General features: G+C 35.9%; 5 protein-coding genes across 10 annotated transcripts; 3 read left to right on the top strand and 2 right to left on the bottom strand.

Moving 5' to 3' along the window:
* Positions 1-50,891: 50,891 nt before the first annotated feature.
* On the bottom strand, positions 50,892-136,168 carry MS3_00006702 (uncharacterized protein). The gene is made up of 12 exons (XM_035730497.2): positions 135,788-136,168; positions 120,520-121,099; positions 119,113-119,257; positions 108,618-108,671; positions 105,587-105,637; positions 95,147-95,725; positions 78,515-79,892; positions 59,301-59,431; positions 57,347-57,423; positions 55,939-55,997; positions 54,398-54,514; positions 50,892-52,805 (listed from the first exon to the last, which is right to left on the bottom strand). Exons 2-12 carry the CDS (start codon positions 121,038-121,040, stop codon positions 51,934-51,936), a joined length of 3,984 nt encoding a protein of 1,327 aa, XP_035588001.2. The 5' UTR covers positions 121,041-121,099; positions 135,788-136,168; the 3' UTR covers positions 50,892-51,933.
* On the top strand, positions 76,902-94,189 carry MS3_00006713 (uncharacterized protein; the record flags this gene model as incomplete). Its single annotated transcript, XM_035730498.1, has 7 exons — positions 76,902-76,908; positions 77,574-77,717; positions 78,518-78,655; positions 79,080-79,195; positions 86,619-86,755; positions 89,638-89,683; positions 94,169-94,189. The coding sequence occupies 7 exons, from the start codon at positions 76,902-76,904 to the stop codon at positions 94,187-94,189; spliced, it is 609 nt and encodes a 202-aa protein (XP_035588002.1).
* Positions 136,169-154,577: 18,409 nt separating the features above from the next.
* MS3_00006691 (uncharacterized protein) lies at positions 154,578-181,589 on the top strand. 2 transcript variants are annotated; one of them, XM_051214903.1, is made up of 11 exons: positions 154,578-154,709; positions 154,769-154,886; positions 154,921-155,050; positions 157,046-157,336; positions 158,281-158,383; positions 159,841-160,040; positions 164,123-164,222; positions 171,635-172,222; positions 174,757-175,061; positions 179,262-179,424; positions 181,237-181,589. In XM_051214903.1, the coding sequence occupies exons 2-8, from the start codon at positions 154,855-154,857 to the stop codon at positions 171,646-171,648; spliced, it is 870 nt and encodes a 289-aa protein (XP_051073623.1). In that variant the 5' UTR covers positions 154,578-154,709; positions 154,769-154,854; the 3' UTR covers positions 171,649-172,222; positions 174,757-175,061; positions 179,262-179,424; positions 181,237-181,589. The 2 variants fall into 2 exon arrangements, with proteins under 2 accessions (XP_051073623.1, XP_051073624.1); XM_051214904.1 differs by lacking the exons at positions 171,635-172,222; positions 181,237-181,589 and having other exon boundaries at positions 179,262-179,761.
* A 7,082-nt stretch (positions 181,590-188,671) lies between these two features.
* Positions 188,672-211,099, top strand: GBE1_1 (1,4-alpha-glucan branching enzyme). 2 transcript variants are annotated; one of them, XM_051214887.1, is made up of 13 exons: positions 188,672-188,991; positions 189,027-189,193; positions 189,225-189,337; positions 189,372-189,488; positions 189,521-189,665; positions 190,215-190,305; positions 193,716-193,925; positions 198,807-199,050; positions 199,326-199,424; positions 200,069-200,351; positions 207,431-207,615; positions 208,918-209,048; positions 209,200-211,099. In XM_051214887.1, the coding sequence occupies exons 1-13, from the start codon at positions 188,885-188,887 to the stop codon at positions 209,360-209,362; spliced, it is 2,055 nt and encodes a 684-aa protein (XP_051073622.1). In that variant the 5' UTR covers positions 188,672-188,884; the 3' UTR covers positions 209,363-211,099. The 2 variants fall into 2 exon arrangements, with proteins under 2 accessions (XP_051073622.1, XP_035588003.2); XM_035730499.2 differs by having other exon boundaries at positions 189,372-189,665; positions 209,200-209,532.
* A 36,833-nt stretch (positions 211,100-247,932) lies between these two features.
* MS3_00006659 (uncharacterized protein) lies at positions 247,933-266,834 on the bottom strand. 4 transcript variants are annotated; one of them, XM_051214863.1, is made up of 4 exons: positions 265,719-265,783; positions 262,809-263,069; positions 262,142-262,764; positions 247,933-248,429 (listed from the first exon to the last, which is right to left on the bottom strand). In XM_051214863.1, the coding sequence occupies exons 2-4, from the start codon at positions 263,056-263,058 to the stop codon at positions 248,385-248,387; spliced, it is 918 nt and encodes a 305-aa protein (XP_051073619.1). In that variant the 5' UTR covers positions 263,059-263,069; positions 265,719-265,783; the 3' UTR covers positions 247,933-248,384. The 4 variants fall into 4 exon arrangements, with proteins under 4 accessions (XP_051073619.1, XP_051073620.1, XP_051073621.1 ...); XM_051214864.1 differs by lacking the exon at positions 265,719-265,783 and adding an exon at positions 263,961-264,154; XM_051214865.1 differs by lacking the exon at positions 265,719-265,783 and adding an exon at positions 263,961-264,154 and having other exon boundaries at positions 262,809-263,066.
* Positions 266,835-286,331: the final 19,497 nt, after the last annotated feature.

The following is a 286,331-nucleotide window of genomic DNA, read 5'->3' as shown; positions in this document are numbered from 1 at the left end:
CCATCACACAGTCACCTCGACACCAACGCACCCACACACAAAAATCAATACTCTGTCGAATCAAATCGACAGAACTGAACACTTCACACACGTCTCACTCACCTTCATCACACCAACGACAATCTCAGTCATTCCCAACAATAACACCGAAACCAACAAATTAACAACACCAACATCCACGAATCCTGAATCACAACATATTCAACAAACACTACTACAACAGCAACAACAACAACAACAACAACAACAACCAACTTACACACCTACTCAATACACATCCACATCAACCACAGCTACGTTGACACTCACATGTGGAGGTGCATCACGTCAAACCAATCTTCCACCGACTGTCTCATTCGTTGTTCTCATCGTGTTCTGTCTCTATTAAATTGGACTATGATTGGAGTTCGTAGTTAGCACGTCATCTCGACTAATTCTAATGATCATATTGGCGTCACGATCGAGTGAAATCGTGGACAGTCGGATATTTTGCAAGTGGGGATTTCTTCGAACACTATATGGAGCTGTTTGAAATCTGGTGCACAACTAGAAGAGATATTACAAGGATTCAGATGAGTCCGTTCCAATTTCCGTAGTTAATTATAATACTAATGAGTACATTCTAGATCACACACAGTCTATACTCAATACACAACCGGACAGACACATGACCGACCTACTGAGAAAATGAATAATAAACTACAGAAATCTGGATTCCCATTTAAGCTGTAGCGGTTGTGTTATTTGAACCAATTTGTGATTACATTGTGCTTCATTCTGTGGCTAATTCAAATTCCGAATATAACACGTTGAGTTGTGCTCATCGTGTTCTGTCTGCATTAGATTGGACTGATCTGGGAATTCTTGACACATCAATACGAATAATTTCAATGATCATCATATAATATTAATTGAGATGAAGTCAAATGACGACTGACGTGCTGTGTACGCTATCGGAAGTGTGCGACGGAATGCGGTCTATGACTTGTGTCGGTGCGTCGTCACGGGACACCGGTGTCAGTGAGGACTCAGTTGAATTGGAAGTGTCAATTGTGGATTGGTTGGTGTGAAGTGCAGTGGTGATTGTGTTGGATGGTGCGAATGCAGTCGATGGTAGTGAATGTGTGTAGTGGAGGCAATAAGGCGGATGTCGCTGCCAGGATTCGAACGTGGGTTAGTGCGGCCACAACGCAATGTCATAACCACTAGACCACAGCGACGATGTGTTCGCGACCCAACGTCACGCTATCACAACACACCAACCATCTCCATCACACAGTCACCTCGACACCAACGCACCCACACACAAAAATCAATACTCTGTCGAATCAAATCGACAGAACTGAACACTTCACACACGTCTCACTCACCTTCATCACACCAACGACAATCTCAGTCATTCCCAACAATAACACCGAAACCAACAAATTAACAACACCAACATCCACGAATCCTGAATCACAACATATTCAACAAACACTACTACAACAGCAACAACAACAACAACAACAACAACCAACTTACATACCTACTCAATACACATCCACATCAACCACAGCTACGTTGACACTCACATGTGGAGGTGCATCACGTCAAACCAATCTTCCACCGACTGTCTCATTCGTTGTTCTCATCGTGTTCTGTCTCTATTAAATTGGACTATGATTGGAGTTCGTAGTTAGCACGTCATCTCGACTAATTCTAATGATCATATTGGCGTCACGATCGAGTGAAATCGTGGACAGTCGGATATTTTGCAAGTGGGGATTTCTTCGAACACTATATGGAGCTGTTTGAAATCTGGTGCACAACTAGAAGAGATATTACAAGGATTCAGATGAGTCCGTTCCAATTTCCGTAGTTAATTATAATACTAATGAGTACATTCTAGATCACACACAGTCTATACTCAATACACAACCGGACAGACACATGACCGACCTACTGAGAAAATGAATAATAAACTACAGAAATCTGGATTCCCATTTAAGCTGTAGCGGTTGTGTTATTTGAACCAATTTGTGATTACATTGTGCTTCATTCTGTGGCTAATTCAAATTCCGAATATAACACGTTGAGTTGTGCTCATCGTGTTCTGTCTGCATTAGATTGGACTGATCTGGGAATTCTTGACACATCAATACGAATAATTTCAATGATCATCATATAATATTAATTGAGATGAAGTCAAATGACGACTGACGTGCTGTGTACGCTATCGGAAGTGTGCGACGGAATGCGGTCTATGACTTGTGTCGGTGCGTCGTCACGGGACACCGGTGTCAGTGAGGACTCAGTTGAATTGGAAGTGTCAATTGTGGATTGGTTGGTGTGAAGTGCAGTGGTGATTGTGTTGGATGGTGCGAATGCAGTCGATGGTAGTGAATGTGTGTAGTGGAGGCAATAAGGCGGATGTCGCTGCCATGATTCGAACGTGGGTTAGTGCGGCCACAACGCAATGTCATAACCACTAGACCACAGCGACGATGTGTTCGCGACCCAACGTCACGCTATCACAACACACCAACCATCTCCATCACACAGTCACCTCGACACCAACGCACCCACACACAAAAATCAATACTCTGTCGAATCAAATCGACAGAACTGAACACTTCACACACGTCTCACTCACCTTCATCACACCAACGACAATCTCAGTCATTCCCAACAATAACACCGAAACCAACAAATTAACAACACCAACATCCACGAATCCTGAATCACAACATATTCAACAAACACTACTACAACAGCAACAACAACAACAACAACAACAACCAACTTACACACCTACTCAATACACATCCACATCAACCACAGCTACGTTGACACTCACATGTGGAGGTGCATCACGTCAAACCAATCTTCCACCGACTGTCTCATTCGTTGTTCTCATCGTGTTCTGTCTCTATTAAATTGGACTATGATTGGAGTTCGTAGTTAGCACGTCATCTCGACTAATTCTAATGATCATATTGGCGTCACGATCGAGTGAAATCGTGGACAGTCGGATATTTTGCAAGTGGGGATTTCTTCGAACACTATATGGAGCTGTTTGAAATCTGGTGCACAACTAGAAGAGATATTACAAGGATTCAGATGAGTCCGTTCCAATTTCCGTAGTTAATTATAATACTAATGAGTACATTCTAGATCACACACAGTCTATACTCAATACACAACCGGACAGACACATGACCGACCTACTGAGAAAATGAATAATAAACTACAGAAATCTGGATTCCCATTTAAGCTGTAGCGGTTGTGTTATTTGAACCAATTTGTGATTACATTGTGCTTCATTCTGTGGCTAATTCAAATTCCGAATATAACACGTTGAGTTGTGCTCATCGTGTTCTGTCTGCATTAGATTGGACTGATCTGGGAATTCTTGACACATCAATACGAATAATTTCAATGATCATCATATAATATTAATTGAGATGAAGTCAAATGACGACTGACGTGCTGTGTACGCTATCGGAAGTGTGCGACGGAATGCGGTCTATGACTTGTGTCGGTGCGTCGTCACGGGACACCGGTGTCAGTGAGGACTCAGTTGAATTGGAAGTGTCAATTGTGGATTGGTTGGTGTGAAGTGCAGTGGTGATTGTGTTGGATGGTGCGAATGCAGTCGATGGTAGTGAATGTGTGTAGTGGAGGCAATAAGGCGGATGTCGCTGCCAGGATTCGAACGTGGGTTAGTGCGGCCACAACGCAATGTCATAACCACTAGACCACAGCGACGATGTGTTCGCGACCCAACGTCACGCTATCACAACACACCAACCATCTCCATCACACAGTCACCTCGACACCAACGCACCCACACACAAAAATCAATACTCTGTCGAATCAAATCGACAGAACTGAACACTTCACACACGTCTCACTCACCTTCATCACACCAACGACAATCTCAGTCATTCCCAACAATAACACCGAAACCAACAAATTAACAACACCAACATCCACGAATCCTGAATCACAACATATTCAACAAACACTACTACAACAGCAACAACAACAACAACAACAACAACAACCAACTTACACACCTACTCAATACACATCCACATCAACCACAGCTACGTTGACACTCACATGTGGAGGTGCATCACGTCAAACCAATCTTCCACCGACTGTCTCATTCGTTGTTCTCATCGTGTTCTGTCTCTATTAAATTGGACTATGATTGGAGTTCGTAGTTAGCACGTCATCTCGACTAATTCTAATGATCATATTGGCGTCACGATCGAGTGAAATCGTGGACAGTCGGATATTTTGCAAGTGGGGATTTCTTCGAACACTATATGGAGCTGTTTGAAATCTGGTGCACAACTAGAAGAGATATTACAAGGATTCAGATGAGTCCGTTCCAATTTCCGTAGTTAATTATAATACTAATGAGTACATTCTAGATCACACACAGTCTATACTCAATACACAACCGGACAGACACATGACCGACCTACTGAGAAAATGAATAATAAACTACAGAAATCTGGATTCCCATTTAAGCTGTAGCGGTTGTGTTATTTGAACCAATTTGTGATTACATTGTGCTTCATTCTGTGGCTAATTCAAATTCCGAATATAACACGTTGAGTTGTGCTCATCGTGTTCTGTCTGCATTAGATTGGACTGATCTGGGAATTCTTGACACATCAATACGAATAATTTCAATGATCATCATATAATATTAATTGAGATGAAGTCAAATGACGACTGACGTGCTGTGTACGCTATCGGAAGTGTGCGACGGAATGCGGTCTATGACTTGTGTCGGTGCGTCGTCACGGGACACCGGTGTCAGTGAGGACTCAGTTGAATTGGAAGTGTCAATTGTGGATTGGTTGGTGTGAAGTGCAGTGGTGATTGTGTTGGATGGTGCGAATGCAGTCGATGGTAGTGAATGTGTGTAGTGGAGGCAATAAGGCGGATGTCGCTGCCATGATTCGAACGTGGGTTAGTGCGGCCACAACGCAATGTCATAACCACTAGACCACAGCGACGATGTGTTCGCGACCCAACGTCACGCTATCACAACACACCAACCATCTCCATCACACAGTCACCTCGACACCAACGCACCCACACACAAAAATCAATACTCTGTCGAATCAAATCGACAGAACTGAACACTTCACACACGTCTCACTCACCTTCATCACACCAACGACAATCTCAGTCATTCCCAACAATAACACCGAAACCAACAAATTAACAACACCAACATCCACGAATCCTGAATCACAACATATTCAACAAACACTACTACAACAGCAACAAACAACAACAACAACATCAACAACCAACTTACACACCTACTCAATACACATCCACATCAACCACAGCTACGTTGACACTCACATGTGGAGGTGCATCACGTCAAACCAATCTTCCACCGACTGTCTCATTCGTTGTTCTCATCGTGTTCTGTCTCTATTAAATTGGACTATGATTGGAGTTCGTAGTTAGCACGTCATCTCGACTAATTCTAATGATCATATTGGCGTCACGATCGAGTGAAATCGTGGACAGTCGGATATTTTGCAAGTGGGGATTTCTTCGAACACTATATGGAGCTGTTTGAAATCTGGTGCACAACTAGAAGAGATATTACAAGGATTCAGATGAGTCCGTTCCAATTTCCGTAGTTAATTATAATACTAATGAGTACATTCTAGATCACACACAGTCTATACTCAATACACAACCGGACAGACACATGACCGACCTACTGAGAAAATGAATAATAAACTACAGAAATCTGGATTCCCATTTAAGCTGTAGCGGTTGTGTTATTTGAACCAATTTGTGATTACATTGTGCTTCATTCTGTGGCTAATTCAAATTCCGAATATAACACGTTGAGTTGTGCTCATCGTGTTCTGTCTGCATTAGATTGGACTGATCTGGGAATTCTTGACACATCAATACGAATAATTTCAATGATCATCATATAATATTAATTGAGATGAAGTCAAATGACGACTGACGTGCTGTGTACGCTATCGGAAGTGTGCGACGGAATGCGGTCTATGACTTGTGTCGGTGCGTCGTCACGGGACACCGGTGTCAGTGAGGACTCAGTTGAATTGGAAGTGTCAATTGTGGATTGGTTGGTGTGAAGTGCAGTGGTGATTGTGTGGATGGTGCGAATGCAGTCGATGGTAGTGAATGTGTGTAGTGGAGGCAATAAGGCGGATGTCGCTGCCATGATTCGAACGTGGGTTAGTGCGGCCACAACGCAATGTCATAACCACTAGACCACAGCGACGATGTGTTCGCGACCCAACGTCACGCTATCACAACACACCAACCATCTCCATCACACAGTCACCTCGACACCAACGCACCCACACACAAAAATCAATACTCTGTCGAATCAAATCGACAGAACTGAACACTTCACACACGTCTCACTCACCTTCATCACACCAACGACAATCTCAGTCATTCCCAACAATAACACCGAAACCAACAAATTAACAACACCAACATCCACGAATCCTGAATCACAACATATTCAACAAACACTACTACAACAGCAACAACAACAACAACAACAACAACAACCAACTTACACACCTACTCAATACACATCCACATCAACCACAGCTACGTTGACACTCACATGTGGAGGTGCATCACGTCAAACCAATCTTCCACCGACTGTCTCATTCGTTGTTCTCATCGTGTTCTGTCTCTATTAAATTGGACTATGATTGGAGTTCGTAGTTAGCACGTCATCTCGACTAATTCTAATGATCATATTGGCGTCACGATCGAGTGAAATCGTGGACAGTCGGATATTTTGCAAGTGGGGATTTCTTCGAACACTATATGGAGCTGTTTGAAATCTGGTGCACAACTAGAAGAGATATTACAAGGATTCAGATGAGTCCGTTCCAATTTCCGTAGTTAATTATAATACTAATGAGTACATTCTAGATCACACACAGTCTATACTCAATACACAACCGGACAGACACATGACCGACCTACTGAGAAAATGAATAATAAACTACAGAAATCTGGATTCCCATTTAAGCTGTAGCGGTTGTGTTATTTGAACCAATTTGTGATTACATTGTGCTTCATTCTGTGGCTAATTCAAATTCCGAATATAACACGTTGAGTTGTGCTCATCGTGTTCTGTCTGCATTAGATTGGACTGATCTGGGAATTCTTGACACATCAATACGAATAATTTCAATGATCATCATATAATATTAATTGAGATGAAGTCAAATGACGACTGACGTGCTGTGTACGCTATCGGAAGTGTGCGACGGAATGCGGTCTATGACTTGTGTCGGTGCGTCGTCACGGGACACCGGTGTCAGTGAGGACTCAGTTGAATTGGAAGTGTCAATTGTGGATTGGTTGGTGTGAAGTGCAGTGGTGATTGTGTTGGATGGTGCGAATGCAGTCGATGGTAGTGAATGTGTGTAGTGGAGGCAATAAGGCGGATGTCGCTGCCATGATTCGAACGTGGGTTAGTGCGGCCACAACGCAATGTCATAACCACTAGACCACAGCGACGATGTGTTCGCGACCCAACGTCACGCTATCACAACACACCAACCATCTCCATCACACAGTCACCTCGACACCAACGCACCCACACACAAAAATCAATACTCTGTCGAATCAAATCGACAGAACTGAACACTTCACACACGTCTCACTCACCTTCATCACACCAACGACAATCTCAGTCATTCCCAACAATAACACCGAAACCAACAAATTAACAACACCAACATCCACGAATCCTGAATCACAACATATTCAACAAACACTACTACAACAGCAACAACAACAACAACAACAACCAACTTACACACCTACTCAATACACATCCACATCAACCACAGCTACGTTGACACTCACATGTGGAGGTGCATCACGTCAAACCAATCTTCCACCGACTGTCTCATTCGTTGTTCTCATCGTGTTCTGTCTCTATTAAATTGGACTATGATTGGAGTTCGTAGTTAGCACGTCATCTCGACTAATTCTAATGATCATATTGGCGTCACGATCGAGTGAAATCGTGGACAGTCGGATATTTTGCAAGTGGGGATTTCTTCGAACACTATATGGAGCTGTTTGAAATCTGGTGCACAACTAGAAGAGATATTACAAGGATTCAGATGAGTCCGTTCCAATTTCCGTAGTTAATTATAATACTAATGAGTACATTCTAGATCACACACAGTCTATACTCAATACACAACCGGACAGACACATGACCGACCTACTGAGAAAATGAATAATAAACTACAGAAATCTGGATTCCCATTTAAGCTGTAGCGGTTGTGTTATTTGAACCAATTTGTGATTACATTGTGCTTCATTCTGTGGCTAATTCAAATTCCGAATATAACACGTTGAGTTGTGCTCATCGTGTTCTGTCTGCATTAGATTGGACTGATCTGGGAATTCTTGACACATCAATACGAATAATTTCAATGATCATCATATAATATTAATTGAGATGAAGTCAAATGACGACTGACGTGCTGTGTACGCTATCGGAAGTGTGCGACGGAATGCGGTCTATGACTTGTGTCGGTGCGTCGTCACGGGACACCGGTGTCAGTGAGGACTCAGTTGAATTGGAAGTGTCAATTGTGGATTGGTTGGTGTGAAGTGCAGTGATGATTGTGTTGGATGGTGCGAATGCAGTCGATGGTAGTGAATGTGTGTAGTGGAGGCAATAAGGCGGATGTCGCTGCCAGGATTCGAACGTGGGTTAGTGCGGCCACAACGCAATGTCATAACCACTAGACCACAGCGACGATGTGTTCGCGACCCAACGTCACGCTATCACAACACACCAACCATCTCCATCACACAGTCACCTCGACACCAACGCACCCACACACAAAAATCAATACTCTGTCGAATCAAATCGACAGAACTGAACACTTCACACACGTCTCACTCACCTTCATCACACCAACGACAATCTCAGTCATTCCCAACAATAACACCGAAACCAACAAATTAACAACACCAACATCCACGAATCCTGAATCACAACATATTCAACAAACACTACTACAACAGCAACAACAACAACAACAACAACAACAACCAACTTACACACCTACTCAATACACATCCACATCAACCACAGCTACGTTGACACTCACATGTGGAGGTGCATCACGTCAAACCAATCTTCCACCGACTGTCTCATTCGTTGTTCTCATCGTGTTCTGTCTCTATTAAATTGGACTATGATTGGAGTTCGTAGTTAGCACGTCATCTCGACTAATTCTAATGATCATATTGGCGTCACGATCGAGTGAAATCGTGGACAGTCGGATATTTTGCAAGTGGGGATTTCTTCGAACACTATATGGAGCTGTTTGAAATCTGGTGCACAACTAGAAGAGATATTACAAGGATTCAGATGAGTCCGTTCCAATTTCCGTAGTTAATTATAATACTAATGAGTACATTCTAGATCACACACAGTCTATACTCAATACACAACCGGACAGACACATGACCGACCTACTGAGAAAATGAATAATAAACTACAGAAATCTGGATTCCCATTTAAGCTGTAGCGGTTGTGTTATTTGAACCAATTTGTGATTACATTGTGCTTCATTCTGTGGCTAATTCAAATTCCGAATATAACACGTTGAGTTGTGCTCATCGTGTTCTGTCTGCATTAGATTGGACTGATCTGGGAATTCTTGACACATCAATACGAATAATTTCAATGATCATCATATAATATTAATTGAGATGAAGTCAAATGACGACTGACGTGCTGTGTACGCTATCGGAAGTGTGCGACGGAATGCGGTCTATGACTTGTGTCGGTGCGTCGTCACGGGACACCGGTGTCAGTGAGGACTCAGTTGAATTGGAAGTGTCAATTGTGGATTGGTTGGTGTGAAGTGCAGTGGTGATTGTGTTGGATGGTGCGAATGCAGTCGATGGTAGTGAATGTGTGTAGTGGAGGCAATAAGGCGGATGTCGCTGCCATGATTCGAACGTGGGTTAGTGCGGCCACAACGCAATGTCATAACCACTAGACCACAGCGACGATGTGTTCGCGACCCAACGTCACGCTATCACAACACACCAACCATCTCCATCACACAGTCACCTCGACACCAACGCACCCACACACAAAAATCAATACTCTGTCGAATCAAATCGACAGAACTGAACACTTCACACACGTCTCACTCACCTTCATCACACCAACGACAATCTCAGTCATTCCCAACAATAACACCGAAACCAACAAATTAACAACACCAACATCCACGAATCCTGAATCACAACATATTCAACAAACACTACTACAACAGCAACAACAACAACAACAACAACAACAACCAACTTACACACCTACTCAATACACATCCACATCAACCACAGCTACGTTGACACTCACATGTGGAGGTGCATCACGTCAAACCAATCTTCCACCGACTGTCTCATTCGTTGTTCTCATCGTGTTCTGTCTCTATTAAATTGGACTATGATTGGAGTTCGTAGTTAGCACGTCATCTCGACTAATTCTAATGATCATATTGGCGTCACGATCGAGTGAAATCGTGGACAGTCGGATATTTTGCAAGTGGGGATTTCTTCGAACACTATATGGAGCTGTTTGAAATCTGGTGCACAACTAGAAGAGATATTACAAGGATTCAGATGAGTCCGTTCCAATTTCCGTAGTTAATTATAATACTAATGAGTACATTCTAGATCACACACAGTCTATACTCAATACACAACCGGACAGACACATGACCGACCTACTGAGAAAATGAATAATAAACTACAGAAATCTGGATTCCCATTTAAGCTGTAGCGGTTGTGTTATTTGAACCAATTTGTGATTACATTGTGCTTCATTCTGTGGCTAATTCAAATTCCGAATATAACACGTTGAGTTGTGCTCATCGTGTTCTGTCTGCATTAGATTGGACTGATCTGGGAATTCTTGACACATCAATACGAATAATTTCAATGATCATCATATAATATTAATTGAGATGAAGTCAAATGACGACTGACGTGCTGTGTACGCTATCGGAAGTGTGCGACGGAATGCGGTCTATGACTTGTGTCGGTGCGTCGTCACGGGACACCGGTGTCAGTGAGGACTCAGTTGAATTGGAAGTGTCAATTGTGGATTGGTTGGTGTGAAGTGCAGTGGTGATTGTGTTGGATGGTGCGAATGCAGTCGATGGTAGTGAATGTGTGTAGTGGAGGCAATAAGGCGGATGTCGCTGCCAGGATTCGAACGTGGGTTAGTGCGGCCACAACGCAATGTCATAACCACTAGACCACAGCGACGATGTGTTCGCGACCCAACGTCACGCTATCACAACACACCAACCATCTCCATCACACAGTCACCTCGACACCAACGCACCCACACACAAAAATCAATACTCTGTCGAATCAAATCGACAGAACTGAACACTTCACACACGTCTCACTCACCTTCATCACACCAACGACAATCTCAGTCATTCCCAACAATAACACCGAAACCAACAAATTAACAACACCAACATCCACGAATCCTGAATCACAACATATTCAACAAACACTACTACAACAGCAACAACAACAACAACAACAACAACAACCAACTTACACACCTACTCAATACACATCCACATCAACCACAGCTACGTTGACACTCACATGTGGAGGTGCATCACGTCAAACCAATCTTCCACCGACTGTCTCATTCGTTGTTCTCATCGTGTTCTGTCTCTATTAAATTGGACTATGATTGGAGTTCGTAGTTAGCACGTCATCTCGACTAATTCTAATGATCATATTGGCGTCACGATCGAGTGAAATCGTGGACAGTCGGATATTTTGCAAGTGGGGATTTCTTCGAACACTATATGGAGCTGTTTGAAATCTGGTGCACAACTAGAAGAGATATTACAAGGATTCAGATGAGTCCGTTCCAATTTCCGTAGTTAATTATAATACTAATGAGTACATTCTAGATCACACACAGTCTATACTCAATACACAACCGGACAGACACATGACCGACCTACTGAGAAAATGAATAATAAACTACAGAAATCTGGATTCCCATTTAAGCTGTAGCGGTTGTGTTATTTGAACCAATTTGTGATTACATTGTGCTTCATTCTGTGGCTAATTCAAATTCCGAATATAACACGTTGAGTTGTGCTCATCGTGTTCTGTCTGCATTAGATTGGACTGATCTGGGAATTCTTGACACATCAATACGAATAATTTCAATGATCATCATATAATATTAATTGAGATGAAGTCAAATGACGACTGACGTGCTGTGTACGCTATCGGAAGTGTGCGACGGAATGCGGTCTATGACTTGTGTCGGTGCGTCGTCACGGGACACCGGTGTCAGTGAGGACTCAGTTGAATTGGAAGTGTCAATTGTGGATTGGTTGGTGTGAAGTGCAGTGATGATTGTGTTGGATGGTGCGAATGCAGTCGATGTTAGTGAATGTGTGTAGTGGAGGCAATAAGGCGGATGTCGCTGCCAGGATTCGAACGTGGGTTAGTGCGGCCACAACGCAATGTCATAACCACTAGACCACAGCGACGATGTGTTCGCGACCCAACGTCACGCTATCACAACACACCAACCATCTCCATCACACAGTCACCTCGACACCAACGCACCCACACACAAAAATCAATACTCTGTCGAATCAAATCGACAGAACTGAACACTTCACACACGTCTCACTCACCTTCATCACACCAACGACAATCTCAGTCATTCCCAACAATAACACCGAAACCAACAAATTAACAACACCAACATCCACGAATCCTGAATCACAACATATTCAACAAACACTACTACAACAGCAACAACAACAACAACAACAACAACCAACTTACACACCTACTCAATACACATCCACATCAACCACAGCTACGTTGACACTCACATGTGGAGGTGCATCACGTCAAACCAATCTTCCACCGACTGTCTCATTCGTTGTTCTCATCGTGTTCTGTCTCTATTAAATTGGACTATGATTGGAGTTCGTAGTTAGCACGTCATCTCGACTAATTCTAATGATCATATTGGCGTCACGATCGAGTGAAATCGTGGACAGTCGGATATTTTGCAAGTGGGGATTTCTTCGAACACTATATGGAGCTGTTTGAAATCTGGTGCACAACTAGAAGAGATATTACAAGGATTCAGATGAGTCCGTTCCAATTTCCGTAGTTAATTATAATACTAATGAGTACATTCTAGATCACACACAGTCTATACTCAATACACAACCGGACAGACACATGACCGACCTACTGAGAAAATGAATAATAAACTACAGAAATCTGGATTCCCATTTAAGCTGTAGCGGTTGTGTTATTTGAACCAATTTGTGATTACATTGTGCTTCATTCTGTGGCTAATTCAAATTCCGAATATAACACGTTGAGTTGTGCTCATCGTGTTCTGTCTGCATTAGATTGGACTGATCTGGGAATTCTTGACACATCAATACGAATAATTTCAATGATCATCATATAATATTAATTGAGATGAAGTCAAATGACGACTGACGTGCTGTGTACGCTATCGGAAGTGTGCGACGGAATGCGGTCTATGACTTGTGTCGGTGCGTCGTCACGGGACACCGGTGTCAGTGAGGACTCAGTTGAATTGGAAGTGTCAATTGTGGATTGGTTGGTGTGAAGTGCAGTGGTGATTGTGTTGGATGGTGCGAATGCAGTCGATGGTAGTGAATGTGTGTAGTGGAGGCAATAAGGCGGATGTCGCTGCCATGATTCGAACGTGGGTTAGTGCGGCCACAACGCAATGTCATAACCACTAGACCACAGCGACGATGTGTTCGCGACCCAACGTCACGCTATCACAACACACCAACCATCTCCATCACACAGTCACCTCGACACCAACGCACCCACACACAAAAATCAATACTCTGTCGAATCAAATCGACAGAACTGAACACTTCACACACGTCTCACTCACCTTCATCACACCAACGACAATCTCAGTCATTCCCAACAATAACACCGAAACCAACAAATTAACAACACCAACATCCACGAATCCTGAATCACAACATATTCAACAAACACTACTACAACAGCAACAACAACAACAACAACAACAACCAACTTACACACCTACTCAATACACATCCACATCAACCACAGCTACGTTGACACTCACATGTGGAGGTGCATCACGTCAAACCAATCTTCCACCGACTGTCTCATTCGTTGTTCTCATCGTGTTCTGTCTCTATTAAATTGGACTATGATTGGAGTTCGTAGTTAGCACGTCATCTCGACTAATTCTAATGATCATATTGGCGTCACGATCGAGTGAAATCGTGGACAGTCGGATATTTTGCAAGTGGGGATTTCTTCGAACACTATATGGAGCTGTTTGAAATCTGGTGCACAACTAGAAGAGATATTACAAGGATTCAGATGAGTCCGTTCCAATTTCCGTAGTTAATTATAATACTAATGAGTACATTCTAGATCACACACAGTCTATACTCAATACACAACCGGACAGACACATGACCGACCTACTGAGAAAATGAATAATAAACTACAGAAATCTGGATTCCCATTTAAGCTGTAGCGGTTGTGTTATTTGAACCAATTTGTGATTACATTGTGCTTCATTCTGTGGCTAATTCAAATTCCGAATATAACACGTTGAGTTGTGCTCATCGTGTTCTGTCTGCATTAGATTGGACTGATCTGGGAATTCTTGACACATCAATACGAATAATTTCAATGATCATCATATAATATTAATTGAGATGAAGTCAAATGACGACTGACGTGCTGTGTACGCTATCGGAAGTGTGCGACGGAATGCGGTCTATGACTTGTGTCGGTGCGTCGTCACGGGACACCGGTGTCAGTGAGGACTCAGTTGAATTGGAAGTGTCAATTGTGGATTGGTTGGTGTGAAGTGCAGTGGTGATTGTGTGGATGGTGCGAATGCAGTCGATGGTAGTGAATGTGTGTAGTGGAGGCAATAAGGCGGATGTCGCTGCCATGATTCGAACGTGGGTTAGTGCGGCCACAACGCAATGTCATAACCACTAGACCACAGCGACGATGTGTTCGCGACCCAACGTCACGCTATCACAACACACCAACCATCTCCATCACACAGTCACCTCGACACCAACGCACCCACACACAAAAATCAATACTCTGTCGAATCAAATCGACACAACTGAACACTTCACACACGTCTCACTCACCTTCATCACACCAACGACAATCTCAGTCATTCCCAACAATAACACCGAAACCAACAAATTAACAACACCAACATCCACGAATCCTGAATCACAACATATTCAACAAACACTACTACAACAGCAACAACAACAACAACAACAACAACAACCAACTTACACACCTACTCAATACACATCCACATCAACCACAGCTACGTTGACACTCACATGTGGAGGTGCATCACGTCAAACCAATCTTCCACCGACTGTCTCATTCGTTGTTCTCATCGTGTTCTGTCTCTATTAAATTGGACTATGATTGGAGTTCGTAGTTAGCACGTCATCTCGACTAATTCTAATGATCATATTGGCGTCACGATCGAGTGAAATCGTGGACAGTCGGATATTTTGCAAGTGGGGATTTCTTCGAACACTATATGGAGCTGTTTGAAATCTGGTGCACAACTAGAAGAGATATTACAAGGATTCAGATGAGTCCGTTCCAATTTCCGTAGTTAATTATAATACTAATGAGTACATTCTAGATCACACACAGTCTATACTCAATACACAACCGGACAGACACATGACCGACCTACTGAGAAAATGAATAATAAACTACAGAAATCTGGATTCCCATTTAAGCTGTAGCGGTTGTGTTATTTGAACCAATTTGTGATTACATTGTGCTTCATTCTGTGGCTAATTCAAATTCCGAATATAACACGTTGAGTTGTGCTCATCGTGTTCTGTCTGCATTAGATTGGACTGATCTGGGAATTCTTGACACATCAATACGAATAATTTCAATGATCATCATATAATATTAATTGAGATGAAGTCAAATGACGACTGACGTGCTGTGTACGCTATCGGAAGTGTGCGACGGAATGCGGTCTATGACTTGTGTCGGTGCGTCGTCACGGGACACCGGTGTCAGTGAGGACTCAGTTGAATTGGAAGTGTCAATTGTGGATTGGTTGGTGTGAAGTGCAGTGGTGATTGTGTTGGATGGTGCGAATGCAGTCGATGGTAGTGAATGTGTGTAGTGGAGGCAATAAGGCGGATGTCGCTGCCAGGATTCGAACGTGGGTTAGTGCGGCCACAACGCAATGTCATAACCACTAGACCACAGCGACGATGTGTTCGCGACCCAACGTCACGCTATCACAACACACCAACCATCTCCATCACACAGTCACCTCGACACCAACGCACCCACACACAAAAATCAATACTCTGTCGAATCAAATCGACAGAACTGAACACTTCACACACGTCTCACTCACCTTCATCACACCAACGACAATCTCAGTCATTCCCAACAATAACACCGAAACCAACAAATTAACAACACCAACATCCACGAATCCTGAATCACAACATATTCAACAAACACTACTACAACAGCAACAACAACAACAACAACAACAACAACCAACTTACACACCTACTCAATACACATCCACATCAACCACAGCTACGTTGACACTCACATGTGGAGGTGCATCACGTCAAACCAATCTTCCACCGACTGTCTCATTCGTTGTTCTCATCGTGTTCTGTCTCTATTAAATTGGACTATGATTGGAGTTCGTAGTTAGCACGTCATCTCGACTAATTCTAATGATCATATTGGCGTCACGATCGAGTGAAATCGTGGACAGTCGGATATTTTGCAAGTGGGGATTTCTTCGAACACTATATGGAGCTGTTTGAAATCTGGTGCACAACTAGAAGAGATATTACAAGGATTCAGATGAGTCCGTTCCAATTTCCGTAGTTAATTATAATACTAATGAGTACATTCTAGATCACACACAGTCTATACTCAATACACAACCGGACAGACACATGACCGACCTACTGAGAAAATGAATAATAAACTACAGAAATCTGGATTCCCATTTAAGCTGTAGCGGTTGTGTTATTTGAACCAATTTGTGATTACATTGTGCTTCATTCTGTGGCTAATTCAAATTCCGAATATAACACGTTGAGTTGTGCTCATCGTGTTCTGTCTGCATTAGATTGGACTGATCTGGGAATTCTTGACACATCAATACGAATAATTTCAATGATCATCATATAATATTAATTGAGATGAAGTCAAATGACGACTGACGTGCTGTGTACGCTATCGGAAGTGTGCGACGGAATGCGGTCTATGACTTGTGTCGGTGCGTCGTCACGGGACACCGGTGTCAGTGAGGACTCAGTTGAATTGGAAGTGTCAATTGTGGATTGGTTGGTGTGAAGTGCAGTGGTGATTGTGTGGATGGTGCGAATGCAGTCGATGGTAGTGAATGTGTGTAGTGGAGGCAATAAGGCGGATGTCGCTGCCATGATTCGAACGTGGGTTAGTGCGGCCACAACGCAATGTCATAACCACTAGACCACAGCGACGATGTGTTCGCGACCCAACGTCACGCTATCACAACACACCAACCATCTCCATCACACAGTCACCTCGACACCAACGCACCCACACACAAAAATCAATACTCTGTCGAATCAAATCGACAGAACTGAACACTTCACACACGTCTCACTCACCTTCATCACACCAACGACAATCTCAGTCATTCCCAACAATAACACCGAAACCAACAAATTAACAACACCAACATCCACGAATCCTGAATCACAACATATTCAACAAACACTACTACAACAGCAACAACAACAACAACAACAACAACCAACTTACACACCTACTCAATACACATCCACATCAACCACAGCTACGTTGACACTCACATGTGGAGGTGCATCACGTCAAACCAATCTTCCACCGACTGTCTCATTCGTTGTTCTCATCGTGTTCTGTCTCTATTAAATTGGACTATGATTGGAGTTCGTAGTTAGCACGTCATCTCGACTAATTCTAATGATCATATTGGCGTCACGATCGAGTGAAATCGTGGACAGTCGGATATTTTGCAAGTGGGGATTTCTTCGAACACTATATGGAGCTGTTTGAAATCTGGTGCACAACTAGAAGAGATATTACAAGGATTCAGATGAGTCCGTTCCAATTTCCGTAGTTAATTATAATACTAATGAGTACATTCTAGATCACACACAGTCTATACTCAATACACAACCGGACAGACACATGACCGACCTACTGAGAAAATGAATAATAAACTACAGAAATCTGGATTCCCATTTAAGCTGTAGCGGTTGTGTTATTTGAACCAATTTGTGATTACATTGTGCTTCATTCTGTGGCTAATTCAAATTCCGAATATAACACGTTGAGTTGTGCTCATCGTGTTCTGTCTGCATTAGATTGGACTGATCTGGGAATTCTTGACACATCAATACGAATAATTTCAATGATCATCATATAATATTAATTGAGATGAAGTCAAATGACGACTGACGTGCTGTGTACGCTATCGGAAGTGTGCGACGGAATGCGGTCTATGACTTGTGTCGGTGCGTCGTCACGGGACACCGGTGTCAGTGAGGACTCAGTTGAATTGGAAGTGTCAATTGTGGATTGGTTGGTGTGAAGTGCAGTGATGATTGTGTTGGATGGTGCGAATGCAGTCGATGTTAGTGAATGTGTGTAGTGGAGGCAATAAGGCGGATGTCGCTGCCAGGATTCGAACGTGGGTTAGTGCGGCCACAACGCAATGTCATAACCACTAGACCACAGCGACGATGTGTTCGCGACCCAACGTCACGCTATCACAACACACCAACCATCTCCATCACACAGTCACCTCGACACCAACGCACCCACACACAAAAATCAATACTCTGTCGAATCAAATCGACAGAACTGAACACTTCACACACGTCTCACTCACCTTCATCACACCAACGACAATCTCAGTCATTCCCAACAATAACACCGAAACCAACAAATTAACAACACCAACATCCACGAATCCTGAATCACAACATATTCAACAAACACTACTACAACAGCAACAACAACAACAACAACAACCAACTTACACACCTACTCAATACACATCCACATCAACCACAGCTACGTTGACACTCACATGTGGAGGTGCATCACGTCAAACCAATCTTCCACCGACTGTCTCATTCGTTGTTCTCATCGTGTTCTGTCTCTATTAAATTGGACTATGATTGGAGTTCGTAGTTAGCACGTCATCTCGACTAATTCTAATGATCATATTGGCGTCACGATCGAGTGAAATCGTGGACAGTCGGATATTTTGCAAGTGGGGATTTCTTCGAACACTATATGGAGCTGTTTGAAATCTGGTGCACAACTAGAAGAGATATTACAAGGATTCAGATGAGTCCGTTCCAATTTCCGTAGTTAATTATAATACTAATGAGTACATTCTAGATCACACACAGTCTATACTCAATACACAACCGGACAGACACATGACCGACCTACTGAGAAAATGAATAATAAACTACAGAAATCTGGATTCCCATTTAAGCTGTAGCGGTTGTGTTATTTGAACCAATTTGTGATTACATTGTGCTTCATTCTGTGGCTAATTCAAATTCCGAATATAACACGTTGAGTTGTGCTCATCGTGTTCTGTCTGCATTAGATTGGACTGATCTGGGAATTCTTGACACATCAATACGAATAATTTCAATGATCATCATATAATATTAATTGAGATGAAGTCAAATGACGACTGACGTGCTGTGTACGCTATCGGAAGTGTGCGACGGAATGCGGTCTATGACTTGTGTCGGTGCGTCGTCACGGGACACCGGTGTCAGTGAGGACTCAGTTGAATTGGAAGTGTCAATTGTGGATTGGTTGGTGTGAAGTGCAGTGGTGATTGTGTTGGATGGTGCGAATGCAGTCGATGGTAGTGAATGTGTGTAGTGGAGGCAATAAGGCGGATGTCGCTGCCAGGATTCGAACGTGGGTTAGTGCGGCCACAACGCAATGTCATAACCACTAGACCACAGCGACGATGTGTTCGCGACCCAACGTCACGCTATCACAACACACCAACCATCTCCATCACACAGTCACCTCGACACCAACGCACCCACACACAAAAATCAATACTCTGTCGAATCAAATCGACAGAACTGAACACTTCACACACGTCTCACTCACCTTCATCACACCAACGACAATCTCAGTCATTCCCAACAATAACACCGAAACCAACAAATTAACAACACCAACATCCACGAATCCTGAATCACAACATATTCAACAAACACTACTACAACAGCAACAACAACAACAACAACAACAACCAACTTACACACCTACTCAATACACATCCACATCAACCACAGCTACGTTGACACTCACATGTGGAGGTGCATCACGTCAAACCAATCTTCCACCGACTGTCTCATTCGTTGTTCTCATCGTGTTCTGTCTCTATTAAATTGGACTATGATTGGAGTTCGTAGTTAGCACGTCATCTCGACTAATTCTAATGATCATATTGGCGTCACGATCGAGTGAAATCGTGGACAGTCGGATATTTTGCAAGTGGGGATTTCTTCGAACACTATATGGAGCTGTTTGAAATCTGGTGCACAACTAGAAGAGATATTACAAGGATTCAGATGAGTCCGTTCCAATTTCCGTAGTTAATTATAATACTAATGAGTACATTCTAGATCACACACAGTCTATACTCAATACACAACCGGACAGACACATGACCGACCTACTGAGAAAATGAATAATAAACTACAGAAATCTGGATTCCCATTTAAGCTGTAGCGGTTGTGTTATTTGAACCAATTTGTGATTACATTGTGCTTCATTCTGTGGCTAATTCAAATTCCGAATATAACACGTTGAGTTGTGCTCATCGTGTTCTGTCTGCATTAGATTGGACTGATCTGGGAATTCTTGACACATCAATACGAATAATTTCAATGATCATCATATAATATTAATTGAGATGAAGTCAAATGACGACTGACGTGCTGTGTACGCTATCGGAAGTGTGCGACGGAATGCGGTCTATGACTTGTGTCGGTGCGTCGTCACGGGACACCGGTGTCAGTGAGGACTCAGTTGAATTGGAAGTGTCAATTGTGGATTGGTTGGTGTGAAGTGCAGTGGTGATTGTGTTGGATGGTGCGAATGCAGTCGATGGTAGTGAATGTGTGTAGTGGAGGCAATAAGGCGGATGTCGCTGCCAGGATTCGAACGTGGGTTAGTGCGGCCACAACGCAATGTCATAACCACTAGACCACAGCGACGATGTGTTCGCGACCCAACGTCACGCTATCACAACACACCAACCATCTCCATCACACAGTCACCTCGACACCAACGCACCCACACACAAAAATCAATACTCTGTCGAATCAAATCGACAGAACTGAACACTTCACACACGTCTCACTCACCTTCATCACACCAACGACAATCTCAGTCATTCCCAACAATAACACCGAAACCAACAAATTAACAACACCAACATCCACGAATCCTGAATCACAACATATTCAACAAACACTACTACAACAGCAACAACAACAACAACAACAACCAACTTACACACCTACTCAATACACATCCACATCAACCACAGCTACGTTGACACTCACATGTGGAGGTGCATCACGTCAAACCAATCTTCCACCGACTGTCTCATTCGTTGTTCTCATCGTGTTCTGTCTCTATTAAATTGGACTATGATTGGAGTTCGTAGTTAGCACGTCATCTCGACTAATTCTAATGATCATATTGGCGTCACGATCGAGTGAAATCGTGGACAGTCGGATATTTTGCAAGTGGGGATTTCTTCGAACACTATATGGAGCTGTTTGAAATCTGGTGCACAACTAGAAGAGATATTACAAGGATTCAGATGAGTCCGTTCCAATTTCCGTAGTTAATTATAATACTAATGAGTACATTCTAGATCACACACAGTCTATACTCAATACACAACCGGACAGACACATGACCGACCTACTGAGAAAATGAATAATAAACTACAGAAATCTGGATTCCCATTTAAGCTGTAGCGGTTGTGTTATTTGAACCAATTTGTGATTACATTGTGCTTCATTCTGTGGCTAATTCAAATTCCGAATATAACACGTTGAGTTGTGCTCATCGTGTTCTGTCTGCATTAGATTGGACTGATCTGGGAATTCTTGACACATCAATACGAATAATTTCAATGATCATCATATAATATTAATTGAGATGAAGTCAAATGACGACTGACGTGCTGTGTACGCTATCGGAAGTGTGCGACGGAATGCGGTCTATGACTTGTGTCGGTGCGTCGTCACGGGACACCGGTGTCAGTGAGGACTCAGTTGAATTGGAAGTGTCAATTGTGGATTGGTTGGTGTGAAGTGCAGTGGTGATTGTGTTGGATGGTGCGAATGCAGTCGATGGTAGTGAATGTGTGTAGTGGAGGCAATAAGGCGGATGTCGCTGCCATGATTCGAACGTGGGTTAGTGCGGCCACAACGCAATGTCATAACCACTAGACCACAGCGACGATGTGTTCGCGACCCAACGTCACGCTATCACAACACACCAACCATCTCCATCACACAGTCACCTCGACACCAACGCACCCACACACAAAAATCAATACTCTGTCGAATCAAATCGACAGAACTGAACACTTCACACACGTCTCACTCACCTTCATCACACCAACGACAATCTCAGTCATTCCCAACAATAACACCGAAACCAACAAATTAACAACACCAACATCCACGAATCCTGAATCACAACATATTCAACAAACACTACTACAACAGCAACAACAACAACAACAACAACAACCAACTTACACACCTACTCAATACACATCCACATCAACCACAGCTACGTTGACACTCACATGTGGAGGTGCATCACGTCAAACCAATCTTCCACCGACTGTCTCATTCGTTGTTCTCATCGTGTTCTGTCTCTATTAAATTGGACTATGATTGGAGTTCGTAGTTAGCACGTCATCTCGACTAATTCTAATGATCATATTGGCGTCACGATCGAGTGAAATCGTGGACAGTCGGATATTTTGCAAGTGGGGATTTCTTCGAACACTATATGGAGCTGTTTGAAATCTGGTGCACAACTAGAAGAGATATTACAAGGATTCAGATGAGTCCGTTCCAATTTCCGTAGTTAATTATAATACTAATGAGTACATTCTAGATCACACACAGTCTATACTCAATACACAACCGGACAGACACATGACCGACCTACTGAGAAAATGAATAATAAACTACAGAAATCTGGATTCCCATTTAAGCTGTAGCGGTTGTGTTATTTGAACCAATTTGTGATTACATTGTGCTTCATTCTGTGGCTAATTCAAATTCCGAATATAACACGTTGAGTTGTGCTCATCGTGTTCTGTCTGCATTAGATTGGACTGATCTGGGAATTCTTGACACATCAATACGAATAATTTCAATGATCATCATATAATATTAATTGAGATGAAGTCAAATGACGACTGACGTGCTGTGTACGCTATCGGAAGTGTGCGACGGAATGCGGTCTATGACTTGTGTCGGTGCGTCGTCACGGGACACCGGTGTCAGTGAGGACTCAGTTGAATTGGAAGTGTCAATTGTGGATTGGTTGGTGTGAAGTGCAGTGGTGATTGTGTGGATGGTGCGAATGCAGTCGATGGTAGTGAATGTGTGTAGTGGAGGCAATAAGGCGGATGTCGCTGCCATGATTCGAACGTGGGTTAGTGCGGCCACAACGCAATGTCATAACCACTAGACCACAGCGACGATGTGTTCGCGACCCAACGTCACGCTATCACAACACACCAACCATCTCCATCACACAGTCACCTCGACACCAACGCACCCACACACAAAAATCAATACTCTGTCGAATCAAATCGACAGAACTGAACACTTCACACACGTCTCACTCACCTTCATCACACCAACGACAATCTCAGTCATTCCCAACAATAACACCGAAACCAACAAATTAACAACACCAACATCCACGAATCCTGAATCACAACATATTCAACAAACACTACTACAACAGCAACAACAACAACAACAACAACAACAACCAACTTACACACCTACTCAATACACATCCACATCAACCACAGCTACGTTGACACTCACATGTGGAGGTGCATCACGTCAAACCAATCTTCCACCGACTGTCTCATTCGTTGTTCTCATCGTGTTCTGTCTCTATTAAATTGGACTATGATTGGAGTTCGTAGTTAGCACGTCATCTCGACTAATTCTAATGATCATATTGGCGTCACGATCGAGTGAAATCGTGGACAGTCGGATATTTTGCAAGTGGGGATTTCTTCGAACACTATATGGAGCTGTTTGAAATCTGGTGCACAACTAGAAGAGATATTACAAGGATTCAGATGAGTCCGTTCCAATTTCCGTAGTTAATTATAATACTAATGAGTACATTCTAGATCACACACAGTCTATACTCAATACACAACCGGACAGACACATGACCGACCTACTGAGAAAATGAATAATAAACTACAGAAATCTGGATTCCCATTTAAGCTGTAGCGGTTGTGTTATTTGAACCAATTTGTGATTACATTGTGCTTCATTCTGTGGCTAATTCAAATTCCGAATATAACACGTTGAGTTGTGCTCATCGTGTTCTGTCTGCATTAGATTGGACTGATCTGGGAATTCTTGACACATCAATACGAATAATTTCAATGATCATCATATAATATTAATTGAGATGAAGTCAAATGACGACTGACGTGCTGTGTACGCTATCGGAAGTGTGCGACGGAATGCGGTCTATGACTTGTGTCGGTGCGTCGTCACGGGACACCGGTGTCAGTGAGGACTCAGTTGAATTGGAAGTGTCAATTGTGGATTGGTTGGTGTGAAGTGCAGTGGTGATTGTGTTGGATGGTGCGAATGCAGTCGATGGTAGTGAATGTGTGTAGTGGAGGCAATAAGGCGGATGTCGCTGCCAGGATTCGAACGTGGGTTAGTGCGGCCACAACGCAATGTCATAACCACTAGACCACAGCGACGATGTGTTCGCGACCCAACGTCACGCTATCACAACACACCAACCATCTCCATCACACAGTCACCTCGACACCAACGCACCCACACACAAAAATCAATACTCTGTCGAATCAAATCGACAGAACTGAACACTTCACACACGTCTCACTCACCTTCATCACACCAACGACAATCTCAGTCATTCCCAACAATAACACCGAAACCAACAAATTAACAACACCAACATCCACGAATCCTGAATCACAACATATTCAACAAACACTACTACAACAGCAACAACAACAACAACAACAACAACAACCAACTTACACACCTACTCAATACACATCCACATCAACCACAGCTACGTTGACACTCACATGTGGAGGTGCATCACGTCAAACCAATCTTCCACCGACTGTCTCATTCGTTGTTCTCATCGTGTTCTGTCTCTATTAAATTGGACTATGATTGGAGTTCGTAGTTAGCACGTCATCTCGACTAATTCTAATGATCATATTGGCGTCACGATCGAGTGAAATCGTGGACAGTCGGATATTTTGCAAGTGGGGATTTCTTCGAACACTATATGGAGCTGTTTGAAATCTGGTGCACAACTAGAAGAGATATTACAAGGATTCAGATGAGTCCGTTCCAATTTCCGTAGTTAATTATAATACTAATGAGTACATTCTAGATCACACACAGTCTATACTCAATACACAACCGGACAGACACATGACCGACCTACTGAGAAAATGAATAATAAACTACAGAAATCTGGATTCCCATTTAAGCTGTAGCGGTTGTGTTATTTGAACCAATTTGTGATTACATTGTGCTTCATTCTGTGGCTAATTCAAATTCCGAATATAACACGTTGAGTTGTGCTCATCGTGTTCTGTCTGCATTAGATTGGACTGATCTGGGAATTCTTGACACATCAATACGAATAATTTCAATGATCATCATATAATATTAATTGAGATGAAGTCAAATGACGACTGACGTGCTGTGTACGCTATCGGAAGTGTGCGACGGAATGCGGTCTATGACTTGTGTCGGTGCGTCGTCACGGGACACCGGTGTCAGTGAGGACTCAGTTGAATTGGAAGTGTCAATTGTGGATTGGTTGGTGTGAAGTGCAGTGGTGATTGTGTGGATGGTGCGAATGCAGTCGATGGTAGTGAATGTGTGTAGTGGAGGCAATAAGGCGGATGTCGCTGCCATGATTCGAACGTGGGTTAGTGCGGCCACAACGCAATGTCATAACCACTAGACCACAGCGACGATGTGTTCGCGACCCAACGTCACGCTATCACAACACACCAACCATCTCCATCACACAGTCACCTCGACACCAACGCACCCACACACAAAAATCAATACTCTGTCGAATCAAATCGACAGAACTGAACACTTCACACACGTCTCACTCACCTTCATCACACCAACGACAATCTCAGTCATTCCCAACAATAACACCGAAACCAACAAATTAACAACACCAACATCCACGAATCCTGAATCACAACATATTCAACAAACACTACTACAACAGCAACAACAACAACAACAACAACAACAAAACCAACTTACACACCTACTCAATACACATCCACATCAACCACAGCTACGTTGACACTCACATGTGGAGGTGCATCACGTCAAACCAATCTTCCACCGACTGTCTCATTCGTTGTTCTCATCGTGTTCTGTCTCTATTAAATTGGACTATGATTGGAGTTCGTAGTTAGCACGTCATCTCGACTAATTCTAATGATCATATTGGCGTCACGATCGAGTGAAATCGTGGACAGTCGGATATTTTGCAAGTGGGGATTTCTTCGAACACTATATGGAGCTGTTTGAAATCTGGTGCACAACTAGAAGAGATATTACAAGGATTCAGATGAGTCCGTTCCAATTTCCGTAGTTAATTATAATACTAATGAGTACATTCTAGATCACACACAGTCTATACTCAATACACAACCGGACAGACACATGACCGACCTACTGAGAAAATGAATAATAAACTACAGAAATCTGGATTCCCATTTAAGCTGTAGCGGTTGTGTTATTTGAACCAATTTGTGATTACATTGTGCTTCATTCTGTGGCTAATTCAAATTCCGAATATAACACGTTGAGTTGTGCTCATCGTGTTCTGTCTGCATTAGATTGGACTGATCTGGGAATTCTTGACACATCAATACGAATAATTTCAATGATCATCATATAATATTAATTGAGATGAAGTCAAATGACGACTGACGTGCTGTGTACGCTATCGGAAGTGTGCGACGGAATGCGGTCTATGACTTGTGTCGGTGCGTCGTCACGGGACACCGGTGTCAGTGAGGACTCAGTTGAATTGGAAGTGTCAATTGTGGATTGGTTGGTGTGAAGTGCAGTGGTGATTGTGTTGGATGGTGCGAATGCAGTCGATGGTAGTGAATGTGTGTAGTGGAGGCAATAAGGCGGATGTCGCTGCCATGATTCGAACGTGGGTTAGTGCGGCCACAACGCAATGTCATAACCACTAGACCACAGCGACGATGTGTTCGCGACCCAACGTCACGCTATCACAACACACCAACCATCTCCATCACACAGTCACCTCGACACCAACGCACCCACACACAAAAATCAATACTCTGTCGAATCAAATCGACAGAACTGAACACTTCACACACGTCTCACTCACCTTCATCACACCAACGACAATCTCAGTCATTCCCAACAATAACACCGAAACCAACAAATTAACAACACCAACATCCACGAATCCTGAATCACAACATATTCAACAAACACTACTACAACAGCAACAACAACAACAACAACAACAACAACCAACTTACACACCTACTCAATACACATCCACATCAACCACAGCTACGTTGACACTCACATGTGGAGGTGCATCACGTCAAACCAATCTTCCACCGACTGTCTCATTCGTTGTTCTCATCGTGTTCTGTCTCTATTAAATTGGACTATGATTGGAGTTCGTAGTTAGCACGTCATCTCGACTAATTCTAATGATCATATTGGCGTCACGATCGAGTGAAATCGTGGACAGTCGGATATTTTGCAAGTGGGGATTTCTTCGAACACTATATGGAGCTGTTTGAAATCTGGTGCACAACTAGAAGAGATATTACAAGGATTCAGATGAGTCCGTTCCAATTTCCGTAGTTAATTATAATACTAATGAGTACATTCTAGATCACACACAGTCTATACTCAATACACAACCGGACAGACACATGACCGACCTACTGAGAAAATGAATAATAAACTACAGAAATCTGGATTCCCATTTAAGCTGTAGCGGTTGTGTTATTTGAACCAATTTGTGATTACATTGTGCTTCATTCTGTGGCTAATTCAAATTCCGAATATAACACGTTGAGTTGTGCTCATCGTGTTCTGTCTGCATTAGATTGGACTGATCTGGGAATTCTTGACACATCAATACGAATAATTTCAATGATCATCATATAATATTAATTGAGATGAAGTCAAATGACGACTGACGTGCTGTGTACGCTATCGGAAGTGTGCGACGGAATGCGGTCTATGACTTGTGTCGGTGCGTCGTCACGGGACACCGGTGTCAGTGAGGACTCAGTTGAATTGGAAGTGTCAATTGTGGATTGGTTGGTGTGAAGTGCAGTGGTGATTGTGTTGGATGGTGCGAATGCAGTCGATGGTAGTGAATGTGTGTAGTGGAGGCAATAAGGCGGATGTCGCTGCCAGGATTCGAACGTGGGTTAGTGCGGCCACAACGCAATGTCATAACCACTAGACCACAGCGACGATGTGTTCGCGACCCAACGTCACGCTATCACAACACACCAACCATCTCCATCACACAGTCACCTCGACACCAACGCACCCACACACAAAAATCAATACTCTGTCGAATCAAATCGACAGAACTGAACACTTCACACACGTCTCACTCACCTTCATCACACCAACGACAATCTCAGTCATTCCCAACAATAACACCGAAACCAACAAATTAACAACACCAACATCCACGAATCCTGAATCACAACATATTCAACAAACACTACTACAACAGCAACAACAACAACAACAACAACAACAACCAACTTACACACCTACTCAATACACATCCACATCAACCACAGCTACGTTGACACTCACATGTGGAGGTGCATCACGTCAAACCAATCTTCCACCGACTGTCTCATTCGTTGTTCTCATCGTGTTCTGTCTCTATTAAATTGGACTATGATTGGAGTTCGTAGTTAGCACGTCATCTCGACTAATTCTAATGATCATATTGGCGTCACGATCGAGTGAAATCGTGGACAGTCGGATATTTTGCAAGTGGGGATTTCTTCGAACACTATATGGAGCTGTTTGAAATCTGGTGCACAACTAGAAGAGATATTACAAGGATTCAGATGAGTCCGTTCCAATTTCCGTAGTTAATTATAATACTAATGAGTACATTCTAGATCACACACAGTCTATACTCAATACACAACCGGACAGACACATGACCGACCTACTGAGGAAATGAATAATAAACTACAGAAATCTGGATTCCCATTTAAGCTGTAGCGGTTGTGTTATTTGAACCAATTTGTGATTACATTGTGCTTCATTCTGTGGCTAATTCAAATTCCGAATATAACACGTTGAGTTGTGCTCATCGTGTTCTGTCTGCATTAGATTGGACTGATCTGGGAATTCTTGACACATCAATACGAATAATTTCAATGATCATCATATAATATTAATTGAGATGAAGTCAAATGACGACTGACGTGCTGTGTACGCTATCGGAAGTGTGCGACGGAATGCGGTCTATGACTTGTGTCGGTGCGTCGTCACGGGACACCGGTGTCAGTGAGGACTCAGTTGAATTGGAAGTGTCAATTGTGGATTGGTTGGTGTGAAGTGCAGTGGTGATTGTGTGGATGGTGCGAATGCAGTCGATGGTAGTGAATGTGTGTAGTGGAGGCAATAAGGCGGATGTCGCTGCCAGGATTCGAACGTGGGTTAGTGCGGCCACAACGCAATGTCATAACCACTAGACCACAGCGACGATGTGTTCGCGACCCAACGTCACGCTATCACAACACACCAACCATCTCCATCACACAGTCACCTCGACACCAACGCACCCACACACAAAAATCAATACTCTGTCGAATCAAATCGACAGAACTGAACACTTCACACACGTCTCACTCACCTTCATCACACCAACGACAATCTCAGTCATTCCCAACAATAACACCGAAACCAACAAATTAACAACACCAACATCCACGAATCCTGAATCACAACATATTCAACAAACACTACTACAACAGCAACAACAACAACAACAACAACAACCAACTTACACACCTACTCAATACACATCCACATCAACCACAGCTACGTTGACACTCACATGTGGAGGTGCATCACGTCAAACCAATCTTCCACCGACTGTCTCATTCGTTGTTCTCATCGTGTTCTGTCTCTATTAAATTGGACTATGATTGGAGTTCGTAGTTAGCACGTCATCTCGACTAATTCTAATGATCATATTGGCGTCACGATCGAGTGAAATCGTGGACAGTCGGATATTTTGCAAGTGGGGATTTCTTCGAACACTATATGGAGCTGTTTGAAATCTGGTGCACAACTAGAAGAGATATTACAAGGATTCAGATGAGTCCGTTCCAATTTCCGTAGTTAATTATAATACTAATGAGTACATTCTAGATCACACACAGTCTATACTCAATACACAACCGGACAGACACATGACCGACCTACTGAGAAAATGAATAATAAACTACAGAAATCTGGATTCCCATTTAAGCTGTAGCGGTTGTGTTATTTGAACCAATTTGTGATTACATTGTGCTTCATTCTGTGGCTAATTCAAATTCCGAATATAACACGTTGAGTTGTGCTCATCGTGTTCTGTCTGCATTAGATTGGACTGATCTGGGAATTCTTGACACATCAATACGAATAATTTCAATGATCATCATATAATATTAATTGAGATGAAGTCAAATGACGACTGACGTGCTGTGTACGCTATCGGAAGTGTGCGACGGAATGCGGTCTATGACTTGTGTCGGTGCGTCGTCACGGGACACCGGTGTCAGTGAGGACTCAGTTGAATTGGAAGTGTCAATTGTGGATTGGTTGGTGTGAAGTGCAGTGGTGATTGTGTTGGATGGTGCGAATGCAGTCGATGGTAGTGAATGTGTGTAGTGGAGGCAATAAGGCGGATGTCGCTGCCAGGATTCGAACGTGGGTTAGTGCGGCCACAACGCAATGTCATAACCACTAGACCACAGCGACGATGTGTTCGCGACCCAACGTCACGCTATCACAACACACCAACCATCTCCATCACACAGTCACCTCGACACCAACGCACCCACACACAAAAATCAATACTCTGTCGAATCAAATCGACAGAACTGAACACTTCACACACGTCTCACTCACCTTCATCACACCAACGACAATCTCAGTCATTCCCAACAATAACACCGAAACCAACAAATTAACAACACCAACATCCACGAATCCTGAATCACAACATATTCAACAAACACTACTACAACAGCAACAACAACAACAACAACAACAACCAACTTACACACCTACTCAATACACATCCACATCAACCACAGCTACGTTGACACTCACATGTGGAGGTGCATCACGTCAAACCAATCTTCCACCGACTGTCTCATTCGTTGTTCTCATCGTGTTCTGTCTCTATTAAATTGGACTATGATTGGAGTTCGTAGTTAGCACGTCATCTCGACTAATTCTAATGATCATATTGGCGTCACGATCGAGTGAAATCGTGGACAGTCGGATATTTTGCAAGTGGGGATTTCTTCGAACACTATATGGAGCTGTTTGAAATCTGGTGCACAACTAGAAGAGATATTACAAGGATTCAGATGAGTCCGTTCCAATTTCCGTAGTTAATTATAATACTAATGAGTACATTCTAGATCACACACAGTCTATACTCAATACACAACCGGACAGACACATGACCGACCTACTGAGAAAATGAATAATAAACTACAGAAATCTGGATTCCCATTTAAGCTGTAGCGGTTGTGTTATTTGAACCAATTTGTGATTACATTGTGCTTCATTCTGTGGCTAATTCAAATTCCGAATATAACACGTTGAGTTGTGCTCATCGTGTTCTGTCTGCATTAGATTGGACTGATCTGGGAATTCTTGACACATCAATACGAATAATTTCAATGATCATCATATAATATTAATTGAGATGAAGTCAAATGACGACTGACGTGCTGTGTACGCTATCGGAAGTGTGCGACGGAATGCGGTCTATGACTTGTGTCGGTGCGTCGTCACGGGACACCGGTGTCAGTGAGGACTCAGTTGAATTGGAAGTGTCAATTGTGGATTGGTTGGTGTGAAGTGCAGTGGTGATTGTGTGGATGGTGCGAATGCAGTCGATGGTAGTGAATGTGTGTAGTGGAGGCAATAAGGCGGATGTCGCTGCCATGATTCGAACGTGGGTTAGTGCGGCCACAACGCAATGTCATAACCACTAGACCACAGCGACGATGTGTTCGCGACCCAACGTCACGCTATCACAACACACCAACCATCTCCATCACACAGTCACCTCGACACCAACGCACCCACACACAAAAATCAATACTCTGTCGAATCAAATCGACAGAACTGAACACTTCACACACGTCTCACTCACCTTCATCACACCAACGACAATCTCAGTCATTCCCAACAATAACACCGAAACCAACAAATTAACAACACCAACATCCACGAATCCTGAATCACAACATATTCAACAAACACTACTACAACAGCAACAACAACAACAACAACAACAACAACAACCAACTTACACACCTACCAATACACATCCACATCAACCACAGCTACGTTGACACTCACATGTGGAGGTGCATCACGTCAAACCAATCTTCCACCGACTGTCTCATTCGTTGTTCTCATCGTGTTCTGTCTCTATTAAATTGGACTATGATTGGAGTTCGTAGTTAGCACGTCATCTCGACTAATTCTAATGATCATATTGGCGTCACGATCGAGTGAAATCGTGGACAGTCGGATATTTTGCAAGTGGGGATTTCTTCGAACACTATATGGAGCTGTTTGAAATCTGGTGCACAACTAGAAGAGATATTACAAGGATTCAGATGAGTCCGTTCCAATTTCCGTAGTTAATTATAATACTAATGAGTACATTCTAGATCACACACAGTCTATACTCAATACACAACCGGACAGACACATGACCGACCTACTGAGAAAATGAATAATAAACTACAGAAATCTGGATTCCCATTTAAGCTGTAGCGGTTGTGTTATTTGAACCAATTTGTGATTACATTGTGCTTCATTCTGTGGCTAATTCAAATTCCGAATATAACACGTTGAGTTGTGCTCATCGTGTTCTGTCTGCATTAGATTGGACTGATCTGGGAATTCTTGACACATCAATACGAATAATTTCAATGATCATCATATAATATTAATTGAGATGAAGTCAAATGACGACTGACGTGCTGTGTACGCTATCGGAAGTGTGCGACGGAATGCGGTCTATGACTTGTGTCGGTGCGTCGTCACGGGACACCGGTGTCAGTGAGGACTCAGTTGAATTGGAAGTGTCAATTGTGGATTGGTTGGTGTGAAGTGCAGTGGTGATTGTGTGGGATGGTGCGAATGCAGTCGATGGTAGTGAATGTGTGTAGTGGAGGCAATAAGGCGGATGTCGCTGCCATGATTCGAACGTGGGTTAGTGCGGCCACAACGCAATGTCATAACCACTAGACCACAGCGACGATGTGTTCGCGACCCAACGTCACGCTATCACAACACACCAACCATCTCCATCACACAGTCACCTCGACACCAACGCACCCACACACAAAAATCAATACTCTGTCGAATCAAATCGACAGAACTGAACACTTCACACACGTCTCACTCACCTTCATCACACCAACGACAATCTCAGTCATTCCCAACAATAACACCGAAACCAACAAATTAACAACACCAACATCCACGAATCCTGAATCACAACATATTCAACAAACACTACTACAACAGCAACAACAACAACAACAACAACAACAACAACCAACTTACACACCTACTCAATACACATCCACATCAACCACAGCTACGTTGACACTCACATGTGGAGGTGCATCACGTCAAACCAATCTTCCACCGACTGTCTCATTCGTTGTTCTCATCGTGTTCTGTCTCTATTAAATTGGACTATGATTGGAGTTCGTAGTTAGCACGTCATCTCGACTAATTCTAATGATCATATTGGCGTCACGATCGAGTGAAATCGTGGACAGTCGGATATTTTGCAAGTGGGGATTTCTTCGAACACTATATGGAGCTGTTTGAAATCTGGTGCACAACTAGAAGAGATATTACAAGGATTCAGATGAGTCCGTTCCAATTTCCGTAGTTAATTATAATACTAATGAGTACATTCTAGATCACACACAGTCTATACTCAATACACAACCGGACAGACACATGACCGACCTACTGAGAAAATGAATAATAAACTACAGAAATCTGGATTCCCATTTAAGCTGTAGCGGTTGTGTTATTTGAACCAATTTGTGATTACATTGTGCTTCATTCTGTGGCTAATTCAAATTCCGAATATAACACGTTGAGTTGTGCTCATCGTGTTCTGTCTGCATTAGATTGGACTGATCTGGGAATTCTTGACACATCAATACGAATAATTTCAATGATCATCATATAATATTAATTGAGATGAAGTCAAATGACGACTGACGTGCTGTGTACGCTATCGGAAGTGTGCGACGGAATGCGGTCTATGACTTGTGTCGGTGCGTCGTCACGGGACACCGGTGTCAGTGAGGACTCAGTTGAATTGGAAGTGTCAATTGTGGATTGGTTGGTGTGAAGTGCAGTGATGATTGTGTTGGATGGTGCGAATGCAGTCGATGTTAGTGAATGTGTGTAGTGGAGGCAATAAGGCGGATGTCGCTGCCAGGATTCGAACGTGGGTTAGTGCGGCCACAACGCAATGTCATAACCACTAGACCACAGCGACGATGTGTTCGCGACCCAACGTCACGCTATCACAACACACCAACCATCTCCATCACACAGTCACCTCGACACCAACGCACCCACACACAAAAATCAATACTCTGTCGAATCAAATCGACAGAACTGAACACTTCACACACGTCTCACTCACCTTCATCACACCAACGACAATCTCAGTCATTCCCAACAATAACACCGAAACCAACAAATTAACAACACCAACATCCACGAATCCTGAATCACAACATATTCAACAAACACTACTACAACAGCAACAACAACAACAACAACAACAACCAACTTACACACCTACTCAATACACATCCACATCAACCACAGCTACGTTGACACTCACATGTGGAGGTGCATCACGTCAAACCAATCTTCCACCGACTGTCTCATTCGTTGTTCTCATCGTGTTCTGTCTCTATTAAATTGGACTATGATTGGAGTTCGTAGTTAGCACGTCATCTCGACTAATTCTAATGATCATATTGGCGTCACGATCGAGTGAAATCGTGGACAGTCGGATATTTTGCAAGTGGGGATTTCTTCGAACACTATATGGAGCTGTTTGAAATCTGGTGCACAACTAGAAGAGATATTACAAGGATTCAGATGAGTCCGTTCCAATTTCCGTAGTTAATTATAATACTAATGAGTACATTCTAGATCACACACAGTCTATACTCAATACACAACCGGACAGACACATGACCGACCTACTGAGAAAATGAATAATAAACTACAGAAATCTGGATTCCCATTTAAGCTGTAGCGGTTGTGTTATTTGAACCAATTTGTGATTACATTGTGCTTCATTCTGTGGCTAATTCAAATTCCGAATATAACACGTTGAGTTGTGCTCATCGTGTTCTGTCTGCATTAGATTGGACTGATCTGGGAATTCTTGACACATCAATACGAATAATTTCAATGATCATCATATAATATTAATTGAGATGAAGTCAAATGACGACTGACGTGCTGTGTACGCTATCGGAAGTGTGCGACGGAATGCGGTCTATGACTTGTGTCGGTGCGTCGTCACGGGACACCGGTGTCAGTGAGGACTCAGTTGAATTGGAAGTGTCAATTGTGGATTGGTTGGTGTGAAGTGCAGTGGTGATTGTGTTGGATGGTGCGAATGCAGTCGATGGTAGTGAATGTGTGTAGTGGAGGCAATAAGGCGGATGTCGCTGCCAGGATTCGAACGTGGGTTAGTGCGGCCACAACGCAATGTCATAACCACTAGACCACAGCGACGATGTGTTCGCGACCCAACGTCACGCTATCACAACACACCAACCATCTCCATCACACAGTCACCTCGACACCAACGCACCCACACACAAAAATCAATACTCTGTCGAATCAAATCGACAGAACTGAACACTTCACACACGTCTCACTCACCTTCATCACACCAACGACAATCTCAGTCATTCCCAACAATAACACCGAAACCAACAAATTAACAACACCAACATCCACGAATCCTGAATCACAACATATTCAACAAACACTACTACAACAGCAACAACAACAACAACAACAACAACCAACTTACACACCTACTCAATACACATCCACATCAACCACAGCTACGTTGACACTCACATGTGGAGGTGCATCACGTCAAACCAATCTTCCACCGACTGTCTCATTCGTTGTTCTCATCGTGTTCTGTCTCTATTAAATTGGACTATGATTGGAGTTCGTAGTTAGCACGTCATCTCGACTAATTCTAATGATCATATTGGCGTCACGATCGAGTGAAATCGTGGACAGTCGGATATTTTGCAAGTGGGGATTTCTTCGAACACTATATGGAGCTGTTTGAAATCTGGTGCACAACTAGAAGAGATATTACAAGGATTCAGATGAGTCCGTTCCAATTTCCGTAGTTAATTATAATACTAATGAGTACATTCTAGATCACACACAGTCTATACTCAATACACAACCGGACAGACACATGACCGACCTACTGAGAAAATGAATAATAAACTACAGAAATCTGGATTCCCATTTAAGCTGTAGCGGTTGTGTTATTTGAACCAATTTGTGATTACATTGTGCTTCATTCTGTGGCTAATTCAAATTCCGAATATAACACGTTGAGTTGTGCTCATCGTGTTCTGTCTGCATTAGATTGGACTGATCTGGGAATTCTTGACACATCAATACGAATAATTTCAATGATCATCATATAATATTAATTGAGATGAAGTCAAATGACGACTGACGTGCTGTGTACGCTATCGGAAGTGTGCGACGGAATGCGGTCTATGACTTGTGTCGGTGCGTCGTCACGGGACACCGGTGTCAGTGAGGACTCAGTTGAATTGGAAGTGTCAATTGTGGATTGGTTGGTGTGAAGTGCAGTGGTGATTGTGTTGGATGGTGCGAATGCAGTCGATGGTAGTGAATGTGTGTAGTGGAGGCAATAAGGCGGATGTCGCTGCCAGGATTCGAACGTGGGTTAGTGCGGCCACAACGCAATGTCATAACCACTAGACCACAGCGACGATGTGTTCGCGACCCAACGTCACGCTATCACAACACACCAACCATCTCCATCACACAGTCACCTCGACACCAACGCACCCACACACAAAAATCAATACTCTGTCGAATCAAATCGACAGAACTGAACACTTCACACACGTCTCACTCACCTTCATCACACCAACGACAATCTCAGTCATTCCCAACAATAACACCGAAACCAACAAATTAACAACACCAACATCCACGAATCCTGAATCACAACATATTCAACAAACACTACTACAACAGCAACAACAACAACAACAACAACCAACTTACACACCTACTCAATACACATCCACATCAACCACAGCTACGTTGACACTCACATGTGGAGGTGCATCACGTCAAACCAATCTTCCACCGACTGTCTCATTCGTTGTTCTCATCGTGTTCTGTCTCTATTAAATTGGACTATGATTGGAGTTCGTAGTTAGCACGTCATCTCGACTAATTCTAATGATCATATTGGCGTCACGATCGAGTGAAATCGTGGACAGTCGGATATTTTGCAAGTGGGGATTTCTTCGAACACTATATGGAGCTGTTTGAAATCTGGTGCACAACTAGAAGAGATATTACAAGGATTCAGATGAGTCCGTTCCAATTTCCGTAGTTAATTATAATACTAATGAGTACATTCTAGATCACACACAGTCTATACTCAATACACAACCGGACAGACACATGACCGACCTACTGAGAAAATGAATAATAAACTACAGAAATCTGGATTCCCATTTAAGCTGTAGCGGTTGTGTTATTTGAACCAATTTGTGATTACATTGTGCTTCATTCTGTGGCTAATTCAAATTCCGAATATAACACGTTGAGTTGTGCTCATCGTGTTCTGTCTGCATTAGATTGGACTGATCTGGGAATTCTTGACACATCAATACGAATAATTTCAATGATCATCATATAATATTAATTGAGATGAAGTCAAATGACGACTGACGTGCTGTGTACGCTATCGGAAGTGTGCGACGGAATGCGGTCTATGACTTGTGTCGGTGCGTCGTCACGGGACACCGGTGTCAGTGAGGACTCAGTTGAATTGGAAGTGTCAATTGTGGATTGGTTGGTGTGAAGTGCAGTGGTGATTGTGTTGGATGGTGCGAATGCAGTCGATGTTAGTGAATGTGTGTAGTGGAGGCAATAAGGCGGATGTCGCTGCCAGGATTCGAACGTGGGTTAGTGCGGCCACAACGCAATGTCATAACCACTAGACCACAGCGACGATGTGTTCGCGACCCAACGTCACGCTATCACAACACACCAACCATCTCCATCACACAGTCACCTCGACACCAACGCACCCACACACAAAAATCAATACTCTGTCGAATCAAATCGACAGAACTGAACACTTCACACACGTCTCACTCACCTTCATCACACCAACGACAATCTCAGTCATTCCCAACAATAACACCGAAACCAACAAATTAACAACACCAACATCCACGAATCCTGAATCACAACATATTCAACAAACACTACTACAACAGCAACAACAACAACAACAACAACAACCAACTTACACACCTACTCAATACACATCCACATCAACCACAGCTACGTTGACACTCACATGTGGAGGTGCATCACGTCAAACCAATCTTCCACCGACTGTCTCATTCGTTGTTCTCATCGTGTTCTGTCTCTATTAAATTGGACTATGATTGGAGTTCGTAGTTAGCACGTCATCTCGACTAATTCTAATGATCATATTGGCGTCACGATCGAGTGAAATCGTGGACAGTCGGATATTTTGCAAGTGGGGATTTCTTCGAACACTATATGGAGCTGTTTGAAATCTGGTGCACAACTAGAAGAGATATTACAAGGATTCAGATGAGTCCGTTCCAATTTCCGTAGTTAATTATAATACTAATGAGTACATTCTAGATCACACACAGTCTATACTCAATACACAACCGGACAGACACATGACCGACCTACTGAGAAAATGAATAATAAACTACAGAAATCTGGATTCCCATTTAAGCTGTAGCGGTTGTGTTATTTGAACCAATTTGTGATTACATTGTGCTTCATTCTGTGGCTAATTCAAATTCCGAATATAACACGTTGAGTTGTGCTCATCGTGTTCTGTCTGCATTAGATTGGACTGATCTGGGAATTCTTGACACATCAATACGAATAATTTCAATGATCATCATATAATATTAATTGAGATGAAGTCAAATGACGACTGACGTGCTGTGTACGCTATCGGAAGTGTGCGACGGAATGCGGTCTATGACTTGTGTCGGTGCGTCGTCACGGGACACCGGTGTCAGTGAGGACTCAGTTGAATTGGAAGTGTCAATTGTGGATTGGTTGGTGTGAAGTGCAGTGGTGATTGTGTTGGATGGTGCGAATGCAGTCGATGGTAGTGAATGTGTGTAGTGGAGGCAATAAGGCGGATGTCGCTGCCAGGATTCGAACGTGGGTTAGTGCGGCCACAACGCAATGTCATAACCACTAGACCACAGCGACGATGTGTTCGCGACCCAACGTCACGCTATCACAACACACCAACCATCTCCATCACACAGTCACCTCGACACCAACGCACCCACACACAAAAATCAATACTCTGTCGAATCAAATCGACAGAACTGAACACTTCACACACGTCTCACTCACCTTCATCACACCAACGACAATCTCAGTCATTCCCAACAATAACACCGAAACCAACAAATTAACAACACCAACATCCACGAATCCTGAATCACAACATATTCAACAAACACTACTACAACAGCAACAACAACAACAACAACAACAACAACCAACTTACACACCTACTCAATACACATCCACATCAACCACAGCTACGTTGACACTCACATGTGGAGGTGCATCACGTCAAACCAATCTTCCACCGACTGTCTCATTCGTTGTTCTCATCGTGTTCTGTCTCTATTAAATTGGACTATGATTGGAGTTCGTAGTTAGCACGTCATCTCGACTAATTCTAATGATCATATTGGCGTCACGATCGAGTGAAATCGTGGACAGTCGGATATTTTGCAAGTGGGGATTTCTTCGAACACTATATGGAGCTGTTTGAAATCTGGTGCACAACTAGAAGAGATATTACAAGGATTCAGATGAGTCCGTTCCAATTTCCGTAGTTAATTATAATACTAATGAGTACATTCTAGATCACACACAGTCTATACTCAATACACAACCGGACAGACACATGACCGACCTACTGAGAAAATGAATAATAAACTACAGAAATCTGGATTCCCATTTAAGCTGTAGCGGTTGTGTTATTTGAACCAATTTGTGATTACATTGTGCTTCATTCTGTGGCTAATTCAAATTCCGAATATAACACGTTGAGTTGTGCTCATCGTGTTCTGTCTGCATTAGATTGGACTGATCTGGGAATTCTTGACACATCAATACGAATAATTTCAATGATCATCATATAATATTAATTGAGATGAAGTCAAATGACGACTGACGTGCTGTGTACGCTATCGGAAGTGTGCGACGGAATGCGGTCTATGACTTGTGTCGGTGCGTCGTCACGGGACACCGGTGTCAGTGAGGACTCAGTTGAATTGGAAGTGTCAATTGTGGATTGGTTGGTGTGAAGTGCAGTGGTGATTGTGTTGGATGGTGCGAATGCAGTCGATGGTAGTGAATGTGTGTAGTGGAGGCAATAAGGCGGATGTCGCTGCCAGGATTCGAACGTGGGTTAGTGCGGCCACAACGCAATGTCATAACCACTAGACCACAGCGACGATGTGTTCGCGACCCAACGTCACGCTATCACAACACACCAACCATCTCCATCACACAGTCACCTCGACACCAACGCACCCACACACAAAAATCAATACTCTGTCGAATCAAATCGACAGAACTGAACACTTCACACACGTCTCACTCACCTTCATCACACCAACGACAATCTCAGTCATTCCCAACAATAACACCGAAACCAACAAATTAACAACACCAACATCCACGAATCCTGAATCACAACATATTCAACAAACACTACTACAACAGCAACAACAACAACAACAACAACAACAACAACCAACACACCTACTCAATACACATCCACATCAACCACAGCTACGTTGACACTCACATGTGGAGGTGCATCACGTCAAACCAATCTTCCACCGACTGTCTCATTCGTTGTTCTCATCGTGTTCTGTCTCTATTAAATTGGACTATGATTGGAGTTCGTAGTTAGCACGTCATCTCGACTAATTCTAATGATCATATTGGCGTCACGATCGAGTGAAATCGTGGACAGTCGGATATTTTGCAAGTGGGGATTTCTTCGAACACTATATGGAGCTGTTTGAAATCTGGTGCACAACTAGAAGAGATATTACAAGGATTCAGATGAGTCCGTTCCAATTTCCGTAGTTAATTATAATACTAATGAGTACATTCTAGATCACACACAGTCTATACTCAATACACAACCGGACAGACACATGACCGACCTACTGAGAAAATGAATAATAAACTACAGAAATCTGGATTCCCATTTAAGCTGTAGCGGTTGTGTTATTTGAACCAATTTGTGATTACATTGTGCTTCATTCTGTGGCTAATTCAAATTCCGAATATAACACGTTGAGTTGTGCTCATCGTGTTCTGTCTGCATTAGATTGGACTGATCTGGGAATTCTTGACACATCAATACGAATAATTTCAATGATCATCATATAATATTAATTGAGATGAAGTCAAATGACGACTGACGTGCTGTGTACGCTATCGGAAGTGTGCGACGGAATGCGGTCTATGACTTGTGTCGGTGCGTCGTCACGGGACACCGGTGTCAGTGAGGACTCAGTTGAATTGGAAGTGTCAATTGTGGATTGGTTGGTGAAGTGCAGTGATGATTGTGTTGGATGGTGCGAATGCAGTCGATGTTAGTGAATGTGTGTAGTGGAGGCAATAAGGCGGATGTCGCTGCCAGGATTCGAACGTGGGTTAGTGCGGCCACAACGCAATGTCATAACCACTAGACCACAGCGACGATGTGTTCGCGACCCAACGTCACGCTATCACAACACACCAACCATCTCCATCACACAGTCACCTCGACACCAACGCACCCACACACAAAAATCAATACTCTGTCGAATCAAATCGACAGAACTGAACACTTCACACACGTCTCACTCACCTTCATCACACCAACGACAATCTCAGTCATTCCCAACAATAACACCGAAACCAACAAATTAACAACACCAACATCCACGAATCCTGAATCACAACATATTCAACAAACACTACTACAACAGCAACAACAACAACAACAACAACAACAACCAACTTACACACCTACTCAATACACATCCACATCAACCACAGCTACGTTGACACTCACATGTGGAGGTGCATCACGTCAAACCAATCTTCCACCGACTGTCTCATTCGTTGTTCTCATCGTGTTCTGTCTCTATTAAATTGGACTATGATTGGAGTTCGTAGTTAGCACGTCATCTCGACTAATTCTAATGATCATATTGGCGTCACGATCGAGTGAAATCGTGGACAGTCGGATATTTTGCAAGTGGGGATTTCTTCGAACACTATATGGAGCTGTTTGAAATCTGGTGCACAACTAGAAGAGATATTACAAGGATTCAGATGAGTCCGTTCCAATTTCCGTAGTTAATTATAATACTAATGAGTACATTCTAGATCACACACAGTCTATACTCAATACACAACCGGACAGACACATGACCGACCTACTGAGAAAATGAATAATAAACTACAGAAATCTGGATTCCCATTTAAGCTGTAGCGGTTGTGTTATTTGAACCAATTTGTGATTACATTGTGCTTCATTCTGTGGCTAATTCAAATTCCGAATATAACACGTTGAGTTGTGCTCATCGTGTTCTGTCTGCATTAGATTGGACTGATCTGGGAATTCTTGACACATCAATACGAATAATTTCAATGATCATCATATAATATTAATTGAGATGAAGTCAAATGACGACTGACGTGCTGTGTACGCTATCGGAAGTGTGCGACGGAATGCGGTCTATGACTTGTGTCGGTGCGTCGTCACGGGACACCGGTGTCAGTGAGGACTCAGTTGAATTGGAAGTGTCAATTGTGGATTGGTTGGTGTGAAGTGCAGTGGTGATTGTGTTGGATGGTGCGAATGCAGTCGATGGTAGTGAATGTGTGTAGTGGAGGCAATAAGGCGGATGTCGCTGCCATGATTCGAACGTGGGTTAGTGCGGCCACAACGCAATGTCATAACCACTAGACCACAGCGACGATGTGTTCGCGACCCAACGTCACGCTATCACAACACACCAACCATCTCCATCACACAGTCACCTCGACACCAACGCACCCACACACAAAAATCAATACTCTGTCGAATCAAATCGACAGAACTGAACACTTCACACACGTCTCACTCACCTTCATCACACCAACGACAATCTCAGTCATTCCCAACAATAACACCGAAACCAACAAATTAACAACACCAACATCCACGAATCCTGAATCACAACATATTCAACAAACACTACTACAACAACAACAACAACAACAACAACAACAACCAACTTACACCCCTAATCAATACACATCCACATCAACCACAGCTACGTTGACACTCACATGTGGAGGTGCATCACGTCAAACCAATCTTCCACCGACTGTCTCATTCGTTGTTCTCATCGTGTTCTGTCTCTATTAAATTGGACTATGATTGGAGTTCGTAGTTAGCACGTCATCTCGACTAATTCTAATGATCATATTGGCGTCACGATCGAGTGAAATCGTGGACAGTCGGATATTTTGCAAGTGGGGATTTCTTCGAACACTATATGGAGCTGTTTGAAATCTGGTGCACAACTAGAAGAGATATTACAAGGATTCAGATGAGTCCGTTCCAATTTCCGTAGTTAATTATAATGACAAAAGGAACTATGTGTATGAAACTTAGAAAATGATTTGGCACTGAATTCAACAATCAGTAGAAAGACATTCACTGTTCGAGTTTAAAATTTAATTGCTCAATCTCCAGTATATAAATATATACCATAATTTCTAAGCATTTTCATATAATTTGGATATTTAAACTTTTAGTGAATTGTTAATTATATCACATGTTTCCCTTTTAATTCAGCCTGTATACTGATCATTGGGTACGAACTCACACCAATTGATATTGATTTTTAATGTGTATGGATGTTTACGCACATCAGCGAAGCTAATCGTTCCTCAGGAAATATTGTTCCATCATTTAATAAATCTCTCTTAAAAAGAGCAAACACAGATCCTTTTACCTGAGTAATTTGGTTTCCATTATCTAATTCTATCAGATATCAGCTAAAACGGTAACAACTTTAAAAGTGCATTCAATATGTAACAAAATAAATTTCTAAACACATCTTTTAACAGTAAACTCAAAGCGAATTTCAATAACTAGAATATTAACACACAGCTTACTCCACTGTAAAGGGAATTAATTTTGTTTGCTTATCAACCTTATAATAAATTATGTGTTTTTCATTACTTGTGAATTGATAAGGGAGATTAATAAGTCTGTGTCAGTATTTCAGTGTTTATGTGAATTTCGCGACTAATTTAAGATTTATTTCATCATTTGACGATTCTTGAATGTTTGAAGTCAATATATGGGAATTGAGCCTCGGTGTGAATGTCGGCATGAATGCATATCCTTCTGACAAATCCCAGATAGATTGCATGTTACCCTATGAAATCTACTGCCAGATAATTATAGAAAACAAGATAAATTAGTAAGTTAACATTTATTATCAAGTTAGCTATGGAAATTAAATGAATTTTTGCGTAATTCAATTTTTTATCACATGATATATTTGCTGCACGGCTTGCACTAAAAATTGCCTCTGGTTTCTTCGAGAATCATACAAGTACAAATGTATACTAACCACTGAGATGGTTCCAATTGAATTCGATAATAATTATCTTCCCTGGTAGGTCGCAAACTGTTTATAAAAACAGTTAAATATAATTAGTCAGTTTCAGCAGCTCGAAAATAGGAAACCAAATATCCATAAAGTTGGATAATAATGGTTGCTCTAGTTACAACTCCACCTTGAGCCCATCTGGGACTACTGTCGGTCCCAAATCCGGATAAAAAAAGGTTGGGTATAGGGTTAGCAACCCAGTGCTACCCAGAAAAAATAAGAACGGATCCAGAAGTCTGAGCAAGACGCCTAATAACTTTTTTAACAGGTTCCTAATCAAAATAGCTTCTTATTTCTGATTCGATCACTTCTCTCTGATTAAAGGAACAGGTAGTTCTTAAAGAACTGGTGAGTGTCTACATCAAGTTACTATATCTATTTTATTATTTATTTTTCATTTATCTATTCAATAGTTGAAACTATTTGATACTATCTAATGAATTACACTTTTCAAGAAGTAACATTTCAGTTAAACAATAATATTATATATTATATTAGTTTTAATAGTTCAGATCATGATTCAATTAAAGCTAGACCACCGTAGAAGACCTGAAAGCACGGGATGGCCGTTTCGTCCTGTTGTGGGACTCCTCAACGGCGCGCGTCCACAATAATAGACAAATTATAAAAGTGAATATCATCAATCAATTATAAATGGCGTTAAGAATAAATAACTTCATTGTCATCAATATTAATCTAACTACTTCAACTTAATTGAAGTTTAAAATTAATTTATGCAAAATTTAATGACAAATCGTTATTTAAACAAAAATACCATTATGATTATTTTGAATTAAAACACTATTTTTTTCTATATAGAAGGTATCAGTTTGTTTCTAGTTTAGTTGAATGGATTAAATGAATTGAAGTCAAATAGTATTGCTATTCATATCATTTTAATTATGGAGAAAAGTGTAAAAATAAACAAACATTTTAATCGAAATCAAGTAAAACTTATAATTATTCCTAAATAAATTTCATTAAAAATTAATAATAATAATGATAAACTGACGCCAAAACTATCAAAGTGTTACTTTCTTTGTCTATATATTTATACCTATTACTAAGGTCTTAAGTGTTTGCATTAAGATGGATAAAATAGCCACTCAGTTAGTGTTCAACCAAGTCATATATTCAGTTACCTATATATATAACTTTCAAAACAAAATGTTTTACGACTGTCAAGTTCAAGACACCACTGAATAAACAATTCATGAATTTATAGTTGCATCTTCGTCTACCATTTTTGTCATACGAATTAGTATGTGTATGTATGTTTTATCTAACCTGATAAACTCTCTTATCCAGTTTTTCTATCACTGTGGTTTTCCCTATTCTCTCTCTCTCTTTCCCTGTCACTTGCTTAGTGATTTTATTTTTCACGAGGATAGAGACTAAAACTTTTTTTCTGAAGAAAGAAAATAATACTTATCTTTAGTATATTCGTGATATCCGCTAGTGCATCTCAACATCAGCATAATTTATAAACATATATATATATATATATATATATATATATATATATATATATATATATATATATATATATATATATATATATAGATTAAAAATAGAATTCATTTTAATAAATGTCAAATATTACTTATGCACAGTTTAACAGGATGAAAAATGTCAGCTTGTCTAATTTACAAATAAAAATACTGACATTACATTGCTTAATACAAACTATCGAAATCTAAATTTCGTCTAAATATAAACAGTCATATATCATACAAGTATAAAGTCTTGAGATAAATTTAAATAAAGCACATTTAATTTAATATTTATTATGTTTCAAAGTTGATTCTACAGTAAGAATAGTTCAAAGAGAATCATCTTTGACCCAATGTAAGATTTATCAGTACTATATAACTTTTAATGTATATCGTAATTCATCTAATTCTATTGTAATCATACTCATATAGAATAATAATAGGCCGATAAATAAAATGAAACATAATTAAGATATTCGTTGATTCCTAAAAGTTCTATCATTCTTTTCTATTGATTTCAGTAAAGAATTATTTTAATGTCGATATTAATTGATTAAATCTAGAAGTCCATAGTGTATTATGATAGAGCAGAAAAAATTTAGGTGTTTTAATGTGGAAGTGAAATAAATATTTTGGTGCTAATTGCTTTTAAAAGTTAGATTTCATTAACCAAACAAACTGAATTTACGTCTTATGTTTACAGTTTATACTGTAAGATTTGTCTTCGAAATTATATAACTTGTGGTATCTCAGTTATCGATAATTAGGTTTTTCACTGTATTTTTCAGATACTAATTTTTACTAATTTAACTGAAAGATATTCTATGAAAAATAAAATCAGTCAAAATATTCCATTGTTAAGTTATATAAGGTTGATGAACTGCCCCCAAATTCCCTGGTACGGACGAGGATGGGAAGAGTCAGCATTCCTTCTCGAAATGCTCTCAGATAGCCACGTGTATACCACCACTCTCATGGAAGTCCTACTCCCTGCCTTCTCGTGGCGGCGGTGTCGGTTACGAAATTTAGAGGACGGAAACGAAATGTCCGGTGCTTTAAACGGGTTGGTGGATACTGAGGATCCTCCTACGAGGATTTAGAAACCCTTATTTTGAACCAGTGGCGCACATGAGCTCCAGAATCCTAAGGAAAGAGATAGCGTATTAACCAATTGTTGGTCATCGGCTACCATGAGACTGCATCTCCTAAGGTTGTTCCACTGCTTGTTGACCAGACCTTTAGGTCAAAGGGTCCGGCTGTGTCCCCTAAGAGAACCACCCGCTTTGGTATAACAGCCTTCACACTAACCGAATGGTTTATGTGGCGCATATCTGTTTGGTGCCTCCTTGTACCAATATTTATGTGTTCAGATGAGTAAATAATAAATAAATGGTAAATTTCCTATTCAGCAGAATTCAGTTAATTATGGGGACCATAACATTCACTGTTATTCTCATTTACGTGATACATTTACTTTAATTTCCAACTCTATTAAATCTATAAAAATACGAAAAAGATTATATAAATGATTTCGCTCGGTCTATATTCACAAAAGTTTTACCGGCTGATAGAAAACCACTGATAGAATAAATACAAAAAATAACCTTTAAAAATGGAAAAAGCACTATCATATGTTCATGTATTTCTGATTACTCATATAATTAATTGTAATATATATATATATATATATATATATATATATATATATGTTCAATTGTATTGGTTGTTTGAATCCTCCCATTGAGGTTCAAGACACTCTTATTAGCATATGTACATCCTACACGAATGTTTCGATGTTTCCATTAAGTCATATGCGTTATAAAGAGAGACGGAGGCTAGCAGAGGAACTCAGGACGCACTGTTCGTCCTATTTGGGACTTGTCAGCTGGATTCACCTGTATCCCAGAGTTGACGTTCACTTCAAGACTAGTGTCCAGTACCATTCACTTAAAGCGTCATCGAGTTATCCACTTAACTTGTGCTATGAGTTGAAGTTTAATTCAATTATATTGGTTGTTTGAATCTTTCCAGTGATGCCTTGGAGTGAATATTAACTTTGAAATACAGTTATATCCAACTGACAATTTTCAGATAAGATGAAAGGCGCGTCTTGGATTCCACTGATACCCACTTTTCATATATATTTAATATGTTGACTTTGTAGTCAGTAGATCCGCATTCACTTATACCAATAATACATAACATAACTTCCTGTTTTATATTATCTTCAAATATAAATGAATAAACATAATACATCATGTAGACACAAAAATGGTACATAATCAACTGGGTATTAGAAAACTAATAATTCAACTGCTTTGATTTGATGTTTAAAGTAATTTAAACGTTAGTTTATCCAAATGTTATTGATTGATAATTAGCTTTACATCTTTCGATATTAACAGATTTATTTACTCAGTAAACAGAAACTTTTGCAGTCATCCCGATTTATTTTAAATGATTAAATAATATATGTTTTTTTTCTACATAGAATTATAAAATTAGAAAGGGGTTTTTGTGAGATTTTAGTAATTTTAATAGTTGAGTTCATGAATCAAATGACACTAGACAACCATGGAAAACCTAGAAGTACTGGATGGTCGTTTCGTCCTATTGTGGGACTCCTCAGCAGTGCACACACACGATCCCGCTCCGCGGAGTTCCAACCCAGGACCTATCAGTCTCGCGCGCGAACGCTTAACCTCTAGACCACTGAACCTAACTCATTTAGATAAAAGCTTTAAATTTTCAACTATTTATAGTTGACTCATTAAAATTTCTTGTATAGTATAGAAATAAATGTTCAGCTATTAAAAAAATTTGACTTAACTAGAAGAAAATAAATGCAATTAGCGTTTTGCACTATTTATGTGAATTAATCTTCATCAAGTGTTATGAAATAAATAAATAATAAAAGTAAGTGACGCAAATTTTCTTCAAGGGTTCACTTATTTTCTGTGTTCAAGTTAACAGTCATGTATCGTAACCTAATATATTTCTCAACACATTAACATAACTGTTAAAGAATACATATTATTACTCGAGAAGGCTTATAAGAATTGTCAACTTTTACAGTTAGCACCATAGATTGATTCTAGTTAGACAACCCTAGAGTCATAGCACTGGATACCTACCTTGACCTAGTATAACACTCGACATCAGGAGATTGACGTCCAGTGGTTTACATAATAGGACGGGACAACTGTCCAACGATTTCTAACTTACACTGGTTGATCAACTAAGATAAGTGATTGATATCAACTTAAAAAGATATACAATAATGTTTTGTTTGAATGGTTAACTAGTACATTCATATATGTTCTAATTCCGTAACTAGACATCCCACTATTCTATATCATTAATTCGTAGCATAATAGAACAATAAAATTTAATGAAAGATTTTAAAACTGAAAACTGTATTATAATTCAATTAATTTTTATTGGTTAATGTGTTTTACCCTTGTCAAAATTTATCATAATATTATTGTTATGAACATCATTACTGCTTTCATTAGAATTTTTACTGTTTAACATATCAGATAGGTTTTAGAAAGAAACCTGTTTCAGAAAAATGAAATTTGAGAAATAGAAAAAGAAAAAAGACAATGAAGAAGGCATGAATTGAAGAAGTCTCCCTCTCCATCTCAAAAACATCATATATGTATATATAAGCTGGTTTTGAAGGTAAAATAATTCAGAACAAATGATACCCTGTATTGAACGTAATTTTGTATATGTTTGAATGTCTAAATGTCTTTGTCTATCTTTTAACTTATCCAAAAATAAGTATATAGTAGTAGTTCTTTTACAGTTCAGTCAGTTTATGTTCGAATCCTTTATTTATTTATTTTATTGAAAGTTAAAATAAATTGTGTAAATAAGAATAGAAAGAATGAATTGTCCTGGTATTTTGTTTTGTTTTGGTTTTTTAGAATTTTGATTATGAATAATGTAAATACAATTAAGTAAGGTAAGCATGCCTATCAGATTAGTATTAATGAAGAACAATAAACTATATGATGAATTAATATGAATATTAAAAAAACAATACAGAAGAGAAGAGAAACACTTTTTTTCAGATCTCTTATAAATAAAAATCAACAGTAAACAAATAAATCATAAGTTTCCATATAATTTGTTTCAAGTACATTCAGGTGCTTGTGTGTAATAGTTATACGTGTAAGGGAATTATTCCCCTTTTTTCACTTTTCCCTAATACATATCATTTCCATATGTTTATTTATGTTTTACTCAAATCTACTCTGTTTATTCAAACACCGGAAATAAACCTCGGATTTTTGCCCATTTATTTTGTTTTGTCTTTTTTTGCTGTTGCTGTTGTTGTTGAAGTCAAGGAAAAGAAGAAAAAAATAACTTTACATTCATTCATCAAGAAGAAATGAAAGAGGTTTTTCAACAACAAAAAAATATTTGAAATATTCTTCAAATGATCCAGATTTATTTATTTTTGAAGAATCATTATTTTGTTGAACCAATAGTACCTAAACAAGTTGAATAAATGTTAATCCCATCATTTCCAACTATATCGTTATTTTTACATGTTGTCATTGATGGTGATGGTGTAGTAACAGTATTTATGCCTAAAATTGTATCATCTGACATACTACTATTATGAGTAATTAAACTATTAGTAGTCGTTAAAATATCTTCAGAGTTTATAAAACTGTTACTGTCTGTATCATTGATACGATAATTTTTAGGTGAATATGTGGTTGTTGGTGTGGTATTATAATGCGATGATATAAGATTAGTATTATAATTTGTCGATAATGTGGACATTGTATCAAAACTATTGGAACCATAATTATGATATGAAAGATGATTTAATGAATATCCATTTGATGTGTCAAAAGAGTTAGAACATGGCATAACAGTGGAATAACGAGGATTGTTTTGCTGCTGATGATGATGATGGGTAGTATTACTATTATTGTATGCACTATTTACTGTTTTATAATCTACACCAGAGTTATTAAATGGATTATTTGTTAGTATATTACACATGGATGATGAAGAAGATAAATTCGAAGGAATTTCATTTATGTCATCTGAATATACTGAATTATGGGGCAAACGATTATTTACAATACTAACACGATCTGGTAGCGTATAATCTGTTGGCATGACAAGTGAATCTATTCCATTAGTCTTTGGTGAAATATCACCAACGCATTGGTCACTACGACTATTATTAGTAGGGAATCGAATCGAATTATCTTGACTTGATGAATTGTTTAACATGGAACTATTGCCAAAACCAACAGAAGCTGCAGCGGCTGCGGCAGCAGCGGCTAAATAAACATCATTTGATGTAGGATGATTTGAGAATCCTATAAATAATAATCATAGTAATAATAACAAGAATGACAATAATATTCGTTTAATCTTTATTTTTAATTTAAGAACTGTAAATTACTTGATGTAATACAAAGAAAATGTATAATCCTTCGAAATATACATTCTTGTATTTTCTAAATCTCATAAATCAACTTATCTAAAGCATGTAATCATATGTTTTATGTAACATAATTACAGAGAATTGTTCATCCAACAAAGCAAGTTACTGACTTCTATTTTGGGGTATCTATTAGTTAGAAATAATCACATGGAAATATGATAAGTGTTCATTTCTCTTCAGAGTACACATAGATTTAATAAATTGTATACACTTTTCATTGCCATTATGCATCTCTTCATTCCTTTGGTCATATACATGGGGTTCATTAAAATTTGAGATATAAAAGAATTAGTTGATTTGTCGCTTGGGGAAGTCGAAACATCTCATCATGTAAATGATTAAGAAGATAAGATCAATCTATTAATGACATAAGTCAATACATATTTAACAGTATGATTCCTAGTACTAATGTAATGATCAAGAACCATACAGTAAATACTTCATTTGCAAAATGTCCTTCAACTGTCTTAAGCTTTATTGTTCCTTCATTTCCATACCAATCGCTCTCTGTTCTCGTTCTCTTCTCTTTGATCTCAACCTTCTGCTGCCAGGCATCCCACTTTCGATTAATCACACATACTACTTATATCTATCGTCATCAGTAGCACACACTACACTAACAGTTATGAGTATACTGTTTTTATTTAAGGTACACCTGTTTACATGTTATTTTCACCACAAGTTGTTATCGTTTGGGGCTAAAACTTAATTGCTGGATAAGTGATCAGTTTTAAACATTCATGTTTATGAGTAGACTGTGAGGGCGGTCCACGGGTGAACTCAAGGAAGCTCTGAAAAGCTCAGAAAGAGCACAAATCCACAAGTTATAACATAGACCTTTATAAATAACTGAATTCTTTTTTGACTTTACATTTTATTTTCACTTGGGTAATGCTAAAGCACAACGAAGATCCAGTATCGTTTAAAGTCTCAAATTGTGGGTTAATTTCTAAAAATAGTCATTAATTTCATCAGTCTCATTATAAACTATTAGAAATAACTCTACTAGGTTAGTAGATCTTAAACTTTATGTCCAATAGCAGTTTAATGTTTTAACTATATTGGTTAGAATGGGAGATCACGTTCAACATAACTTCTGTATTTAATTCAATGTGATAACTTCTCAGTATAACATTCACTTCATTTTCAGTGAGATATTTATTCAGAATTATATTCTATGTATTAATTTAGTGTGAACTTCATGCAGTAATCTGTTTTGTTATAACTCTGTATATTTCCCTTCCAAATACTATTTGTTAACTTATCATTAACTGTGACTAAAAGCAATATTTTAATCGGTTTATTGGTTAAAGAATGGTCGATATGCTTTGGAAAGTGAAATAAATGTAAATCTACATCAATTTTTGTCCTCTCATTTACGTTATGAGAATCGCATCAATTTCCTTTTTTAAGCAATCTGTGATTTTAATTATTTAATCGCGAATAAGTTGGATATATCCTTACCAGCTACTGCAGCGGCTGCAGCTTGAGCTGCTCTGGTATAAGCTGAATACGGTGGACCACCTTCCATATAGTCTATACATGGGGGCATATTGTCACTGATTGAATAACCATGTGGTCCTGTACATTAAAGAATTTTTAAAAAATCACAAGAAAACAAAGAGTTTAAAACAAAAATATTTCATAAAAGTACAATCATTTAATGAATAAACAAAATTGTATCAAATTCAATTTGTTTCTAATTTAAATTAAACTATTCTCTCTGATATGATCTAGTTTACTAAGTAAATAAAATTATTATTCAACACTTCATTTACTATAATCTGGCTGTCAAAACCATTTTATCATATTTTTTTTAAAAAAGGGCATAAAATTCTCAGTAAAATATTATCCTATTCATTAGGTTATGATAGACTTGCAGATTTTCATATCAGAATAAATGAATGAAAATTATGTCAATTCATTAAGTTGATATAAATTGGAACCGTCATCTTGAAATATGTTGATATTTATTTCATGAGATTGATTGAATGAATTATTAACGAATTAGTATTAGAAGGGGTTTTTGTGGATATTATAGTAATTTCAATAGTTGAGATCATGAGCCAATTGAATCTAGACTACCATGGAAAACCTGGAAACACTGAAGGGTTGTTTCGTTCTAGTATGGGACTCCCCAGCAGTGCGCATCCACGATCCCATCTCGCGAGTGCTTAACCTCAAGACCTTTGAGCTGGCATCTAATGGATACTAATGTATAACTTCAACTAATCCACGAAGTTGAGCGACACATCCACTATTGTATCTTATGGATTACTATCTCACAACAGACCCGGTTGAACTCCACTAAAAATTCTTGATGAGAATAAGAACAAAGAATTGGATTTAACATAAACTAAACGACGGTTTTGATCTTAAAAGGTTATAGATTGTAAGCAGGTGTTAAGAACCTAACGAGATAAAATGAATTCATGATATTCTATTCAATTCTTTTTTCTTGCTTTCGTCAATATAATACACGGAACCAAGTGTATGATATTAACCAATCACTCACATAATCCATTATTTCTTGATCAATTGGACTGTGAACAAGAGAAATGATCATTCTGTGATTCGATCATCACACCAGTGAATGAGTTTTGCGCCTGACTGATATCTAGCATTTGTTTTCTGAAGATATTTTCTTGAAAAATGATGTTACTTCTTCGATTAGGTAACAAAATAATTACCACAATATCACTCAATGTAACTTGATTAATCTACAACAAGGCAAACTGCACAAGATTGATAAATAGTATCTATATAATTCAAGTAGATTTAATATTCCAAACTTCAGGTAGCTATATACAAGACTAGCAATGAGATAACAAGATAAACTAAATGGTTGAACGGAATTTATTTCATCTTATATTGCAACTGAGATCATTCATGGGGTTAAAATCATTCATCAGCATTTTCAGTTTCAGTTCTTCAAATAAACATGTTTATTAATGGTTATATGTAAGATAATCAAAAATTATTCTCCACGTTGATTTATTTCTCACCTGCTCTGTTAGACTGGTCAATCATAGGTTGTACAATTCTTCGACGTGCATTAATAAACCTAAATGAAGAACATAATAAAAAGATCAAATAAGAATGAATAATTATTTAAACAATGTTGTTGATTAAGTTCATATTTGTTATCTTTGTATTCATATTCTTATATGTATACTAAAATGAAAGTGGTCTTTAAACTTTATGGAAATAATCAATGTTTCGTTGATGGATAGTCTTTAAACTCATTCTGAAATACATTTAAATATTTCTTTTGAAATACCGTATACAAAAGTTTACGCTGCATTGAATTATAAAAGGTACAATTCGAATCATTTTAGGAGATAATACATATATCATAAAAAACAAAAGACAACAGATCGTTTCTAATTCTACTCATCAAAAGGTTATATACAGAATTAAAATGTCTTACATCATCAGCAGCAAAGTTATTTCGTCATTGTTTATGATACTTCATCAGCATTTACACAGATTTCATATATGATCATATATTAAACTTTCAAATCGCTTGGGTAAAAAAACGATTATTGGTCAATATGTTGATATTTTACTATTATAAATTAGGTTTGTGCATGAAGTGTTGAATATGTACTGATAAGTAGGTTTAAACTATTATACAGTAATTAGTTTTGATTAAGATTGTTTGCCATTATTTCTGGGCTAAAATCGTCGAATGTCGAAAATTCCCTTAAAATAACAAAATATTACTGAACAAACTGCCGGAGACGTTAAGAAGGAAAATAGACGATACATTTACTTTTTTAATGCCTAATAAATAATCTTGGTGCATACCAATTCTTTAAGAGGATCAAATTGTTAGTTTGTTAACTTACAGATTAAGATTAGTAAGCTGCTGAGTTAAAGGGAATTTCAAGACTTTATCCATAATGTGTCGTAATAAAAACTCGTTTGCTGAGTCTATCTCTTCTGTTTTATTGGATTTTTTAATAATTCGAATATTTAGCCTTAAGTATTGTGTTGTATGCTACATATCCTGACAGATATAAGTAGTATATGGCTCGAGTCGGAAGTGGAATGCCTGCCAACAGAAGATTGACTTGAAGAAGACGTCAAAGAAAACAGAAAGCAGTTATAAAAACAACAGAATTGGAGGGATCATAAAGCATGTAAAGGACAATTGATACAAGATGTGCAAATAATGTATTTAATGAATGGTTTTCATATTTTACAAAGGCACCATGTAATTTTGTATTAAATAATAAGTTGGTTTCTTCCCACCGGAGTTCTTGTTCACTACAGTATAATATGAAATGTTAACAACATATGCAATTAGTCTAATCCATGTTATTGTGTAGTTAAATAACATATTCATTTAAGTTTTTAACCAAGCAAATTTAAAATAAACATGAGTGAAACAATTCTAATTTAACTTACCAATTATTTACTTGTAAAATAGTTAATCCTGTATCTTGAGCTAATTGTTTCTTCTGTTCTTCCGATGGATATGGATGCTTTATAAAAATAGATATTACATGTATAGTATATTACTTAAATATCCACCTTCATTATATATACAACAACAAAAGTAATTAATGACCTAATGGTATATACTATCATCATGTACAGGATTCATACTGTATGTTATTTTCAATTCGTCGAATGATTATATTAAGATATTAGTTTATGATGTCATTTTAAATAATATAGATCAAGCTAATGAACTGAATTAAACAATACTAATTTCAATGGTTGAGATCATGAGTCAATTAAAGCTAGACCACCATAGAAAACCTGGAAGCACTGGACGGCCGTTTTGTCCTTTTGTGGAACTCCTTCTAACCCTTCTGATGTGAATACTAAGACAGGCAAACACTAGTTTTCCATTCTCTAACATACTTTCCAGATGATCAACATTTAGATGAAATGATTTTTAAGTGTATACTTTTTAACTATGCACATCTTCTTTTAATCATATACATCGATTTCTACTGATAAGAAACTTTATTTATTAAGTTGACAGAATATGACTTCAAGTCGACATATTTCTTTTTCGTTTTTGAAATAACCAGTGATTAACACCTGAACTTAAAGTTATTCAACCACAAATAATCAAATGTTTAGAAAGAAATTCTTATTATTTTCCTAAGCATAAAATATAATTATTCCCTATAATTTTGTAAATAAGAAAAAGAAAACTCATCATCTGAATCAAGTTAATTCGATGATGCATAAACACTGACAAAATATATATTGAATGTTTTTTTGTCTTTTTAATCTATTGTAATCAAGCAAAACAGTGCCATAAATAAACATTGTAGTTGTAGATTAATGAGTAATTAGATATCATCAAGAATGATCGAAATACTAAAGACACATTTCATATGTCTGAATCAATTCATTGACTATATTATTGGTATACAATCTATTCAGAGAACTGACTATGACAATAACCAATTGAAGGATTTCTTAATTAATATCAGAAGGGGTTTTTGTAGATATTGTAGTAATTTCAATAGTTGAAATCATGAGTCAGTTGAAGCTAGACTACCATGGAAAACTTGGAAAAACTGGACAGTCGTTCCCTCCTATTGTGGGACTGATATGTTCTGGGTTGGAATATCGCGAGGCGGGATCGTGGATGCGCATTGCTGAGGAGACACAATAGAAAAAAACTGCCGTCCAATGCTTCCAGTTTTTCCATGGTGGTCTAGCTTCAAATGACTCATGATCTCAACTATTGAAATTTCTTAATTATTTATTTAGTACATTAGCTATGTTTATCTTTCTTAGGACTCAAGGACCCTTCGTTACCTAAAATGTTAACAACAGCTTCTTGTGTCAGAATTACCTGTTTAAAAAGTTTTAAACGTAGTGGTGTAATTATTTCCTAATCTCAAGTTGTTTATAGTGCTCAGTGATTTTCTTTGGAATTATGTCACCGACAAACTGAATTTGATGTGTAATTAGCTTCATAATGTCTCATGGATAGCTAATAAGTTAAACTGGTAAAAGAAAAACGATCATCAATTTTACGTAGAGCCCCCTAGTTAGTCTACGATAGTTAAAGTCGCGTCAAATATGATAAACAGCACAGAATTCACTTTTTAAAAGTTCTTGCTTAGGGCTCATCAAATTTTATAAGTGATAAGTTGTGTATTCAATCATTCATTTTGTTTGCAATCTTTGTGAAACCGGATATTAAGTCATACATAAACCTTATTACATTGTTATAATTCATTATGAAATTATATCGACTTAGCTGACAAAGAACCCTCAAACTATTTTCAAATAGAAAGCGTTAGATTGCATTTATCCAAAAATGCTAGAAAAAAACTTTAAAACAATGTACTTTACAAATATCATTTATTCATAGGTATTTACAACTTACTGTTAAATGTTGAAAAAGCCATGCTCTCATGATATTTGTAGCAACTTTTGGAAATATTCCACGCTTTTTCTGCCTTTTTAAATCATTTCTAGTTTCTGAGTCTAATTCTTCCATGACATCTTTTTGTGAACCTATGAAGTCAATAAAATAAAACAAAAAGTATTTTAAAGAAACCCATAAAATGTCTTTTCATATGTTAGAACAAGATTTATTACAGTTTAGAGAATCAAAGCTAGAAACATGGAACATAAATTATTTTCAATTAGTTTTTTCATCATGGCTCTACACTAATATATATGATTTACAATGATGACCCATCGATAACTTTTACACTAGAGGAAGAACAAAATAATAGCATATCGTTTCTAAATGTCCAATTAACTAGAAGAGCACAATTGATTGATCACTGGGTGGTGATCAATGTCATGCTTGTCTAGTCCTTATTAGTGCAGATCGAATGCTGTCGATCATGTTGCAATGTGGCCACGGCTCGAATAGCTCAGTGGTAACGTCTCTGACTGTGAAGCTGGGTGACACGAGATCGAATCCCCCAGGGAGCACCAGTTCCTTCAAAGATTACAGGTACACCTTGCTGACGAGTGCCAAGTAGCACGAAACCCGGGTCCAGGGTTTCCTGTTGACTACCTCCAACCACCATCTAACTAGAAGAGCAGATGGAACATTAAAAAGAGGGATACATAGAAAGTGTACAGTTGGACAATACACTAATTTCTATAATGTTGTACCAATCAGATACAAAAGAAACTTGATAAAGATCCTGACTCATCGTGTTAGAATGATTTACTTGGATGACATTATTGTAGATGAATTGGTTGATATTCGTAACTTGCTTAGTAGGGATGAATACCCAACGAAATTCATCAAAAAACATATGAAAAGAACGATAAGGGTAAGTACCGTTCCGAAGCAAGTTCTGTTCTTAAAATTACAATCCTTAAATGATACTACCGTAGAAATTGTGACTTAAAAGTTAATAAAGGCGGCACAGAAAACATTTAATGCAGCCAGACTGAGTGTCGTCTTCTACAACCGCCCTATAATAAGAAGGGTTAACAAAAACAGATTGCTTGGATTCGCCACATCCATATGCATTTACCAATTCAACTGCTCCTGTGGAGCCAGTTATATAGGGCATACAATTCGGCAAGTCCGTCATCGCATAACAGAACACCAACCATCCTGGTTAAGCAAAGGACAAGAAAGAGTGACTAAGAGTTCTGTTCTCGCTCACTTAGTGGTCACAGGTCACCAAGTTGAACTGAATAAAGCTTTTAAGATTATCCACCATATTCCATCAAATTTGTCACATGGTTTAAGAACTCGTATTTCGCATATTGTTGAGGCCATTGGAATCCATGTTCACAAACCAAACCTTTGCATCGAAAAGAACTTTGTACAACCACTCTTGCTACCTTGGCCAACGGTATGGGAGTTTGTAGCAGAACTTTTATAATTTATTTCCGTATTTCTTTCAGCTTTTGTATTTTACTTATTCTCAACATTCGTTTTTTGATTCCAACATAACTACTATACTACAAACCATTCATCAAAATATTGTGTCAGTTCCTTCTTCTTTTTTTTAATATATTATGCAACGTAGCATTATTATTTCATTATTATAAATCATGTATATTAGTGTAGAGCCATGATGAAAAACTGAATGAAGAGAAATTTGATAATGATGATGATGAAACTATGTTCATTTTTTAGAAACCATTTTCTCTGAAATCAGTCCTTTTAGAATAATCAATATTAATGTTTAATTAATGGAGTTACCAGAATTTGTTAAGATCTAGTTATCGGTATGGAAAAAAACAATAAGGCAGTTTTTGATGTTAGTTTATAACTTAGAAACACTAAACGCTCTCAAAAAAGTTTTGGATACAATGTAAAAAGTGTTTATTGGAGTTAAACCAGTAAATTAAAAAAATTTCTACCAACAATATGTTAACGTTTATGAAGAAAATGTGTTCATATTTTCAAAATACAGTATTCACATAATTAAGATAATTTGCTACACTTTACTGGAGAGACAAAGCCGAAAATGAATTTTTTATATATTCCTATCTAAAAGTACTTAGACACTAGGAATACTAACAAAGATCAAACCTCGGTATAAAACTTCTCATCATTCTGTTTATAATTGTCAACAATTAATGTGGTTTTACAATAATGTTCAGACATCTAGCTAATTTATCACAACTTAAATGAAGTCAGTACATTCCTATCATTTGATAGTTTAGAATACATCATTACTCAATCATTCACGAGTAGAGTGAATTCTTTTTTAAACTACAATGTTTAAATTATGTTATAGTTGAGCTCTAAAAATATGTAAATGATCACTCAATCGAGATGGTGGAGAAGATTCGTAGCTCAGATGGATGATTTTAAACACTGATATAAGGCAATCAATAGGTTGTTATCAGTGAAACTGATGATTTGATTACTAAATACTTTGATTGACAGGATAGATGTGATAAGGACTGGATCATTTCTAAAATATAACTGAATGACTATTTAAATACTAGTTATTAAATTATTGGACTCCTCAAGGGAAAACGGAGAGAACAGACCAGCTTCAAACTGAAGAGGAAGTTAGAAAAAGATGATGGAAGTGGATAGGACATACATTTCGGAAATCATCAAACTGTATCATGAGGCAAATACTAACTTGCAATCCTGAAGGGAAACAAAAAATAGAAAGACCAAAGAACACACTGAGCTGAGAATTGGAAGCAGACATAAAAATGTTGAATAGCAACTGGAAACAACTGGAAAGGATTGTCCAGGACAGAGTTGTATGTAGAATGCTACTGGTCGGCCTATGCTCCTTCATGAGGGGTAACAGGCGTAAGTAAAGTAATAAGTAAGCATAAAATTATTATTGCTCTAAGAACCACTAAATGAAATATATTTTTTACCACAGACATCAATTGTTATTCGTGGATCCTCGTACTTAGTCCAATTAAAAGAACAATTTTAAATTAAATTTTTAACTAAAGTTATAAAAACACTATACATTTATTTCAGTATTGATTAAACTTCATAATTAAACTAGGCCAATCACGTAAATGATTATTTGATTACTGTGTTATGCAAAATGAATTGAGTTGCATCATTAACTAATTGTAGTAATTCTGTAATGATCTTGAACTAGAATACAATAACTTTTCAGTACTTTCAGCCAATTCATATATATATATAATTAATTTAAGCAGACGATGAAAGTCGTCTTAAAGTGTATGCCTTATTGTAATTAGATATAGTTTCAATGAAAAATTCGGAAAAAAACGGAATGATCATAAAAAGGTTTATATTCTGTATTTTTCTCTACATTCACTTAAACTTCCAGGTAATATGACCATATTTATGATGATTTATGTTATATGAATACAGTGTAAATTACATATTAATCATTGTTACAAACACCAACAACAGTAATAATCGGTAAGTAGTATTCTTGAACACTTGTTATTTCATAATCACAATCTCGATTATTAATGTTACCATAAATCGTAAAACTGAAAATTACCAGATTCCATCTTGATTTTATCAGATTACGCATACCGTTTTTTTTAATGAAAAGGTGTGTAATACACTCAACTATAAGCTTGTGTACATAGATGTGTATGCTTCCTCTATTATGTTTAGTTAACATTACTCTACATTATCATCTACGTTAAATTGTCCCCTTTCTAAAATTATATACTGAGTACTAGGTTGAAAAAAGTCTGAGGAATATCGATATAAATCTTGATTTAAAAAGATCAAGAATAAATAAATGAGAAAAACAACATAACGAAACTTTTGTTTATTTCTTCTTGTCAAGTCGGACATCAATCATTGTCATTTTACTGGTAGGTATAACCAGTAGTGTATGTGTGAGTGTGTGTGTAGAAAACCTGAAAGACAAGATTTCTATAAATAGAAAGGTCGCGTGTTCATTTTGAATGAATTGTAGAAATACAATATATTTATACAAAAATACGAACAAAACAAAAGCGGTAACAATCATAACTAGAAATGTTTAATAAAACACAGTTAAGAAATGGAACAAAGTGATAAACGTCCGATTGTGGTTTACTAATAGTAGAGAGAGTGAAAATGTTTAAAAGTTTCATGCATATTTATTAAATACTCAAACACGAACTCAAAAAAGAAATGTTGATGCAGTAATATTTCCATTATGATTAGTTTGACAAGCAAACCATTCATAAACCAGTTAGTATAATTTCACTATGATAAAAATGTGATTTAACTCATGAAAATTGAACAGATAAACGATAAATATGAATGTAAGTCTGTAAACACAAGTATTTATAATGTTTACTCATTTGCCCATTTGTAATGAGGTGACAAAAAAATCACAAGAAAGAAACTTAAGTCAAATTATAAACCAGATGGTAATCGGACTATTTAATTCTTTATCACACAACAAAAATAGCACTTCTGGACATTTATTTATCAGTAAATTATATTTAAATAAATATGGAATCATGAGCTAACATAATTTGATGAGTATGATGTTTCTATTTGTATGTATGTTATTTATCTTAGATGAAAGAAAATCTCACTCCATATGGTTATTACTGTATTACTGTAATGATCATGGTTTGGAGGGAAAAATTTTCAATACATGTATATAGAGCGAAAATTCGAGAATGATGCTAATATGTTTATTGTTTGTATATGTTTGGTTAAATTTTCGACCGAATATTAAACAAATAATGGAAATAGGTAATTCAATTTATCTTTTAATATTGAGAAAATGAAGTTGATCTTAATGATTGTTGACAAAATTGTTTTAAGAGATTAGTTTGAGTGTTTAATTGTAGTAATAACATTTAAATAAACTTCAAAAATTGACAATAAGTCCCAGATTTTATATTTTAAGTGACAGAAGATTAATATTGTTGAGTACTCCGTTAAACAATGACAGAATAGTGCATTAACGATAATATTAGTAGTTGGTAAATATTGTCTTCAAACTGGTTTATTAACTTTAAATTACACAGTTTCAAAACGGATCATTTTCGACTTGAATCACCTGAACAAAAAGGATGTCATAACATATTTTGTAAAGTTAATTGGAATAATAATGTTCTGAAATGTTGAATCTTTTGACTTAATAACCTGTAGCATTATTTTCTTCAAGGATTATTGTGTTACATTAAAAAGGAAGAATACTTTTGTAAAATCTCAGAGAATGAATTTAAAGTAAATCCAACTTTTCGCTTAACAATCTGGTTCAAGCTTTTTCACAGAAATATATTCAAACATCAAAATTATCGAATATAAATAGGTGCATGGTTCTCCGGTTCACTATATACTGAATAGATCATCCAGCCAACGTTAACGATGTTTTTACATAGGATTTTACAAATACATTCTTCCCCTTTGATGTCTCACATCAACTCGGTGTCCAAATACTGTGAAACTGTTTGATTAAATTTAGACAAAAGTTCTCATAAATCATTGTGTTAGACTACATTGTTTAAAAACGTTTAAGACTGAACCTATTTATACATCATTTAAAAATATAGAAAAAAGCATTTCAAAATCTCATCAGAATATTACTTATCGTCACTGTGAAACACTCGACAATAATATAATCAAATGAAAACAGAATAATAGGTGAGTATGTGAACCACTTGCTTAAATCATCAACAAAAACAGATATTAAGTTCAAAGTGAACCCATTGCAAGATTGAATTTATGAAAGGTCAAAAATAATATACGACGAAGTTTCAGCACAACTGTTTGTTCAAATAGTTGATAGGTAGTTAAAAAATAAGCTAGAAGTTCAAGGGTATAATTTCAAAAGTAACTAACCTATTCATCATCATTCACCTGTTTATTTATTTTAGATACATAAAAATCATTTTCTATCCAAGAAAAATACGGTTAAATTAAACGTTACTCAAAATTAGAAAATGAATGTTTTTATCTATCTTCTTTTAAAAAAAACACATGAAAATAAAACACGAAGAATATAGATTAGAAGAATTCAAAAAAGGTAGTAGGGTTTCAGAGAAAGATTAGGGGGGGGAGAGTAAAGGTTAATAATAGAAGTAGGAATATCTTAAGTGTCCCAAATGTTTTTTTTAATTCATCATGAAATTACACATACAATAAGGGGTCTCGATGTTCATTCCATTTGAAATAGAATAAATGGTATAATGAAGTATAGTATGAGTGAATAAGTGGGTATGTGCATGGTGTATGTTACTGATTTAGATGATTAATTCATTTTCCAATTCATTTAACTGTTTATTGACTGGAACCGTTTAACCTTCTATTCATTTAAAGGATAAACCAATTTAATCAGTAAATAAATAACTAACACAATACACACAAACACTCGTAATTTTCACAGGTGTATAACTATTGAAACTTCTTATTAATTCTCAACCACCACCACTACTACCACCCTACTTTGTTGGAAAAAAAGAAGAAAACATTCAGAATAATAGAATAAGGTAGACAGTGACGTAGAATATTTACATGAAAATAAATGAAATCTATCTAACTCATCAATCACTGACATTTTTTGTTAGAAATAAAAAAGAACGACCGAAACACAAAAAAATATCTACTAGAAATTAAATGAACACGAGTTATCTTTTTCCTGCTTTTTCCAATGTGCTTTTTTGTTGTTTTCCAATCTTTCTTTTTTCTCTCATTACTTTTTCTATATTTATTTACTAGTTGTTGTTTTCTTCTCTTTTTTTGTTTCGCTTTCGTTTATATTATTAAAATTAAAATGACACGTACGTGTATACGTGCATAGGTGTGTATTACAAATGAATACACATGCACACACATATATACCCCACTCCTATAGACAGAAGTCATTTACTCTAAATAATCAACCCATTCATTCAATAGAACAATAGTAACAACGACCAAAAACAACAACACATTGAGGACATTTAGTGGATTACAAATAAAATTCATCGATTAATTCCGTTTTAGTTGACTAAAGTCAATGAAGTCAAACTATGCTAAATGATGCATGTTTATGTTGATAAAATTAACAAGAAGCATTATACATACAAAAAACAAACGATTCAGTAGTCAAATAAATTATAAATGATTAGTTTTGAATGTCAGATTATTGATTAACTACCAATAGGACATTCATTCATTAGAAGGGTTAGGAATAATCGACTATTGATTGAATGATCTTCAGTTTGACAAGTATATGTTATCTAGTTCAGTGGATGGATCATTACGTCAATTTTTTAAACATTAATAGATAGTTTTAGAACGGATTTCATAATAGAAGTGAGATATGTGGTTGAATAGATTGTTTTCGAAGAAAAAATTCGATAATTATAACAGACTAATATTTCTTTCATTAAAACTTAATAACAACTTGAACATGTTGTTTCAATAGGTTAACGTCATATAACAGTAATTAAGTAAGTGACACTTTGTTATTAGAAGTAAAATATTTTGCGTTTGAAATTCTACAGTAACACACATTTACAGCTTGTCGATTATCACTATGTATAGTGTTTCATTTTACCACTCACGATCGAATTAGATAGTCATTTCAAGGTAAATAAACTGCTTCTATGAAATGTATAATAGTTCAATGTTTTTAATCATAAATTAAAGAATCGCTAAAATTTGTGGAGTATTAGTCATATATTTCATTTCACTTCGAGGATCGTAGTCTGTGTATACCCATGACTTTACAAGCAATCAAGTATATATATATATATATATATATAGAGAGAGAGAGAGAGAGAGAAAGAGAGAGAGGGAGGGAGGGAGATAGAGTGTGAGTGAGTGAGTGAGTGAGAAAGGGACAATATAGATTATAAGAAGTTTTGCAAGCTTCATTGAAACCATGTTCTCGATAGTAGCAACATTATCAATAAGATGTTTTTGAATAACATCATCATTCAGATAATTCGACGAGAATATAAAGTATGTATGTTAGATCAATACATTTTCACCAATCTGATTACACATTTACTTATTAAGATATCTAAGTATCAAAAAGAAAGGTTAATCAGACAAACTGCTGTGTAAGCGAGAAAAAAACAGATAATAAGAAAACACTATAAATCATTCCATTCTGAACAATAAATAAATATCAGGGTAGGTTTATTGAAAGTACTCGTTTTTTTGAATACACGAGAGGGATTTGAAATATTCATTGGGTTGTTTTGATTTATCAAAAGGACTAACTGTTTAAAATCAATATTACTGGTAGTAATAGGGAAGGTGATATTAGCTATAAGAATAAACAAACGAGAATGTTTTTATTGATATACATTACTCTTAGAAAAACCAACTGTGCTCGTTGCTGAGTATTTCTTCCAAGATGATGAAATTGAACTAAGTGGTTCATATGTGTTGTTGCATCCTCTTAGAGTCATTTGAATATTCCAGCTAATGCATGTCTGTTACTAAAATACAAAACACACTTTTTGCATAAAAGGCACTTTTATTTTAGAGTTTCTCTTTCTTGGTCATGGACCTACTTAATCGAAGTGACAATCAGTTGTCACTGCATAACTTCATCAGTGTTTTAAAGTTACTTTAGCCTCTAAACACAATTAGTAAATACCTCTTACCACAAAATGTAATGTTTACATAAATGCTTCTCTGTATATTAGTTAGTCATTTGTTGATAATTTGATAACCTACTGTTTAGTATATATAAGATTTACAAGTGACTGCTGTGAATAAAGTCATATACCATTAATTCATTGTTTGTATATGTATATGTTTGAGTGAACATGCCCAGTCGTTTATTAAGATTTATTATAAGAATTCTTCTTTGGACACTATAGCATTCGACATATATAATAAAGCAGATGGTTTGTTAATTCATATCACAAGAAACATACAAACAGCAGGACAATGAGAGAAAATGAGATACTCCATTGGGAGAAGGTATAAAGAAGGCATGGAAATAATCTTTTCCTGAACACACACAAAACATGATGTTTATGTTTTATCTAATGTTTAGTTTATAAAGTCAACTTTTTCGAAAAAAATATATAAATAAATAGGTTTTCAAATTTACCTTCTATTTCATTGTCATACATACAACTAGTAATTTTTGACTAAAATTGTCAATTTTCTCCCACCCATTACAAAGGTTCCTCAAATAATAGGCAATATTTTAGGATAAATGATGTTTTTAAGTATTCCTTAACATATGCACAAGGGTTCTTCAGAGTGTCTTTGCACTTTCTACTATTTCATATTTGCGCATATACCGCCTGGATAAGCACTAAAATGGACTATAAGACACAGAAATCCATATATATATATATATATATATATATATATATATCAGTCAGCTACAACGTAGGACCAGGTACATTTGTGCATCAGTCCAAGTTGCCATACAGCATTAGCATAACAAGATGAACACCGGATTCCCAGAAGTAATGGTGGTAATGTAAAATAGAAAGATTGCATATAAAGACATAATACAGCAAGAAAGAATTGTTTCGTAGAAAGAAAGATATGGAATAATTTTAATCTCATATTTTAAGGGAAGACAGAGGGTGTATACACCAACGTCATTGTGATAGATTCTGAGTCATGTCACCAAGAGTCTCCAACCATTGGTTACGATAGTCACGCGGACCCTAACCGAGTAGTTTGCATCTGCAAACATGGGTCAAACTAGAGGTTAACGACTTCAAGCAGTGATACCACGTTTTGTTTTGGCCACCCCTAACTTTCTTCCAAACACGTGGCCCAACCATCTCAATCGATGAAGATTTTTACAACCTCATCAACTGATTTACCATCATTCCCTAATACCCTCCATCTAACCTGACTATTACTTACCCAGTGATCAAAACAGATGCGAGCAGTATTTCTAAGACATCTGTGGTCAAATATTAGTAGCTTGAGAATATCTTTTGCTCTTAATGGTCACGTTTCGTAGCCCTAAAGTGAAACAGAACCAACTGCCGCATAGTATACTCGTCATTTAATTGATAGACGAATATATATACTAAAGACATTTATGATGATATATTTTATTCACTGACAGTTTGTCCTTTTCGTTCGTTTAGAATTACGAATAAGAATTCCTTATTTTTTGATCAACATTAGACCACCCTTGGAAACATGGAAGTATTAGGTAACCATTTCTTCCTAATACATCAACCCTCAGTGGTGTGTAAACATAGTCCAGCTGGTAGAAATCAAGCACAGGACCTACTGCCTTAAGCAAGGATACTCAACTTCTATATGATTGGGTCAGTATCCAACTATGTGAATGTCTGACTTCAACCAATTCACGATACTGGGGTAAGTAACTGTCTTCTACTCATCATGGTTCAACTCCTATTTTTCATTGTAATGTAATGAAGTTTACAAACAGATTAAATGAAGATCTTGCTGTCTAAACTATAGAGATTTCAATAATTTTTAAACATTTTACTTTTACCCAAACGTATATATATGTATATATCCAGTGCTGTTGAAATTAATTATTGTTGAGTGTTTATATAAATAAGGACTATGATGTAGTGCTTTTAAATGTGTATGCATATGTGTTTGGGTACATCTCTGTATGTGTGTATGTCAGTGTGATCATTCGTAAACATACTCAGTGATAAATGATCATTTATTCTTCTACATTTACATTTTCGTGAATTCATTCGTTATTCACATTGATTGATCAGTAAATTAGGTATCCTTTCCCCGTTAAAATTATTTTCTCAGTAAGAATAACAAAAAAAAGAGGAAAACATTTCAAAAGTATAGATTAAGTGATTATCTTATCATTAGTAAGAAAGGAACAAAAAATCAGGCTTTAAAAATGAGGATTTCTTTTTTAAGGAAAAAGAAATAGCAACTTGATACTTCAACATCTTACTCAAAACACAATCCATCTGATCAATATTTTGCATTATTCCATTTTAAAATTCATTTGTTAATGTTTTATTTGTAATAACAAAACAAAAAAGAATGAACATTAGATAAAAATATGTTTCTTATTGCCTCAGGCTAATTATTCTCTTATGTACAGTATGGTATTTATTTATGTATAAAATAAAAATTTGATTTACTATTTCAAACAGATGGGTATGACATCATAGACAGTATAAAATGTTACTAATATCATTTTACATTAATTAGAAAATTGTACATAATTATTAAACTGTAAATGACAGATTAAAAGTAAATTAAAGTCTTTTTTTAAGTAAAGAAATAAGTATATAATTGAATTAGATAAAAGTAAGATACTACTGTAAAGAAACTCTAACCAAAACTAATAAAATCATTTTATATATAAATGTATATATACATGAAATAACGCAACATTCATAGAATCAATAAATTTTCATCCATTGAAAGCAAATTAATTAGTCTGATTTTCAATTTATTTTAATAAAAATTAAGAAATCTTCAGGATAAAAAAAAATTAACCAACTATTATTTCACTGATTGAAACCATAAGTCACTTGAAGCTAGACCAGCATGAAAAACCTTGAAGCACTGGACGGCCGTTTCATTCTAGTATGGGACTCCTCAGCAGTACGTATCCACGATCCCGCACCCTGCGAGATTCGAGCCCAGGACCTATCAGTCTAGCGCCAGGCGCTTCAACTGACTCATGATTTCAATCAGTGAAATTTCTAAAAATCAGCACAAAACCCTTTCTGATAATATTCATCTGCTCACTAGTGAATGACTTCAAGAGATACTCCTAGAGTTCTAGTGAGAAGCCGTTACCAGTGGAGTTCAACCAGGTCCGTTGCGAGATATCAACTCACCGAAGATAATGGTGTACGGTGGTACAACTTCGTGGATTGGTTGAAGTTAGACATTAACACCGTTGGATGCCGGCCAGTTCAGTGGTCTAGTTGGTTAAGCGCCTGGCGCGAGACTGATAGATCCTGGGTTCGAATCTCGCGGGGTGAAGGATCATGGATGCGCACCGCTGAGGAGTCCCATACTAGGACGAAACGGCCGTCCAGTGCTTCCAAGTTTCCTATGGTGTTCTAGCTTCAACTGACTCATGATTTCAATCAGTGAAATTTCTAAAATCTCCACAAAACCTTTTCTGACAACTATTATTTATTTATTTATTGGCTTAGATAAACTTTAAGTCAGATAAATAAACTTATATTCTTAGATAGCTAGTGTTCAAATATCTTATTGATAACAAAATTATTAAAAACGTACTTCTTTATGCCAGTTACCCCTCTTGGAGTAGTATACACCGATCACCAACATTCTACATACAACTCTGTCCTGGACAATCCTTTCCAGTTGTTTCCAGTTATTATTCAACTTCTTGATGTCTTCCACTTTTCCGTTCCTCCTTCAGGAGTCCAAAATAACCCTTGTCTCGTAATGCAGTTTGATGATTTGCGTAATGTATGTCTTATCCACTTCCATCGTCTCTTCTCAATTTCCTCTTGAGCTGGAAGCTGGTTTGTTTTCTCCCACAGTAGCCTGTTGCTGATGGTATACGGTCAATGGACATTCAGTATCTCACGTAGACAACTGTTCATAAATAATTGTGACTTCTTGATGATGGTAATAGTAGTTCTCAAAGTTTCAGCTCCGTACGGTAGAACTGTCTTGACGTTCGTATTGAAGATTCTGACTTTGATATTGGTTGACAGTTGTTTTGAGTTCCATATGTTCTTCAGCTGTAGCAATGCTGTCTTCGTTTTGCCAATCCTTGACTTTACGTCTGCATCAGATCCTCCTTGTACATCGATGAGGCTTCCGAGGTACGTGAAAGATCCCACCTCTCCCAAAGTTTCGCCATCAAGTGTGGTTGGGTTGGTCTTCTTCGTATTGTATTTGAGGATCTTGCTTTATCCCTTGTGTATGTTGAGTCCAACTGATGCGGAGGCTGCTGCTACACCACACTAGATCTCCTGGGTTTGAATCCTTGTGTACCCTTGTATCAGCATCATTGAAGAGTCCCAGACAGGAGCAAAACAGCTGTCTAGCTCTTTTTGATTTTCAGTCGTTTAATCAGCGTCAATTTGTCACGTAGACTATAAAATCAGACAGATTTCCAAAGCACTCACACTAAAAATCATGTCAAGAAGCCAACTACATCGAAAGAACTATGTAAAAATCAGTGAGTGATTGACTAGTATTCAGTCCTGATTTTTTAGATTGTTTCTGTCTAATCAAGTCGAAAACGAAATAAACACTATTTACGGTACCAGATCATTATCATGCTATCTTGTAGATAGTAAAAATAGAAAACGTGAAGAATTTGACTTCATCTGAGCACCTTATTACCTCTTTTTACCATAAGACGTGAAAGATACAGACCACTTTAATTGAATATTCTATTTTAATTAATTCAAAATGAATTGGTAGAATGGTTGCAACCTCTATGATTGAGTTATTAAACTTAGCCTATTTATAGTAACATAAATATAAAACTGTCTTCATGACTCTATGGATTGTTACTAGTGGTGGAATCCAAAATATGAGTTTCGTCCTATTTTTGACTAGTCAGCTTAACGTGCCGAAATCAAACAGCTGGTATACTCATTGAGGCTCAAACCTACTACATTAGGCTTTGAATAGCAATACGTTATCTTTTGAGCTGTTGAGTCCAGATGTCTACTAGGTTTGTTAACGACTATGAAGTCATATATGAAAAGGTATGGCTCTTACTGATGTTGATATTTGGAAATTCAATTGATAAATTTCTGTTGCCATATATGCACTCTGTGCAGATAGCCTTGTAATATTATGAGCATTTCAAGATAATATACACAGGTCAAAAAATACCGAACAAAATTCAGTCGTAAATATTAGCAGTATAACCAGTAAAATCCTTACTAATAATGAAATATCTTTATATGTTATTAAAAGAGGTAATGCATAATTTAAATACAAAGTGGTTACATATAATAGTTGCTTAATTTTAATAATGCATTCTTCTATCTATTAAAAATATTATAATAGATAGATAGATTTAACCATCACGGTGAGTTATTTGTTATACGAAAATTCCTACTGACCTAAAGATAAGACTTTCTTTGTACAGATGATAAAATAAATTTTCAGTCCCTGATATATGAGACAATTAGAATATATATATATCCATATATCCATATTTAATGTATGGTCGCTTTCATTTTCTGGCCAAATCTTTTAACATAATTAATGTTCTATTATATTTAAGGTTTAATTTTTGTGTAAACTAAAGAAAAAAGAGAACAATAAAGAAATTGTTTCACTAAGCCAATTTGAAAAATCTCCTTCCCCCCCCTCACCCAAAAAAATAAAGAACTACGGACCCAATTAGGATAATGAAGATTTATTTGAATTTAATAAAACAAAATGGAATTATCTACTTATTTAAATGATAACAGAGACTAAGTATTCAGGTGCATGTGTAATGAAAGGTCTTTCAATTACACATAGACATGCACAAATAGATTTCTCTCATCTATTCTATGTATATGTATGTATGTATGTGTTTAGACAGGATTTATTCTTTTCCAGTTGTTTTTTACTTTTTCTTTTCAAATTTAATTCTTATACTTCTATTTTCAAGTTCCTCTCTATGTTTTGTTTTTACTTTTACAGGAAGTTTTGCATGACTAACGAAAATGATCTATTGAAATATTTTATAATCTAATTAGTATAATGAAATATTCAGTTTGTTTTTCGATAACGATTACAAACACAAACACACGTACACATATTGACTGAGGAATGTGTTTTTTTTCCCTTCATGTCGAATATGAACAAAATGATATGCTACATATATTTGTAAAGAAAACCTTTAAAAAACAAACAACGACAACGGTAAATCAAAGTTTTCTGTGGAGTAGATATACAGAATTCAACTATTTATATCATTATATAAGATAATTAAGATATTTTGTTGAAAATAATTTTCATCACAAATTAAATCTTGTTATAATAAACTTTGAAACTTAAATAGATAAAAATGATCTTTTTTTAATTTATTTAGTTATTACTAGTGAAACGAATCAAGATGATAGTAATATAATAACTCATTAATAACGTCGGTACTCTGTTACAAGTCAAATAAATCTGTAAAATAAGAAGATAATAGTTGAGTGATATAATACTCGTGGCTGATATCTGAGTCTACTGATTTGATTCCTTACAAAGTCATGAATATGTAATGCTGGGAAAATTTATAATCTATTTAGGGCCCCCTTGATTTTCAGTGGTTCTTCTAACATATTCAAAACCATGTTAGAAATTAAACATGTTAACATTTTATCCCTAACTTAAAACTATCATGTTGTAAAGAGAATATTGAGCAAGAATAAGGACAGTTAATTAATAATGTCATTGAATTATTACTTATGTGTTGAATAGCTATTGAGTAAAAATTAATGAGAGTAAAGTGTCCACTCACAGTAGATTATTCGGCCAACAAAATTGTTAAATTGTGACCAGTTATCATATATTCTGCATGCCAACTCATCAATTACTCCAGGGTTTGATGTTGACTGTATATATATCACACTGTAGGTAAATTTATTTAGTTTAAATAAGAAAAACTGTTTGAAATAGATAACAAATGCAAGCAAAATAATATTTTCCCCCTCCTGTATCACAGACTAAATAATTTCTGACGTAGTTTTTTTCTTTTTTTTGTCGAAAAGAATATTAAGCTTTAAAACGAAACATTAGTACAAATACTACGCAACTTTCAGTTTTAAAAAAACACTTTCCAGTTGTTTTTCTAATATCTGTACTACTATAAATTCATACACGAAAGTAAAATTATGATTTCAATTTTGGAAAAAAAATTCAAATAACCAATGTACAATGAAAAAGACTTTCATGCTGTTGTCGTCAGTATTTTTTCTAAGCTTTACCCTTAAGTTATCTATTCAGTGTCTCATTATATATATATATATATATATATATATATATATATATATATAGTCTTCTCTTTAGAAGCAAAAGTAGAGACTAGTCAGAGGATGAGCGGTTTGATAAACGGAATGTCAGTATGTGTAGTGTTTGTTTTTCTCTTAGTCAACAATGTCAGCTAAAACATATTTTAATATATATATATATATTCTGTTAGTCACAAAATATATTGAAACAAAGAATAATAAACTGCCTAGTCTCCATTCTATAATTCATCCACTTTCATGTTCAATCAAAATACAAACTTTCTTTTTATTCTATCTCTTTTATAAACATATGCAAAATAAAATGAAATAAACAAGAGAGATTTTGCAAAATTTATTATGATTATTATTTTATTTATTTTTTTAAAAACAAAACATCACTTGTCATTTCATTTTATCACTTTGTATTGTGTTGCTTCTTCTTTTTTTTATTGTGCACTTTTTCTATGATGAAAAATATTTTTTTGTTGTCGAAGGAAACATACGAATAGTTGCTAAATATATAGATAAATAGTACTGTTGCTCACTTCTCTATTTCTCTTCCTTAATACATTTGAAATAAAAGTTAACTGACTCACATTTTGGGGGGGGGAGAAAAAAACGTTTGTTGAATATACAAAAATATTTTGACATTTATTCGAAATTTTTTTTCCAAAAGAAAAAATAGCGAACTTTCAACCAAAAAAAAGAAAAAAAAATTTTTTCGGAAAAAAACTGTGATTTGTTTTTTTGATGAAATAATATAAAAAAAACTAATTTTTAGAATAAATTTGTAGAAGAAAAACACGCGAATTCTTTACAATTTGTTCTTTGCTGATGTATATTTTCATTTAATCAATATAAAGTTTATAACCAAGTAGCTAAGTTAATATTAATTTAAGTTAGATGGATTATTATCATCTTTGCAAACCTGAAAGCTCGTTTTATCATATTTGCAACTCATCAATTCGATGTAATTGGATCTCATTGTTGATATTCATATTGTGAATCAGACCTAGTATATTTCATTATAATCGTCAAGTATGTTTTACAGTGACTGAATACTAGTTTTCAAAAGATTATTATTCGATTTCAGTTGGTTATTCGATAAAACAATAAAACATTATTAAATATACTATCATTTCAGAAAATATTAGAGATTTTTGCTATAATCAAAGTCTTGGTTAATATAACTTGATAAATAACTACTCTATGATCGGTTTTAATTTTAAGTGCCTTATAAAAGAAAAGTAATACTTCAGAAAAAGTTCAATATTAAATCCTTTTCATTGTAGTGTTCAAATGTCAAATATTTTACTTGATAAAATGAAGACTATTATTTTATAGTCTCATTTATGCATAATTACAAAGTTCGAAAGTGTTTTGACACCAATTAGCATAGTGTGATCGATAAGTGTTGATGAGATCAAATACCTTGATTATTATCAGTTTTTAATGAAATATTACTTTAAAGTAATTGCTAATCCACCGTTTAGAATATTGTTTTAAAATTAATTATAAAACTAATACTAACTGTATGTTACTATAGGGTAATCGAAACTATTTGAACAAGAACGTATTTCGCTTCATGTAAGTGTTTGAAAAGCATATAAATTTGATATTTGGTTAATATACAAGTCAATCTTTCAACGATTAGTGAGATGATAATCTATACCTAAGTTAAAAACACTTAACTCTTCTTATTTTACAAAACAAAATGAAAAGTTAATATCCCCCGTAAAGTTTTAAACGAATATTTTTTACATAAATCTATTTATGTACAAACTAAATTATTTACTTATTCCGAGAACTTATGAAGGAGTTGATAGCATAAAACCTAAAGGTTATCTTGAATTGAATTATGACAACTGTATTAGTGCATCTCTGCGTTCCATATTATTCCAAGTAACCAGTTAAAGGGTCCTCAATCAAAGTTAACCCGTCATATATATGTCTATTTAGTTTCAAACGACTTTTCAATTGAAATTAATTCATAATGAAAGTTGAATAGAAAGTATACAAAACTTTCCAGAAAATCATCAGATTTACTTATAAATATTTATTTAGAATTTACTCATTCATAAAAAGAAAGTTTCCCAACCATTTTGAAAAAAAACCCACTGAGATTTTATAATTGTCACCCTTTCATTACACACAGAATAAAATTAAACTGATATTCAGACATCATTTATGCAGAAGAATTCATCTTTAATCTGAAAATGAAGTTTAAGAATTGATAGAAACTTATTGAATGGATATTTCATCAAAGTACAAATTTCTATTTACAGATATAGGAAAAATTTAAAAGAAAGGATTGAAAGGAATTGAAAAAATGTTAAATCATTGAAAGCTGATTGGAAAGAGATCCTAGTAATAAATTTCATATTAGTAAACACTCAGCAGAACGAAGCTATCATTACTACAAGTAGCAATAGTACTACTTACATTATTAATCACACTATAAATGCCTACACTACTACTACTACTACTTCTGATACTGGTACAGAATCAAAGGTTATAAATTACTCTACAGGTCTTTAGAAATCGATAGAGTCTGTAACCAATCAATTAATACAACCATTTTGTATTATATAACCATTTATTGAATGCTTATCGTTTAGAACAGAAATATTTTATTTTTATTAATATGTCAATTCACACCGATATTCAAAACAGCACTGATAACTGATAAATGATTAGGGAGGACAGGAAATTTTTTTATATTTGAATTAATCACTATGAGGAAAAAATTATTTTTTTCATTTAAATAAAATTGTCATTTTAATTTTATCAATAATATGAAAACTATTAATTTCAATGGTTGAGATCATGAGTCAATTGAAGATAGACCACCAAAGAAAACCTGGAAGCACTGGATGGCCGTTTCATTCTATTGCTTGACTCCTCAGCAGTTCACGTCCACGGTCCCGCCTCGAGATATTCGAACCCATGACCTATAAGTCTTGAGCGCAAGCGCTTAACCTCTAGGCCACTGAGCCGGCATCCAACGGTGTTAATGCCTAACTTCAACCAATCCACAAAAGTGAGCGACACACCCACCATTGTCGTCAGCGCAAGGGCGATTGGTCCTGGGTTTAATTATCACGAGGTGGGATCGTGGATACGCACTCATAATGAGTCCAACAATTGACCGAAACAGCTATCCAGTGCTTCCAGGTTTTCCATGGTGGTCTAGCTTCAAATGACTCATGATCTCAACTATTGAAATTATTGTAATATTCACAAAATCCCTTTTGATATGAATCAACAATTAATTTCATTTATAAACTTATAGAATTACTTAAACTGATCTTATAAATAAACACTTACCAGTTTCATCTACTCCTAATTCATTTGATTTAATCCCAATTCTATCTGCTTGTATATCATCATTTAATGAACTATCACTACGGGTTGAACCGTTCAATGAAGATGCTTTTGTATGTCGAATTCTTGATGCTGGTCTTGGTGGTATACAATTATTACGATATCCTCTATATTGTGAATTATGTAATAAAGATGAATGTGTATGATTTGATGGAAAATGTTGTAACTGATAAAGATTGTGATATTGTAATGATGATGTAGATAATGATGATGATGGCGATGTGGATGCTATTGAAATTGACGAACTATTAGAAAGTACTGGATAATGAGAATGTAATCCATGTTGTAAATATGGTAGTGAGTTTGGACTATGCTCTAATTGATTAGTTTCATGTTGTAGATGAGTTGTTTCATGTGAACGTGACTGTACATCATCAGAAACATCGATATAAGGATCAATAAAATTAGGCGGTTGAATTGTAGAATTCATTGTTGATGATGAACAATTTGGCATAGAATGTACGGAATTGGAATCATTACAGTTATCCTTACTTATTGCATCATTAAGTAATGAATGATAATGATTACGCAATTGGTTATACTGTCGATGCTGATGCTGCTGATGATGAGTATTCTGATGGTGAGAAGGGAGATGATGATGTTGATTTTGGTGATGATGATAAGGTAACGAATTTGCTGAATTCATTTTTGTCGAAGATGTAGAACAATTACTAATTATATCATCAGAATGTATACTATTATTTGGATTTAAGAAAAAATTTGAATAAAATCCACAAGGATTAGAATATTCGTAATTCCTATTTGTATGATTACTATTAATATTGTGATTGTTTAATGATTCTGTATAGTTTAGAGTGTCATTCATATTTGGTAACATACTATTCAAAGGAATGTTATCTCGTATATATTGTGAAAAATATTGATTATAATAAGAATTCGTATATAATGATTGAGGAGAATAATCGAACCGATTTGTATGGAAATTTACTGATTTATCAGAATCTTCATTAATTACAGCACTATCATTGTCAATATCATTTGTATGGATTTTACTACTCATAGAAGTGGTTGTAGTGGAAGTAGTATTAGTATTGTTAATAACAGTTGAGCATGTATTATTTCCATCATGAGAATTTATGTTGTAAAAGTTAGACTGGTTCATATAAACTTGAGCTAAATTTGAATGAGAATTAACTTGTGAATCAGAATATGATTCTATTGAACTGCTTTCGCTTGAATCGGTTACAGTAGGAATGCCAGTTATAGTAACTGCTTCAGCAGTTATGGAAGTTGGGATAACTGCAGTAGACGTGGCATTAGATAATCCACTTAATCCCGTTTGGTTACGACTCATAGATGACTGTATACATAAAACAGAATTAATTGAATATTAATGTAGTCAAAAATTGTAGAAAATAAAAATAAAAATCTCATTCACAGAATAGATTATAGGAACGAAAAATGTTGCTGTCATCTTAAAATAATGTAAGTAACTGTTTATTATGATCTTAGTTTAAAATCAAATTGGACCATAAGATATTAACTTCTGTGGCAACTATTGCACTATTAAGATAGTGGATGGAAATCTTATAGTTTAGAACTCATATCTTTTGGTTAATTTTGCCAAATGAAATGGACAAACAGCTATCTTTACATTCAACCCAGAATATTTCCCAAGTCACGTCATCAGTGTAAAGTTTTAAAGTTTTCATTTATGGGTTTCTTGTTCTGAATATGAGTTTGTATAGATTTGACTAATAGCAAGGTGATTTTATCACAAACCGAGATCTAAGAGCATTGATGTAAAATTTAATTTCCTCTTGGCTAAAAAAGAAATCATTAGTATAGTAAATATTGCAATGCGTTTATTAACACTACTTCCAAATAACCTTACAAATGAGCTTATCAGATGAAACAAAATACATAAGACTATCAAGTATGATATGTCTTGAAAACTTTGTATAACATCACAAATTAAATTCAGTTCGTAAAATTCGCCACCACAATCTTTCCTGATTGTTCAAAAGCTAATATGCTCAAGCGAAAGAGATTGAGTTACATAGGAGCTTGGTTACGATGAAAATCATTATCAGATAACTTTACAATTAAACTAGAAATAAAAATGATTTTCAAAACTACAGGTAAACAAAACTGTCTAAACACTTTTAGAAGATTCCTTAATTCATTGTTGTAAAATATGATTTGAATTCCATATGGAAACACTTATCGAAGAGATACTTCTAAGGGTTGAATAAAACTTCACACGTTATAAATTTCAATAACTATTCTAACACTTCAAAAATGAACATATTAATATGAGTTAGATAAAGTGAATAAAATGAATGATATAGATAAGATTTACTAATCATTTCAACTGGATTCTAACAAGTGACTGATTTCTACATCAAGAAATTTTTATGGAACAATTAACCTTAAATTCTAATATTCTATGGATTAAGCACCGGTGGCCTGCTTAAATATCTGGGCTACCTGTTCCTGCCATCTAGATATTTCAACAAGTTATCTGTTCCCTTGTTTGTTTTAACAGATCATTATACCAGTTAATTGCATAACTTATTCAAGTGCGTTTGTAAAAGGTTTACGACGTTTCGCCATACAATTTACAAAACTGTACAATCGGAGACATCGTGATTACTGGTTATATACATTGAAAAGAATGAATATTATTCAGAGGTCGACTTTTGAAATGCTAATATGTAACTGGTAATCACTCAATCTTTATCGTCAATATCGATCAACAAATAAGAAACTGAAACTCGCTGAAATACTTTGTACTGAGAATTCTATATTGTACCAAATATATAATATTGAATAAAGCTAATAATAAATAATAATAAAATAATCAGTTCATATTTACTGTTGAGTAACAAAAAAGAAATCATTCAATAAAAATTTCTATTATTATTCCAACATACATCTCTTCAGAGAAAGAATGTATTTGTAAAATCTCAGCGAATGAATTTGAATTAAATCCAACGTTTCGCCTGGCAATCTGGACCAATCTCTTTCAAGGAAATATAATCAAACACCAAAATTATCGGACCAGATTGCCAGGCGAAATGTCGGTTTTACTTCAAATTCGTTCACTGAGATTTTACAAATACTTTCTTCCTCTTTAATGTCTCCCATTATCTCGAAGCTCAAATACTGTGAAACTATTCGATCAAATTTAGACGAAAGTTCTTATTTGTTTCTCATATATATAAAAACAAGAAATAATAGAAAAAGTAAATTATTGAGATTTCATTCATTTTGACAACATATATTGTTAATACAAAATAATATATAAGAACTTTCTTGTAAATTTGATCGAATAGTTTCACAGTAACTCCGCCTGGAGTCCCTCCGGGGGCTACTGCCGGTCCGAAGCCCGGATAAAGGAGGGGGGTTGGGCATGGGGTTAGCGTCCCCATCCCGTAGAAAACTAACTCGCTAAAAAAACGATAACCAGAAAAAGTTATCCAAACCTTTTAAACTCTGCGCTGGGAGTCAGGAGGTCTTCATTTAGAAGAACTATGACGCCTCATGATGAAAGCCGAGTTCCTTCGGAAGTCACGAGGCCGATGCCCCCTCTGACAACCAGAGCAACAATTTTTATAGGTACATGGAATGTTCTTACAATGTGGGACACCGGGAGAGCCTTCCAAATTGCTGCAGAAATGAGAAGATACAACCTAGAGGTGCTTGTGATCAGTGAAACACATTGAACGCAAGTTGGACAACAACAACTAACTTCAGGAGAGCTCCTGTTATAATCTGGCCATGAAGAAGAAAATGCACCACATACACAAGGAGTTGCATTGGTGCTGTCCAAACAAGCACAAAACGCACTTATAGGATGGGAATCTCATGGACCAAGAATCATCAAAGCCTACTTCAAAACAAAGAAAGAGGGCATTTCAATGAACATCATCCAATGCTATGCGACTACCAACGACTACAATGAAGACGATAAACACCAATTCTACAATAGGCTGCAGTCAATCGTCGAGAACTGCCCAACAAAGGACCTGACCATTCTGATGAGAGATTTCAATCCCAAGGTTGGCACGGACAACACTGGATATGAAGACATTATGGGACGACATGGACTGGTAGAAAGGAACGAAAATGGTGAGAGATTTGCAAACCTATGTGCCTTAAATAGACTGGTAATAGGCGGCACCATATTCCCACATAAACGAATACACAAAACCACATGGACATCACCGGATCACTCTACACAAAACCAAATCGACCATATTTGCATCAACAAAACGTTCAGGAGGACTATAGAGGACGTGAGAACCAAGAGAGGAGCTGATATAGCATCTGACCATCACTTGCTGGTCGCCAAGATGAAATTGAAACTCAAGAAGCACTGAACAATGGGGCGGACAACATCACAAAAGTTCAATACGGCCTTTCTTCAGGATACTGACAGACTCAACAAATTCAAGATAGACCTCAGCAATAAGTTCCAGGCTTTTCATGATCTACCCAATAGAGAAGGAACTACTATGGAGAGCAACTGGAAGGGGATCAAAGAAGCAATCACTTCAACATGCCATGAGGTTCTGGGCCACAAGGAATGGATCACTGTTGACACATTGAGTAAGATTCAAGAAAGGAGGAACAAGAAAGCAGCAATCAATACCAGTCGAACAAGAGCAGAAAAAGCCAAGGCACAAGCTGAATACACAGAAGTAAACAAACAAGTGAAGAGGAGCATCAGAACCGACAAACGTAAATATGTGGAAGATTTAGCAACGGCGGCGGAAAAGGCTGCAAGAGAAGGAAACATGAGACAATTGTATGACACGACAAAGAAACTCTCTGGAAATCGCCGCAAACCAGAACGACCAGTGAAAAGCAAGGAAGGCGAGGTAATCACCAACATTGAAGAGCAACGAAACAGGTGGGTAGAACACTCCACTGAACCCACCCAACATCGAAGCAGCACCCACGGACCTCCCAATCAATGTTGGCCCACCAACAATTGAAGAAATCAGCATGGCCATCAGACAAATCAAGAGTGGCAAAGCAGCAGGACCAGACAACATTCCAGCAGAGGCACTAAAAGCAGACGTAGCGGCAACTGCAAGGATACTCCACATTCTCTTCAATAAGATTTGGGATGAGGAACAAGTACCAACAGACTGGAAAGAAGGACTTCTGATCAAAATACCGAAGAAAGGCGATCTCAGCAAGTGTGATAACTACAGGGGCATCACTCTTCTCTCAACACCAAGACAAGTCTTCAACAGGGTATTGTTAAACAGGATGAAGGACTGCGTAGACGCCCAACTTCGTGACCAACAGGCAGGATTCCGTAAAGATAGATCGTGTACAGACCAAATCGCAACTCTACGGATCATTGTGGAACAATCAATTGAATGGAATTCATCACTCTACATCAACTTCATTGACTACGAAAAGGCATTTGATAGCGTGGACAGAACAACACTATGGAAACTTTTTCGACACTATGGCGTGCCCCAGAAGATAGTTAATATCATACAGAACTCATATGACGGATTACACTGCAAAATCGTGCATGGAGGACAGTTGACAAAGTCGTTCGAAGTGAAGACCGGTGTTAGGCAAGGTTGCTTACTCTCACCCTTTCTCTTTCTCCTGGTGATCAACTGGATCATGAAGACCTCAACATCTGAAGGGAAGCATGGGATACAGTGTACATCTAAGATGCAGTTGGACGATCTAGACTTCGCAGACGATCTGGCCCTTCTATCGCACACGCAACAACAAATGCAAGAGAAGACGAACAGTGTGGCAGCAGCCTCAGCAGCAGTAAGTCTCAATATACACAAAGGGAAAAGCAAGATTCTCCGATACAACACAGCATGCACCAATCCAATCACAATTGACGGAGAAGATTTGGAAGATGTAAAAACCTTTACATATTTGGGCAGCATCATTGATGAACAGGGTGGATCTGATGCAGATGTGAAGGCGCGGATCGGCAAAGCACGAGCAGCATATTTACAACTGAGGAACATCTGGAACTCAAAGCAACTGTCAACCTACACCAAGGTCAGGATTTTCAATACAAATGTCAAGACAGTTCTACTGGATGGAGCAGAAACCTGGAGAACTACGAAAGCCATCATCCAGAAAATACAGGTGTTTATTAACAATTGTCTACGCAAAATACTTCGGATCCGTTGATCAGACACTATTAGCAACAACGTACTGTGGGAGAGAACAAACCAGATCCCAGCGGAGGAAGAAATCAGGAAGAAGCGCTGGAGGTAGATAGGACACACATTGAAGGAAGCATCCAACTACGTCACAAGGCAAGCCCTCACTCGGAATCCCCAAGGTCAAAGGAAAAGAGGAAGACCAAAGAGCACATTACGCCGGGAAATGGGAATAGACATGAGAAAAATTAACACCAATTGGCTGGAACTAGAAAAGAAGGCCCAGGACAGAGTGGGTTGGAGAATGCTGGTCTGCGGCCTATGCTCCACTGGGAGTAACAGGCGTAAGTCAGTAAGTAAGTAAGTTTCGCAGTATTTAAGCGCCGAATTTATATGAGACACTAAAAAGGGAGAATGTATTTGTAACTGTATTTGAATTTGAAGTAAATCCACATTGCCAAGCGAAACGTTGAATTTACTTCAAATTCATTTACTGAGATTTTACAAATACATTCTTCCTCTTTAATATAATGTTATTTTATAATTGAATTCATGAGTCAATTGAACTTAGACCACCATGGAAAACCTGGAAGCACTGGACAACCGTTTCGTCGTAATATGGGACTCCTCAGAAGTGCGCACTCACGATCTCGTCCAACGAGTTTCAAACCCTGGACCTATTAGTCTTGCTCGTAAACGCTTAACCTCTAAGCCACTGAGCTGTTCAGTGCTTCTAGGTTTTCCATGATGGTCTAGCTTCAATTGACTCATGAATTTAATTATAAAATGACTAAAATCTCTACAAGACTCCCTTCTGATATTGTTATTTATTTGAAGTTTATCAATGACAAGAGAATAATTTAAAAATTTTTACTTTTCAAAACATATATATATATTAAAGAATAAACACAAGTTTAACACCAGAAAACATTCGATCCATTCATTTTACATCACAAAACTTGACATTATTTATAATTTGTATTGTTTGATAGAAATTCGTTTTTGATTCTATAATGTGAAGGTAAGAGAACGAGTAGGACTAATTTATTCACCTTATTCAATCATACTATCTACTTCTACCATGTGTAGTTCACTTCATTGTGTTTTTCATTAATTTTATTATTTGCTATAATAATAATTATTATTATCATTAATGATAAAATATTTTTCTAGTTAAATTTTCTTTTTACCTTCATTTTTGTTAATAACCAAGTAAGAAAAGAGAAAGAGACTTTTTTTCGACCTCATTATGTTTTAAGAGAAGAATTGATCAAAATATTTTCTTTTCTTTACTTATTTTTATTTTACAATCTATTTCTAGTCTATCCTTATTACCTTTTTTTTCTTTCTTGTTTTAATAATGTCCGCCCTCTAACAGAAAATGAGCAGAATAGATAAACAGCCAAACAATGAGTGTGTATAATTCCCGCGATACGTCAATTGCACCTGATAAACTAAGTCATAATTTATTATTAAGTGTTGTTTATTTTATATATATTCAATGATGGTATAATAAATTGTATCATGATAACAAGGGAAACAAAGATGATGAGAAAAATAATGAACATTTCGAAAATTGGAATAAATAGAACATATATATAGTTGTACACTTTGAATTGTGTGTGAGTTTACACTTTTTTTAAATGTGTGAGCTAGTTTGTTAGTCTTTATATTTACTCACACATGCGTATCTATTTATCATAGAATAGAAAGAAAGATAGAATCTTATTTCAAACCTTATCTTATGACAGATAATCATTTATTCATCTACTTAATATTACTTTAGTAGTATAATTTTCATTAAATCATCCTTATATTTTTTTCACTTTAAAAAATAAATATTTAATCGACTAATTCATTCGATAATTATGTTTTTACACTATGTAAAATGTCATTCTTTGACTCATATTGGTTTCGTACATTAGAAATATACAGACAAAAATGATACACTTAATAATGGGAATGATAATACTATGAATTGCATAGATGTGTGTATAAATGGAAGTATAATATTTCAAAGATGGTTAAGTTTATGTGAACAAAAAAAGAAGAAGGCTAAAAGGTAATAAATTCTTGGACAAAAGAAGAACAAATGAATGAACTGTAGGGAATTCGATGAAAATAGAATATTCTTTAAAACTTAGAGGGAATAGTAAAAGGTGAAAAAATAGTAGACTTGGTAAGTAGAATATCTTTCATGTGCTACAAAGTTATTCAGTTAAATATCTAATTATTCTGAATTAAATTGACTTTTCTTCCTAAGTGAGTAAACTGATCAGAAGTGACTGAAACATTCAATGATCCATTTACTAATTTGAGGGCATGCTCATTCTGATTATACTTGGACAAAGTGAATCGTTCATACTATAATTTATCAATGAAAACAACTTTCCAATTTCTTCTTTACAGATTTTTAATATGGACAAGTTTCATTTTTATTTTGTCTATCAACTATGGGTGAAATCATTAGAATTAAATACTGTGAGAGATTATTTTTGAATGAACAAACGTATATTCACGGAAAATTTATTATACAAGTTCTAATGGTCACTCTAATAAATAAAGGTTATATATTAACATATTCGTACTCAAAGATTTTATGTCTGAGTTACTAAACAATTATTTTCTCTATTAAATCCTAAAAAATGAATCAATCTGAACTCATGTTTATCTGACTTTAGTTTAGAAACTGGAAAGCTTCAAAATAATAGGAAGTATTTGTTAAATAAAGGTAATGCACAATCAGAATGTCATCCTTATTCAAGGAAATTATAATCTAATAGATTGTTTTTTTTTCTTTGTGAAATAGTATCGCATAGCCAAGCACAAACTAAAACAATAATCCATATTCTAGAATACTATTCATAAATTATCATCTGTATTTCTGATCTCATATATATAGTTACAAAGGACATGAGAGACCGGTGTTAGTCAAGTTAAGATGATAATTTAAACTGATATTGAACAGTAATTCATATCATGTTATCAACTCTTAAATACTAGTCGTTTTCTCCCACGCATCTTAGAAAATTGAACAATAAGCCAGCTAAATTTACTTTCGTGCTAAGCTGTTATTGATTTTCTCCTGCTGTAGATCATTCTGCAACGGAAATGTTAAGAGATCTGATTACAATAGATTATCCCAGTTAATGAAGAAGCATGTGTAACATCGATGTAACAATCATACTTCATTGATGATTGCAGAAGCAAAGTAACATACTCTTAGGTTACGATCGTACATCGGTAAAGGAAAAATTTAAGCATTTTTTCGGAAAACAGAGCGCGTTGCGTAAAGTAACTACATGAAGTGGTTAAAATATATGTTACCAAACAGTGTGAATACAATCTTTAAAAACATTTTGCTAAGATATAAGTATTTGGCTTAAAAGTATAAGATAGTTACAAAGTTCAGCCTAAGATCTGCTCCTTAATTTGAACACTACAATGTATACAATGGTAAAACGTGAGTGGTAGTGTTTTCAAACACTAAAATCTGTTAAACCTTCATCGAAAACCTAGAAGCACTGGATGGCCATTCCACCCCCGTATGGGTCGCCTTAGCAGCACGCACCCACTATTCGCATATAGGATTCGAATCCAGGACCTTCAATCTCGTGTGCGAATGTCCAACCCTTAGACCACCAAGTCAACATCTGAAATTGTGAGATCATCTCCCACTGTCTTCGGTGGGCAACTGACTAAAACTCATCACGATTTAACTCCACTGGCCACGGCTTCTCATCAGAACACAACGACCCTTTGCTGATGATTATCATGTGCTAACTAATGACTAGCTTCGAGAGGTGATTCTCGGAAATCTAGTGAGAATCTGTGACCAGTAGAGTCCAACTATGTCAGGTGTGGGGCAGTTATCCACCAAAGACAATAGAAAATGGTAGCTCAGTATCGTGGATTGATTGAAATTAGACAATAACACCGTTGGATGACGGCTCAGTGGTTTAAAGGTCAGACGTTCGCGTGAGACTGAAGGTATTGTATTTTATTTCTGATAGCTAAACCATAGCTGCTCACCACTGAAGGTTGATGTACTTGGAAGAAACGGTCGTCAAGTGCTTCCAGGTTTCCAATGATGGTCCAACATTGGTCGATTCATAATCTCAAGAAAAAATAGGGAATTCTCACTCAGAATTCTAAACAAACGCAAAGGAAAACTATCCGTGAATAAAATATATATTCGTAAATGTCTTATATATATATATATATATATATATATATATATATATATATATATATATATATATATATATATATATATATATATATATATATATATATATATATATATATAAGTGAGTGTACAGATCCCTCTATCTTATAGTCCATATATGAAGCAGCAGAAAGTCTAGTTACGACCGTTTTGAGTAGAGTCTCAAGAACGATTCTGATTACCCGCTGTTATTGTCATTATTATAAAAACAAGTTATTCAATATACTCTGATTTTTAATAATTTCATGAAAGCTATGACCTGATTTGTAGTAAATGAATAATGGTTATTAATCATACTTATCTGTCATTTATCTGATTAGCTATATTGAAACAAATTACGTCAATTTACTTTACTTATTAATCGGTTAACATATTGATAATTTATCATGTTTATTAATTAGAATTTTCTTACAATTACATATTTTTGATCTGTCCAAAAATGTAGACTTGTCAATTACTTTTGTAACCACTCATTAAAAACTTATTTTGATTTTTCGTTTGTTTTTGCAACGCTAACATTATTGTGTCACTTTAAACGTAAGTTGTCTTTACATTAGTTATTCGGAATAGTTATTATTGAAAATGACCAGATTTTGACATTTAACTGGGGAAAAAACTACGTGGTGATTCCAATTGACTTCAACCTAACAATATATTCATTTGCATTTCCTCTCCTATCTCAACCATATGATATATTCAATTGTTTTAGTCATCAGACGTTTATTTACTCCTATTCTCAGTAGTGAAGGTCTTATTGAGAATGTAATTGAGGAAATTAAGGCCATAAAGAAAGCATCATTGATTCTAAATATAATTATTTAAACATTTTACTTTCGTCAATTCATGACATAATCCAAGTCTTAATAAATGTCAGTAGTGAGTTTATGTTTTACACTCTAAACTTATTTTTTGAGTCTGAAAGTTAATACCATTCATTAGTAGTTTGACAAATCCATCTTGAAAGTAACCGCTTGTAACTTTTATTTAACAGATTTTTTCGATGGGGAAGATATTCCTCTTGCAGGTTAAAGGTGATTTATGTCATAGAATAATAACATCAATTGAAGAAGTACTAAGTGATCACTCTTAATGAATATGAAATTGAAAATCATCTATCCAATTTTTAATGACAATAATGTTACCATTTAAATTATTGTAAAGAAACGAACGAGTTTTCCATTATAAGTACTAAATAATTCATCTATCTAAGACCAGCTGTTGATCGAAACTAAAAATTCTGCAGTCTTCATAAAATTGTATACTGGTGATAACCATGTATTCACTAGTGACCAGCTCCAAGATGCGATCTCTGGAGTTCTAGTAAGAAGTGGGGCTCAACTATATCGGGTGTAAGACAGTTATCCACAGCAGGCAATGAAAGATTGTCACTCAGTATTAATTGAAATTGAACATATTAACCATTGGATACTGTCTCACCAGTCTATAGGTTGAGCGCTTACGCGTAAAACCGATGGTACTTAGTTCGATTTTCTGTGGTTGAGCCGTAGATGCGCATTCCTGAAGAGTCGGATACTATGATCAAACAGCTATCCAGTACTTCATAGTTGTCATGGTTGATCTAACTAAGGTCAGTTTGTGATTAAAACTATGATAATCCGTAATTTCATGAGCAGTACGTCATTTTATATCCTGCTTCTTTTCATGAATAATAAAGGCTACGAAAAACCATCCAGTGACAAATAACAAGACATTCAATACATCTTTAAATTTCATTACTCTTACATGACTTTTTGATATACATGTATATACTAACGAATCGATTTGGTATTTTCAATGTATCATTTCTTCTTCTCCAATTCATTTATTACTAAACATACCATGTACAAATTATAAATAGACTTTAAATGAAGAGAAATAAACCAGCTGAAATTTTGTAGATAATTTCATGTATTAAAAAAATAAACACAGTGAAACGTTAGCAAACGAAAAAAAATTTTTCCTACACTCTCAATTATTTTCAAATTTCAAAATAGCAACCTCTACCTTCTGTTAATTCTCAATTTCTCTTTTTTCTTTCTCTTCTGTCCTCACTATTTCTAGGATTTATTTGCTGTTTCTTTTCTTTTGAATTTCCTTAATTTCAAACTATCTCAATAACTTATGTGTTTCATCAAACCACACAGAATGACATTGCTTGAAAAGCTTCCCGGTTGTCGTCTGATGTTGTGATGATGGTGGTGGTGATTTTTTCACTCATTTTTTCTCCCCAATTCTTCTTTACCTTGTGTGTAGTTGTGTTTGTAGGTGTATGTATTTGCAAAAGTGTTTCCATATATGTATATATTATGAAGAGTAAAAGCAATTGAAAACAGTCATCCGAATCTGTCAAATTTCTAGAGAGAATTCGGTTAAACCCCGTGACACTATACATACATATTTTTATGTTCAAATTTTACAGGCTGTTACTAGGCTAATTAAATAAGTCAGTTGCTGCGCAATATCATCGTCGTTCTAATCATTTTCATCATCATAGGTTTCAATATCAGGATAATTTAAAAATAGGTTTATCTTTTGAAGCTCACATGCCAAATGACCAATTCATCATTCATTACCTTGTAGACATGTCATTCTATCCATTTATAAGTTGTTTTATGCGTACAATCATGTATGTAGATAGAAACACACAAGTGAATAAACATAGAAGACACATTATACTTTTCATCTTTTATTCTTCTGCAAAGATTTTAGCTGTTCTTCACTTTCTTTGATTATTCCCTCTTCCCACTGCTACTCCTCCTCCTCCTCCTCCTACTACTACTACTACCACATCACAAGAACTATTAACTGAATCACTAAAAGAGTAATTCATGCTTGATTTTAGATTTTTAAACACAAAGTAATATGATATATCACAATAACTAGTTGATTGGTTTCCTTTCAAATTGACTAAGATGAATTGACTTGAAAATTAAGAAAAAAAATCGGAGCTAACTAATTAACAAATTAACGAGTTGTATTGATTAGCAGATTATAAAATCTAAAATTTATAACTTTTTCTACATATATTTTGAAAATTTTCTCATAGTACTAAGCGTAGACTAGTTATTTAGATAATTTCAGTATAATATTAATTGAAAAGTATGTAGTAGCAACTACTTTGGAATTTTCAATGAGAGTCAACTAGTTGATCTCCATCGAGATACAAAGACTATGATCAGCGCCCTAATCCTATATGTAATCAGCTTATTTGCTGAACTGTCTTGTGAGTACGAGAAATTCGTACGTACATATTTCTTAATAGTAGCTTAAATAGACTTTTCATCACTGACGTACTATGGATATAAGAAATTATTGATCGATTAGAAATCAAACTTCCTGAAATAGTCCCGAACTGATAGAGACGACATTTAGAACTAAGAAATGGAATAATATCGGTGTATGTGACTTACATTTAGTGAAAAGTCACTTCGTTGGTTACTTTATAAAGCCTGTCTGAATATACTTCACTCTCATCATTTATGTCACTGATATACCATATACCGTTTGTGATGCAATCATAGGCTGAACTGTTTCTTGTATTGTAGTGTTAATTACCAATAGATCCGTTTAATATAATTCGTTTAGGAACTTCCACACACTATGATTCTCCCTATTTAATGTCGATTAACTAATCAAAGAATAATCAAATAATTAATTCAAGCATAATATAGTTTACATAATGAACTGATATCAGTTAGATATCTGTTGAAAGCCAAGAAGCATCAGACAGTCACTTCTCTCTAGCATAAAATCGTTCAGTGGTACGTATCAGAAACCCAACTGGGAATCGAACCCGAGACCTTAAGTCTCATGACGAGCACCTTAAATTTAAACCGCTCAAGCGATATTCAATGATCTGTGCACCTAGCTTTAATTTGCGCTATCGCACAACTAATGCCACTATTCACCGGCTAACTAACATTCAACATGGTCAATAAAACTCTGGAAACCCCCCTCTCGAAATTAGTTACATTCCAACAAATATTATTACAGTAATAGTAATCCATGTAGAGGAAAATATCCACTGAAGAAAATATTCTTTTAGACGATGTCATTTTCTTGAGCTGTACAATAGTATTGATAAGTAATCTTATAAGTGTTAGTTCAAAAGAAAATAGACTATTAATAGGATTATATGGTCTAACAAAATGATAGCATCGAAAAGAAAATTTTCTTCTCTGAAACGTATTGATTTTTCTTAATAACTCTATAATCCAAATATTTGAGAAAAAGATTTCCAAAGAATGGACCAGTTCAAAAATGAAACACAATACAAGAGCATAAAGAAGAAGAAGAAGAGAGATACGGAACCTATAATATAGACTTAATTCGGCTTTAATTTTAAAATTCTATATTGTGTCTAATTTTAATGTTTGATCATACAAATAGTTTACAAACTAAATCTAGGTGGTTACCGTCGAGATCAATTTTGATGTATTAAGTCACAATGATAGATTATTAAATTAAGCAACTTTAAAGTGGCTTCACTTAGAAGTTGATTATACAATAACAACTATTTATTACACTTCGAGAAATAAAAAAAAATCAGAATGTCTATGCTTTTAAACGAACTTATCTGATTATAAAATATTGGAAGTAAAATAAGTTGTTACATAATTTGTTACTATAAGTCACAAGTATTAAGTACGGATTTAAGGATACTTGTGAATTTCATCATACCATAAGAAGATCAATGGAATGAACATAACAAGAACGATGTATCGTTAGAGAAATCGTGGAATAAAAATAATGAAAACTTATTCATTGTTTGTTAAATTTTTCGATGACTATTTAAATGACATTGAAGCTGTGACTAAAACTGTTCTTTTACTTCATAAATAAAACATAAAATACATACCCAACTCTATACATTTTCAAATTCAGTTTATGCACAGTCCATACATACAATGTTTTATAATTAGTGACAAAGTTATATTTGATTAGATTATTACCTTCTTTTACTAAAATAAATAAACAAAGTACAGATTTATATGAAAAACATTGTGTTGACACAATATTTATATTTGACTTATTCTGAATTTTCGATTCTCTTATTTTGTTTATTTACATTTAAATAACTTTGTTGGAAGTCGATCATTGATCATTGGTCATATCTGTCAAATGTCATATCACAATCGCATACATGTACATTCACTTAAATTTGTATACATGCAATTGTCACTTGGACTGTAATTGTTTATATATATATGTATAGTATCTTCTTATATATATTCTTGTCATTTCTAGAAGAATTTGGGAAATTATTAATTAAACTTTCATTCCCTATAAAGTATTCATGATATTTAGTTGATTTGACTATTATTGATATATATATATATATATATATATATATATATATATATTACCCTGGATATGAATTGCTCTTGTCATAGACACTTTAAATAAACAAGGAAAGGGTTATACATATATTCTATGTTCAATATTTATTTAAAATATTTTCATACTTATATTGTTTTATTATATGAATCATAAATAAAAGGGAATCATTAAAAATTAAAATGAATGATTAGTAATAAATGAATAATATAAAAGCTTATTTGTTATTTTAAATTAATCAGTTATTTTTTGTCTTTCAAATCAATGTTATCAAATCATAGGTTTACTTAACACTATTTAATAAAGACATTGATAATAATATTAACTTGGTAATGGTGGTCTAGTTTCAATTGACTCATGATCTTATCTACACAAAACTCCTTCTGATGCTAATGTATTTTCCATAGTTGGATTCATGAGTTGATGTAAGCTAGACCACCATTGAAAACCTGAGAGCACTGGATGGCCATTTTATTCTAGTGTTGGACTACTCAACCGTGCATATCCACAATCTCACACACGAAACTCGAACCCATCGATCTCGTGCTCGAACGCTTAACCCCTAGACTATTGAACCGGCATCCGACGGTGTTAATGTCTAACTTAAAACGATCCACGATATTGGGCCACCAGCCTTCGTTGTCTTCAGTGAGTAACTGCCTCACACCCGACACGGATTGAACTCCACTGATTACGGCTTCTCATTAGAACTCCAGGAAATCTGTCTTGAGCACATGATGAATATCATTAAAATGTTTTTTTAGATTACTGCATTCCCCACAAACCGCCATTCTAATAATGTTTAATGATTTTTAAACAAATCCAGCTTGTGAATAAATTTTCATCAATTCTATGAATCAGTTAATATCTTCACACAAAAAAACTTACCACTTGTGCATTAGGTGAAGTTGAACCCATTGATGATGTGGATGATGATGACATGGATCCATTTAAACCAAAGTTTAATTTGGACGAATCTGCAGTAATACCAATATTTTTAGAATTAATAATTTGATTATGTTCAAATTCATTAGACAGAATAGTTTTAAAATTTTCCACAGTTGATACACTATTATTATTGTTATTAGTACGATTGAATGTTTGCATAATGTTTAATGAATCCGAATTAAATAAACAAGATTCTTGTAGATGAGGAATTGAATTTGGCGTAAGCGACGCAGATGATGATGACTGAAGAGGATGATTTGAAAGTGATAATGATCCATTTTGCACAGAGCCATTATTATTATTACTATACAAATTAGAATTGTTCTGTTGACTATTTATTAACGATTCATTTTGATCAGTAAATAAATTTGGTGAAGATGAACGATTTAAAAATGGACTTGTCGCTGAACCTGTAGAATCAGCGGCAGATTCTCTATCTTCACAGACTAAATCCAATGGCATTTTACCTTTTAAACATGTAATGTAACGTGAACAAAAACTATCGCATAATTCATGAACCTAGTTTTAAAAAATAAAAAAATGAGAAAAATAAGATCAAAGAAATTATTGAGAAACAGTTGTATTCAGTAATAGAAATATGAATCCATCAAGTTTTGTTTATTACCAGATAAATCAAGAGTTTTGATTGTTAATTGAATTCTGTGTACAAATCATGTAGGGAACTGGATTTCCTTAACTAATGGCTATTTTCGACATTATACTCTGTGATCAACCTGTTGTTCATTTGTCTTATTCTTCTTTATCTTCACTTGGACTCACATAAAAACTATCCGGATGAATAATAAGTGTTTCTTACTTCATATGGCTTTCCAAAACAAGGTATGATGAATAAAATAACCTTAAAAGTTGGATAGTAATCGAGTTTCTTAACTTGATCAACCAGTAAAATGCAAATAACTACATTCAACAATTTTCGTATTAATCTCTAAGATTCGTTCTTGTACAAATTCTGTACCTGGTTTCTTATTGATATATTACATAAAGGATAAATACTTTTCTTTTTTTTGTCTGGGTATTATAATTCATTTATTTTTACAATCAATTATCCTTGTGATCAAATAACCTTTGTAATAAAACAATCATTGTCCTTTGTGAAATAATTGGGCTTGTAAATGTGTAAATTAAAGAAATTGATAGTGTGATACAGTTTACATTATGTTTTATGTTGAAGTATGAATGTTAGTTTTTCGACTTCAATAGACTTGTATGACTAATACATTCTAGTGGTTATTAATATGTTTTCCTTATGGATTGTATGGTTATGTATAAGCATTTTATAGCGAACAAATGCTCCAATGTTACACAACTCTTACATCGACATAATATGTTTCTGTATCTGTTCCCTACTAGAGTTTCATTCAATATTTTTACCTACCCTTTTATTTCATTATTTATACAAATGCTCAAGACACAATTAAACAAAGGCCTAATGAAAAATTATTTATGTAAGAGTGGAAAAAAATAAAAGAAATAGACTTCTTTTAGATAAGACATTTGATCATTTTTTCTTTTCTTCATATAAAAAACATATGTAGTAAAAAACGGTCACTTATCCTTTTTACCTTCGCACGATAAACTTATTTGGAAGTGTATCGTATTTTGTTATTAAACAGACAAGTCATATAAGTATGCTTATTCTAAGATGTTGTTTACCTATAAAGAAGAATCTTCCTGAATATACTTTTAGCTGAATTCTTGATGCATGACGTGAAATAGTCATCTAACAATGGATCCAAACGATGACACAATATTAGCATCAACTTATTAAAAAAGATTGCTTTTTAATACAAATTAATCTCTACCATAGCATAAATGACGAGAATCATTTAGGGAATAAATATTGCGAAAATCATTTTTATTCAGCTTCACAGGCGTCCCAGTGTACTTTTAAATGCTCGATTACATAATTGTAAAACAACAGAAGGAAAAGTGTAAAAGTTAAGAATATCAACATTTACTGTACGGTCAATGCACACTGAAGCAGTTAAAAAAATGATACAAAGATCCACTATGTAAATTTGTCGATGTTATATCAAAAAACAAAGAGGACAATTCAAAATTTCTTGTGTATATTACCTACTTAACTGGTAATCGTTAAACAATATGAACTGAGAATGATGCTTCATGATCTGTATAAACAGGTTAATTAGATTAATTCAACTAACAGTCTTAGTAATGTAATCCTTGACATAACTATACCATCACGTGGAGGAAGTTGAGTTTTCTTGTCTCTGTAGACAAATACGAATCACTTTAATTTTTAATATCATTTAAACAGACTACATATATGAATAAAAGATCTCTTGTTCAGAAAAAAATATCCTGGGAATGTTTAATTTTATTTCTGACGAAGTTTCACCAAAAACTGATAAATCTTTTTGATAAGAGTAAGTCATTTATTCAATTACCTCGTCTTGTGAAGCGTATCAGTTAGAAAGTCCATATGTGTTATTAAACTTTTGAATAATCTTTTTTGATCAGTACACCTCTATTATATGAATGTTGGTAAGTCAACAGACCTTTATTCAGTTTGTCAAGTAAAAAGTATATTTATAAGTCCTGGGTTCGAATCCCGCGCGCGGAACCGTGGATCTGTACTACTGAGGAGTCTTATGCCAGGACGAAACGATCATCTAGTGCTTACAGGTTTTTAATGGTGGTCCAATATTGATCGTTTTATGATCTAAATTAAACCTCAAAAATCTCTAAACTGGTAATTATAGGCACTGCAATCAATACAAATCCACAATAGTCGATAAGCTTACTTTTATATATTTTTGTGCGGCTCCAAGTGTAAATGATTAAAAATGATATGTTTTTGAGAACATATTTTTTCTAGTGAGGTACTTTGGATATTACTCTAGACATTATCATAAATGTGATTGAAAAAAAAAGCTTTTGTTGATATTGGTTATCTAAGGTTACCTGGAAAGTAGTATATAGTGTATATTTTTATTCAGAATAATATGACTATTTTTGGACATATAAAATTATGATTAAAGCTAAACGTTTAATGTTTCTTTCCTCTCTGTAAGATGAAACATCAAACTTATTTTTAAAAATGTAAAATTGTCTCGTAAAACTACAGTTACAAACGATATCAGGTTTTCACTTCATAGCCGATTCCAGGCTAAAATTATTCACAATGTTTTCACGTTTACTAAACACTCTAGGTCAATTTCCCTTTCGCTTAGTGAGTAATGTTGTTCATAATAAACAGTTTAGGATAACTTAAACCCTACCTACAAGATCAGATACAAAAAGGATATACACAGTAATGTTAACATTTCATAATCGAATTCAGAAAAGAAACGATGAATCTGTTTAGAAAACAATTTATGGTTGATATTTGTCGATATTTTAAGCAGACTTCGTGAGTCAGTTATACCAGTACTTTTACGATTATCGGTATTTACATTCAAATACACATAACTATGTACTGTCAAATCATATTACATGTTATTCTGGAAAATTACTGTAACAACAACAAGATACTTAGACACTGAAACAACTATAGATAAAGTTGGATAGTGGCCTGCATTTAAATCTAGAACACACGTTTCGTTCTGTTTGGGACTCGTCAATTGGATGTACCTCCTTCCCAGAGTAAACGTTCACCCCGGAATTCGAACCTATTACCACGTACTTCAACAGCGATCACGTTATCTGCTTAGCCACTGATTCCAGATGGTGACTGACTCATGCTATGGATTGAATGTTAATTCGTTTGTATCGGTTGTTCGAATCTTCCCAATGATGTCCCGGAGTGAACATCATTTCTAGGACGCAAGTATATGCAGCTGATGTTTTGTAAACAGGATGAAAGACTGTTTGGGGACTCCATTGTTACCTACTATCTATCTCCGCTTATAATGTTTGCGATTTAATGGTTATGTCGGAGCAATCCACATAGGGTGCACATACGCCTGAAGAGACTGATCAATTGAAAAACTAAACAATAATTGGAAGACTCGAACGATCAAAACAAATCAATAAAATAACCACTGAAAATTTAAAAATTCAGATCGCTTTATTTCGACAACCTCAAACTTGTCTACATAATATGAACTTATTCAGAATCAACATATCGTGATTGGTCATGAGTACAATCAAAAACTCCAATTAACATTAGTAATACTATCCCTTCTAATTCTATTAAAATTGTATGTTGACTAATTTATCTCTTGTCAATTCATTTCTCATTACTAATTTCCATTCCTTTTTCTCCATCTCTTTGTTTTGCGCATGATTTCATTTTCATTTTGTTGATTTCTTTTGTCAGATAGTTAATTACTATACATAACATATACACGTGTATTGTCATGCTGTGCTTTTATTTTATCATATTTAGTTCTACACAAAAAATTGGAAAAAAAAACATCAGCATTTTTTTTCCTTTAAATTAACATTTATCACTATTCATTCCTTCACTAATTCATCCAGTTGTCTATCTCTCTTACACACTCTCTCTCTCTTCACCTATCTATCCATCTCATATTATACAAAATGTTGTAGATCATCATAATGTTAATTTTTTTTCTAAATGTTTTGTTCCTATTTCTGGTTCTTTTTTTATTCTTATTTTAATATTGTCTTATATGCTAAATTTCAGTAAAAGAACATGGTTACTATCTCATCTATGTGTTGATTGTAATTATTCCATTTCATCATTTATTCGAGTAGTATAAGTTACATGAATATCATTATACTGCATGTATGAATGTACATATATGTGTGCGTCATATGTAGTTAACTAAAATTAAAAACTGTTTATGCATACAACATAGAAAATGTTGAAAAAAAAGAGGTAAGTTTGACAGCTTCTCACTTTACCTTAGATAAACCAAACCTAACCAAAACTTTTTTAGCTCCATCACACCCCCTCATACTTTTAAAAAATTACTTGTAAATATGTACAATATTCCAAAGGTTAACTAAGTAACATATTAGTGGAATTTTTGTATGGAAATGTTTTAGATATCTTTTACTTTGTTTAGATAAATACGATATGTATATCATTTCGCTGATTACTAACGGGATATTGTAATGATTATTCTGGTTACTATTAGTAGTATTTGTAGTTGTAGTGGTACTAATGATAAAACTATGTAGTCATAATATCGATAGTATCAATGGTCTATTTACAGATTTTGTTTTTCTTTCCTTCCTCTTTCAACTAGTAACAGAATGAAAAGATACAGTAATCCTCTGCGTTTTTTGTTATTATTAAAAATGCCAGGCCTTGTGGACATTTTGTTAGTTAGTTGGTTAGATGATGTTAGATTTCTTTTGGTTCACTAATACCATATCATCACACAACCATCACCATTCCCCTGAAACATTTAAAATAACCAATATCAGTTTTTATTTTTTTCTTTATTCATATTTGTTATTCTCTTATTTTTATGAAAAGCTGTCAACCTGTCATATTGTGTATATTTTATGCGAACTGAAATAAGCAAAGTCGTTTAGGAATAAACACACAACGGGGTGCTATGTCGCCGTGTATCTTTGGCGTGTTAAAATGTATATTAGAAGAGTTGTATATGCACATATTAATACATACTGGTATTAGAGTCCAGTGACACAATACAAAGAATGAAAACAGCTGTTATAGGAAAGGAAGAAAAAGTAAAACCCACAGACAAATATTCGTAGAAAAGATAGATTCCATCAACCAACTAAATACCACCAAATATGATAGATAAATATTCACAATCTACCTGGTTTACGACATAACGTATAGACACGAGCGAAATAACCAAAATCAAATCTTTATGTATGATATGATACAAAATCACCATTGATATGGGAGAAAGTATTAAAGTTATGTGAAATCATGGTAAATATTCGCATAACTGAGACGGGACTAACAGAGTCATTCCAAAATGCGAAGTTGTTAAAAACCGAATGTGAAACTCATTTTAATTTTAAGGATAAAGGAGTTAATATTCTGGAAAGATTATGCTACAAAATGTGTTATGTTTTCATTTATTTTGTCAGTCGATAAGATTCAGAGAATCGCGAGTGACTATTCTGTTTTATCATTGCACTCCTCACCAATACACTTGAAAAATTTCTTTTGAGTAATCTGATTTAGTTTTAAGAAAAATGCAATGATTTTCGGTAACTATTTTATTACTAGTTTCCAAGTATCACGGAAAACAAGGGTTTGATAGCCTTATTTAAATCATGCGTTGATTTAACTTGAAAATGAAAATGATCAACGAAACGTAACATAAAAGACTTAATCTACAGTGTCATTGAAACAGTTTCATTTAGTCGTGGTAACGATCACCGTATACGCAGTGAACATAATAGTAGAGATCTCTATTATCACTTAAAATTATGTATTAAAAGAATACCAACCACAAGAAGCAGGAGAGGCTGTGATCGACTGGTTATTAAAAGACTGCAAACGTAAAATTTGCTGAAGGAAAACATAAGTAACGAAATGTCAAAAACCAAACATTCTGTGTAGTGCCATATTTACTTATTCAATAAAATGTGATTCGTACTAAAATGCTGGTATAATTTAAATAATCACCAAGTATTTAAAGCAATTAGTCCCTTTCATAAATTTCGTCTTCTCATTGTTCTATCGAAATCACCAAGTAGTCTATAGATCATTTCAGTAAGTTTAATCTCTGCTGGATAGAAGGATTGTTTTGACACATAAAACATGGCTAAGTTCGACTGGATCTACTTAAATGAATATGTTTCAAAGGATTACATATCTCTTTGTAGCTCTGAAACTGAGATCACACGTGCTTTAGCTGAATGATTATATGATAATATAAACCAGTATAGTACAATAATCCATAGCTTGCTTTGATAGTTTTGTACATATAAATACTTTTAAATACTTAAGTAACCTAGTAGACATATTCTTCTCTGTGTATCACACTTGAAGCGTCACATATTGTAAGAAAAGAGACAAGAATACTACTTTCTTACTAAAATACATGAAGTGAAGATGCAATGGATAATGAAACAGTGATTGAAAACAGGATAAATCAATCATTGAAACATGGTTTCATTGAAAATGTGTAATGACAATGATAAACTACTGACAATATATCGTTTGAGAAAATAATACTAAGCAAAACTTTACTGAATACACAAAACTAATCTAGAAATTTAAAATTAAACCGATTTGTTCTAAGCTTTAACTGGAAGAGTAGTTAAAATAGTTCATTGCTGAGTGGAAAATTATTTATCCCACTAATATACAAGTACGATTACTTATCTGTTACTTGAAGAGGGACCTGATATTGTAGGCTAATCCAAAAACTTACAAATTTTGATGATATAGTTGTTATATTATTGAAAATACTACTGTTAACAGATAATTGTGGTACTTTTGTCGTAGTTCGTTTCAAGTTATTCACACTGCGTTCTCGTTTAGTAAATATCACGACATTTTTAATCATTATAGCCATTCTTAACCTAGTGTCACCTAACTCATTTAAAGAATAATCAAAACTAATGTTATTTCAGTTGCATATGAATAAACGTTATATTAAATATATCCTATATATCGGTTCCCGATTTCAGTTAAACTCCTCAATCTCCACACCCACACACTGAGAATTATTATGTGTTCACTAATAACTAGCTTCAAAAGAAAATTCCCAGAGTTCTAGTGCGAAGCTGTGAACTGTGGAGCTAATTTGAGTCGAGCGTGAGGCAGTTACTCACTAAAGACAATGAAAGATGGTCATTGAATGCTGTGAATTATCTGGGGTTAAACATTAACACCGTTTGATCACGGCTCAGCAGTCTAGAGGTTGACCGTTCTCAAACAAGGTCCTGGGTTCGGCTTCTATTAGCGCAACAGTGGGTGCACGCTACTGAACATAACCATACTAGGATGAAACGGTCTTCCAATGCTTCCAGGTTTACAGTGGTTGTCCAGCTTTAATTGATTTGCGACTTCAATGAAACATTTAAGGACTGTATAGTTTACTAAATACTTTACTTTTTATTTCTACGATATATGATTTATTTGTATTTATAATATGACGTATTTTTGTGCATTTTTTCATATAATTATTGCACATCACAAACGTGGCAATAATTGTTTCTCCTTTAATTCAAAGTATTCCAATGATAACTTCCTCTCTCATTTCCAACATAATTCCATAAGCTTTATAGTTTCTAATGAATATTTTACCTTCAAACCGGTAGTACTGTAACTATGAAGTTAAAATACCGTTAATTTTTTTAAAAAGTTTTTTTGAATAGTTAGTGAGATATTGCTAAGCCTAAATAAAGAAGATTGTGAGTAAATTTCGTACTCTATATGTTACTTTTTTTTCAATCAAATCGATTTCCAATTTAATTATTTACAATCAGCTATCAAGGTAATATGTATTACTGTCATTTTCAGTTGTAGAAAACTGTCAGTGTTATGAATTACAAATGATTAGTAAAGATTAAGAGAAGTAGTTAGGTTAGACACACGTACAGAGACAAACTTTGATGTACAGTTTATATATATATATATACTCGTTTGATTTCTACTTGATATAAATTTTTTTTATTTTTATAATATCAAAAAGGAGAATATCGAAAGGAATTAATCATTTATTATTCATTAATTCATCTATTCGTTCAATCATTCAATAGTATAAGAGTTTATTTCTCTATATTTATAAACTTTCTAACTCGTATTCATAGTTTATTGGTGAGAAGCGGTAGAGATAGGCAGAAATATATAGAAAGATAGAAGAGCAGAAAAAGATTAAAATGAAGGGGGAAGAAAAGTAAATGTGATAGAATAGAAAGAAGAAAACAACATTACAAGTCGAAAAGAGAAAAAAAGAAGACAATAAACGAGAGAAAAGGACAGACAAAAAAATACAAGAAGGTGAAAGCGTTCAACAGGAAAGTGAGAATGAAGCATATGAAAGAGAAAACTACACTGTAACTACTAATGTTTCAAACTAGTGATAATATTAGAAAAATAAAAGTCGACAAATCGTTGTGTTTAATAGAAAGGAAAAATACCAATACTAATGAACCAATTATTATTATTATTATTATTATTATTATTGCGATATTATATATTATATTGTTATTATACTACAAACTTGATGTTTTGTTATACTACGAAAATGAACGTATGTATAAACCAGTAAGTGTAAACTCCTTAGTATTTAGATGAAATACTTCCCTTATCTACTAGTTTGTATGTTTGCATATAAATGTTATCACTGCATATGCCTGCAAATAATAGATTTACTTATGTAGAAAATAGATGTTATTCCTTGTATTATTATCTGTCTTATTATTTTTATTATTATGAATAATGTATTAGCCTATTCATAGTTTAATTTGCCATTATTTTTGATAGCTTATTAACAAAAACCTAATCTTGATATCGCCTAATAAATCATTCACCGATTATACATTATTATCAAAATATAAGAATGAAATTAGTATTAATTGAATTAAGTTTTATGTATTATCAATGGATATACAAAATTTCTAATAGCATCAGATGCTCATCAATTATAGTACCCTTATCTTCTGAAATTACAATTAGTATGAGCCCTATTATCTTAGAACTCAATGTGGAATAATAGAAATGTAGCTTGAAAAGTTTTATGTTACAATATAACATACCTTGTGGTAAGCTATATGATAGCCAAATCTTTACTATTGGTTTAATAGCATTTAAATAAAATAAGAAAATTACTTTATGTCGTTATGAATGAAGGAAAACTCATTATATTGATTTCTAGACTATGTGTATAAATCAAGTATTCAGAAAAACTCAAAACGTTTGACTTTTAATTTAAGTGTAAGTTAGTTTTGATGCAGTTCTTCAGAGTTAAATCCATCCTAAACACTATTTATTAGCCCTAAGACGAATTACACTCATTAATTGTTCAATGAATATTTATTAAAATTAAAAGAAACGACTTTTTTATAAAGTGAAAACTACACTAGGCATAGTATACTTTGTTCTTATGATCTCGTTTATGAAACTTATGTGATCAAAAGAATGTATTTCGATCTTTTCAACAATAGAGCGTATATTCTGTTAAATAGCTGAAATCTAGACATATACATCTGTTGTATTCCAGTTATTATCGTTATCCATTTATTGTAAATATTGATTTTAAGATTCATCACCTAGATACTAAAATTAGTCAGCTGTTATATTCAATAAAGCTTCCAACTTCATTTATTATTAACCATAAACAATCATTTAATTCTTATTTCGAACCTGAGGATTTAAGCCTGTTAATTACTTTCTGAAAAGTATAATCAAAGATTGTCATACGCAAATAGTACAAAATAATTAATGTATATGAATATCAATATTTTTTAAAAATCAATCACACTTACCTTCTCAATTTCCAGTAAATGAAACCGAAGCACATGAATCGCTTGAATAATCTAAAATAGACAATGATAAGAGCGTGTTCTTTTGTTTTCTATAGAAGTTAACTTATTAAATAATTAACAAAGTACTTCTCCCCATTTCTTAAAGAAATAATATTCGACATAGAGTGAATGGTGTCTCCTATCGTTAAATATGCATTACAGATGATAAACTTAATGAGCAATATTTTTTAAACTTAGCGGACTATGCTTAAAATTATGAAATTTATAAAAAATAATTTAATCAGTTTCAAATGACTAGTATTTTATGACATCGTATCAAAACTTAGAATATAATTGTTTATTGGCATAAATTGTTCGCTCGTGAGACCGATAGGTCCTGAGTTCAAACCTCACAAGGCAGGATCGTGAATGCGCACTGCTGAGGAGTCCCACAATAAGGTGAATCGACCGTCCAATGCTTCCATGTTTTCCACGGTGGTCTTGCTTCAATTGACTCATGATCTCAACTATTGAAATTACAATTGGTATAAATGTTGGCTTACGATCTTACTAAAAATGAAAATTCGAATTCTGATAGAAAACAATTTAAATCTTTGATTATAAACTACTCAGTAAATTAAAATTACTCCATTTTATCCGGTTTCAGACCAATCAACTGAAAGAACATACAAAATAAATTTTATTATCTCTAATATAAATACCACACCTTTAATAGTATTATCAACAAATATCAAAAAAATATGACAAATACAATAAATGCAAATCAAATCGATGCATTTTTTGGAAGAAATTCATATGCAAATAAATATTGAACCATATGATAATGAAAATCACGAATGATAAAGTGATCCAATATTAACATTGACATCATCAGTTTATAAATACTTTTCAAAAAATAAACTTTTTTTACTGGCCTTTAACTAATCTAGCATGAATATGACAAGTGATTTTGATGTCAGGAAGTCCAGGAATTGAAACTACACATGAAGTCGTCAGTTGCGAATTGAGCGTTGAACTTAACTTCTGAAAGCTAACTGACATTTTTTTATCATCCTATTCATTAGTGTTCAGTTATTTTCCAGTCTTCGGATACTACGTTACATTTTTAAGAGTATGAAATAATAAGTCATAGGAATCCCTTAATCTAAAATCATTGATAACAACGATTTAGAAGTCATTGTAGCCAATGACCTCAGAGCCATAGGAAACTCTAAGGTGGTTGTGATAGACTTCTGGATCTCGAAGGAAATTTATAAATGATCCAATATATGTTCAGAATTGCAGATTGCTTTATTATAGAATACGATTTTACCGTTATTAGGTTTAAACAATTTCTTGCGTCTAGGACTGATCTATTGACAGAACATTTTCAGAATGTTCAATGACTGAGATTAAATACTTTGCTCCTGTAAATTTGCTTCTCGTATTGAGTCGTGAATTACTGGAATTCTTTGACATAACATACAGTATCAGCGTCTTTTGTTGATACGTTCAAAGAGATATTAGATGCTCAGAGTATCATAAATCCTAAAGATTAATTTATATCCTTACTACTGAAGAGTGAAGACTATTTAATGATAATTAACTTTATGAATTAAATTGCTTTATCCCTGGAAAAGAGTTCAGTTTGAAAAACAATGTAATGGCTTATCTGAATGCTTTAACTTAAATTAATCAGTTTTATGTAGAACTCATTTGTTACTGTTTACGACGATGTGTCGATAAACAACATCCAATTGCTCAAACAAAATTTTAATGTAAAGTATTGATGGTTTATTCAATAATTCGTCTATAAATCCATAATGTTTTCGGATTTTTACTTCTGATCAATTATAAACTAGCATAATGCTCTTTAAATTTTAATGAATTACCAAACAATATCGAATTGTGTTCAGTTATTTGTTGTTACTGAGTATTTTCTTAATTGATTTCATTCTATAATAATGAATATTTTAAAACGGATTAATTAAGTATAAACTGCTGATTTTATGGAGACTTTTCACAGTTTACTGAAGTCACCTTAAATGTCAACTGTCCTAATCAGCTAATTGTTACATTTAGATAAATGAAGCTGATAGCAAAAATTGGAAAAATGTTTTATAACTGTGCAACAATGAGGATAATTACCGATTACCCATATATATTGTCAACGGATCGTGATACTTTTCACAGTTGTTCATTTCTGACCTACTACTTACTTCATGTGGCTCTGTATAACATTTAAACACTCTTGAAATGATCTAAAATAATGGTGAATGGACACTTCCAAGATACTCTCTCTTTGAGCTTGTACATTTGTAGTATATTTACATCTGGTATCAGATATTTCAAAGGAGTTGTTTTCAACCATTAACCTCATGACTAATTACTTCTCAAAGTTTCAGTTTGTGACGCACATTGTTAAGTATTTTACTTCCGTTTTATTATTATTATTGTCACTTTCTTTAACAGACGAGTTACATATGATCACAAACCACCAAATAGATAAAATATTATAACTTCATTAACTATTATGAACTAACTGGATCATAATTATTAAAAAGTTGTCTTGTAGTCAAACAAACTTGTTTCTATGTTCAAATTTTAAATTTGTTAAAAAATCAGTGTATTTAATTAGCTAAAACTTGGAAATACTTTATTACTATGGAATTTCGAATAAGGACAGTGGTTATTTACTATCATAATTATATACTGAATGTTACATTTTCATTTCATTACACATATTGTCCACACAAAAACCCAAAACATACACTTACGTATCAGTAGATAATCAATAAAAAACAATCTTATCTAACTCATTACCAACTAAAAAAGTAAATAGTAGTTATATTGTACATTAAAATTGAGAAAATAACATAACTTTTTTTTGTTTAGAAAAACAAGTATACAAATAAACTCGTACAGAAAACAAGAAACAACTAAAGATGTAAAGAATAATCATTAGAGAAAAAATAACCTAAAAAAAGATGAAAAAAAACGATAACAAATAAACAAACAACTAAAATATTTTTTTTCGGAAATAAACACTTACTAATAAATTTAATTCTTGTTCAGAAGTAAACATTGATCGATTTGAAGAAGCCATCTGTTCAGAATAACGAATATGATTAGGCAAAAGAAGGTTAAATCCAGGAGAGTTTGATGATTGGTGCAGTGGATGAAATGTGTAAAATGTAAAAAAAAAAGAAAAGAACATAAATATTAATTTTTTTAAGGATGCAATTCAAAAATCATTAGAATCAAACTGAATAAAATTGCTAGAAATAATTTTCATAGTAAAATTCGAATTAATTTGAGTTTTCAACCTTATCCGTTCTCATTTTCTCTTTCTTCCTCCTAAAGTGAAGTAGAGTCTTCATGTACTTACCAATGCGCTTTCAAACAGTATGCATCGTTTTTTAACATGTGCTTTGTAAATTCCATTATGAGCATGCACCCAAATCATGACTGAAATTAGAATACTTAAACCTGTACTTGGTAAATGAGTTATATTTCTTCTTCAAATATGTTCAGAATTTCGATATGACAGAAAGGTTTCAAGTGTCAACAAAACACAAGTTAAAAAGGTTCATTTTTAGTTTGTTTGAACATCCCAAGGTTGACAGGATTCGATATAAAATAGATTTCTTATCACAAATTGACACTATGTAAATCATCATTAAATCTCTGTTAACAGGTCAGTAAATATAAGAGAATTCAAATAGAATTATTGCCTGAATTGTTAAATATGATTGTAACTACCCCATTTTTGTGCTCTGTCAATTTTTGTTCACAAAAATGTTGAGAAGATTGAGTTGAAGAGAATACAAGGGAAAATAGGAAGGAATCGAGAATCGGAAGAGTCATGAAGGATGTAAAGGAAAGTTGATGGACGATTCGCAAATGAAGCACTCAATGTATGGTTCTTATATTTTACCAAAGAACTGTAATTTTGCATCCGATAATAAATTGTTTACTCTCACTACGTCTTCGTTCACTTCAATATTAGCTACTTTTAGATCTTATTATGCAGAATTTAACTTAAATCAAACAAAATTCAATATTAATCTGATGTTTTAATTGAACGTTATAATTCTTGTTTAGTAATTATTGAATTCGTTATTTATTTGAACTGAAATTCGGCTTTATAACAAATCACTTTATTAGTAAAGGGTTATGGTAATTGTTGAATTTTGGTTGAGATCACGAATGGATAAATGTTAGACTACAAACCCGCAATCTGACAATAGTCATCATCTGCTCACTAGCAATTGGCCTGGAGTTCTAGTGAGAAGCCGTGATTAGTGGAATCCAATCTGTGTCGGGTGTGAGGCAGTCACTCACTGAAGACACTGAAGATTGGTTGTACAATATAGTGAATTAATTTAAGTTAGACATTGACACCATCGGACACAGGCTTAGTAGTTCAGAGGTTAAGTGTTCGCGCACGAGATCAAAGGTCTCGGGCTCGAGTTTCGCGCGTGAGATTGTGGTTGCACACTGCTGAGTAGTCCCATACTAGAACGAAATAACCATCCAATGCTTCTAGGTTTTCGGTTTTCAATGATGGTCTAATGTTAATCTTTCTTGACTATAATCGTGAAAAATAAATTCTTTTATTTCTTTTAAATTTACCTACAGTTTAATTATTTTTCCTTACTACATAAGAGAATTTAGATATAAGAACAAGAAAGTTATTGACTTTATTTTTTTCAACTTTCAATTAATAATTAAAGTTAAATTTTGGTTTAATATTTTCTAGAAAAAAAAAGAGAAAATTTGTTAAGAATAAAAATAAATGAAAGAAATGAATAAACCAATAACAACAATATCTATGATAAATCTTTTCAAATGAATAAGAAAAATAAAGCGGATTTCATATTTGTTTGTGTCATAATGATCTGATACGAGTAAATCAGATGTGGGAAGATTAAAATCGAGAATCTGAAAGTGGTTATACACGTGAATATGCATTTTACGCATGTATGTTTGTATGTATGTGTATGGGTATGCATGAGTGTGTATGATGTATGCATAGGGGAACTCAAAATATATGTGTAAAATCATAACAGCAAATATAACCCAAGAAAATAAACACAAAAACTGAACAAACAAGAATATGAATTATACTTTAAGGCTATTTGAAAAGAGAGATTAGAATTGTCATTAAATAAAACTATAACGAAACTGGGGTAAAAAAAAACACAACTCCAGATCTATCTCTCTAATATATATACATTGTTTGTAAACCTACTCCTTTGCTAAATTCAATAGCCAATGAAAGTATTCACATATATGAAATTGTAAATTTGATGTCATTCTGAATGATAATGAAATAACAAAATCTTAGTTAAGAAAAACAAAAATAGATTAATTCTTTATTTTCAAAAAAGTAAATAAATTCAGAAACAATGAAATCTAGTTTATGTTTGAAACTACAAAATGAAAAGTAGGATTTGCTTATCATTTCAATATTCTTTTCAAAAACTTTCATTGATAAAATAGACGATCTCATCGACATAATCAATGGTAGTTGGTGTTGTTTTTTGCTCAAGTTATCCTCTAATTTATCTTTGTTTATAATGCTTGTGAATTAAAGCAATATTGAGGCAATACGTACAGTATGCACATATACCAACAAGAGACTGATCAGTTAAAGTCCTAAACATCCATGAGAAGATTCAAGTTAACATTACTATCAAATATAAGAAAATATATCATAGATAATAATTAGAATCGTATCCAGGGTTATTTTCATTAATTTATTCTTTACCGACTAATCAATGTGTCTTTTACGCTAAACTTATTGAATAGATTCTATTTTATATCCATAGATTGATAGTTTTTATTTGTAAACTCATTCCTCAATAAAAGGGGAAGAATAAAGTAACTATAACCTATGATCTGTTTTTTTCCAAGATAACTGTAAAAAAAAAGAAACTAGCGTATCAACAGCATCAATCGTGGTAAGAATGAGAGAAAATGAGGCTTAGTTGATTATGAAATAACAAGTTAAAGATAAATTTTAAAATTTTGCCCATAAAAAGTGTAAACAGTTTAGTCCAACTAAGGTATGTAAAAGATAACATTTTTAAATTAAAGTACGTTTTCTTCCTCTCCCTCCTCCATCTTTCATTTTTTTGTTTACAATAAATTTATTTTCGCAAAAACAGACGCGATTGATTTATCTCGTTTATTTCACTTTTTCTATCTTTTATCACTAGGACTGAAGTTTGTCCCTATTGATAAGTGATTTTATCAATTGTCTAGAAAGAACCTTATTCATTACACTTTTACATCAAGTAAAAAAAACATTATTGACTACAAAAGGTTGAAAATTCCATTGCTAACCACAATTCATTTATACTACATTTAAAACAGAACAATCTGCACAGGATAAATGTACGCTAACAGAGACTAACCGGAATTCAGTCCTGAATATCAATATTGGAACAATTTAAACCCTTAGTAGTAAACAAGTTAATGCCTATCTGGTTTCAGCAACTCAATGGATAACGCAATGGTTATCTGAAAAATAAAGTACTTGGTTCAAGTCCCAGTGCAAGTATACAGATATCCGGCTGACGATACCCAAATAAGGCAAAACTCGAACTCAAGATTTCAATAATAACCACGACTCGTCTATTCTAATATTAAATCCTATTTTCTTTTAGAAAACATTTTTGTGAAAGTAGTTAGTTGAAACTTATTGATTATTTTGATGTAAAATGAAAACCATGAAATGTGCATCTGTTACATTTATTAAGTTTAAAATATCTATTGTTGGGATTCACTTCAATGGTAAAAGTCTAAATATGTTTTTTTTTACAACACTCATAATTGCTTCTGTGTATATATTGAGGTCATATAGGAGAACAAATCAATATGTGAAGAATAAGGTTTCTTTATTTTTTGAAATTATTTTAAATTTTACCATAAGAATATTAATATATTTTATAAAATGAAATATCTTTACATTCGGAAGCGACTTATACTAACACAATAAACACCAAAGATAGGAAATTCTACATATTTTTGGATATAAGAAATGGGTCATTATTTTTTAATCATTTCCTTATATACAGTTTATAAGAGTAGCTGATTTTTATGATCTGATTCTAAGATGTAATGTGACTTATCAAAGATTATCTGTTTCAAAAAAACTCTAGAACAAATAAAAACATTGTACTACTCTCCTAGATAAATTTTAACATTAAAATATCAGATCGAGGATTTTAGTTTTAATAAGATTAGTGTTATTAACTTTTGTTAAACACATATTAGAATGAATATGAGAATGGTAGCTAAAGATCAAGGTCATATGAGGTTATAAAAAGTAGCATAGACATATTATTTAAGCAACAGATTGTGAATAAGTAAGTTTTCTTCCTAAGTTCAACAGAAAAGGAAATTTATATTGAAAAATTATCACAGAAGTTGCAAATAAATAATCAAAAAATTGTATATAGTGCTTAACAGATTATGTTGACCATGATACAGCATTGAATATTGAATATTGAAATATCTTTTGAAGTACAAGAGTGTCAATATAAGTACTATTCTATGACTTATTTTATCCAACTAGTTAACATTTGAACTAATAAAACACAATTCTAATGTGTACTTTAATAGAATAGTAATATTAGTCGACTAGTGAATTATATTTAATCTATCAGAGTTAAAGAGATTGTCTAATAAAATTCTTTATTTTTACTGGATCTGTAAATATGTGTTATTGATCTATACCATTATGAATTATCACTTCACCGACTAGAGACCCCTAATCTATCGATGTTAGTTTGAATAAACCGTTAGAATAATATACAATGGTAAATTAGGTTCAACTAATAATAATTATTAAATTAATAGTTAATTTTTTTCTCCCTTACAACCAGTCCATATAACTAGGTAACTAATCAACTCAGTTAATATAGACCAACTATTGTAGTTTATATCAGAAGTTATTTTATTTGCCGGTTAAATGTATGTACTCACAGGTTTATACATTTTCTTTATCAACTGATTATAAGTTGATTCTTTAATCTAAACATAAACTTAATAAAAATCTTTATTTGATTATAAGAAATTTTTGAGAGAAAAAAAGGTGGTAACAACCAATGGAAAGTAATTTTATCAGAATAAAGTAAAATATATTTATTTTTCAATATTTCACATACAAAACAAAACACTCATATACATGCATTTATTTATTCATTATTTCAGTCTTTATCATATGATCTATAGAAAGGAATTAAGATCGAATTACGAAATTAATCAATACTGTATTAAAGAGTTTAGACAACAAGAAGAAAATAAAGAAGGATAAATAAGGAGATAGAGACAGTCAGTTGCATTGAAATAAAGATAAGAAGGTAGTAGTAGTAGTAGTGAACACGATAAATAAGATAGATTGTTAAAAAAAATAGGTGAGTAGTCATTAGGGTTAAAAACGAACTTACTTCCATTGTTATTGTTTACTCTACTCAATATCATTTTAGAAGGTTGAGTAGGGTGAGTAGTATTAGATATATTGATAATAATAGTATTGTTTAATGAAGATGAATGAATTTTAAAAAAACTTTTGATAGTCGTATAATTTAATTCAAATGGATGGATGACCTCATTGTTTTGTGTATGTTTCGTTTTTTCCTTTCTAATACTCTTGAGGATTTTAAGACTTTTTAGCTAAAATTATAGTAGGATACCTTTAAAGGCAATCATTATTATAGTGAAAGTGACCACGCTTTAATGATTTATGTGTTATCGATGTTATATTTTGTTGATCAGCCTAAAATAATCCAGTATGATTACTTATTTATAGTTCTTGACTCTAGAACATCTTGTATGAATGATTCATGATGAAAATGATTAAATGTAGTAAATTTATTTACCAATACAATAGATTAAGATGGTGTCTTTGCTAATTGACTGTTGAAACGTGGAAGAATCGGATAACTGTTTTATGGTGATTCGGAATTATTGAACTGGGATAAAACAATTTTCACAAACTTTATAGTTTTCTTCTGATTTCAAGTCGTGATTAAGGGTGTCACCAAATAATCTAAGTTCTTCCTAAAACTACTTTGATTAATTATCTATTTTTTTTGTTAAGTTCAGTTGAGTTAAAGTTGGGAGATAAGCTTTATTGTTATAGATTTTATGATAAAATTTGCTAAATTCCCTTTGGAGTTTTTCATATGCAAACTTGTTGAGGATAGAATCGGAAACAAATTTATATTAGTTACTCACTAAAGCCAACTGAATTCCATGAATCAAATCTGCAATTTGATCACTAAATTTATTTGATTAATGCTGCTGTACACTGTTCTTAATATTAGAATTCCTTGAACGTAATTAATAGGAACCATCAGAATTATTAATTACAGCTGAGGCTTGTCTATAATCCAATAGAAACCAATGATCTTAGTTAATATTTAAAATTACATCAGTAATCTCAATAGTTCAGCAACTTATTACTTCAGCACGCAAATTCCCAATAACATCTAGTGATTTAGTCAAATACATTAAATAGTCGTTTGCGGGTAATTTATGTCGTATTTTCAGGTTCATAACTAGTCCAAAGAGTTCAGTAACATTATATCTATTTATGACACTTAATGAGATAGATATTAGTCAGCATTTGTCTCCCCAAGGTTGCAGGGAACACTTATTGATGAACCCCCACGAATAAATCCTAAATTATTTATCAAACAAAATCACTTTGTGCACTGTTAAATGTGACGATCTTGTTTTCGATCGTGATCGGCAACAAGAATGCATAAAACTGATCATTTTCAAATTAGAATGAAAAATGTATCTATTGCTTCATGACTTCCAATCATTCTCCAAAAAAAAATGTTATCTATTCTAAAGAGTTTTTATAGTCAATTTGATTCATTTTATCCACTTACAAGTAATAAAGTATCATACTTTGAGGAAAAGAAAGCCTAGATAAATTACAACACATTTATCCTCTGTACATAATCTCGATTATCTGTCAGCAAATGACGTTTGTCTTGAAATGAAATAATATTATTTTTCTTTGAAAAATAATATTATAGTTACTAGGGGGATATTGTATGATCATCAAAGAATTTCACCATTTATACAGAACAACTTATTGATGACCTACTGTGCTAACACGTAGTAATTAAAACTTATTGTCAACTTCTTTTAAGAATGATATTGTTCTTTGAAAAATAGAATGAATGAATTGCTTAATTAATATTTTGAATAAAGATTAATATTATCCATAAATTTTATTATTTAAACTTTATATATAATAAAAGATATCAGAAAATGTATTACATATCGTCGTCAATGATGTTATGTATCTTTTTATTTTATGATAAAAAAAATGAGACTTAAATTAACATAGAACTGTCAAAATGAGTTAATTTCTTAATTCATGATGTTCAACGTCCAATATTGTATAACTTTGTTTTTATCTTCTTAATTTGACTAATCAAATGAGCGCATAATATTTTCATTTTTAAATTAACATGAATAATTGAACGAAATTTAAGAAAAGTTAAACAATGACAGAAAATTCATCTTCTTATTGTTGTTGTTGTTTTTCCCTTATGACAGAAAATTCACTGAACATAAAACAGATTGTTTTCTACTTATTCCAACATCATGTTTTATGTTTACTGTTTTCCAGAAGAAAAGTGGAAATATATTAGTAACAACTGATAGAACATAATGGTAACATGAATTTATAAATTACTATATATCTTTCTAATATGTAATATTTTATGAATGATGAATTTGCTCTGAAATGAAGGTCTAGAATATCGCTAGTGATTTTGTTTTAAATGTTGTATCTCGCGAGATAGGATCGTGGATGTGCATCGCTGAGAAGTTCTACAATAGGTTGAAACGGCCGTACAGTGCTTCCAGGTTTTGCATGATGGTCTCGCTTCAATTGACTCATGATCCCAACCATTGAAATTATTCTGAAATCCACAAAAACGCCTTCTGATATTAATCAACATATGCTCACTAGTGACGGGCTTCAAGAGGTATTTCCTGGAGCTCTAGTGAGAAGCAGTGACCAATGGAGTTCAACCGGATCTGCTATGAGATAGTAACTCACTGAAGAGAATGGTGGATATGTCGCTCAATTTCGTGGGTTGGTTGAAGTTAGACGTTAATTCCACTGGATGCTGGCTCAGGGGTCTAGTGGTTGTGTTTGCACGCGAGACCGACAGGTTCTGTGTTCGAACCTTGCGATGCGGGATCGTAGGGACGCATTGCTGAGGAGTTCAACAATAAGACGAAACAATCGTCCATTGCTTTCAGGTTTTCCATGGTAGTCTCGCTTTAATTGACTCATGATCTCAACTGTTGAAATTACCATAATATCCGCAAAAATCCCTTCTGATATTAAATATTATAAACTTCAAAAGTTCGTCTATTTTATTAGCTAAAGTGTTAATTTTGAATCTTTGATTTAAAATATATGATAACAGACAGAAATGAGTTATTTTATATGACTGAATACCAGTAATATTTTAGAAAAGTATTTATTAATTAAGATAAATATAATGTGAATGAATGACAGCTATGTCTTCCTTAAAAAAATAATATTTCGACTGTTCCTTAGTTGATGGCTTTAACATTTATTTCAATTCAAATATTTCAGTTAAATTAGATAATTCTTAGTGAGATTAGAAGTTAAATGACAGTAGGTGAATTTACGATTTGTACGGATGTGTTGATCTGGTGTCAGAGTTTTTCTCAAACAACAGAAGTGATCATCTGAAATTTACTTTACCTTAAGCAATTTGGGTATTCTCTAGTCATTAGTAAGAAAAATTACATAAATGGATACAATCAATATGCTGAATTGATGAAAAAAATATTTATAGCTCAAGTGGATTCATTTGCTGGTTCCATGTTCTTTAAGTTGAGTAATTACCACTACTTCAAATGATGTCCAAAATAAAAATGAGTGCTCTGTTATCAAAATATTTAGCCCCTAAAAATGTAAAACTGCCAAATAGTCACTTGTATTGATTTTTACTAATTCTTTCTTTTCTTTATTTGATTGCATTTTAGTCTTGTATTAAACAATTCTGTTCGAGTTTTTATGCTTATTTTTTTGGCTGAATAGATCCTTGAGATAATATTTGGAAACGAACTTCAATCCAAATTAATCTCTACCAACCTGCTAATCGAACACTAATCGTGTGCTCACTTGTGACTGACTTCAAGATAATTTCTCATGGTTTTAACAGAATGTGATGAATGGAAACGTTCAGTTAAAACAAGAATGAGGTAAGTAGTCGTAAATGTCATTAAATAACATTTTACTGTATCATGAATTTAGTGAACTTAAAATTTCAAAACAATGGATACTCGTTTAATGGTTTGTAGGTAACATGGTCACTTAGGGACTTGAGTGTCTTAGGTTAGTTACTTGGTGGATTCGTGTATGCATATTTATGAGGAGTTTCATAAGAGAAAACACAAATGTTCAACATTCTTTAGTTCTTAACAGTTTCCCAATTTATATTAATCTGTAGGAAAACCACCTTTGATCAGAAAACATTTTCACATATCTTTGAATCTAACAGCAAAATACTTACATTATTATTTCATTTTATATTTATTGAGATATGAACTCATGATTTATAAAAGTATATACTGTCTATATGATCTGATGTGTATTCATGTATTGTGCTTATCAGCAATCTTTTATTGACTTCTTCCATCTTCATATATAAATAACTTACATCAACCTAATTGTTAATTTTAATTAGTTTAAGAACAACCATAAATACAAAACAAATTGATTATCACAACCAGAACAGTAGGAAGACATCAATGAAGTTGATAAGTAAAGTTCATCAAAAAATTACTAGTCATTGATAACCTGAATATTTCTAATTAATGAAATGTAACCTCATTGCATCGAGTGGTTAGAAGTAGTTAGCAGAAAACCCTGTTCGACCTAGGTTTCTTGGTACTTGCCATTCGTGAACATGGAGTACTTGTGACTTTAAAGTGACTCATACCCTATGTGGGATCCAAACCCGCATTACTTAGCTCCAGAGTTCGAGGCGTTACTAATTAACAATTTGGGCTGCTACTGACTTTTTGTTAAACTGAGATATTGGTCGATAGAATTTAATCAGTACTAAAGGACTGGGTAAACATGATATTAGCCACTACCCAGTGATTAATCGATTGTAATGCTCATGTTTTCTACGTCAATTAAGATTCTATAAATTGTATTTCTAGTTCTGAAACATAAGAAGTGAAAGACTACCAATATTTAACTCTATGTTAAGTGTGTACTGTTATAACTCGGTTTTTAAAACGTTATTATGGTACTGATATGATGACTGAAGTGTAAATAAGAACCGAAGTGTAAAAAACTTCTTATGAAGATTCTTTGATTTGATAGCTGCCTTATCAAAGTTATGTTTAAATAATATGAGGATGATAAGAAAATGATTAATTCATGATATTTTGTCCCGTTTTCATTAGCTATAAGAATCATTAAAAAACATATATATAAGGTAATAATTTCAACTTACTTCTTTCGTGAACATACTTATATCTTCTTGAAATGAATCAGATGAACAAACATCAACTGAACTATTGGAATTCTCATCTCTTGGTATACATGTGGCTAATTCACATTTTTCAAATATTAAAGCAAGTAAAGGGAATAATGGATGACTGTAAAACAAATAAAATGAATGGATTATTAATTTAGAATTCAATTGAAATACATTATAAAATTTAGTATTAGAAAGAAAGACATCTGTACTAATTTAATGAGATAACAATAATCTAGCTGTACAATCGTATATATGTATATGAAACTATTTTTGTTAAAGTACTATTTCCTTAAGGAAATGTGCGATTATACAGCTTGATAATAAATTCGTTGTAAAGAGATCTCCTAGCTGAACTTTGTGTTTTTAATGTTGAAATGGGAATTATCTGTCAATAACAATAATCCTCAAATTTTATCGTAAACACATTTATATTGCTTTTTTTAAATAATCCATTGGATTCATAACATAGTTTTCAAGTTGTGTGTTATGTTCATTCATTCGTTTAAATTTGTCTTTTAGTCTGTAAATCAAGAGTTTGTACTTGAAAATTCAGAAAATTTACCTACATGAATCTATTCATTAGTGTATGGTATGATTCTTTTATGTTAACGTTTAAAATAAATATTTCCTTATGATTTATAACATAAGAATCCATGAGACAATACAATAATTACTGTGACATGAAATTTTGACAGAAATGAATATAAATATTATTAGAGATTTATGAAGATTGTTTGAAATGAAGTTTGTACAGTATTACATATGAACTGAGGTTGATAATACGAAATTTTGGATCGTCACTTAGTAGTCTGAAAGCATAATGCTTTTAGTGAAATAATAAAAGCCATAAGTTCACATTTAACCAAGCTTGGTTACACAAAAATGTAGAATCTTAAAGTAGGATAAACCACTTATTTAATATTTTCTGTGTAGTTTTTGTTTTGTTTTAATAACTTGTCAACTAAGTTTTAGATGAGAAATCAACTTAAATGTTTATAAATAGCTCCTCACCCCCTAAGAAAAAAACTACGAACATGTCTAACGTCTATTTACAATCATATTGTTACAATAGTAAACTGATTTACCGTTAATATTAAATTTTAGGTTTGTTTTCAAATGTGTATTTTTCATCAGTTGAACTTCACTATTGATTAACTAAATTAAATAACTGGTAAAATTAACTAAAGTGATCGTGATACCTATTATTTTGAGAGTATCAGACAAGTGAATTATATGGAACGCAATGTACATCCTGTAGCCATTAAGTACAAATGATTAACCTTAATTCCTTTTACAATTTTCGTTTAATTATCACATTATGATTAGGGAATTGTTTTTAGGCAATATGTAGGGATATATATAGGTAACAGTAAAACTAACCTTTTAATCTTTTCAATATTCTGTTTCATATCTAATCCATTTTCATCTGTATCATTATTATAAGGACAATTACTGCCACCATCACTGATATTAACATTAGTAGAATTGACACGAGAATTAAGAAATCGTGAATAATGTTCCAGTGAATTCGATACTTGAGGCATACCATTTATTATCACTGTTGTTGGTGGTGTCACTGTTCCAGGTGCTGCAGTTGTACTTAATGTAACTGATGAACCTATTAACGAATTTCTTAGTGAAAAATATTCTTGATATTCATAAGGATTTTGTCTTTGTGTTTGTTGTTGTTGTAAAGGTTGCAAGATGTTATTATTAATTTTGTTCATATTAGAAATTCCCTGTGTAGAATTGGAATTTAATGACATAGCCAATTTATGAACATCAATTGATGAGTTGGATGATTCGTTTGGTGATAATAATAAATTTGGTAATAACTGACCAGCTGTTGGTGGACTAAACAATCCTAACAGTGTTTCGCCACCATAAATTTCACTGTTCATAATTTTCTAGTCGAAACTAATGAAAATGTTTTCGTTATAATTTCAGAAATTGTATTGTCCTAATGAATTAATTTTGTTGGAAAAGAAAGTAAAGGTAGATAAGAGTTTTGTTTTACATAATGTTAAGGTAAAAAAAAAAAGCAAATTACATATTTATCTCTTTGATACATCATATAGGATATATATTCATAAATACAACCAAAATAACTAGGATTCTAGACCGAGAACCAGTCACATTATTGATCAGATAATTAGATTTTGGAAAATGGCAATGTCATGAATGATGTTTTCTCTTTATAGCACTCAAAAAAAGTTGTAAAAAATAACTTAAAACTACTTTTACAGAGAACTTAACAAATTATGTCGTCTTTATACAAGGAGAGTGGTGTATGATATTAAAACGAAGCAGATAAGTTAATCAAAATTTTCAAATTACACATAACATTCAAGTTGGGAGAAGACAAATTCAGAACTTCTTAAGTCATCATATATAGATCAGACAGTCCCCAAATACTCTGGTTGAACTTTACATTTACTCACTTACTTACACCTGTTACCTCTCATAGAGAAGCATAGGTCATCCACCAGCATTCCTAGACAATCTTTTCAAGATCCTTTCAGTTCCTATTCAACTTTTGGATGTTTGCTCCCAGTTCTCGACTCACTGTGTTCTTCGGCCTTCCACTTTTCCGTTTTCCTTCAGGATTCCAAGTTAGTGCTTGCTTCGTGATTCAGTTTGATTATTTCGGTAATGGATGTCCTAACCACTTTCATCATCTTTTCCTGATTCCTTCTCCAGATGGAAGCTGATTTGCATATATAACTTAGACTAGTATCTGTGCTGTGGTGAGATTGACAGAGGATGACCAACACTAAGAAACAGTACTTAAAACAATTTAATCTAAATATCTGAGTTCTTCACAAGGTCTTCGGTAAAATCCTTAATTTTAACGTTTGATAGCAGGGAACTCGACTGAAACTATCAGTCTCTTCAGGATTCCAGCGACGTCTTACTTGGGGAGTCCCAATTGACATGATATCCATCAAATGATTACTGCCTAACAGAAAACTGCCGATTTGAGGTTCGAAATCATCAACTTAAGTTCGTTGGTGAGAAATAATACTAGATCAAATTAATCCTTCCAGTGCAATGCTGTTTTTATAAGATTTTTGACCGTTTTAAAGCGCCTCACTAACGTATTTTTCACTTTGAAATAAAAGGTACATAAGTTTAAAACTTTACTACAAAATATTTTAGGTTAGACTGTTTACTAATTAACTCTTAGTATTCCTATATCCTATGTGTAAGACAGTATAAACATTCTGTTACTGTTTTTCGTTGATTAAAATTCTTCAGTGCTTTAAAAAATTAATAGATTCGCGCATATTTACGAATCAAAGTTGCATGTGAATTACCCAAATGGGAACAAATAAACAAAGTTTTTGATACACCAAATCGTGTATTGATCATTTAAGCCATAGAAAGAAGGAAAATAAATTATAAAAGGCTTTCTTGAATTGAACATCAATTCTTTCAAAGAAAATAAATGTATATCCAAACACACATACATACACTTAGACAAAAGATGATTAGGCAAGTGTAAATTTGCATACATATGGATTTACATAAATAGAAGTTATTACTCATGTAACCAATCCTTATCTGATTAGGGGAATCAAGCATTATCACACATACATTCATCATTATTTCTACTTTGTGACATCAATCTTGATAGTCATAATTCTAATCAAGAGGAAGTGAGGTCAAAAGATCATTAGAAGCCTGTAAGTTCTGTGTTTTGTAATATATATCTGTATGTGCACAAATAACATAAGTTGCATGAAATACGAATTTAAGAAAAGCCAAGTAACCATGTTATTTATTTATAAATGTCATGATGTGTGCTTAAAGAAGTGTATGTGTGTGTATATGTGCGGATTATATATATTCTAGCAAAATATTTGATTAAAAAAATCAAATTCATTTTTTAAGCTGAGATAGCAGCAAAATATATTCATCGAAACTTGACATTATTAAGCCTCAAGTGACAAAGATTTCATTTATTATGTTCGAAATTAAATGAATATGTATACATTCATAAGTAGATAAGAACTAAGTTGATAACACAATCAATAAACTGACATAAAGATGTTTTTAAATGCTCACTCTGACAAACTAACATTTGAAGTTTACAGTATTTAACTGCATTACACTGCGAGGCCCTGAAATCCAGGGTTTGAAGTTGTTCCTTCATATTACTAGGGAGTTCCGATCAAGCGTGGAACAGCTGTCTGATGTTCTAAAGTTTTTCAATGGTATTGATAAGAGGTAAAAATAATGATCAGTTATCTAGCTTACCTAAATAACTTGTTGAAGAATTACTACCAAAGGAAGATATTTAAAGTATATTTTTCTGCTTTAGTTAAACCATATTTATTTAGAAAGATGCATTAATGAATGAGTTATTCTCATATTTTTCCACATATAAGTGGTCTTTCATTTACTAATCATGGTTTCTATTTGGTATTACTTATTTAGAAACATTGGATTTATTCCTTTTAGAAAAACATCAGAAGGAAATAACACAATAAAATACTAAATGGTACACTTATAGAATCAATCATTTTTAAGATAAGTCAGTATACACTGTAATTTTGAATAACTTAGTCAAATAGCACCATTATAACTTAGTTGATAGAGATCTACTAACAATTAAATTTAGTAAATGATCAATTAATGTTTAAATAATTCAGTTCTACAGGGGACAACCCAAATATCTCAACAACTATGTCTTTGATTGAGGTCATGAACCGATTGATGTTAGACCATCACAATTGAAAACCTGGGAGCACTGGAAGGCCGTTTCTTCCCCTTGTGGGGCTCCTCAGCAGTGCGCATCCACGATCCCGCGAGCGGGACTCGAACCCAGGGCCTTCGGTCTCGCGCGCGAACGCTTAACCAACTGGACCACTGAGCCGGCATCCAATGGTGATAGTTTCTAGTTGCTGAGGAGTCCCACAATAGGACGAAACGGCCGTCCAGTGCTTCCACGTTTTCAATTGTGATGGTCTAACATCAATCGGTTCATGGTCTCAACCAAAAACTTAATAATCTCCACAACCCCTATACTAGTAACTATGTCTTTGACTGTGATAGTGGGTGAAACAAGGATCATATGTTTTCCCTCCAAGTTGAAAGTTATTCATTGATGATTAGTGTAAACTAAAGCAAAACATTAGTTTGAGGCTTCTTGGCATCCACCAATATAACATTACTGACTAACAATCATAGTAGTACATCCAGTGTATAAGTGAAAGAATTTTATTTAAAAATATATTTTACTGTGAAGCTATTATTAGTTACTAGTTGGTGAAAGATCTACAAATATAAAATTTATTCTACTCAAGATTTATTAAACAAGAATGTATCAGAAATTGTCATTCTTATTAACAATGAATTTTGGTATGTCTTATTTTATAAACTTGAAGTCTTGAAAAATAGATTACTAATACATGATATGATATTAACTATTTGATCTTAGTTAAGAAATTTCAATATATGAATTAGATATTCTTTTATGGATAGCTAACATCCAATATACCGGGGCACTATGGATATACTATTAAACTGTCTATCTGTATGAATATATATATTGCTTAAAAGCGAAATAAACAAATACAAATGAAACTATATCTAGTCTCATTACGTGTTAATTGGATAATAGCTTATTTTAAAAATACAAATACAAAGCGGAAACTTAGTGGAAACAATAAACATTTATTGTATGTTAGGTTCCTATGATCTTAATTGGAAAACTACTAAAAACCAGGATATACAGGATAGTTAAATAAGTTAAACCATGTTTTGATATAGGTTATTTATGAAGATGCATTTTAATATTCCCGACGACACCGTTTTTTTTAATTATTTCTTAACTTAATATTTTCAAAGAAAGGAAATGAATAAAGTATTTAAGTTGCTCAGCATAGACATTGAATAGTTGGTGGATTAATGTATATATCATTTAGATAAATACAGTTTGACCAATTAAATCAATTTCTTATATCGAATACCTAGAATCATGCTTTTCCCAGTTGCGATTGAAGTAATGTTATGACTTTAATGATTGAAAATCATATTATGATGCAAAACTCTGATATACTACCACTACTACTACTAATACCAATAGCACTACTACCACTCATAATAATAATATAAAGAATGATAGATTTTATTAACTGTTTAATCAGGAACTAATAATATCTGATGAAATAGTTGTTTAGTGCTTCCAATTCCAAAAAGCATTTCAAATGTGATCAATATGTGACATAAATCACCTACATATCAAACTAATTTCCACAAAAGCAGTTTGTCTAAACTAAAATCTTCAGCTCTCTAACGACTTACTTTGAAATAGATTCTTAAAGATTTAATTGAAGATCATGACCGATGAAATTTAAACAAGTCGTGAGTAGAAAAGCCATCATTAATGGAAATGGATGAAGATACCTTGATAACTCGAACTGACTAAAGTCAGAAATATAAATTATTAGGTGTAAATTTAGTGTTTGTAAATGTTAAGCACTCTCTGATAAACCTGAAGGTCCTGGGAAGTCCAGTACAAGGATGGGGCAGCTGTCCTTTAATCTCCGAGATTGATCAGTAACGAACTTTGCCTCTAAAAACCACTTCATCTATATCTATCTATATATTAAACAACATTTAATAGTGAATAGTTATCCTGTTCCAATGTAAGATTAATCCGTAGTACACATCTAGGAAATATTATCAGATAAATGCCAACTTGAAAAATTCTATTCATAAAATTCCGATTGTTTATCTCTCGATTAACTGAATTTCTAAGTAAAATAAAAGTTTTCAACTGAATAGTATTTCTTATTCAAAAGTTTCAAAATATTTGTTTCTTCTAACTGTTTCAATGTTACTGTTCTGATAACATCCGTTTTCTGATAAAAAAAGGGTTCCGGACTATTAAATTTCTAATATATTACTGAGAAAAAGCACTTAGTACACAAAATTTAATTTACGGTGAACAATACGTTTACCATAGTACACAAGCTTATACCATCATAAACAGTAATTACAAATACATATACTTTATATTGGTTAAAGGATTCGTCTAACATACATTTGAAATCTCAACTCGACAAGTGTCTTAACTGCGTAACAGGTATACATATGGTAATTTGACTCTTGTCAACCATTTTCACCACTAAATCCAAACGATTTTGAAAAAAGCTATTGAGTCATGAAATCTTGAACAACCGTTCCTATCGTAAGTTATACTGAATCTCTAAAGAACCATTCCAACCTAATAGAAATTATAGTCAGCATATATGCATTATTGATTAGTTTCAAGTTAGTTTCAAATGGATAAATGTGACTTCCATAATTAACTGGATCAGAAGTTAATCAACTAATAACACTAGATAAAAATTAAGTTAAATTATTAATTTTAGTATAGGGATTTGTGATTATAGCATATTCACAGTTGAAATCACAAGTCGATCTAAGCTAGACCACCATCGAAATCCCGGAATCATTAAACAGCTGTTTTGTTCTGGTAAAAATCCACGATCTCGCATGCGGGAATCGATGACCTAACTGAGATCGGTTCATGAATACAATGCAATCCAACAATCTCTAGTGGAGTCAACCCGTGATGTCTGTTAGTCATTTATCCACTGAAGACAATGAACAATGGTCGCGCAATCTCGTGTATCGATTAACGTTAGACATCAACACCATCATAAACAGTAATTACAAATACATATACTTTATATTGGTTAAAGGATTCGTCTAACATACATTTGAAATCTCAACTCGACAAGTGTCTTAACTGCGTAACAGGTATACATATGGTAATTTGACTCTTGTCAACCATTTTCACCACTAAATCCAAACGATTTTGAAAAAGCTATTGAGTCATGAAATCTTGAACAACCGTTCCTATCGTAAGTTATACTGAATCTCTAAAGAACCATTCCAACCTAATAGAAATTATAGTCAGCATATATGCATTATTGATTAGTTTCAAGTTAGTTTCAAATGGATAAATGTGACTTCCATAATTAACTGGATCAGAAGTTAATCAACTAATAACACTAGATAAAAATTAAGTTAAATTATTAATTTTAGTATAGGGATTTGTGATTATAGCATATTCACAGTTGAAATCACAAGTCGATCTAAGCTAGACCACCATCGAAATCCCGGAATCATTAAACAGCTGTTTTGTTCTGGTAAAAATCCACGATCTCGCATGCGGGAATCGATGACCTAACTGAGATCGGTTCATGAATACAATGCAATCCAACAATCTCTAGTGGAGTCAACCCGTGATGTCTGTTAGTCATTTATCCACTGAAGACAATGAACAATGGTCGCGCAATCTCGTGTATCGATTAACGTTAGACATCAACACCATCATAAACAGTAATTACAAATACATATACTTTATATTGGTTAAAGGATTCGTCTAACATACATTTGAAATCTCAACTCGACAAGTGTCTTAACTGCGTAACAGGTATACATATGGTAATTTGACTCTTGTCAACCATTTTCACCACTAAATCCAAACGATTTTGAAAAAAGCTATTGAGTCATGAAATCTTGAACAACCGTTCCTATCGTAAGTTATACTGAATCTCTAAAGAACCATTCCAACCTAATAGAAATTATAGTCAGCATATATGCATTATTGATTAGTTTCAAGTTAGTTTCAAATGGATAAATGTGACTTCCATAATTAACTGGATCAGAAGTTAATCAACTAATAACACTAGATAAAAATTAAGTTAAATTATTAATTTTAGTATAGGGATTTGTGATTATAGCATATTCACAGTTGAAATCACAAGTCGATCTAAGCTAGACCACCATCGAAATCCCGGAATCATTAAACAGCTGTTTTGTTCTGGTAAAAATCCACGATCTCGCATGCGGGAATCGATGACCTAACTGAGATCGGTTCATGAATACAATGCAATCCAACAATCTCTAGTGGAGTCAACCCGTGATGTCTGTTAGTCATTTATCCACTGAAGACAATGAACAATGGTCGCGCAATCTCGTGTATCGATTAACGTTAGACATCAACACCATTAGATACCGGTTGAATGGTTCAGAGGTTAAGTGTTCGTGAGCGAAACCGAGGGTATTTAGTCCAAATCTCTCTAGAACGGTCTTGGATGCTCATTACCGAAAAATCCCATAACAGGAAGAAACAGTCGATCAGTGTTTCTAGGTTTCCAATAATGGTTTAACTTAGACCGGTTCATAATTTAACTGAAATGAATAATTAGTTTATATGGTAAGGGGTTAGAAATAGCTGAAAAGAAACCCTGTTAGTGAAGCTTATTCGTAATTTTACGGAAACTAACTCTCATTGTAGGACTCAAACCCGCGTCACTCAACTATAGAGTTTAAGACATTACCACTGAATGATTTTGGCCGCGACTGATACAGCAAGAAATATCTGCAATCTTTTGAGAATGAATGTGCCCTGTGGTATATATATTTCATAGACCAATTGTCTCCAGTGACAGGAACTCTGATCATGTAGCAACTTTTCAACATATTCGCTTCAGGCAAAAAAATCATTGTTTAGACATTTATTCTTTCTCAGTTCATGTATTTTTGATCCTTCTCTGATCAATAATAGACAATCTAAATAACAACAATGAATCATAATCTTTTCTTTTCTTTTTTCAATATTGATCATTAACTGACTATATCAATAATTTTAGTCATGTTTGTGAAGCAACTATATAAGAATTCTTTTCATAATTAGTTATACGTATAATTATGCAACGTATTTATTTATTTATTAAGTCCTAAGTGTATTTGGGTGTATTAAATTTACTCATTTTTATAGTCTATAACATTTCAGTGAATAGAAATTCTAAGTGAAAATTTGTAACGAACTATAATGTCTATTGTAAATATTTTATTTTTATATAGAACAAAAAAAAGGTAATTGATCATCTGTACAGGTGTACAAGTTGAGTAGAGAATTAAATGAAATACAAAATTTTTTCAATTTTTTTCAATTGGAACTCAAAACAACTGTCAACCAACACCAAGGTCAATATTTTCTGCACAAATGTCAAGGCAGTTCTATTGTATGGGGCGGAAACTTGGAGAATTACGAAAGCCATCATCCAGAAGATACAAGTGTTTATGAACAGTTGTCTATGCAAAATACTTCGGATCTGTTGGCCAAACACTATCAGTAACAACCTATTGTGGGAGAGAACAAGCCAGATCTCAGCCGAGGAAGAAATCAGGAAGAAGCGCCGGAAGTGGATAAGACACACATTGAGGAAAGCACCCAACTGCGTCGCAAGATAAGCCCTCACTCGGAATCCTCAAGTCCAAAGGAGGTGAGAAAGACCAAAGAACACATTACGCTGAGAAATGGAGACAGATATGAGAAGAATGAACAATTGGATAGAACTAGAAAGGAAGGCCCAGGATAGAGTGGATTGAAGAATGCTGGTCGGCGGCCTATGCTCCATTAGGAGTGACAGGCGTAAGTAATATTCTAATTTAACTGAACAACATTAACAGATACTTTGCAAAATAATCCTATAGGAATTAACTACTAAGAAATATGTATAAATGAGTCCTGCTAAATTAGTCTATCAAAGATTTTGTTCATACTTTGTTAATGAACGCTTGCCATAGTTTTAAGTTAAATGAAACAATCATACAAGTGAAGAGATTTATTCAAATTAACTTGAAAATAGCCTACTATATAGATATAAAACTTTTTTTCTTTATTCTAGAAAGTTCTCAAAATTTTAAATCATTTTTTCTAAGTAATTATTTACACATGTTCTGGCTAAAGTTGGCTACTGGTTAACAGTGGATTACAAGATTAGCAGTTGACCCTATTTGAAATTCATCATCTTTGTGTACCTATATCCCTGTGTCGATCTTCACACTAAAATTCGAGCTCATTACTTTTCGCTTCAAATGTCAAGGTATCATTCACTAAGCTAGCTAGACCAAATTTTCTAAAAAAAAAAGTACTTGCGATTAATTGAAAATATCTAGTCAATTCACTCAGGGTACACATAGTTGAATAAAGACTGATCAATTATAGTTAATAACATTGACAATGGAAACATATAAATCTTTTCATACAATTACTTGGGCAGTTTGTCAAGTTATTTTTTTCGCTGCAGTTTGATACATTTTATAGATGGTTAAATATTTCACTGACTGGAATCATGAGTCAATTGAAACTAGATCACCATGGAAGACCTGGTAACAGTGGACGGCCGTTTCGTCTTAGCATGGGACTCCTCAGCAGTGGGCATCCACGATCCCGCCTCGTGGGATTCGGACCCGGGACCCATCGGTCTCGCGCCAGGCGCTTAACCAAGTAAACCACTGAGCCAGCATCCGACGGTTAAATATTTATCACTAAGTTGTAAAGTGAACGAATTGTTTTTAAAAAAAAGATTATTTGGCTATATTTTGCATGACAATTAATTAATTAGGCAATTCAGAATATACATTTCGGTTTATTTAAGATTTATCAGCTGGTTAACTTGTAAATACAGACAATATTAAGCTATACATTTACAATAATCATTCTCGTACAGAACCATAATCTAATTTAAATGTTAACTAATAACACTTGCTGTAACGCTTAAGTTGTGATAAATATTTTGACTAGAGCTCTTTATTACTCTTAGATTATAGTTAGCATGTATTATTAGGCTTTAAACATTATTCTATCTGTTATGCTACCTTAATGTTGTAACCTTATTAAAATAGAAACAAGACAAGGGGAGAAACTGACAGATAGATGTACAGTGGTTTCAGAAGTTATGTCATCTTACTGTTTAATGATATAATTTATCAAGATAAGTACAGACAATAATAGTAAACAAACTATACATTGACTCTGTATAAACCAATGTGAATTTCTTCAATGGTTCATATCTAAATCATAAATCTAAAAACATCTAGTTTGTGATAAAAATCTTTATGTTTCACTTAGAGAAAAAAAACGAAAGTCAATCTGACCAATCTTCGTACTGAAACAACGATACTGCAAACAAACGATTAACTATGATGAGCATAAATAGTTAATAATGTCTTTAAGAGAATACCGAAATAGAAAGGAAAATTACGTTTATCAGTCATTAGGTAGAAGCGGACCTCATGATGACTAGGCCTTGATGCCAATAGAATTCCATAGACCATGTTTGAAATTCAGTGATTAAGCTAACTGATTGGAAATCACTATACAATTTGTTTGATATTAAGTAGTCGGAAGCAGGCAATACGTGTCTGGATCTCTGAGAGAACAGTAATTTCATAAAGACCATGGAGACACTTTCTTAATGAGTGCCAACCAGAATAAAACTTACATCTTAAGATTTCTACTTATCTCTCCTTACAACAGTTCATCATTATACTAGATCTGTGTGGATGAGAGAATTGGATTTGAAAAACCTTTGTCATTGTATAGAAAATCGGTGTTACAATGTAATTGTAGAAAAATACTTACACCGTTTTTGACGTAATTAGGTTTTTTTAAAATAAACTATTAAAAATATCTTTATTTTCTATCATTTGTAGGATCACTGAGTAAACAACAATTTATTATTCCTGGGATGAAATACTTCAGACAGTAGTTACTTTTCCCGTCCTTCATGTGTGGACAATGACGCACAAGTCACATGATTAAAACGTCTGTACATGAGCTATTCAATGATCATCAATGTCTGTTGATAATCAAATCGCTCTATGAGTGAATAACTCAGCTTATTACAAACTAGACTTAGTAATATAATCACACTTACCGTTGGAATTCCAACGATATTTTTTTTCTTATTCTCTGCCATTAAATTAGTTAACAGTGGTATTTACCGTTGCTGATATTCATGACTTAATTTCTATTAAGTCTATGATTATATGAACTCAGTAGATCAATGGATAATGCCCTGATGTTTAGGAAGATAGGTATCCAATCTGAACGTCAACACTAGGATTCAGGTAGATACAAATGACGCGTCCCAAATAGGATGAAATATACTTCTTACACTTCACTACTAGCCAAAACCCTACTATACTCGAAAATTTATCGTTCTTGTTTCCAAGTAAGTTTTTTCTCTTCTTTTAATTTATCACTTAAATTCCAATTTATGTATATAGTTTCAGCTTTTATTCATTATAATATTGACTGAAAATACTAGCAGAGTATCAATCAGAGTTTGTTAATTAAAATCAAAATTGGCCGAACTTTAAATCTTATGAAAAATCCACAAGTTAATCCTAAATGAAAACTTCTACTTTCCAACAAAAGTTATAACTACATGTGAATTGTTAAATGTTTCTATTTTGTTATTAATCAGAATAGTTTATACTAGTATTATTTAGAAATAATTAATTAACCAGTTTGATAACTTTCAAGTTTTATGATTAAATTTTAATACTGCCTAATAATGGAATACAAGTAGTTAATTCTGTAAAGTTTAGTGCTCGCCAGCCTGATATACCTACATCTCAATACTGATTTATACAGTGAGACTCAAACTCAGTATTTAACGCTTCAAACTCCACCGTGTTATTCACCGAGGTACTGATTCTCAGTAAAGCGGCCCGGATCCTAATGCTAGCTACAATTTAACTTTAATAAAACCTTGTGATCAAATGTTAACATCAACTTAATCTGCTTATGATCCACCAATGATAATGGAGATCTACCAATTGCAATCCTTAACATCAACAACTGGAAAATACAAACTACTACAAATTCAGTTTTATTATATTTTAGGAAAATATTGACGATATCATGGAAAGTCCAAGCTATCTAATTTCGACTTAACTGCCTGAAACTAGGGCACAATAATGTTAAGGGTGCCTACTCAAAGTTATATCACCAGTCTGGGTAATCACTGACTGCAATTTTGAGCTATTTTGATTAATGTAGACTAATTGGTTTTTGTCAACGAGACAACTGGAAAAAAATAGTTGAAGATTTTAAGTGATATAGCTGAAAATTCATCATAATGGCACTGATACATCCAACGGTATTTTATATTTCAATGGTTGAGATCATGAGTCAATTGAAGCTAGACCACCATGGAAAACCTGGAAGCACTTCGAAAATCAATTCGTTCTAGAATAATAATATTCTGTTGAAATTGCGTCCTTTGAACTGAATGACTTAATCGCAGGTCTCCTATTGTCTTTCTGGACAATACTATTAGCCCAAAATTCAGGTAGAAGTGAATTACGAGAATTTCTTCACAAAAGATTACTAGTTCGTTCTAATCAAATTCAAGTTCAACCAAATAGGCTGTTAGTCACTTGTGGAGAAATTCTCATAATTCATTTCTACCTGAATTTTGAGTCAATAGTGTTGTCTAGAAAGACAATGAAAACCTCACGATCAAAATGTTCAGCTCAAAAAATGGAATTCACAACAAAATCACCCTTTCAAGCTATAAAATCTTATCCAACATCTCAAACAACAATATTTTCTGTGTTGAATCTTTAGTTTCCTAATCATTATTATTATTACAGTTTCTTTAATTATTTTCATCACACTGTTCTGATACAATATATCAATTTTAATGGTTGCAGATATTTTACAAGTTGTAGATTGGCTACAGCTAATGAACTATTGACAATCAGACATTAAATTGAAAAAGTATAATTAAATATCCAAAGTTTAACAATCGTATACCATCAACTGCATAATGTGTCAACATAATAGTAATCTAGAAACAAATATGACTCAATTGTGGTGATCTTTCTTTATATTTTAATAGAAAACAAACTAATTCACATAATATCCATATGAAATGCAACAGGATTCAAAAATAATGCTTATAAATGCGAATTAATGCCTAGTTACTAATTGAAATCTAGTAGAATGACTGTTAGTAAAACTGTGTCTTTCTGAATCTGTAACCGTTTTTTTTCAGAAAGTTCACAATTTATTCAACTCGATAATAAAGTTATGTATTCCGATGGTCGTCAAACAGTACATCTCGATTTTTCATAGAAATGTAAAAGAAGTTATGGATAATTTGTTGAAGATTCACCTAGTACGTTATTTTCATTTATACTCCTTTTTTTGGAAGAATATACCAAACAAAATTTCAATAAACCTGTTTGATTCTATCCTATGGAATACTATTTCGAATAATTTAAGTACTTAAATCTAAAATCAGTAGGATATAACATTTATTACCTCTCAACTAATTCACGTAAATATATTGTTGCTCAATATATATGAAATTTGTATTCGGTTGGTGAGTTTTATTTCCGTTTATTTCTACGTTGTATATCTTTCAGTTCGAAATAATTAGAAAATCGTTAACATTCTACCCATATATAGGACAATGTCAACATCAGTTAAACCAAATGTGTTTGTTAAACATTGCAAAGATGTTTTTTGCTAATTAACGTTAAGAAAAACTTGAATATTAGTTATTCTATAGATCAGCTCAAAAAAAACACACGAGATTTTACAATAATACATTATTTCTCAAAACAATAATAAATAGTTCTTAAAATGAGGTTGTTTTACACTACAGTTTTTTGTTGCAATTTTTCATTCGATTAAACTCATCAACATTGTGAAAGCTTTTGGAGACTGTTGAATATTATTAGGATCATGAGCTAATATATGTTAAATAACCACTGAAAGGTAGAAAACAATGGGTAACTGTTCCATCTTAGTATGGTACTCATCAACAGAACACATCGCAGCCCAACCGGACATCAAACTCAGGAGTTCAAGGCTTCAGAACAAGAGCTTGGCTTTTAGATCAATAACTTGACGACCAGTGTTTTTCATATATAACCTCAAATAATTTGTAATGCTGAGCAACTATATTTCATTGTGTTTAATAGATAACTGCCTCAAACTCTACACATTTCTATCCTTAGTTGAGTCCCTCAATAGTCACATACTAGAACAGAACAGCTTTTCAATACTTCTTGATTTTTAGCAATTATTTAACTTAAGCTGGTTAGGGATAACAATCAAATTAGATTATTAACCGAAGTTAATCATTGTGTGAATGAACATTTAAAACCTCTACAATTATCGGACAAATGTCATGCTATTCCACATATAAACCACTTATTCATATTGTTCACCTTATGATTATTTTCATAGAATGAGACATAAACAAGTTAGAATTCATGTAATCAAATAGAAATGTTTCTAAGATTATGTCTTTACAATACTTACATAACACTATAAAATCTAATATAGTTACTAACTTATTTTAATCAATGATAGTCTATTTATTTCAATAGCAAATGAAATGTCATGAAAAATATTATTTTGTGAATTTTAGTTTAAACTAATGCACCAATTACATATTGATGAGACTATCATATTAACCATCATGTTTAATAAGATGTATTTGTATACATGTATATAATATAGATACATATAGGTTTTTGAAGCATCATAATCCTTATCAGGTGTCGTACTGTAAAATGCATAACAATTTCTGTCATTACTTACAAAAAAGTGGAAATACATTAATCAAAATTATGGACATCCATAGTCTTGAAAAAATTCATTTATACTACAAATAAGTTTTTCAATCTATCTCTTTTTGTAACAATAGTTTTGAGAAATAAGGATTACCTTCTTTTTTAAAAAAATTAGTTATTCACTCTGTGCATATACGAAATGCTAGTAATAATAATAATAATAATTAATATATCTTACCTGATAGTACTCAGTTCTATGCAGTGTTCTTTAAGTTACTAATTAATATCCGTAATGATATAGAAAAATAATAGAATCATGATAATCCTTTGAATCATTATGTAAATATAAACTTTCGATGTTTAGTCTCGCTTTTTTTGTTTTCAAATTAATGATAAAATATTCATATGTACAAAACTACCATAAATACAATACACACACACTTTGGATTGGTTTAATTGAATAACTTTTGAATAATAACAAAAATTCCAAATACCAAAATTGTAAATCATATTGTGTCGTTTAAATTTGTGTTCGAATTTCAATATTCCAATTATTGTTCATTGTTAAATATTTTTTGCATTTGTTTGATAAAACTATTGATAGATATTTAATGTCACTTGACAACAATTGAGAGTAGTATAGTAATGGTGATATTATTATTATTATTATTATTACTAAGTTTCTAACAAGCTACCTCGAACTCATGGGATGAGAATATTGGTAATTTTAGAAATTATTGTAACGTAAACAAAAATCAATAATGATGATGATGATGGACATTGTTTATATAAATATATACATACATATAAAGTATATAATTTAACTGAAAATGATCCATATGAATTCTTCCAATATTATAACAATATGTCAGTGTAACAATGAACTCATGTCAAAATGTTGTAGAATAATCTATCTAGACAAGAAAGTATAAGTCTTTTTTTTTCTTCATTAAAACAAAAAGATATAATAAGACCGAATATCGTTACTACCTTCATATGTTTGTCTGTCTACAATCAGTAGGTGTATATATGTATTTATGTGTGTGTGTATTTGTATGTATTTATGTATACAGAATGATAAATTATCTTTCTATTTAAAGGAAGGAAATAGGAAATACGTAAATATCATTTTGACAAGTTTGAATTATCGTCTGTGAAAAATGATTGATGATAGTTATATTTTTCTTTTCATAAAAAAGTATCCCAAATGAGTTACTGCACGTTGTTACAAGACGAATGGCTATGATGATGGTTGGTAATGATCAAAGATGAAATAACATGAAACGTGTTAATAACAATGATGTATTTCCACCCACTCAATAAATAAATAACTGACTAACTTTCTATATTTTTCGGTTAAGTTTTTTGATGGGGAAATATTTGTATGCTTCCACTGGATATTATAACCTATCTCTGTCAAATTCACTAGTTAGAATATTTGAGTGGTGGGATTTTGATTTGCAAGGGGTGTACGTATTATGTACAGTGTATGTACATGCACGTATATGGGTCCGTTCGCTTGTGTGCGAGAAAACAGGTAATTTTAGCTGTTCACGTGTCCGTGATTATGATTGGACCACTAGTAGGAACTGATGAGTAGATTCAGTCCTCCATGTTTGTTTTCATGTTGGACAAAAATAATCCAATGACACAACCGTAAACTACCTACCAAAATGATTGTCCTCAGGTTGCTATTATAAGTGTAGATAAAAAAAGTATCCATTCATTTTGTCTACTAAAATATGCAGCGTTTATAAAACCAAAAAAATATATATAGAATAACAAACATCCATGTAACACTCATACAAATAATCCTTCTAGTGGGAAATCAAGAAATAGGGAATGTTAAGCAAGGGAATGAGGAAAATAATACCAAACAAACTTTCATTGGTGTCACTGCTAATAAACAATTACTGCCATAACGGATTTTAGTCAAACTAGTAAACAAATTAACCAATCAGAAAGAAGTAAATACATCGGTACCTATTCCATGATTCGTTACTTCTAGCGCTACCATGTATTGTGTCGCATTTACATAAATAATAAAGTCGAAGGGGGTAACATTGTGAGAGAAAAATATCTAATAACACACACATACAATTCTTAAACACATATGAAGAACAACATATTTCTGTTAAGACCAATAGGAATACATAATCGAGAGAAAGAATTGGTATATTTCGTTGAGAAATATATTCCCAGAAGTGAATAAACAATAAATGTGTATAAGTGCGACTGCTCTGTTTCTCTCACTTCACATATAAACACATACAAATCTATACGAAATGCTCTAGAACATTTTCTCGCTGTTTGCCCAATATGTCTGTTCAAGTGTGGTTGACTCCTAATTCTGACAACAGCATTAAAAAATTTATGGTAGACGAATAAACATTTTTTCGCCTATAAGTAATATATTACTTATTGATTTACACAAGTTTTTCTATTAAACAACTTAATTTAGGAATGGAAAGTCTGTCCTAAATGCACTTTATAGAAGAAAAAATAAGTTGGTCGATAAACGAGGAGTTATTTTTAATTCAGAGATAACTAGTTCCCATAATTGCTTTTTCTCTTAGAATAAATGATAAAATACTGCTACTGTCAGATTTATCCGAAAAGAATGGCTGGTTGTTAATCGTAATGACCAATATTATTTGGATAACAAACGTTCTTGATATCTAAGACTTAAAATGAATGTAGAGGAAAAGAACCACAGCTGATATCAAAGAAAAGGTAATAGAAAAATAGATAGTTTACTCTCCCCAGTTATGTATAATTATTTTTCCTCACTTGTTTATATGTACATATTATCCACAGTTCTCAAGCTATCGAATTCATAAACAGACAAACTGTTTATTTACAAGGAACAGAACCTTATTAACGACCATATTGATTGTAAAAATTGGCCTGAAAAGACAGAATTTAACTACAGTGATACTGAGCTCTCTCTCTCTCTCATAGATGTTGTACTCAGACCAATATATATGATGTTAATACAAAAGAGTAACGCATATAATACCTTCAAGAAGTGGGTGAGAGTGAAATTGGTTACTTCACCATTGAGCAAATGAAAGAAGCATCTCCTGTAAATGATAACGTATTAAGAAATAGAATAAATGTTTTAATCAGTGAAATTCATTAAAGGTAATCTTACTTACTCACTTACACCTGTTACTCCTTATGGAGGAGCATAGGCCGCTCACAAGCATTCTCCATCCAACTCTGTCTTGGGAAAACTAATCAGGTAAAGATAATTCTGAATACTTACTGAACTGTTTCTTTTGGAAGATTATTTACTGTTAAAACAGATTAATTACTTCCATTTCATATTTTTTTACAATTTAGACTACTGATTAGTATACTTTTTTTATCTCCCAAACTGTTAGCCTTCCTTATTTATTACTGATAAATATTTTCTCTAAAAAAAGAAACACCTGCTAGCATATTGACTACACTTCTTACAACATTCTAGAATGAAACATTGTGTGAAAATATTAATGATCTCATTAAATGTTCCTTAAGTTCAGGTAGGGTTTAAAATCCTTCTAATTATTCACAAAGTCTTTCAAAACCTTTTAACACAACGAAATAAAAAGCACCTTCATTTAGCTCATGTTATTGACATTATCAAGCTATATCGGGTATAATTCAGTTGTCCTACAATTACATTGGGAGATGGTTGAGCTACATCACGAAACTATAGGAATTATAAATCTAAACTATAGAATATTGATGCAATTGTCTAAAGGTTCAGGACTTACTGTGAGATCTTAAGGTCCTCAGTTTATTCTTCTCTATGTATCCTGAATATTCACTGCTCAATAATCCCATACGAGGACGAAAGGGTTTTCCAGTGTTTTCTGGTTTTTAACCAACTAGACCACTGAGCCGACATCCAACGGTGTTGATTCCTAACTTCAACCAATCCACGAAATCGCGTCACCGTACACCATTGTCTTCAGTGAGTTACTATCTCATAACAGACCTGATTGAACTTCACTGGTAATGGCTTCTCACTAGAACTGTAGGAGTATCTTTAGAAGTCAGTCACTAGTGAGCAGATGATTATTATCAGAAGGGGTTTTGTGGAGATTTTAGAAATTTCACTGATTGAAATCATGAGTCAGTTGAAGTTAAAACACCATAGAAAAATTGGAAGCAGTGGATGGCCGTTCCGTCCTAGTGTGGGACTCCTCAGCAGTGCGCATCCACGATCCCACACCCCGCGAGATTCGAACCCAGGACCTATCAGCCTCGCGCCAGGCGCTTAACCAACTAGACCACTGAGCCGGTACCAGTGGAGTTCAACCAAGTCTGTTGTGAGATATCAACTCACTGAAGACAATGGTGCATGGTGGTGCAACTTCGTGGATTGGTTGAAGTTATACATTAACACTGTTGGATGATGGTTCAGTGGTTTAGTTTTCTGGTTTTCACTGATTGTTGTAACTAAGGTCAGTCAGTGATATAAACTATAAAATTCAACAGTCTTACATAAATCCTTATGTTATTATAATAAATAAAGTTTGTCTTCACGGAAAATTAGATCATAGATCGTGTATTATGTATTCAGTTAACTTGTCTAATGAAACATGTGAACACGTGTTTTTGTCAGTGATTTTTTTCAAAACAAATTTCAACTATGCGCACGTGATTAAATAAGAAAAAGAAAATTATTTTGATAAATTAATGGATACCAGGTCATTGTGACTATATACCTTCTTACTATGAACATTTCCAAATATTATCTGGTTATAATTAGTTTTCCTTATCAAATCAATGAAAGAGAGAGAATGATGAATAGTTCTTATTACATTTATTAATTTATATATTGTCTTTTATAAACGGAATCAAAAACGATTCAGTTAGAATAATATAAAGTTGTTTCTTTCTGCCATGTGTTTAATCAATTCACAAATTAATTAAACAGGAATCCATAGGTTAAGATGAAATTATTTTAGTTCACTGGTTCAAAGAAAAACTAGTTATTTATTGAGGATTTAAGATTTTGATCAGAATGAGGGTTTGTGGAGATTGTAGCAGTTTTAATAGTTTATGTGAACTATACCACCATTGAAAACCTGGAAGCACTGGGCAGCCGTTTCGTCCAAGTATGAGACGCTTCGGTACTGCGCATCCACGATCACGCATGTGAGACTCGAACCCAGGACCTTTGATCTCACGCGCGAACGCTTTACCTCTAGACCATTGAGTAAGCACCCAACAGTGTTAATGTCTAACCTCAATCGATCCATGATCTTGCGCAACCATTCACCCATTATCTGAATTAGATACCTGTCTCTACCCGACACGGATTAGACTTAACTGGCGTGTGGGCATCTGGGGTTAGTGACTTATTGGACCAATAGATAGTAGGTTTAGGTTTCATTGTGAAAGGTAACACTAAAAAGTAGGCACATCTAGTTGGCGATTCTTTAATATGAGGAAAAGAGCTTCCTGTATTCCATTGCTAATCACTACCCAAATTGAATTAAAACTTGTCACTAAATGATGATATGAAAACAATACAGTTAAGATGCATATATACAAATAAAAACTGATTGACTGAAGTCCTGAACATAAAATTGAAAATCTTCACTTAAATTTTATATACCAAAAGGCATTGCGTTTGGTCGGAATTAAGTTTAAAATATTGTTAACTCTACAGATTAAAGATTTTAAAAAAGGGTGAAAATCCCTGTTGAATTCAAAGCAATTCTTTTGTGGATTCAAATAGTTTGAGAAGAAAATCCGCTCACGTGACATAAATCACAAGCAAATAATATCGTCCTTATAGTTTAAGATATCTAGGATAGCCTGAAGTTTTAGTTAATTATGAGATTCTTCGAAATGAAGAAGTAATCATTTTACAAGTGATCACTATGTATTTGTAATCACCAATATGCTGAATGATATTAAATCATATTTATTTTTGTCTGGAAAGATTGCGACAGCTGTCTAAGTTATGGTTTACATTGTGGACCACTTGTAGCTAGATGAAAATTTAAGATCAAGAAGAGTTGTGTAACTATTTTGTTTCAATGAGAGACTCCTCAACAGTACCTTTTCACAGGTTTCGTGACAAGTACTTCACTTCTGCAGCACTGAGTTTGTATCTAATAAACCGGAGTCCTAAAGTCAGCTCATGATATTGTCAGACCATTGTTTATTACCGTTGATGATATCTATCACACTCCTGACATGGCTGAACTTTACTAGTCATAACTTCTCCCCAAAACTCCTAGCATTTTCCCTCATAATTATTCATTCGTGACCATGTGATTGTTCAGTCTTTTTACCCTCATTTAATCAAAATCTTAAGGTGCTGCGCTAAAGTCTTTAGATTACTTGAAAACAAAATCATATATATATATATATATATATATATATATATATATATATATATATATATATATATATATATATATATATATATATATATATATATATATATATATATATATATATTGCTATAATGATCATTTGTTTCTCTTTTCCCTAAGGCAAATTAAGACTACGATAAACCGAACAATCTTATCTGACGAAAGTGATGTGTAAATTCCTGTTACACATGATTTAAACCAAGGTCTAGTTAGGACTTATCGTCTAAATGAAACAATTTAAAACAGAATACCCTCATTTTAATTAAATAATCTAATAATTATATATACATCTTTTCATCTACCCCAGGTTTTATCTGTATCAACTAGCTTAATTTTTAACTCTCATACATTCAAAGACTGGAAAAAGACCAAGTACTTTTATTCGTAAAACAAATGATGTTGAGCAATAACTACCACTTTTCATTCTCCTAAAACCTAATATCACATTTAAAAAATCATGAAACAAGATTAAGCTTTTCAGCGATACATTTGAAGCTCGGAATAATTATTGACATGTACAAAGAATACTAACTATACAACCTAATTTTACTGTTTATCCTTATGTAATGAAATAAAATTCATGTGTGAAATTGTAAACCTGTGGAAATATTAAGGGTTATAACAACATGATTTAAATAACCGACCGCAAATGAGCTGCCAAGTTATAAATGTGAATATTCTATTCGATGTACCTTACCTTCATTTCAAATGACTACAATATAATAAATATGTTTATACCCTCCTCTGTAGGTTCGAGAAAGAGATAAGAAGAATTTAATATTGATAGAATTTTTAATTGTTATATAATCAAGTAACTTTTTAAATTTCTTTAATCATTTGATCTATACTCTTTTTATGTAAATTAGATGCATTAAATGTACTGAAAAAATATTTTTCCGCAGTTTTGTTTAGTTTGCAAAGCTTTCCAATTAAATTTACAAATTGGAAATAGTTGCATGGTGTTACCTTAGTGGTTGATAACACGATAGATTAATGATACGAAGTTTAATAAATTCCACTTAGAATTTTAATTGTTTTTTAGTAAAAAAGGATATAATTAATGAGTCACTGCCTTGTTTCTGATAGATTTAATTCTGTATTTCATGAATCCTCACTGAATCTTGGAAAAAAATTCATTGTCAAACTAATCATGAGTAAGTCGATACCTAGCTGTTCATCATTTCTAGAAGATGAAATTTTCGTGAATCCTTATAGTGAAAAAAAATCACAAGATATAACTGGTTTTTAGTTAACTTATAAACATAATGTGTTCTAATTTGGTTAAGATCATGAGTCATTTGAAACTAGACCACTATTGAGAACCTGCAAGCACTGGACGGCCGTCTCGTCTTATTGTAGGACTTCTCAGCAGTGCGCTTTCACGATCCGGCCTCGCGAGATTCCAACCCAGGACCTATCAGTCTCGCGCACGAACGCTTAAACATGATCTCAACCATTGAAATTATTCTGAAATCCACAAAAACGCCTTCTGATATTAATCAACATATGCTCACTAGTGATGGGCTTCAATAGGTATTTCCTGGAGTTCCAGTGAGAAGCAGTGACCAATGGAGTTCAGTCAGGTCTGTTATGAGATAGTAACTTACTGAAGACAATGGTGAGTATGTCGCTCAATTTCGTCGATTAGTTGAAGTTATACATTAACACTATTGGATAGCATTTCAGTGATCTAGAGGTTAAGCGTTTGCACGCGAAACCGATAGGTCCTGTGTCCAAATCTCACGAGGCGGGGTCGTGTATACGCATTGCTGAGGAGTCCCACAATAGGACCAGACGGCCGTCCAGTGCTTTCAGGCTTTCCATGGTGGTCTAGCTTCAATTGATTCATGATCTCAACTATTGAAATTACCATAATATTCACAAAAAACCCTTCTGATATAATTTGGCTGTATAAAATCATAAATACAAAGTAAGTTGTTACAAAGTGAACAATTATACTACTTAAAATAACAAATATCGTAAAACTATATCATTTTCAATTAGAGATCTTTATCATGCTACTAATAGAAAATCAATCAATATATACATACAACTGATTAATTTATATTCATTTGTATCTCTTAAATGTGACCATTTTCTTATGAAATCATTCAAACAACAGGAGAATAAATTCCCACTTAATATCCATCATACAATATATTTTGACAATCCATTAAAAAAAAATTCAATCTAATTCAATTATATAATCGTTTTTAATACTTTCATTTTCATGACTAATTTCATCCACTAACTACCTATCTATCCATCTATCTATCTACCTACCTACCTACCTGCCCAACTAACGAACTCATTCAATAATTAACTTAAACAGATGTGTAAAAATAAAGCTTGTCAAAAAATTATTGATTCATTTAATACTAAGCAAAAAAATATATGAGTAACTTTTTATTTGATGATAAAATCCTCTTTTTGTTGTTGTTGTTTCTTTTCTTAGTTTTCAGTTGTTTATTTCTATCAATTAAGTAAATAAATAGGCTTTATAATGAAAATTAACTAAATTACTGAAAGAATGAATGATGGGTAGATTAATTTATTTAGTCAGTTATAATGCAAAAAAAAAATTAAAAAAATAAAAAAAAACGTAAAAAAAAACAAATAAGGGAGGAAATCAATCAAGCGTAAATAAATCAAAAAGTTATTTTTAATTTTTTTTCTTTTTTTGAAAAAAAAAATTAACTAATTTGTGAATGTGAATTTATTGAAGTTAAAGTGTATTATTTTGTAAAGTGTAATATTAATTTAAATAATGGGTACATTTTAGTAATCGTTTTTAATTTCCAATTGTTGATAATCAAAACTATAAGTGATGAATATTTCTGTTGTTATTTGTGTACCATAAGTGGACTGTCTTGATATTGTCTTTAGTTAAAAGTCTTAGTGCGTTCAATATATGGACATTAGTATGAGTATGGTGTCGAGTCCCAGTTGACTATGAACACCACTACAAAGAAACACGTGCCAAATAAATCAGAAGGCGAATGTGGATTGGAACCAAGTTTATTTCGTTGGTGATCTCGTGGTATCGAATGAATACCGAGATCGTGCCAAGAAAAGGTACAAGCGGAATCGGCAGGAGAAAGTACGTGCGAACGGGGTCATGAACCGCGAAACAGTAATGGAGAATAATGGAAGAGCAATATGGCTGTCTTTAGCAGAGTTAGACAAACGAGCACAGTAAAATAATCATTGGTGCAATTGGTTATAATAATAATTGTTTTCATTAAACTAATCGCTTTTTCTTGATAAACGTAGGTCACTACAAGTAGAATATAAGATAGGTGTGTTGTTCTATTTAAGAATCGTCTACCTCATGTGCTTGGATCCCTAAATGTTGATGTTTACTATGTGGCTTGAATTTAGTACCAATCCTTCTGAACAATGATATATTATTCATTGAGCTTCTGACTTCCGATAGCCACAAACTTGTTCAATTGATATAATGTCAGCTACAAGCTAGCAGCAAGAAATTACAAACTCTTACTGAGGCTTTTATAATCATTGGATAAGTAAGTGATTATCTTTAAATATATATAAATCAACCCTTTTATTTTGGCTTGAAACATAAATCACTGATATGAAGAAAAAGAAGAAAATCTTAGAGATTAGTGGACTATATTTTTCGAAGAAAATGACATTGATATCCAGATTTATATTCAACTAGTTGGTTCTGCTTTATGAAAAAACCTTAGTGAAAGGTTCGAATGGTTGTCATTCATTAATCTCAATTTGTAATGTGAAATGTTACAAACAACTTCACATTTTTGTAATTATTTCCCTTTTTAAATACTTATGTTGAGACCTACCTACAAATAAACTAATTGCTTGAAAATAATAAACTTGAATTTAAAAATATTCATTCTATAGCTTTGACTGTAATGAAAATAATAAAGCAAAATAAATCTAAAAGTAAAGTACATAGATATATGACACTTCATGTTTATATGGTGGGAAAATACACTAGATGTTGTCATCTATTTTCCTTCTCTTAAGCTCAGGATATTTTAAAGGACAAGTCGTGTTCAGAACATTTCTTAAAATAAACCATCAAGGAACATAATGAACACAAGGCTATTGTATACAGATAGCTTAAGAATATTCTTGAAGGTAAACAAAGAAATTGGTATATTGGACGGTTAATCAACCAATAGGGATAAAAGGGGGTCTTTGTCTTAGGTAAGAATGAAGCATCATTCTTCTAAGAAATTTTCGCATAAATAAACAAGCATTTGAATTTTATAAAAAAAATAACATATTTTGTAATCAGAAATAGCAAAAACAATAATTATACAAATAAAAATTATAAGAATTATTTGCTAATACGTAAGAATAATGTTCAAGTATAATACGCATAACGCTATTGAAAGTTCTTACTGATAATGATCATCTGCTCACTAGTGACGGACTTCAAGAGGCATTTCCTGGAGTTCTAGTGAGAAGCCGTTATCAGTGGAGTTCAACCACTTCTGTTGTGAGATATCAGCTCACTGAAGACGATGGTGTACGGTGGCGCAATTTCGTGGATTGGTTGGAGTTAGAAATCAACAATGCTGGATGCCGGCTGAGTGGTCTGGAGGTCAAGCGCTCGCGCGCGAGACTGACAGGTTCTGTGTTCGAATCTCGCGAGGCGGGATCGTGTATACGCACTGCCGAGGAGTCCCATATTAGGACGAAACGGCCATCCAGTGCTCCCAGGTTTTCCATGGTGGTCTAGCTTCAGTTGACTCATGATTTCAACTACTGAGATACATTATCGTTAGAATTATAACCGACTGACTAGTTAAATAACTCTTTCTGATTGATAACTTAAAATTGAAAATTTATATCACATATTTCCATTTGTTAATAATCTCGATAAAAAGAAATTTAACAGTTATGTAAACAATCTTGTTAATCTGAGATTCATGAATCTTTTATTTCTATGAGTAATGATTCATTTTTATCAGTCGGTTTGTGGTAAACAGGAGTCGGAAAAAGGAAAATATGAAGTTTTTATTGTTCTAAATCCAAGTTCTCTTCCAATTCATTAATTAATTGGGTTAGTTAGTTTAATAGCAGACGTACTCTAGATATGAATCTATTAAGATTTATGATAGGATATTTTAATTGTATGACTACGTAAATTATTCACCAAAACAATAAAAGGTATATGAGATTACTCACTTATCTATCACCTTCCTATTCTAATTAGAAGTTTAGGAATTTTTTGTTGATTGATCGTATGAAACATACAGTGTCTCAGTTGATAAAGTTATTGTTAGTGATATAGAACATGTAACAGTACAAGTAATTTGTAGTGTAGATGAATTCATTCAATGCAATGGAAAGTTTAAACCTGAATTAACCTTTAAAAAATTACACAACAATTAGGAAAATAAAATCCTGTGATCTTCAATGAAATATTCAAAATCAAAAGAAAGTATTCATACCCAATTTACAACTATTTAATTATTGTAAGTTCGAATAACACTAAGAACTAGATAAACAAGATTGGTTTATAAAGTATTAAATGCTGAATAATTGTTTAGTCATAAAGATCTTTACGAGCAGAAAAATTGATGGATAAACTCACAAAGTGAAGTAATCTTGTTTAATAAATCAATGATAACTAATTTAAGGGTGAAATTCATATTTAAAATGTTTTACATCCAATAGTTGTTATTTATTGAATCTGTATTCACATATAACTCCGAATTACATAACATTAAGCGTACGGTGTTTGGCAAGACAGAAAACTCCTGATATTAATTACTATGGATAAAATTTAATTTGAAAACTAATATCGATAAACCTATTACTTCAGTTAAACCAAAGATAGAAGTAATCAAGTTGATGGATTTCGGTCCCCATTTTAAAACAGAAAGTGAAACATATGTGATAGATTATTTATACTACTAAATAGTAACAAGTAGTATCAAATATATAACAGAATTACTGTTGTGGGTTAATGAACTTAGTTACTCATTTTTCACCAGTGAACTTTACTTTGACTGCTATAACCCGAAAAGTCACTCACAGAAGTATGTAAATCAAAGTATTTGTCGATACGTTAAATCGCATTATTAGGTAGATAGAAAATCTCGATATAATATTATGTCCTTTGACATTTATCCATATTTATCAGATATATAATTTTCACAGATTAGAACAAGAACTGATCTCAAATAGAACATCAATGGAGACCTGAATGCACGACCGTTTGATCCTAGTAAAGGATTCCTCAATAACTCGTATCTATCACTTCGCAGTGGATAATCAAACCTAAGATCAATCTCGCCTACGAATGTTTAGCTTCAAGACCTCTGAGCCATTACCCGACCCTGGTAATATCTAGCGTTAATCGATCTACATAAGTATTAATGACATGCTTTGTTCATCATTACTGTTCATCATAACTATTATTATATAGTATAAATGCACAGATCCTTAAAAGCTTCATGAAAGTAAATGTTATTTAGTACAATTAATCCCTTTGAAAATTTGAATAAAGCTGTGAGAGGAAGACGGTTATCAGAATTATATGATGTATTTGCGCGATTATGGTATTTAATGAAAACATGTAAAATAGACTTCATCACATATTTCTTTTGAAATAGGATATTTTATTGAGTATATGACCATCAGAAGCAACAGTTCAAATCTATCGGTTAACTGATGCTAATTTGCGGGAATAGATTGAATGACTTACATATGAATCGTTTTCGTATTTCTTCGTATGGATATATATTTATCTATCTATCTATCTATCTATCTATCTATCTATCTATCTATCTATCTATCTATCTATCTATCTATCTATCTATCTATCTATCTATCTATCTATCTATCTATCTATCTATCTATCTATCTATCTATCTATCTATCTATCTATCTATCTATCTATCTATCTATCTATCTATCTATCTATCTATCTATCTATCTATCTATCTATCTATCTATCTATCTATCTATCTATCTATCTATCTATCTATCTATCTATCTATCTATCTATCTATCTATCTTAAATTCCTTCAGTTATAGCAACTAATTGTTAGTCTGTTTTATTTTCATTCATTTCCATGCATTTCATATTAACAACGTCTATTAACTCTGTTTTCCAGTATAAATTTTAATCCAATTCACCTCATTGGTATCTAATTTTGCTGTTAATCCAGTGTTACCATCATTCCACTCCAGTTGTGACAATGAAATCCAAATATTCCTTGATCTTTTATTTATGCTGTATATGCTAGTTACTCCGCCTGTAGCTCTTCTAGTTTAGGGCAAGGGTTGTCTACCCCATCCCGTAGAAAACTAACTCGCTAAGAAAAACACTAAAGATAAAAAATTATTATAACCATTTAAACTCTGTCTTGGGAGATAGAAGGCCTTCATTTACAAGAACTATGACGCCTCATGATGAAAGCCGAGTTCCTTCGGAAGTCACGAGGCCGATGCCACTTCTAACAACCACAGCAACAATTTTTATAGGTACATGTAACTTCCGGACAATGTGGAAGACCGGGAACACTAGTCAAAAAGCAACGGAAATGAGGAGATACAACTTGGCAGTACTCTGAATCAACGAAACCCATTGGATCCAAGCTGGACAACAAAGGCCTAATACGGGAGAGGTGCTGCTATACTCCGGTCATGAAGAGGAAAACTCTCCACACATTCCGGGAGTTGCTCTAATGCTGTCCAAAGTAGCATGAAGTGCACTTGTAGGATGGAAGCCTCACGAATCCAGAATCATGAAAGCAAGGGAGGTAATTACAGTGAATGTTATCCAGTGTTATGCACCCACCAATGATAGCAATGACGACACTAAAGATCGATTCTATGAGCGGCTACAATCAATCATAGAGAAGTGCTCAAGAAAAGACCTCACCATTCTGATGAGAGATCTAAATGACAAAGTCGGAATAGACAACACCGAATATTAAGATATCATGGGACGACATGGACGAACTGGGAGACAGAAATGAAAATGGAGAAAGATTTGCAGATCTGTGTGCTTTTAATAAATTGGTCATAGGACGCACAATATTTCCACGCAAATGTATACACAAAGCTACATAGATCTCACCGGACCACACTACAGAGAACCAAATGGATCATATTTGCATCAATAAAAAATTCCGAAGGACAATGGAAGATGTGAGAACCAGCAGAGGAAGTGAAATAGCTTCAGATCACCACCTAGTTGTGGCCAATTTAAAACCGAAGCTAAAGAAAACTGGACAACTGGATAAACAGCACCACAAAGGTTGAATACAGCCTTCCTTCGAGATACTGACAAACTCAATGAATTCAAGATAGCTCTCGACAGCAGGTTCCAAGCCTTACAGGATCTACTGAAGGAAGAAGAAACTACTATGGAGGACAACTGGAAAGATACCAAAGAAGCACTAACTTCAGTGTGTCAAGAGGTTCTGGGCCTGAAGAAGCATCATCATAAGGAATGGATCTCTATAGAAACACTGGACAGGATCAAAGAAAGGAAGAACAAGAAGACAGAAATTAACAACAGCCGAACACGAGCAGAGAAAGTCCAAGCACAAGCTGAGTACATAGAAGCAAACAAGCAAGTGAAGGAGAGCATTAAAGCAGACAAGCAGAAATACGTGGAAGAACTAGCAACGAAGGCGGAAAAAGCTGCAAGAGAAGGAACTATGAAACAGCTTTATGATACAACCAATAAACTAGCAGAGAGATACAGTAAACCAGAGAGATCGCTCAAGGACAAAGAAGGAAGGCCAATCACTGAAATTCAAGAACAGCGGGACAGATGGGTATGATACTTCGAGGAACTCCTGAATGGACCGGCTCCAATGAATCCACCGAACACCGAAGCAGCACACACAGATCTTCCTATAGATGTCAATTCACCAACGACGGAAGAAATCAGAATGGCCACCAGACAAATCAAGAGCGGGAAAGCAGCAGGACCCGACAACATACCAGCTGAAGCCAGGCATAGAAGGAACAACAAACATGATTCACCTTCTATTCAAAAAGATTTAGGAGGAGGAACAAGTGCCGACGGACTGGAAAGAAGGACACCTCATCAGGATTCCAAAGAAAGGAGATCTGAGCAAATGTGAAAACCACAGAGGCATTACACTACTGTCAGTACTAGGGAAAGTCTCTAACAGAGTGTTTCTGAACCGGATGAAAGACGCAGTAGACGCCCAACTTCGAGATCAACAAGCTGGATTCCGTAAGGATCGGTCGTGCACAGACCGAATTGCGACACTACGGATCATCGTCGAACAACCAGTTGAGTGAAACTCGTCACTGTACATCAACTTCATTGATTATGAAAAGGCGTTTGACAGTGTAGATAGGAAACTTCTATGACCCCATGGAGGTCCTGAGAAGAATGTCAATATACACAAGGGGAGGACCAAGATCCTCAGATACAACACGGAGACCAGCAATCCAGTCACACTTGATGGCGAAACTCTGGAAGATGTAGAATACTCCACATACCTGGGAAGCATCATCGATGAACAAGGAGGTCCAGATGCAGACGTAAAGGGGAGGATTGGTAAAGTAAGGGTCACATTCCTACAGTGGAAGAACATATGGAACTCGAAACAACTGTCAACCAATATCAAAGTGAGAATCTTCAATACGAACGTCAAGGCAGTTCTAGTGTACGAAGCTGAAACTTGGAGAACTACAACAACCACAATCAAGAAGGTACAAGTAGTTATAAATAGCTGTCTACGCAAGATACTCAACATCCATTGGCCGGATACCATCAGTAACACAATTCTGTGGGAGAGAACAAACCAGCTCCCAGATGAAGAGGAAATCAGGAAAAGACAATGGAAATGGATAGGACATACATTACGCAAATCATCAAACTGCATCACAAGGCAAGCCCTAACTTGGAATCCTGAAGGGAAGCGGAAAAGAGGAAGGCCGAAGAACACATTACGTCGGATAATAGAAGCAGATACGAAAAGGATGAATGACAACTGGGAAGAGCTGGAAAGGATTGCCCAGGACAGGATTGAATGGAGAATGCTGGTGAGCGACCTATGCCCCTTCATGAGGAGTAACAGGCGTAGGTAAGTAAGTCAGCATATACTAGTGAGTTCAATCACTGAAATATATATATATATATTCTGGAATGTTCGTATAATAATCCCTACTTAATTGGTTTATTATCGGTCCTCGATTGTAAAGATGACGAATATACTAGCAATATATTTCTAACAAATGACAATAGCTTTCATTATAGAAATCCATACAGATTTTTTACGAACAAATTGTTAGCCCACAGTTGTGCTGCGAAAATCGATCAGACTTTATCAATTGTCTGTCAAGTCGTTTGTTCTAGACTGATTCAATTCCAACATTTTTGATGGAAAATGTTTGGTTTTATCCTGCCATTTAAAAACCATACCTCTATTGACCAAATATGAGCACTTGATGAAAAACATGTCTACTGGAGTTATAGAACATTTATTGAATGCATTTTGTTTTAAATTCTTTAGAAGCTATAAGCTATAACAATTCAAGTTACAAACTAGCTGAAGATCAATTAGCGGACAAACGCCATGATATCTCCTTACTTATATCAATACACGTGGACAACTGCGAACACTCATTCGATTGGAAAATTGTGGAAATCTTGGACAGAGGAAATTCCAAAAACACCAGATAATTTTTAGAAGCTTGGCACTCAGGTCAATCAGCAATCAACAAGCACATTGAAAACGAACCAATTTATCAACTAATCAGGAAAATTATGGACAAATATAGGACCGAAAATCAAACCAATGGGAAGTACAACCAAAATAAAGAAGTAAACAATGACAAGTATAAGGTTAACAGTAACGAATCAACATCGAGGTCTACAGGACAAGCTGTGAGCCATATGTAGAGAAATTCGAACACTTCACTTCCATCTGAAGTTGGTGCTGATGATGTCGTTCAGAAGAACGATGAAAGCTCAACGACCAAATCATCCAACTCGGAGAGCAAAACTCCATCGAAACCACCCACCTGAGCTACAAATCTCCACCATCTCAAGAGCTGAACTTTGAAAGCTAGACATGTCATCCATTACCAAATGGTAGACTGAAGATAGGTGACACTTTAATATTCGTCACAAATAAACTGATGAGAGGGATATTGAAATGAATTATTGGCCAAACCCAGCATGGGGTCAGTGAAATGTCACTGAGCCATGACCAAATCATCCTGCAGTTGGGTCACTGAAAATCGAAAGGATCATCGATCCCTGTTAAGGTCGAGCACGACCAACGCGCATCAACTAATTGTAGACCATAGACTGGCCTATGCAATGGTGGTCACACTTTCGCCTTAACCTTCTCTAACTAATATATTTCTGTAGTAACGTTCTTTGCGTTATACGGTTTTCATAGCAGTGACAGTATCTTGAAACGACGAAGGGGTAAACCTCGCTTGGTGTTTACCGTGAGGTGTGACTTTGAAATTGGCAGTTGGTCACACTATTCCCGTCTAACTGGAGTAGGTCCCCAATCATTCGACAAAGATCATGTACGTTAGTGATCAATACCAGAATAGTGTGAACTTTAATAAATTGTTCGACGAATTCAATTGATTTCTATAATACTTATGGTTAATTTTGCACAGTATACTGTGCATATATGGGAAAGTCTCTTTGTTTGTATAGAACAGAGATAAGAACCGTGTATATCGCGAGACACCATAGACAGAATAACTCAGTTTTTAAGATTATTTCCCTTATATAGACTGTTACCCAGCATCATCAAATGAAAATAATGATAACTACGCTGCTGGTATGAAGGTATCTCAATATGTAGATGACGATTTGCGTAGCCTTCAAAACGTTCCTAACCGGTTACTTAACTAGTGTTTGATATGGATTGTACGTGCCAACACAGTTACATATTTTTAGACATCCTTTGCAGGTAGAGTTGGAATGAATTTCGACGTGATTAGGCACATTCTCTCTTAATTCTTGGAAACTATTACTTAAATGTCATTACAAAAACGAATTTGAGATCTCACTAGATTATGGCAGTTTGTTATGATTTCATTTCATCCACTCTGTCAAGGTGCTTCTGTTTATCAAACGGGTCGTTTTGACCTTACCACGTATTTTATAATGTACTATGGACTTCTGTATTCACATGAATTTTTAAGTAATTATTGACTTATGTGTGTCTGTCATCTATAATCTATGATCTCTACTCTATCCACCTTATGTAAATGCTGAGTCACTGTACCCGATATGTAAGCACTTTTACTTACTCCGCTTTTTGCCGTTTGTTGTCTTCTCGCATCAACGAAAGTTAGACATATACACATTCGAAGAACTTTCTTGTTTAGTCTTTTGTTTTCACGGTGCGCTGATATGGTCAGGCCGCAGAATATATAAGAATTAGAGTCTATGCTTCATAACTAAATGATGTATATGTATCAATTAAAAACATTAATACTGTAACCGGTAAACTTAACTGGTTGTTAGAGATTTATCGCTCTTAATTGAAACGGGAATATTTATCAAATGGAAGAAAAGAACAAAATACTTAGGAATTCAATGGCCTACTGGGTTTAAATTTAAGTGTGGAAATGGGGATCTGGAGCTACTTTGAGTGGTTAGCAGACAAGGTCACTTCGTGACCTCTTGTCTGTGTTTAATTCAATAGTAGTAGTTTTGAGCATTTTGAGGTATCGTACAGTCAATATCTTGTTTCGATGATCAGGCTGTTTTGATATCACACATTTATTACCGCCATTAAACTTTCAAATGTGAGCGATTTTTATGTGTTCCGTGGATTGACTCAATTTTTCTACTTTTCAAATCCTAGACATTCGGGAACGCTGTACCTACTTCGTCAAAAGAAGACGCGTTTCAAGACTATACACTAACCTACTAAAAACTAAATGTTATGTGATGTGTGATTCGATTTTCCCCCATAGTTGCAAGTAAGTGTTCAGACCATCTTAACATAGTTTCTAGGTTTTATTTCAATGCAGAGCAGTCTCGCGTTAAGTGGAAGGAGTCCATAAAAAGTATCTTAGTTGTTCATAAATTTTGTGATCTCAATGTTATTGAAAGTTTGAAATCGTTTGTCCACTACATGCTAAAGGTTCGTCCTCAGACTTTTGTTCCTTTTCGATAGGTCATTTGTTTTCCTAACTAAACAGTACTGTTTTTTGGTGAGACCAAAGTTTATGAATGAATTTTGAGCGATATAACCTCGAGAATCTCCATACGCTATGATTAAATGAGGGTTGTAAGTTAGTGGGAGGAGTCAGAATTGGGGTTTAGAGTTAGGATATAACGTTAAGAATTCGAATTAGGGTTTTCGTCTCAAGCTGAAATAAACGGCGAGACTCTAATTTAGGGACGAGCCAATCAGAAGCGTTTAAGCAATTTCAAGGTCACGGAGCCAAGTTCAACACGCGCTGCTAACATACGATCGGTTCACAGCGGATTTTAGAGAGTAGGTGATTAATGAGAGGTTACAACAGATAGGACGGCGAGACTCTAATTTAGGGACGAGCCAATCAGAAGCGTTTGAGCAATTTCAATTATTAGTCAACCAGAAGACAGCATAAAGTAAAAATATATTAAAAGAAAGTAATAAATTACAGTGGATATTCTTCTTTGACATGATTTAAAAACTCGTATGTTAGCATCCTAACCCTAAACCTTAACCCTCAACTAACCCTAAACCTTAACCCTAAACCCTCACCTAAACCTTAACCCTCAACTAACCCTAAACTTTAACCCTCAACTAACCCTAACGAGTTTCTATTCCATATGCATTGTGAATTCAGAAACTCTGAACCTTAACCAAACCTTAACAAGTTTTTAAATCATGTAAAAAAAGAATATCCACTGTAATTCATTACTTTCATATAATATATTTTCACTTTATACTAACTTTCTTCTGATTGGCTAATAATTGTCAAGGTCACCTAAGATTCGTTCAAAGGTCGTCCTTAAATTAGAGTCTCGCCAAATAAACTATAGTTCCAGAATGCTATTTAGCCATATGTATGGTTGAGTTTTGCGCTAAACTCCAAGAACTGCCATCTTAAATTTGATACGTCTGTTCATAAATTATCGTTTCTCGTTCTCGAAATAAACATACTTATAGCTCACTCTAAACTATTTGTAAAATTTTATGCAGAAGCTCGTAGCACCAACAGTCATGTACCCAATTAATTGGCAGGCTATTATAGTACCTGGAAACCCTTCGAGCTAACTTGGTACATATTTTATCCGATTCGTACCGAGGAAATCTGAATTGAATTCAATGGGATTTTCTAATGCCAGAAAACCTTGTAATGATAAGGGCTTCGTAGTTTTGACTTCAGTCGAAATGCTGTGGTTTTAAATTTAATGTCGGTGGCATAGACTGGTTGTATTTGAATACAGCCCTGATTGTAACGTAGTGTGGTGCTCAAACTGGTTGTTTTTCACTACGTACAAACATTGGGAAGTAAATGTCTGACAAACTGGCTTTCCAACGATGACTAAACCGATAAACCAGAATAGTTTAGTTTCCAGTCAACGGACATCGATTACCATAATTACCGTCTAATTTTAAAAGAGTAATTATATAGACCCTATTTTTCTTATATTGGTGCTCCAATTTTCTGTTAGGATGAAGTATAATTTTGATTTAAAGCGTACTCGACTGTTGGACTTGCTGGACATGTAGTTTGTTTTAACGTTAATTAAACACTCGTTTTATGCTTTGCAAGTAGAAATATCACGTACAGTCAACAGTTTCAAGTATAAGCTATTCAGGACTGATGGAAAAACGGAAAATTGCCAATTACAGTTATTTCTGTGTAGTTATCTACAGGTAGTTTTAACTTCTGATAATGAAATAATGTTATAATCTCATTGAACTGCACATTTTATCTTCAAAATAAAAGTAATATTACAAAGAACACAACATAGTTTTAAGACACGTATCATCAATGATTTTTTCAAACGGTAGTGATCATGATCTTGGGGTTCTGTATAGTTTTATGCTTGGGCTATTTATTACTAACTCAATTTAAAAAACGGTCGTTTCGTGACAAGATATCCAGATAAATTTCTATCTTTATATCGTTAATCATAGAAATGGGATCTGACTATCTATTTGGAGTCGATTACGTTAGATGAACTGAAGAGTGATGATTTATTCTACCCAGTTATCCAACAGTACGTAAATTTGGGTAACGATGAATTCAAGCAAGTCACTACTGAACATAATGTTTCCAGACTTTGTGAAAATGCAGCAGAAAGTTCCTCTAAAATTAATGAAAAAAGCTCGATCAGGATCTTTGATCATACTGTGCGAAATAAAATTGATTTAATTGTTTGTCTTGGTGGTGATGGGACTCTTTTACAAATTGGATCGATGTTCCAGGTATATATATGTATATAGTCATGTGTTTGATTATTTTAACTCCTTTTTTAAGAAGCAGATTTTGAATTTCTTGTGGTATGTGTTCAGAAAAGACTTATTGACGAATACTGTCTCTAAATAAAGCGGTTTACTGGGTGACAAGGCAGTCTTAGTATTTCAAGACATCATTTATTTATTTAAGTACAAACATTGGTACGAAAAGGCACCAGGAAATATACACGTCACACAATAGAGAAGGGAAGGTAACTATAATAAGAAAAGGACGAAAATAGATAGAAATTAGTGTATAAGAGTGTAATAATAGTGAGAGAAGTTCAGTTATGGAAAATACAATCAGTAGGAATTCTTTCAGGTAAAGAGGTTCCTTTCACTTATATGAAAGAAAGTAAGAGAGTTACAGCAGGATCGCTATTAGCTTCTACTATAAGCCATGTCTGATAACGTCTCAGGCCACTATTCCTCCATCTCTAGAACCCTTACCATGGAGTCGTGAAAAACCAACGGAAGCCAGTCCTATACTGCTTTCTTTCATACCACGACATCATGTCGTGCACTAACCACTTGTCCGCATTTCCCAAACAGTCCCAGCGTCGAAAAATAATGTACGATGTGGAATTCGCTGGGATGAAAAAGTCAAAAACACTAGAATAATAAAAACATTCCTATATAATCACCCAATTTCACCGTTTACATTTACTTACATTTAATAGTAAGGTAAGCAGAAAGGTTTTGTCGAATTTTGATTGAGTACAGAATCACTATCTATGTACCTTATACATCTATATCTCGACGTTTAATACTCAACGACGAAACCTAAGGTGTTAACAAGTCTGCGACTAAATACAAAACCATAGTATTTCGTGCTAAATATTTTTATTAAGCAGTTTAGTTATACATATATATATATATATATATATCATTTTTTGTTCCTCTTAATCATGTAGGGGATCACTCCTCCCGTAATTGCTTTTCGTCTGGGCACACTTGGATTTTTGACTCCGTTTCCTTTCAAAATGTTTAGAACCCAAATGAAGAGTGTTCTTGAAGGTTAGCTAATATTTATGATAATTTGGTCAATAAATCCTAAGTAACTCGTCGTAATGTATTTTATTGTATGTAGTTGTTCGTTGTGACAGTACTTAGTAGGTGAATATCACCAAAGCCGTACTTTGCTGTTCGCTGCTCTTCATGAATTTAAGCGTGTTGTGAACTTATTTTTATCCAACCAGTTCTTAGAAGCTTCTGTCTTTCATCAGTTAATAGCAGGTGCATACACTCTTTGTGTTCTCCCAAATTCTAATCTTTTGATTCCTCCTTGTCCCTTTTTTTTCTTCCCAAATTTATTTCACTGGATCATACTCTTCAAATAACATCTTCAAACCTTAATCTTCTCGATTACTGCTTATACTCTTACTCTTACCTCTACCACTACGGGATTTGAATCGACAACTGCATCTCGGTGCTAATGTGGTGTGGCAACTCGAACTAATGTACGTACGTACGAAGTTCTACGTTGTTACTGACTAGTATTTGTTAAGATTACACGATAGGGTGTGTCATGCTAGTTGATTGAGATAGTTTAACGTATGAATTACTTAAACTAAAACGGATATTGTACATTTTGAGAGTGATTGTATATTTTGTGCTTTAAAAAAAATATCATGTAATGCATAGGATGTCTATGGGAAAAGATTTGAAATCACTTCACGTATATTTATCCAAAATCTAGAAACCTGATTTCCTAGAATCCTAATTTTATAAGTATGTATGAGCTGTTAGGATATAATCTTTCAGATAATTGTTTATTTAATTTAGGAAGGTTTAAAGTTATATCTATTGAATGCCCGTTTGTCTAGCATTCCTTTTACACGGAACTACACTCTACTCACCCTAAATCAAAACAAATATAAGAAAACAAGACAAATTCTAAATAATGGGAAAAACAGAAGGCAAAATAGTAAAAGTACAAGGGTGTCGACAGATCTGATTGAACGCTTGAATTGGTTTCCTAAGCTATTTTAATAACCCCAGGCTAATTCTGCACGACACTAGAGAAAAGGCGCAAAATGTGGAAAGTATGTTTTACCCCAAGGTTAGTTTATATGCAGAAAATCGAGGATATTTATTGCGCTTCAGATAGCCTTGGGCTACTGGAACCCTAATAAACATAGTAGCACGGTAGATAATCATCCAGTCAGAAATGTGACGCGTGGCTCATCACTTTCTAGATCTTTTTGAGAATCTTCTATTCAGTGTTGATTGGATGAAATGTTTCCCCACGTTTTCAGGGCCCCTCTAGGCTTTTTCCGAGGAATACTTTGGATCTCTCTAACAGGTGCATGTAAAATTCACAGGAGAATCTATTTTATTCCCAATTTATCCACTAGCACTGATCAGCTGGCGTCCTGTGATTTGAGTTTGCACTCGGTATACACTTGTCAGAATTATATCCTGCTAACAAACTCTCATATGGACTTGGACTTGTATTTTTCTATCCCATTCAGGTTCATCTTATTGTGTATTACGAACTCGGCTTTGTTGTCAAGTTATTCGCAGTAATGTTATGAATCATATTAGCAATAATAATCCTGACATACAGAATACCTCAACTGCCAGCAATTGTAGTAGTGAGAATCAATCTCAGGCATCTAACTGTTGTAACGATATTAGTTCACGCTCCAGTTCACCAGACACTGAATATCATGTGAGTATTTTCTTTCATTTTTTCTGATAATTATGTTTAAATTTAACAAAATTTACCCTTCCACCGTTACTGTTTATCATGACGATTTATTAAATGTATTTATTTATCTGTAAGAGTATTTTATAGATCATTTTACAATTTCTGAGACAAAATTATGCTACATAAGAACTATAAGGAGTAATTTCCTACAGATTCAATTCTAAACTATTCTCTAGACTGTCGAACACAGTCTTAACTTAGCCAAAGTCAGAACAAGTAAGTTATTTGGCTCGACAAACTTCATCTGTTTCGAACGGTAACCAGAGTACAGGAAAAATTAGTCAACAAACCGAATATTGTTTTATGATAAACATTAAATTGTGATTGCTGAATAACCAGGTCATAGTTATACAAGGTCTAAGGGAGTCAATGTGGTGGTGGGCGTCTCATGTTATCATTGGTGGGTTTGTTTATCGATCATACTTTACAAGAACCTTCACCTAAATTTGAACGAATTGTTTTACAGTAGCTAATGTTAAGACATTAGGGTAGAAAAATATATTTATGAAATTTCAGCTTCGTCCAACGTCGAATAGAAGTATTGTCAAAATATTGTTTTTGAAGGTAACAGCCAAACTATGTTCCAGAAATTCACTTGACAGTAAAGCGAGAATTACTTAATTAATTATTATTTCCTAAAGTTTATGACCATCAACAAATAAGATGCTAAAACAAGCTACTATCCCTAAAAGGAATGTGTTTGTTAAGTTGTCATTAAAGAAGGATGATATCAGGGTTCAAAATAGGTGTCATCTAGGTTGGTGTCAGCATTTCACTAACCTCTCCTGTCTCCAAATTCAGTGACCACATATTACACAAAAAGCGTACTCAGGAAAATTAACTTTTACAAAATATTTTCTGTTACCTCTAGTTATATTTATCTACCTACATGTATCTAGAAATGCATGTACTTTGAAAGAACAGAGAGAGTATCATCTAAAAGAATCTCAAAACACATACCGAAGGATATGATCCTAAATGGCCTCAAATTGCGAAGTAGTGTCACAGGAAAAGAAGTGTAACGTATACAAGTCATTTAGTAAATCTTGACACTACCTTCCTACTGACAAATAAACAATATAATCTCGAATTTCTACGTTATTTTATTTTATTTATACAAATCCAGTGCATATATGGGAGTTTTAGAGGACACAAAATTGCATTGTATTTGTTATGACCTTGGATGTCTGACTTTTCGATCACACGACTTATCTACCAATCCGAATACGACTTATACGAATCTTCACACTAGGCCAACCAATGACGTTCAACCGGTGTGGGCAGTTTAGCGTCCTTATTGGTCCTATGTCCTACGAGCCCTTCCACTTGAGTCCAGAACAAGATACCAGCTTCCGAATCAGAGCAGATCAGACCAGAATCAGAGCAGATCAGACCAGATCATTTATTTCAGACATACTTGGTTTATATATCAATCAGACAAACCGCAACGTACCATAAAATAGGAAATAATATTGTACACAAATAAGCCCAAAAAGTGGCTGTGAATGAGGGAGGCAGTAGTTAATAAACTGAACATAACTTAAGGACCGTAAATCGTACAATAATAAATTATAGATCAAAATAAAGCTTATTATAAAAGGAATATAAATATCCATAGTGTAATTGTTGAGTAGTTATACAATAAGAATATTTATAGAATATTAGTCCATGAATAGTCCTTGGAATTTACCTGTAGTTTAATCTTCACCGGATATAACAGTATTCACTTTATCTCATTGTGTTTATTATTCTTATTTTATAAAACATATTTCCTCCATTATGAAACTATTTCTTGATTTTAGTGTCACTTCGTATTAACCCTGTAAAAGTCATTTGGTGTGGTTAATTGTTATAACTCGTGGCCTTATGCCCTATGAATATATAACGTAATGATACCGCCAATTAGAGAACAGCGATTTATCGACCGCATCAATGGCGCGTAAACCCGTATCGGTCCTGCTTCCTGCCTAGCCCTGCCCGTTAAGCTAGAACACCAATCTCAGCCTCTGAGATATGAATCATGTCCTTCAAACATACTGGGTTTATATACAAACCGGACATACCACATCGTACCATAAAGTAGAAAATAACATTTGTACAAGATCTAGCCAAAAGTGGCTGTGAATGTGGGAGACTGTAATTAATAGACTGGGTATAACTCAAGAACGGTAAATCGTATAATAATAGTCTATGGATCAAAATAAAGCTTATAATAAGAGGAACATGAATATGCATAATTTAGCTACTTAATAATTGTACAATAAAACTATATGTATCGTATTGGTCCATAAACAATTCCTAAAAGTTACCATTCATAATTTCCGTTGGGATATAACATTAATAAAATTATTTGTTGTAATTAATCAATCATGACTTAAATTCCTCATATAAACAATTATAAATTTAAGTAGAAGGTTGTTTGTTAGCGCGATATAGATTGGATTAAAGCATGTTCCGTGGAGGATGGTGTTAGGACACGCTAATTGACCATTTCTTCTTGAAGAAGACTCTAGAATATTCTTGTTGGAAAAACATAATTATACTAACGTTTTTTCTCATTGTGATTTCTACTTTCATTCAACTTTTGTTTATGTAAGATGTAATTACATTTCTGTTCAACCATGTTCTGATTTAGGGAATAGTGTCCAAAGAATACTAAGCAATAAGAGTATCTGGGTCGCAGTAAGAGAAATCATAACATTGTTTGAATCACAAGTTTCATAATTTTAATTATTATACTTCGTATATGTCAATTTACATTACTATTAAATTCATACGTCATGTTAGATCATTTTAAATTATTTGTCAGAAGTACTTTGTTTTTGCTATTCATATTCTCTTTAACTTAAGACAGCGTATTGAATCACATATGTACATTCGAATTAAAATAACTGATAATCTTTAGTTGTGAGGCTCCTTAATCGTGACGTTTTTACTGTCTGATTCTTTCTTCCTTCTCAATACTTTGCCTCAGTTTTTATGTTGATACGTACGAACAGTTCTAACTTTTATCATACTAGGTATATGTAGCTATAATTTTAATCAAGTTAATTATTATATCTTCTACGTATTTGTCTGTGCATTATTTTCTCCTCTCGTTCCATATCTCAACTCATCTCAATTAACCATCTTCATCACCCACTCTTAGTTGGAATTCAGTGCTCTAAGGTTTTGTCCATTGCATATAGTCTTCCTCCGTCATCACTTATTTGCTATTTATCAACAACATACTGTATACGATTCGTCTTGTCGTATTTTGCTCTTCTCTTTCTGTGACGTCTAATAGCTTGTTAACTCGAACTGATGAATTCTTTTAAGATACCTCGTTGTGTCCATGTATCTGTAGAAGATACAATAAAAATTTTCCCCCTTCCATACGTTTTTTATTTGCAAAGATTCTTTTTAGATTCCCCCCAACGTTCCCAATGTCCAATACTTCTATCATTATGAACACTTCTGGTCACTTTTTCATCCGTTTAGTAGTCTAGTGTTAGTTATTAGAGTAATTTTCTATTGAAAACTTCATTTCGAACCTTAGTTTTTACTATATTTGTATTGTCTATTCGGCTCGTCTCCTTCACTATATTGATACGTTCGTGGTAAACATTTGCGGATAACTCCAACTTGTCTAAATGAAATCTTCACTGAAAATTACCTCCTAATGTTCTATACTCACCCGCTAAATGCACTGAAAAATAATTGGAAATGATACACTTAAGAAGCATTTAAAACGTTGTAAAGAAAATCAGCCGAGAATTTTAGCAAAAATCGAATTCGTCCTTAAATTAGACAAGTAAAAACAGGTAAAATAGACTTCATGGTCTTAAATAAAAACATACTATTCACTCTAAGTAGGGCTGTACTAACCATACATATATTTATATAACTAGATATAAATTTCTCCATTGTATATAAAATTTCTGTCTTTTAAATTGAATGTAGATTGTCTTAGTAGTATCTGTCCTCACATTTTAAACAACCATTCAGTTGACTGTTTTCAGTACTAAACTTTCGTATTACTATCTGTTTTCTTTGTATCATAGTTCCTAAATGACCTAGTTATTGATCGTGGCCTTTCTCCATTTATCTGTGATCTCCTCATTAAGGTGAATGGTAGAGAAGTAACTACTGTAGAAGGCGATGGTAAGCAAGCGTCTAATTTTTTTTATTAACGTTTGTGCATATGCAATTGTAGTTATTATTCTTATTATCTTTGCTAAAACAGACTTTTATGTACCAATATGACATTATAACCGACCAAATATCTGATTACCGAAGTTACAGATCCTTTGTAATGCAAAATGACTTTAGCTACAATATAATGATGTTAAGTAATTAGACCACGATACTGGATCATGGTGTATTCACAGACACATTGTCCAACTGAAAGTAGCGAACCAGGTAAACGATCATCACTAGTATTTTTTACACAAGTCCTAGCAGTCCTCGTCACACAGTGAATCCAAAGTCAAAATTAATCTTTTGGGTAAAATAATAGTCTATATGCTTGTCCATCTTTGCTCACTAATTAACCACGTATTTTGCTGAACTCATTGTGAATATTTTCGAAAGGTGGTAATTCCTTAAGTCCTAAAGCTAAATTATGACCAGCGGTGTGAGACACTTATCTACCAATGGTATCAGTAGGTGATAGTGCAATGTTCCGAGTTTATTCGACTTAGGAATGTTAATCATTGTTCTCCAAAACCGTGGTCTAAGGGTAAAGTGCTCTTTGTGAGTCTTCAAGGTCCTAGGTTCGACTCCTAGGGAGGTTGTTGGTACACAGCGTTGAGGAGTCCCGTACTGGGATGAAATGACTGCCTAGTGCACCCTGGCTTTCAATATTTGATTAAATAAAATCAGTTTCCTTTGTATACCCTAAAATCCAACAATTTCCATAAACCTCAACCTAATCACTAATTATTCATGAACGAGTTTTAGAAAACCACATTAAGAACTGTTTTGGATACTTTGAGTCAGTCGAAGCTGTTTTATTATATTTCATCTGACCTTGTTCCATAGATACGAAATTCAGTAGTGACTCTGGATTTTTTAAAAATTTTAGCTACCTCTGGACACCAATTATACTTCTTCATTTGGTTGGTTGCGAAGATTATTTTATTTTCGTATCACACGATGAATTCTGCTGGTAAACCGTTATAAACTCTCAGAGTTCCGAACAACTACTGCGCACCCACAACCTCGTTACGGATTGAAATAAAGGTCTTCCGTTTTCATAAATGTAACCCATTTACGAAGTACATGTTCGTGTAATCGGAGCTTTAAACTATACTTTGTGTTAAAACTGTAGTGAACGAAGACCTGGTATGGAAAATGAATTCATTATGAAAACCTTACATTACATAATTCATTTGCGCATCTTCCATCAGTTGTCGCTTACATCCTTTATGATCCTTCCGATTCTCAATTCCTTTTTTCCCCTTTCTGTCTTCAGTTCAATATTCTCACCCTTCCTTTGACAGGTGTTGTGACCTTATGTCCGGCTTTTTATCACGTGATTTATCCACCAATCAAAATACGACTTATACGATCTTAGCACTGTGCCAAACCAATGACGTTCGACCGGTATGAGCAGCCTAGCGTCCTTATTGGTTCTGTGTTCGCCTAGCCCGTCCGCTTGAGTCCAGAACACCAATACCAGCTTCCATTATGCGAATCGAATCGATTAATTTATTTCAAACATACTGGGTTTATATATCAACCAAACAGAGCGCAACGCACCATAAAATAGGAAATAACATGCATACACAATAAAGCCAAAAAGTGGCTGTGAACGTGGAAGGCAGTATTCAATAAACTGAACATAGCTTAAGAACCGTAAATCGTACAATAATAAATTATAGGTCAAAACAAAGCTTATAACAACGGGAATATAGATATACATAATCTAGTTACTGAATATTTATACCGTGAGAATATATAAATATTAGTCCATTAATAAGTCTCAGACGTTACTCGTAACGTAATCTTCACTAGGATATAAAAACAGGCATTCCACTTCTGATCGGTGTTACATACTACTTATGTTTATCGACATAAGTACGATGCACCACAAAATTAGTGATACTACCCGGTTGCCCAGGATCAAGTAGACGGAAAGGGCAACGCTAATCTGCAACCTATTCGTCGAAAGTCAAAACGTCGTAATTAGTGAACCATTGCTCCAATTTTTATAACATGATATCTTTGGACTAATGAGTTATAATCCTGTAGTCTACATTTCCAAATTCAGGATATTACGTATCGAAGAACTAGTATCAATAGAAATGATAATTTAATTTGTCTGAGAGATAATATTTTTAAAGCAATAAGAAACTCTGGTTTCTAGAGGATTCACATCGATTTGTTTAATAAGGTATTGTTTGTCATGTAAATATTCTCAAATTTCTGTGCTCATTACTTCTTGTTAAATGAAGGTTTGCAATCAAGTGGATATAAAAATATTCGTAACTATTTCTTTAATAATTAACCAATCAAAATTAAATTAACTTACATATCAGTTTCCTAGGCATGAGTCATACTCTAAGTTGAAAGGCGAGTGACACTAGCCGGTTGTCCAAAATAAACTAATCAAAGCGGGGTTCAGACCTGAAGATTAATTACTCCGCCTGTAGTTCTTCTAGGTCTACTGCCATTCCCTGACCTGAGTAAAAGAGGTTTAAGTGTGGGCTCGGTAACCCCATCCTGCAGAAAACAACCTTGCTAAGAAAACGCCAACCGAAATAAACAAACTAAACCTGAGTATTAGTGTGTGAATATCATAACTTCTGATTATTTTCTGATGATTGAGCCTTTCTAGAAATTTGTCTGTTAATTGCAGTATCATTTTTAACAAAATAATCACACAAGCTACCTTTGTCTTATCATTTTTAGATAATAATAGGTGTGGTCAGTAGTTTGTTACCTGTGTATAAACTTAGATGTATACATAGTTACAGAACTATATTTGCTTTCTTTCTTCTCTGATTTCAAGATATATTTCTCGTAATTGTTCATTAGAATTTTCAAGTAGTATAGTACTTTCTACCGTACCATAGCTATTGTAATCCTAATAAAGAGAAATAAATGAAACAGGTCTACCCATTATTATTATTATTATTATTATTATTATTATTATTATTATTATTATTATTATTATTATTACTTTCTTGTTAAGATGTACTTTATGATTAAATGTGGAATCCGTTATTAGGTCATCTAAAAACCTACCAAAATAATTTTTTTCTTCGTAAAATAAACCCAGTGATTTCCTTAGTTTGATAGAAAAATTTATGAATTAATTATAACATACCATTTGTTCTATTTCCTTCTATCCGTTCAACTCACTTCCACTTAATTATACTCAGTTATTCATAAATCGGTTTTAAGGAGTATTTCATATAAGATTCAACCTTTATTTTGTTAAATTGAAATAAAGTCTTGTCTAGATTATTAATTAGGATTTTAAATGTGTATTATTAGGTCATTCAATCAGTTTGATTATGGATTATAATGGTATTTAAAGATTTAAACAGTTCAGTACAAATATCTCAATTCAATGTTGAATATGTTTTCTTTAAGTTTCAATGAGAGTGTATGCTTTACAAGTTTTCACATACACATAGTCTCTCAGTATTTGCGAGCATAAATTTAGCAAATTTAGTATTGAAATTCACCTGAACAATACCATTTATAGCATCAACAAAATATCTTTATGTCAAACAAAAGTTGAGTTTGTAATACACTCGTAAAATAACCACTAAACTTTTAATAATATGTAAATGTTGCGTATATTTAATCATCAACGCTTTTTAAGAGTTAAAGTCGTTTCATAAACCACTAAATCGAACAGTATTATAGTTGGATATAGCGTGATTAGCGATAATAAACAAATCAATTAATACAGTTTATAATCTATGATAACTGGAAAATTTACATCACTCTACCTATTTCGATGTAGTTTATTAACCAGTGTATATTAATATAGAAGAGTTTTCTTAACTTTCAAATTGACTCATTGAACTAACAGATTATGCATTAAACTGTTATTTGGAATACTATCAAGAATTATATTGAATCCAGTTTAGTGTTCCAATAACGTTAGTAAGCAAACATAAAACAACTATCCATAATAAACTAACCCATATTCATTGTTTGTTTACTGTTTATTCCTCATTATTTTTTAGCTTTCTTTTTCCATAGACTCCTACGAGCACGAATAAGTTTATAGGACTTATTATGTTTATATAAATATAGTTAATAATTAACTAGTTACTTTGTTCTCTAACCTTTATTTATTTAAACTTAGATTATTTTTTACATAGATTATGGTTTTCAAAATAATTTTATGTTGAATTAAATCAAGGTAATACATTTTAGAAATTTCACAGATTGAAATCATGAGTCAATTGAAGCTAGACCACCATGGAAAACTTGGAAGCACTGGACGTCCGTTTCGTCCTAGTAGGGGACTGCTCAGCAGTGCGCATCCACGATCCCGAGACATTCAAACCCAGGACCTGTCAGTCTCGCGCGCGAGCGCTTAACCATTAGACCACTGGGCCGGCATCCAATGGTGTTAGTGTCTAACTTCAACCAATCCACGAAATCGCGCCACCGTACACCATTGTCTTCAGTGAGTTGATATCTCACAACAGACCTGGTTGAACTCCACTGGTAATGGCTTCTCACTAGAACTCCAGGAAATGCCTCTTGAAGTCAGTCACTAGTGAGCAGATGATTATTATCAGAAGGTGTTTTGTGGAGATTTTTACAAATTTCAATAGTTGAAATCACGAGTCAATTGAAGCTAGACCACCATGGAAAACCTGGAAGCACTGGATGGCCGTTTCGTCCTAATATGGGACTCCTGAGCAGTGCGCATCCATGATCCCGCACCCTGCGAGATTCGAACCCAGGACCTATCAGTCTCGCGCCAGGTGCTTAACCAACTAGACCACTGAGCCAGCATCCAATGGGATCGTGTATGCACACTGCTGAGGAGTCCCATACTTACTTACTTATTTACTTACGCCTGTTACTCCCAATGGAGCATAGGCCGCTGACCAGCATTCTCCAACCCACTCTGTCCTGGGCCTTTTCTAGTTCCATCCAATTCTTGTTCATTTTTCTCATGTCTACTTCCATTTCTCGGCGTAATGTGTTCTTTGGCCTTCCTCTTTTCCTTTGACCTTCAGGATTCCATGTGAGGGCTTGTCTTGTGACGCAGTTGGGTGCTTTCCTCAATGTGTGTCCTATCCACTTCCAGCGCTTCTTCCTGATTTCTTCCTCCACTGGGATCTGGTTTGTTCTCTCCCACAGTACGTTGTTGCTAATAGTGTCCGGCCAATGGATCTGAAGTATTTTGCGTAGACAGTTGTTAATAAACACCTGTATTTTCTGGATGATGGCTTTTGTAGTTCTCCAGGTTTCTGCCCCATACAGTAGAACTGTCTTGACATTTGTATTGAAAATCCTGACCTTGGTGTTGGTTGACAGTTGCTTTGAGTTCCAGATGTTCCTCAGTTGTTGAGGAGTCCCATACTATTGACGATACGGCCGTCCAGTGCTTCCAGGTTTTTCATGGTGGTCTAGCTTCAATTGACTCGTGATTTCAATCTGTGAAATTTCTAAAATCTCCACAAACTCCTTCTGATAATACATTTTAGTTTGGCTTGTTTATTTATTTATTTATTTTTTTGTATAAATTTCTCATGTTTATTTTCACTTTCACATACATATTCATGGCAAATATTTTAGGGACTATTTATTTTAAATATTGAAAATAATAGACCAATCATCATTGATTCTCATTATTTATTATTTAGAGTTTCGAAAATGAAAATTTAATTTTTCTAGTTTTTGTGGTCCGTTGGTCTGACTCCGATTTGATCAAGCGATGATGATGTTAACGAAATAATGATGCCGCCTATCCTCGTATATATTTATCGATTTAATATTGGTGAACAACGGGGTAAAATAAGTCAAGGACAAGGATTATCTTTGAATATGTATATTTCATACACCCGTTGCCTCAGACCGATAATAAAAGAAACGAAGTGTAGAATCAGACCTGAGAGGTCGAACATATCAACTCCATCCGACAAAATCGTGACTCAATCATAAACTACCTTGATTGGTTTAATCGTTTCGAATATGCATATAAATATTACTGTGTGTTAGAGTAAAGCCCGATGAGGATCTAATCGAAAACAATGTTGTTGTCTTATGTATGTTGTCCAATATTTATAGTCAAACAAAAATAAGCTGAATACGTGATGAATAAGGTAAACGTTGGACATGCATACGTTCTTATAAAAGCAGTCAAGGTTAGTAAGCGAATAATTGATAAGGTCAAAATATGATTTAAGAAGCACAAATAAATCGATCCGTCCGGAAGCTAGAATAACCCATTTGGGCTTGACACAGTACTGGCATACGTATTTTTTGTCTATGTTAAAACAATCTCAGTTTCAAATAAAATGAACAATTATTAGGATCCACAATTTCTGTTCTAATTTACAATTCGATTACCTAAAAATTCCTTGTGCACATCTTACATATTGTTGGAAAAGTGATTTATTTAACTGTTAAAGTTAATATTAGCAATATGCCCACTTATCTTTTAAGCAGATTATGTGTATCAGATACTCTATGAACACAGCAACACAACTCGATAAACTAAAGCTCATAACCAATCTCATCAACACGAAATGCTTGTATTCTGTACGTTTACCTCTAAATATATATTAAACATTTAATTATTCTAGTCTTGGCCATTCTCTGATTTTCCTTGTTTCTGAATGAAGAAAATAAGTAAATGAAATTATTGAAACCCAATGATCACTTAAAGCTTTTCATACACTAATCTCTTTGCTAATATGTATTGTTTGAGGATTTGTGGTGTTACGTAACTGTCTAGATGAAAATGAAATAATTAAAAATTTTTGTGTTGAATTGACAGTTCAAAATTTTGTTCACATTTCTCGTTTTTTTTATAATTTTCTTTTGTTCTGTCTCTCCTCTCAAAAAGCTTGACCAGCCACACTCTATTACCATGGTATTCTTGTTCAGAAAAGGCTTCTCTTATGATAATCTTTTGAAACAGTTTTCGTTTTATAAACGACAATACAGTTTTATAGCATTGTAGTCTGTTATTTATTGAGTTAATCTTGAATAGACAAATTTCATAGTAATTTAATAGTTGAGTTCGTGAGTCAATTGAAGCTAGACCACCATGAAAAACCTGGAAGCACTGGACGGCCGTTTCGTCCTAATATGGAGCTCCTCAGCAGTGCGCATCCACGATCCCGCCTTGTGAGATTCGAATCCATGACTTATCGCGTAAACGCTCAACCTCTAGACCACTGAATTGGTATCCAATAGCGTCAATGTCTAACTTCATAGTGTTTTTCAAGCGTTTTCGTCTGATTATTTTAAAGTTTTATTGAATACTTATTAATACTTCTCAACATTTTTGAAAGCTTTAGATAAATATGATGGTTTCCCATTTGTACATGAGTTTATATTTGAAGTTTTGTTTTTTTTTGTTACAGCAACTTCTGTCTAACTTCATTTTTGTTTCACTGACCATGTAAATAACAGGGGAAAAAAATACTTATTCACGGCAAATATTGGAGTATAATGTAATTTAGTTATGAATCAACATTGTTGTTTGAATAAATGAATAAGTATTTAAAGAAAACACCAATATTTTATCTGGTACGGACATCCAAATTTTTCACTAATTCAGACATAAGCCCACTAGGTTCTGTGTGCGCAGTTTTACATAGAAAAATATTTAAAGTACTCAAATGCCAGGGATACTCTATGGAGTGTTTGTGAATTGAAAAATCCACACCAAAACATCGAGAAAACGATGGGGAGAACAAAGTCAGACAGACCACACAACATGATAATCTGGATGTAAATGTAGGCAATGTACTGCAAGTTAATTATTCCCTCAGTTCAAGTATCTGTAAATATTCCTAAAGTGTAAATGTTGCGGTCCAACATTTTGCAATAAAGCTGTATAAATTGTCTTTCCCTTCTTCCTATACCTATCCGGATTAGTCCAGCGTTATTAACATTCATGGTGATCGAATCGGATCATAATGCCTCATTTACATTGGATGGTCCTAATGGTAGGTTTATAAACAGTTGTCTCTGTCGGCTTATCTATCTAGAAAAATACATTCTCGAGGTAACTAACCTTAATAATGAATTAAGACAATTATTTAACTTCTATGCGAGTGGGCTAATTGTTTAATAATGAAAATGTGGATTACCAATGAGACGAAAGGCTTAAAATAGATTAATGCTAAATACTTGTCCAAACGTGTTCAACAGTTAATTCTGTGTGTAGCGAGATTTTAAGTTATTTGATGTGGAATGCCAACAAAATTCGAAATGTAAAATGTGTATTTTAGTATATAACTGAAATTAAGAATTTATTTAATACATTGGATGCTCACAATAATTTTTTTCTTATTGTCAAAATAATAGTACATTTGATGAAATTAATCATACAGACTCACTCAGCGATAGTGAATAGCAATAAAATCTGACTTTAAATGAATCGGAGTTATGTACACTACTTACCTATACAAAGAGTTCATTTAATCTATCATATTTCATAGTCCTACTATACTCATAAGTAACATTTGAATATATTTGGACAAACGATTATTTCAAATACAATTTTTACAACTATTATCACACAATATCTAAGGATGCATTGTCATATGATTAAAATACTTAATTCTTGAAATCTCTAACTTAGTGTTATTTGATTAATTAATAAAAAACTTTTTAGGGATTCATAGACTTATTGATCTCTAAATGAAATACTAATAACCATTACTAAACTTAGATAAATAATATTGAAATAAATTATTCTGCGAAATAAATACCTAAATGAAAAAAATGGTAATCCCTATTATCATCACTCATGTAGACACCGAACTGTTTCTTCACTTGTGTATAGTTATTTTTAGATTATCCCTCTAAAAATATACTAAAACATAACTTAAATATCAACTGAATAAACAGATGTATAAATGAGATAAAAAATAAAGACATTTAATACTGCTCACTTGTCAAATGTTGCACAGATGAAATACGTATAACGCCAAAAATTGTGTAGTATAGAATCTCAGTGGTAAATACACTGTACATGAGGGCGAATCGGAAAGTTCACTCATAATAAACACAAGTTTATCGTGATCGTAGTCGCTAGTTTACCTGAAAACAAATTAACCTAATCAACAATTCAGAATTACCACCTTTTTTAAAGAGTTGCAATAAACATGTCATTTACCTACGGCATTGAAGCACGGAAATAGTTAAATAAAAAGAATGTCGACGTTTCATTGAAGAAAATGTTTTTTTTTCGGACATTGGCATTTTCTTAAACTGTGCAATCGTAATTACATAGAATCTCATCATGTTTACTCTATAATGAAGTGTAGTATTTACCCGTAAAGTGTTATTAATTTCATTACAAATTTAATATACAATTCTCATTTTTTTTACAACACCGAATGAATCATGCTATCTTGTAATGTAATGTAATCGTGTAATGAATCATATAATACGTGTACAATTGTACACACTCAACTACTGGTGTTTATGACTCACTGACTATCTCGATACCGCATAAAAGCCTTCTATCAGCTGAACAAATACATAGAATTCACAACCAACACCGACAGACTGTCTAAACTTATAGATAAAGAATTTACTTCGGAACAAACCGTCGTGTCGCTTGAGAAGCTGTTAGTCTCTGAGCGTGACCCTTTTGTATACATATTTTATGCAAAATTCATTTGGATTTTGATGATCAACTGGTATTATGAAATGGTAGAAAGTCACATCCTCAAGTAAATAGTGGGGGTTAGGGTTTTAAAATCAATTTCATACGGACATGACAATAAAACTAAGATATACAACTTGTTACTGTTGGAATAACACTGTCTGTTAATCAAGTCAATTGGACGACTTGAAAAAATTGAACGAATACAGACTCAAGTGTAGGTGGGGTGCTATGATGTAAATAAGTGAATCCTTAAACTTTATTGACCTTCTGTGAAGACTAGAAATTTATGGATTTTATCGCCTACGACCCCATTTCATACGAAACTTGTCAACCTACATACTTAATCATATATGAAAGACTACTCACATATTTTTCTGACTAGCTTAAATCTCTCGATGGCTTATTCACTTCCTACATATATGTACTCCTTGAATCTTATCCGTTCATTCATCTTTATTTGCTCGCTGGTATTTGTTTATATTCACTCGTATTCGCTTCGTGTTTGTGGCCTTATGATCTGGGCCGGGCGATAATAAACTGTAATTAATACTTCGCATTATCTCCTGAGATCTATACAGCATTGGGTGTTATTTAACAGCAATATGAAACCTTAGGGATTTTCTCGAGGATATACTACCACAACATAAAATCATATGTTGTGCAAAATATCTATTACGAAACTATCAAAATTGTTCCGAAATGCCATTTGGTTTGATTACTGCTAAAGACTACTTTGATATATGGTATTCTCATTTAAATGTTTACTTATTTGTCCGCTTCATTTTTCAAACAAAACTATTCTTTTCGACTAATAAAGTAATTAATTTTTCAAGACCTTTTGATGCTTACGTTTTCTTTCAGGTCTTATTATCAGTACACCTACCGGAAGTACAGCTTATTCAATGACAGCTGGTGCTAGTATGGTACATCCATGTGTACCCGCTCTAGTGTTAACACCAATCAATTCATTAGCTTTAAGTTCACGTGCTATTGTTCTTCCAACATCTATAAAATTAGAAATCTCTATTGCCAGTAAAGCTCGTTGTTCAACTGTACACTTTTCTTTTGATGGACGTTCGCGACACTCAAATTTATTGCATAAGGGTGACGTTATCCTAGTGAGTGCTTCACCGTTCCCTGTTCCATGCCTTTGCAGTGAAAATGAGGTATGAATTGGTAGTTTAAAGTTGTTTTTTCTCGAGTGTGTTTTTGTTAAACATTATGTTGGGTGTTATGTTATATACTTTAAAAAAATATATGAGACTACATAAACTTCAGTTGTAATCCTCTTTACTGTCATGACATTTGATACAGTTAATCTCTTTGGTAAATTTTGACAATATAAGTAGGAAGACGAAGTTCATCAAAACTATGTGATATATTAGTGAAATAGATTTTAAACAATGTAATCACACATTAATTTGTTAAAACATTTGTTAATGTTAAAAAAAATCAAGGTCAAGCTGAACTAATCAGATAAAAAAAACCCAACATAAATCACACCACTCTAGGTATCAAATCGATGTTACCACTAAAGGAACTCAGAACTAGAGAAGATATTGTCATAGTTCCAATGGACAAAGGATGCACAATAGTGATCATGGACAAGGAAAAATGTATCAAGAAAGTCGAGGAACTACTTCAGGATAAAAGCGTATACAAACCGATGAACACAAATCCAGTCAAAAGGTTAGACAACCAAATATCAAAGCAAGATCAATGGAGAATGAAATCTAATGAATCAGTACTCCCTCGATTCTACGGTAGGCCGAAAATACACAAACCAAACATCCCAACACGTCCAATTTATCACTCCCCGGAACCCCAACATACGATTTGTCAAGAGAAATTTCACGAAAAGTTTAGTGGATTCATCCAAACACCTCATCAAATCCCCCATACAATTCCTGGATCAGATTAAGGACATTCAAGTCAACAACAATGAGCTGATGATACCCTTCAATGTAACAGCCTTATTCACCCCAATTGAACCAAGCTTAGCAAGGGAAACTATCCCTACGTCTTACCGACACAAATATGTCAAAGTACACGAAGCCTCAAAGTCGAAGTTTAATAGAACTCATAGATTTATACTTAAGAACATATTTTCAATTCAGCAACAAAATCTACGAACAAACGAAAGGAACACAATGTTAGGACTTGCTGTCGAAGCAGTGATGCAGAGACTGGAAGCCTCGATCCTACCAGTGATCAAGCCAAAAATTTGGATTCTTTATGTGAACGACATATTCGTCATCGTCAAAAAGGATGAGCTGGAGGACACCTACAAGCCGATCAACAACGTCTTCGATGACATAAAGTTCACAATGGAACAGGTTTCAAAGGAAAAACTACCATTCTTGAATGTACTAATCACCAGAACCGACACAGGTAAGCTGAAGACTCAAGTGTATAGGAAGCCGACCCACACAAATCAAATTCTCAACTACAATAACAACCCAAGAGCTCACAAAGTCAACTGCGTACAAACTTTGTTCAAGAGGGCGAGGACACACTTGCAGTCCGAAAAAATGAAGAAAAATACCTGGAGATCATCTTTCAAAAGAACGGTTACCCAATCAGCGTCATCAAAAAATGCCAGCCACATGCATCTTCAGAAATAAAGTCAAGTACAGAAACCAACAAAGAAATTACGAGATTGTTGAAGCCTTTTGGAATAGGTGTAGCACACAAACCAACAAAATAACTTCAATCGATCCTATGCAAACCAAAGGACGAAATGAAAAAAGGAGGAAAACCGAACACCATCTACAAAATAAATTGTTCCAACTATGAAAACACTACATCGGACAAAGTGTATGCTTCTTTCATCTTCACCTGCATGATCATCAATTGGTGGTCAAACGCCATGACATATCCTCGCTTACATCAATGCATGTGGACATACATTCGACTGGAAGAATGTAGAGATCTTGGATAGAGGCAATTCTAAAAACAGATAATTTTTAGAAGCTTGACACTCAGGTCAATCAGCAATCAACAAACACGACGAAATCGATGCAATTTATCAACCAGTCAGAAAAATTATGAACAAATATAGGACCAAAAATCAAACCAATGGGAGATACAACCAAAACCAAAGAAGTAAACAATGACAGATTTAAGGTCAATAAAAACCAATCAACATCGAGGTCTACAGGACAAGCTGTGAGCCATATGTAGAGAAATTCAATCACTTCACTTCTGCCTGAAGTTTGTGCTGATGGTATCATCCAGAATAACGATGAGAGCTCCACGACCAAACCATCCATCCCAGAGAACTAAATTCCGTCAAAATTGTAGATTTGTCTTCAGTCACATTGGAGTACTGTGCATGGTGAAGTTTCACATGATTAAGGCTCTGAAGAAACCGTGACAACTGTCGTACAAAAACACAAAGACTGAGTTAAAACCTATTTTCTAACTTGATTCAATCATGCGTTTGTTAATAAAAACAGATAAGTATTCGTTATATGTGTTTACTGGGTCGCTATTTGTTTCTACAGCTATTTTGGTGCATGTTCAGATATCCTAACTTGCAAATCACAAATGCTCCGTACTTGTGTATGTTATATAGTTCTGATAAAGCTGATTATCTCATAACATTATCAAAATTTATCATAACTTCCTTTACCAAACCGTTTTGAATGGTGATGGTATACAGTTGAATCGTCCACTACAAGAAACAAATAACTTCATTCCATATTTATAGAAATTTATCATTTTTATTACTACAATTGCAATCATTCCATGTGTATCCGTCTATCTGACTTGTTCTGATTATATACTAAGGCCAACTGAAATCAAATTTTATACAAATTAATTTGGTTTTTTTTTCTAAATCTACACATCTAATATTTGTGAACTATATACACCCATATACATACTAAATGTATTCGTAGTAAGTTAATAGGGTTAAATTGATTGTTCGATTACTAAATCGTTTACTCAGTTTGACTATTTTAATGTATAAGACTTCATACTATAATTACTCTTTAGCTATATTGTAATTATTATTGTATATTATAGACCAGTGTATTATTTTAACCTTATACACAGAATTAATATGCTTATCTGAGCTATTTATTTATTTACTTAAATAATAATCTTCATTATTATAATTACTCTAATTGTTTATAACCAAAATATAATGCTTTAAATATTAATTCTTCACCGGTCATTAAGTTCATGTTTGTATAGATTTATTAACAAATTGATTAAATTAGATATATTTCTATTACTTTATTTCTGACCAATAATTTATAATTCTTGGATAGTTTCACCATAATAATAATAACAATAATAATAACAATAATAATGAAATTAACCTTTAAAAAAATGTATATTCATTCGTCGTATTATGTTATACTTATTATTAGTTCATATATGTAAATATATACTTTATCATCATCACATCTAACCTATCGTTACATAAAATCACGTTCACAATAATCTTAACTTTCAACATCAATTTGTACCAAGAAAAAATATTATTTATGTTATTTTTCTCATAAAAATTACTACATAACTTGTAATTTCCCTTATTCACTATGAACAATATTGGTTACGGTTAGAATTAATAACTTTAAAATCTATTATGTAACAATCTTTTCCATTTCTGTTTAAAAAAAAGGTCGATCTGTTGTAGAATCATACTGACTTATTCCACATGAATATTTAGCTTATATATATATATATATATATATATATATATATATATATATATATATATATATATCGAATAGTTAAGCTGTAGGTAAAAATTCCGAGATCAAAAGAAGAGATTTGACTAGAAATAATGTTCTTTTATAAAAATAAGAATAAACATTAGAAACCGATTCATCAGGAGTCATGAGTTGTCCGGTTTTTTGGTTAAATAACTAAAGAAACGAGCAAGAGGGAATGGTATCTCCAAGGTAAGTGGACAATAATGAATTTAAATTTTGTACTATGAACATGAAACAAATAGATTGGTATGAAGCTCGACAATCGACAGTTAATAAGAAGAATGATTTACGCTCTTTGTTTATTTGGTTAGGAGAGCTGACCAACATAAATAAAATTTCTAGAAATGTTGTGTTATATGAAAATATGTGACCATAAAAATGTGGAAATATAATTACACTCAAAAAAGTAAATGAGTGTATTACGTAACTTTTTTTTAAAAATCCACTGATACAATCTAGATGTGAATGTGGATTAAGAAACTACTTATATCACTTAGTAACATTACTTAATATAATGTAGTGCATCAAAAATTAAATAGAAGATAAATGAAATAATAAACTAATTTGATTCTACATGAATGAAAAGTTGTGTTGTAATTCCAAAGATCTTTATTTCACCTTGAACTTCAACTTTTTCAGGTTACAGATTGGTTTTGTGGATTAGCACATTGTCTTAATTGGAATCTACGTCGACGTCAAAATGCAGTGATCAATTGTTGTCCCACAGACAAATAATTTTAAAGATTCCATGTTCCGTTCTTACGTATTAATTCCTCCTGTATTTTATCCTGCATTTCCTCAGGTCTATTTTATTGTTATTTAATTTTCTTTGAGATTTTGTTTATCCGAAAAATTACTTTTTGAACATTATTTTTCTTACTTAATCGTAAAAGGTTTCCATGATTACTTAGTCATACCTCTGGTATATATTTTCAAAATTTTCAACAATAAATCAGACAACTTGAGGCCTGCTCTGCTTTTTGTTTCTTAAAATTGCTTTAAAACCTACTAAAATAATCGGGTGCAAGCAATGTTTCAAGACGTGTTGTGGTTAAATTTGTTAGGTTTCGTCAGTGTGTCTTCTGAAGTCGATTTTTTGTTATCAAGTAATCGGTGAAATACCTCAAGGCTGTGTTTTTCTTTGGATGTACTAACACCAAATGGATACATTGATAACCTGATACTACTCAGGCACACAACCACGCCAGCGGTGGCTGATCGCGATGTGATCGATCTGAGTCCAGGCTTGAGATGCAGAGGGAGGACGCCAGGTGACACATCGGCGATGACTGTGCCGAACGTTAGTGCTAGCCAGAAACAGGTTGTGGTCTGTGCACAGTTGTAGTAGACGGTCTCCGTTATCTGTTCTGCCGATGTGCCACCTGGCGTCCCACTTCTGCATCTCAAGCCTGGACTCAGGTTGATCACATCGCGATCAGCCACCGCTGGCGTGGTTGTGTACAAGACTGACGCTCCTTTTGGAGTACCTATCTGGACTCTGATCATGTCTTGGTCTGCGCCAATCTTACCTTACTTTTCAGTGGACAACGAAGTGACCGCCACCAACGGATTGATGTCAGCAAGTTGGTTGCAACTTCTGTTGCCAGTAAGTATCGAACCGAGCTAGCTTCTAGGCTAGCTACCATTCCACCGAAAAGTATAGATGGGCATTGGTTGCAATTGCATGACGCCATGAAAATGGCGGGTACAGTCAGCTGTGGGTTCGCGAAACGTCCCACTTATAAGCACTGGGTTTTTGCAGGTTCCTTACAACTCATTGAAGCCCGTCGGTCTACTCTGGGTGACCGTGAGTTTGGCCACAAACGAGGGATGTTACGTCATGAAGTTGGGCAAAGCTTGCGTAAAGACCGAGAAGCCTGGTGGTTGGAGCGTGCTAATGAGCTGGAAGCAACGGCTGCATCTGATAATAACCGGAAGCTCTAACAGCTCATCCGAGCCATTGGCAGCAGGAAGTCTGGTGTGAGCGAAACAATCTACGAGGATGCCAGTCACTAACATCCATCGACGTCTTGAACGATGGGCAGAATTTTTCGAAGGGCAGTTCAACTGGTCTGCTGCTCTGGTAACATCGGTCAGACTGTCCTGCCCTCCATGGCCGGTGACGACTGATCCACCAAATGAGGCGGAAGTCCTCAAGGAACTTCGACTCTTGAAGCGTTACAAATCACCGGGCCCAGATGACTTACCTACAGCTCTTTTTAAAGATGGTGGTGACTTCCTATTAAGGAACTGACGACGTTGTTTACAAAGGTGTGGGAGCTAGAGAGTGTATCAACGTCATGGAATGAGTCGATAGTTGTCCCTATCTTTAAAAGGGGTTCACGTCGTTCCTGTAACAACTATCGTGGGATAAGTCTACCTCCAATTGCGTCCAAGCTATTGGCTTCCGTCATACTTTGTAGGTTGTTCAAAACCCGAGAAAGATTGACTCGTGAGGAGCAGGCTGGTTTTCGTTCTGGACCAGTGTTACGGGAGAACTGAAAACATTCGTCTGATTAAAACCTTTATATTGTATATGGATAATTTTACTGTTTTTTTAATGTATTTGTTTCACTCAACTTCTGAAGTTGTTTGCTTATATCACTATTTCCAGACATTTTGGTTTCTCCTGTCTTCGGTTTGGTATTTGGGAGTTTTTGCTCCGGGAAGCTACAAAATTGAAGGTTTGTTTTGTAATTATTATAATTATTGCTGTTAGAACGACATTTGGGTCGACTATCTGTAAATTGCGAATAAAATTTGGTACCTAAATTGGAGTTTGGTTCAATTGCTCATTTGGGTTCGTAAATTGCAAATAGATCGGCATACCGTACCTCAGTAGCGGGAACGGGCAAAAACTTGGACGTAACAACGAGGATGCATCAGTCATATCTTCACCCTCTGTCAAATGTTAGAATACCGTCATACTTATCAAAGGCCAACAACCGTAGTGTCTCTTGACATCAGGGCTACCTTCGATTCGTTGGACAGGACTGTTCTCTGGGATTGTCTGTTGAAGATGGATGTGCCTGAGAAGTTTATTAACATCCTAAATGCCCTATATAAAAACACCTCAGGCAGAGTGAGGGCATACAACCACCTCTCTCCATTGTTCCATTCGAGCAGTGGGGTTACACAGGGTTGCCCAATCTCACCATTCCTCTTCAACTTTGCCATCGACGACATTCTGGAAACAGCTCTGATGGATGTAAGTAATGGCGGTGTGGATCTGTTACCTGGAGAAAGACTTCTCGACCTTGACTATGCGGATGATATTGTCTTACTGTGCGATAATACCCAAGCCATTCAATCCATAATTAATTAGTTGGCAATCAGTGTCCGTAGGTATAGTATGTGCTTCGTACCTTCTAAGTGCAAAGTACTTCTATAAGACTGACAGGATCCTAATCCTGTACTCACCCTGGATGGTGAGCAGATAGAAGTAGTTGAGAAGTTTGTGTATCTAGGTGGCTGCATAAGTGCTGGTGGTGGCGTAAGTGATGAGATCGATTCACGTACAGTGAAAGCCAGAGTGGCTTATACCATTCTGGGTCATCTTCGGCGCCTTCGTGATGTTAGTCTGGCTGAAAAGGGGCGGATCTACAACGCGTCGGTAAGAGCAGTTTTGCTCTATGCCTTTGAAACCTGGCCTCTCCGAGTTGAGGACGTTAGACGACTCTCTGTGTTCGATCATCGTTGTCTCCGAAGGATTGCTGACATCCAGTGGCAACAACATGTTAGTAATGCAGAGGTTCGGCATCGTGTGTTTGAGCACAAAGATGATAACTCGATTGATGTCACCATCTTGAAACAAATTTCGTCTCAGATAATTACACGTCGTGCATTATTTGCCGACACTGGGACTAGTTGGAAAAGGCGGAAAAGTGGTCAGTGTATGACACGGTGTCGTGGTATGAAGGAAAGCTACAAAGAGCTGGTTTCTGTTGGTTGTTCTCGATTCCCCGGCTGGGGTCCTAAAGATGGTGTAATACAGTGGCTAGAGACGTTATTAGATATGGCTCAGAATAGAAGCCAGTGGCGATCCTGCTGTAACCTTTTACTTTCTTCATAAAAAGTGGTTGCAACTTACTTAACTGAAAGATTTCTTTTGGTTGCACCTTTCCGTTTCTACCATTATTATTATTACACTAACGTACACTAATTTGTGGTCGTTATTGTTCTTTTTTTCCTCTCTTCTCTCCTATGCTCACCCTACATTCTTTTTCTCTTCTCATTCTGATTGCTGTTGTGTGACGCATATATATATTTGTGGTCCCCCTTGTTCCAATATTTATGCGCTCAAATAAATAAGTGAAATAGGGATATTTAGTTTTAGACAAGGTGCCTAGGTACGGCACCCATTGGAGATTATCATGTACACAAAAAGTAAAATCATGATCAGTAATGTTTGACGCGAGACGTACACACGACATATTAGTTTAGATTGAAAGTTTGATCAGAAATATCTGTAATAATTTCGAAAGATACTACTTACCAAAACCATGATTTTTTATTGCTTTATCTTGAAGCTCATTAGAAAAATTTCGTATTTCACTGTAGGTGAGAACACTATAAACCTGTGTTCCGATTCACGATAAAAGAATGGACATTGGTACAGAGCTTCGTCTTGGATATCATAAGACACTTCCCTTAAAAACCCTAAATAGAGTTTTCATAATATATTTCTTGCGTTCCATTAACCCATAACCTTCTAAATGACAACGATATTTGTCTTCAGAAAGCAGGATATTTGGGAAGTTCCTGCCATGAGGTGATGTTCAAACAATTCACTTGATCAGAACGGAGAAGTACAACTGTCAACAAGCCTATGCTCAACAATATCAGTGTTATATTATAGAATAATTTTAGCTTCATACCAGTCAATAAACTGGTCAACTATACCCATGGTAAATAATCAGCGTATTTTGATGTAAGGAATGGCCTAAATGATATCGCTTCCGACACTGATAAGGTCCGTCAATCTTTGTCTATGCCACTGAAGTTTGAGGAGAGGAACTGTTGAAAGAATTTAATTCCATTTCTACTGGTTGTTGCTCACGAAACTTTAGGACAGACAACTTGTACGTTCTTTTATGCTGAAACATGGTAGATTTGACTCCGGAATTGAATATTACACCCTGAGATCTCATACAAGATAATGGAAAGCAGATCTAGACCAAACTCCCAACTAGAATTGGTACATCAATAAACATTCGTATTTTAAATTAGACTACGGCAAAGGTTAGTATCATCGCTAATCCTGACATTTCCCCATTAAAAAAAGAACGAAGCATTTGCAATGCAAGTACATGTACCGACATGGAATAGCCGCCCAAGTATAGGTGACAGGAATGAAGAAATACTAATTCTATAAGGGTTGTAGAATGCCATATTTCCCACCTACCTGGCACCCAAGTAGATTGTCTGACGACATTTGGTCTATCAGAACTGAGCATCTGGTCTTTACTAAATCGACCGTTCCCAAACTCCGGCATATAACCAGTAAGTTAGCTCTGACTCCGTAAATTAGTCCACTGATATTTCCAAACCATTTCATCCAATAATTATTAAGTGACACAACTCTCAACATTGTAGACACATTGTAAATACATTGTACTTTGACGAAGTGTTCATTGTAATATGATTGACAGAGTCCGATTTAGATTTATAGCCTCATATTTTAGATCGATACAAACAAAAGGTGTGAAAGGGTTGCTTATAAAAATAATGAAGTACAGAACATTGTTAGTGCTTTAGGTGTGGAGGGAAAATGAACACAAGCATAACGGTAACTGACGACTGCAATATTTTGGTAGCCATCCATGGATATTGTTTGAATTTTTAAATATTGTGAAAACTGGAGCGAACAAAAGCTAAATGTTTGGTTTAGGTCCAAAAGTTAATCCAATAAACCAGGGTTTATTCTATCAAGTCAAAACACTACCTTATGCTTTATAAAATACAAATCTTCATAAAGCAATTCATGGTGAGTAAGCATACAGAAACACAAGTTTCGTGCCCGATTTGCACTATGTCACGTTGCGAAAACAAATTTTTTTGAAAAATACGAAAGACCTCAACGATGACTCCCACGGAGCACACGTACAAAAGCTTCTCTATTACAAAGTAAGACATGATACAATAGATAAGTATTTATAAATACATTTGTTGACAGCTTCAGAATGCATGAAACAGAGGTGATGATCAGGAAATTCATCCAAAGTGCTTTATGTGACAATATTGTTATTCCTTTGCTGTTCTGTTTTGTCTTGTACTTTATTACTTTCTTAGTATTATAGTAGCCATTATTTATATTTCTTAGTCTGTGTTCAAACCTTTCGTGCAGGTAGGTGCCCCCGTTCTGCTGATGGTAGAAACCGGACAAGTATGAATAGGTCTTTATTTGGATCATGGGATGGCACACAATGCAGCGCGAGGTTATCTTTTCAGTCACACAAAGCTTTCCAACACTCAGTACAAAGTAATGAGAAGTATAGTGCTTATGCGAAATAAGGAAGTATGCGAATACTTGAGTTATATTGTGCTGATATTTATTTAGCTGTTTGCAGTCAACCCAAATTGTTGCAAGCCTTTATTGTTTAATTTTATTTAAGACCTACCCTAGTATTTAAATACTTTTTGTGATGGAAACTAAAGTGTTCGATGAATCTCATAATTACGGCGTGAAATGGTTGATTATTGGAGATTTTGACTTCTTGCTAGGAATGGTCATTCGTATCTTCGGAAATAGATATTTAATCCCATTTTGTTGGGAATACTCTTACTGGTCCTCAATGAATGACATATAAACCATACATTTTACCGTTTAGTATACTATTTCTGGCAAAGTAACCTTTGTCTGTAGGGCACAAGCTACAACGTTCTCAAGATTTTATAATTCGCTATCTTAAATGTGAATTGATTAAATAAGGCATAGTTTGAGTTTCGATGATTTCTGATATGAATGACTCAAAAAGGTTTTGTACGCTATATGGAAGAATCGAGACCATGCGGAAGAAAAATGAAATAATAAATGCAAACGTTGACCGGGATCAAGTACTAAAGACTTGGTCAACACAAACTGAGAAATAGAAACATGTCTACACGATTCCAGGACAGAATTAAAAATATATAAACCAGTGAGAAAAATTCAAGCAAAACAAACAATGCTTCTAAATAAAACACTTTGGGTGGATTTATAGAATATTTATTGTATTACAGGGACTATTAACTAATGAAGATTTGGTTTGAAGTCCTGGTCATAAGTCAGAAAAATCCGAAGACAGACCGTATTCTTTATCTACACAGTCAGACATTTTATCTTGTAGCAACCAAAAGTAAGCGGCTGGTAGGACAAAAATATCGAGATAATTCAGATTTGCCTATTCCTTTATTTTAAGATATGCCCTATTTCGCTCTATTGAATGATGAAAGTTCACATTTATTTGACTGTTATCGACTGGCCATACATATCTCACGCTGATTTAATAAATCATAGTTGGCTTCTATACGCATGCAATATTATATGGATGCCCTTTCAGTTAACGTTTGCCCATCTATTTATCTTTGAAACTAACTAGTCAAACATGGTCAACATATCAAATTTACAAGACGATATCTTTGAGCCTCCTACAACCTACGGATGTCAAAAGAGTAGAACTGCTCGACACGGAATCGATTATAACAATCGCAAGCCATGATGCTTGAGTAGAAACTGTATGATTTGTACTGAATCACTAGAAATGTTCTACAGTTAGTGATAGTAATAAGAATATTGTTTCTTTGCTAAGTATCCCCTATAACACCGTCTGTAAAACAGCAGATGATAACAAACTTAGCTTAAAGTTTCGATACATCTAAACAACTGACTAGCACTGACACAGCGGCTTCGTTTACGGTCTACATAACGGTTTATCTGTCTAGATAGCTACTTGTGCTTTAGTCTCATTCAATAACTCTAATAACTTATGAAGATTCGATACACGTTGAGTAGTTAACACACCGGAAGGTCTCGACAAATTGCAGCACAATAAAGACTAGACCTGTCTAGAGCAATTTCGAGTTTCTCAACACAGTATAACGCCAGAGAAGTATATTCTCCACAAAATTACTAGACATTCCAATGAGTATGAAAACTATTATAAAACATTGTCTGGTGAAGTTAGTTCCAGTGTTGTTACATATGTCATTTACAAGAGGAAATAGCGGGACTTCTGTGGCAGGGCCTTTAAAATTTGATTGCTGTAGCCATATCATACAGTAAACTGAATCATTTCTATGTTAGACGATAGGAAGCTGAAATCTGGACAGTTTATCAAAGCTCATTAAAGTAATTAACGGGGACTAGTAAAACGCGAATAGAAGCACGAGGCCGTGGATCTGCCGTATACGTCTCTGACTCTCCTCTAAAATACACTTATTTAGCAAGATCATATTTGTTTTACGGATGTGATTTTGAATAAGGGTAAGAAGTCGCAACATTTCCGTTCAACTTGAGCATATCCTGACCGTTCACTTAGGTGATACACATTGACACTAACACATAACTACTATTACAACCTAGTTGTTTCTATTCAGCCTTACTATTCCACGATTTTTATTACTTCTATACAAGTCGATTAGTTCGGTCATCCAGATAAATATTCAGAAATTTGCTTCCGTTTGATTTTTTACTTAATCAGTTGGTCATAAAAACTAAGAATCGTCCAACTATAATATAAATCGTTCGAGAAGATAAAAGATTTTCTTCACTTCTTTTACTTATTTCACAAATTCGGACAAAATAGTTCTGGGTTGATCTATCTACGGCTCCAAGCAAATATTACATAACTTTCTTTCTAATCTACTGTATTCTGTGCTTAATAGTTACCTATATCAGTATCTTTAGATCGTATCGTATGGTGAATATTGGGACTTCACGGGTATCGGAATAAATTCTTTTATTGAGATGATTCCTCTGGGTCACTTCACTGCTTTATTTTTTCAACTTTTTCCCTTCTGTTGAAATGGAAGTTAAATACGAATTATCCATCTGAAATTTTTAGCAAGCTATCCATGCTCCACAAAATTATGACGGTTTTAAGGTTGATCCAACAATTGTTTAAGTTTATTTTTACAGTTATGCATGAAAACCTATAATAGTTTGAATGACATTGATTTAAAGATGTTACAGGTATTCGGAGTTTGCCTTTACATGTAACACTTAGAATCAAAGTATGCCCACCCCAGTCAAATCATAAGTCAGAAATAAAGTGGTTTAGGGATATATTTGAAAGGTTATCGATATATCGAGGAGCGTTTGACATAAACTGACTAACAGTTGCAAGGGATGTGTCGTACGGCGTACACAATAATAATAATAACATTGATTATCCGGTACCGATGCGCGGTCGAGCGCCTTCAGCTTGGTTTGTCCAGTAAAACTAGAGATATCAGCATCAATGTCGATGACTCACGGGACTATTTGCTTTGGGGCATTATTTACTGCTACAAACGAGATTCTTTAGACCTTCTAATCCAATTTGTCTCATCACTAGCTAAACTGAGTATACATCTTATAGTTTTCTGAAATCTTCTTGATGCACTTATTATAAGTTATCAGACATATAATGGAGATGAAGTACAAGTTTTTATTTCGTACAAATACCACACAACACTATCCAACATGTTCACTGGGAGGTTATCTACATGACTGGTTACATGGTTTCATTCATTATGTTCATGGATTATGAAGTATAAGTGTTTAACTAATTATAACTTCCATAATTTATTTGTACTCCACCTTCGTCTTGAGAATTGCTTTTAACAGTCAGTCAGAACTTTTTTTTGCTCTGTGGCTTTTGGGAGTCTGAACTTTCACCATATAACATAATATCAATTCCACCTGATGATTATTTAATTCCCTGAGCGGAGTTTAACAGAGTTAACTTATTTTTGGCCAGAAATATCATAGACGACTACTTTTTCGCGAAGTAGGTTTGATCTATCTATACCCAACCCTTCTGTTTTACCTGGGTTTTTAGACTGGTGATGACCATGGAGAGGTTTCACGCGTGACTACAACAAAGCGGTGGAACAGCAGACATAAATAAACATTTGACAATCTCATTCCATGTTGGAATTAAAAATTTGTCTCACATATGTTATTCTATTACTGAAATAGTGGAAGCTGTACGTATTGAACACTAGTCGGCGTTAGTTCTGTCTACACTGTGAAAGCGGTATATATGAAGTGGTAATTTGCTAACTTGCAATCTTCGAGAATGTTTTACACACCGGAAGAAATTGATGCTGTCAATGTACCAAATATACAGAATCTGTTACATTTAGATCCCTGGTTAGAACCTTTCAAATATGAGATCAAACGCAGGTAAGTTTTGTTTCATTTCACTTTATTCGTTTTAGATATAAATGCTTTTTAGACCATATGAAGTGGATAAATGATGTTTCTGGTTTGGAAGAATTTACTCAGGGTTACAAGGAATTCGGGGTTCATGTACGTAATGACGGATCAATATACTGCAAAGAATGGGCTCCTGGGGCGAAAGAATTGTATTTGAGAGGAGATTTTAGTGAGTTATAAATTGCTGTCATAGCTTTTAGATGATTGGCAGGAATTTACTCATCCTTTCAAAAATGTGGGTTTTGGGAAATGGGAGTTAACAATACCATCTGCTAATGGTTCACCTGTGATAAAGCATCTTTCGAAAATCAAGGTATAAATCACTTATTGTTTTTCTTATCGTGTAGCTTTTGGTGGTCGCTCAAGATGGCCGCCGACTGGATAGATTGAGTCCATGGGCTCCGTATGTTAAATGCTTTGAAGGGAATATCATTTATGACCAATTATTGTACAATCCTTCTGAGGTTGTTCATATTCTGTAAATCTTTATTAATAGAGATACCAACTTAAATATCCACATCCTCCACGGCCTAAAAGCCTTCGGATTTACGAGTGTCACATTGGCATTTCGTCATCTGAACCGGTTGTCGCATCTTATACTCATTTCAAGGACAATATTTTGCCTCGAATTAAAGATCTAGGTATGATTAATTCGCAGTTGTTTCATGACCGATTCACTTATGCCTATTTAACCAACAGCTTTTCTATAAATCTACTAGGCTCCTAGTTGCTCTTAGCGTGAATTCAGTACTTGATTGTTAATCTTTACAGTCACCAAACTTTCGGAAAATATGCGTGTTTGTTGGGCTGCAACAAACCTAGTAGTCGGTTGACTGTCGTGACAGATTTATTCCAATATTAACTAATCTGAAGGTGAAACATCCCATCGGCTTCGAGAATCAGTCATTGTGCTGTTCGTACTCATCTTTTGTCTATATTTCGATCCGTAGACATATGCATTCGTATGCGTAAGTCGTTTATCTATAGATTAATGGATACATCATTCCTCTCTTTATGTGAGTATTTTATCTGCTTCGATGGTAACGAAGTCACCAGTTCACTTTCTCTTAAATGCTTAGGATGTAGTTCCCACGGTATATCTGTTTTATTTTTGGGGACATGATATTTAGGTAAGCATGTATGTGCATAATTGTCTGAAAGACTTCTTAAAACATTGGTTTTTTTTGTAGGTTATAACGCGATTCAGATAATGGCGCTAATGGAACATGCTTATTATGCTTCGTTCGGATACCAGGTGACTAGCTTCTTTGCTGCCTCAAGGTAAATTATGTGTTTATCGTCAAATATCTTAAATTTTATATCTGGTTTGGTAACATTTGGTTTAATTATTACTGAAAGGTTGTCCATTTTGCATATCGTCATGATTCTCCCAGTCACTGGTACAGTTTTTATCATGGTTTTAGTTTTATTAATCAGTATTGTATATGTTGTGCGATACTCTGTATGGTGTTTTCTCGCAGTTTCTAAATGAATCTGTCCTCGAATTATGGGTTCTTGCTGGCAGTTAGCCTACTAGAGCTAGTAATTATAACGTAAATGTCTGATGCAACAAGGAAAATCAAGTGCTTTGTTTTTCATAGATATTCTTGATAACTCTCTTTTTTACAAATAATCTGATAATCTAAACATAATATATTCCCAAGTTGAGGAAAACCTCAACTTTTCTTCCGAACAGATGTAATTTACTTACTGGGTCAATGAGTAATAAGTGTGCGTTCGAAATTTCTACTTGTGGGTTAACTTTTCTCGACTATTTTTTAAAACATTTGGGTCACTATACATGAACTGAAGGTCGTTCAAATGGACTCTTTAACTAAAAACTGCTTTTACTGGGGTTGTATGTTTATTTAAACACAGATATCGGTACTAGAAGGCACCAAATAGATATGTGCCATACAAATCGAACGATTTATGTGAAGGCTGAGATACTGCCTGGGTGCCCAAACCGAAGCAGGTGGTTTCCATATGGGACAGCACTCGAAGCCTTTGACTTCGAGGTCTAATCGACAAGACAGTGGCGCAACTTGAGGAGATGCAATCCCATAATAGCCGGTGACCAACAATAGGTTCTTACACCATTCGCTTCCTTAGGAACCTTGAGTTCATGTTCACCATTGGTTTGGAATCACGGTTTCTCAACTCCCCTAGGTAGATCCTCCGTACCCACCAACCCGGTCAGAGCGCAGGTCCTTTGATCTTCGTCCTCTCAAATTCGTAAACAACACCCCCACTGCGAGAAGGCAGTGAATAGGACTTCCCTGGTAGTGGGGTTATATGGTTTTAAGACTTACTAGCATTTAAAATAGTAGTACTTTTTTAACGTTCAATCCAACCAAGTCTTACATTGTTTATGATTAATTAACTGGGAATTGTTTCATCGTAATTCACTAGTTAACTCAAGAAAATGGAGCTTTTAACTTGAATTTAGTCATTTTAGTTGTTTTAATTACATTATCATGTCAATAGACGTATGAAGCTTCAAGATTATTTACTCAAACTACATGTTGCAAACGTCTGTTATCAAGAGTTATCCCTACCTAATATATTGTTTGTTGTCTGGGCTTTTTTGGTTATATTCCATTTTACATTGTTCACTATTATTACATAGTACATCCGTTTTAATCTTCCATTAATCTAAAGTCCTCATACTTCATGTATTTCTCATGTATCTTAATCGCTTTTGCATCTGGATAGTGTCCTCAACGCTTAATGTTTAGACCAACCTAATTCATTTGATTATACTTTGTTTTAATAGTTAGGAACATGTATGGTAAGATATGTTGTGATAAAGGAATTGATGCATTGTTATCAGGTTAAGACGCCTACGTCATTATTATAATTTTTACGGGATAATACCTTAATCGAACCAACGTCACTGCAATTACATTATTATTCTCAGGTCATGCGTTTTAATTTGTACTGCTGTATTTAGTGTCCTGCTTCCTATATATATTCGTTAACCGTAATAAATTGAGGATGTATGCAATACATGGTAAACGTCTGGAAACTTGTTCGAGAATAAGTGGGACGGTACAGGGAACTATCACGATTGTGTAGTTATGTATCTGATCAATCTCCATCGAACACTTGACACTACTACTGAGTGTTTTAGCAGATCACCTATTTTAACTATACAAGTGACCATTGCAGTCTGTAATTGACTTTTATAATTCATAAAGCAATCGAAGTGTAGTTACTTCCAAGCTTGTGGTTACAGTGATATCACAATATTTCAAAAAATAATATTTTCTTCATAATTATTTATATTTGTATTTGTGTTCGAACTAAAGCCCATTACGAAGCGCGGAGTACTCTTGGGGAGTCATTCTCCGAGCCTCCTGTCTTAGATCAAGTCCACAAGGCGGTAGAAAAGTGTCAGGAAATGTCCCGAAGGAGCGGTTACCGAAATAGGTTCGTACGCCGCTAGATAAATTAAAGCTCATCGACACGAAGGATTTCCTAGCTCCTCTAGGTAAATCCTCCGTATTCAATAAATTACTTCAAGCGCAGAACATCAGTTTTCTCATTGTCATAAAAATTCATTTGCCACATAAAGACAGTAAATAGAACTTTTCTAGCAAAGGCTATAAACATGTGGACGTACGAAAACATTTCAAGAAGTAGATGGGACTCTCCATCCCTAGCCATACTGCATTCGGTGGCAAGTCAGAAACATAGGGATACGCTGCCGTATTAAGGTTATATATTATTTTACCAAACATATAGAAGCTTTCAACCCAGTATATTCCTAAAATGTATGTCTGAAATTAATCCACCTTAATACGAAGTTTTACCATATTATGGTCATTACTTAGCATGTTAATCTAGAATTAAAGGGAAGTCAAACTAAAGCTGATAAGTAAATGTTCATTTTATCTAAGCGAATATGACCTGTTTTCGTATTAGCTGTATTAAAATGTCACTAAAATAATAGCATGCATTTCACATCCAATTTTTTTCGTCGTATATGAAACTGACCTTTTTAACCTTTCATTTTTGATCAATTTCTTGAGAACTTATATGTTACTTCTTTTGTGTCAATAAAATTATGACTAAACGACTGAAATTACTATAAAAGCTAGATTTTAATGCTCTAAATAGTAGCCAAGGTGACTACGCCCATGGAACGCTAGTAAGCAGTTTCAGTATTTCTATGTTAAGTGAAATATAGATCTTCTATCGAAGCAGTCATTTGATACTTGAAAGTGGTAACTTTAATTTGCCTGGTAGGTATACATTCATATAAAAATCATGCATAGTACTGTTCTTAAATGTCTTTTAATGATATAAAAAAGAATAACTACATAGTTTTACTCAGAATTTTTCAACTTCGTCCTGCGTTTTACCTCCACGTAATGGAGTGCACCCTACTAACATCATTTTTTTAGAACTACTGTCGCAGCTGTCAGAAAGACGCAAATACGTTGAACAAACTCCACTGTTACCACATAGTTCCTTTTGGTCGATTTCTTGTGCATTGTACTGGTTTGTTCAAGCGCCATAGTTCTCGATTTATAAACTATATTCATATTATTTATAAAGCTTAATCGTTCCAAACACTTCAGTACTTATGGAAAATTAATTGTATAAATCACGTTTTATTTGTGTGGAATTCATGTTACACTTCGTTAACTTCTCCCGATTAATTATTTCCATCCCTAATTTTTCAGTCGCTTTGGAACTCCAGAGGAGCTACGCGCCATGGTTGATGAAGCACACCGACTGGGCATTGTAGTTCTCCTAGATGTTGTTCATAGTCATGCCTCTAAGAATACAAATGATGGCCTCAACCAGTTTGATGGCACAAATGCTTGTTACTTCCATGATCTAGGCCGTGGAACTCATGAATTATGGGATTCTCGTCTATTCAATTATACAGAGTAATGTTTCTCTCTTTTGTTTTTGTGCATATTTTGATCATTTGAAATTTTATGTACAAGATTCAGTTTTGAGTATTTGATAGTCATGTTTATTGTTGTTACTTGCCATTGATTTGGTTGCCGAACAAAATTTCATCTGTACGACAAATGATAGCGTCTATTTCTGTATTGGATGTTTCTTAAAAACATCTAACACGCGTTATTTATTTATTTTAACACATAGGTATTGGTACAAGGAGGCACCAAATGCATATGCGCCACACAAATCTCATTTGATATTTGTGAGGGCTGTGATACTGCCCGGGTGCCCAAACCGAAACAGGTGGTTTTCTTAGGGGCCACACCTGGAGCCTTCGACCTAAAGGTCTGATCCACAAGGCAGTGGAGCATCGTAAGGAGATGCAGTCCCATGGCAGCCGGTGACCAATAATTAGTTCATACGCCATTTGTTCCCTCAGGATACTGGAGCTCATGTGCACCATTGGTTTCGAATCAGGATTTTCTAACTCCCCTAGGAGAACTCTCCGTTCCCGTCAACCCGGTTAAAGCGTCAGACATTTGCTTTTCGTCCTCTCAATTTCGTAAACAACACACCCGCCACGAAGAAGGCAGTGAGTAGGACTTCCCTGGCAGAGGCTATATACGCGTGGCCATGTGAGAGCATTTCGAGAGGGAGAGCGGACTCTCCCCACTCTCGGCCGTACCAGGGCATTTGGGGGTACATGTTGCTAGATAACTTGTGAGGTATTAGTTTATAACAGCTCTTTTCTTCTTGCATGTTATTTGCTACCCTTTAATGTATGATAGCTTAATGTAGAAGCATTTAACACCCTTACATATTGGTTTTGATGCACATCCCGTACATTATTGGTTTAGCTAGGACAAAATCAGCCATTACCAGTAAAAATAAATTAGAATGAATGTTTTTCTTTTAAAATCATTTATTGAATTCATTATATGTGAAAATTATATTTGAAATATTCTCAGCGATTGAAATTTAACTAATTCCAACGTTTCGTCCAGCTAACTTGTCTGGACTTCTTCAGGGTAATAATCAAAATCAAAATTATCAAAGAAATATATAGCTTTTAACAATCAGGATTATACTGTGTTAAACCAATCATATTTGGGTGTTGCTTTTTTGTAAAATAGGATAAAATGAGTCAGTTGACTACAAATCATGTAATGAATTCAACTACATGGAAATACTTAACTGAGTAACAAATCGTATGTGTGTGAGTGTGTATGTATGTATGCATGTGTGAGAGATTGATATGAAGGAATAAATAAAGTTCAAGTTCAAGGATGAAAAAATTTGATAATGAAAGATCGATGTGCATGTCAAAACATAAATTGTATTGTTTAGAAACTCATTCAGTTCTTTCAATAATAATAACGATGCATGTGATATTAAAAACAGGTTTAAACAAGAGATAGGTTCCAAATTTACTTGTCAAACGAAATTTGCCAGGTAGTTGCCATTTGAATACCATCTTTTCGGTTCAGGCTGTTCTTGTTCGCCCATATATGCAGAGCTTCTGCTGTCAATCTTTCTTTATGGGTGTTAAAACCTTTCTGAAGTATTTTGGTCCCTTCAAAATTAATCTTGTGTCCTGTTTCTAACGCATGTAACGCTATCGCTGACTTATTTTCAAGTTTCTTTAAATCTACCGAGGATTTTGGAACATTTTTCAAGCATTGTTTGTGTTCCTTCAATCTTACATTTAATTGCCTGGATGTTTCTCCAACATAGGTAGCATTACAGTCATGACAGTGAATCTCATACACAATGTTCTGTTGTTCTTCCTTTGCTAACTTGTCCTTAACTTTCACTAATGTCGATCTTAATGTGTTATTTGCTCTAAAATACACTCTTATATCATGTTTGTTTAGAATCCGTTTGATTTCTTCTGATGTTTCACTCCGGTAAGGTATGACTACGGTGTACTTCCATTCTTTTCGTATACTTTCTAGTTTAGTTTTTCTTTCATTTTTAATAATCTTTTTTAAAAACCTTTTTGGGTAGTTGTTATCCCTAAGAGTAGAAAATACTTTATTTAATTCGGTTCGTTGGTCTTCCTTGTCTGTAACAATCTTAGTACTTCTGTTCATTAGATTTTTTACCACATTAATTTTCGTGCTCTGTGAATGGGCCGAATTAAAATCCAAGTATCTCTCGGAATGCGTTGGTTTTCTGTAAACATTTATTTTTAACTTCTTATTATTGTGTCGACGTTCAACCAGACAATCTAGAAATGCTAGTTTGTGGTCAACTGATTCTAATTCCTTAGTTAGTTTAATGTTTTCAGAAATGCTATTTGCATTGTTAAATAGTTCTTCCATACCATCCCGTTTATTGATAATAAAAATGTCGTCTACATACCGTAACCATAACTTTGGTGGACATAAACTCTTTGCGATTGCACTAGTTTCTAGGGAATGCATGAATAAATTCGCTACAATCGGAGAAACTGGTGAGCCCATTGCTATACCCTCTTTCTGTCTGTAAAGTTGACCTCGAAATATGAATAAGGTAGATCTTAAACATAATTCTAAGCATTTTATAACCTCTGATGGATCTAATGGGCATCGTAAATTCAAATCTAAATCAGATTCTAAATAATCATTGATAATATCCATAGCTCGACTGATAGGTACATTAGTGAATAAGGAAGATACATCAAAACTTGCCATTATTTCGTCCTCTTCTATATCGATGGTATCAATTAAATTCTTGAATTCCGTAGAGTTTTTAATTCCATGATTAATTCGTTTTTCATATGGTTTGAGAATCTTAGCTAAATATTTAGCTAGATTGTAAGTCGGTGAATTTGTATAGTCTACCACTGGTCTTAGTGGAATTCAAGAATTTAATTGATACCATCGATATAGAAGAGGACGAAATAATGGCAAGTTTTGATGTATCTTCCTTATTCACTAATGTACCTATCAGTCGAGCTATGGATATTATCAATGATTATTTAGAATCTGATTTAGATTTGAATTTACGATGCCCATTAGATCCATCAGAGGTTATAAAATGCTTAGAATTATGTTTAAGATCTACCTTATTCATATTTCGAGGTCAACTTTACAGACAGAAAGAGGGTATAGCAATGGGCTCACCAGTTTCTCCGATTGTAGCGAATTTATTCATGCATTCCCTAGAAACTAGTGCAATCGCAAAGAGTTTATGTCCACCAAAGTTATGGTTACGGTATGTAGACGACATTTTTATTATCAATAAACGGGATGGTATGGAAGAACTATTTAACAATGCAAATAGCATTTCTGAAAACATTAAACTAACTAAGGAATTAGAATCAGTTGACCACAAACTAGCATTTCTAGATTGTCTGGTTGAACGTCGACACAATAATAAGAAGTTAAAAATAAATGTTTACAGAAAACCAACGCATTCCGAGAGATACTTGGATTTTAATTCGGCCCATTCACAGAGCACGAAAATTAATGTGGTAAAAAATCTAATGAACAGAAGTACTAAGATTGTTACAGACAAGGAAGACCAACGAACCGAATTAAATAAAGTATTTTCTACTCTTAGGGATAACAACTACCCAAAAAGGTTTTTAAAAAGATTATTAAAAATGAAAGAAAAACTAAACTAGAAAGTATACGAAAAGAATGGAAGTACACCGTAGTCATACCTTACCGGAGTGAAACATCAGAAGAAATCAAACGGATTCTAAACAAACATGATATAAGAGTGTATTTTAGAGCAAATAACACATTAAGATCGACATTAGTGAAAGTTAAGGACAAGTTAGCAAAGGAAGAACAACAGAACATTGTGTATGAGATTCACTGTCATGACTGTAATGCTACCTATGTTGGAGAAACATCCAGGCAATTAAATGTAAGATTGAAGGAACACAAACAATGCTTGAAAAATGTTCCAAAATCCTCGGTAGATTTAAAGAAACTTGAAAATAAGTCAGCGATAGCGTTACATGCGTTAGAAACAGGACACAAGATTAATTTTGAAGGGACCAAAATACTTCAGAAAGGTTTTAACACCCATAAAGAAAGATTGACAGCAGAAGCTCTGCATATATGGGCGAACAAGAACAGCCTGAACCGAAAAGATGGTATTCAAATGGCAACTACCTGGCAAATTTCGTTTGACAAGTAAATTTGGAACCTATCTCTTGTTTAAACCTGTTTTTAATATCACATGCATCGTTATTATTATTGAAAGAACTGAATGAGTTTCTAAACAATACAATTTATGTTTTGACATGCACATCGATCTTTCATTATCAAATTTTTTCATCCTTGAACTTGAACTTTATTTATTCCTTCATATCAATCTCTCACACATGCATACATACATACACACTCACACACATACGATTTGTTACTCAGTTAAGTATTTCCATGTAGTTGAATTCATTACATGATTTGTAGTCAACTGACTCATTTTATCCTATTTTACAAAAAAGCAACACCCAAATATGATTGGTTTAACACAGTATAATCCTGATTGTTAAAAGCTATATATTTCTTTGATAATTTTGATTTTGATTATTACCCTGAAGAAGTCCAGACAAGTTAGCTGGACGAAACGTTGGAATTAGTTAAATTTCAATCGCTGAGAATATTTCAAATATAATTTTCACATATGATGACTTCTCTATACTCGGCGCTCAATTACTGTCAAACTATTCGTTCTAATCTTGACGAATATTCGTATACATTTATTGAATTGTTCCGTTAGCCGTATTACTTCGTGACAAATAATGTTGTAAGTCTCGAGGATTTGTTTGAAAAATGCAATATACTGATTGGAGTGTGGGAAATTTTTTCCATTTTCCGAAGTTACCCAATAGGCACTCACTGATTCATTTTAAATTTTTACAGGTTAGAAGTACTACGCTTCCTTATGTCAAATTTACGTTGGTGGATTGAAGAGTACGGTTTTGATGGTTTCCGTTTTGATGGGGTTATGTCTATGCTGTATCATCATCATGGTTTGATGACCAACTTTTCCGGTCATTATGGGGAATATTTTGGTCTATCCGTAGACACAGAATCATTTACTTATTTAATGTTAGCTAACCATTTTCTACACGAAAAGTATCCATTTATTATTACGATTGCAGAAGTAAGAAGTTCATACTTAACTTTTATTATTCATCTTTTCATATTTACCTTATATGGATATCTCGATCAATAACTTCTTTCAGTTATTTTGGTGGATTACAGCTTACTACTCAAAAATAGGGTATTCACTAAAATTTACCTGTACAAAGCTTTTCCAATTAATAGTTGAGGTTTTATTTAATTTGCCACCTAAGTCCTATCGTTTTATAATTACATACATATATTATTTATTTAATCTAATAATGATGTAAAATTGATTTGATTTTCATTTGAAAGGAGGTTAGCGGCATGCCTACTCTGTGTCGTCCAGTTTCCGAAGGTGGCGGTGGATTCGACTATCGATTAGCTATGGCTATTCCTGATAAATGGATTGAGGTAAATCCCTTACAAATAATCTATTTCGCCCTGATATTGCTTCCCAGTTATCTTTAGATTTCACTAGATATTTTACTTATGTAATTTTAACCTCACTGTCAAAAGTCCCTTTTTATCCATGTCTGTACATATGTGAAATTGTCATATTAGACACATTATGTAAAGGTTGTGGAATTGTTGAATTAAGTCAGTGAATTGATTGTATATTGAGTTCACATTCATTTTTCACACACTGTACTTTACGATACTAAATGGTATCATCTTTTCATGGTAAGCAGTGTAATTGGCGGAATTAGTTGACACTTCTGGGAAACCAGTTATTTACAATATAGTAAAATGTGATTTCTGATGGTTTCGATCTTTACAAACTCATTAGAGCCTAAGTAAATAACTCTTCTACATCGATATTGGTCTGCGACGTTTGTTTTAGGTTCAGTGTCGTGGTTCAACGTTTCAGTAGCCGACCTTCAAACAGTAGCTTCCAAGTTTGAACTTCATTCTATTAACGTTTTAGACCGCATGAGAAAATCTCTAGTCCTCAAACTATGAGTAGTACGTAAGTCTATAATAAGTTGGATTAACTTTTTGAAATCTTTGTTTTATCATAAATAACCAGCTCTAGTGATTTTTATTTTCATATTTAGCTTCTAAAGAAATATAAAGATGAAGATTGGAACATGGGTAATCTCGTCCATACATTGACTAATCGACGTTATGGTGAACCGAATATCGCATACGCGGAATGCCATGATCAAGCTTTGGTTGGTGATAAGACATTATCCTTTTGGCTTATGGACAAAGAAATGTACTTCAGTATGAGCACTTTAAGCCCTCCAAATTTAATTATCGACCGTGGTATTGCGTTACACAAGTTAATACGTTTTATAACACACACCTTAGGTGGCGAAGGTTATCTCAACTTTATGGGTAAGTGATCTTATTGATGATGGATGTGTATATATGGTCAGTCGATCAGTCAAACTCAACGTAGAACCGAGTACGTGTGTACTTAGGTTCAAGTTGTTGTATCTCATTAACACAGCGAGATAAAGTTGTTAGGGCAAATTCCGCTGTAGTAGAGGTAGTAACAGTAATAGTCATAATAGGAAAGATTATTCATTGGAGATGTCATTCAAAAAAATATAAATTAGTAAAAAAAAATTATAAGAAATTTAGGATCTAATAGAAGTCAGAATGGATGAATCTGTCCCGATCGAAGCTGCTATCTTGACGCGGTGGTCGGGCTTGCCTATCGTGATGACCCAACCGAGCTATATTGGCTGGAACATATGTTCCTGCAGGTTCTACCGTGCCAGGCAGGTCGATTGGTGAATGGTAAGACTAAAAGCAGCAACTCAAGGTCTGAGGGCGAAGTCGTACTGCTGACTGTAGAGGGGTGTGACAGCAGTAAGGTGTTTCCTTCAGACAACCAGCATCTGCAGCGATGCTGCCTTCCCACAAGGAAGGGTGGGGTTAGAAAAGGTCGACCCTAAAAATGTCACACCTCACCTTACCTCACGGATTTCCGTCTCCGGCGGTAAGGCCCTTTGAAGAACGGAGCTAACACGTCAAAAACCTTCCACAAAAAGGCCGTGCGCGACCGGCCTCAAGCAGTTGTCCCTTGGGCTCTGCGGTCACGCTCCCAGGTCGTCAAGACCAACACTAATCAATTTCCTTTTCAGGTTCCTCAAGAAATACCCTTCCACGGTGTGGGCAGCCGGGAAGTGATATCAGCCCTCATACCCGTGACAGCACAAGAGACCAAGGTGGTCACATTCAAATCTTTCCTACACCTTCTAATACCTCTCTTATCTCCCCGACTAACCCTCCCCACGTCTCTTTATCACCTCGCACCGCTAGGGCAAACGATTCGAGTACGTGGAACGCCATTCCTGGTCTCCTGAAACCACGCTCTAACCTACACGTAGGAGCTTTTAACGTGCGAACACTTCGCCAAATAGGACAGCAGGCTTCCTTAGCTAAAACTTTAGAATCTCGCGCCATCGATGTGTGCTGCGTCTCCGAAACGCACATACAGGATCCAAGTAGCGTCATTCATTTGACCTCACCATGCCAAAATAAAGAACCGACTCGATTTACGCTTCGTGTATCTGGAAGCCCTGATTCTGCTTCCCGTGGCCTCGCCGGCGTAGGTATAGCATTGAGTCCTAGGGCAGAACTAGCTCTCTTAGAGTGGATCCCAGTAGACAGTCGTTTGTGCGCTGTCCGACTGAACGGAACAGTAAGAATCCGGAAAGATAGGGACACTCGTCGTTGCCTCTTCGTCGTCTCTGCCTATTCTCCCACTGACTGCAGCTCAGATGATGTAAAAGATGAGTTTTACAGAAAGCTTTCGGACCTTCTCCGAAAAGCTAAGCGCTCGGATGTAGTAATAGTGGCCGGTGACTTTAATGCTCAAGTAGGTAAACTAAGCGATAGGGAAAGACACCTAGGTGGATCTTATGGTGTCGTGGCTCAAAGAACAGATAATGGCGACCGTCTGTTGCAGCTATGCTCAGATAACCGCCTGTTCCTTGCAAATACTAACTTTAAGCATAAGGAAAAACATCTTTTAACATGGAGACCTAATTCGTCCCAACGTTGGACCCAAATAGATCACATCGCTATCAGCCACTGATGGAGGGGCTCGTTAGAAGACTGTCGCTCATTCTGGAGCACATGCCTAGATTCAGATCATGCTCTAGTGCGAGCGCGTATTTGCTTGCGTCTTACTGGACGTAGGAAAGACGCTGCAAGGAAACCTCTTAGGGGCCTACTTAATGATAGTCAAGCTAAGAGTATATTTCAGGAACAACTAGGAAAACAGTTAGGCAGCCATGTATGTGATGCCCACCCCGAGGCAGCATGGAATGATATCCGAAAAGCTGTGGAAACAGCAGTGATATCTTCTAGTAAGGTAAACCAGAAGGTTAGGGAGCAACACTGGATCTCAGCAGCATCTATCTCACTGATAGATGCTCGGAAACTCATTCCACCTGGCTCTGAACATAATGAAGAGCGGAGTCAGCTTAAGCGCAAGCTGACAAGAAGCCTACGCAATGATCGCGAACAGTGGTGGGTGGCGAAAGCAAGAGAGATGGAAAAGGCAGCGGCAATAGGTAATAGCAGACAATTGTTCAGACTCGTTAAGGAAACCGGAATTAGGAACCCGACCGTTAGCGAAACAATCTCAGAGAAAGATGGTTATATTATGCATTCTCAATCCAGGAGATTGGATCGATGGGCAGAACACTTTAGGGATCAGTTCAACTGGCCTTCAGCCACACTTCAGTTTCCCAAGATCTCCAGTCAACCTGAATGGCAAGTTAATGTAGGTCCTCCGTCCCTTTACGAAGTTGAAAAAGCCATAGGAAATCTGAAACGAGGGAGAGCAGCAGGCCCTGACAGGCTTACTCCTGAGATTTTTAAGGATGGTGGTCCAGTATTAGCAATGAGATTAACCGAGGTCTTAGGTAGAATTTGGGAACTGGACGTAATCCCATCTGACTGGTCTCAATCACTGATTGTGCCAGTCTATAAGAAAGGACAAAAGTCCTCTTGTGACAATCACAGAGGAATCAGTTTGACTAATATAGTGTCTAAAATATTAGCTTCAATAATACTTCGACGCCTAACTAAAGCTCGTGAAGAGCAGACTAGAGAAAATCAGGCTGTTTTTCGACCTTGACGTGGTTGTATAGACCAGATATTCACACTACGTCAGGTTCTAGAACACAGACACACATTCAGACGCCCCACAATGGTAGTATTTCTCGACCTTAAGGCGGCATTCGACTCTGTTGATCGTGAGGTTCTATGGCAGTGTTTGTCACTGGAAGGAGTACCAAAGAAGTACATTAACCTTATAAAGGTTCTCTACTCGAACACAACTGGTAGAGTGAGAGCTTATGGCGAACTGTCATCAGAATTGATTACCTCAAGTGGTGTTCGTCAGGGCTGTCCACTCTCCCCATTCTTGTTCAACTTTGTGGTCGACGTACTTTTAGAGATAACACTCTCCTCATCTAAATTTCCAGGAGTTGAACTTGTACCGGGAGGTTCACTTGTTGACTTAGAATATGCTGATGACATAGTTTTATTTGGTGAAGACGCTGGCAAAATGCAGAGTCTTCTGACCACTCTAAGCAACAATGCAAGCATGTTCGGGATGCGATTCTCTCCCTCGAAATGCGAAATGTTGCTTCAGGATTGGGTTACATCGACACCCGAACTAGTGATAGGGAGTGAAGTAGTTGAGTGTGTCGACCGCTTCACTTATCTTGGAAGTCTCATCAGCCCTTGTGGTCTGGTGTGTGACGAAATCTCAGCACGGATACAGAAGTCTCGACTAGCTTTTACCAACTTGCGTCATTTATGGCGTGGGCGAGATATCCGTCTATCAACCAAAGGACGTGTTTACTGCGCAGCAGTTCGTCCCGTCCTACTTTATGGCAGTGAAACATGGCCGGTAAGAGTAGAGGATATCCGTAGGTTACCAGTATTTGATCATAGGTTTCTTCGAAATATTGCTCGTATATCATGGGACCATCTAGTAAGTAACACAGTTGTTAGGAAACGGGTACTAGGTAATGATGGCAAATCGATTGATGAAGTAGTGAAACTCCATGAGTTGAGATGGCTGGGGCATGTGTTGCGTATGCCCAACGACCGACTGCCTCGATGTGCGATGTTTTGCTGTATAGGAGTAGGTTGGAAGAAAGCTAGGGGCGGCCAGACCAAAACATGGCACAAGTCCATGAAGTCACTGACAAGTGGACTGAGTCATGTTGGTAGGTGTAGACTACGTGGTTGGGGACCGCGAGATGATAGCAACCGATGGTTAGAGACCCTGAATGACATGGCTCAAAATCGTTTGCAATGGCGCAGGTGCATCCACTCTGTGTTCTCCCAAATTCTAATCTTCTGAATTCTTCATGTCTCTTTCTTTCTCTTTCCAAATTTATTTCACTGTATTATACTTTTTAAATAACATCTTCAAACCCTAATCTTTCCGATTACTGCTTATACTCTTACTACCTGTACCACTACGGGATTTGAATCGACAACTGTATCTCTGTGCTAATGTGGCGTGGCAACTCGAACTGATGTACGTACGAAGTTCTACGTTGTTACTGACTGACTGACTGACTGGATGAATCTGTACTGTTGCAAATGATTTTGAACCACGTGTATATGCAAGAAAACCTCTTTCCAGTTAGTAGGGGGTCATGATCTGTCAAAGCATCTACAGATTTTTACCTAAAATAACGGAAAGAAAATGTGGTTTATAAACTAACCCACTATCGCTTTATGTGTTAGGGTAGTGTTTAAAATCACAAATCCCCTGTTCGAAATTATCCTGCAGTCATCATACCTATAAGTAAATTTGTAGATATGATACTTGTGTTTATATGATTTTGTAGGAGGTTACATACCCCAATTTCATCTCAATTTTCTTGCATTTCTACCTGATTAGTGAAACTAGACCATCAATACAAGTTTTTAATTTGTTACTGAATAATTACCTGTTAAATGTCTGTCTTATGAAATATTTTTAAAATAAACCAAATAAATTTTTATCCAATCTTAAATTAAGTTATTTGATATGATAAAATTTTTTTATAATAACTATTAAAAACAGAGGAAGTCTAGCCTACCATGTGCTTGACCATATTATTCCTATTTCACTTGAAGTCAATGTCAATTTGTGTAAGTAACTATTGATACAATAGCAACTTAGATTATTGCATATTTTTACCAGGCTTTTCTTTGAGTATAACTGGCCAATGCCATAGCAAAGATTGGTAGTTAGAGATCGTACGTCTGTCTGGCGTTCATTTCGATAGTGTGATTGTATACATTCTTAGCAGCGACAGCAGATAAAGCTGCAAGAAAAGGAAATATGAAGCAACTATATGACAACGAAAAAACTACAGGGAAATATAATAAACCAGAGAGACCGGTCAAGGACAAAAAAGGTAAGCCAGTAACTAGGATTCAAGAACAGAGGAACAGATGGGAAGAACACTGACGAACTCTTGAATAGGTCAGCCCCATTGAATCCACTAGACATTGAGGCAGCACACACAGACCTTCCTATAGATGTCACTACATCAATGATCGAAGGAATCAAGATAGCTATCAGACAAATCAAGACTGCAAAAGTAACAGGACCTGACAGCATACCAGCTGAAGCACTGAAATCAGACATAGAGGTAACTGCAAACATGCTTCACACCCCATTCAGGAAGATTTGGGAGGGAGAACAAGTGCCGACTGATTGGAAAGAAAGATACCAAAGAAAGGAGATCTGAGCAAATATGAGAACTGAGCGACAGAGGCGTCACATTACTTTCAGTACCAAGAAAGGTTTTCAACAGTGCTGCTAAACTGGATGAAAGACTCAATGGATGCCCAACTTCGAGATCAACAGGCTGGATTCCGTAGGGATTGGTCGTGCACAGGCCAAATCAATTGAATGGAACTCGTCACTATACATCAACTTCCTTGATTATGAGAAAGCATTGGACAGAGTGGATGCGAGAACATTATGGGATGTTCTACACTGTGATGTACCTAAGAAAATCGTCAACGTCATACGAAATTCGTACGATGGACTACACTGCCAAGTCGTACATAGAGGACAGCTAACAGACGCATTCCGAGTGAGGTTCGATTCCAGGCAAGGCTGCTTACTATCGCCTTTTCTTTTCATTCTGGTGGTTGACTGGACTATGAAGACTTCCACATCTGAGGGTAAGCACGGAATACGATGGACGGCTTTGGTGCAACTAGACGATTTGCACTTCGCAGATGATCTAGCTCTTCTATCCTATACACACAAACAAATGCAAGTAAAGACAAGTAGTATAGCAGCAGCCTCTTCATCAGTAGGCCTCAACATACACAAGGGACAAAGCAAGATCCTCAAATACAATACGGAGAACACCAACCCAACCACACTTGATGGAGAAACTCTTGAAGATATGGAATCTTTCACGTACCTGGGAAGGCATCATCGATGAACAGGGAGGATCTAATACAGACGTAAAGGTAAGGATTGGCAATGCGAAGGCAGCATTCATACAGTTAAAGAACATATGGAACTCAAAACAACTGTCAACCAATACCAAAGTGAGCATCTTCAATACGAAAGTCAAGATAGTTCTAATGTACAGAGCTGATACTTGGAGAACTACTACAGTCATCGTCAAAAAGGTACAAGTATTTCTAAGCAATTGTCTACGCAAGATACTCAGTGTCAATTGGCCAGATACCATCAGCACCAACCTACTATGGAAGAGAACAAACTAGCCGATGGAAGTGGATAGGACACATATTGAGCAAATAATCAAACTACATCACGAGGAAAGCGGTAACCATGAATCCAAAAGAGAAACGGCGAAGAGGAAGGCCAAAGAACACACTGCGCCAAGAATTGGTAGCAGACATGAAAGTGATGAATAGGAACTGGAAAGGATTGTTCAGGACAGAGTTGGATTATTTATTTATTTGAACACATAAATATTGGTACAAGAGGGCACCAAATATATATGCGAGTTGGATAGAGAATACTGGTGAGCGACCTATACTTTTTCACGAGGGGTAATGAGCGTAAGTAATTAAAACGGTACACATTCTTCATGTCGCTTTACAATGTGAATTTTTTGACATCCTAGTTCATCTTATTTACGTTTTTATTCTTTCTATACCTTCCAGTTGTTAGTTTCCCCCCACTATTTTCACTTTTTATACTGATGTTTTCTACTAAGCTGTATATAATTTGTAAAATCTTTTTAAGGTATATCATATACTTACTCGTATCATCGGTTGGGTAAATTTATTTCTCAAACCATATATTCAAGAATCTATTTTACGACACTTGTCAAACTGTTTGAAACTTTCAAATAAAAGGGTTTGCCTCGAAAATACTTTCTTAGTTTCATTTATTACATATCTGGTGTACAGCTTTAATTAATATAGCTTCAATTTGATTTGGTTTATAGGTAATGAATTTGGTCATCCTGAATGGTTGGATTTCCCAAGAGCTGGGAATAATAGTTCGTATCACTATGCTCGCCGTCAGTGGAACTTGGTGGATGATCCATTGTTGCGTTATAAATATCTAAACAACTTCGATAGAGCTATGCAACATTTAGAGGAGAAATATGGTTGGCTTGCAGCTCCACAGGTACGTTATAAATGTATATATTTGGTATATTATCATTATTGTTCAATAAACGAACTTTATGTCACTAATTTTTGTTCTTTTTTGTTCTGATTGCAATTTTCCACCGAACCAATGGATCACTAGTTTGTCTATGAAGTCATAAAATATTAACAGATCATTTGATAAATATGTCTCACCGTTAGGCCAGTGAACGCTCATGCAATTACTAAAACACCATGTCATTAGTTAAAGAACCAAACTTCCAACCATCTGGGTACGTATTCGCACTATGTTCTATCTACTTCAGATTAGACCGCCGAATAACATTAAGTTTGACCATAAATTCTGGCTCGAAACCTTGTCCATAAACCTGTACTTTGTGACTGAGTTGAATCGTCATCTCATTTTATAAAAAGCTTTTTTTCGAAGATTTCCAAGTAAACTGTAGACCTAGTTTACCGGCTCTCTCTTTATTACAGCTAACCATAGGCATCATAGAGCGGGGCATATATCTCCATCAGTTCAGGTTGCTAGATTACCACAACATAGTAAGATGAAATTACCAAGATAAAGCAATAGAAGTGATAATAATATCAGTGGTAGTAAGAAGCATTTAGCGAAGAGAATATTGTTCGAAAAGAAAGAATTAATTCTCTGAATAAAAAGTACAAAATAATTTTGAAGTTCAAGATTTAAAGGAAAACAAAGTGAATTCATCTTCGTCATCACCACGCGGTTTACTGATCTTAATAGTTCACTTTATTATTATTACCCAAATTTACGACCTTCACCAATGAGGTATCTTTAAGTTAGAAAAATCTGTGTTCTGTAACTAATATAAATGGTTCATACTCAGACAAATACAGTCATTTTAAGTTGTTTTACGTAATTCATTGTTTACAGGGACAAGATATGTTCGTTTCAATAGTCTCTTTTTACCATTTCGCTTTACTTAGAGTATGGTAACTGAAACCGATTTATACTTGTGCCACGTTGCATGTTGCTTTTGACTGACTGATTGACTAAGTTTAATACGAAAAGTAGGATTATATAAATCTCAATATATAAGTATGGTTATCGTTTACCAGACTTATCGTTCTATGATTTATATGTAGTTTGCTTCCAAAGTCTGCGTACTCGCATTTTATGAGTTTAAACCTATCTTATTTGTTTCTGAAAGTGAAACAGTATTGTTGTCTGTCACACATTGTAATACATGTGACTGTATGATGATTGAACTGGGTTCGTTTTTGTTTTATTTTTACGCATCATTTATCTATCCAGTGATCGTATTTATTTCCTGGTTTTTATTTCACTCATCAGGCCTATGTTAGTAGAAAGAATGAAGGCGATAAAGTTATTGCGTTTGAACGTGCTGGAGTTTTGTTTGCCTTTAACTTTCATCCTACTCAAAGTTTTACGGATTACAAAATTGGAGTCGATACACCTGGACAGTAAGTTTCATTTAAAATTTTCATGAAGTATTCAGGATCTCTCGCTATATTTATACTATGGTTGATGGATAATAGTGTATTTTTAATCCAATGATTTTGCCTATGCGTTGGTATTATTTTAGAAAATTGTGTTTTCATTCATGCATTCAAGGTACCATATTGTTTTGGATTCCGACCAAGAGGAATTTGGTGGCTTTAAACGAATCGACCAATCTGTTGATGTATTCACCCGCAACGAACCGTGGGATAATCGTCGAAATTGTGTTTTTTTATATCTGCCAAGTCGTACTTGTATGGCTTTAGCACTGCAATAAAAAAGATTTTCATCACTATACAATACTTAATTTAATTACAACAATATCCATTGAGTTGTTTTCTTTACTTAAATTGTATGTAGTGATTTGCTTCATTTTATCTCCATTTTGACTTTAATTTATAAATTGTAACTTAGTTACAAAGTGCAATTACATTATTTTCACATGGATATCTTGGTATTATTTGATGTTATCTGCTGTGAAGTTTCTACATTAGACTGTTTTACTACACTCATAAGTTCATCATCAAGATAGTGTAGAATAGGAGCATGATTTAACGTCTGTTCTTTGTTGACAGTGTATTTCTTATTTTGGGGAGTGGTTTGCATTTTAGTTTCATAGTTTATAATTTTCGGTATTAGAACTGACTCATGTGTTAAGGTAGACAATTATTGGCCTCATCATATTTCGTTTATCTCTTTACAGTCTTATAAATTGTTTTATTTGTCGTTAATTCTTTGAGCCTGACTCGTTACATTAAATGTTAGGGATTTTGCAACAGTATTCATTTTGTCTGATATCAGAATCTACAATATTTAGTTTGCCACTTGTTATTTGACAATATTTAAGTAAATAATAATTATTTTACACTTAGCTTTCCGATTATCAAGATTTTAGACAAGGCATTTAGTAGAGTTAACTATCAGCATTTTCAACAAATAGGTTTATTTCGTATGTAAATTTTAATTTGTAATTTTTAATGCTTAATCGAGGTGAAGTTTTACCATTTTCGTTATATCACAAGGATATATACTTAACTTTAGTGTCTCGCTCATTATGACACTAACAATAGTGATAATTTTTGACTTGTAACTATTGAGCCTGATAAAAAAGTTATCAAAAACGATCGTTCGCTCAACTATTCTTTTTTCTTATACATTTCAAGTCAACAGAGTGCTTGACAAATCAGATAGAAAATTCACATTTTTAATTAAATGTTCAGCACCTTATTGGTAGCTATTGGGATTAGTTATTTTGACCTGGAACTAATCGGGGTTTTCAGCTTAAAAGCATGTGTTGTTTGTATGTTTCAGAATATAGACGAAAATGTTATACTCAATCGATACTGAAATTTATTTGTTTACCACTAGCTCTGTTTTCTCCAAGAAAGGTCATTAACTCACAATTATTGATTCTATAGTTCTGAGAGTGATGATCAGTTTAATTCCCTATACATGTATACCAAATGTACTGTTTTTCCTCGTAGTCAAAATTACATATTGATTAAGAACAGATCAGTGGAACAGTTTTCTACCTTAACCTTTAATGATGGCTGAGGCAAATACTAGGAAAAATCTAATCAATACTATCTGACTGTAATTTTAAGAATTATAGAAATTTTCACGAAGTTTCTTTTGTTGTAGTAAGTTAGGTTGAAGTATCGTTGGTAATCAAGAGATACCATAGTTCGGTTGGTAAAAGTTCCTCAAATCTTGATTAACCTTATAATTACGTCCAAAACGTCTTATACATGCTTTCTGATAAGATTAAGGGTATCGGAGTCAGTACTACGGCTAAATCGTGATATTAGATTTCAGACGATTGTGATAGACAAGGACTGTTAGAGTGGATCCCCTTTAACAGTCGTTTATGTGCCGTTCGGCTAAACGACTCCGTAAGAACTCGGAAGGATAGGGACACAGGTCGTTGCCTTTTTGTCGTTTCTGCCTACGCTCCCACCGACTGCAGCTCAGATGAAGTGAAAGATGAATTTTACAGAAAGCTATCTGGACTAATTCAGAAAGCTAAACGTTCAGGCATAGTACTCGTAGCAGGTGACTTTAATGCCCAGATAGGTAGTTTAAACCAAAGAGAAAGGCATTTAGGTGGGTATTTTAGTATTCCGGCACAACGAACAGATAATAGTGATGGTCTGCTGCAACTGTGCTCAGACAATCGTTTATTTTTAGCAAACACAAATTTTAAGCATAAGGAGAGACATCGTCTTACATGGCGACCCCCTACACCAAACCAACGATGGACTCGAATAGACCATATTGCCATCAGTCATCGTTGGAGAGGGTCGGTAGAAGATTGTCGCTCATTCTGGAATACCTGCTTGGACTCCGACCACGCCCTAATACAGGCACGAATCTGCTTGCGCCTCACTGGACGCAAAAAGACCCATTAGAACTGAATTGAGTAGCGAGAAAACCATAAGTAGGTTCCAGGAACAACTGAGGTCACACTTAGGTAGTTCTGAAAACGAGGCTGACCCAGATGTTGCTTGGAAAGATAAACAAGCAGTTGTGGAAACAGCAGTGACATCTATTAATGATGTAAACCACAGGGTTACAAAGAACTAAGGTTTATTGCACTGATGGATTCTCGTAAACTCACCCCATAAGGCTCTGAACACGATAAAGAGCCAAAACAAATCAGACCTAGGTAAACCTAAAGTCTAAGGAACGACGTGAGCAGTGGTGGACAATGAAAGAAAAAGACATAGAAAAGGCAATGGCTGTAGGTAACGCCAGACAGCTTTTCAGACTGATGAAAGAAACTGGAATTAACAAGTCAAGTGTAAGTCAGACTATTTCGGAAAAAGACGACACCCCCATCTGCTCTCAGTCCAGACGTTTAGAACGATGGGCGGAACATTTTAAAGAACAGTTCAGCTGGCCTTCAGCTACTCCACAACTATCCTCCATTCCCAGACAGTATGAACGGAACATTGAAGTAGGTCCCCGACCCTAGCTGAAACGAGGAAGGGTAGCTGGTACAGATGGATTGGCTCCAGAGGTCTTTAAGTATGGTGTTCCAATTTTAGCGATTAGGTTGACCAATATTTTAGCTATAACCTGGAAGTTTGACATAATCTCATCTGAATAATCGCAATCACTTATCGTCCCAATATATAAGAGAGGGTTAAAATCATCCTGTGACAATCGTAGAGGGATTTTCTGACTAAAATAGCATCTAAAATACCAGCGTCAATAATTATCGTTCTCTTAACTAAGACACGTGAACTGCAAACACGAGAAAATCAGGCTGGCTTTAGACCTGGCCGTAGATGCATCGACCACATATTCACCATTCGTTAGGTTCTAGAACACAGGCATGCTTATCGGCGTCCAACAATGGTGGTCTTTCTTGACTTAAAAGCATCAGTTGACTCTGTAGACCGCGAGGTTCTGTGACAGTGTCTGTCATTGAAAGGCGTACCTCATAAGTACATAAACCTTGTGAAGGCTTTATACTCGAACTCTACCAGTCGGGTCAGAGCTTATGGTGAACTGTCATCTGGTTTTGCAACCTCAAATGGTGTCCATCAAGGCTGTCCACTTTTTCCATTTCCGTTTAACTTCATCATAGAACTACTGCTAGAAATTATGTTTTTGTCGACTGATCTCCTACCAGGAAGTTCACTTATTGACCTAGAATACGCTGATGACATAATCCTGTTTGGTGAAGACTCTGATAAAATGCAGAGCCTTTTGGTAGCACTGAGCAACAATGCCAGAATGTTTGGAATGCGCTTCTCTCCCTCTGAATACAAACTGTTGTTTCAGGACTGGTTTGTGTCAACACCTGAACTAAGGATAGGGAGTGAAGTAGTCGGACGCGTTGACAACTTCACTTATCTTGGAAGTCTGATCAGCCCTAATGGGTCGGTGTCTGAAGAAATCTCAGCACGGATTCGAAAAGCTCGTTTGGCTTTTGCCAACTTACGTCATCTATAGCGAAGGCGAGATATCTGTCTATCAATAAAAGGACGAGTATACTGCACGGCAGTCCGTTCTGTTTTAATTTATGGCCGCGAAACATGGCCATTAAGAGTAGAAGACACTCGTAAGCTACTAGTATTTGACCACAGATGCCTCAGAAATATTGCTGACGTCTGCTGGGAACACCGGGTAAGTAATAGTGAGGTTAGACGCAGGGTATTAGAGAATGATGGTAAATCAGTTGATGAGGTTGTGAATCTTCATCGACTGCGACGGTTGGGTCACGTGTTACGTATGCCCAAACACCGATTACCACAACGTGCAATGCTAACCGGTGTTCGGGATGGTTGGAAGAAAGTTAGGGGCGGCCAAACCAAAACGTGGCATCAGTGCTTGAAGTCACTAACTTCTAGTCTGAACCATGTTGGGAGATGCAGACTACTTAGTTGGGGTTCGCGTGACTATCGTAACCAATGGTTGGAGACTCTTGGTGACATGGCTCAGAATCGATTACAGTGGCGTAGGTGTATACACTCTCTGTCTTCCCTTAAACTATGGGATTAAAATCGCTTTATATCTTTCTTTCTACGAACTAATTCTTTCTTCCTGTACTATATCCTTATTGCAATCTTTCTTTTATATATTACCACCTCTGAATTAACTACTTTTATGAATCCGGTGTCCATCTTGTTGTGTTAATGAGGTATGGCAACTTGGACCGATGCATATATGTGCCTGGTCCTATGTTGTAGCTGACTGACTGACTGATAGACAAGGAGTTCCGATGCAAGTACCGGAATTTTATGAAATGAATAAACACCTAAGACTTCTGTGTTCAAATTCCCTTACTTAACGCAGTATACTTAGTGAGATGATACTACTTTGTTTAATTCACTATGTATTTAAATCAATTCAGTGAAATCACAAATCAAATTTTTGACGGTGTTTCGTTTCAACCGTATAACTGCGACTTCAAAACGAAAACGGTTTATAAGAATATAATGATAACTGAACCCGTTGGTTGTTTTGTCGAATTATAATCAACGACGGTTATAATATCATGTCATCGAGGTTAACTTACAATATTAATTCAGTACAAACCGCGATGAAGTTGATATCACCGTCTTACTATTATATCCAAATATTTTCAAAAATCATTGATAAAAGGCATCCAGACAACTATCTACTTATTTCAGTAGCGTAGAGAAATTTTATTCTTATAATCCTTGTCATTCACTAGAGAATCCTACTGTTGATTGGAAAAACAGACTGAGCATACGATTTTTCTAAAATCTCGAAACTGGGATCGATGGTCCGAATGTTTCTACAATCAAAATCCCTTGAACAAAATGAGAAATCTCATAGAACTTTTAAGCTTCTGAATTCGAGAGTGCTGTTTGAATACTATATTATACAATAAAATTGCAAGAGTCCGATTACTACTTGATGAGTGAATATCTTAATAGTTGAACTCATGAGTCAGTCTAAGCTAAAGCACCTTTTAAAACCTGGAGACACTAGACGGCCGTTCCGTCCTAGTATGGGACTCCTCAGAAATACTCGTCCACGATTCCTCACGCGGGACTCGGGCCCTGGAACTTCTAGTCTACTGAGCCGGCATCCAACAGTTTTAATCCCTAACTTCAGTCGTTCCATGATCTTGCATAACCTTATGTCCACTGACTGGGGTGGATGCGCAATGCTGAGTCCCATACTAGGACGAAACAGCCGTCTAGTGCTTCCGGGCTTCAACGGTGTCCTAGCTTAGATCGACTCATGATTTAAACTACTAAAATTATTACTATCTCCACGAATCCCCATTTTGAGTGAATATCCCCTATGGCGTTCACAACAATAACCGGTCCGGCTTCTCTTTCGAGAAGTCCTTTAATTATTATACTTGGAGGTTTAACTGCAGAAGTACTTGGGGCATATCTTTCATTATGTTTATGTTGACATTTAATAATAGGTGGTTGCATCTGGTCTAGTTGCTAACAGATAAAAACTAAACAAACAAGACATTTCTATGTACACTAGATGGGCAAGTTATTTTGTAACATACAATATAAGGTCGAAGTGAAGATAAGGATTCTCATTCTTTTATTTGATTAGATTTTAATATTTCACTGCTTAATCTAATTATGAACAAGACTGTTGCGAGAATTACACGAGTTATTTTGCTATTGGCCTGATCGATGATGATGTAAAAGCGAGATTAGAAACTGCTCAATAAATCGTTCCGAAATTTATGTATTTACTTTTAATTATTTGCATGTCTTGACAGTTTATTCCTTCCCTCAGTACGAAACTGATCTTGAAGCTCTATGTCAATCGAATAAGAGGACTAAATAACAACAAAGAAACCACTACGTTGTTAGAAGGAGGAATTATTAACGATATTTAAAGAATAACGTAATTTTCCCAATAGAAAATGCAAAGGGGTTGAGGTAAGAAATAATAGCTTTGTAGTATCTTTATCCTCCACATTATAAGGGTACCTAAAGGCTCAGTATATAAATCTATATTCTTTAATACTACAACAGTAGTTAACATTAAAGTAAACAGAGTAGAAGGAGAACTAAAATTATATTTCCTAGAATTAACTGACTAATAAAAACTACTGAAGATCTCAAATTATATATATCTAAATTCATTGTTTTCGGCATAAATAATAAGTATTTGGTTCGTTTATCACTGATGTACGTGAAAGATATCAGAATTTAGATGTAACTTGCTGTTTAAGCTTGTCATGAAACAATATATCTTGAAACATACGAATGGTGACTTAGTTGATAGTCTAAATTTTATCCATACAAGTGGTTATTGAATCCAAACTCAACATTAAAATTGCATTTTTTAAAACGTAAAATTTGATATGAATACTTTTGATCAAAAAACCATGAGAAGTTATATCCAACGTAATCTATTCATCAGTTACATGAAAATCATGTATTAGATTAACAAATTAAGATAAATTAAACAAAGTTTGACTAATTAAAAGATTTAAAACATCGTTTTATAGATTAAGTCGTATGACGAATATTCATAATTAGAATTGTTGTATTGGAACACCGTGTAAGTAAGGCAGTACGAAACAGCACGTTCCTTTGTCTTAATTATTTAGAGTAAATGACTGGCTTGATTATTATATTGGATTACAGTTTCTACCACCGAAAGAAATTACTAATATATTATAAAAATTCAAAAGAAAGGATTTGGAATACTTAGTCCAAACTATTGGGTTGACAAAGTCAGTCGATTGAAAAAAAGATTGTGTTGATGATGATAAACATAAATTAATTGAAACTACAAAATGATGAACTGAAGAAACAAATTATGGGCAAATTGTAAATCTATCAGTATTTTTCCCGAGCAATCTTTTTGGCAGGATTAAAATAATTACAAATGACATCATAATTAATTAGTGAGAAATATTTCAAATTATAGTGCCTAAAATCAAAATTATAAAAACTATTCTTAACCAATAATTCAAGGGTGAAAGTATGATAAAAATAGACATAGATTGAATATTTTCAAAATACAAGCTGACAAAATACGAAAACAGTACTTCCAAGTATAAAGAATATCAGAAAGACCAAGAACTTACTTAAAATTAACACTGAATGTTAACAAACAGCGCTTTTTCTGGTTAGCGTTTTTTTTAACGAGTTTTCAACGGGATGGGGTCGCTCACCCGATGCCCAACCTTCCTCCTTTATCCGGGCTTGGAACCGGCAGTGGCTCCGGGCGTTGTCAACCAACACCAAAGTCAGAATTTTCAGTACAAATGTCAAGATAGTTCTACTGTAGGGGGCGGAAACTTAGAGAACAACAAAAGCCATCATCCAGCAGATTCAAGTGTTTAGTAACAGCTATCTACGCAGAATACTCCGGTTCCGTTGGCCAGACATTCAGCAACAACCCGTTGTGGAGGAGAACAAACCAGATCCCAGCGGAGGAAAAAGCGCTGGAAGTGGATAGGACACACATTGAGGAAAGCACCCAACTGCGTCACAAGACAAGCCCTCACATGGAATCCTCAAGGCCAAAGGAAAAGAAGAAGACCAAAGAACACATTACGCCGAGAAATGGAAATAGACATGAAAAAAATGAACAAGAATTGGATGGAACTAGAAAAGAAGGCCCAGGACAGAGTGGGTTGGAGAATGCTGGTCGGCGGCCTATGCTCCATTTGGAGTAACAGGTGTAAGTAATGAAGTTAATAAACAGCAACAAAATTATGCACCAAAATAGTACAAGTGAACTAACAAAAGTATAGGTGAATTAGTTAAGAATAAAGAGGTAAGTAAACAAAATTGGTAGAAAATTTCTTCGTGCGTTGAAATTATAGAAATCAGATATTTTTCTACGGCTAGTCGTGCATCTTTCGTTCGTGAACAGGAACTATCCAGAAGAGCTAAAACTAACTTCTTCAGCTAACAAAATTCTGGATGTCTTCCTTTCAACTCCAGGGAGAATGACTCTTCCTCCAGTTTTTTTCAAAAGTTATTTATAAGAGCATCCTCAGAAATCGAATATGGAATCACTTTGCCATATATACGAGGCATCTCGTATAGGGGATTTTTAGATAACTACCCTTCAAGTCAATCATTAACCAGCAAAACTGTTAATAGTGACCCGATTAATCAAGCCATAAAGATGGTCAAACACATGATTAGATATCAGCTTAACAAAATAGTCATTTTGGAGTCAGATGAACATGAAAACAACAAAGATTCTTGATCTCAAAGTAATATGAACATAGTGGTTGTGCAATCTTAATAAAATTTGAAAAGTCCCTTTTTATTTAAAGATGTAGTAATTTAAACTACACTGTCAAACAAAATTACTGAACTAAACTATTCATATTGGAGAACAGGATATTGCCAAACATTAGTTGATTTTGAATTTTTGGATTTGTCTGTCATGATGGATTATCACATAATTGTAATTAATTCACATGAACAATATGAATAATTTTCATCATTACGGATATGTGCTAAAACTTCGAATATCTTTCCAACAGCATTAATCTAACGTATAGTTTTGTTATACCGTAATATTGATAAGCGATCAGAAATGATAATTATCTTGTTCTTGATTGAAACTGGTAAAGTATGTTTTGTTGAATTGATAACTTCTACAAACTGAACAGCAAATGAAGTATGGTATTTAAAAGGTGTACAAACATGTCCAGCTTGATTTTCGATGTGAAAAACTGGGATTTAATTTGATAAATTATAGTTCGAATGCGATGTAATAGAAAATGTTGATTCTAATTAATATGATTTCATCAAATCTTCTTCAACAGATCTAAAGACATTTAGATTTTTCTTCAAAAGCTCATCGATAAATTTTTATGATCAAGAAATACTTAATCAAATTTAAAAATTATTTCTACAGTTATACGTCTTTTCAAAATAGGTTACACTGATTGCCTCAAATGTATCAACTCAAAATGTAGTTTAGTTTACTCTCCTGACTGACTTGTAAAGAGGTTAGGTGAAATAAGTTAACTGATTATTAATCAAACTCCACGTAAACTCTGATCACTTAACTCCACTAGAACTGTCTCTTAGAAAAAATGTCAAAATATAATGAATCCTTACACAAGGATTATAGATTCAGAACTTGTGTGTTTTTCTGAGAATAATAACCCACCAGTTAAAAAATGATTTGTGATCGCCGATTGTTCCATATAACCCTAACTTTATATCATTATCTGAATAATAATTATTGCTTCACAGGCACCACGCTCTTTAAGACTCCTTGTAACATTACTGCCTATAGGCATCAAGAACAGGAGAACTTCGAATTAAGCTAACGAGACACTGCACAATACCAGTAATTAACATCAAATTATGAACAGAATAACAGCAGTGAACTACCTAGATTTTTGTAATATTGATTAAAGAATTTTTTGAAACATTTATACTAGGATGCAACATGTGTCGCTTATCAATAAACTTATATATAACTATATCGATTCATGTTATTGTTAGCATACACTATGACCCAAACTTTGTTTAGTAATCTAATTTGCACCCGACCAAATTATTTATTTTATTGAACAGGTCTTTGCACACACTAAAAATATATTTCATGGTTTACGTTCTTTACTACCATATTATTTGTCATAAACAAGTTTTGTCTCACCGCGAAATGTTTATAAAATAGATAAACATATGAATGTGACAATAATTGTAAATAATACATAACATGCTCAATGATGACTATATTCGTATCTTTGACTACATAAATTAAACGAATACATGTCATGGTCATAAACAAATCCATAATTTAACTTTACGCATTGCTAAAACGAACAGCCATAGGTGAATGTAAGTTCACTAATTTTATAATGAAATATTTACTCGATCATACCACAATAACCAAACTCGTTGTTTAAAAAGTCTCAATTCATAAAATTAATCATATATTCATGCTGAAACTAATAATAAATGTGACAATAGTTTATATCACTAACAAACTTCAGTTAGATAACGGCTGATCACTAGACAGCTGTTTTACTTTAGTCAAGAACCTCTCAATAGTCAATAGTAAAAATCAGTGGTTATATTGGTCAGCTTCCAAAAAAATATTTTTTAACATTATTACACATACTATTGATTAGGCTATACTCCATACTCTGAATATTTTGTTTCTTAAAAACCAGAGATTGCAATTCAACTTAATCCTGAGAATTTCAAAGTAAATGAGCACAATATGGCTCCATGTTTTCTCAGTATTCACAACTGAACAATGATAGTTAGATAATGTAAATAGTTTTTATCTATGCTTTGAGGAAATCTCAAGCGATTTGTATTAACTATACTTAAGAACGAGTTAGAAATTACTGTTTCGGATAATTTATTTCAATGCCAAGTACTAATGCAAGTGTCCATCATTAACCAAAGTCAATCTGATATCTACATCATACCCAGTACGAAGTTCTACTCAAACCTAACAAACGCTTAAACAGACATTATTCATTACTCATCACTAGCACTGGTTATTTCTAACCTCAGGTATTTGGCGAGAGAAAGAGTAAATGATTTAATGTAGGCTCCACTGTGAGAATTGATATTAATAAAGCGATTTCCAAGACCAGAATACTGATATTTTTATTACAAGTTTTAAGCGGTCTTTGTCAATATGTTCAAGATGAGGTTGATGTGCAAAATGTATCGATGGCAATCAGTTATGAATAACTTTTTAATGGTAGGATAAGTTTAATGATGTATATTGAGTATATTTTGGGTCTTGATTGATGTGATATATATTCAGTGACTGAATTTAAACTCTTCCACTTTCGCTGTTTTTACGTGCTTCATTATATAGTGAAAATCATTACACAGAATGTGACTTATCAGGCAAAGACGTTACAGAAGAAGTAATCAACCAAATGACCTAAGCCCAAAATTACTTATACTAGCTCCTTTGCTGACGTAGATGGTGAGTTAGAGCAAAATCCTAAAAATGATTTTCCTCGTGAACAATTCACAGAGTTTCCAGCATGTATTAAAGATTAGTAGAATACTTTACACACACTTTACATAGAAATGGATGAAATTTAACTTCATACATTTCTTATAACTCGGAAATCTATTTGGTTCATGTAAAAGCTTTGAATGAGGACTTTCCCATTTGCATTAAAAAATCAGAAACACAGGTAAATACTACCTTGAGCCAAATATTGTGATGGATGATTAATAATAGAGAAAAATACCTATGTACCCAAATTATAGTGTGAATATTGAATATACAAAACATAGTTATCTTATAATACCAGTTGCCCTTATATAATACATATATAAATGTTTACAAATGCACATCCCCCAATTCAACATGCATCATGAACATTAACTAAAATTAGTTTGTCAGAACAAGCGTTCGTACGACAAACTAAGTTTTATGAAATTAATTTTCAGGCTTAATTAGGAACAAAATAAAATATCCGGAGATAACAATGTGCAGAAAAATGTGCTGTTGTAGTGAACAATGACATTGACGGAAATAACTAAATGTATTTCAATATAACACTACAGTATATCTTGATAAAATCTGAGAACCATACAGTAAATACTTCGTTTGCAAAATATCCATCAATTGTCTCAGACTTTGTTATTCCTTCGTTTCTGCACCAATCACTCTTTGCTCTCGTTCTTTTCTCTTCGATCTTCTCAACCTTCTACTGTCAGGCATTCTACTTTCGATTGGTGATACATACTACATATATCTGTTCGACATCACTAGCACACACCACACTACACGTAACAATCTCAACTATACCTGAGACATTTTAGAAACATATTATTCAATCGAAAATTTATACTTTAAACTCTTGATGAACAATATACATAGATTTCCATCATAACACTAACAACTTAGAATATTTTATGTGATGTTGTCTCCCAATTAATTGTGTGCTTTTACATGTACACAATAGTTTTCACATCAATAACTCATATTTTCTGTAGGTACATAACTTTAGGTTAACTTCATTCCTAACCTTGTGTACGACAAAACAGAGCGTTAATAGTGAGCATGACTAACAGACCGTTCACAAAATTACCATGGGAACTGTTATTCTGAATTATTTCTGTTCTCACTTATACTACTCTTAAGTAGTGTAATTTTCAAGTAAAATAAGAATTATACTATTATTGTGATTAGTACTATTAATAATAATACTGCTACTACTATTATTATTACCGTTGCTATTAAACTTAAATGTAACTGATCATATCCAATTATTTATCTAGATGAGACAGATTATTCTATTCGGGTCGCCTCAAGTGGCATAATAGTGATGTGTTGACCAGGTTTCCTGTCAACTACCTAATACACTCTATTGAATACTGGAAGCTATTTCTCTCGTTTGTTCATAAAGTCTGAAAAATACTTTGAAAACAACCACTCTGAACACATTATTTTGAATACGACATATATTTACTTCTTATAACAGAAACAAAAGTCATTCAAATCATGAAATATCATTGAAAAGCTTGAAGCACTGGATGGAAACTTCGTCCTAGTATGGGACCAAGGATCTTCGTTCTATCCTGAACGCTTAGAATCTAGACCACTGAACCTGTATCCAGAAGTGTTAATGTCTAAATTCAATCAATCCATGCGCACCATTGTGGATAAGTTGAGGCCAGACACCAACACGGATGGATAACGGCTCAGTGGATTAGAGGTAAAGTGTTCGTGAGCGAAAACGAAAGTACAGTGTCGGGTCCCATAGGCAGGATCATGGATGTGCAGATCTGAAGAGTTCCATACTAGGACAAAACGGCTGTGCAGTGCTTTCAAGTTTTTGATGGTGGCCTAACATCGATCAGTTCATAATTTCAATGAAATCCAACAATTTCCACAACCCCAAACCGGGGAATAAGAGTACTGATAAACAGTGTATTTTTCTTTATGATCTAAGTTCATGTTTCATGAAGGTTACCCACTAAAACCCACTCCATGGATGTTGTAAATAATGTAAACACCATAAAATAAAATAAGGGTTGCGGTAACCCACTCAGATACGTATTTATCACTAGATGCCGATTAATTTCAGTCTTTAATATCAACAACAGGAAATTATGATGCTTTACACACGATTTCTTACCCTCTGAACGATTCAGTGACTATCTAGGCTCCATAGTTTAGCGGATAACGCATTGATCTTTGAAGTGATAGATGTTGAGTTCGGATCTTTATGTGGGATATGTTCAGCTGGGTTCTAAATAGGACATGACAGGTATCATAACTTCTACTCCCAACCACGTTCCAACTTTCTTAAATCCATGACAGTCATTGTTGACAATTCTCAAGAAGTTCCTAATCGTAAACACTTAGGAATGTGTGATCTAGCTACCTAAATATATTTATGGGAATACTTTATTTTAAATAAGGAAATATTTGAAAGTCCCATGCTTCTGAGCACATTCTCTCCTGTTAGCCATGCATGAATTGATTTCATTTAAACACATCTGTTTTTTCTCAATTTATTAGTATCGAGTCACTAAATGGAATATATATATATAATTGTTTTCACAGACATTCATCAAAATAGGAAAGAACAGGTTGATAGAAATTGGGCACCCAGTATAGAGGAGAAATTAAATGTAAATGTATTTGAATAATTTTCGTGATTGGAATTGAAATAATTCCAGCGTTTCGTTCGGAAAACTCGTCCGAACTTCTTCAGAGGGAATAATAATCAAAATCAATATTACCATGAAATAGGTAAATACACAAAAACATCACACTTGAAACTTGTCTAGTTATGTTCACTTTGCTTGTAGTAAGATGAAGACACAGTCTGATGTGAAAATTTTTACACCATGATTCTTTGAATCTCAAACGCTGAAATTATTCAAATACGACTTTTACATCTATAGTAGTTTATGGTTTGTGAAATAAACTGATCAATTTTAAAGTAATTTCGATCCTAAGCGAGGAGGCACTGAACAACTTTTTTGTCGTAATTTATGTCACCTTGCTAGTCAACTCCGTATATAATTCAAACCTAAATTTATTAAGTCCCACAACAGGTGTATCCGATGAAAATTAAAGATTTACGTATGTGTTTATAACAAATGCATCAGTATTATTGATGACTAATACTTGCTTTATTAAGGTCAATGAAAACAAATAGTTAGCAAGAAAACTCAAGTAGAGTGATCAAACAAGAGTCATATTTCGGAACTTTCTTAACAAGGAATAAACTGTATCACATGATTTTCTGATAGAAATATTCTCGGTTTATTTCTTTGGATACTTCTCGACTATCCTGTAGGTGTATGTAAGTTTCGGTTAACATAAACCATTCGCAGTGATGTAGTTCACATTGTACCATGGTGTTTCGAGTTTAAATATCACATATGTTTCAAAAGGAAAGTGTTTTGCCCAACAGTAATAACTTTCTACCTTAATAATCGCTCAATTCAAATGTTCCAGGCTTAAAAACTGATGATTTATTTAATACTACTTGAAACATCATATAACCGTGATTTCTAACAGTTTGTCGAACTCGAAATGTCTAAGAAAGTCTGAAGCGGAATATTTTTCCAATCCAATTAAGCACAAACCGATCCAGCTTAAATAATGTGAACTCTAGGGAAGTAGAACAAAAGTACTCATTATATCTTAAAATTTTCAGTTTATTTAACTAATCGAATGCATCCAATTTATTATGAAGAAAGAGGTCGGAGCTTTAAACAAACACATATTCTTTATCAAGCTCTCTTTTATCAACCTAAACAGACTCAGTCAGTCAGTAACAACGTAGAACTTCGTACGTACGTACATCAGATCGAGTTGCCACACCACATTAGCACAGAGATGCAGTTGTCGATTCAAATCCCGTAGTGGTACAGGTAGTAAGAGTATAAGCAGTAATCGGAAAGATTAGGGTTTGGAGATGTTATTTAAAGAGTATAATACAGTGAAATAAATTTGGAAAGAGAAAGAAAGAGACATGAAGAATTCAGAAGATTAGAATTTGGGAGAACACAGAGTGGATGCACCTGCGCCATTGCAAACGATTTTGAGCCATGTCATTCAGGGTCTCTAACCATCGGTTGCTATCATCTCGCGGTCCCCAACCACGTAGTCTACACCTACCAACATGACTCAGTCCACTTGTCAGTGACTTCATGGACTTGTGCCATGTTTTGGTTTGGCCGCCCCTAGCTTTCTTCCAATCTACTCCTATACAGCAAAACATTGCACATCGAGGCAGTCGGTCGTTGGGCATACGCAACACATGCCCCAGCCATCTCAACTCATGGAGTTTCACTACTTCATCAATCGATTTGCCATCATTACCTAGTACCCGTTTCCTAACAACTGTGTTACTTACTAGATGGTCCCATGATATACGAGCAATATTTCGAAGAAACCTATGATCAAATACTGGTAACCTACGGATATCCTCTACTCTTACCGGCCATGTTTCACTGCCATAAAGTAGGACGGGACGAACTGCTGCGCAGTAAACACGTCCTTTGGTTGATAGACGGATATCTCGCCCACGCCATAAATGACGCAAGTTGGTAAAAGCTAGTCGAGACTTCTGTATCCGTGCTGAGATTTCGTCACACACCAGACCACAAGGGCTGATGAGACTTCCAAGATAAGTGAAGCGGTCGACACACTCAACTACTTCACTCCCTATCACTAGTTCGGGTGTCGATGTAACCCAATCCTGAAGCAACATTTCGCATTTCGAGGGAGAGAATCGCATCCCGAACATGCTTGCATTGTTGCTTAGAGTGGTCAGAAGACTCTGCATTTTGCCAGCGTCTTCACCAAATAAAACTATGTCATCAGCATATTCTAAGTCAACAAGTGAACCTCCCGGTACAAGTTCAACTCCTGGAAATTTAGATGAGGAGAGTGTTATCTCTAAAAGTACGTCGACCACAAAGTTGAACAGACTAAATCTTAGAAAAGAAATAGGATAATGAAAACAATTTACGGGTCAAGAAAATGAAAGATAATAGTCAAATTAACAAACATAGTGTTAAAAATTCACTAATTTAAGCATGAATCCTGCATACAGAAACAATCCTTCCGTGATTCTAACGCCTTTTCCAGTATGCCTTGGTTTCATTTTTACTATCTTAGCATTATATTGTACTGTATAAACCTTAAACAGTTATCACTAAACAGGCTTTTTTTACAGTCTAGCGCAATAATACCAAACACATATTATAAATCATGAATATTGCTGCACAAAAGTCAACTGAATGCTTTTCCTAAAGTAAAATGTTGGGGGATAAAAAATAGATTCAAAAAGCTATGATCTCTGACGTAATGGACTTGTTTAATTCAGAGCTATACTTTCCAGTTTCCTATTCGTCTGCAATTTTTAGATAGCACACACCAACATAGTACAAATCTTTACCATTCTTGTCTGTATTATTATTATTACTATGAAGATCAGTTTTGTACGGATTACCATAAACACCTCCATCTTCCAAATCGCTTCTAGAGTTATCAGTTGTAATCTCATTTAAAGCAAAAGGCCAATTTATTGATATTGTAATAATTCTTATATGATGTACTTTATTTTTATATCACGTGCCGTAATTTATAAATCAAAAAAGAAATTACTAGATTGGAATGTTGTTTTTGCCTATTTAAAAGCAATGAATTGAACTTCTGATCAGTAAATTGTTATCTCGATAACACATATTACATTGAATTACTGTTCAGTAATTAAGAAGCTTCGAAGTCTTATAGATGGGTAACAAAGGGTGAACACAAATAAACGCCAATATTTTAAGTTTCTCGGTTCTATTTCTCAGAATATGAAGTGTGAATGAGAAAGTTACTTTTAAGCATAATAGTAGCCGTTGAATTATCTTCTCCAATCAACATAAATTGATTCCTACAAACACCCCACACCTTGAGGCTAATTCTTCTGTAATATTGATTGTAAGTAAATTATAAATCATCACAATGTCACAACGTACAAGTTCGTGTATGGGTCAATGAAGACACAGATATTAACTCCGAGTGTAGTCCATTTTGATCTCACTTTTTGGATTAAGATTCCTACACATCCTTGGTCTTCTCACTTAGTACAGTCAGCTCGGTCAGCCATTGAGAATCGACTACATATTGCGACCAGTCGAACCGAGGATCGTAACGGACCCTATCAGCCATCCCCCAACTACTTTCCGCTTACTATATGAATCAATTTATTCAACTCTTAAAAACATATTGACGTCATTTAGTTTGAAGTGATAAACTAGTCAGACAAAATCGGTATAATCTGATAACAAATTGAGGGTTTCTTATAATGCAATGGTGGAAAGAAAACAAATAAGTGAAATGAATACCAAATCAATCACTATTTTAGTAACAATAAGAGCTAATAATAAAACCAGTCTTCATGCTCACAAGTTACTCAACAAGATTGGAAGATATGCTCATAGTGGTTTCATAAGTGAAAGATAAGAAAGAACGCATCAGAGTTGAAATATTTATTTAAAGGACCAAACATATTCACCTAGATCGCCAAAAGATTATTTCACTTCCACGATAGCAATAATGTTCGTCTATTTAACATTTCTCTGCGAGGTCTGGAGACCGTTGGAATCATTTTTCTTATGGTTGTATGAACATTTCGTGTCACCTCCTAGTGCTAAGTATTGTGGGGAGCAGTCGCTTGTATAGCTTTGGATAGAGGAATCCGGTCCATGATGTTACAGACATCTTTTCAACAACTATCGTATTCTCTATAGCATTTGAAATCCCTTGCTATAAATGTATAGCAACATGTAGTAGTTTGTAAGTTTTTAGAAACAATCATTTCTAGATTGCTGTGAGGTTGTGAACTGGGTAACCTGACGTTGATATCAATACAAATATTTCACTTGGGCGAAAAATACGTTTTCCGACGCGCTTATTCATGAAGGCCAACACTTGATTAATGTCTTGAAGAGTAGGTATCAATCATAACTTAGAAATGAATAACATAGAAGTGACTCTGATACCTCGTCATCAACCAACTAAGAACTAATTAATCTATAACTACAGAACATATCCAATTCGAATATTGTTTAGCTTAGATGAGAAGTTGGTGTGAAACTTTACTAAAAGCTTTGATGAAGTTAATAAAAATAATATATTATTGGTGACTTGTGATTTTTATAGGTCTTTAATGGCCCTTAATCTGACTCCTGAATGATCGTGTAAATGATTGTTATCGATATACACATCCCAGCTACCCTCGTATATAATTGTCGAATTAAATCGCTTTGGTGAACAACAGAATTAAATAAGTCAAATACGAGAATGGATTCCGAATACGTGTATTTCATACAACCGTTGATCTAAACAAACAATCGAAGAAACGAAGCGAAGAGAAAAGACTGAAGCGAAATGACGTTTGGTGGAGAAGCCGAATGAGCCAACTCAATTTAGCCTAGCATGAATCGGTATCTATAGTCGAACAAAAGTAAGTTACAGATATGTGATGAATAGGATAAGAAGTGCACACATATACGCTCATATAAAAAAAGTCAGAATTAATAAGCAAATGATTAACAAGGTCAAAATACGACTCAAGTAGAATGAATAAATTGGCTTGTCCGGAAGCCAAAATAAGCTATGTGAGCTTGACATAGCAACCGACACTACAGGTTACAGTAACCCCTCTGAGTGTTAATGTTGGAGTTGTTCTGCTCGCTTATGTCTTCATTGAAAACTAAAATGGAATTGTCATTATATAAATCCACTTGTTGAAACTCAACAAGCACATGACGTTTCTTGAATTTGATTACAATAGCTTTAAGTTAGACCTTTTAACTGTAAGTTGAATACACACACAAATCGCCTGGTTTGAAATATATACATTTCAGAGCTGTATTGACAGTAAAGAAGCAATAAGACTGGATATTGGACGACTGAGGGATATTTCTACAGAATTTATTTGCACCTAGCAACATTCTGATTCCAATAAAAGTCACTAAAGTATTTTCGTCTAATTTCAGATCTACTGTTTTGTGTATGAATATGAACTTTAATGGACACATTACTCATGCACCAAACTTTCCAATAGTTTACTCACTACTTCAATCGAAGATACAAATTTAGGTAAGATACTGTATGAATGGGTACACCTAACTTGTATGAATGCATAAGAAAATCCCAAATATTGTCTACAAACTGAATGTAATCAGTCTGAGCATTTGATGATAAAATAAAAAAATAATTTCGACTTCAACAAAAAACCAAATTTATTCCATACTTTTTACAGATGATATATGAAATTTGAAACAAAAGAAGGCTTCTATCATATGACTAATAACTGTCGTTGTTTAGTACATATTTCATTATATAATTACTCAATGTGATGTACTAGGTAAATGTGAATCACATCACTTGAAATATTTATTCATTTCCGATTAAGAACCCCGAGTACTTACCATATTCACGTCTTATTGCAGTCTCATACCATTACATAAAAATATTTGGTGAATCTATTCAAAATATATTCTTAAATAACTAATCGAATCCTAGTCATGTGACAACATTGGTTGACTAGTTGGTTAGTTGATTAGCGTGAGATGAAAGGTTTCTTACATTTCGACAAAGTTAGAAACCAGTCTAACCTACATGACATTTTAATGTAACATAAAGTACTTCTACTCGTAAAATCGAATTGAACAGACTATTTAAAATACAGCTAGAAGTGCTATATAAACGAAATCACATCTATTCAAATGACCACCCTGGGATTATCGTTTAAAAAATTAGTAAGTCTAGCCACCCTCTGACTACCATAATCCAATGATAGAAGAAAGATTTCCGGAATATGAACTATGCTAATTCGGTATAATTGACATATAGGTGAGTTGAAAATGATTGATAAATAATATTCGGTGCATTTACAACACTTTTCGCACACATTAATATTTTACCAATAATTCATCCAAACTACTACACACTGAGTTAGTTCCTCATGGATTCATGAATGATGCTTCTCAATCATTTTTCCAGAACTGTTTTTCTACTTTGAGCTGACACATTTGACTAGCACTATGGCCAATTGGTGTAATGAAAAATAGAATTCGAAATCGAAGATCGTCAGTTATTTCAGCCTGTTTATTCACCCACGTCCCTAAACTGATCATAGTTCTAACTGATTTCACACTATAGCCTCATTGAAGTACCTTGAACCCAATCAAATAAAGTGAAGTGAGACAAATCACAATAAGTAGAAGAAAGTTTGGTAATAAAATGTTGCAAAAAATCCAGTGTGAATGTACCTATTTGATGTAGTTAATCAAAGAGGTATCTCCGAATCCATGATGTCGAACTATCCAATCAGAAAAAATTCAGTTATCGTGATGAAGAAATTAAGTTGGGATTGGGAATAACACTTGAAAGTTTAATTTAAAGTTTGACCAAAAGTCAGAAATTTGATGTTTTCTGTATTGTCAATTACATTATAATTTGATACTGTTTGGTGAATTTTTAGAACGAATGTTAAGAAGCAATTAAAATAACGGAATGAAAAGTCAAAATTATGCCTTTAACTCATAGTGATTTTTGTCCAACCCTACTTCTACTTAGTCTATTCAGTGTAGTATTCGTTTTATTTTCAATGTGATTTTTTGTCCAGTACAATACTAATTTCGGTTTGATGTCTATTTAAGATAACATTCATTGGATTAATTCAATGTAGTAGTTAAGTGTATTTCCCCTGTGATAATTGTTAACAGATCGTCAAACGAACCTAAAACTAATACACAAACTAGTTTATTTATGTAACATTTTGATTTATTTCCCGGTTCACATAAATCTTTACAACCAGTCTTTGTATTTTCACTAAGCGTCGACAGATTCGAGTTTATTGGTGCAAAAGAACGAACCAGTCAAGCATTCATCAGACATAACAGTAATAATCCTAAGTATTAATTCCGTCACACATTCAAATTTTTCACCGATCTATTTCACTCGGTGTTAATTCATAAGCCAGAAAATCTCGGAAACAATGTGAGACTACCATTTTGTCGTTGATTAATTTTTCATGGAGAAATTGACTTCCTAAGCCATCTAATTAGAAGACATTAATAAGAATTGTCCCAAATTTTCATTCAATGATCGAATTGAATGATCTTGAAATCTCTAAAATCAGAAGAGTTTGAGAGAAATGATAGTTTAAACGAATTCTACAAAATATCCACAGACATCTGAAAAAATTTGTCCCATATAAACACAGCATTTAGGAATACAAGTATGACTGCAATAACAACAGTGGGACTTAACACTATTTTGAAGGGCGTTCCAGTCATTCTATTGGCATTGATATTTACTTGTTATTCCAGCCATCCTAATTAGGGAATAAGACAGATCTAGGTTTATATATCTCAAATTTATTCCAACCTATCTTAAAACTGACATACATAAGACAATACAATACGTACTCAAACACTTTTCCTATTTTACAATCATACGATGTTCAAACACAAAACACTTATTTCATTATATTATATGCTTTCTGTGGTAAATAATTTTTTAAACATTAAAACTTTTGATTTTCAGGAAAACAAACCGTTCTGAGGTTGCATGTTTTTGAATATGACTTTCTAACATATTGTCGTCTTATTAGTTATAAACTACAAGTTACGATTACCTTTTAAGGCTTGGAAATTACTCGTGAGTAGATACCAGTTGTTTTTTATTTATTACACAAAAGGTATTAATGTTCTAGGTAAATTACTTTTATAAGACATAGAAAAGCCGGATGAGAAAAGCCAGTTGTTTATAGATGTTTGCATGTGGATGTGTGAAAACTAGTGATCAGCTATGAATCACTATACAACTCCGTCCAAGAATTAACCTTGCATTTATTCTATTTTGTTCTCTAAAATGAAGCAACTCCTCGTCCCGGGCAAAAAAAATCACTACCTTCAAGTTCCGAGTTAAGTATCAAGGTTCATAATCTAATTGTTGGATCAATATTAAGCATTACATTAGTCTTATTTTGAAATTAAGAGATTTCCTTTGATTTTTACCCTGTTGAGCTATCTCCTAAGTGACTAAAATGAACTTTATTTAAGATATGCTCTTTGACAAAACTAAAAAGGACAATATTTATGTACACAAGATGAATAACATTTACTTTTCCGAATGTTGATAACTGACTTTCCATACCATTCCGTAAATCTTCCATGACTGTCGATGTTTCGGTTGCTGAATAACCCAACGCTGTTGCAGTCAGTGAGATCACATGTCTCAGGGTTTTTATTTTATTTATTTGAACACATTAATATTGGTACAAGGGGGCACCAGATATATATGCGTGTCTCAGGGTGTTGACGTTTAGCTAATTAGAAAACATGAGTCTGACATAAATACTTACAGTAAGCAAATTCTACAGTGAAAACATACTGCTCAGATCCTAAGTGTCACTTATGCCAAATGTTGTGTAGTAATGTCCTTTCGACAGACGCACACATCTAGTCTTGAGAAACTATACTCCCACAGCACCAAACCGTGGATAGCATACGAGTGCAGTTTTAAATGAATTGAACGCTCACGTCGATTGCGATTCACAAACTTAGTTATGTACACTTTATAGTTTAACTCATATGAACAGCTGATATAACCGATAATCTGGTATGGAATATTAGTAAATGTGTGCATCAAAGCCAATTTCTATCTCATTCCTTCTGCATATGATCACGAAATGATTACGCAGTCGGCGAAGTTAAATTGGTTGGGATGATTAACCATTAGAGAGAATTTAATGTCTTACTGATAATGATTTTCTTACACAAGACTATTACAATATGATTTCGTGGAGATGGTGCAGAAATACAATAAGCCTAATAAGTATTCGGGAATTGTGTTATATTTAATTTAAAGCTATAGTAGGATAATATAACACACAAAAGTATTGAACTCTACAAATTAAAACCAAAAATAAACAAGTCATCAATAAGAAAAATACGTTAGCTTGTAAGTAGTACGAAACTAAAAATACAACTCAACCACTTGAACCGTTGTACAATGTAGAAACACATGAGTTACTTAGGAACGTGGGCACTGACATCGATCTTCTGAACGTACATCTTTCAAAACTTGTTCTACATGCTTTCCACATCCTGTATATATAAAGATTAAAAGATCTTTTAAAGGGTGATGATTAACTCAATATGTAGTGTGCAGTTATGGAGTAGCTAGTTTATTTTATTTGAACACATAAATATTGGTACAAGGGGCACCAGACATATATGCGCCACACAATAACGATGAGAATGGGGAGAGATAAAAAATGTAAGTTACGTAAAAAAAAGAACGATAACGACCACGAATAGCTACTCCATCACACCATACAAAACACTTTATAAAAAGTTACTACGGGTGACTGATAAACTTGTTGTCCACAACCAACACTATTCAAGAGGCTAAAGGAAAATAAAGTAGGTATTTTTTCCATAAGAACTTTTGCACCGAACCGTGTAAACAAATTCATAATTTGTTTTTATAAGGGTCCAGACGATGCAAACGGGTGCTGGGTTTACACGCAAATCCCCAATAATTTGCGGATAGAACACTGATAATGGTATTGCAGAAATTCATAAGGATAGATAATGCTCAGTATCCTACTGGTTTCAAAAATGGGATTTTGGTCTGCTTTATCGGCACGATATCACGAACACGTTAACACATGTTAATTTTAACACAATCATAAAGGCCAGTGTAATAATACCTATCTTAGTCATCATCCTAATTAATGAGAATTGAAATTAATCACTTAAATGACAAAGATTTAATTTTAATGCTAAAGTCCTCCACAACACGTTTTTTGCAACTTGTTTTTATCATATAGCTTTTACGTCTTGAGAAATGTTTTCTGCTTATTCGTGAGTAACGAACTAGACCAATGAATCAATCCTTATTTGTTTCGAGTTTGTTTAAACCTATATCTTGTATTATTTGCATATTCATATGATTTGATATGTTCTGGTAGTGTGCACATCAATATCTATTGTTGAAGTGCTGGGAAACATGTGAATAATTTTACGACTCCTTTCCTGCCATTGGATTTTACGGCTATTTATCGTAAGTGAAAATGTATCACGGACATTCAGTGTAGTTAAAATGACAATCCCTTAAATTCCCATGTTCTGTATACTCAGTCATATTTATTGTTTCAGTGTATTCTATCCCAACTTATCGCCTAGAATGAAGCTGATCAAATACGTTTTTTACTGACGGACGAGTGTAAATCACTTCGCTTTATCCCCTTTCCTCGTTTAACATCAAGGTGGCATGTAAAATGAATTTCGCAACACATTAACCTAAAGTACTAGTGAGTAGAATTACTTTTCAACTTCCAGAGGCTTTGTCTGATATTTTGTTGACTGAAATACTCTTTCCTGGCTTTAGCTGCTACCTGGACGTGGTGGTCGGGCTTGCCTATCGTAATGATTCAATCGAGCTATATATACTGGAACACATGTACTAATAGGATCTATCATCCCAACCACGTAGGTTGAAGAACGGTAATACTAAAAGCAGCAATTTAAGGTCCGGGGGAGAAGTCATACTACTGAATGTAGAGTGTGATAGCAGTAGTGTATTTCCGTCGGTCAACTAGAATCTGTGGTGATGCTGGTCACTTACAAAGGAAAGCGGTTAGCAAGGGTCGACCCTGAAAACTTCATACCTCATCTTACTCCGTCCGTAAAGCATTTCAAAAGCACAGAGCTGACAAATTAAGAGCTTTCCATAAAGAGGCTCCGCGTGATCGGCCTAAAGTAGTTGCCCCTTTGGCCCTGCTATTACATTTTCAGTTCATTAAGACTATCATTAACGTTGCTTCCTTTCCAGGCTCCTCAAGAAGAAATATCCTTTCACCGTGTGGACAGCCTGAAGGTGACAACCGCCTTCATATGTCTAATAGCACTCGAAATAATCTTTATGAAATATTCTTTTACTTTATGCTCAAAGCATAATGATATCGTCTGATGATGTCTCCGTTAATATAATATTATCAATGGCTCACTTTTGAGTGATTGTACAGAAGCCTCAGGGTTGCTGACTCATACAAGCACCACTTTGTACTGTTGCGAAATGCCATTACGAACAAGATCGAAAAAAATCTATATTTCAACTTTGATTCTACCATATAACCATGTTCAACCCTCTCAGTAGATAGAGAGATCTCAACTGTCTGATTTTCAAGTCAGATAAAACTCGGTTGTCATAGTAACTTTGACTCAATTCTGAATCTATGGACGAGTGACAGTAAACTGTGTCCAGACGGCTTGATAAACGGTAAGAGCAAAGATCACCAAGCTGGGTCGAAAGGCACTATTTTTCCTCTTAAACAAATTAACTATTAGTTCTACCAATCTTCCAATGAATAGTAGCGACATGTGAACTGAAGTGCAATTATTGAATGTACTAAAGTTCACCAATGGAGTATTTTAAATAAAACCCTTCTCCTTAGTCGACGACTGCAACTAAGTAAACGGATCTGCAGTGACACTCATTTTTTGTTTCTCTATGGCCGAATTTCACTGGTTAAGCGCATACACCTTAGTACCTCAAAATATGGTCATCTCATATATATATCAACACTAGGATTATAATCCTAGTGTTGATATTCATTTCTTTGATGTCACACACGTGAGGAAAAATCAAAAGAAATAAGTAACAAACAGCCTCTTACCGCTCCATGTAGTCTTTCCACACTTAGGACAAGTGACCTTAAAACACATAGTGCAAGCCCCGAATATTTTTGAAAAAGTGGCAATCCGATGACTAATGACCTTTCAACACCAGATATTCAATACACAATACCCTAAAAATGATTGTTTCAATCACTTCTCGCTAGCCTTCTGATATTGCGAAATACCTTCTGGCCTTAGGCGGAGTCCGAAGAGGACAGTTTAGTCACGTGATTGCATTGTTCCTAAAGAAATCAATAGTTGTTTGTGGGTCGACATATTTTTAGTTCATGTGAAATTGTTCGTCTCACGGTAGCAGAGTCGCTGTAAATATTAGCTATAACGCTGACATGCAGACGACCGATTGGTTATAATGTGAAAGTGTACAGCATACAACAACTTAACACTTTAAACTACGGTCATCTCATAATCCTAGTGGTAATTAACTCAGTAGAGCAAGAAACTAGAATGTAAAAGAGTAAACAAACGAACAGAGATGATAAAAGGGAGACAGGTTGGAAATAATATTCATAACAAATAAGTCATGAGACCTTCTCTGGGCTGCTGACTGTGTGTGGGGACGATTGTTCTCGCTATTGGACATAATTTGTAGCTACTCCATACGAAAGACTTTAGGCCCACTGTGTGTATATGATTGTTGAATCTCGCATAAAACATCCCACCGAGGAAGTATTTAGTCCTGTTAGCCTTGAGTTAGCTTCAGGCAAAAACAGCAGAAGTGTTTTCTCTTTGACAACTAGCTCGTAAGTGTCAATGGTGTGTTTCGAATGTAACATTTGAGGGAGTAGCATGGGATGCTTAGTATGCTGTACGCTTTTGCCAGATTTACTCTCCGCTAGTATTCAACTGAAAGCAGTGTAAGGTAACAAAGTCTGCTCTTAATAGATTATTTTGTTAACTCTAGCAATTAGTTTGCTGCACGTCCGTCCATCCGCTATAGGGGACCCATATACACTTTAAGGATTGGGAGCGAAAAAGTACTGTGGTTTGTATGGTGAGGATGTCTGTGGGCATTTTAGCGTGCCAGAAATAACTATGGACAGATAGTCTTGATCTGTTTCCGTATAAATTTTGTTTGTTTTAACTTGTGCTAGTGTGGAAGCTCTTGACAGTTAATAGGCCTAGGCGGCGCTCTGTGAATGAAGCTGGTAGGTTATAGTCACAAATACAAAGACGATATACAGTTATATCTAACAGAATTCCCGTCTTCATATAAGTGATCGGTTTCGGGGAATCAACGATGATCTGGAAGGAAATATTTGCCGTTTAGACATCTTAGGAACACGCTATTATCCATATGAACTCTCCAGACATCGTATCATAACTTAGCTCTGTCTAATATGTAGACTATTGTCTGTGATAACGACGTTTTCGAAATTGTTCGTAACCATGGTTGCAAATAGCGTTCAATAGCCGAGAATAAAATTATACTTCCAGTTTGTCGTGAATAAAATGCTAAAGTGCCTTAGTTTATGCCATAAAGGTTTGATCGCTATGTCACCGTAGCGATCGCTGCGATGTAATCTGGTTGATATGCTTTTCTGTGAAATCTAAGTATCTGTAATGGAGTCGAGCAACTAGTGTTAAGCTCTGAGTAAAGGAATACACCAATTCTGTATTATATATCTCAGCATTAAACAGGAAGCTGGAAAATCTTTGACGGTTGGTCTCTCAGCTTTCTACATTCTGCCCCAAGAGTACTGAGAGTCTCGTCCTCAGATTTGATAGGTTTCCTAGGTTCAGTTGAATGACTCAAGCATTTTAAACCAATCATTTGATTGGCGTTGTGCTACCACAAACACTATGGTATAGGGCACGTCCCCCAATATCACGTAGAAACCAGGTTATTTTCCATATTATGAGTGTTTGTCTCCGATCAGTTATAGCTTGATCAATAATAATCAATCAGAGATGGATAGTAAGTCCATCACATTGCTAACCGATGACCGTATTTTATCGGTTAGGCGTACAGTACCAAATCTATAAGGGAAATGGTTTGAATGAGTACAAAGGCAGTAATTCTGTTCGTGTGAATTAGATCGAATACTAGAACTTTTGTAAATCACCAACGTTGACTATGGTTTATTAGGAGTTTTTTCCTTCAATGAGTATGAATAAGCATTTGTATACTCAATCTCCATTTGTGACGAAAAGAATGATGCATAAGAAAAGTACTGTTTCACATTAATCAGTGCTTGATTTACATAAGTCACCAATACCACGTAACACTTGTATTTTATAAAGCATATAACAACACGATGATGTGAAGGTATCTTGAATATCCAGATAATTAATGGTGATTGAGTAGAACGATAAAAAATTATTATTATGGCTATTATCATATTTAACCAAGCTTATATCTTGAGACATACCGAAATATTGATTGCAATTTCAACATGATATTATATTTGATTAACCTCTTGGTAAATTTTAAGATTTAACACGTCCCATAGAAGAGAATAAAAACGAAAATAGAGGCTTTATAAGGTACTAAATTGTATAATAGTATTCACTATTTCACGCCAATGTAACCTAACTGAAATTAGTAAACAAGATAAACAACACATCTTGCTGCACTAAATATAAACTGGACCAAGTTGTTGCACATTTACATTACTCAAGTTTAACACCAAAGCATCAAGACACCGAACGCAAACGGTTCACACGTTGGGACATCGAGCAAAAATAAATCGTAGATCACCGTTTCGTCCTAGAATGCGACTCCACAGAGACGTGCATCCGCGATCCAACAGGCGATACTCGAAGCAATAAGCCGGTATCCAGTGGCGTTGATGTCTAACCTCAAACGCTGGTGATATTGCGCGACCATCTTTCAGTGGGTTTCTGCCTGACGCCCACCACGGATTGGCGCCAGTGATCACACTATTGTACCAGAACCCTGGAAATTTCCTCTAAAAGCTAGTTACTAGAGGGCCCTTCAAATTCTCTGGTACGATCGAGAGTTGGGAGAGTCAGCTCAAAATGTTTCCACGGCCATGTGCATACACCACTGCTAGAGAAGTCCTACTTACTGCATTCACGAGGCAGGGTTCTTGTTTACGAAATTGTGAGAACGAAAAGTGGATGTTCAGCTCTTAAACTAGTGTAGTGGGAACGGAGGGTCCACCTAGAGAAGTTGGAAAACACTAATGGTGCATATTGGCTCTAGGATCCTGAGGGTACAAATAATGTATGAACTTAATGTTGGCCACCGAGTACTATACTTGCCTTGATTAAAAGTCAGATAATTCACGTTAGCTTATGCAGGTCGGACAACAGATAGAGCTGGCTATGTTTTTGGAAAGCCTTAATATCGACGTTTATTGTCTATCCGAGACTCGTATTCAAAAATCTGGCGAAGTACTACAAATTCGCTCCCTATTTGTCACTTTAAAGGGCTTGTTTGACGTGCGTTTATCCGGGAACACTGTGGCATCTACTTCTGGTCTTGCTGGAGTTGGTGTCGAACTAGAGCTGAGGTAGCACTGATCGATTGGAACCCCATTAACAGTTCGTTATGTGCTGTTCGATTAGAGAGTTCCATCAAAGTGAGAAGAAAACGGCGTGAGAAACGATGTCTTTTCGTCATCTCCGATTACGACCCGACACGTTGCAGCCCGGATGCAGTCAAGGATAAATCCTATCACCAGTTAAGTGTTCTTTTACAGGAAGTGCGTTCCACATAAACCATAGTACTAGCCGGAAGCTTAAATCCACAGATCACGCGTCTGGGCAAAAAAGAGAGTCGTTTAGATGGCCAATCAGCACTTGTTGACCGCGGGTCAGATAACGGTGACCGTCTACTGCAACCTTGCGCAGTCTACAACCTGTTCCTAGCTAGCATCAACTATCGGCATAGTCATCGCCGACGTGCTTCCTGGCTAACTCCTGAATCACAATCCTGGACTCAAGTTGATCATATCGTGATCAGCTACCACTGGCGTGGTTGTGTAAAAGACTACCTCTTTTCTGGAGTAACTATCCCAATTCTGATCATACCCCTGCTTGCGCTAATCATGTCTTACATTTCACTGGCCAATAAATTCATCGCGCTAAACGGATCGATGTCAGAAAATTGGTTTCAGCTTCTGTTTCAACTAGATATCAAACCGAGCTATGTTTAAGGCTAGATATCAGCCCACCGGGAAGTTTGAATGACCATTGACTGCAATCTCATGATGCCATGAAAATGGCGAGCAAAGTCACTTGTAGCCTCGCGAAACGTCCCATCCATAAGCACTGGTTTTCTACAGGCTCCTTACAGTTCATTGGAGCACCTCATTTTACTCCGAGTAACCTCAAGTGTGACAATAAATGTAGATTCTTAATTAAGAAAATTTCCCAACGTTTGCGTAAGGAGCGACAAGCCTGGTGGTCGGAGCGTGCTAATGTGTTGGAAGCAGTAGTTGCATCTAGTAACTGCCTGAAGCTCTTTCAACCTACTTGAGTCACTGGCAGCAAGAATTCTGCTGTGAGTGAAACAATCTGTTAAGCTGACGGGATGACAATCACTAACATTTATCGACGTCTTGGACGATGATCAGAGTTTTTCGGAAAACAGTTCAACTGGCCTGTTGCCCCAGCAACATCGGCCAAACAATCCTACCCCCCATGACCTGTGACGACTCGAATACTCAACGAGGCTGAAGTACGCAAGGAACTCCAACATCTGAAGCTCCGCAAGTCGCCTGGCTCAGATGACTTACCTCCGGCACTTTCTAAAAATGGTGTCGACCTTCTGCTTAAAGAACTGCCTGAGTTGTTTACAATGGTTTGAGTGTTCCAACATCGTGGACTGAGTCGAAAACCACGCTGATCAAACCGGAGATCCACTCGATAGTGGTAGGCCGGTTTCCGTCTAGAATCTATTGATCACATTCCCCCCCCCGCCAAATGTTAGAACACCGTCATACTTATCGAAGGCCAACAATCGTAATGTTTCTTGACATCAGGGCTGCCTTCGATTCGTTGGATGGGACTGTTCTCTGGGATTGTCTATTGAAGAAGAGTGTGCCCGAGAAGGTTATTAATACCCTAAAAGCTCTATATACGAACACCTCAGGAAGAGTGAGGGCATACAACTACCTCCATTGTTCCATTCGAGCAGTGGGGTTAGACAGGGTTACCCAATCTCACCATTTCTCTTCAACCTTGAAATCGATGACAATCTGGAAACAGCTCTGATGTATGTAAGTAATGGCGATGCGAATCTGTTGCCTGCAGGAGGACTTCTCGACTCTGAGTATGCGGATGATATTGTCTTACTGTGCGAAGATACTCAAGCCATGCAACCCGGCTTCTCCGAGTTGAGGATGTTAGACACCTCTGTGTGTGATCATTGCTGCCTTCGAAGGATTACGGACTTTCAGTGGCAACGCCATGTTGGTGATGCAGAGGTTTGGCATTGTGTGCCGGATAGAAAGGCGTTGATTCAACTGGTGTCACCATCTTGAAACATCGAGTTTGGTGAGTTGGACATGTACTACGAAAGTCGTCCCAGAGAACTCAACATCGTGCATCATCTGCTGACGCTGGAACTGGTTGGAAAAGGCGGAGAGGTGGTCAGTGCGTGCCATGATATGCATAGGACTGGTTCCTGTTGATCCTTCACGATCCCCTGGTTGAAGTCCTAGAGATGGTGTAACAGAATGGCTAGAGACGTTATCAGATATTTCTCAGAATAGAAGCCAGTGGCGGTCCTGATGTAACTTTATTCTAATTTCTTCATAAAAAAGGACGTGACTCCTAAATGAAGGAATTCTCTCTAGCTGTACTGTTGCTAATTGAACGGTCCCATTATTATTTCACTAGCATACACTAATTTCTATTCGTTATTGTCCACTTTTCTCATATACACACCCTACATTCTCATTACTATTGTGTGGCGCATATGTATCTCATGCCTCTGTGCCAATATTTAAGTGTTCAAATAAAATAAGTAATGTTATAATAGCGGGATTGTCGTAGCGGCCATTAATATTTGACTATGAGTAATAGAACGTATGATTCCTTTATCCACGAAGATCAGTTTCCGTTTCAGTTTGGGAAGGATAGGAGGCTTGATGGCCTATGTTAGTCCTGGCAATGGTGGTCTCTCAGTTGATTCAACTTTCTTTTGAAAGAGTCGACGGATGGAGCCCCAACCACGTGCTGAGGTAATGAATTCCACTCGTTGATGATTCGGTGGGAAAGTCGGTAGTCAGCTGACAAGTAATTTGTTCTGGGCTTGTGAACTTTTTTGGAGTGTCCTAGTAAATTCTCTGTTTTGGAAGACAAGAAAAATGAGGGCATATCAGGTGCAAATTTGCCACTAAGCAATTTGAAGACTGTAATCAAGTCGCCTCTAGTTCTGCGATATGACAACGGGAAAAGGTTTAGCTTGGCCAGTCGAGATTCATACGGAAGCTTCGCTATCCCGGGAATCAGCTTAGTTGCCGTTCTCTGAACCTTTTCCAGAAGCTCACTGTCTTTTTTAAGGCAGGGGCTAGCCGCTTGTATGCAGTACTCAAGTTTAGGACGTACGAACACTGTGTACAAAGTCAAAAACGTCTTGGCGTCGACATGACTAAAAGCCCTACATATTGACCATAAGGTTCTAAGACCTTTGGTGGCTATTGCACGACAGTGTGCAGTAGTCTTTAGGTCTTTGCTAACGATAACTCCTAAGTCATTATATGTCTGGACGACAGGTAGCTCAGTGTTATTCATCATGTATGTATCTGTACCTTGATGACCAACATGTGTCACAACACACCTGGAAGTATTTATCGGCAACTACCAGGTTTGAAACTATTCAGATAACTTCTTCAGGTCATTTTGAAGTTTTAAGCTATCACTCTTACATCGTATCGTTCTCCATATCTTGACATCGTCAGCATATAGCAAGACCGATGATGATAGGAGACAAGGAAGGTCATTTACATACAAGAGGAATAGCACTTGAACATAAATTAGTGAGTTTGTTCTGTAGCATTCAGGTTGCTAAGAGCATGGAACATCATGTCGACGTACAGGAGATTGAGTTGTAAAATGAGAGATTATAAAACTGAATATAGAGGAGAGAAGAGAATGGTACATGAAAAAGATGTGAACAGATGTCCAAGAATGACAGAGGTGAATCGAAATGAGCCTATTATATTAATACAAACAACAATGACAGTGGTGATGGTGGTAGTACTGGCAAGGTAAGAGACGTCAAATACAGATGTTCCAGGCGGACAGCAAGGCATGGGTGTGTATATGATCATCGAACCTAAAATTCTCGGTCAACAAACCCGATCGCTCCAAAATCAACTGTTTTGTAAGAAATATGTGTAATTTGCAACATATTTAAACCTTAAATGAGAATTCGAAATCGCAAAGCCATCTGCAACAACACCACACCAAGTCAAGCAAGCGCCAAAAACTCAGTGGACAATGTCTACGAGCAAAAATATAAGGTTGAGTAACCTATGTTACTGCTCACAGATGACATAACTATAAATATTAAACCTTTGTTTGGATTTATTAACAAAACCTGTGAACAGAACCTATTCTATCTAAGAACTAGAGTAATTCATGTATAAATAAGAAAACCAATTTCCAGACATGAACTACATTTTGATTTTCGGACTTTCTGAGAATATGTTCTTAGATTACTGTTCATAAATGGAGGAGAAATAGAACTATTGGTGTAACCAAAGGTTATCAATTCGTCGAAGTAAACTATCATTACACTAGAACTTAACCTACTGTCAAGTATTGGAATTAGGTTAGGACGTCTCGACCTGCATGTCAGATACAGTCTTACATATACATTGCACAATATTCTGGACACGTTTTCATCCAGGTTACGAAACGCTACACAGGGTATTTACAATATCTAGGACTCATTGGCATCAAATGAACTACATGGTTCTTATATCGTTCTGCAATTCCACCTGGAACCTGTACACAGTTACTGCCAGTCCCACACCAGAGTAAAATAGGTGTGTTGAGAGTTGTGTCACAATGACCCTTCTTAAAAACCTAAGAGGCTTTGTGCCGCTAGTAAGGCAGTACTGTAGAATTACATTCATACACTCTTCAAGATATTAACATGAATGGATCGCAGGAAAATCTTCCAACTCACAGAATCGACTTAAAGAAGGATGAAAACGCAGGTAAAAAGGGCAATAAATCCAACAAACAGGTTAGACTGTGCCCATAAAGCACCTAAAAGGCTGTTTCTTGTATGTGGTCACAAAGCATCATAATAATTCTAGATGATACTCGTCTTTGAAACTACATATGTCTGCACCACTACCCCTAATTTTAATTAATGCTGGCCTTCAGTTTTTATATGTACCACATACCGTACCCACTTTTATTATTTGATACTATTTATCGACAGTTCCAGATTACTTCTTTATATAAGATTATCTTTCCGCGTAATATACATGTTAAAATTGACCCAATCTGCACGTTTATGTCATTTACATACAAGAGGAATAGCACTGGCCTCAAAACTGTACCTTGGGGCACTCCACTAAGCACAGTTTCCCAGCTAGATAACTTTGAGTTCACCCGTAAGCTTCGTTGACACCCAACTAAGAAGTCTTTTATCCACATCAGTAAATTGCCTCTAATCCCGACTTTTCTTAACTTATATAACAGCTTTCACGAGCCACTAATAAGTTAGTGAGACAAGAATAACCTATTCTGAAGCCATGCTGCTTCTCCGAGAGGATCCGGTTTTCATCGAGATACTTAAACAGCTCCTTCCGAAAATTCTTTTCTAAGATTGTAACAACCACACTAGTTTGGCTCACTGGGCGGTAGTTCTCAGGTTTGTGTTTCGTACCTGTTTTGAAAATAGGACTTACTATGGCGTTTTTCCAGTCTTTTGGTAAACGACCCTGCGAAACGGATAGGTTAGAGCATGTACTAAAAGGGCTTGCAACGAAGTTAGATCATTCCTTCAGCAGCCTAGGATGTATATACGTTGCTAAAGTAGTTCGAGAACACTTGAGCCTTACCAAAGTCGTCTTCCACTAGTGATGAAGCAGTACTGTCTCCCCACAGAGCAGGAATATTTCCTTTTCCTTTGGTTTATATAAGAATACAGGCGTTTAGGACATTCTATGGATTCCTTAACAAGTTTTCCTTCGTACAATTTTCTAGACTTACGGAGGGTCGAGGCACAAGTATTCCGAGCCTTTCAATACTGAGATTTTGACTCATCAGTCCCCAGTAACCTAAATCTATCTCACATTTTCCTTTCCTTACGGAGAAGGATACGGACCTCCCTACTGAGCCATGGTGGTGAGTTTTTCGGCCTCTTTGGTATAGTCCAAGGGATGTGAGGCGTGGTAACTTTTAAGTATGAATTTCGAAATGCGCCCCAGGCCGTTTCAATGGAGGACTCTGGGTCTATTGACCAATGTATTAACGATGCTGAGTGCATGATGTCTGGTATGTTTGCTTTCCAGACGTTGGATCTGGACTGGACTGACGCGTGCTCGTGACTGGCAGTTATATGGAAGTCGAAAGTTAAAACTGCGTGGCCACTTCTACCTAAAGGTGGCATATGATGGAGGTCCGCAACATCATCCTCATAGTGAGTGAGTATAAGATCTAATAAGGATGATTTAGTGTCCGGATCGTACCTTGTCGCTTCTTCCACATGTTGCACTAGAGCACATGTGATAACTTCATCAACTAGTTCCTGCTCGAAAGAATTCTCCGACGATTTAGTTCGCAGACTTTCCCAGTCTACCATAGGTGCATTGAAGTCCCCCAGGATTAGACATCGACCACTTTGGGACCAAGTATTGAGACTGCTTAACAGGATCTCATTTGCCTCACAGCTTGGACTGAGATAGACCAAACCAATCAGCAGCTCTTGTCCTTTGCATTTCAAGCGGCAACTAACTAATTCACACGTCCCACTCTCATGGGATACACTATCGATAATGGCAAATGGGATAGCATTCCTAATGAATAGAGCTGCTCCCCCTCCTTTGCGATTTTGTGTTCTTTCGGCCCTCACTAACGTAAAACCCTCGAAATCAAGTTCCATACTATCTATAGCCTGTGTCAGCCAGGTTTCTGTTACTGCGATTATGTCTGGCTTTGAAGAGTCAATCTGTACACCTAGTTCTGATCGCTTATTAAGTAAGCTTCGTGCCTTCGTGCTTCACCCAGAGTGGCTTCGGCATCATTCTCTGTCAAAGTCTTACAACCCGAAAATTCACAATTTTAAGGTCCTTTTCGCCAGCGTCTAACCTAAGTTGTAGTTCTTTTTCGGCTTCCCGTCTTTTAACACGGTCTGCCAACGGTAGGTCCTTTCGGATAAAGACTCCTGAACCCTTTAATTCGTGTCCATTCTGTAAAACTAGGTCACGTCCGTTCGAAGAGCCGGATACTACTTCAAGCCATCTGGAATGATTTGGTTTCGAATCCGCTAGACTCCCTAGTCTGTACACCTTTAGCAAGGTGACTCCGGTCATATTTTGAGGCATGAGTTGATTAATCAGCTGCCTAATCAGTACAATGTCATGTTCAAAACGAGCTTTGGGTTCAGAGCTCTCGCTCTCCTTGATTCTATGAAAAATAGCTGATCTGTCGCTATGATCGGCTTTCGATTTTTCAACTACTTTTAAGGGGGCGGGGTTCCATTTTATATCCCTACTTTTCTTCCTTACAACCTGTACCCATTCGTCAACGGTGCTGGTAGAAGCAATAACAGTTGCGTCAAACCTAGTGTTGGGGGGATGTCGACGACCTGAGAGGTCGGGTTATGTTTACCGCTTGAAACCGATCGAGCATTGCGATTGCGGCTTCTAGGTGTTTCCTGTTGAATCACATCTGGGAGGCGGAGAAAATAAGACCCTACTTTTCTTGAGCTTTTGCTTAAGGCAGGCCCCTTTGGAGACTGCTTTTCCTTCTTTAGCGGGCGTGAGTCATCTATCATCGGACTAACCTTAGTTTTCTTCACGTTGATTTGCGTGACGACAGATCGAGTGCTGTTTGACGCGTTCCGACTATGCTTGCTAAAACACTTCTTTGCAGCATCAACCAGTGAGATGGCCTCGATTAACAAGCTGTTTGCATCCGAGCAGCACTGTTGACAAAGCCATACACAACCCTTCTTACTGAACCGTTTGAAAGCAGCAGGCGTTGAGTTCGTGCAAACTTCGTAGTACCAGCCTTTGCACTCGTCGCACTGCATGCCGCTTTCAACAAAATAACGACAACCCGGACGTTGGCAACTGCTTTTTTTCATTGTCCGGTCATTTAGGAGGGGTTTTTTTCAAGATGCGATGATACCCAGGAACAAAAAAATGATCAATGACCAAAAAAGTGAAGAGCTGTAGATTGCTAGGACCAAAAGTACTAACAGATACAGTTGAAAAAGATGTACTCAAGAGTACCAACGACAAAACTAATTGAGAGAACAGCAAAAACGATACTCTAGTCGAATACTTTAACTGAAATAAATTCAATTAAAGTGAAAACAGTAGTCTTGATACGTAATAAACGACCAAAACAAAGAAATTTACTCAGGGAGGAAAAATACCATTGTCCTTCTTAAATAGCGCGCGTGTTTTAAGTACGAATGACAACTGTATTGGAGAACATAAGTTACTTCCTATGCAAAACTGACTGCAGCTGACCTAAATTATTAATAACCGTTTGAAGATTAAGTTAATCAAACCCTCTTCTTATTTCAAAGTGAACTAAGATACTCATTTATTTGGTCAATTTAGGATCATAGTGTCCATTACGTTACGTTGCTAAATTTGTATAAAAACAGGGTAGAGTATTAAATGCAGATGTTACTTTAAAAAACAAGTCAAATTTTCTAATAATAGCGAAACTGAGGATTACAAATTCGCTTTTGAAATACAATAGTGTCGAACATGTAATTCACTGCATGATATCAAAAGCGTCCAACATAATATAAAAACCAACACGTTATTTTCAACCGATACTAAAGACAATATACCAACACGGCTGTGAAGTGACGCCAATTTGAGCAATTTACACTCCGTTTGACAATGCAGTGGTTTAAGATAACTGACAATAAACCTTAATGGGTATAGTTTAGAACTTTATGTTGCATTTCAACTTCTAACGGCTGCATGGTTCTTGGTGCGTTACCGATTATCACTAACTACAATTTAGTTAGGTACTAATGCAAATATGAATAATTGAACTGACACTTTGTAATCCCCAAAAAATATACTTACTAGGCATTTATTATGGATGAGAGAAGACGTGAAAATGGGCAGCTTGGAAGATACTTTCCGATAAACTGCTTTATATATTTTTAAAGGTAGTTGTAAGAAAACTGACTACATTTTGATTTTGACCTAATTGCAAGCTCCTATTTGAACTATTAGCTAATGACATATCTTTTCCTGTTTTTAGGTCACACTGGATTAAGCACCAACTTATTACACAATTTTGAACCAAAGATGTCTTAGTTTTGCATATGTTATGATTTATTATTTATGTTGAGGTATGGTCTCGTATTCTATGCATATAATTACATGAATTTCAAAGTATAAATCATACAAATATAGTCGTTCCATTTAACTAGGGTTCTAATTGCTACTTGGGGAAACAAATTAAAATATCGCGTAGGCAACCACTCATTTTGATAAAAAAAAAGTATAATTTCACCCGAATATTTAATGTTTTAGAGACAAAAACTGAGGTTTTATTGCTTTTATTCTCAAAATTTAGACCTCTAGTTCATCTTATTAGGTGCCAATTAGGTGTAAATAAAGGAATGAATCGATGAAAAAGTGCTTCAATGACGACCAACATATGTTATTCACCAGGAAATCTTATCCGACCAGTTAAAATAACTAAGCAGGAGTTTCATTAAGTTTCTAGTACAAATTCAACTCATTTAAGATGGCCAATCAGTACAATTTAGTTTGATAAATAACTTACCAAGTATCAAAAGTGAGTTGGTATATAGATTGAATAAAAAACTAACAATATTAAATGTTTTAAGCGCAACATATATCATCATTAATATTTATCAATAGTGTATTAGAAGATAAGTAAAATGCGTTACAATGACTCTGTACAAAAAAAATAATAATATATAGTTATCATGAGGACATTTAGAATCCCAAAAAATATTTAATAGCCCAATCATCCAGGATTACCAATTCTTGTATTTAAATCACCTTCATAAAACTGTCAACGTGAAAAAAAAAAACAAATTCTGAATGTTTAATGTGTCACATAATTATTTATGAACGAATCAGCATGGATTAAAATATTTTATCACACTTATTCGCGTTTTGTGATGTGATGATTTAACTTAGGATGTACTTGCTTACAGATCATATGGTTCGTATTAAGTTTAGTGATCTTAAAAGTAATCAAAAGAAATCTTTGGAGTAGTTGGAACTTTTCAATCAGGAGTAACTTTAACTATGACGCAACTGATGATTCCGATGTGTCACTCAATAACAACACTTGAGACAAAACAACTGAACTATTAGGACCAAAACCGATTGTTTGCAAGTCTAAGATTTCTCTACTGATCATTTTGTGAGTAGTAACCAGTATCAGCTGCCTACAGCGAAGAGGCGTAAGAAGCCTTGATTAGCTAGCTGAAACCCAAATGGACTATAACTACTACGATTTTCTCACAAGTCCTATCTAAGGAAATATTGTAATAAAGCATATAGATTATTCTGTAAGTAACTATTAGTGCCCAGATAGTGAAGAATGTGCCATGGTTAATGAAAGAATATATCATAACCGTAAAACAGGTCGAAGATTAGACTTACTAGTGGGAATTTAAAATTAAGGTGATATGCTAAACTAGTAATAATTGGCCAAGCAGTGTCATTCATCGCTAGTGAAGTGGAAGTTAAGGACTGTTAGCTTAGTGGACGATATTATCAAGGTGATACTTTAATCATAAAAATCATGATGGCCTTAAGTGACGATCTACGAAAAATGATAAGAGAATCAAGATAGTGTGATTTTCAGAACATCAAATCAAGGGACTGCGCTTCTTATTATTGTACTGAAATCTCAACACAAACTGCAGAAAATATTACATGATTTCCAAGATATACTTTGTTTGCATTTCAATTTAATTTATTTTAGCACTTAAAGTATGGATTATTCTGCACAAGCACTCAAACTGTGAAGACGAAGATCAATCAAAACGATCAACGGTTACCTATCATATATAAAGAAGCGATAAATTTTCATCTTTCTGCTTTGTTTCTTCATAATCCACGAAGCTCATTACATTGTCAATTACCACCTTACGGATAAATCGAAGACCGTAAAAATTTAGAAACCGGATCCCACGAGTTTATTTACATTCAATTACGAAATTAATATTACTAATAAAATACCAAAATGTCAATTAACTTTAATTACTAACTACAAAAAGAACAATAACGGTCTTGTTAGCGCTCGGTGAATAATGAGGAGGGTCTATGCTTCTAGAAACCAACTCAGATGCTTACACCTTTAGAATAATGTCTACAGAAGTCCTACTTACCAAATTTTGCGGCAAGTCAATCAGTCATGCGCAACGTCCCAACCGTTGTTGATAACTTGACGTGGTGGTCAGGCTTGCCCGACGCGATGAACCAATCGAGCTATACTGTCTGGAACAATCGTTCCTCAAGGTCCTACCATGCCAGACATGTCGGTTGAAGAGCGACGAGACTAAAAGCAGCAAACCCAAGGTCCGAGGGCGAAGTCGTACTGCTAACCGTACGGACGTGTGACGGCAGTAGGGTGTTTCTTTCAGACAACCGGCATAACAGCGATGTTGCCATCCCACAAAGGAAAAGTGAGGTTAGAAAGGGACGACCCTAAAAATGCACACATCGCCTTATCCCACGGAAATCCGTCTCCGGCGATAAGGTCTCAATAAGTACGGAGCTAACACAGAAATTACCCGCAAAGAGTTCGCGTGACACCGGTTCAGACAGTTGTCCCTTGAGTATTGCAGTCACGCTCTCGGGTCACTAAGACCAACTCTAACTGTTGAAGTGATCCAGAAAGTTTCTTGCAAAAGACAAACAAGGATCAGGAAACACTAAGAAGCGTTTTATCTAATTAGCGTTCACTTGAAGTTTTAGCCAAAAATATCAAGGAAGTGAAACGTCACATGTAGAGGTTCTGATTGGCTGATTGCTATACTGCTACTATTTATAGTAGCATTCCAGAATCTTCGAGCAACCCAAGGCCATTTAAAAATATTATCTGTGTTAAAATGAACCGTGGAGTGAACTACTTCTCGCATACTTTGCGTCTTCTCTCTCGTTGTTCAGGTCACTGTATAGTCCTAGCTTGGAGCTTACAGAATAGCTTAGGAAACGAATATAGAGTTCAACTTGCAAGACTTATCACTAACCCAATTTCCTTTTCAAGTACAGGTGGGCAACTGGGAAGTGATAACCGCCCTCATACCTTTAACAGCACTTATGGTCACTGTATTCATAATCAATCTCCCTCTTCAATTCATATCACTCATCCTACCTCGACTGTCAACTCTAATTTTCCTCCTCAAGTGTCACCGTGCCAGATGATTCTAGTGAGCGAAATATTGTCACACGTCTACTGAAACTTTGCTCAACACTACACATTGGAGCCTTCGACGTACGCATTCTATGCCAAATAGGCCAGCAGGCCTCCTTCACTTAGACCCTGGAGTCTCGTTCGATTGATGTATGCTGTGTCTCCGAAACACATAAACAGGATCCTAGTGTAGTCATTCACTTGACCTCACCTAGCCTAAACGAAAACCCGACGAGACATACACTCCGTCTATCTGACGACCCGGCGGCAAGTTCTTGTGAACTGGCGAGTGTACGCATAGTACTACGTATGAGGGCAGAACAAGCACTATTAGAATGGACCCCTGTTAACAGTCGCCTATAAGCTGTTTGGCTAAACGGCTCCGTAAGAACTCGGAAGGATAGGGACATACATCTCTGCCTTTTCGTCGTTCCTGCCTACACATCCACTGGCTACAGCCCGAAGGAAGTGAAAGATGAACTTTATAGAAAGCCTTCTGAACTTGTTCAAAAAGCTAGATACTAAGTATTCACAGATGACTTTAATACCAAAGTAGGCGGCTTAAACAAAACAGAAAGACATTTAGGTGGGTATTTCGGTATTCCGGCACAGCGAACAGACATTGATGACCGTCTGCTGCAACTGTGCTTAAACGATCATTAATCTTTAACAAGCACTAATTCAAGATAATAAGGGGAGACGTCGTCTAACGTGGCGAACCCCTGTAACATACCAATGATGGACTCAAATAGATCGTATTGCCATCAGTTATCGTTGGGGAGGCTCGATAGAAAACTGTTACTCGTTCTCGAATACAGGTTTGTTCTAATACGAGCACGCATTTGCTTGAGCCTCACTGGATGCAGAAAAGCCACACTAAAAAGAACAATTAGAACTGAATTGAGTAGCGAGAAAACCATAAGTAGGTTCCAGGAACAACTGAGGTCACACTTAGGTAGTTCTGAAAACGAGGCTGACCCAGATGTTGCTAGGAAAGATAAACAAGCAGTTGTGGAAACAGCAGTGACATCTATTAATGATGTAAACCACAGGGTTACAAAGAACTAAGGTTTATTGCACTGATGGATTCTCGTAAACTCACCCCATAAGGCTCTGAACACGATAAAGAGCCAAAACAAATCAGACCTAGGTAAACCTAAAGTCTAAGGAACGACGTGAGCAGTGGTGGACAATGAAAGAAAAAGATATAGAAAAGGCAATGGCTGTAGGTAACGCCAGACAGCTTTTCAGACTGATGAAAGAAACTGGAATTAACAAGTCAAGTGTAAGTCAGACTATTTCGGAAAAAGACGACACCCCCATCTGCTCTCAGTCCAGACGTTTAGAACGATGGGCGGAACATTTTAAAGAACAGTTCAGCTGGCCTTCAGCTACTCCACAACTATCCTCCATTCCCAGACAGTATGAACGGAACATTGAAGTAGGTCCACAACCCTAGCTGAAGCTAAAAAGGTTATAGTTAATCTGAAACGAGGAAGGGTAGCTGGTACAGATGGATTGGCTCCAGAGGTCTTTAAGTATGGTGTTCCAATTTTAGCGATTAGGTTGACTACTATTTTAGCTAAGATCTGGGAGTTAAATGTTATTCCATCTGACAGGTCACAATCACTTATCGTCCCAATATATAAGAGAGGGTTAAAATCATCCTGTGACAATCGTAGAGGGATTTTCTGACTAAAATAGCATCTAAAATACTAGCGTCAATAATTATCGTTCTCTTAACTAAGACACGTGAACTGCAAACACGAGAAAATCAGGCTGGCTTTAGACCTGGCCGTAGATGCATTGACCACATATTCACCATTCGTCAGGTTCTAGAACACAGGCATGCTTATCGGCGTCCAACAATGGTGGTCTTTCTTGACTTAAAAGCATCAGTTGACTCTGTAGACCGCGAGGTTCTGTGACAGTGTCTGTCATTGAAAGGCGTACCTCATAAGTACATAAACCTTGTAAAGGCTTTATACTCGAACTCTACCAGTCGGGTCAGAGCTTATGGTGAACTGTCATCTGGTTTTGCAACCTCAAATGGTGTCCATCAAGGCTGTCCACTTTTTCCATTTCCGTTTAACTTCATCATAGAACTACTGCTAGAAATTATGTTTTTGTCGACTGATCTCCTACCAGGAAGTTCACTTATTGACTTAGAATACGCTGATGACATAATCCTGTTTGGTGAAGACGCTGATAAAATGCAGAGCCTTTTGGTAGCACTGAGCAACAATGCCAGGATGTTTGGGATGGGTTGTTGCTTCACGACTGGTTTGTGTCAACAACTGAACTAAGGATAGCGAGTGAAGTAGTCGAACGCGTTGACAACTTCACTTATCTTGGAAGCTTGATCAGCCATAATGGGCTATTGTCTGACGAAATCTCAGCACGGACTCAAGAAGCTCGTTTGCTTTTTGCCAACTTACGTCGCCTATGGCAAAGACGAGATAACCGTCTATCAATTAAGGAACGAGTATATTGCTCAGCAGTTCGTTCTGTTTTACTTTACGACTGCGAAATGTGGCCACTAAGAGTAGAAGATATTCGTAAGCTACTCATATTTGGCCACAGATGTCTTAGAAATATTGCTCGCATCTGCTGGGATCACCAGGTTAGTAATAGTGAGGTTAGACGTGGGGTATTAGGGAATGATATTAATGCAGTAGATGAGGTTGTGAATCTTCATCGACTGAGGTCGTTACGTTATATGATGAAGAATAAATGAACAGTAACCGACAGGCACTATTTATAGACTGCTATTTTATATATAATCTTATTGTATAATTGCTAAATAACTAGATTATATATATTTATATCCCTCTTACCACCAGCTTTTATTTGACTTATTGACTACTATCATAAGACTTACTATTCTCGAGTTATTCCCAATTTATTAGTTACAGTCTCTCATAATCAAAGCTACTTTTCACTTGACCCTGTATAATCGTTATTTTATGGTATGTCAGTCAGTCAGTAACAACGTAGAACTTCGCACGTACGTACATCAGTTCGAGTTGCCACACTACATTAGCACAAAGATGCAGTGGTCGATTCAAATCCCGTAGTGCTAGATGTAGTAAAATTATAAGCTGTAATCAGAAAAATTAGGGTTTGAAGATGTTATTTAAAGAGTATAATCCAGTGAAATAAATTTGGAAAGAGAAGAAAGAAAGAGACATGAAGAATTCAGAAGATTAGAATTCGGGAGAACACAGAGAGTGGATGCACCTGCGCCATTGCAAACGATGTTGAGCCATGTCATTCAAGGTCTCTAACCATCGGTTGCTATCATCTCGCGGTCCCCAACCACGTAGTCTACACCTACCAACATGACTCAGTCCACTTGTCAGTGACTTCATGGACTTGTGCCATGTTTTGGTTTGGCCGCCCCTAGCTTTCTTCCAACCTACTCCTATACCATTGAACATCGCACGTCGAGGCAGTCGGTCGTTGGGCATACGTAACACATGCCCCAGCCATCTCAACTCATGGAGTTTCACTACTTCATCAATCGATTTGCCATCATTACCTAGTACCCGTTTCCTAACAACTGTGTTACTTACTAGATGGTCCCATGATATACGAGCAATATTTCGAAGAAACCTATGATCAAATACTGGTAACCTACGGATATCCTCTACTCTTACCGGCCATGTTTCACTGCCATAAAGTAGGACGGGACGAACTGCTGCGCAGTAAACACGTCCTTTGGTTGATAGACGGATATCTCGCCCACGCCATAAATGACGCAAGTTGGTAAAAGCTAGTCGAGCCTTCTGTATCCGTGCTGAGATTTCGTCACACACCAGACCACAAGGGCTGATGAGACTTCCAAGATAAGTGAAGCGGTCGACACACTCAACTACTTCACTCCCTATCACTAGTTCGGGTGTCGATGTAACCCAATCCTGAAGCAACATTTCGCATTTCGAGGGAGAGAATCGCATCCCGAACATGCTTGCATTGTTGCTTAGAGTGGTCAGAAGACTCTGCATTTTGCCAGCGTCTTCACCAAATAAAACTATGTCATCAGCATATTCTAAGTCAACAAGTGAACCTCCCGGTAGAAGTTCAACTCCTGGAAATCTAGACGAGGAAAATGTGATCTCTAAAAGTACGTCGACGACAAAGTTGAACAAGAATGGGGAGAGTGGACAGCCCTGACGAACACCACTTGATATGGTCTGGTTTACTTGTATATAAACCAAGTATGTCTGAAATATATGATTCATACAGCAGAAGCTGTGTTCTGGAATCAACAGGCAGGGCTAGACGAGAAAGACTAATAAGGATTCTAGGTTGCTCGTACGGATCAAAACGTCATTGATCTGGCTCAGTACTAAGATTGTATAAGTCGTGTTCTGATTGGTGAACAAGTCATATAATATAACTGACAGGGCGCAAGTCATAACAGGTTGAGCCACATATTACATATGTATGAATACCGATTACCACGACGCGCAATATTGACTACTATTGGAGAGAGATGGAAGAAAGGGGCGGCCGAACCAAAACGTGGCATCGATCCTTGAAGTCACTAGTTTCTGGACTGAGCCATGTTGGTAGATGCAAACTACTTGGTTGAGGTCTGCGCGACTATCGCAAACAATGGTTAGAGACTATGGGTGACATGGCCCAGAATCGATCACAATGGCGTAGGTTTAGACACTTTTTGTCTTTTCCTTAAACCGTTAAATTAAAATTAATTAACACCTTTCTTTTTACGAAAAAACTTTTTCTTCTTGTATTATATCTTCATATGTAATCTTTCTTTTATAGATTACTACCATCGAAGTAACTACTTCTATGAATTTGGCGTTCATCTTGTTGTGAATATGAGGTATGGAAACTTGGACCGATACATATATGTGCCTAGTCCTACGCTGTAGCTGACATGTACAACATAGACTCTATTAAGTTTGTGCATTTGTTTGAACGGCCATAATGCATTACAACAGAGATAAAATTTTCAAGACAAATCCCAGAGTAGCAATATAAAAGACTAGGTAAACAAAAAAGAAAGTAAAAGATTTTGAGACTCAGGCTCTAATAAATGCACTTGTACCATAGTGAATGATTTCGAACGATGTCACCTAAAGTCTCTGACCACTGGTTGTAATAAATAACGCGAACATCAACCATGTAGTCTACACCAACTAACATGGATCAATTCAATTGTCAATTACTTCATGGACAAGTGCCATATTTTGGTTTGGTCGCCCCTACCTTTCTACCAGACTAAATCATTCGTCGTCGAAACAGGCAGCAGTTTGGTATATGTTATAAATTTCCCAACCACCTGAGTAAATGAACGTTCTCTAGTTCATTAACTGATTTATCATTTCAGCCAAGTATCCTACTTCTAGCCTCAACATTGTTCACTTGGTCGCCAAAAAAAAGAGCAACGTTTTGAAGATATCTATGAACCAATAGAAGTAACTTACGAGTATTCTTTATTCTTAATGGCCATGCTTCACACTCATAAATTAGAACAGGGCGAACTACTACACGATAAACTCACCCTTTGGTTGGAAGATGGACATCTCACCTACGGAAACAAACCCACTCCTAGTACACATGCACTGCTACTAAAAATGATCGGAAGATAGCATTTTGCAGGCGTATACACCAAACAGGACTATGAGTAAACAAACGAATGCCACAGTAGGAGATCAACTCATGAAAAGATAGATGAGTGTTATCACTAAGAAAAGTTCATGACAAAGTAAAATAAAAATGAAGGTGGGCACCCATGACGAACACTACTTGAGGTTGAAAATTCTAATGACATATGGCCATAAGCTCAAACTCGATCAGCAGTCTTCGAGCAGAAAGTTGGAACAAGGTTTATTTACTTCTCAGGCACGCGTCCCAATGACAGATACTGAAACAGAACCTCCTGACCAACAGGGTCAATGTTCCCTCAAAGTTAAGAAATACAACCGTGATCAGACGTGTATTTGATCGATAAATCCACGTCCAGGTCTCAAATCAGCTTGGTTTTCTCGAGCTCGCTATTTACAAAGTTATATTTTAGATACTATATTAGTCAAACTGATTTTTATCCTTCTTATGAACTGGGATGATCAAAGATCGGGACCAGTTAGATGAGATTATGTCCAGTCCCCAAATTCTAGCTAAGATCCCAGTCAATCCAACTGCTAAAACTGGATCACCGTCCTTAAAGATCTGCAAAACTGACCCATTTGAATTTGATCCTTTCCTTCATTTTATATTATCTATATTCCTTCCAAAACGCCTGTAGCTCTTCTAGAGTTACTGCCGGTCCCAAGCCCGTGTACAGGAGGGTTGGGCATGGGGTTAGCGACCGTATCCCATAGAAAACTAACTCGCTAAAAAAACGCTAACCAGAAAAAAATAACTCAAACCATTTAAACTCTGTCTTGGGAGATAGAAGGCCTTCATTTACAAGAACTATGACGCCTCATGATGAAAGCCGAGTTCCTTCGGAAGTCACGAGGCCGATGCCACTTCTAACAACCACAGCAACAATTTTTATAGGTACATGGAACGTCCGGACAATGTGGGAGACCGGGAACACCAGTCGAATAGCGACGGAAATGAGGAGATACAACTTGGCAGTACTCTGAATCAGCGAAAGCCGTTGGATCCAAGCTGGACAACAAAGGATAAATACGGGAGAGATACTGCTATACTTCGGTCACGAAGAGGAAAATGCTCCACACACTCCGTGAGTTGCTCTAATGCTGTCCAAGGTAGCACGAAATGCACTTGTAGGATGGAAGCCTCACGGATCCAGAATCATCAAAGCAAGGGAGGTAATTACAGTGAATGTTATCCAGTGTTATGCACCCACCAATGATAGCAATGACGACATTAAAGATCGATTCTATGAGCGGCTACAATCAATCATAGAGAAGTGCTCAAGAAAAGACCTCACCATTCTGATGAGAGATCTAAATGACAAAGTCGGAATAGACAACACCGAATATTAAGATATCATGGGACGACATGGACGAACTGGGAGACAGAAATGAAAATGGAGAAAGATTTGCAGATCTGTGTGCTTTTAATAAATTGGTCATAGGACGCACAACATTTCCACGCAAATGTATACACAAAGCTACATAGATCTCACCGGACCACACTACAGAGAACCAAATGGATCATATTTGCATCAATAAAAAGCTCCGAAGGACAATGGAAGAAGTGAGAACCAGGAGAGGAGCTGACATAGATTCAGATCACCACCTAGTTGTGGCCAATTTAAAACTGAAGCTAAAGAAGAACGGGACAACTGGATAAACAGCACCACAAAGGTTGAATACAGCCTTCCTTCGAGATACTGACAAACTCAATGAATTCAAGATAGCTCTCGACAGCAGGTTCCAAGCCTTACAGGATCTACTGAAGGAAGAAGAAACTACTATGGAGGACAACTGGAAAGATACCAAAGAAGCACTAACTTCAGTGTGTCAAGAGGTTCTGGGCCTGAAGAAGCATCATCATAAGGAATGGATCTCTATAGAAACACTGGACAGGATCAAAGAAAGGAAGAACAAGAAGACAGAAATTAACAACAGCCGAACACGAGCAGAGAAAGTCCAAGCACAAGCTGAGTACATAGAAGCAAACAAGCAAGTGAAGGAGAGCATTAAAGCAGACAAGCAGAAATACGTGGAAGAACTAGCAACGAAGGCGGAAAAAGCTGCAAGAGAAGGAACTATGAAACAGCTTTATGATACAACCAATAAACTAGCAGAGAGATACAGTAAACCAGAGAGATCGCTCAAGGACAAAGAAGGAAGGCCAATCACTGAAATTCAAGAACAGCGAGACAGATGGGTATGATACTTCGAGGAACTCCTGAATGGACCGGCTCCAATGAATCCACCGAACACCGAAGCAGCACACACAGATCTTCCTATAGATGTCAATTCACCAACGACGGAAGAAATCAGAATGGCCACCAGACAAATCAAGAGCGGGAAAGCAGCAGGACCCGACAACATACCAGCTGAAGCCAGGCATAGAAGGAACAACAAACATGATTCACCTTCTATTCAAAAAGATTTAGGAGGAGGAACAAGTGCCGACGGACTGGAAAGAAGGACACCTCATCAGGATTCCAAAGAAAGGAGATCTGAGCAAATGTGAAAACCACAGAGGCATTACACTACTGTCAGTACTAGGGAAAGTCTCTAACAGAGTGTTTCTGAACCGGATGAAGGATGCAGTAGACGCCCAACTTCGAGATCAACAAGCTGGATTCCGTAAGGATCGGTCGTGTACAGACCAAATTGCAACACTACGGATCATCGTCGAACAATCAGTTGAGTGGAACTCATCACTATACATCAACTTCATTGATTATGAAAAGGCATTCGACAGTGTAGATAGGAGGACATTATGGAAACTTCTTCGACACTACGGAGTTCCTGAGAAGATTGTCAATATTATCCGGAACTCATACGACGGACTACAGTGCAAAGTAGTGCATGGAGGACAGCTGACAGATGCATTCCAAGTAAGAACCGGAATCAGACAAGGCTGTCTACTCTCTCCCTTTCTCTTTCTTCTGGTGGTCCACAGGATTATGAAGACCTCGACATCTGAGGGAAAACACGGAATACAATGGACAGTTCGGAACAAATTAGACGATTTGGACTTCGCACATGACCTAGCCCTCCTATCCCATACACACGAACAAATGCAGATGAAGACAGCCAGTGTAGCAGCAGTCTCTGCATCAGTAGGCCTCAGCATACACAAAGGGAAAACTAAGGTCCTCAAATTCAAAGCGGAGAACAGCAATCCAATCACACTTGATGGCGAAACTCTGGAAGATGTAGAATCCTTCACATACCTGGGAAGCATCATCGATGAACAAGGAGGTTCAGATGCAGACGTAAAGGCGAGGATCGGCAAAGCAATGGTCGCATTCCTACAATTGAAGAACATATGGAACTCAAAACAACTTTCAACTAATATCAAAGTGAGAATCTTCAATACGAACGTCAAGGCAGTTCTACTGTATGGAGCTGAAACTTGGAGAACTACAACAACCACAATCAAGAAAGTACAAGTATTTATAAATAGCTGTCTACGCAAGATACTCAACATCCATTGGCCGGATAGCATCAGCAATAGCCTTCTGTGGGAGAGAACAAACCAACTTCCAGCTGAAGAAGAAATTAGGAAAACACGATGGAAATGGATAGGACATACATTACGCAAATCGTCAAACTGCATCACAAGGCAATCCCTAACTTCGAATCCTGAAGGGAAGCGAAAAAGAGGAAGGCCAAAGAACACATTGCGTCGGATAATAGAAGCAGATATGAAAACGATGAATTACAACTGGACGGAGCTAGAAAGGATTGGCCAGGACAGGGTTGGATGGAGAATGCTGGTGAGCGGCCTATGCTCCTTCACGAGGAGTAACAGGCGTAAGTAATATTCGTTTCAACCTCACTAAGAGTTAGAGGATTGACATCAATTTTTCACTCAAGTTACTTAGAGGTGGGTGGGGTCGAAGGCTAGTTGGACTGTTCCCTAAAGCGTTATGCCCATCGGTTCAACCTCCTGGATTAAGAGTGAATAATATTCTGCTGTTACCTATCGACGCTGTCTTTCCTACCTCTTTCGCTTTCGTTGCCCACCACTTTCCATGAATATTGTGTATCCTTTTTATCAGCCGGCGTTAAAGCTGGCTCTGCCCATCACTGTGTTTGGAGGCAGATGGGATGAGTTAATAGGTATATATCAGAAGAGGCCGCTAAATTTCACTGGTTTTTCCTAACCTTTTAGTTAAGGTGCTTCCATAGTTGTTTAGATATCATATCAAGCTACCTCGGGTTGGACATTACTTTCAAGGTTGACCAACTCCACTAGTTGTTCCTGGCATATATTCTTGACCTTTACCTTATTGAGTCGAACTCAAAGGTTTCTTATTGATATATTTCTGATCCATCCAGCCTGTATAATACATGTGATAATTATCGGAATATTAGTGCTACATAGTGTGTTAGAAATATGAAAAGGGAAAAAGATCCCAAAATATGACATATACAGTACCAACCAAATCACAATATATGAAGAAGCCCTGGATCAGGTGGAAACTTTTAGGTACCTAGGCAGCATGATTGACAAACAAAGGGGATCTGATGCAGATGTGAAGGCACAGATTGGCATAGCAAGGGAAACATTTCCAGTTTTAGACCATCTTAAACTCAAAGCAACCGTCAGCCAACACCAGTCAGATTTTTTAATACAAACGTCAAGATAGTCCTCATATACGGAGCTGAAAAAAATACCGACGTGTCGTGACTTGAACACTATCAAAAGCACTGAAGACTAATCATCGTCATTTCCAAACAATAGAGTTGCTTTTGATATGATTGTTTAAAAACCGATTGTTGCAGAATGTATCTGAGATACAACCTTAGTATTCAAGCCCGTTTGGAAATCACTTCAGACAGAGTGAAGGCACAGAATCATCTTGCTTCGATGTTTCTATCCGACAGTAGGATTGGATAGGATCATCTCATCTCAGTATTTCTCTTTGACTTCAGGTGATAATAAACTTTGAGTGCAATGCGATAATGTAGTGCAGATCTTATACCTGGACAAAGACATCTTGACAATCAGTATGCGGATGACGCCGTTTTACTTTGCGATGTAATACAAGCTAACCAAGCAGCATCAGTTGTTAATCAATGTTTGTCAGTATGGTATTTACCTTAAACAACCGAAATGCACAGTACTCCCAAAAGAATAATGGTATTCTTAGCTCTCATGCACCGTTGGAAACGGTCTAGAAGTCCATGTGGCACAATTGCTTTACATACGTCACCTCAAACGTTAGAGAGGAGTTGAAATAAAGAGACTACCAGCTAATGGAGACGTAGATAAATGAAGACTATTCGCTGTATGTTAGCATTTTTCGGGTCATTAGGGTTCTGTAGGTGAGATCCAAAGATAGTAAATAACGGCGACTACATATATTATCACAAGGTTTAGAAAAGCCCGTGGTATTCCTACCGTAGGTCTCTTTTGTGTTTTTAATAACATCTGTTTTTAAGCAAAAATATCGTATTTTGGTTGTTCCTACTGAGGTTGTACACTAATATCTCTCATAATTGTATTAAACAAATTTTTATGTATTTGTTAACTCATCTAAATTATTGCCAAACTGTGTAGTACATTTCTTGGTACTTTTGTGCACCAAGCACGTGTTACGATCGAATAATGTGAACAATAATCAAATGTATCTGATAATTTACTCATACTAGTAGTAAACGTTCCAAAATAAACAGTCAAAGTTATAACACAAATTACTATCAATTTTTTCTTACCTGTAATGACCTCATCAGAATACATTCACCGTGTCTACAAAACTGTTTGGGCTCAGAAGAGTCGCCACTATCCTGCTGATTGGGTGAAAGATCACTCTTTGAATCTGTTCGTTCTTGATATGAACAGGGAGTGACTGAAGCCAAAAACGGAGAAAAGTTATTTGTTAATGTCAATTTGGACTCCAGCTCTATGATATTTCTTATACAAGGAACCAACTTTGGAAACCAAAAGTTTGGCGAATTCTCACTAGCTGTATTGAATAAAGTAGGCATTGAAGAGAAAAAGTCAGGTTGACCAATCGGTTGATTTGACTGTTCATTCAAAACGTACCCCGACAGCTGACCTGATACAGATGGCTTATATTTTTTACATTGCTTCTTATGTTTTTTACCTAAGAAATGAGAATCCAATTGCTCTTTGGAAGAGCAACTAAGACCACAAGGTATACAGAAGTAAGGAACATTGTTGCTTTTATTGAATTGTTGCTCAACTCCAAACTGTTCAGACATAGAATTGTCAGAAGAAGAAATTATATTTCGCATATGCTTTGATCCACTGCAATGTAGGGTATATTGTTCAGAAGAATTAAGGCTTGTATTGCACTCGTTACAGAAATAGGTAACTATAGCAACAATAGTTATTATTAATGTGAAGTGAGGAGCTTACTGGCATTGCAGTTTTTTCTATGATGTGATCCAGATATATGCTGGGAAAATGGCGCCTTACCGGTGCATTTCACATTACACACTCTACAAATATAAACTTCACCGAACTGAGTGTGCTCTATTCTGCATACATCGCCAGTTTTGTTGGAAGGCGTATCAGTAAACGGTGAGATTCGTAGTGCGTCCATGGAGGAAGTGCATAAACGTTCAGGTACTTCGGAAACAGTACATGAAGTAATCCTTTGGGTCATATTGAATCCTTCTAGAGATAAAAGAAATGGGTCTGAAGTGTCATATCTATCAACAACAGAAACTTTATATGTATATATGCGACTCTCGATAAGTGGTACTAAATCGTAAATTGATCTTACATATGTATATATAAACATATATTACCTTACTCGCTAATGTTGTAGATTTAGTTGTCATTAATTATTCATTTCATTTAAAGACGAGTAATAAGTTTGCTTACTCAGTCGGGGAAATGTCAATAAAGTGACTGTCACGAGACGAGTACCAGGACTGACACAGACCATCAAGCCTCCTGTCCTTTCAAAACTGAAGCTGAAACAACAATGAAAACAGCCAATGTACCCCAGTTAGTTTTTCTGTGAACATATAATTGGACTACTCTGAATATTATCGCGCATTTTGATAGTTGCAGAGCAACCACTCATTGTTTTTGAAACTGACGGCTTCAGACAGCATACTTAGCCAGTATCAGGTTAACTGAAAAATTCACTTGTCAGCAATAATTAGCACCATCGAATGGTGTGTATGAAAAAAACACTCAAGAGCCCAACATTCATATCAAAATATCGGGATATATCGACATGTACACAGAAATAGGGACTATAACACCAGGAGTACGTATGTGTAGAAATTTATGTCAGAATACTTACGTACCAGTTGGGAAATGCGATGCACATAGAGATCCTAGAAATTCGAAAATACTTTAGTCGCTTTGAAAATGTTTCTACAATCTAATTACTCAGTGTGCGACCAAATCTATCACAACATCAAAGAGTCTTTTTCCCATAAAACTAATTTACGCACACAAATTGAGTTGCTTTTATGAGAATACACACTATATTATTATGCTAAAACTAAGCGACGCAAAAACTATAAGTGGCAAACCGAGAGGAAGACATACTTAGCATCCCAGAGAGTCGGAGAAAAATCGAAAGAATTTGCGAAGATATTTTGAGGTTTATGAGGTATAGTAAGTTTAGTTACATGGTATTATGAAGTGAGAGTGATCTGAGTGAGCCAAAACTACAACGACGCAAAAACGAGTTCACAGTATGAGAAAAACGAAATTGCGCGATATACACGAAGTACGAAATTGGAGCGATCATAGATTAACCATCAGTTGTGAAGGTAAGGCTCAACTACAATGGTGAGATTTATTTCACATTATATCCTACATATATCCCACATGGGATTTGAGAGTGGACTTCCAACATGACCAACTTGTGTTAATGGATTGGTACTCAGTAACGCTTCTTTATGTTAAGATACGGTTTTAGGATTCAGTATGGTACAATGTGGGTAGTCTAGCAGCTAAACAGTACTAACCCTAATGAATTCGAGAGCTGATTAAGTTTCAATTTCAGTTTGGGAAGGATAGGAGGCTTGATGGCCTATGTTAGTCCTGGCGATGGTGGTCTCTCAGTTGATTCAACTTTCTTTTGAAAGAGTCGACGGATGGAGCCCCAACCACGTGCTGAGGTAATGAATTCCACTCGTTGATGATTCGGTGGGAAAGTCGGTAGTCAGCTGACAAGTAATTTGTTCTGGGCTTGTGAACTTTTTTGGAGTGTCCTAGTAAATTCTCTGTTTTGGAAGACAAGAAAAATGAGGGCATACCAGGTGCAAATTTGCCACTAAGCAATTTGAAGACTGTAATCAAGTCGCCTCTAGTTCTGCGATATGACAACGGGAAAAGGTTTAGCTTGGCCAGTCGAGATTCATACGGAAGCTTCGCTATCCCGGGAATCAGCTTAGTTGCCGTTCTCTGAACCTTTTCCAGAAGCTCACTGTCTTTTTTAAGGCAGGGGCTAGCCGCTTGTATGCAGTACTCAAGTTTAGGACGTACGAACACTGTGTACAAAGTCAAAAACGTCTTGGCGTCGACATGACTAAAAGCCCTACATATTGACCATAAGGTTCTAAGACCTTTGGTGGCTATTGCACGACAGTGTGCAGTAGTCTTTAGGTCTTTGCTAACGATAACTCCTAAGTCATTATATGTCTGGACGACAGGTAGCTCAGTGTTATTCATCATGTATGTATCTGTACCTTGATGACCAACATGTGTCACAACACACCTGGAAGTATTTATCGGCAACTACCAGGTTTGAAACTATTCAGATAACTTCTTCAGGTCATTTTGAAGTTTTAAGCTATCACTCTTACATCGTATCGTTCTCCATATCTTGACATCGTCAGCATATAGCAAGACCGATGATGATAGGAGACAAGGAAGGTCATTTACATACAAGAGGAATAGCACTTGAACATAAATTAGTGAGTTTGTTCTGTAGCATTCAGGTTGCTAAGAGCATGGAACATCATGTCGACGTACAGGAGATTGAGTTGTAAAATGAGAGATTATAAAACTGAATATAGAGGAGAGAAGAGAATGGTACATGAAAAAGATGTGAACAGATGTCCAAGAATGACAGAGGTGAATCGAAATGAGCCTATTATATTAATACAAACAACAATGACAGTGGTGATGGTGGTAGTACTGGCAAGGTAAGAGACGTCAAATACAGATGTTCCAGGCGGACAGCAAGGCATGGGTGTGTATATGATCATCGAACCTAAAATTCTCGGTCAACAAACCCGATCGCTCCAAAATCAACTGTTTTGTAAGAAATATGTGTAATTTGCAACATATTTAAACCTTAAATGAGAATTCGAAATCGCAAAGCCATCTGCAACAACACCACACCAAGTCAAGCAAGCGCCAAAAACTCAGTGGACAATGTCTACGAGCAAAAATATAAGGTTGAGTAACCTATGTTACTGCTCACAGATGACATAACTATAAATATTAAACCTTTGTTTGGATTTATTAACAAAACCTGTGAACAGAACCTATTCTATCTAAGAACTAGAGTAATTCATGTATAAATAAGAAAACCAATTTCCAGACATGAACTACATTTTGATTTTCGGACTTTCTGAGAATATGTTCTTAGATTACTGTTCATAAATGGAGGAGAAATAGAACTATTGGTGTAACCAAAGGTTATCAATTCGTCGAAGTAAACTATCATTACACTAGAACTTAACCTACTGTCAAGTATTGGAATTAGGTTAGGACGTCTCGACCTGCATGTCAGATACAGTCTTACATATACATTGCACAATATTCTGGACACGTTTTCATCCAGGTTACGAAACGCTACACAGGGTATTTACAATATCTAGGACTCATTGGCATCAAATGAACTACATGGTTCTTATATCGTTCTGCAATTCCACCTGGAACCTGTACACAGTTACTGCCAGTCCCACACCAGAGTAAAATAGGTGTGTTGAGAGTTGTGTCACAATGACCCTTCTTAAAAACCTAAGAGGCTTTGTGCCGCTAGTAAGGCAGTACTGTAGAATTACATTCATACACTCTTCAAGATATTAACATGAATGGATCGCAGGAAAATCTTCCAACTCACAGAATCGACTTAAAGAAGGATGAAAACGCAGGTAAAAAGGGCAATAAATCCAACAAACAGGTTAGACTGTGCCCATAAAGCACCTAAAAGGCTGTTTCTTGTATGTGGTCACAAAGCATCATAATAATTCTAGATGATACTCGTCTTTGAAACTACATATGTCTGCACCACTACCCCTAATTTTAATTAATGCTGGCCTTCAGTTTTTATATGTACCACATACCGTACCCACTTTTATTATTTGATACTATTTATCGACAGTTCCAGATTACTTCTTTATATAAGATTATCTTTCCGCGTAATATACATGTTAAAATTGACCCAATCTGCACGTTTATGTCCTATTTTGCCTCCACAAATGTACTGACACACGTTCTACATCTCTAATAAAGTCTTCCTGCCATTCTCCCCTCTTGTTTTTGACATCTTTACTAATACTCACAATACATTCACTCTTGTTTCAAACAGAGGTCTTGATTTCTAAGCTATCTTCAGCCCTCGGCCTTGATTTTTTCACCCATTTCTATTTCTGACATTTTGTTCAATCCACCTGCTACTTATAACTTTCTTATCATGTCACAAAAGAAAAGGAAGGCCTCTGTTTATAGGCGTCCAGCCAAATGTGGGAAAAAAATACTATATAATACGACTGCTGACACGATTTCTGGCAGTTTCAACGAGACGAGCTACCCCGTTCATCCAGAAGCAGACGCGTTTATGCCAGCTCTCTCCATTCCATACATCTTGAAGATTCTATTGGTAAATAATGATGATAATCACTACTGTAACCCTATGGATGATATAAGAAATTTGCGAGTCGGCATAAACATTCTCAATCCGCTTAAGTACCTCGTCAACCCCGACCTCGCATGGATTCCAGACGAATGACATAAATAGTTTCCCATATCGTGTTGCTTCAGAGGTGTTTTAAAGGATATTATGATCGGCGAGATTATAATTTATGGACGAACCAATCAGATCTAGGATAAAAAGTCTCGGACTTGGGCGCGAAGCTCACTCATCTATATGTTTAAATAGCTTCTTGGCATTTTAGCTAATATCAGTTCGTGATGGAAAACCACAAATCTAATTACTAGCCCTAATAATCCTTATTCTTCAATTGCTCAACACTCATTTTGCCCTAGTAAGTAGGTAGACACTCTCAAGGTCACTCTGACGTCGCTCAGTCGTCGTCCATAAATTATACTCCACCCAGACAACCTAGCAATGCAATTATGTTTAATATGCCGGAAACATATGCCCTTAAAAATACCAAGTCTAATCTGCTTAGAGCCAGCGAGATGACACAAGTACAATGTGTGTGCACAGAATTAAAAAGAAGTCACCCTGGTGTGTGCTCACCGATCCTGATCAAATTCAACTCATCTGCTGACGCCAGTGAGTCTCTGACTTTCTCTAATTCAATGAGACAAAACAGATTTTCAAGGATGATAAGATTCTTCCTGACAGAACACCATGTCAACAAAAAGCAGGAAGAGCTAATCACAGACAACTAGCATCAAACTCCCAAACGCATCATAGTCACAAAGGTCATAAAATTGAGACCGATTCCAAGAAGACCTCTGGCTTTACAAATGTACCACCATTGATAAACTATCCTGACTCATGATCTTAACCACTGAAATTACTATAATATCCACAAAATCTATCTGATATCAGTCAACATACACTCACCAGTGACCAGCTTCAAGAGATATATCCTGGAGTTCTAGTGAGACGTAGTGACCAGTGGAGCTCAGCCAGATCTGTTGTGAGATAGCAACTCACTGAAGATAACGGTGGATGTGTCGCTCAATTTCGTGGATTAGTTGAAGTTAGACATTGAAACTGTTGGATGCCGGCTCAGTGGTCTAGTGGTTGAGTACTCTGGCGCGCGAAACCAGTAGGTCCTGGGTTCGAAACGCGCAGGGGGCGAGGTCGTGGATGCGCACTGCTGAGGATTCTCACAATAGGACGAAACAGCCGTCCAGTGCTTCCAGGCTTTCCATGGTGGTCTAGCTTCAACTGACTCATGATCTTAACCATTGAAAAGATCCTGGATTTCTTAAAGATCAAAACCCGGAAGAAAGTGATCCCAATGTATATGGTGTCCATCCTCCTAAAAATGTCAACTTAGACCTAACTCCAAATTCCGCTTGGAGCCCCTCTTGGGTCACTGACGATCCTAAGTTCGAGATGGTGGAGAAGATTTGTAGCTCAGGTGGATGATTTTGGTGGTGTTTTGTTCTCTGAGCTGGATGGTTTGGTCGTGGAGCTTTGATCGTTCTTCTGAACGACATCATCAGCACAAACTTCAGGTAGAAGTGAAGTGTTCGAATTTCTCCATATGTGTTTCGCAGCTTGTTCTGTGCACCTCGATGTTGATTGGTTCTTGTTGACCTTAAATTTATCATTGTTTACTTCTTTATTTTGGTTGTGTCTCCCATTGGTTTGATTTTTGTTCCTATATTTATGCATGATTTTCCTGATTGGTTGATAAATTGGATTGATTTCAATATGTTTGTTGATTGCTGATTGACCTGAGTGCCAAGCTTCTAAAAATTCTCTGGTGTTTTTGGAGTTTCCTCTGTCTAAGATTTCTACATTTTCCCAATCGAATGAATGTCCGTAGTTATCCACGTGTATTGAGTGAAGAGATATCATGGCGTTTGACTGCTAATTGATGTTCATGTAGGCGTAGGTGGAGGGGGCGCCCGCTTTGCCCGATGTAGTGTTTGTCGCAGTTGGTACAATTTATTTTGTAGATGGTGAAAGCCGAGTCCTTTCGAACGTCACGAGGCTGATGCCCATTCTGACAATCAGAGCAACCATTAATTTACGTACATGAAACGTTTGTACAATGTAGGAGACCGGCAGAGTCATGCAAATTGCCTCAGAAGTGAAAACATACAGCCTGAAGGTGCTTAAAATCAGTGAAACACATTGGTAGGAGGTTGGACAACAAAAACTAGCTCCAGACGTGCTGCCATCATACTCCTGCGACGAAGAAGAAAATGCTTCGAATACACAGGGAGTTGTTCTGATGCTATCCAAACAAACAAAAAAGCACTTATAGCATTAGAATCTCATGGACCCAGGATCATCAAAGGGCATTACGATCAATGTCATCCAATGCTATGCGCCTACCTACGATTACAATGAGGACATTAAAGAACAATCCCGCGATAGGCTTCAGTCAATCGTCGAGAAATATCCAAAAAAGTACTTGACCATTTTGATGGGAGACCTAAATGCCAAGGTTGGAATGAACAACACCAGATATGAAGACATCATAGGACGACATAGACTGACTATGAGATAGGAAAGAAAATGGTGAGAGATTTGAAAACCTATGTGCCTCCAACACACCGGTCATAGACAGCACCATATTCCCACATAAATGCATCAACAAATCCACATAGATTTCACCGGATCACATTACTCAGAACCAAATCTGCATCAATAAAAAGTTCAGAAGGACTATGAAGGACGTGAAAACCAAGAGAGAAGCTGATATAGCATCAGTTCATCACTTGTTGATTGCCAAGATGAAACTGGACAACGGGGTGGACAACATCACGAAAGTATAATACGGCTTTTCTTTGGGGTACTTACAGACTGAACGAATTCATGGCAGCCCTCAGCAATACTTTACAGGCCTGTCACGATGTACCCAATAAAGAGAGAACTACTATGGAGAGCAACTGGAAGGGGAACAAAGAGGCAATCACTTCAAAATGTCATGAGGTTCTGGGCCACAAGGAGCACCATCACAAAGAATGGATCACTGTTGATGCACTGAATATGATTCAAGAAGGAGGAACAAGAAGACACCAATCAGTATCAGCCAAACAAGGGCAGAGAAAATCAAGGCACAAGCTGAATACACAGAAGTAAACAAGCAGGCGAAGAGGAGCATCAGAACCGACAAAAGTAAATACGTGGAGGATCTAGCAGTGATGGCAGAAAGGTTGCAAGTGAAGGAAACATGAGACAGTTGTGTGATACAACAGAGCAGCTCTCTGGAAATTATCATGAACCGGAACGAATGGTGAAAAGCAAAGAAAATAAAGTAATCATGAACCTTAAAGAACAGCGAAAAGGGTAAGAAGAGCACTTTAAAGAACTCTTGAATTGACCAGCACCACCGAACCCACCTAACATCGAAGCAGCGCTGACAGACCTCCCAACTACTGTTGGCCCATCAACAGTTGAAGAAATCACAATGGTCATCAGACAAATCAAGAGCGATAAATCTGCACAAACAGACAACATTCCAGTAGAGGCACTGGGAGCAAACGTAGCCGCAACTGCGAAGAAACTCGACATTCTCTTCAGCAAGATTTGGGATGAGAACAAGTACCAACAGACTGGTAACAGGGACTCTTGATCAAGATACAAAAGAAAGACGATCTCAGAAAGTGTGATAACTACGGATACATCACTCTCCTCTCAATATCAGGAAAAGTCTTCATCACAGTGTTGTTGAACAGAATGAAGGATTCCGTAGACGATCAACTTTGAGACCAACAAGCTGAATTCCGTGAGATTCGATCGTGTTTCAACCAAATCGCAACATTACGGATCATTGTGGAACAATCAGTTAAATGGAATTCACCACTCTACATCAACTTCATTGACTACGAATAAGCATTTGATGGCGTGGACGGGACAGCACTATGGAGGCTTCCTCGACACTGCGGCGTGCCTGAGAAAATAATTAACATCTTACGGAATTCTTATGATGGATCAAACTACAAAATCGTTGCACGGAGTACACACGTGACGGAGAAGCTTTGGAAGATGTAAAAACCTTCACATATCTGGGCAGAATCATTGGTAAACACAGTGAACCTGATGCAGATGTGAAGGCGCAAATCGGTAAAGCAAGAACAGCATATTTACAACTGAAGAACAGCTGGAACTCAAAACAATTGTCAACCAAAACCAAAGTCAGAATTTTCAATACAAATGTCAAGACAGTTCTACTGTATGGGGCGGAAGCCTGAAGAACTACGGAAGCCATCACTGTAGTAAACTACTCAGCTGGGTTGATATTTTATAAGATATAAATTTAAATAATTTTAGTCAGTATCACTATCGCGTTGCGACGTGCAACTGATGGTCGAACAATCAAGAAACATAGTTATCCTTGCTTCGCACCAACCGCAAACGTTTAAAATCACCTACGAAGATTTTAATCTGCCGAACATTACATGGGGTTTGACTTCCGTACCAGGTCGATATAACAAGCTGGTTGAAACACTAGAAATTTGTGGATGGGTTCAACAGGTTCAAAAACCGACTAGTGGGAATAATATACTTGATTTATTGCTTACAATCAACATAGATTCTATCTCAGTGCATACCAGTCATGAGTTTTTGTGAGTGATCATAGAGCCGTATTGAGTATTATTAATTCTTTAAACACTATACAACTGAACTCTAAAGCGTCATTGATGTAACAGAGCAGACAGTTCGATCAATAAACCTGGAAGCGCACTAAAACTCTCGTTCGATGCTCATCATGAGAATCTTATGTCACCACAAATAATATTGACACTGCGCTTTCCGACTTATACCACAACTTAAAATATTCCCTTGACTGCACTGCTCCAACTATTGGCCATGTGGCTTATAACGCTAATATGGGCCAGAATACTGTTAAAACGTTTAAAAGTAGCTGAGGAAACTTGAAGCACTGCTACCAAAAGCATCATGACGTGTATATACTCCAGAGTATACCTAACCTAATCGACAGAAGTGTTTCATCTAGACGTAAGTATTTTATGACACTGGAGGATAAAGCCCTAGGTTGTAAAAGCCTAGGGTTATCGATACTCCGGCTTTTTAAATCCCATGTGAAATTAAATTCCCTTGACATGACCAAATTTTCCATAGTTAACGGATGCATTGTTGACGACCCTGATATTATTTGTGAACAATTCAGCCAGCATTTCTCTCAATACTATAACACTGAAACCGAAACCTCTGTAAATACGTTTCCAATGTTGACATCTGAACACTTGTCCAAAATTGATTTCATATCCATCAACATCAAGCAGACTATAGCTATCATGAAAATGTCCTATGATGGTGGACCTGACGGGGTTCCCTCATCATTTGCGAAATATGATAAAAGAGAAGTCCCACCATTTTGTTTACAACTGTTCAACCTATCTGTGGAATATGTAACCTATCCATCTGCATGGAAAACATCTATTGTCATTCCTAGAATTAAAAAGAGATCACGTAGTGGTACTGCTAACTAAAGGCCCATTAACTTGACATTCGTGCCATAAATAAACATGGAAAAGCTTATCCACGAACAGCTATTATCGTTTTTGCTTCCGGCTAGCATGATTAGCCCATCTCATCATAGGTTTATGACCAAATGCTCAGGCTTCACATCGCACGTGGAATTTTGTTAATGAAACTAATCAGAGTAGATATGTTGATCAGTTAGTGATAATTTTGTGGTACAATTTTAGTAAGGCCTTCGAAAGTTTTTCACACAAAATTCCTATAAAACGTTCTTCATTTGGCATACGGAATTCCCTCTTATCCTGGTTCGAATCTTTTAGCAGAACGTAGCCAAATCGTCCGCTTTGAATTTTGCTACCCTAAGCCTGTGAATGTAAACAGTGGGGTTATACAAGGAGGTATGATTGACCCATTACCCTTTCTCCTTTTCATCAATAACGTGTGTCCTCACTCTCAATATAGTAAAGATTTCCTTTTTGCTGATGATCTAAAAGTGGTTTATGCATTCTCTCTTCCCACCAAAGAAAGCCATATTTCAGCGTTAATACAAGAAGAAATAAGCAAGTTGTAAGAGTGAACCGTGTCATGGAATCTGCCACTTAATATTGATAAAAGTGGTTTCACTCATATTGGCCGATGCCTTAACCTAAATTTGGCTATACATAAGCATACACTGAAACCTCGCAACACTGTTCGTGACTTGGGTTTGAGATATAGCAGTAGCTTGAACTTTTCTGAGCACATTGCATCTCAAGTATCCAAAGCTAGAAAACTTATTGGATTCACAAAGATAAACCTCAATAATATCGAATGGAGATTATTATTTTAGAAAAAATGTATCTTACCCATTCTTGTATATGGTATTTTAGTTAGCAGTAATTACAGGCATAATGATCTGAATAAATTGAGGATGTTTAAAAAAGGTTCACTAAGGGTTTTTAGGGTATTCCGACAACAAGGATTATCACCAAAGATGTAAGCAACTCAAATTAGAACCTCTCTAGATCAGACGTATCAAATTAAACCTTGTCATTAACCACCGCCTTATAAACGATATTTCTTATTCTTCGGCGTCCACCCATTCGTACTTTGTGAGATTATCCCTCAACCAACTAAATACGGAAAATATTCTAGCAATTCCGGGAACCTACACAGACGTACGCCAGGATGTTTTCATTATTTGCTGTTCAACCATGTGGAGCAGACTACCAGAGAACCTACATTGCAGCGAAACTACAACCCGGTTCAAAAATCTCCTTGATGATTTTCCTTCCAAAAGTCAAATGCGTCACCTATTGAATATCAGTGTGCTTAACAATGATTTATAAAAACAAGGTCCGTCATCCGTCTAATTGACTGGAAAGCGAAGTATAACTTTCGACACTTTTCTAGTTTATTTACTTTCTTTTTTTCTATTCATCTTAATATTTGAAGTTTGCTTATGTTCATATATATGACTATTATTGTTATTATTATTAATTGTTCAACGCAATGGATATTCCTTTCGACCTTTCTTTTCTTCCTAAACATATTATATTTCTAACATCCGAAGTCTGTAACTAAAAACAGATTATCTTACTTTACACTTAAATAGATGAACTCATTGATTTTATCTTCGCCACATATATAACACAGAAATTTATATTCGATTCAAATAATTATGGTCTACTATGACATTAGTACCGCTCTAATAATAGACCTAATCCTAAAATTGTACATTTGTCATTACGTAACTGCCTAATTTATAATATCTTATGTGCAAGTCACATCATATGATATGACAATATAGAAAATATTATCTACACCGACTCATCACATCGTACCAATCAGGAATATATGATGGAGAAAAGACTTAGGCTGGAGATAGGACAATATACTTAATATGGATAAAAGATTGTGTTACAACACTTAAGGCCGACCACGCCTACAAGTTCGAGCCACGCCGTCCGATCAATTGGGATGTATTCTGTTCATTCTTCCCGCCTTCTCCATCGTTGGGTTTTTCTCCGCGTTAAATACTGAATATCTAGTTTCCCAGTTGTCTCGTGTTCAGCTTTAAGGATTGTGTGGTTAGTGCCTAATGCCACTACAGATTAACCATTGGAATTATTTGTGACTTTCATCGGATCATCCTAAATTATTATTGCACAAAAGTTTATACTATAATCATCTTTAATACATCTTATAGTGGCCCATTATGGGGATGACGTTACTAAACTCGAGTTCATGCCACCCTTAGGAAAAAGTATTCATGCAGTCCTAACTTTTTACTGCCGTATAATTGTTAAAAACGAGCTTTGTGGCACTGTATAGGTGATCGAGATGACACCGTTTTTGCAGGTAGTCAATTAATTGACAACACATGATCTACCTGCATCAAATCCATGTCAGGACTTGAAAAGCTTCGAATTGTTAAGAATTACCTAGCCAAAATTTAATAAATAACCTCCGTCTTGACTTTCATGACCATGGAGAGCAGAAAAATATATTTGTGATCTACTTCCTTATACATGTATGGCTACGCCTCATTCGGGTAGGAATGTAGTAGCTCTTTTCAAAAAAGAGCTTTCAGAGAGCGACGAGGGCCCTAAAAGGAGCACTGCACATTTTCTCTTGAGATTGGGTTGGACTGCATCTAAGGTAGAAGATCTATTTGGATAGAGGTGATTCGGCATTTGTTTGAACTCACCATGTCTAGGTCACCATGAAAAAGAATGACGTAGACTCCTTAACTAGTAGCTTAGCAACCTTGTTGTGCTACTCATGAGCTACTAAAAAAATCCTGATCCAGAATAATAATAATAATAATAACTTATTCTCAAATAACAGTTTATTACATGAGGCATGTCAGTTCACATGCAAGATGAAATTGTTACAAATGATACAATTTACACTGCAGTGAATTACTCAGCTGGGTTGATAGTTTATAAGATATGAAAGTAGGTGGTTTTAGTAGGAATCATGTTCTCACTATCGCAGTTGGCGCGCTTTATGAAGATTGAGTTGCGGCGAGCAGCTGATGGTCGAGGATGAATCCATGTGAAGTTGGAGGCTTCTAGAGACTGCAACCTTATATCCCTGTGAAACATCCGAGGCTTTGATGATGGTGCAGGATGAAGTCACCCGTTCCATACTCTCTTCAGTGGCATATATCAAGGGGGCGGAAACATGGTGCACGAAAAGACAGGATGAGAAGCGGAGCAGACAATGTTCATGAAAGAATAGTTAACTTATGACTACTCAGTTTAATTCTCTCTCTAATTAAGGTATTTATTGGGCAAGAGCATTCTAACATGTTGAAGGAAATAAGCGTAAACAAGGTATGGGTGGATAAAAAACTGGCAAATGGATTTGGTTTAGAAAGAAGATGAAAGTATGGAATTATGTGTAGTTATACAATATAGTGCAGAAAACAATATTCTGATACACAAATAACTGTCCCTCATCTTTTGTCGGGGCTGTTCGAGCCATTTTTTGTAGATTTCATAGAGTCCTGAGCAGGCTTCGTTCTTAGCAGATTGTCTAGTTTGCTTGTAATAGGATTACTCGGTAAGAAGTGAAACCGATTCAGCGTTCTAAACGTGTTTTAGTGAGGGTATTTCGCGTAATAAGTCGGCATCAATACCATTGGTTCGTGACATTCCACTGGATCATATGGAGTTCTGGCCTACAGACATGGATGAATTGAAGTTATTTCCTCACCATCATGTTTGCTAGTCAGTAACGCCACCCTCCCTCCTTTTGTGATGTTAGACTCTCTTACGTTTGTGGTGAGTATGAATATTGCCTTAATCAAAGCCCATAATTGGAATACATTGACTCTACTAGTTCCACGTCACAAGTAAATCAGATAATTAAAGCAATTGTATTATGAGTTAGACATCCATTTAGTATGTCACACTGCTATGAAGATAAATAATGGTAAAAGTAAAAAAAGGTTGAATTATATGTGGTTTAAAGATGGTAAGACTAATGGCAAATCATAGGATATGAGAGATTATAAGATTGTAAAATATTGAAGGTAATAAAAATAAGACATTGAGCAACTCACAGGAACTTAGGACATTTTGAGCTTCTTATGATCGGCCCTAGTTGGTCAGCACCCACAAGATTAGTGAGTTATCCGTTCACTTGCAATAGAAAAAAGGACGTGACACTTAAGAAGGATGTATTTTTAACCATTGGAGAGATTTGGAAACTGAAATTGAGGGTTAGGAACATAAGGCCATAATTAATAATCAATAAAAAAGGAGAGAATAAACAGCATGTTCTGTAATTTAGTTATCATATTAATAACAATGAGGCTCGTTATATTCTTGTTCCGTCTAGATATTAGGCGGTTCATAATAAAGTGCCTCACTGGCGGGCGGGAGTCCAAGGAATAGTTAAAGCTCCTTAGAGTCCAGTGACTGGGTTATTAGCCTTCTGAATTTGGTAAAAGTGTCACAGTTACGGATCGTTATTAGCAACCTGTTCCAAAATAAACTATAACACACTGTAAAAAACTTACGACGCATTTGTTTTTAGTGTTTTACGTTAAGTAGCGTACATGCGTTGTTTCTTAGTCTATAGGCTGGGTCGTGGATCATAGTTGGGCAGGAGGTTAGAAATGAGAGTTCATTAATCGATTTGTAGAGAAATAGTAGATTGTTACTTAGTCTACGGTGCTATAAATTTTCTAAAGAGAGGTACTTACATCTAACTGTGTAATCGAGAGTGGAGTTACTTCACAGCAGTTGGCATGTGAAGCGTCTTTTACCGTCTTCTACTCTTATCTTGTCTGTGATATTCATATTAGAGAAGACAAAAGAGCAGAATTCAAAGGAAGGTCGTTCACATATTTTGTAGAGAGTAAGCTTAGCTTCTGTTGTGAAGAAATTTCTCATTATGAAACCAATTTGCCGTCTACATTTAGAATTAATAGGGGAGGCATGTTCTTCAAAGTTCAGGCTTCCTGTGTAATTAATTCAGTCAGTCAGTAACAACGTAGAACTTTCTACGTACGTACATCAGTTCGAGTTGCCATACTGCATTGGTATAGAGATGCAGTTGTCGATCCAAATTCCATAGTCGTAGAGATGGTAAAGGTATAAGCAAAAATCGGAAAGATTAGGGTTTGAAGATGTTATTCAAGGAGTATAATCCAGTGAAATAAATTTGGAAAGGGAAGAAAGAAAGAGAGATGAAGAATTCAGAAGATTAGAACTTGGGAGAACACAAAGAGTGGATGCACCTGCGCCATTGCAAACGATTTTGAGCCATGTCGTTCAAGGTCTCTAACCATCGGTTGCTATCATCTCGCGGATCTCAACGAGGTTTATTTTATTTAAACAAATAGATATTGGTATAAGGAGGCACCAAATACATATGCTCCACACAAACCTCGCTCGGTATGTGTGAGGGCTGTGATACTGCCCGGGTGCCCAAACCGAAGCAGGTGGTTTTCTTAGGGGGCCACTCCCCGAGCCTTCGACCTGAGAGTCTGATCCACAAGGCAGTAGAGCATCGTAAGGAGATGCAGTCTCATAGAAGCCGGTGACCAACAATCGGTTCATACGCCATTTGTACCCGCAGGATACTGGAGCCCATGTGCACCATTGGTTTGGAATCCGGTTAGAGCTCCGGACATTCGCTTTTCGTCCTCTCATTTTCGTAAACAAAATCCCCGCCACGAGAAGACAGTGAGTAGGACTTCCCTGGCAGAGGCTATATACGCGTGGCCATGTGAGAACATTTGGAGGGAGAGCGGACTCTCACCACTCTCGGCCGTACCAGGGCATTTGGGGGCATTCCAACCAGGTACTCTACACATACTTTGAAGTGTTCTGTCCATCGATTCAGTATCCTGGGTTGAGAGTGAATAATATGTCCATCTTATTCCGAGACAGTTTCGATAACAGTTGGGTTCCTAATGCCAGCTTCCTTGACAACTCCGAACAGTTGTTTGCTTTTGCCTATTGTCGCTGTATTTTCCATTTCTCTTGCTTTCGCTACACACCATTGTTCGTAAACACTGAATCCTTACTGTTCCGTTCAGTCGGACAGCGCACAAACGACTGTCTACTGGGATCCACTCTAAGGGAGCTAGTTCTGCCCTAGGACTCAATGTTATACCTACACCGGCGAGGCCACGGGAAGCAGAATCACGGCTTCCAGATACACGAATTGTGAATCGAATCGGTTCTTTATTTTGGCATGGTGAGGTCAAATGAATGACGCTACTCGGACCCTGTATGCGCGTTTCGGAGACGCAGCACACATCGATGGCGCGGGATTCTAAAGTCCTAGCTAAGGAAGCCTGCTGTCCTATTTGACACAGTGTTCGAACGTTAAAAGCTCCTACGTGTAGTTTAGAGCGTGGTTTCAGGAGACCAGGAATAGCGTTCCACGTACTTCAATCGTTTGCCCTAGCGGTGCGAGATGATAAAGAGACGTGAGGAGGGTTAGTCATGGAGATACGAGAGGTATTAGGAGGTGTAGGAAGGATTTGAATGTGACCAGCTTGGTCTCGTGTGCTGTTACGGGTATGAGGTCTGATATCACTTCCCGGCTGCCCACACAGTGGAAGGGTATTTCTTGGGGAACTTCAAAAGGAAATTCGATTAGTGTTGATCTTAACGACCTGGGAGCGTGACCGCAGAGCCCAAGGGACAACTGCTTGAGGCCGGTCGCGCACGGCCTTCTCGTGGAAGGTTTTTAATGTGTTAGCTTCGTTCTTCAAAAGGCCTTACCGCCGGAGACGGAAATCCGTGAGGTAAGGTGAGGTGTGACATTTTTAGGGTCGACCTTTTCTAACCCTACCCCTCCTTGTGGGAAGGCAGCATCGCTGCAGATGCTGGTTGTCCGAGGGAAACACCTTACTGCTGTCACACCCCTCTACAGTCAGCAGTACGACTTCGCCCTCAGACCTTGAGTTGCTGCTTTCCGTCTTACCGTTCTCCAATCGACCTGCCTGGCATGGGAGAACCTACAGGAACATATGTTCCAGCCAATATAGCTCGGTTGGGTCATCACGATAGACAAGCTTGACCACCATGTCAAGGTAGCAGCTACGGTCGGGATTTGTTCAAAGTAGATCGCGTACTGATCTGTGTCTGAACTCTACTTTCCCAAAGTGCATGATCTCGCACTTGTAGAGGTTAAGTTGTAATTGCTATTTTCCGCTCCAGATAGTTAGGTTATTAAGGTCAGTTTGAATCAGGGATACACTTTCACTCAGAGTCTCAGGCTCATAGCTGTAAACTATTTTGAGATCATCAGCATATAAGCATAGTTTCCCAAATTTTATGATGTTATATATATCGTTTGTACACATACGAAACAAGAGCGGACCTAATACGCTTCCCTTGATGACTCCACTAGTTATTTGTCTAGGTGATGAGAGACAGTTATTGTACTTTACCATCTGTTTACGTTCTCTTAAGAACGAAGCAAACCATGAGTGAAGTGGGTTGTTTACTCCGGAGGACTTTAGTTTGACGAGAAGCCTTTTATGTGGGACCTTATCAAAGGCTTTCTTAATGTCCAAGAGTAGGACTGACACAAGGAGTCCGTTGTCTCGTTTCAGAGTTATATCATTTAGGCAGTCTAATAGGCATGTATCGCATGATCTGGACCTAAGAAATTCATGTTGGGAGGTCGATATGAGATTATTAGTAAGTATATGTTGGACTACAGCCCCCTTAACTACTTTTTGCATCACTCTAGATACCACTGAAGTTATGTTTATGTGCCAGTAGTTTTCAACATTTGCTTCAAGTCCTGTTTTAAGTTTGGAAATGATCTGTGTAGTTTTCCAGGTAGTAGGGTAACACGCTGTAGAGAGTGATATCGCAAGCAGTTTGAGAAGTAAAACACATTGTGGTGTTTGAATGAACTAATGGTTCATTTTTACTTATTGAATTCTTGATTTCGAATTCCAAATACTATACATTCGTTCGTGCTTATCTAGTACTTCTTGATCCAATTGCGTTATTTCCGGGATTCCTAGTTCATACTATTATTCAAATACTCCTAATTATCACATTGGCGTCGCGATGAAACAGTTAGATATTCATTCAACTTCTGAAGCTTTTGAGGATTATCTGGAAAGGTTTGAAATCTGGAGCATGTGCTTCGTCACTGACCAAGAGAGATGTTAAAGATGATAAAATTGTGGCACATTTCCTGACATTTATCGGAAGAGAAGTGTACAGTTTATTAAAAACTTTGGCATATCCAGAAAAACCTATCTCACTTCCTTATGCAACTCTTAAGAAGCTATTATTAAATCATGTAAAGTGCACTAGTTTTGAATGCCGTGGAAGGGAAAAATTACATAAGATTATTCGTCGAAGTGACCAAAAGTTTAGGGAATTAATTTTTGAATTGCAGAAGCAAGCTGCCAAATGTAATTTCGGTGATCAACTTCATGAGCAACTGAGAGATCGATTAACTGCAGGAATTAACATACCGAGTTTGGAAAGAGAGCTGTTAAAAATGCCGAACTGTTCCTTTCAAGATGCTAGGACTGCGTGTATTAACCACGAGGCAGTGAATGAACTTGATGTCCAGTCGATGAAGATTTCTAATACTTTGCTTAGTCGTCATGATGAAATATAATCTCAGGGTCAATCAAGCTTGCGTTCGTTTAACAGTAATTCCTATTCTCGTGTAAATATGAAAGGTATTTCAATAAGGGATTACAAAGCAAATCACAAATGTTAGATGAAGTTTGGTAAATATTTATCATGTGGAAAGTTTCATTTTTGGAATTCATGTGCATTTCGTAATGCTACATGTTTTAAATGTGGTAAGATAGGACACATCCAGTCAGTATGCAAAACTACTGTCCATTTTGCTTCAAGTAGTACTAAATCTTAAAATTTAGATATCAATAATTCGGATGTCCCTAGTGATCATTTTTTTGTCTACCATTTCGAAAGGTAATGCTTATATTCAAAAGCGATTATATACATCACTTGGTTCATGTCATGACTTCATTGTGGACACAGGCAGTATAGAGTCAGTTATTTCATCCAAGAACTTGAAGTTTTTAGGTCCTTACGTTGTGGTACGATCCACTAAAGTATCAATATTGGGGATTACTGGACACAAACTGCCCATATGATGATGTTGTGAATTGCTAATCAGAGATGATAATTCTTCATACATACCTTGTGAATTTTTGGTTAGCGAAACAGGGCTGTCAATACTGGGTTTAAGAAGTTTAAAAAGGCTTAAAGTGGAGTTGTATTTCCTAGTTTTTAGAGAAAGTTCTGATGTTTTACTTAAAGATTTGATAGCTATATGTGCTAAGTGCAGTGGAGGTATGAAAATTCAGCCTATAAAACTTCAAGTACAGGGTGATCCAGTCTTTCTTAAATGTCGAATAATTCCTTATGATCTTCGAGAAGTAGTACATAAGACATTAAACGATTTGTGTGCGAAAGGCATAACTGAGCCGATTCAGTCTTCAGCATGTGGATCAGATCTTTACGTCAAAGGCTCAGGGTGTGTCCCCCTAAGAAAACCACCTCCTTTGGTCTGGGCACCTGGACAGTATCACAGCCTACACACACATAAAATGAAAATGACGATATTTACTGAAAATTCTATTCACGCTTTGATTAACAGTCAAACAGTTCACATTATTGCCATTATAATTATTATTTACCACGTCACTTATTCATTCTCTTTTATTCCCACTCTGTGTATCCTTATTTTTCGACTCATACAGCAGCTCGCCTATGGTGGAAACTCGGTTCTATCTAAACTTTCTCGAGTCACTGCCTGGTTGAAAATTGTATGCTACTACCAAATACGAATACTGAAGCAATTTTTCTGAAACCACGTGCACCATTCAAACTGGCTGCCTTCAATGTTCGCACACTTATACAGGTCGGACAACACATAGGGCTGGCTATGTTTTTGGAAAGTCTTAATATCGACGTTTGTTGTCTATCTGAGACTCGTATTCAAGACTCTGGTGAAGTACTACAAATTTGCTCTCCATCCGTCGCTTCAAAAAATTGTTTTATGTGCATTTATCCGGGGACCCTGTAGCATCTTCGTCTGGTGTTGCTGGCGTTAGGAATGGCGCACTAAGCGCTAGAGCTGAGGCAGCACTAATCGATTGGATCCCCATTAACAGTCGGTTATTTGCTGTTAGATTAGAAAGTTCCATCAAAGTGAGAAGAAATCGGCGTGAGAAACGATGTCTTTTCGTCATCTCCGCCTATGCCCCGACAGATTGCAGCCCGGATGCAATCAAGAATGGGTTTTACCACCAGTTATCTGTTCTTCTCCAGAAAGTGCGTTCGACAGATATTGTAGTACTAGCCGGAGACTTGAATGCTCAGGTCGGGCGTCTAGGCACAGAAGAGAGTCGTTTAGGTTGCCGATGGGAACTCGTTGGTCGCAGGTCAGATAACGGGGACCGTCTACTGCAACTTTGCACAGACCACAACCTGTTTCTGGCTAGCACCAACTTTCGGCACAGTCATCGCCGATGTGCCACCTGGCGTCCCCCTTCTGCATCCCAAGCCTGGACTCAGATTGATCACATCGCGATCAGCTACCGCTGGCGTGGTTGTGTACAAGACTGCCGCTCCTTTTGGAGTACCTATCTGGACTCTGACCATGCCTTGGTCCGCGCCAATCTTGCCTTACTTTTCAGTGGCCAACGAAGTGACCGCCATCAACGGATTGATGTTAGCAAGCTGGTTGCAACTTCTGTTGCAAGTAAGTATCGAACCGAGCTAGCTGCTAGGCTAGCTACCACTCCACCGAAAAGTATAGATGAGCATTGGTTGCAATTGCATGACGCCATGAAAATGGCGGGAACAGTCAGTTGTGGGTTTGCGAAACGTCCCGCTTTTAAGCACTGGGTTTTTGCAGGTTCCTTACAACTCATTGAAGCCCGTCGGTCCACTCCGGGTGACCGTGAGTTTGACCATAAACGAAGGATGTTACGTAAGGAAACTGGGCAAAGCTTGCGTAAGAATCGAGAAGCCTGGTGGTTGGAGCGTGCTAATGAGCTGGAAGCAGCAGCTGCATCTGGTAATTACCGGAAGCTCTTCAAACCCATCCGAGCCACTGGCAGCAAGAAGTCTGGTGTGAGCGAAACAATCTGTGAGGATGACGGGATACCAATCACTAACATCCATCGACGTCTTGGACGATGGGCAGAATTCTTCGAAGAGCAATTCACCTGGCCTGCTGCTCCGGCAACATCGGCCAGACTGTCCTGTTCTCCATGGCTGGTGACGACTGATCCACCAAATGAGGCGGAAGTCCTCAAGGAACTCCAACTTTTGAAGCGTTACAAATCACCGAGCCCAGATGACTTACCTCCGGCTCTTTTTAAAGATGGTAGTGACTTCCTAGTTAAGGAACTGACAGCGTTGTTTACCAAGGTCTGGGAACTAGAGTGTTCCAACATCATGGAACGAGTCGATTACTTACTTACTTACTTACGCCTGTTACTCCTCGTGAAGGAGCATAGGCCGCTCACCAGCATTCTCCATCCAACCCTGTCCTGGCCAATCCTTTCTAGCTCCGTCCAGTTGTAATTCATCGTTTTCATATCTGCTTCTATTATCCGACGCAATGTGTTCTTTGGCCTTCCTCTTTTTCGCTTCCCTTCAGGATTCGAAGTTAGGGATTGCCTTGTGATGCAGTTTGACGATTTGCGTAATGTATGTCCTATCCATTTCCATCGTGTTTTCCTAATTTCTTCTTCAGCTGGAAGTTGGTTTGTTCTCTCCCACAGAAGGCTATTGCTGATGCTATCCGGCCAATGGATGTTGAGTATCTTGCGTAGACAGCTATTTATAAATACTTGTACTTTCTTGATTGTGGTTGTTGTAGTTCTCCAAGTTTCAGCTCCATACAGTAGAACTGCCTTGACGTTCGTATTGAAGATTCTCACTTTGATATTAGTTGAAAGTTGTTTTGAGTTCCATATGTTCTTCAATTGTAGGAATGCGACCATTGCTTTGCCGATCCTCGCCTTTACGTCTGCATCTGAACCTCCTTGTTCATCGATGATGCTTCCCAGGTATGTGAAGGATTCTACATCTTCCAGAGTTTCGCCATCAAGTGTGATTGGATTGCTGTTCTCCGCTTTGAATTTGAGGACCTTAGTTTTCCCTTTGTGTATGCTGAGGCCTACTGATGCAGAGACTGCTGCTACACTGGCTGTCTTCATCTGCATCTGTTCGTGTGTACGTGATAGGAGGAGAACGAGTCGATAGTTGTCCCTATCTTTAAAAAGGGTTAACGTCGTTCCTGTAACAACTATCGGGGGATAAGTCTACTTCTGATTGCGTCCAAGCTATTGGCTTCCGTCAAACTTCGTAGGTTGTTCAAAAACCGAGAAAGATTGACTCGCGATGAGCAGGCTGGGTTTCGTTCTGGTCGAGAATGTATTGATCATATTTTCACCCTCCGCCAAATGTTAGAACACCGTCATACTTATCAAAGGTCAACAATCGTATTGTTTCTTGACATCAGAGCTGCCTTCGATTCGTTGGACAGGACTGTTCTCTGGGATTGTCTTTCGAAGATGTGCCTGAGAAGTTTATTAACATCCCAGAAGCCCTATATACAAACACCTCAGGTAGAGTGAGAGTATACAACCACCTCTCTCCATTGTTCCACTCGAACAGTGGGGTCAGACATGGTTGCCCAACCTCACCATTCCACTTCAACCTTGCCATCGACGGCATTCTGGAAACAGCTCTGATGAATGTAAGTAATGGTGGTGTGGGTCTGTTGCCTGGAGGAGGACTTCTCGACCTTGACGATGCGTATGGTATTGTCTTACTGTGCGATAATGCCCAAGGCATGCAGCCCGCACTTAATAGGTTTTCAACCAGTGTTTGTAGGTACAGTATGTGCTTTGGACCTTCGAAGTGCAAGGTACTTCTACAAGACTGGGAGGATTCTAATCCTGTACTCACCCTGGATGGTGAGCAGATAGAAGTAGTCGAGAAGTTCGTGTATCTAGGTGGCTACATAAGTGCTGGTAGTGATATCAGCGACAATACCAATTCACGCAAAATGAAAACCAGAGCGGCTTATGCCGATTTTGGCCTTTCTTGGCGCCTTCATGATGTTAGTCTGGCTGTAAAGGTTCGGATCTACAACGCGTCAGTGAGAGTAGTTTTGTTCTATGCTTGTGAAACCTGGCCTCTCCGAGTTGAGGATGTTAGACGACTCTCTGTGTCTGATTATCATTGTACCCAATGGATTGCTGGCATCCAGTGGTAACACCATGTTAGTAATGCAGAGGTTCGGCATCTTGTGTTTGAGTGCAGAGACGATAATTCAATTGGTGTCACCATCTTAAAACACCGACTTCAGTTGCCTAGACATGTTTTATGAATGTTGTCCCAGAGGATTCCACGTCGTGCATTATTTGCAGACGCTGGGTCTTGTTGAAAAAAGCGGAGAGGTGATCAGTGTATGACACGGGCTGGCTTCTGTTGGTCCTTTATGACTACCTGGTTGGGGTCTGAGAGATGGTGCGACACAGTGGCTAGGTACGTCATCATATATGGCTCAGAATAGAAGCCAGTGACGATCATGCT

This window comes from Schistosoma haematobium, chromosome 1 (assembly GCF_000699445.3).
Source record: "Schistosoma haematobium chromosome 1, whole genome shotgun sequence".
Classification (NCBI taxonomy): domain Eukaryota; kingdom Metazoa; phylum Platyhelminthes; class Trematoda; order Strigeidida; family Schistosomatidae; genus Schistosoma; species Schistosoma haematobium.
This window is presented reverse-complemented; position numbering and strand designations above follow the sequence as displayed.

What these genes read in the sequence shown, in the direction of transcription:
- MS3_00006691 (XM_051214904.1), top strand. Translation starts at nt 154,855, where the DNA reads ATGTGTGATTCGATTTTCCCCCATAGTTGCAA. An exon ending in AAATTGGATCGATGTTCCAG is followed by an intron (nt 157,337 to 158,280) that starts GTATATATATGT and finishes TTAATCATGTAG; the next exon opens with GGGATCACTCCTCCCGTAAT. An exon ending in AATGAAGAGTGTTCTTGAAG is followed by an intron (nt 158,384 to 159,840) that starts GTTAGCTAATAT and finishes TATCCCATTCAG; the next exon opens with GTTCATCTTATTGTGTATTA.
- MS3_00006659 (XM_051214862.1), bottom strand. Translation starts at nt 263,196, where the DNA reads ATGTTTATATATACATATGTAAGATCAATTTACGATTTAGTACCACTT. An exon ending in TAGAAAAAACTGCAATGCCA is followed by an intron (nt 262,765 to 262,808) that starts GTAAGCTCCTCA and finishes TTGTTGCTATAG; the next exon opens with TTACCTATTTCTGTAACGAG. An exon ending in TTCTGATGAGGTCATTACAG is followed by an intron (nt 248,430 to 262,141) that starts GTAAGAAAAAAT and finishes TCACGTTGACAG; the next exon opens with TTTTATGAAGGTGATTTAAA.
- GBE1_1 (XM_051214887.1), top strand. Translation starts at nt 188,885, where the DNA reads ATGTTTTACACACCGGAAGAAATTGATGCTGTCAATGTACCAAATATA. An exon ending in TTCCTGATAAATGGATTGAG is followed by an intron (nt 199,425 to 200,068) that starts GTAAATCCCTTA and finishes TTTCATATTTAG; the next exon opens with CTTCTAAAGAAATATAAAGA. An exon ending in GGAGTCGATACACCTGGACA is followed by an intron (nt 209,049 to 209,199) that starts GTAAGTTTCATT and finishes CATGCATTCAAG; the next exon opens with GTACCATATTGTTTTGGATT.
- MS3_00006702 (XM_035730497.2), bottom strand. Translation starts at nt 121,040, where the DNA reads ATGAACAGTGAAATTTATGGTGGCGAAACACTGTTAGGATTGTTTAGT. An exon ending in ATTAGGAGTAGATGAAACTG is followed by an intron (nt 59,432 to 78,514) that starts GTAAGTGTTTAT and finishes TTGACTTCATAG; the next exon opens with GTTCACAAAAAGATGTCATG. An exon ending in GGCTTTTTCAACATTTAACA is followed by an intron (nt 57,424 to 59,300) that starts GTAAGTTGTAAA and finishes ATTTTTATAAAG; the next exon opens with CATCCATATCCATCGGAAGA.